Source organism: Salmo salar, chromosome 14 (assembly GCF_965601325.2).
Source record: "Salmo salar chromosome 14, fSalSal1, whole genome shotgun sequence".
Lineage (NCBI taxonomy): Eukaryota > Metazoa > Chordata > Actinopteri > Salmoniformes > Salmonidae > Salmo > Salmo salar.
In genome coordinates, this window is record NC_138304.1 from 32,661,407 (window position 1) to 32,937,143 (window position 275,737).

Genomic DNA, 275,737 nt, shown 5'->3' on the forward strand with positions numbered 1-275,737 from the left:
CACCCCTTATTTTGACGTCACCACAAACAACTTCAATGATGACAGTCTCAGACTGAAGTATGTAGCGAACATAAAGCAGTGGAATAATTCAGTTTGAGTCAGCAGGCAAGTGAGAAATATCATATAGAGTCTTCCTTAAAACATTTTTTTTTATTTAAACTTTTCCATTACTACAGAAAAATATATATTTTCTGTCATGCATGGATGGGATACCACCTAAAGGAAGTGTATGGGGTCACAACTGTGGTAAAAGATGATTAATAAACAGACACATGAGCATTGTATTACAATGCATATTAAAAAAGCCCCAACACCTGCTCTGGAAGATGAGTTTGAACCATATTCTCTTTGGACAGACATGTTCACTTTCCTTTTCATCCTGTTTTTGAAACTGTATTCAAGGCATTTGTATTTGTTTGTTTAACTGCCAAGTTTGCGGTCTTGTGTACAAATACAAACAGAATGGAAAGACTTGTGGAGGGAGCACCGGGCGGTGTTGCGTTTTGTCTGACAGTTCGGAATTATAGGGGCAGACTGGATTCGGACCGGGAGGAGGGAGGAAAGGGGAGAGAGAGAGAGCCAGGCAAGCTGCCCTGGCTTTGTTTACAACAAAAAGCCATTGTTTGATGTGGCCGCGCAGCCCGCTCCAAAGCTCCCGCTCCCACAGGATGTGCTCTGGGTAACATGCCAGACGGAGTCCACTGCTGTATGACTTCCACCCAGGCCAGTTCTACTGCTGCATGGGACTAACAGTCCAGGCCTCCTAGGGCCTTCCTGAGACTTCTCTCTCTCCATCAACCCAACTTATAGAACAATAGCAGAGTCTGTCTACTCAACCGACCAGAAATATGTGGGTAATGTTTTTCATTTGTTGATAGGTAATTGTGTTGGAGCTTCCTTATTTTGCCCGCCTGTGCTATGAATGCATCAGTGGAAAGTGGAAAATGAAGACAAAAACATCAATGCCTGACCTGAGCATGTTCCCGAGACAACACTGATTACAGTATCGTTTTACAACAACAAAAAAGTAACTTGTTGTGTTTGTCTGTTGATACAAAGATTTACACGGACTCCTTCAATCGGTTTGTTTGTATTCTTTGTTCAAGTGTTCCATACTGCTGTGTTGCTTTTCAAAGGACCGAACAGAAGTAATGAATTCATAAGTGGTGCAGTTTTCACACTGAGACGAGTCAAGTGTAATTAATTTCCACACAGACTTTAGTTTTTGTGCCGTCTGTCTAAGGTTTCTCTCCCCCTGCATTCTACAGGAAACATGAGTGGATTTCATTTTTCATTCAATGGAACATTTCTCTCTCAGCCTGAGCCTAGCCTACATCTGCCTGCCTGTGTTTCCACAGAGCCAAATCATTAACAGAATCAGGCTACATGCTCCTACCCAGCTACCTCACCGGCTCAGCCACTGGGAGACCAGAGCAGACCAGAGCAGACCAGAGCAGACCAGAGCAGACCAGACCAGTGTCTTGTTTATGCCATGATTGTTTAATTTAAACAGTAACGGTCTGATGTATAGGTGGCCTGCTAAGCGTTCAAATTATGTGCATTTAAAAACAAAAAACATATCCTGGTTGTTTTTTATCTTTTATCCCTGCAGGACCTTAGAAGAGGTAATCGGCCTTATGTCTGCCGCCCGCCCACCTGCTTTGCCGCTAAATCTTGCTATGAGTAAGTTGCTCTTTTTTAATTCCCTCCCCATTAATGTATTTATTGGACAATAAGGAGGAAAGGCAGCAGTTACATATATATGCAAGTCAACGTAGGATAGATATAGTATAGGCGAGGCGTCCAATCAGCGTGTTAGCAAGGAGCTGCTGTGCCATGAAGTCACAAAGGTTTGCTGTAACAGTAGCCAGTGTGGGGGGATAATCTGTGCCTTAAAGCAAGACTGGGCTAGTAGAGACACACGTGGTGGTAAGCCAAGCTTAAATCCCGTCTGACCTTACCCCATTCCCTTCCTTCCCTTCCCTTCCAGCAGCCAGGAGAGGAGATGAAAGGGGGTGGTGATGTCTCTACTGCCCCCCAGAGGATGGTTCACAGACTGGTAGGGGAAAACAACATCTTCAAGGCAACTCTTCTTCAAACGCATCTCTTGTGATTATGCACAAGCCAGTATCATGATATGCTATGGAAATTTGCTCATACTGAGAAAAGTGCATGTGTTCATTTGGGTTTTATGGGTATTGAATATAGGTTTATCATTAGTGATCTAAAAAGCGCTGAATGGAAAATAATTAAACAAAGCTCCATTTCATAAAAATAAAAGCAATTAATTTAGGGACTGTTCTGTTCCTAACAACATTATTACTACAGTAATTACAGTGTTACTACACATATTGGATTCAGTGCGAATTTCTGAATGCCTGAAATGTGTTCCTTTATTCGTTTTTGATAACACCAGCAGTGCGCCAAACATTTTGGCTGATTTTGCAGTCTCCTCTCCTCTGGCATAGATCAACCTGTAATGTCCTTCCTAGATCTCAGTCAAGGGAATCATCATTCTGAACATAAAATATCCTCATACCCTTTGCCATAAATTGTGGTGTAGAAAGAGAAGTGGTGGTAGTGAAGGGATGTAATGCAGCTAGATAGAGGAAATAAAATCACTGAAACAAAAGACGGGACTAACGACGGTCAACCGGCTCCTTTTCATTTCACGTTGTACAAGTTTGTCACTATGGTTTATGGACAGCCGTTTCACCTCTCAGCAGCCGTAGTTTGGGATTATTAAATAGCCTCTTAAAGGCTCACAGCTGTGAATGCTCTATGGCTTGTGGCAGACTATCGCCGTTGGTATTTTGATATGAAGAGACATCCTCTAATATATGGCATAGGTGCCGTGTTTCATCTTGCCTATAGCCCCCCGCCATACAACACGATCGACCACCAAGCGCAACAAAATGATTTATATTTTCCTGAGCTGTCTCTGACGAAAGCTTTCCATCTTATTGTATTATAACTTAACATGGTTATTATTGAAGACAGACCAAGTGTAAATCTAAGCCTCACATAAATATCTTGTCAGTATAACTATTTTGATGAATGGAATCCAAACACTAAGAACATTTATTTTATTGTATTTCTTGAACCTTCATTTTAACAGTGTGACATGCTGAGACCAAGGTCTCTTTTACAGATGAGCCCTGTATACACTCCAATACACATCAAAACACATCAATATACTATACACATCAACATACAGTACCGTTCAAAAGTTTGGACACACCTACTCATTCAATGGTTTTTCTTTATTTTACTATTTTCTACATTGTAGAATAATAGTGAAGATATCAAAACTATGCTGCAGAGGATAAGTTCCTTAGAGTTAACTGTACCTCAAATTGCAGCCCAAATAATGCTTCACAGAATTCAAGTAACAGACACATCTCAACATCAACTGTTCAGAGGAGACTGCGTAAATCAGGCATTCATGGTCAAATTGCTGCAAAGAAACCACTACTAAAGGACACCAATAAGAAGAAGAGACTTGCTTGGGCCAAGAAACACAAGCAATGGACATTAGACCGGTGGAAATCTGTCCTTTGGTCTGATGAGTCCAAATTTGAGATTTGTGGTTCCAACAGCCGTGTCTTTGTGAGACGCAGAAAAGGTGAACGGATGATCTCTGCATGTGTGGTTCCCACCATGAAGTATGGAGGAGGTATGATGGTGTTGGTGTGCTTTGCTGGTGACACCGTCTGTGATTTATTTAGAATTCAAGGCACACTTAACCAGCATGGCTACCATAGCATTCTGCATCGATACGCCATCCCATCTGGTTTGTGCTTAGTGGGACTATCATTTGTTTTTCAACAGGACAATGAGCCAAAACCCACCTCCAGTCTGTGTAAGGGCTATTTGACCAAGAAGGAGAGTGATGGAGTGCTGCATCAGATGACCTGGCCTCCACAATCACCCGACCTCAACCCTATTGAGATAGTTTGGGATGAGTTGGACCACAGAGTGAAGGAAACGCAGCCAACACGTGCTCAGAATATGTGGGAACTCCTTCAAGACTGTTGGAAAAGCATTCCTCATGAAGCTGGTTGAGAGAATGCCAAGAGAGTGCAAAGCTGTCATCAAGGCAAAGGGTGGCTACTTTGAAGAATCTAAAATCTAAAATATATTTTGATTTATTTAACTCTTTTTTGGATACATGATTCCATGAGTCCATGTGTTATTTCATAGTTTTGATATCTTCACTATTATTCTACAATGTAGAAAATAGTCAAATCAAGACAAACCCTTGAATGAGTAGGTGTGTCCAAACCTTTTAACGGTACTTTACATACACCTCAATATTCATGTCAATACATGAAAAGAAAAACCCAATCATAGAAAACATTCTTCAGTATAAAGGTCCTCAATCAGCTTTTTGAATTGAGCAGCCTGGCCTCAAAGACATCGTAAATGTAAATCTGTGACACTCAAATTAGTATTTGCTGTATGTTGCGTTTGATATGGTTACATAACACAGAAGGTTACTCAAAGGTTGCGTGTTCCATCACATCACATACCTAACTCTAACCCCTAACCCTAACCCCTAGCCTAGCTAATGTTAGCTACATAGCCACCTAGCTAACATTAGCCACAACAAATTGAAATTCATAACATATCATACGTTTTGCAAATTTGTAACATATTGTACGATTGGAAATTTGTAACCTATCATATGAATTGTAATTCATAACATATCATATGAAATGGATGATGGACATCCACAAATTAATACATACCAAACCATATGAAACGTAACATATCATACTAAATGACATATTTACATTTACTATGTTACGTCTACCTCTGAGTCCAGGTTGCCATGAGAGATGTGGAGAGCCTCATTGCAAAACACACAAAAGCTTCACACCTAAGAATATAATACATTGACACAAACAGTCAAAGTCAACTGACCAATAAACATGACTGATATGAAACAGTTTGAAAGTATATGAAAGCCAGCGATGACATCCCTGAGCAATGATGCTCTTTTCATGTCATGCCTAGCACACAGTCCTTGTCTATCCTTGTTTTGTGTAGCCTACCTTGGAGAAACCCATCAATTGAATATGGTGGGTATTGCTGATGCTGACAGCATAATTGCAGTCTGAATGTTTTTATTTATTCCCGATTCAGATGACACCAAAAGGAGTGTGGGTGCAGCTGCACTGTATCATTCTTTTGAGCTCTTAACTACAACTTGTATTAGGAAGGTGATTTAATAAGTATCATCACATGTCTCAGAGGGCACCTTGCTCGGGGAGGGGGGGGGGGGATGCCTGTCAGGATGTTCACTTCAGGGCATCAGACAGAGTTGCTCTCTTCAACCAATATTCTTGGGGTATATTTGACAGCCCTATTGCTTTTTAAAGTGTGGTTACAGTAATTACATAGAGCTGCTTTTCAGGAGAAACCGAGGACAGCTTTGAATGAACCGCTGGAATTTCAATCAGACCCATAACATTACCCACCAAGGATATCTTTCTATTTCTTCCCCTCAGCTCTTTCTCAGAAGCTACCACTTCAATGGATACATTTACATGTTAGTTATTTAGCAGACACTCTTATCCAGAGCTACCTACAGTAGTGACTGCATACATCTTCATACTGGTCCCCCATGGGAATCGAACCCACAACCCTTGCATTACAAGCATCATGCTCTACCAACTGAGACACACTTTTCCTATGAAATTAATGGAATTGAATATGGACAATCTCTATGGCATCGAATTTGTATCAAAGCAAATTAATTGTACAGTAAGTGTTGACTTGAAAAATAAAAATCTCACCTTCCTGAAAAAAGCAGCTGGCTTGAAGGAGATGAAAGAACAATTTCATACATGTGCAATATGTAATGATCGTTCACTGTGCTATTTGAAAAGGTATGGAAGCAGAGGAGCAGAGAGATTGCTAGCCTAGTCACACCTGCTGCAGTGAGACTTCCACACACACATCCAAACCCCTATAATACAGTTTGATGCACAAAAATCACTTACAGAAACATGTATTAGTAAAAACATATGTGGTTGGAATCATCATTCGGTATTAGTGGTGGTAGTAATAGAGGTATCAGATATAGTATTGGTAATTATAATACATGTAATTGTGTAGCAGTGGTATAAGTTAATGTTATTGAAAGTCATTGAATGTGAAATGAATGACTGAAATAAGAGTTGCTGATGCTAGCCTGTCTCTCAGCCCAAGAGAGAGGCCCAGGGATTAGCCTGAAGCAATGCTGCAGTGGGAAACAATGGATGGCCTGGGGCTAACACAATACAACTGGGATCTCTAGGCAGCCATCACACTGCAGTAGCAGAGTACACCCGATAATGTGTCACACAGCGGTATGTAGGTTTCACAAAGTCTGTTCTGCGCACTGTCAAGAAAGCCTTCACATAGAAGAATGAAAGACAGCCGGGAGAGAAAGAGTGAGGGGGAGAGAGAAAGGAATTCTATTTTTTAGCTGCTCTTGAGAGAAGGTTAGAAAAGGTGAGAAACTTGCTGGGGTAGAGAATAGAGTTTTGTGGTCCTTTTTGTCAGAATTTGAAATGGTTGGAGGGATAATATAATTGGTTCCACGATTGTGAGAGGAGGAGGAGGAGGAGGAGGAGGGGGGGGGGGGGGGGGGGGCACGTATACATACCCGCAAAAACCAGATAGAACATACTGGAAAAAGAAAAGAAAAAAGGAAAGCAAAATAAACGCGAGTTGACAAGCAAAATGGGGGACAGTGAGGCTTAGTGTTATTACCATGACAAAGAGTAAAATAGTGGTGTGTCTACTCTCTGCATGGAGGGTGAAGGGGTTTAAGGACAGAGCAGCAGGAGATGAGGAAGTGGCATGCCGGGGTCTGTGTGTGTGTGTGTGTGCGTGCATGCGTGCATGTGTCTATGTGTCTGAGCTTCTCTCGTATCTAGGCCTACATAGTTTAACTTTTTAGATGTAGCAGTTTGTCCCTTTCAATATTACATATCATGTCTGCAACTTTAACACCAACTTAGAAAGCCTCATGGTGCGCACTGGTTTTTAGATGAAATGGTTAAGTATGTTACTTATTACTACATAGGAGACTTTAAGTGGTGTTAGAGTCAGCTGGAAAAGAGCATATTTCAAAGCCTCCTCCCACCTAAGGGGCCCTTCAGGCAAAACAGGAGACATAACTCCTCTGCCAGGCAAGAAGTGTCCTCATTGTTGGCTGGGAAATGTTATGAGGGGAGTTTGCAATAGAGCATGCCTCACATGACATACGTAGACCGCATACATTAGTATGTAGACTGGTGTGTCATGTGTGTGTGTGTGGGTTTGTGTGTGTGACGCACACACACACTCACTGCAAGCTGGTGTGCATGGCCAAAGAGCTCTATTTTCATGTCATCCAACAAACGTAAACGCTTGGATTCGAACTGGTGCTATTGTCAGATGACATGAAAATAGAGCTCTTTGGCCACACACACCAGTGGCGGGTTTGTTGTCGAAAGAAATATGCATAAATAGAAAAGAACCCCATACCTACTGTAAAATATGGTGGTGAATCTAACTTTACCCAGTACCAGGATATTTTAGCCAAAAACCTGGTTGCCTCTGCCAGGAGGCTGAAACTTGGCTGCAAGTGGACCTTCTGCCAGACAATTATTATATGTATTTTTAAATGTAACCTTTATTTAGCTAGACAATAACTCCATGCACACGTCAAAATCCACAAAGAAATGGTTAATTGACCACAAAATCAACATTTTGCAACGTCCATCAGTCTCCGGACTTGAACCCCATTGAAAACCTGCGGTTTGAATTGAAGAGGGCAGTCCATAAGCAGAGACGAAGGATATTAAGGATCTGGAAAGATTCTGAATGGAGGAATGGTCTAAGATCCCTCCCAATGTGTTGTCCAAAGTCATAAAACATTTTAGAAAAAGGCTCAATGCCGTTATTCTCGCAAGTTGAGGTATTGAAAGGTATTGAAAACAGGGCTTCCATTCATTTTATCACCTATCATTTTTTTGAGCATACACTATAGCTCAGTATTATTAGTATTAGTATTAGTATTAGTATTAGTATTATATATTTTATACTTTTTTGCTCATATTTATCAAGAGTGACAATCATTTTGGGCCTGACTGCGTTTGTCAATGAAGCTAGCTAGTAGCTAGCAGGCACATACAGGCTGGCCACGTTAGCTAAATCAGCTTATCAAGTCACTGGTGAGTGGCAAAGTTCTTCAGCGCCATTTTGTTTTTCTATCTTTCTCACTATCTATTAGGGGAGTGTGCATCTGTCTGGCAGTGTTTAATCATGTTACAAAACAGCAGGACACAAGATGCTCACAAATGGGTTTTGAATTGTGTTGGGATGCAAGTGTGCATTGTCTCAATTGTAATTTTGTGAGTGATCCCTATCAAACACATCAACATAAAGGGCTTAGGGGCCAAGTGTTCTTTCTACATAATATTGGCGACGTGTTGTCTATTGTACTAATGTAAACAAGTTTGTAGTGGGCAGGTGTGTGTCTCTGTCTGTAGGCTTTGCCCTACGATTGCATAGAGCGCAATCAGCTATGGTGTTTCTCCGTGCATGACAATTTACCCTTGGCGTTATCATCCCGTGTTAGTGGGCAAGTGGGCATGATCTAAATCAAAACCCAACCTTCCATTATCCAATGGAACTAGGAATGTAACAGCTTCCCTGAATCTCTCAAATCTCTAGTCTGAAGGTACTATTTACACTTTGTGGTACATTTTTACAGTAGAATCAATGTTTCTGACTAATATTGATGCAAAATAGGCTGTTTTCAAACCTAGTTTTTTTTAGTTCAGCTGCCCTTTAAAACTGTTTTAAAGAATGGACGTGCTCTAGGAGAATAAACATTACTCCTGACATTGGGATGACATTAACAAGGCCCTGATAGACAACTTTATGAATGTTGCTGGGAATGGAAACATATCTGATATCGTCCAATAATGTTTTAAATCAACAAATATATCCATTACTAGACCCTATCTGAGAGTGACCACTCTACCAAATATGTTGCCTTGGTTATCTCTTGTGGTTGGTAATATGCTGTTCATTCTGGAATGCACTGCATGCCAGCATTTACTTAGGATAGATATATTCCCCATATCTGATTGAAGGTTAAGCCTGGACCAGACCCTCCTGAAATGTTATTATGTCCTTAAATCGAAATTACACTGTTATCATTTTTCTGTGACATAAACAAGCAGGGAATTTATTCTCTCTATTTCAGGACTCAATTCTCAATTATCCGATTAGGTGTTGTGTTTTCTTGTCTGACTGTACAGTACATTATAGAATGAGGCCTTACAGCATTTCTTATTACTATATTTTCTCTCACTAGTCGACTCCCCACTGACTTTTTCTCCCAGACTTTTTCGTATTACTTTGGATTTAATGTGCTAAGGATTATCAGCTAGTTTGTTCCTCATGCCACCTTTCTGTTATGTCGTATTCCCCAAGACAGCAGCTCGGTAGTTCGTCATGTTTCTAAACTCACATTGTCCTGTTGTCACAAGCAAGACCGTTGACAATGATGTTGATGTTGTTGATGGCCTGTCTCTTTCTATTGGCATAGTGTATACACATATGATGACATGATAACTCGGGTTGCACAGTGGGGCTTTATTCCAATATTTTGTGATTCGGAATAATTGATCCTTCAGTCAACATGGATTTGATAGAATTACAAATGAACCATCAAAACTCCATTAAAAGTGTTGACATAAGGAACGGTCAGAGTCAGAGGACCAGTCTCTCAGAGCTAGCAGCCATTATACAAATTCTGCTGCTGTGTACTGGATATGTCCTGGCACCATTGAAAGTAGTGTGCACTTTGTGGCATTTCTGCAACTGTGTGCCCAACAGCCGTCACATACGCCCTGACACTAATGTCAATCAATTGGATATCTTGTTATGACATCCTCCCTTCGTTTTACTGTCCAATTTCCCAGTGGTAACAGTTTATCTCTACCGGCTTGGCGAACGTTCTGTTTTGAACGGTGTTACCATTGTGTAAACCTCTGTTGTGCTCAGAGAAATTAAATTGTGTCTATTGACAGCTGTATTTCCATGTGCCTGGCCACTCTGAATGTTTACCCAAACACTGGCTGATGGATGGAGGAAACGAGGTGGAGAGTGTAGACTGACAAATGTGTTGTGTCATGATGTGCATGTCACATAACATTGTGCTGGCACAGAGTGTAGAGGGAATTATATTTCCAAGGAACATGACTGTCAAAAAGGAATTAAGTCACATTATTGTAGTTTGGTTACAGTTGCAATAGCTCAATGATTTCTTATTACCTTTCTGTATATGCACATGATTGGTAGAGTTCAACCAAAATTCAGACTCCACAGAATTGAAGAATTTCAATTGAAAAAAGTTTATGGGAGAGACACCACCAGATAATGCAAAGGTTTGGTTTGCCCACCACCCAAATCATTGAAAAGCATGACAAAGTATGTCCTCAACTTCTCACTGAAAAACTCATTAATATACAGTACCAGTCAAAAGTTTGAATACACACTATGCGCAAACCAGGTGTATCGCTGCAGAATGCTGTCGTAGCCATGCTGGTTAAGTGTGCCTTGAATTCAAAATAAATCACAGACAGTGTCACCAGCAAAGCACCCCCACACCATCACACCTCCTGCTTCACGGTGGGAACCACACATACGGAGATCATCCATTCACCTACTCTGCATCTCACAAAGACACCAAAAATCTCAAATTTGGACTCATCAGAGCAAACGACAGAGTTCCACAGGTCTAATGTCCATTGCTCGTGTTTCTTGGCACAAGCAAGTCTCTTCTTCTTTTTGGTGTCCTTTAGTAGTGGTTTCTTTGCATCAATTTGACCATGAAGGCCTGATTCAGGCAGTCTCCTCTGAACAGTTGATGTTGAGATGTGTCTGTTACTTGAACTCTGTGTGAAGCATTTATTTGGGCTGCAATTTCTGAGGCTGGTAACTCTAATGAACTTATCCTCTGCAGCAGAGGTAACTCTGGGTCTTCCTTTCCTGTGGCGGTCCTCATGAGAGCCAGTTTCATCATAGTGCTTGATGGTTTTTGCAACTGCACTTGAAGAAACGTTCAAAGTTCTTGAAATGTTCCGTATTGACTGACCTTCATGTCTTAAAGCAATGATGGACTGTCGTTTCTCTTTGCTTATTTGAGCTGTTATTGCCATAATATAGACTTGGTCTTTTACCAGATAGGGCTATCTTCTGTATACCACCCCTACCTTGTCACAACACAACTGATTGGATCAAACTCATTAAGAAGGAAATAAATTCCACAAATGAACCTATAACAAGGCACAGCTGTTAATTGAAATGCATTCCAGGTGACCACCTCATGAAGTTGGTTGAGAGAATCCCAAGAGTGTGCAAAGCTGTCATCAAGGCAAAGGGTGGCTACTTTGAAGAATTTCAAATATAACATATATTTTGATTTGTTTAGCACTTTTTTGGTTACTACATGATTCCGTATGTGTTATTTCATAGTTATGATGTCTTCACTATTATTCTACAAAATAGAAAATAGTAAAAATAAAGAAAACCCCCTGAATGAGTAAGTGTGTCTAAACTTTTGACTGGTACTGTACATTTCCCAGCTTGATCATGAAATCATCCAACTTCTTACAGGTTGTATACGTAAATCTCATTGTGTGTTCCTTAAAATATGCACATTGTTTCCAAAATCCCCCTAAATTTAAAAAATCACAGTGACAGTTGGATCTAGTCCTCACTCCTCATGTAAATTCAGAGGATTAGAAAAAAATGTAATTAAAAAGTCTGTCAGGAGGGCTGAAAAATGAAGACAGGAAAAGTAGGCCATCCTGATTAGCCCCGTGTGTTTTATCCGCCTGGGTTTGAATGAAGGTTTCTTCATTTTTTTCAGAGATCTCTTAGATGGAAGGATTTGAATAAAACATCTGAGAGCAGCAGCATTTTGATGGTAAAACGTCAAAACTGACATTAAGCGAGCAAGAAAAAACTAAAAGGACACCGTCAGAAAAAGCAGAACATCTATAGCATTCTTTCTTTTTCCATCTAACCGAGGTGCTAACCTTTCTAGATAGGAATACATGCAGACGGCACTTATTGGGCCTGAAATACTGTATTTTGTTTCATGGCAGGTAATTACTAGAGGGACATTGTCAGAGAAAGCGAAAGAAAGTCATGATGTCTATGTCTATGCACAGCAAGAATTTGAATCCATGGCATGTTTTTCCTGATACAGTACATGATAACATAATTGCTCTATATAAATGTCATACATGACCTCCAATAAAAACCATTTTTCAGCCATGATGATATATGTCAAGAAGATTAGAGCAAGAGCATGTTGAGAGTTTCAAAACCATCTTCTTTTGAAAATGGTCTTGATATTACTTTATATTCCCAATGGTGTTCTGTCTGAAAATAATTGTTTTCAATTGTCTCTAGTGTATCACTTTCAGACATACAGTATAGTGTGTTCCTTACTTTGGCTGGGTTACCAGTGTTGTGTCTTCTTTTCTCCTGCCTTATAAGAATTAAACTGTGCAATACATTATTACAACCTTCTACGCTTACAGGGAATCAGAGCAGAGTGCATTATACAATGACTTCAGAAAGTATTCACACCCCTTGACTTTTGTGTTACAGCCTGAATTTAATATTGATAAGATCGAGATTTTGTGTCACAGGGCTACACTCAAAACCCCATAACGTCTAAGTGGAATTATGTTTTTAGATTTTTTTTTAACAATTTAATGAAAAATGAAACTGCTGAAATGTCTTGAGGTAATAAGTATTCAACCCCTTTGCTATGGCAAGCATAAATACGTTCAGGAGTAAAATGTTGCTTAACAAGTCACATAATAAGTTGCATGGACTCACTCTGTGTACAATAAAAGTGCTTAACATTATTTTTGAATGACTTCATCTCTGTACCCCACACATGCAATTATCTGTAAGGTCTCTTAAGTCAAGCAGTGAATTTCAAGCACAGATTCAACCACAAAGACCGGGGAGGTTTTACAATGCCTCGCAAAGAAGGCCACCTATTGGTAGATGGGTCAACATTTTAAAAGCAGACGGTGAATATTTCTTTAAGCATGGTGAAGTGATTAATTACACTTTGGATGGTCTATCAATGCACCCAGTCACTACAAAGATACAGGCGTCCTTCTTAACTCAGTTGCCTGAGAGGAAGGATACATCTCAGGGATTTCACCATGAGGAAACGGTGACATTGAAACAGTTACAGAGTTTAATGCTGTGATAAGGGAAAACAGAGGATGCATCAACAACATTGCAGTAACTCCACAATACTAACCTAATTGACAGAATGAAAAGACGAAATCCTGTACAGGATAAAAACATTCGAAAACATCCATCCTGTTTGCAAGAAGGCACTAAAGTAAAACTGCAAACAGTTTGGCAAAGAAAATTACCTTTATTTCCTGGATACAAAGCTTTATGTTTGGGCAAATCCAACACAACAAATCACTGAGTACCACTCTTAATATTTCAAGCATGGTAGTGGCTGCGTCATGTTATGGGTATGCTTGTCATCGGCAAGGACTATGGAGTTTTTTAGGATTAAAAAAAGCAGACTAAAGTTAAGCACAGGCAAAATCCTAGAGAAAAACCTGGTTCAGTCGGCTTTCCAACATACACTGGTAGACAAATTCCCCTTTCAGCATGACAATAACCTAAAACACAAGACCAAATATACACTGGAGTTGCTTACCAAGACAACATTGAATGTTCCTGAGTGGCCTACTTACAGTTTTGACTTAAATCGGCTTGAAAATCTATGGCAAGACTTGAAAATGGCCGACAAACAACTTGACAGAGCTTGAATAATTTTTTTGAAGAATAATGTGCAAATATTGTACAATCTAGGTGTGCAAAGTTCCTAGAGACTTACCCAGAAAGAGTCATAGCTGTAATCACTGCCAACAATGATTTTAACCTGTATTGACTCAGGGGTGTGAATAATTATGTAAATGATATATTTCTGTATTTCATTTTCAACAAATGTTTTGCTTTGTCCTTATGGGTTATTGTGGGTAAATAGGTGAGGGGAAACAAATATTTCATCCATTTTAAATTCAGGCTGTAACATAAAATGTGGAATAAGTCAAGGCGTATGAATACATTCTGAAGGCACTGTATATCATATGTTGGCCTCTATAGAGGAGACAACTGTATGGGAATTGAAAAGTAATTAACCCTGACTCCTACTATTGAGAGTTTTCTCCTGAGAAGGATACACATTTATTCAGAGAGTGGATGCTGATGGAAGCCACTGACCTTCAACCTTTCAATATGAATATGAATTTCATATGAGATATACAATAAGAAACATTCCAGCACTTCAACTAGCTCTCTGACCAATGGGCAAAATAAAATGCTTGTTGTTTGTTCTTGATCCAAGTTCAACTATGTTAAGCTGAGTAATTGCAGTTGAATAACCTTTGTAATGATACTGTAACAAGCTATTACATACAGTTGTATGTACTTCGCTACCACCTTTGATCTCATATGTTTGGGTTTACTTAGAAATTAGTCAACTATGCTACAGACTATTATTAGATACCTGGTGCATTGTGATTACATAAATAATTCCCTTTATAGTTACCCTGAAATAATACCTCTATAGCTACATGGATTTCCCAAATTAAATTGAGTGTTTGTGTTATCATTACTGAAATAATATTTATCAATGTATTTTATATATTTATTTATTGATACTATTATTATTGTGTGCTTCAACAGTGCATAGCAATTGGACAAAAATCAATTCAGACTTTCCTTTCATACTATAAAGTGTAGTTCACAGGAGGAACCACAGAATGAGTCTCTGGTGTAACCTATCTATGTGCACCAAGGGTGTTAGTTTGACTCCAGGACACAGAGTAGAGCTCCTTTCCAAAATGGAGGGAAATTGAGAAAATGCAAACACATGTCAAATGAATGTCAGACCATGACCCCTGCTATGATTGACATGACACCTGTGAGACTGTCTTTCCATGCAGCCTTCCAGCAGAGTTAAACAATTCCCTCTGGGTATAGTCACTGTCTTGTTAAAGGATGTGTAAGGGACCTCACATCCCTTGTATAACCCATGTTATGTTAGCAGGTTGGGCTCTCCATTCTAAAAGCATGGAGCTAAAGAGAATTGTCCCATGACTGTGAGAATAGCTCAATGACATTGGAAAGTCATTGACAAATTCAGTTCATTTCAATGCCAGCATCAATATAAACTTTAGCATGACATTTTATAATTGAATAACTTGCTTTAATATATGAATATTTTACAGTAGGTTATAATAAATCTGTTATTGTCTGTACATTTTAGGTAACATAAATGCCTGGAATAATCAAGGGTACAAGGGAATATAAATGGAGTAAAATTCTTCATTAAATAATCGATCCACAGCTTTTAGATTTAAGCCAATATTCATGACACTGTTCTTTTATTTGAATTTCATTTCAAAACTCATCTTAATGAGCAAAAAAATATAATTATTTGAAATATAAACCTGCTAGGGTTTTACGATACCCAAAACCACTCTGTGGTAGTAGCTGAGCTACTGTGTCAGTACCGTAATACCGGTTGGGTTTAATTGAGCCTGCTTACAGGCTGGGATTCAATCAAACTTGTGGGGCTCGGGCATCTAGAAACAAAACAAAATACATTTTGATGTTAACGCAAGTGAGTTTGATTGAGTTTGATTGAATATGGCCCAGAGTGGAAGCTTTTCAAAGTTTTCTAGTAATTCTTCTTACAGAATGTCAAACAAAGGCGAGCTGGGATCCTGCCTTGGAAGAGATTCTCTATTTCTGGAGGTATTATAGGAGAATTAGAAATGCCGCAGGCCCGCTTTTCCCCCTGGAAATGACCCAAGAAGCGTAATTTAAGAAACATGCATTGGAAGGCATAAGCGTTCCTTTCCCTTGGTAATCTCGCTTAGTAACTGTGGAGACTGTACACACACAATGAATCACACACACTGAAACACGCACACGCACACACGGTGGATGAGTTTGTTGAATGGTGTGCCTGGTCCTACTTAAAACTTAATGTCAAGAAAACCAAGGATATGGCTATTGATTTCCAGAGGAGGTCACTGCCACCAAAGCAGACTCTGACAGATGGTGAGCCAGTGGAGACCAATGATCAATACAAATATCTTCCCAATATTAATATCATGAATTTGGCCTCCTATTTATAGGGCTAATGGTAACTACTTCTTAACTTCCAAAGGTCAAATCAACCATAGATGAATGAGATTATACCTAGCTACATGTTGAAATGATGGTGTCCTTTCTTGGGCAAATCAGCCTACAGAAACCCAACCTCAATCCCAAATGTACTTTCACATACAGCTTGTGTAAGAAAAGTTTGAGGAGTGACTTTCAGCTATTACATTTTATTTAGGTAGTCCAAGCAATTGAGCATGGAAGCTGATCAAACTCTAAATGTGTTGACATAATAGCTCAGCTGAAATGAACAGAGGTTGTTTTCAAAGATAAGCAGGGTACATAGAGGTAGGCATCTGGATGGTAGACTTGCTCTTACTGAAGTGTGTTACTCCGCATGTACTAATAGGAGTCACTGTTCAGGCAGCAGTTGATGGACTGTGGCTTCTCATTTTATTTCAATATACCTCTTTATTTAGGATGATCGCATGACGTTGAAACTATGACTTTGGTTCAAACATACCCTTTTACTATCAACATTGAAACAAGGTCAAATAAAATAAGTCTAATCAAATCTAAAATTCTACGTAATTTTAACCACCCAATATATATTGAATATAGGAAGAAAAATGTTTCTTACCATTCTATGTGAATTTTTCAACACCATTTCAACATATACATAGTTCAGATGATTATGTTGAAATTAGATTGATGTAATGACTTGATAGTCAGGTTATGACAATGTATTTAAGTTGAAGCTTTACCCTAATTTCAATGCTTACAACGCTGGTTGAAATGAGATGAAAACAGTATTGGTTGATGACTTTTTGATTCCAATGTATTTTCCACATTGATTCCACATCACAATACGTTGATAAATTATGTTGAAACAACATTGATTCAACCTGTTGGTTGGCACTTTCCTTGACAGCAAGCTGAGTTTTGAGGCCAATGTGGATGTTATCTGTGGAAAGGGAAATCAGCCATCCATTCTGAGAGACACCCAGCATCCCTTGTTTGATGAATTTATGTTGCTTTCCTCAGAACACAGATACAGGCTCCCCAGTTAAAAACTAATAGGTCTAAACCCTTCTTCATGCCAGCTGCTATCAGCTTTCTCAATAAGCTGTAGTAGTACTGGTAGTTATGTACATATTGCTGTATTTATTGTTTTGGAGTATATTTATTGTCATGTGTTCAATGTGTTTTTACTAGGTGCTGGAAAATGAATTGCCCCCTCCGGGGATAATAAAGACTCTACACACACACACGCACGCACGCACACACGCACGCGCGCGCACACACGCACACACACACACACACACACTGGGGGAAACAGGGCACATCCTCCCCCTCCATCCTCAGTGTCTCTGTGTCACCATGGCGATTTGTTTCATTATCCAGCCAAACAGACTGTTTCAGGTGGTTTCGGTTCATTCAAAATTGCATTTTATATAATGAGAAGTAGTTGTGGAGCAGAGATTTTGTTTAATCAGAATTGTGCTTTTTCATCTGCATACTCACTATACATTATAACTATGCAGAATCAATCTGTTTCCTATTTTGATGTAATATCAGTCAAGTCCATTGCTTGATTGAATAGCTCTGACTATAAGTAGAAAATGTATGTGTTGAATACATTTTGCATACATTTAACCTGGATGAGCCACTACCCTTCACTAACAACCACCAATGTCATGTGATTAGATTAAATACAGTCAGTTGATGATACTTTTTTGTAATGGAACAGTCAAGTGGAACAGTCAAGTAGAACAGTCAAGTGGAAGAGTCAAGTGGAGCGTTCAAGTAAGACATGTCAGTAAAGAACCCATCACCGTACAGGTGTGGAATCTTAATTTGATTACCCTGTTGCAGTATAACTTTCCAGCAATGGAGAAAATCTAAAACGTATTGTATATTTTAGGTTTAAAAAGGCTTCTGAAATTTGAAATTTCTACTTTGAAATTCAGACTTGATTCCCCTTACAAAAAATGTATCAACCTCAACAATAATTGAAATGTCCTGTTGCTGCAGGATTATTTTCCTGCTGTAGCAACCTGGCTCAAATTAAGATCCTAAATCTGTATGCTTTGAGTGGAGTGTGTATTTCTGAATACATTTCTGACTCTACGATGTGTTCTGTGAGGTGTATAGCGCCCTGCACCACGGCTGAGCAGTAATTGGGAGGGTGGTCAGCCCGATAAGTGTTTGAAGTCTGCAGAAAAAAGCCTAAATGGTCTGATTGATACGATTTAAGGAGCTGTTTGAGGCATGGTAAGAGAGATTTTACAATATGTTGGAATGATGATGTCACTGATATTCCGCTGTAAAACCTCCTCTCACTGAAATAATGGATTTTCAGTCATTTTATTTATTTATCCACTTTACTATTTCCAGACAGCAGTACTGGCCGTGGTCAAAATCAGTAACTGTACTTTCAATGAGAAACTGTACTTTCTATTGCCTATTTTCCATATGAATAGACAATACACAGTGTATCGCATACTATCATAATTTTCCCTAAAACTGTTAATATTTGCACTGCCAAAAAGGTTTATCAGTCAAGCCTATCATTACCTTGATTTGATAATAAGGATATGGTTGGAACAATGTCCAGACCTCCGTACCCTCTTCTCTTGTCTATTCTTTAGGCAGGCCTCCCAAGGGGCGCGTTCCTCTGCCCAGGCGTTGCTGACGCATGCCAGATCTTAAAACGCCTGGATAGGTATTTTAAGTATCAGCTAACCACATCATATGTTACAGCAATCTATCAGTCGATGACACAGTCGATGATGTCAGAGGTGTCATGCCCATAGGGGGCATAGGGCCACGTGCCCCCTCAGATCATTTTTAAAAACATTTAAATTAAAAGCGGTTAAATAAAAACTACATTTTTAAGCCCATGTTCTATCATAATTATTAATAAAAATACCTGTTAGCTGTATTTTTTGGAATCGGCACACTGACTGGACCAGAGGTGGTCCCTTCCGAGGTGAATGGATTCCATCAGTAGAGGAGAGTGTAGAGCAGAGACGGAATAGGAAGTGAGACCTCTGGCTTCCTCATTTTTATCTGTTTCAATGGTATTCAATGAGCTAAGTAGACCAGACCCAGCAGCTATCACATTGGTGTCTATGGGGGAGCAACAGCCTTAAGAAGACCGGAATAAATGAATTTGATCAACAAGAAGCCATTTCAAGGTATCAATCAAGTTTGAGTGGCTGGCTTGTCTAACTATCTTAACTGGCATGCTTGCTGGCAAGGTTGGTAGACTTTAGAAAAGTAAGCAATTACTAAATGTTCTGAATAAGACTCACATTCCTTTCAATCTTTTACCCAGATTTTAGCAGCGATGCAGAGAAGCATATTTAGTTTCTTTTAAAAAAGACAGACAACTCAAGAGGTAAGCTTAGATATGCAGAAAAAATTGACATCATTTTACATAGAATTAAGCATAATGACTAGACTGCAGGAAAAAGCTGTTTTATAGCCCCCCTCAGCCACCCCCCAGCCATCATCACATACTTTACGCCCCTTCCAATTTTGGGTGTGATGACACCCCTGGATGACGTGGCACACAACCATTGGGAAAGGGAACAGGGGATACCTAGTCAGTCCTACAACTGAATCAATTGGTTGATGCATGCAACATCTTAGCAGGGGAATGTGACCATTGTCACGCGACAAGCAGTTGCCAGGACATGAGACTAGGGCCGCATTCGAGAGGATCAAAACCGTAATGTATCATGGCTAAATTGTGACTGACTGACTGATCTACAAATAATAATGAGTAGTTATTTATGATGCAAGGTTCTTTGTAGATCAGTCAGTCGGTAGTCGACTGCACTGTCAGCTGCAATGTCGAAGAAGCCCAATGGCAGGCCTCCAGCAAGACAAGTTTTACATCTCCGGCGCTTTTTCAAAGGCAGCCAAAATCCTTTCCCTTGAGAGAGTTAGCAATACAAGCATTTCACAGCACCTATGATAACATCTGCAAATCTGTGTACGCGACCAATAAACTTTGATTTGATATCAGCATACTAATTGCTCCAATTAGGAAAGTTTGACTGTTCAACTTTAGATTTAAACACCTGCTTGTTCAGGACCCTGAGCAAGGCAGTTAACCCGCTGTTCCCCGGGCGCCCAAGACCTGGATGTTGATTAAGGCAGACCCCGCACCTCTCTGATTCAGAGGGGTTGGGTTAAATGCGGAAGACACATTTCAGTTGAATACATTCAGTTGGACAACTGACTAGGTACCCCCCTTTCCCTTTCCCTTTCCCTTTCACACTTAGAAAAAAGGGTTCCAAAAGGGTTCTTCGGCTGTCCCCATTGGATAAACGGTTCTACATGGAAGCAAAAGGGTTCTACCTGGAACCAACAAGGGTTCTTCAAAGGGTTTTCCTATGGGGACAGCCTTTTTTTCTAAGAATGTAGGAAGAATGTTGGTTTGCACTGCAAGTTAACCATTTATGTACGTGTTAGTCTTGGTACCCTAAGCCCAGCATTTTCTGTAACGATTAACAGTTATAATAACAGAGACCTTTCAAATTGTAATTTAGACTAATGTTGATGGAAGTCAAAACCTTGCAATACACACTATTATTATCAGATTATATTTTCTTGATTTTTGAGATGTTGTTTTCCTATTCTTTATCCAATTAACCCCACTCAATTCCATGCCGGTATTCAAGTAGAATAAGTACTTGCCATGCTTAGAATAAATACTTGCCATTATTACCAGACAAAACATTTGGACACTCCATATTAGAATAATGGAGGGATGTGCTGCATAGATTTGCCACAGTTTTAATCTAAAATATATTTTTCTGAGCAACACAGACCAATGCATATAGTTTCCCCAATAAAAACACACCATCGTTTTCCTTGTGCTTTGAGGATTCCATCTGGTGCCAAGCTGTTATGGTCTCAGTTCCTGGTGCGATGTAATTTAGAAACCAATAACGATGGACGTGGATATTGTTTTGATTGTGATGACGTGTTTACCATCAACATCTCATGAATATGCATGAGGCTGCTGCTAGGTTTCATTGCTGCAATTTCCCGGAAGGGCAAAGTCTTAACTTCATAATCTCTTATTAGTGAGAGTTAAAAGAACCATCTGAACTGCCTTGAGTGTTATTCTGTTGAACATCAAAGACAATTGTTTTCCGAATATGGAGCCTCTCATAATAAATAATTTCCTGTGACACACAAACACAGGTTAAATAGAACACATGGTACACTTTCAGTAGTGTTGGCCTCCAGCAGCATAAAGCCAACCACTGAGACTATTATCATCCCCCCTCACCCTCATCATCATCACTATCACCACCATCGCCATCATCACCATCCATCAACACCACTGTTGCCACCACAACAATAGTTGACATTTTGCATGTGTTCTCACTACAGCTTTTTGTCTTTGCCTGTCTTTGCCTGTCAGTCACTTCCATTCTAAACAGCCTCATGTTAGACTAATCCCTCACCCCCTGCCCTGCCATCCACAGGGAACTCCACAGCAGGGCATGCTTGTCTTAGTGGCAGGCTACATATAAATCCACTCTTAATCCGCTCTCTTCCTCTTTTTCCCCTGTAAATATGCCTTTCCCTTAGCTCTTGATCTCATTAGCAGTAGAGATATTCTGCTATTTAGATTCCTATTCAGGCTCTTTGCCGCAGTTTCACAGTCAATGTTGTTGAGAGTCACACTAGACCTTAGAGTACTAACAGACACAAAATACGATGACAAAACATGGCATATCACTTTCCCAATGTGCAGTGTGGCTGATTTCCATGCCTTTAGCTGGAGCATAAATGATCCAGTTCGCTGAGAATGCTTTGAAAAAGCTTGGTTATACCCGAATGTGCTGGTTTCCCTCTTCTGCACCTCATCAAGGGTTCTCTCTCTTTCTCTTTGTGTCTGGCCTGTTGAGCTGTGCGGGGAGAGAAGCCTGTACAAAGAGAATCACAGATCAACCTCAGTGTTTGACAGTACATGAATACAGTCAAACACAGTAAGGCCCAAACAGGGAAGCCTCTCTCTCTACCGCAACAAAAGTATCACAAATCACATTCAACAAGGCGTGAGCTATAAGAAAAAATAATCCTTGCACATAATAACAAGTATTAATACTCCTCTTTCTGGTTCTTTTAAATTGTTTTGTGGTTAGCAGATTGCATCTTAAACATCAGAAGGAATGTCCTTTGCTGTTTTTTTAACAACTGCATAATAATTCATTTCTTTTAATATTAATGTATTATTTTCAAGATAAATGGTCACAAATATGTCTCACTTGAACATTTTCACAATGCCTGTGTTTCTAAGAACAATGTATTATCCCTATATTGATTACTCATGCTCAGTCTTTGGCTCTCTCTCTGTGGATGCTCAAGATGCTACTGTGTTGTTTCTCAGTAGGCTCTTCACTAAACGCATTGTATATTTAAATCTAAGAGAGATGAATTAAGAACATATACAGTACCAGTCAAAGGTTTGGACACACCTACTCATTCCAGGGTTTTTCTTCATTTTTACTATTTTCTACATTGTAGAATAATAGTGAAGACATCAAAACTATGAAATAACACATATGGAATCATGTAGTAACCAAAAAAGTGTTAAACAAATCAAAATATATTTTATATTTGAGATTCTTCAAAGTAGCCACCCTTTATCTTTATTGACAACTTTGCACACTCTTGGTATTCTCTTGGTATTTTTGTATTTTATTAGGATCCCCATTAGCTGTTGCAAAAGCAGCAGCTACTCTTCCTGGGGTCCGCACAAAACATGAAACATGACATAATACAGAACATCAATAGACAAGAACAGCTAAATGTTTTTATAAAGGCACACATAGCCTACATGTCAATGCATACACACAAACTATCTAGGTCAATAGGGGAATCATGTAGTAACCAAAAAAGTGTAAAACAAATCAAAATATATTTTATGTTTGAGATTCTTCAAAGTAGCCACCCTTTGCCTTGATGACAGCTTTGCACACTCTTGGGATTCTCTCTACCAGCTTCATGAGGTAGTTACCTGGAATGCATTTCAATTAACAGCTGTGCCTTGTTATAGGTTCATTTGTGGAATTTATTTCCTTCTTAATGCGTTTGATCCAATCAGTTGTGTTGTGACAAGGTAGGGGTGGTATACAGTCCATATTATGGCAAGAACAGCTCAAATAAGCAAATAGAAACAACAGTCCATCATTGCTTTAAGACATGAAGGTCAGTCAATACGGAAACAATGTACAGATTCAATATGTGAAGGGTTCGGCGAATGTGGTTGCCGACGCTCTATCATGGGTTTAGTAACTGGGGATGCGTTAGGGTTTTTGTGATTGCAAACTGGAAGTTTGCATGTTTTGGGGTGGGTGTGTTACGTTCCCCAGTTTCTGTGTTGTGGGTTTCAGGAAATGGCTTCCTGCATACTAAGCCGCTGATTGGTTGGCCCCATTGATGATGATGATTGGAGCTCCGACCCCGCCCTCTCATCAGGAGAACAGCTGTTTTCAGTTACCGACTCCTTCTGCAGATTTGAAAGCCAGAGTTCCTTTGTTAGGAAGAAAGAGCTTCTTGGTATGTCCTGTGTTTTGTTGTTGGTCTGTATGAATTTTTGTAAACCCCTAGCATAGCTAAAGTTAGCCAGATAGCTAATGTTAGCGACCTAGCTGATACATTTTGCAAATTCGTAACGTATAATACAAATTGTCATTCGTTACATATCATACGAATTGGTTGATGGACATCCACAAATGAATACATACCATATGAAACATAACATATCATACTAAATTGAGTGTTAAGGATTTACGTACAGAATAATTCACGTAACAGCCAAAATACAGGAAGCACTTGAGTAAATGAGGGATACAAGGTACAGTGCCTTCGGAAAGTGTTCAGACCCCTTGACTTTTTCCACATTTTGTTACGTTACAGCCTTATTCTAAAATGGATTAAATAACTAAATAATCCTCAGCAATCTACACAATACCCCAAAATGACAAAGTGAAAACAGGTTTTAAGAAAATGTTGCAAATGTATAAAAAAGGTAAACAGAAATACCTTATTTACATAAGTATTCAGAATCTTTGCTATGAAACTCAAAATTGAGCTCAGGTGCATCCTGATTCCATTGATCATCCATGAGATGTTTCTAAAACTTGATTGGAGTCCACCTGTGGTAAATTCAATTGATTGGACATGATTTGGAAAGGCACACACCTGTCTATATAAAGGTCCCATAGTTGACAGTGCATCTCAGAGCAAAAACCAAGCCATGAGGTCGAAGGAATTGTCCGTAGAGCTCTGAGACAGGATTGTGACGAGGCACAGATCTGGGGAAGGGTACCAAAAAAGAATTTCAGCATTGAAGGTCCCCAAGAACACAGTGGCCTCCAACATTCTTTAATAGAAGAAGTTTGGAACCACCAAGACTCTTGCTAGAGCTGGCCGTCCTGGCCAAACTGAGCAATCGGGGGATAAGGGCCTTGGTCAGGGAAGTGACCAAGAATCCTATGGTCACTCTGACAGAGCTCCAGAGTTCCCCTGTGGAGATTGGAGAACCGTCCAAAAGGACAACCATCTCTGCAGCTCTCCACCAATCAAGCCTTTATGGTAGAGTGGCCAGACGGAAGCCCCTCCTCAGTATAAGACACATGACAGCCGGCTTGGAGTTTGCCAAAAGGAACCTGCAAAAACAAGATTCTCTGGTCTGAAGAAACCAAGATTGACCTCTTTGGCCTGAATGCCATGCATTATGTCTGGAGGAAACCTAGCACCATTCCTACTGTGAATTATGGTGGTGGCAACATCATGCTGTAAGGATTTCTTTCAGCGGCAGAGACTGGGAGACTAGTCAGGATCGAGGCAAAGATGAACAGAGCAAAGTACAGAGAGATCCTTGATGAAAACCTGCTCCGGAGCACTGAGGACCCCAGACTGGGGCGAAGGTTTTCCTTCCAACAGGACAACGACCCTTAGCACACAGCCAAGACACCGCAGGAGTGGCTTTGGGACAAATCTCTGAATGACCTTGAGTGGCCCAGCTAGAGACTGGACTTGAACTGAATCAAACATCTCTGGAGAGACCTGAAAATAGCTTTGCAGCAACGCTCCCCATCCAACCTGACAAAGCTTGAGAGGATCTGCAGAGAAGAATTGGAGAAACTCCTCAAATACAGGTGTGCCAAGCCTCTAGTGTCATACCCAAGAAGACTCAAGGTTGTAATTACTGCCAAAGGTGCTTCAACAAAGTACTGAATAAAGGGTCTGAATACTTATGTGAATGTGATATTTATTTTTCAAAGTTTGGGCACACCTACTCATTCCAGGGTTTTTCTGTGGAATAATAGTGAATACATCACAACTATGAAATAACTCATATGGAATCATGTAGTAACCAAAAAAGTGTTAAACAAATCAAAATATATTTTATATTTGAGATTCTTCAAAGTAGCCACCCTGTGCTTTGATGACAGCTTTGCACACTCTTGGCATTCTCTTAACCAGTTTCACCTGGAATGCTTTTCCAACAGTCTTGAAGGACTGAGTATGTGTTGGTTGCTTTTCCTTCACTCTGCGGTCAAACTCATCCCAAACCATCTCAATTGGGTTGAGGTCGGGTGATTGTAGAGGCCAGGTCATCTGATGCAGCACTCCATCACTCTCCTTCTTGGTCAAATATCCCTTACACAGCCTGGAGGTGTGTTGGGTCATTGTCATGTTGAAAAACAAATGATAGTCCCACTAAGCGATGTCGGCGATGTCATCTACAAAATAGCTTCCAATACTCTACTCAGCAAACTGGATGCAGTCTATCACAGTGCCATCCGTTTTGTTACCAAAGGCCCTTATACCACTCACCACTGCAACCTGTATGCTCTCGTTGGCTGGCCCTCGCTACATATTCATCGCCAGACCCACTGGCTCCAGGTCACCTATAAGTATATGCTAGGTAAAGCTCCGCCTTATCTCAGCTCACTGGTCACGATAACAACACCCACCCGTAGCACGTGCTTCAGCAGGTATATCTCACTGGTCATCCCCAAAGCCAACACCTCCTTTGGCCACCTTTCCTTCCAGTTCTCTGCTGCCAGTGACTGGAACGAATTGCAAAAATCGCTGAAGCTGGAGACTTACATTTCCCTCACTAACTTTAAACATCAGCTATCTGAGCAGCTAACCGATCGCTGCAGCTGTACATAGTCCATCTGTAAATAGCCCACCTAATCTTACTACAATCCCCATATTGTTTTTATTTACTTTTCTGCTCTTTTGCACACCAGTTTCACTACTTGCACATCATCATCTGCTCATCATCATCTGCTCATCTATCACTCCAGTGTTAATCTGCTAAATTGTAATTACTTTGCTACTATGGCCTATTTATTGCCTTACCTCCTCACGCCATTTGCACACACTGTATATAGAATTTCTATTTTTTCTATTGTGTTATTGACTGTACTCTTGTTTATTCCATGTGTAACTCTGTGTTGTTGTTTGTGTCGCACTGCTTTGCTTTATCTTGGCCAGGTCGCAGTTGTAAATGAGAACTTGTTCTCAACTAGCTTACCTGGTTAAATAAAGGTGAAATAAAAATCAAAAAATAAGCGCAAGCCAGATGGGATGGCATATCGCTGCAGTATGCTGTGCTAGCCATGCTGGTTAAGTGTGCCTTGAATTCTAAATAAATCACAGACAGTGTCACCAGCAAAGCACCCCAACACCATCACACCTCCTCCTCCATGCTTCACAGTGGGAACCACCCATGCGTTCACCTACTCTGCGTCTAACAAAATCACGGCGGTTGGAACCAAAAATGTGTGTCTGTAACTTGAACTCTGTGAAGCATTTATTTGGGCTGCAATTTCTGAGGCCGGTAACTCTAATGAACTTATCCCCTGCAGCAGAGGTAATTCTGGGTCTTCCTTTCCTGTGGCGGTCCTCATGAGAGCCAGTTTCATCATAGTGCTTGATGGTTTTTTGCGACTGCGAAGTTCTTATGTTACGCACGCCTCTTGGAGGAGGGAACACAAAACCCTGCTACACTCAACTCTCCGTGGAGTGACTGTAGGTGCGGGTAAGGATAACAGAGGCAGAATATATTACCGTTAACAGGGAATTTATTTCCTTCACACGGTAATTTGGGGAAAAGGGGCTGGACGGAACCAAAGCAAAGAAAGTAAAAGTTAGAGAGCCCCCTCTCCTACCTTACCTACCTACCCAAAACGTACCCAACTAGCACCAACTGGCGCACTAACCAAAATACAGGGGATGGTCCGCCCAGGTCTTATCTAGTGTGCATAGACATAGCACATACTACGGGTATATGTATGCCCACATGCCTCTTGCCTAAGCCCTCCCAAGGTGCCTTCCCCTTCCCTCCTGGGAACAAATTAAACAGAATAATACAAACTTAAAATGAACAATTTCACAAAGCAAAAACACAGTCCTATGGCATACACAAACATCAGCAGGACCGGCCACAAAATACTTAGGGTTATGGTTAAGTTTAGGAGTTGGGTTCAGGTTAGGGTTAGGGTTAGGGGAAGGGTTAGCTAAAAGAGTTAAGGTAAGGGCAGTGGTGGAAACCAATTGTCATACTTGAGTAGAGGTATAGATACCTTAATAGAAAGTTACTCAAATAAAAGTGAAAAGTCACCCAGTAAAATACTACTTGAGTAGAAGTCTAAAATGATTTGGTTTTAATTATACTTAAGTATGAAAAGTAAATGTAATTGCTAAGATATACTTAAGTATCAAAAGTAGAAAGTAAAAGTATAAATCATTTTAAATTCCTTATATTATGCAAAGCAGATGGCACCATTTTCTTGTTTTTAAAATGTATGCATAGCCAGGGGAACACTCCAACACTCAGACATTATTTACAAAAGATGCATTTGTGTTTAGTGAGTCTGCCTGACCATAGGAAGTAGGGATGACAATGTATTCTCTTGATAAGTGAGTGAATTTCAACATTTTCCTGTCCTGCTAAGCATTCAAAATGTAATAAGTACTTTTGGTTGTCAGGAAAAATGTATGGAATAAAAAGTACAATATTTTCTATAGGAATGTAGTGAAGTTTACTATGTTGTGTCTAGTCTATGAGACCAGGCTGAAAGATTTGATGCTCAATATGCCATTGATTAACAACAGATAATGCACATGCATTATTGATGTTTGCATTATGAAAATGAAATCAATATAAAACTGCCATATCGTTTTGCTGACACCTCCATAAGGACATTACTGTGATCTTCAACCTTTACCTTCCTCTGTTGGGGAGTCAACTCTACGCCCCCCCCCCCCCCCCCCCCCCCCCCCCGTCACATTTTAGTTTTGACCTAGCACTACACAGCTGATTAATAATCAAAAGATTGATGAGGAGTTGAATATTTGAATCAGCTGTGTAGTGCTAGAGCAAAAACCAGCAGGGAGCAGAAACCCTGCGTATATTCTATTATATGAGAACATTGCCCCCTGCTGATGTACACCAGCAAATACTATATACAAAAAACAGAAGAGTAAATAACGTTTCAAAAACAGGCTGATTGGCTGACCTATTTCATATCCTTGGACTTATTCCATATACTGGAACCTTTAAAAGGAAAGAGTGAAAACCAGCAGTGATGTGGTCTTCCAAAGCTGTGACTGAATAGGTATAGGACATAATGACTATGTACTAGTTTCTAATACACTAGTAAAATGCAATTGAATGGTTATTCCTCAAACGTCTCATTGCTCAAACTTCAGTAGGCTAACAGATATGACCGTCAACAAATTATCAAAGGCATATACACCAGCTCTTACAAGGAGCTGGAAGCATACTGTTTAGAGACCAATCATATCAATAGATACACATGTTCTTATAGGCACCACATAGCTCTTCATTCAATGAGTACCACATACTGTTTCACCCTTAGGCCTTGTGTCACAGACAATAAAACAGGCTCTAATATCATTCCTGATGCAGATTTATGAAAACAGCCATTAAACATAATGGTCTGTGGACCACAATAAATGGGTAACATAGCCCCTAATGAGCAGAATCGGTATTCCAGGAGCAGCACCACCTCCAACCAACGCAGTTAATCTGTATTCAAACAGTCTGTCATGTCAGATGAAAGCATTCAATTAGTAGTCAATTCTATTCAGTATCTCCCATCATGCCATCCATTTAGATTCTCTCTCAGCGCATGAGATATATCGCTGCCAGACAGACAGTTGTGTTGCCCAGGATCAGCCCTGATGAGAGTAAGGGGACCCCTGCTGTGAACAAACTGTGAAAACAAGTGTTTTATTGTAATCAGGAGTACGGTGGATTGGTATTATGGTAAAATGGTGGACCCTGTAAAACAACACATTTCATTGCACCTATTCGGTGTGTGACAATAAAAAAATGAAATACAAATAAATTATACCCCCCCCCACTCCCTGCCTCGTGGCTGTCGATGTGACTAGACAGCAGGTTGCAGCGGCATCCTTTTCAGTCTTAGGCCTGAGATTAAAAAGTAAAAAAATCCAGCGAAGAGATGAAACATCCTCCCTATGCTTTGAATTGGAGCATCATGCTGGGGGTTTAGCACAGAACCACACCTTAACGCATGTCCCCTCACCAGGTGTCCTAAGTAGAGATGAGCATCTGATTGAATTTTTACTCTACCACCTACATGCCTCTTTTGCTATACTGGATGTATTAGCTTTCGTACAATAACTTCTATCCTGTTAATTCAAGTTAACGCACAAAGGCAGAGTATCAGAGTATCAAGCTAAAGCAACACCAGATTTGACTGAAGGGATGGCACTGACCTTCCATCGCCTTAAAGGGATAGTTCACCCAAATTTCAAAATGACTTACCTTGTAAGCAATCCATGGACAAGGTATGACAGCAATCCATCCTTTTGTTTAGTTTCCCTGGCACTGTTTCCACATGCTAACGTTTTAGCATTTGTGGCACAAATCCCATTCCAGTCATGGGACCGACATTAGCATTTTTCGAGCATCATGTCCAAATCATCAAAGAATCTAAAAATGATTGTGAAGCTCAACTAAGTCACTTATGGATGTTTTGAACATGATACGTAAAAAAATGCTAATATCGGTCCCATGACTTGAATGGGATTTGTGCCACAAATGCTAAAACGTTAACATGTGAAAACAGTGACAGAGAAACTGAACCAAAGCATGGATTGATGTCATACCTTGTCAATAGACTGCTTACAGGGCAACGAAACCAATATATCATTTTGTAATTTGGGTGAACTATCCCATTAAGGTCAACTTCTGAGTTTATGAAAGCAGCATTACCATAACCCTCAGTAAGACGATCCTTAACACCCATATCTACTGAGTTCCTATAGATGTTTGATTGACCTCTTACCTCTGAGGAGCTTTGCAGGTTTCGTTTCCAGAGAGAACATTGGAGTAGAGGTATCAATCGTCACGCTGAAATTAAATGAGTGAGTTGATAGAATAAAGACATGCATTAGGTCTATATGATCTAATTAGCACAAGTGCTCTGTAGCCTATAGCTCAGTAGTCCATAGATGTAGGCCGAAGGGACAAGTGCATAAAGGTCAGGGCAAATCAAGCCAGGAGGGATACAGTGGGATTCCACTCTAGTGGAGATAGGTCAGGCCAAGGTCAAAGTTCACTCAATAGAGCCTGGGCAGCTTCGGCTCAGTGCTGTCAGGTCCTGACCCTGTTCAACATGCTCAGAATCAGAACCGATGGCTCCCCACTGGTGCTAGGTCGGGGAAGATAAACAGAGAAGAGAAGATGCATAGCCTATGCACACAATGCAAATATGCGTAGGCCTACGTGGGTGCAAAGATCAGAGGCAGTTGCATGAAACAGCAAAAATGTAAAACCAAGTATGAGCAGAAAAGTAGAGACAACTTCAACCATGGACAGGGGTGCCGTATTGGGGTACATATACAATGTACTAATAAAGCTAATGGTTTCTTTTTCTTTTCTTGTTTTTGGCTAAAAATAAACATCCAGAGAGCCTCTGTAATACACAACCCCTGCTATGGACAACATCATAAGTGACTTGGACACTAGGTTCCACACCACTGCAAAAATTGTAAAATAATTTTCTGCTGTTCTGAAAGTTGGGCAGATTAGTGAGGATAAAGTCCCTTCTGTGTGCCAACCACTGATCATGAAGTATTCCAGAGATCTTATACCTGAGTTTCAAAATGAAGTAAGACACCTGAACACTGTATTGCTGCCACTTTCCCCCCTAACTTGTCCCCTCTTGGTCTCCTGAATGTAAGATCCAGCTGCAAAGCATTTTTGGAGAAGCTTTACGTATTTCTTATTTGCTTTACGTATATTCTGCACACTGCCTGTGACTGTTGTTAGTGGCGAGAGAGCTTTCAGTAAGCTAAAACTGATTTAAAAAAATATTTGAGGTCCACTATGTCCCAGGACAGGCTTTGCAGCCTTGCCATGCTTTCCATTGAAAGTCAGTTAGCTAGAAATCTGGACTTCAAAGACTTGATCAGTGACTTTGCTAGCAAGAAGGCTCGGCACTGGGCTCTTGGTGAGTAAGGCTCAAAATCAAATCAAATCAAATTTATTTTTTATATAGCCCTTCGTACATCAGCTGATATTCTCATAGTGCTGTACAGAAACCCAGCCTAAAACCCCAAACAGCAAGCAAAGCATGTGAAAGAAGCACGGTGGCTAGGAAAAACTCCCTAGGAAAAACTCCCTAGAAAGGCCAAAAACCTAGGAAGAAACCTAGAGAGGAACCAGGCTATGAGGGGTGGCCAGTCCTCTTCTGGCTGTGCAGGGTGGATATTATAACAGAACATGGTCAAGATGTTAAAATGTTCATAAATGACCAGCATGGTCAAATAATAATAATCATAGTAGTTGTCGAGGGTGCAACAAGCACGTCCGGTGAACAGGTCAGGGTTCCATAGCCGCAGGCAGAACAGTTGAAACTGGAGCAGCAGCACGGCCAGGTGGACTGGGGACAGCAAGGAGTCATCATACCAGGTAGTCCTGAGGCATGGTCCTAGGGCTCAGGTCCTCCGAGAGAAAGACAGAAAGAGGGAAAGAGAGAATTAGAGAGAGCATGTTTAAATACACACAGGACACCGGATAAGACAAGAGAAATACTCCAGATGTAACAGACTGACCCTAGCCCCCCGACACATAAACTACTGCAGCATAAATACTGGAGGCTGAGACAGGAGGGATCAGAAGACACTGTGGCCCCATCTGATGATACCCCCGGACAGGGCCAAACAGGCAGGATATAACCCCACCCACTTTGCCAAGGCACAGCCCCCACACCACTAGAGGGATGTCTCCAACCACCAACTTACCGTCCTAAGACAAGGCCGAGTATAGCCCACAACGATCTCCGCCATGGCACAACCCAAGGGGGGGCGCCAACCCAGACAGGAAGACCACGTCAGTGACTCAACCCACTCAAGTGACGCACCCCTCCCATGGACGGCATGGAAGAACACCAGTAGGCCAGTGACTCAGCCCCTGTAAAAGGGTTAGAGGCAGAGAATCCCAGTGGAAAGAGGGGAACCGGCAAGGCAGAGACAGCAAGGGCGGTTCGTTGCTCCAGCCTTTCCGTTCACCTTCACACTCCTGGGCCAGACTATACTTAATCATAGGACCTACTGAAGAGATAAGTCTTCAGTAAAGACTTAAAGGTTGAGACTGAGTCTGCGTCTCTCACATTGGTAGGCTGAGCAAGGGTCAGTGATAACTGTTAAATGGCATGGCTATGGATGTTGGATCACTACACACATGATGTCCAAAGGCTGAGAACAAGACTGAGAACAAGATATATCTCAAAGTAATGGCTGGATTGCCATAAAATTTGTTGTGCACAATCAAGACCCCAAGTGGAAGAAACCTATTGATTTGGTGACCACTTGACCTTTCCTCTAGCGCCACCATCAGGCCTTTTCATTTCCATTTTCACTTTGTTTTCCATTTTCCATTTCCACTTTTACAGCTGCTTATTTTCTAGTTGGTATGTATACTTAGTTCAAACATCTGCTGCTGATTTTATTATTTTGCATGTTATATCATTCTATAGATGACAATGTTCATTTATTTTAATTGAAAGGATTAATGTTTATTTAAGTTATGTTTATTTTAAGTTATTCATTAATGTTAATAGAATTTTCCATTCAAATTACATTTAGACTGTAAAAGATGGCCTTTAGCACATATCTTATAGAGGGTATCAGTCTTGCATTAAATAGTGAATTCAACTGTATGCTGAATGTTGCATGCATGTCTGCACAGTGTTATATTTTCACAGCTCACTGTCAGTAAATATCGTACAGTAAATATTGGACTACAGGAGAGTTGCAAGCCTGCAATGGTAGAGTTATTTAAAGCTTTGATTTGGTTCTGGAGGCGTGTGGTTACAGCAATTGCGCAGGGTTGGTGTGGCCCATGGTGGCGGGGCCCAATGTGATATATTTTCATGGGGCCCAAAATCCCTGGCGGCGCCTCTGACCATGGAAGTTCCAGTGTAATTAAATGTATGTTCAAAACCATATGATTTCAAATCGTCAAATTCAATTTAAGAAATTGTTCAAGTCAGGGAAATTATTCACAGAGATGGTAGTCAATGCACAATACCTGGTATTTGTTGAGAGGATAATTTCATCATGTAAAGAAATGAAGAACAATGAAAAATGTGCCACACCTGTTGGGGGCAGTATCAAAACATGGAAATACAGGGAAGGGAATTCAACCAATCAGGTGCCAGTTTGGGGATGCCCTGTCAAAGATGTTCACCATCAAAACAAGATTGTTTTAGCCAGGTAGTGCGTCAGATCAATTTACGACTGCACAGAAATGTAAACCATTTTGGTAAGGTTTGTATTATATTGGTCGTGGTACTAAAAGTGAGTTGATTTAGAGTTTATACTGACTGTATACCATATTTTGCTGTATAGTAACGTTAACTCGAAATCGCCATTTTAACTTGGTTGTGCGGCCGGTGTCAGGTAGCTAGCTCAGCTGGAACTGTAATGCTAGTTAGCTAACCGCTGGGTAGCTCACTATTTCAGACGTTGACCTAGTTAGTACTACGAGTTTTCAAAATAGCATGCTACTATAATTGTCTAACATGATTAGTTACCATACGTGATTGGCAGTTCGTTGTAGCTAGCCTGTTTCAAGTTACAAAGTAAGCTAGCGTGCTAACTAGGCTAGTTGGCGAAGCCAATCAGCTTATCAACACTAACGCTACTGGCTAACGTTAGCTATAGGACGTTATTTACAACAACCAAACTGGACAAAACGTTGGATTTGGTCGGGTTTAAGTCGGGCTCAGCGGGTTCGCTGACCCCACAGAAGAAGATGAAGAAGAGGAAGGAGCTTAATGCATTGATCGGACTTGGGGACAGTAAAAGGAATAAAACCAAGAAGGGGTCCGGCCACAGGCTCCTACGAACCGAGCCCCCAGACTCAGAATCCGAATCAAGTTCAGATGAAGAGGAATTCAGCAACCTTGGTACTGTCGCTGCTTTCGGAAAGTAAGTGATCAAACTTGTACTTAAGTCTCAATAAACCTGTAGAATTATGTTTATCAATGATGCATGAAGCTTGTGACTAAAATATTAATGCAAACTATGTGTTTCCAATTAATCATAGAATAAGTTACGTGCAGTGTTGCAATGTCTGCTATCCCTTGATCCTGTTCATCATACTGGCTGCCTGTGTTATGGCTTGTGCCGGACTGCTATGGATGCAGATTGCTCTGAAAGAAGACCTTGACTCCCTCAAAGAAAAGCTGCATACTAGTAAGTCATCAGATACACAAACACAGCAACCTGTCATCTTATTTTACATTATTAGCCAACTAGTCTAGCTAGCTTACGTTATACCTGGCTAGCTAACTTTGTAATTTGAAACAGGCCATGAACATTTTTTTGATTTATTTAACTAGGCAAGTCGGTTAAGAACAAATTCTTATTTACAATGACGGCCTAGGAACAGTGGGTTAACTGCCTTGTTCAGGGGCTAGGAACAGTGGGTTAACTGCCTTGTTCAGGGGCAGAACGACATATTTTTACCTTGTCAGCTCAGGGATTCGATCTAGCGACCTTTCAGTAACTGGCCCAACGCTCTAACCACTAGTCTACCTGCCACCCCAGGTAACTACCAAGCATGTAGCTAAGCTTGTTAGACAACTAGCATGTCACCTGTCAACCTTTAGACGCAGCCTTTTGGGTTAAATCAAGAATTCAGCCACAAGAGTACACACTACTCTAGTTTACCTTGTAATAAAGAGTAGGGTAACCTTTGCACAGCCATCACTTATTGCTGAGTTTTACAATCAAACAACCCAGTAACTGCAGTTTTAGTAAATTGTTATTAACTTGATGTATCTTCTCTCCACAGTGGAATCCAGCCAGAAAGTGTCATCACATGAAATACCAAAACTAAGTGAAGATCTGAAGATGAAACAGAGAAAGCTGGAGGATATTGAAAGTGGAGACAAGGGTCTGAACAAACTGTGGTCCAACCTTACGGAGATAAACAGAAAGGTAAAGTTGTTTTAGTGAAGGGAAAGTGTTATCAATATCAACAGAACGAATTCATGTATGGTTTGTTATCCCAGCCACTCCCGTTATGCACACACAAAAGTGTGATCATTCATGGCCATTCATATGCAACCTCCCACACCATGGCAGTTTGAATTGAGGTTAAGAATTTTTCAATGTCCCAACTTGGGAAAAAGTGGGTATCTCTAAGCTCAGAGTGAATTTGAAGTGAAATGTGTTTCCCAAGTGTAATTGAATGTTCTGCTCCATTCCATTAGATCAGCTTGCTGGACTCTGCAGTGAACCATCTAAAGGCCAACATCAAATCAGCCTCAGACTTAATCAACCTTCCAACTACAGTTGAAGAGCTCCAAAAGGTAAAACAGTTTTCAGATTAAGAAGTATTTGACATATTTGTTTAGAATTACTGCCAATTTCTCATTATTTGCGTCAACCACAAATGTATCTGGAAAGCGACACGAAAAATGTTTTAATTTGCAGAGTGTAGCTACAATCGGCAGCACGTTAACCAGTGTGCAGCATGATGTCAAGACAATGCAGACAACCCTTGCGGACCAAAAGAAAGAAATGGACGATCTAAAGATGACTATGGTAAAGAAAATAGAAGTACGAGCTTCCTTTACAGCCCATTCTCTTCGGCTTGAACCTGCACAGTTAGCGTGCCGGAGTGCCAGTTAGCGGTGCAAGTGGCCAAATGCATGAGCTGCAGAATGATCTCAATGAGAGATTATACAACTTCTAGTTATGGAGCGATTTTAGTACCAAAATATTGTATTTGAATTCCATAATTTAAAATTTGTATTAGGATATTGAATTTGAATGGAATATTTTAGCATTTATAATGTACAATTTAAATAATGAAATTCATAAATTGAACTGTTATTTCCTGATTTAAAACTGAATTGAATGAATATTGCATTCAGTGAATTTTTTAAATGTACATTCAAATTCAATATTTATAAATTCAGTTTAAATATGGTAGATATTACAATCATTGTGTGCGCATCCAGTTAACAAATTTATTATTTCAAGTTAATCAAAGTTTCATATATTCAACTTCTCAGATGTTTTCAAATGTAATTTTCTATATTCAGATTCAAAACCAGAGACAACATCCTGGTACTTTGCCAGCCAGGAAAGGTAGAGGAGAACAGATAGAATCAAACTCTCTGGTAAATAGATGCTTCTAGCGGTTTCTGAAGCCAATGTGGCATGCTGAATGTATTTTCTAACTATGAATTTGGCACTAGTGTTTTAACCGTTTTGGCTATAAGCTATTGTGAAAAGCTAAGACTCTGGAACATGGGCGTGCCTTCTGTTCCCCGCTTTGATGATCACAGACCGTGTAATACACATAATTTGGCCCCCATAAGAGTATAGTTGAATATCCCTTCTAAGGATAGCCTTTCCACTCCCTATTTAATCTTGCTCTTGTGACTGACTGGGATCGAACCAGGTCTCCTGCATGTCACAAGACTGTGTTAGCCCAGTAAGCTAAAGCCTATACTGGGGTCGTTCCACAAAATGAGAGCCTTTAGCATCCCTTTGATATTTTAAGTAAAAATTGGGCACCAATATAGAATTTTTAAAAGCCTATATTATACAATGAAGTGCCTTTATAATATACCAGTAGACCACATGGAGAATTTATTTAATCACATTTTTATATCAGTAAATGCTTACTAAAGTGCCAAAATTCAGCATTTCGACATGTCCCTCCGTGCACCCTCTGACTTCTAAAGTGTCCTGCGCAGCCTGTGATCACTATTTGGTATTTTATTAAGATCCCCATTAAGCTGTTGCAAAAGCAGCAGCTACACTTCCTGGTGTCCACACAAAACATGACATAATACAGAACATTAATAGACAGGAACAGCTCAAGGCAGAATAACATACATTTTTTTTTAAAGGCACACGTAGCCTACATATCAATACATACACGCAAACTATCTAGGTCAAATAGGGGAGAGGCGTTGTGCCGTGAGGTGTTGCTTTATCTGTTTTTTTTTTAAACCAGGTTGTCTGTTTATTTAAGCAATATAAAATGAAAGGAGTTCCATGCAATAATGGCTCTATATAATACTGTATAAGTTCTTGAATTTATTCTGGATTTGGGGACTGTGAAAAGACCTTTGGTGGCATGTCTGGTGGGGTAAGTCTGGTGGGGTAAGTGTATGTGTCGGAGCTGTGTGTAAGCTGACAATGCAAACAATTTTGGAATTTTCAACACAATGTTTCTTATAAAAAGAAGTGATGCAGTCAACTCTTACAGGCTGACTGAATCAAATCAAATGTATTTATATAGCCCTTCTTACATCAGTTGATACATCAAAGTGCTGTACAGAAACCCAGCCTAAAACCCCAAACAGCAAGCAATGCAGGTGTAGAAGCACGGTGGCTAGGAAAAACTCCCTAGAAAGGCCAAAACCTAGGAAGAGACCTAGAGAGGAACCAGGCTATGAGGGGTGGCCAGTCCTCTTCTGGCTGTGCCGGGTGGAGATAACAGAACATGGCCAAGATGTTCAAATGTTCATAAATGACCAGCATGGTCAAATAATAATAATCACAGTAGTTGTCGAGGGTGCAACAAGTCAGCACCTCAGGAGTAAAATGTCAGTTGGCTTTTCATAGCCAATCATTGAGAGTATCTCTACCGCTCCTGCTGTCTCTAGAGAGTTGAAAACAGCAGGTCTGGGACAGGTAGCACATCCGGTAAACAGGTCAGGGTTCCATAGCCGCAGGCAGAACAGTTGAAACTGGAGCAGCAGCACGGCCAGGTGGACTGGGGACAGCAAGGAATCATCATGCCAGGTACTCCTGAGGCATGGCCCTAGGGCTCAGGTCCTCAGAGAGAGCGAGAGAAAGAAAGAAAGAGAAAGAATTAGAGAGAGCATACTTAAGTTCACACAGGACACCGGATAAGACTGGAGAAATACTCCAGATATAACAGACTGACCCTAGCCCCCCGACACAAACTACTGCAGCATAAATACTGGAGGCTGAGACAGGAGGGGTCAGGAGACACTGTGGCCCCATCCGATGATACCCCCGGACAGGGCCAAACAGGCAGGATATAACCCCACCCACTTTGCCAAAGCACAGCCCCCACACCACTAGAGGGATACCTTCAACCACCAACTTACCATCCTGAGACAAGGCAGAGTACAGCCCACAAAGATCTCCGCCACAGCACAACCCAAAGGGGGGCGCCAACCCAGACAGGAAGACCACGTCAGCGACTCAACCCACTCAAGTGACTAAACCGCTCGTGTCAACCGCAAAATAAATGTAGAAATCTATATTATTCAATTATTGCACCCACACTGCTCGCGCGCGCCAACGAGCATCTGCGTTGTCAAGGGCTAAAATAGAAGTCAGTTCTATTTGTGACGCAGATCTCGCTGCAAGTCCTGCCTCTCCCATCTCCTCATTTGTTTTACAAAGCAGGTACCCACGTGCCATCTCCTCATTGGTTATACCCACGTGGATGACTGAAAGACGAACGAGGTCAGTGGCAGTAATGCACCTAATTTATGAAAGTTGCCAATCGCAATATAAAGTTGAGAAGAAAAACCCTAGAAGGAGGAGAGATGACTAGAAACGATTCGGTTGACCGTTTTATGTGTGGATTAATTGTCGGAGTAGAGGACCTTGTGCATTTCAGGTAAAATAACAACTCAATGTTTATATCCGAGGATAAGTTAGCTGTGCTAGCTAAATTGCCATAAATGTTTAACGCTTTTCGACCTGTCCCCAAATTAATGTAATTGGTTCAGAGTTTGTTTTGATATTTTAACCTGCGTGTCGTGATCGCGTTTGGTGTGGGGGGACAAAATAAATGTATGCACGATGGCGCACGCGCGCAGCCGGTTTGGGTTCCGTGTTAGCCAAGAGAGACTGACATGCACAGTATTTATATCAGCCCTCTGATTGCAATGAAGAGCAAGATGTGCCACTCTGTTCTGGGCCAGCTGCAGCTTAACTAGGTATTTCCTTGCAGCACTGGACCATAAGACTGGACAATCATCAAGATTAGACAAAACTAGGGCCTGCAGAACTTTCTTTTTGGAGTGTGGTGTCAAAAAATCTGAGCATCTATTTATTACGGACAGACCTCTCCCCATCTTTACAACCATTGAATCTACATGTTTTGACATGACAGTTTACAATTTAAGGTAACACCAAGTAATTAAGTCTCCTCAACTTGTTCAACAGCCACACCATTCATTACCAAATTCAGTGCTCTTAGTTTTAGAGATGTTCAGGACCAGTTTATTACTGACCACCCATGGAGGGGAACGGAAGGCATGGCCATGTCCAGAGAGTCTTAGCTTTCAGAATAGGATCATAATTGCTGTTCAAATGCTAGAGCCAAATTCATAGGAAGAAAATAAATTCAACATGCCACATTGGCTTCAGAAACCGCCAGAGGTTTCTGTTTACCACAGAGAGAGTTTGATTCTATCTGTTCTCCTCTACCTTTAATGACTGGCAAATTACCAGGATATTGTCTCTGGTTTTGAATCTGAATTTACAGAACTGAATTTGAAAACTGAATCGGAGTGCATTTGAGAAGATTAATATATGAAACTTGAATTAACTTGAAACTATAGCTTGTAAACTTGATACAGACAATGAATGCAATATCTACCATATTGAAACTAAATACAGTTGAAGTTGGAAGTTTACATACACTTAGGTTGGAGTCATTAAAACTCGTTTTTCAACCACTCCACAAATTTCTTGTTAACAAACTATTGTTTTGGCTTGTCAGTTGGGACATCTACTTTGTGTATGACACAAGTCATTTTTCAAACAATTGTTTACAGACAGATTATTTCACTTATAATTTACTATATCACAATTCCAGTGGGTCAGAGGTTTACATACACTAAGTTGACTGTGCCTTTAAACACCTTGGAAAATTCCAGAAAATGTCATGGCTTTAGAAGCTTCTGATAGGCTAATTGACATCATTTGAGTCAATTGGAGGTGTACCTGTTGATGTATTTCAAGGCCTACCTTCAAACTCAGTGCCTTTTTGCTTGACAAAATGGGAAAATGAAAAGAAATCAGCCAAGACCTCAGAAAAAACATTGTAGACCTCCACAAGTCTGGTTCATCCTTGGGAGCAATTTCCAACCCCCTGAAGGTACCACGTTGATCTGTACAAACAATAGTACGTAACTATAAACACCATGGGATCACGCAGCCGTCATACCGCTCAGGAAGGAGACGCGTTCTGTCTCCTAGAGATGAACGTACTTTGGTGCGAAAAGTGCAAATCAATCCCAGAACAACAGCAAAGGACCTTGTGAAGATGCTGGAGGAAACAGGTACAACAGTACCTATATCCAACGTAAAACGAGTCCTATATCGACATAACCTGAAAGGCCGCTCAGCAAGGAAGAAGCCACTGCTCCAAAACCGGCATAACAAGCCAGACTACGGTTTGCAACTGCACATGGGGACAAAGATCGTACTTTTTGGAGAAATGTCCTCTGGTCTGATGAAACAAAAATAGAACTGTTTGGCCATAATGACCATCGTTATGTTTGGAGGAAAAAGGGGGATGCTTGCCGAAGAACACCATCCCAACCGTGAAGCACGGGGGTGGCAGCATCATGTTGTGGGGGTGCTTTGCTGCAGGAGGGACTGGTGCACTTCACAAAATAGATGGCATCATGAGGAGGAAAATTTATGTGGCTATATTGAAGCAGCATCTCAAGACATCAGTCAGGAAGTCAAGGCTTGGTCGCAAATGGGTCTTCCAAATGGACAATGACCCCAAGCATACTTCCAAAGTTGTGGTAAAATGGCTTAAGGACAACAAAGTCAAGGTATTGGAGTGGCCATCACAAAGCCCTGACCTCAATCCCATAGAAAATGTGTGGGCAGAACTGAAAAACCATGTGTGAGCAAGGAGGCCTACAAACCTGACTTAGTTACACCAGCTCTGTCAGGAGGAATGGGCCAAAATTCACCCAACTTATTGTGGGAAGCTTGTGGAAGGCTACCCAAAACGTTTGACCCAAGTTAAACAATTTAAAGGCAATGCTACCAAATACTAATTGAATGTATGTAAACGTCTGAACCACTGGGAATGTGATGAAAGAAATGAAAGCTGAAATAAATCATTCTCTCTACTATTATTCTAACATTTCACATTCATAAAATGAAGTGGTGATCCTAACTGACCGAAGATAGGGAATTTTTACTAGGATTAAATGTCAGGAATTGTGAAAAACTGAATTTAAATGTATTTGGCTAAGGCGTATGTGAACTTCCAACTTCAAATGTGTATATATATGTACAGAAAATATTGCATTTGAATATTCTATTAAATCGGAATTACATTTTTAAACTGAATGCAATTCATTCAATACAGTTTCAAATCATGACATACTAGTTCAATTTGTGCATAAAAAATTCTAAAATATTAAATTCAATGTCCTAATACAAACTCTAAATAATGGAATTCTAAATATTGTTCTCTATGCCAAAGGATTCTGAGGCTAAAGAATCAAATGCCAAATCGACAGCTTCAGCTGAAAAGGAGACAAGAAACCGCCCCTCAACATTAGCTCTAAACCAGGTACTAGTACACTACTCATTGTTAATCAATTCCATTCTCATACCGTTTCAAAACATTTTATAAAGGATGGAATACTGAATATTTATGGAATTTATTTTCTCACACACAAGTACTTTGGGTTGAAATAGAGGGGGATTCATTTCAGATGTGATTTATTTTCTGAAATCAGGAATTCATAGTCAGTTTCTTACATCTGTATGTCATTAAAATGGACTGGTGGTAGCCTCTCTCCCATTAGATTTTCTATGCTGTGCCGATAACTTACTTGATCAAAGATTCCTTTTGACACATGCATACATTTTCTGTATCCATTCTGTCCATCAATCATATGAAAAAGGAAGACCTTGTGTATAAACTCAGCAAAAAAAGAAACGTCCTCTCACTGTCAACTGCGTTTTATTTTCAGCAAACTTAACATGTGTACATTTTTTCATGAACATAACAAGATTCAACAACTGAGACATAAACTGAACAAGTTCTACAGACATGTGACTACCAGAAATGGAATAATGTGTCCCTGAACAAAGGGGGGGTCAAAATCATAAGTAACAGTCAGTATCTGGTGTGGCCACCAGCTGCATTAAGTACTGCAGTGCATCTCCTCCTCGTGGACTGCACCAGATTTGCCAGTTCTTGTGTGAGATGTTACCCCACTCTTCCACCAAGGCCCCTGCACGTTCCTGGACATTTCTGGGGGGAATGGCCCTAGTCCTCACCCTCCGATCCAACAGGTCCCAGATGTGCTCAATGGGATTGAGATCCGGGCTCTTCGCTGGCCATGGCAGAACACTGACATTCCTGTCTTGCAGGAAATCACCCACAGAACGAGCAGTATAGCTGGTGATATTGTCATGCTGGAGGGTCATGTCAGGATGAGCCTGCAGGAAGGGTACCACATGAAGGAGGAGGATGTCTTCCCTGTAACGCACAGCATTGAGATTGCCTGAAATGACAACAAGCTCAGTCCGATAATGCTGTGACACAACGCCTCAGACCATGATGGACCCTCCAAATCGATCCCGCTCCAGAATACAGGCCTCGGTGTAACGCTCATTCATTCCTTCGACGATAAACACGAATACAACCATCACCCCTGGTGAGACAAAACTGCGACTCGTCAGTGAAGAGCACTTTTTGCCAGTCCTGTCTGGTCCAGCGATGGTGGGCTTGTGCCCATAGGCGACGTTGTTGCCGGTGATGTCTGGTGAGGACCTACCTTACCAGAGGCTTACAAGCCCAGTCCAGCCTCTCTCAGCTTATTGCGGACAGTCTGAGCACTGATGGAGGGATTGTGCGTTCCTGGTGTAACTCGGGCAGTTGTTGTTGCCATCCTGTACCTGTCCCGCAGGTGTGATGTTCGGATGTACTGATCCTGTACAGGTGTTGTTACACGTGGTCTGCCACTGCAAGGACGATAAGCTGTCCGTCCTGTCTCCCTGTAGCGCTGTCTTAGGCGTCTCACAGTACGGACATTGCAATTTATTGCCCTGGCCATATCAGCAGTCCTCATATCTCCTTGCAGTATGCCTAAGGCATGTTCATGCAGATGAGCAGGGACCCTGGGTATCTTTCTTAGGGTGTTTTTCAGAGTCAGTAGAAAGGCCTCTTTAGTGTCCTAAGTTTTCATAACTGTACCTACTGTCTGTAAGCTGTTAGTGTCTTAATGACCTTTCCACAGGTGCATGTTCATTAATTGTTTATGGTTCATTGAACAAGCATGGGAAACAGTGTTTAAACCCTTTACAATGATCTGTGAAATTATTTGGATTTTACGAAATATCTTTGAAAGAGGGTCCTGAATTACGGACATTTCTTTTTTTGCTGAGTTTATGCATGTTTTTGTGTTGCATTGTTACAGGATGTAACTCACCTGAGAGAGGTTGTGAGCGAGGTTAACAAGTCCCAGACACTGTACCACGCATGGACTGGTGACCAGATCCACAGTCTCCACACCGCTGTGTCCAACCTCACTCAGAGGGTGTCTTTTATAGAGCAGGGCTCTGCCCCAACAACACCATTCAGTGTGAGTAATGGGATGGAAGTGGTTCACAGTTCTGTCAAGGCACACCGAAGATAAGATACAGACTCGTAGAGTGGTATGTAGCAAGAGCTGCTTGACCCTCGGTGGCTATCTGCCTAGATACGTACTGTTGTTATTGTTCTAATGTCGAAATGCATTTTACATTGTAGCATTCATGATTCCTAGTTAAACACACCAACAGTTGTTATAATCACTTCATGCTAAAAAAACTAAAATAATATAAAACTAAAGGTATCTTTCAACCTATTTAAGGACCTTGTGGAGGTCGTTGAACCAGTGCCCGTCAGTGGAGATGTACCAGTAAAGGACCCAGTTACAGAGAGAGACACCAATGCAGATGGAATTAACGCAGCAACTTCAGAAGCTACACATGGTATAATATGATCAGACAGGAAAGCTTATTTGTCCATGACATGTTCATAAGAAATAAGTATAGTGAAGTACAATGTTACCTGTGGATGACTGTCCTGTTCTTTCTCCTCCACAGGTTCAAAGCCAACAAGACGTCCACGGTTTTTGACGTCAAATCGCTCCAAGAGAGAGTCTGGAATAGAAAACCTTAAAACTGTGTCATTTCCTGGAGTTAGCTCTTTGAAAGGTATTGGATACACTTTTAGTTATGAAGTTTCATATCTGTGATCATGCATCAAAATCTTAGTCGTATACAGAGTATCATGCATACACAATTAAGGAGAAATGCCGATATGAATCTCCGATTGACAGTGTGCTTCAGCAAGGAATGCGTGCATTTTATTTTGTGGCCAATGAACAATTACCTGAAACTTCTACTTCCACTAGATCTCAATGAGCTCTTTGAGCACTCAGGGACCGACCCCACCTCTCAGGGAATGTCTTACCAAGTCCTGAGGAAGCTCTTTGACACCGCAGCACCAGACCCCCGTAGCCTGGAACGCTACGACAAAGACGGGGACCAGAGGTTCTCACTGGCTGAACTGAAAGCTGCTGCAGGTCTGTGAGAAGAAGTGGCTGAGGCTGCAGAGCACAGTATTGAACAAGGAGAGGAGCTCTGTTGTGTGTGTATGTGGAGTGCCTCACAGTAATGATGGCTGCACTTTTACTGAACTGAGTATTTAATAACAAGCTGAATGTGGAACAGTGGCACTGGCATGCTCCCCTACACACTTAAGCTACAGTCAGCTACCCAGATACAAGGTTTGATGTTTCTTATTATTTGGCAGAACAGTTTACAAAATGTACATTTCCGAAATCACATTTTTTGATTGATGACAAGTGAAGTTGATGTGAAATGAATGGTTGAATAGGGACATCATGACTTATCCAAAATATCACTTATCAGAATCTAGTACCTACCACAAACTTTCCCATTTAGGTAAGTTCAGTTAGTCTTTGCTTATTGCTTGTTTTGTTTAATGTCTTGTTATTTTCTGCATTTTAATGTAACTCCGAGACTAAACGTATCCTTAACCCAACCATTATTTTTATTTTAGCAGTTTAAGTCTGCAAGATTCGAAGGGCAATAACACGCTCTTTTAACTAGTTTGAATCACCTTGAAATATTAACTCCTGAAGCATATGTAGAAATAATACAATGTTAATGGATTCATACAAGTGGAGTGTTAGCTTCAATTTGCTGTATATTAGTGTTGTATGTAGTACAGATGAAGAGACAGAAGTAGGCACCCCTGGTTGTGATAATGTAACAGGTAGTTATAGAAGCACTGATCTCTCTCAACTTAACCTTGTTCTTTTGTGTGGGCCGTTACATTCTAAAATGCAAATTTACAAATCAGGACATGTCAACTCACTCAACACTGTTGTATTATGTAAATATGGTAGACTTTTTAATATGGCATCCTGTAAGATTGACTTGTTTGGGGGGGCTGCTTAGAGGTCTGTAGAAAATCCTCAGCATTGTACTTTGTAACGGAAATGATTGTATTAAGTTGTGCTTTGCATGTTGCTAATAATGTAACATTAATGTCTAATGTATCGATTTTAACAGAGGACTGTTTGAGGGTAATTTTGTTCTGCCGGATAGTCAGGTGGAATTCTGGAACAAAAAATTAGGGCAAACAGATTTAGAATTGCCATTTTGATTTCCGACAGGAATATTGTTCCTATAAAGCTATGTGCTTTGGGGATACTGTGGGAATTTTATGAATGTGTTGTGTGAGCACTAATTAAAATGAAAATGTGGATTACAAGGATTTGACAATCTATTTAGTTTCCATACTTTCAAATGTTATAGATAGTATTCTAGTCAAGGTTATTTATAAAGGACTGTTTTTGTTTTGAAATACTGTGTATCATGTAGGCCCACCAGTATGCTCCAAGGTTCCGATAATGATGACCATACAGGCATAAACGGTTTTTGTTTGTGCATTTGGTCTCAGCTGTGATTGTATATTCATTGTGCACAGCAGAAACTAAGTTAGTGTGCATTTAATCATGGGGTTGATGTGTGTTGAGAGGGCTCCAGGAATGAGAATTGAGGATTTGGCTCCCAACATTTTTTTTAATAAGTGCTGATAGTACAGTATTTCATACACATGATGATTTCTGCATGTGCGTAACATTAGAAAAACAGCATTTACCACAAGAGCAAGTTTTATATACAGTACCAGTCAAAGGTTTGGACACCTTTCTATTTTTTTACTATTTTCTACAATGTAGAATAATAGTGCAGACAAACTATGAAATAACACAGAATCATGTAATAATCAAAAGTTTTTAAACAAATAAATATTTCATATTTGAGATTGTTCAAACTAGCCACCCTTCACCTTTGACAGCTTTAAACACGCTTGGCATTCTCTCAACCAGCTTCATGAGGAATGCTTTTCCACAGTCTTGAAGGAGTTCCCACATATGCTGAGCACTTGTTGGCTGCTTTTCCTTCACTCTGCAGTTCAACTCATCCCAAACCATCTCAATTGGGTTGAGGCCAGGTCATCTGATGCAGCACTTCATCACTCTCCTTCTTGGTCAAATAGCCCTTACACAGCCTGGAGGTGTGCTTTGCGTCAATGTCCTGTTGAAAAACAAATGATAGTCCCACTAAGCACAAACCAGATGGGATGTCGTATTGCTGCAGAATGCTGTGGTAGGCATGCTGGTTAAGTGTGCCTTATTCTAAATAAATCAGACAGTGTCACCAGCAAAGCACCATCACACCTCCATGCTTCACGGTGGGAACCACACATGCAGAGATAATCCGTTCACCTACTCTGCGTCTCACAAAGACACAGTGGTTGGAACCAAAAATCGCATTTGGATTCATCAGACCAAAGGACAGTTCTTTAAATTCCAAAGATTGACTGACCTTCATATCTTAAAGTAAAGATACACTGTTGCTTCTCTTTGCTTATTTGAGCTGTTCTTGCCATACTATGGAATTGGTATTTTACCAAATAGGGCTATCTTCTGAATACCACCCCTGCCTTGTCACAACACAACTGATTGGCTCAAACGCATTAAGGAAGTTCTACAAATTAACAAGGCACAGCTGTTAATTGAAATGCATTCCAGCTGATTATCTCATGAAGCTGGTTGAGAGAGTGCCAAGAGTGTGCAACGCTGACAGTCATCAAGGCGAAGGGTGGCTACTTTGAATCTCAAATATACAAGGAGAGTGATGGAGTGCTGCTTCAGATGACCTGGCCTCCACAATCACCCGACCTCAACCCAATGAGTTTGACCACAGAGTGAAGGAAAATAGCCAAGTGCTCAGAATATGTGGGAACTCCTTCAAGACTGTTGGAAAACCATTCCTTATGAAACTGGTTGAGAGAATGCCAAGAGTGTGCAAAGCTGTCAACAAGGAAAGGGTGGCTACTTTGAAGAATCTCAAATATAACATTTATTTTGACTTGTTTAACACTTTTTTGGTTACTACATGAGTCCATGTGTTATTTCATAGTTTTGATGTCTTCACTATTATTCTACAATGTAGAAAATAGTAAAAATAAAAACCCTTGAATGAATCGGTGTGGCCAAACGTTTGACTGGTACTGTAGACATAACTGTACAAGACAACACTTACACATTCAATATCCTGAACAAAGGTTTGCCATTGACAGAGGAAAGAAGCTGGCTCCTTTGCAACTTTGATATTTTATTTACAATCTGGAGAAACATTGACCCTATTAGGGTCAAAAGGACCCAGGAATTTTAAGCAAGGGCCCCTTTAGCCCTCCAGTCTCTTGACAGCAAGTGGAGCAGCTCTTCTTCATCCTCCTCATCGCTTCCCCTGGAGTCTTCCTGGTCTTGGGTCTTCTCCTTCACAACCTTCTTCACCACATCTTGCTTATCTCTCAATACCTCAACCCTCCGGTAACATTCGATTTGCTCATCGATTTCATCAATCTGACGCTCAAAACGTCCCTCCTCGTCATCCTCGGCTACAATGGCCTCTGATTTAGTGTTCACCTGCCGCATTTCCTTTTGGAACTCTTCCCACTCCTTATCCATTTGATCTTTGGGAGCGTCAACATTGCGGACTTTGGCATCTCTCACTGGGTCGTCAAAGAAGCCTTCTGGTAGTGCTTCAGGTGTATTTTCCTTCTTCTCCACACTCTTCTCAGTTTCATCTGGTTTGAGGATAGACCCGGAATGAGAGGCAGCTGGGACAGCTGGAATGGTGCTGTTGTCAAAGAAATCAGCTGGGAGTCCTGGGGCAGGTGTCCCCTTCTGCACACCCGAGCTGGAGGCTGCCCCCCAGTCAGAGTCACCAGCCTGCTCTTCGTCATCGTCTTCATTATAGACTCCGGCCAGAAGACTCAGTCCAGCAGATGTTTTTTTCAAAATTCCAGTTAGTTTCTTCGGCCCAGGCGGGGCAGGTTTCGCAAAGAAAACATCAGGCAGCCCTGACGACGTAGATGCCTGCTCGTTACCTGCCACTGGTTTAGACTTTTTCCCATTCGTGTCTTCAGAATCCAATGCTTTCCTTTTCAGCGGGGGCTGGGGTCCTTGACCTGTTGAACTTTGTTTAGACCCCTTGAGCTCGGCAACTTTCTCCTTATGTTGTTTTCCAAGAACGTGAGTCTGCCACAATATTTCATTCTTTACCCGCTCGTTGCAGAGTACGCAGCTAAGATGATCGAGACTGTTGTACTTGGCATAAGGGGATTCGACACGCTTCTTATCTATCGTTTGCTTTTGTTTCTCTCTCATTAACCGACGCAGTTCATCTTGATGAATCACTTTCTTCTGCTTATTCTTTGGAGGCATTATTTATTTGCGTTTCAAAACAAAATTTCTGAAAGCTTGGCAAACAACAAAAATATGGCGCGTGTAGATGACGTTGATATGTTAATTCAAGACCCCTAGTAGGCGTCGAAAAAATTGCCAGAATCAAGTTTGAGAACTAATTCTGTAAATTATACCTTATGCTGGTGCTTTTACATTGTATATATATCATCATGAGTTTACTACAATATATTTTGTGTGCGTTAAATATTTATTTGGTGTTTCTAAAAATAAAGATGCTGTTCAACTAATTATCGCGATACCTAAGGAATGTGGTTTTGATGCTTTTTATTATCGCGAGATACTACGCGGAAGACGGCAGATGGCCTTTCACCACTGAGGTATTAAGAACGCTTTTCAATTGGAAGGGTTCTAATCTTGCTAGCAAACGTTAGCAAGCAAACTACCGCACTGCAAGATGCAATTGGGACATTTTGAAACGACTTTTATCAAGGATGTAGTCGAATAATTTGGTATTTTCATTCTTAATCGTGTGTTAACAATCTTGAGAGTATATTTTCCAGTTGTTTTGTTTTTACGTGTGTGTTGTTTCTGTTGAAACACCCACATCCATTATATGGTTGAAAAACTGCAATCTAGCTAGCTAGGTTAGGCAAATAGCTAGCTATTAAGGTAGCTATTGCAGCTGTCATTGACAACCATAGTCAACATAATACAATATTCATCTGAAGTAGCTAGTCTCCTTGCTGGCTAGTAACGTTAAATCATGACCGGGGAAAAGATTCGCACATTGCGGAAAGACCATAACAACAAGCCTAGTAAGGATGGGGCTATAACGTTAATGGAAACATTTGATGAATCTACAAATGGAACAATAACCTCTCCAACCACCAACGGTACCACCATCACGTACAAATCAAACCAGAACAAGACGGTGAAACCTATGGCACTGCAGCAGCTATCGAATATCAATGCAAACAACACCAATGCCAATCAATCAGTTGGTACTATCATCGATGACTATAACAAGAATCCCATCATTCTGACCAATGGTAATGAGGACTTGAATTTGGAATTCCCTGTTCACGAATGTGTGTTCAGAGGAGATGTGCGTCGCTTGTCCACACTCATTCGGACCCAGAACATCGCCCAGAAAGATGTGCATGGTGAGTGTGCATGGTAACCCGAACTTAGTACATGGAATAGCAAACCGCATAGGTTATCACTTCTAGTTTTGCATCCATTACATTTTAGTTGACAATTTGTTTTTGACCAACATTGTCAGTACTTGCTTACTAACGTGTGAGTTAAACATAAACATTGTCCATGTGCACCTGCACTAGCTGTGACATAAATAATCTCATAACTGGTCATTCTCTCCCTTTTTAGGAAACACGCCTCTTCACGTAGCTGTGATGATGGGTCACAAAGGTAAGGGCTTTGACTTCTGGTAATCAAGAATATCTGATATGGAGAATAACAGATATATCTTCCCTGTGGCTCAGTTGGTAGAGCATGGTGTGTGCAACACCAGGGTTGTGGGTTCGATTCCCACGGGGGACCAGTACAAAAAAAAAATGAAATGAAATGTATGCATTCACTACTGTAAGTCGCTCTGGATAAGAGCGTCTGTTAAATGACTAAAATGTGAATGTACATAGACTTATTTGAACAGGACCGAGACATGCAAATAACTGTTTCCCATTTGGAGCAGACTGACTAGTACTTCTGCACTACTTTTCTCTAAACATTTACATGACACCTGAGTTTGACAGGATTTTTTTCGCTCATACTCTCATCTCTGGCCTAATGCTGCATTCAAAACAACTGGGAACTCTGAAATCTATGACTTAAATGTGTTCAAGACAACTAGGAGCTAGAAAAAAAACAAGCTCCGACTGGGAAAAATTGATTTGAACGGTCATCCAACTCGGAATTTCAAGTCGGAAACTCTGGCATCTTTCTAGAGCTCCGACATGAAGGTTACTGACGTCATGATTCTACCTATTTTCTTCTGAGTTCCCAGTTAGCTCGAAAGCACCATAAGCCTAAGGCCAGGAAATGACACAGAAAATGTACCATGTTGCAGGGCATTATGCCCCACATCTGGCATCTGGCATGTCTCCAAGTCATCCTATCAGCCATGTTTTTTGCCATTCACATAACATAATCAACATGTTCTCCAGCTCTCCTCTAGTAAATCCTCCATGTGGCTTTCTTCTGGGATAAATTCCTGGTCTGTCCTGCTGTACTGAGATCATCCTGTCTGACCTCTGCAGACTGCTGTGTGTTACATAGTCTAGTAGTCTCATAGTAGCGGCTGGTCCCATATCGAATGCCCTTCGGATCTGTAGACGTCTTGTTACTTGACGCAATATACTGTTATCATCATTAACTACAGAAATGAGTATTCAACGTCCAAGTACAAAGACCATGGAGACGGGTGATTGGCTTAGATTTGAAAACAAAAACAATTAATTTAATAGTAGCTTGATGATGTTTGATCAGTTGTAATGTTTGTGTGTTTTTTTGTGCTGCAGAGTGTGCCCTCCTGCTCCTGGCCCATAATGCCCCTGTGAAGGTGAAGAATGCCCAGGGCTGGAGCCCCCTGGCAGAGGCCATCAGCTATGGAGACCGACAGATGAGTAAGGATCTGGGGTATTTTATATCCAAAGCAGTGTTCCTCAACCTAGCTATGGTTTTATACGGTATTATACAACGGGAGGGTCTAAACATGATTGGTTAAAACCGCATTCCAGATGGTTTTATTCCACAAGTTGCCACCAGCTAACTCTATGACGTTAAAATGCCAATTTACTCTGTTCCATCTGACATCGTAATCCATTGTTTCATCAGCCCAGCTGAGCAACTTATGAACTTGATCGCCACTATAAAAAGCCTCTAGACATTTTCATGTTTCTTTTAGACTAACATTTAGTTTTCATCAGTGGAGATTTGTATAACCCTTGCTCTCTGTCTCTCTGACATTTGCAACATTGTTTCAATAATGAAATTCAATCTCCTGGTGTCCCATAGTAATGAGTGTGTTGTGAGTCAGGACGAGACAGGCAGGCAGCGTTTCTCAGCCAGTCGAAATCGTAATTCCGCTGGCATCATTTTTGTGTGTGTGTGTGTGTGTGTGTGTGTGTGTCAGCTGAAAAAAGTTAAAACAAAACGCTGCTAATCTTTGCAGCTTCAGTTTAAAGTGATTGTCTAACTGTAGCTGTGTTGTTGGCTAGCTCCTCTAAACAACATTGTCCTTACGAGTGAGCATATTTTCTATGCCAGGCGAAATCGCACCTCCTCAGCTTATTGTTATGGATGTGTCCAAATAAATATCACTAGAAAACAGTTCATGCAAATGCAGCTACTTTGTTGTTATTCTGGCTGCACTTTTTGACAGTAGTTGGCTAGCTAGCAAGTAAGGGATAAGAACGTTGCCAGCCAGTATGGCAATGGAACATTTAGAACGAACGACTGGGTCACTTACATAGATACAGAACACAAAGACTGAACGACTTGGTCGCATCTCTAGCAACCCTAGATTTGTGTCGGGACTATATCTTGTTGAAGGATGAAATACATTTAATTAAAATAACGCTTTTAATGAAAATATGTCAATCATTATTTGAATATGTTGCTAACCCATTGTATAAAAGGGATAATGCCTCAAAGCCGGTGTTTGGAGGATATAATGGCAATATATTCTCCAAACAAAAAACGCAACATGCAACAAATTTTAATATTGTACTGAGTTAAATTTCATATTAGGAAATCAGTAATTTGAAATAAATTCATTAGGACCTTATCTATGGATTTCACATGACTGGGAATACAGATATGCATCTGTTGGTCACAGATTCCTTTAAAAAAACAGTAGGGCGTTGATCAGCCTGTTGATTGTGGAATATTGTCCTACTTCTCTTCAATGGCTGTGCGAAATCCTGGATATCGGTGGGAACTGGAACATGCTGTCGTACACGTCGATCCAGAGTATACCAAACATGTTCAATGTGTGACATGTCTGGTGAGTATACAGGCCATCGAAAAACTGGGACATTTTCGGCTTCCAGGAATTGTGTACAGATCCTTGCGACATTGGGCTGTGCATTATCATGCTGAAACATGGAGTGATGTTTGGCGGATGAATGGGCCTCAGGAGGTCATTACGGTATCTCTGTGCGCTCAAATTGCCATCAATAAAATGAAATTGTGTTCGTTGTCTGTAGCTTATGTTTGCCCATACCATAACCCCACCTCCACCATGGGGCAGTCTGTTCACAATGTTGACATCAGCAAACAGCTCGCCCACACGACTCCATACACGCTATCTACCATTTGCCTGGTACAGTTAAAACTGGAAATCATCTGTGAAGATCACACATCTCCAGCGTGCCAGTGGCCATCAAAGGTGAGCATTTGCCCACTGATGTCGGTTACGACGCCGAGCTGCAGTCAGGTCAAGACCCTAGTGAGAACGACGAGCACGCAGGTGAGCTTCCCTGAGACGGTTTCTAACAGTTTGTGCAGAAATGTTTCTGTTGCGCAAACCCACAGTTTCATCAGCTGTCTGGGTGGCTGATTGAAGTCAGATGTGAAGTCCTGGGCTGGCGTGGTTACACGTGGTCTCCGTTTGTGAGGTTGGTTGGACGTACTGCCAAATTCTCTAAAACGATGTTGGTAGAGAATTAACATTCAATTCACTGGCAACAGCTCTGGTGGACATTCCTGCAGTCAGCATGCCAATTGCACACTCCCTCAACTTGAGCCATCTGTGGCATTGCGTTGTGTGACAAAACTGCACATTTTAGAGTGGCCTTTTATTGTCCCCAGCACAAGGTGCACCTGTGTAATGATCATGTGGTTTAATCAGCTTCTTGATATGCCACACCTGTCAGGTGGATGGATTATTTTGGCATAGGAGAAATGCTCACTAACAGGGATGTTAACAAATTTGTGCACAATTTGAGAGAAATAAGCTTGTGCTCATGAAACATGGGACCAACACTTTACATGTTGCATTTATATTTTTGCTGCGTATAGATATTGAACAGTGGTGTTCTATCCCTGAGTTCTTTATATAGATTTGAGTTTATCCTGTATTTGAATGGAGTCTTGATATTTACACTCAGGTTCCCTCATGTAAATAGCCTAAGAAGTTTGCAATGTTATAAAAAGCGAGGTAAGGATCATTTTTACAAATTTGACAGAAATTAGGCTATATATTGACATCACTTTCATAAATGTGCAGTCGATAGACCTACCTAGTATTAACCTCTCTAGGGTAGGTGGCACCAAATCGTCCCACCTACGCAACAGCCAGTCTAATCCCGTGGCGCGATATTCAAATACCTTAGAAATGCTATTACTTCAATTTCTCAAACATATGACTATTTTACACCATTTTAAAGACAAGACTCTCCTTTATCTAACCACACTGTCCGATTTCAAAAAGGCAGGGGGCAGTATTTTCACGGCCGGATAAAAAACGTACCCGATTTAATCTGATTATTACTCCTGCCCAGAAACTAGAATATGCATATAATTATTAGCTTTGGATAGAAAACACTCCAAAGTTTCTAAAACTGTTTGAATGGTGTCTGTGAGTATAACAGAACTCATTTGGCAGGCCAAAACCTGAGAAGATTCTGTACAGGAAGTACAGTCTGACCATTTCTTGCCCTTCTTGATTATCTCTATCCATTACAGGGGATCTCTGCTGTTACGTGACACTTCCTACGGCTCCCATGGGCTCTCAGAAGGCGGCAAAAAGCTGAATCGTGGCTTTGCAGGCTCTGGCTGAAAAACATTATCGAGTTTGGATAGTGGCCGGTCACAGTACTGTGAGACTCAGGCTCGTGCACGAGGGGATCCCATGCTTTTATTTTCTCTCTCTTTGTACGTATACACGCTTTCCCGGTCGGAATATTATCGCTTTTTTACGAGAAAAATGGCATAAAAATTGATTTTAAACAGCGGTTGACATGCTTCGAAGTACAGTAATGGAATATTTAGAAATCTTTTGTCACGAAATGCGCCATGCTCGTGACCCTTATTTACACTTCGGATAGTGTCTGGAACGCACGAACAAAACGCCGCTATTTGGATATAACAATGGATTATTTTGAACCAAACCAACATTTGTTATTGAAGTAGCAGTCCTGGGAGTGCATTCTGACGAAGAACACCAAAGGTAATCAAACTTTTCTAATAGTAAATCGGAGTTTGGTCAGGGCTAAACTTGGTGGGTGTCTAAATAGCTAGCCGTGATGGCTGGGCTATCTACTCAGAATATTGCAAAATGTGCTTTCACCGAAAAGCTATTTTAAAATCGGACACCTCAAGTGCATAAAGGAGTTCTGTATCTATAATTCTTAAAATAATTGTTATGTTTTTTGTGAACGTTTATCGTGAGTAATTTAGTAAATTCACCGGAGGTTTGCGGGGGTATGCTAGTTCTGAACGTCACATGCTAATGTAAAAAGCTGGTTTTTGATATAAATATGAACTTGATTGAATAAAACATGCATGTATTGTATAACATAATATCCTAGGTGTGTCATCTGATGAAGATCATCAAAGGTTAGTGCTGCATTTAGCTGTGGTTTTGTTTTTTGTGACATTATATGCTAGCTTGAAAAATGGGTGTCTGATTATTTCTGGCTTGGTACTCTGCTGACATAATCTAATGTTTTGCTTTCGCTGTAAAGCCTTTTTGAAATCGGACAGTGTGGTTAGATAAAGGAGAGTCTTGTCTTTAAAATGCTGTAAAATAGTAATATGTTTGAAAAATGGAAGTTTTTGTATTTTTGAGGAATTTGTAATTCGCGCCACGCCTATCATTGGATATTGGAGCAGGTGTTCCGCTAGCGGAACGTCTAGATGGTTAACATATTAGGTCAATGGAAATGTCGCTTAACTTGTAACCTAGGCCTAGGCTACTTAATGTTTATTTAAATCTAGAATATCTGTTGGCATTCTTTAATCTCAATTCCTACCTGCCTTAGGCTACAATTAATGATTTGTTGAGCAATTCCGAAAACCATTGTCATTATGTCCTATTTTTAGGTCACGTTGATGTAGCGAACGTGGCAACGAGCGACTTTAGTAATTCTTTCTCACAGTTGACACAAACTGAAGAAATGCAGAATGTACATAATCCAACATTGCATCCAAAATAGCATGACAAAAAACACTTAAAATGCATAACACATGGCAAACCTAATTATACAAACACTTAAATACATAATAGGCTACAGAACCTTTTTTCTTTTGATGGGAAAACTTTGTGTAAAAAATGTACCAGTCAAAAGTTTAGACACACCTACTCATTCAAGGGGTTTTCTTATTTTTTTTACATTCTAGAATAATAGTGAAGACATCAAAACTATGAAATAACACATATGGAATCATGTAGCAACCAACAAATTGTTAAACAAATCAAAATATATTTCTTATTTGAGATTCTTCAAAGTAGCCACCCTTTGCCTTCATGACAGCTTTGCACACTCTTGGCATTCTGTCATCCAGCTTCACCTGGAATGCTTTTCCAAAAGTCTTGACGGTTCCCACATATGCTGAGCACTTGTTGGCTGCTTTTTCTTCACTCTGTGGTCCAACTCATCCCGAACCATCTCAGTTGGGTTGAGATCGGGTGATTGTGGAGACCAGGTCATCTGATGCAGCACTCCACCACTCTCCTTCTTGGTCAAATAGTTCTTATACAGCCTGGAGGTGTGTTTTGGATCATTGTCCTGTTGGAGAACAATTGATAGTCCCACTAAGCACAAACCAGATGGGATGGTGTATCACTGCAGAATGCTGTGGTAGAAATGCTGGTTAAGTGTCACCAGAAAAGCACCACCACCCAATCACACCTCCATGCTTCACGGTGGGAACCACACATGCGGAGTTCATCCGTTCACCTACTCTGCGTCTCACAAAGACAAGGCGGTTGGAACCACAAATCTCAAATTTGGACTCATCAGACCAAAGGACAGATTTCCACCGGTCTAATTTCATGTTTCTTAGCCCAAGCAAGTCTCTTCTTATTGGTGTCCTGTAGTAGTGATTTCTTTGCAGCAGTTTGACCATGAAGGCCTGACTCTTACAGTCTCCTCTGAACAGTTGATGTTGATGTGTCTGTTACTTGAACTCTGAAGCATTTATTTGGGCTGCAATTTCTGAGGCTGGTAACTAATGAACTTATCCTCTGCAGCAGAGGTAATTCTGGCTCTTCCTTTCCTGTGGCGGTCCTCATGAGAGCCAGTTTCATCATAGCGCTTGATGGTTTTTTGCAACTGCACTTGAATAATCTTTAAAAGTTATTTTAATGTTCCTTATTGACTGACCTTGATGTCTTAAAGTAATGGTGGGCTCTCACTACATTGCTTATTTGAGCTGTTCTTGCCATAATATTTTTTTAAATTTTATTTCACCTTTATTTAACCAGGTAGGCTAGTTGAGAACAAGTTCTCATTTGCAACTGCGACCTGGCCAAGATAAAGCGTAGCAATTTGACACATACAACAACACAGAGTTACACATGGAATAAACAAACATGTAGTCAATAATACAGTAGAACAAAAGAAAACAAAAGAAGTCTATATACAGTGAGTGCAAATGAGGTAAATTAAGGCATTAAATAGGCCATGGTGGCGAAGTAATTACAATATAGCATTTAAAACACTGGAATGGTAGATGTGCAGAAGATGAATGTGCAAGTAGAGGTACTGGGGTGCAAAGGAGCAAAATAAATAAATACAGTATGGGGATGAGGTAGGTAGATAGATGGGCTGTTTACAGATGGGCTATGTACAGGTGCAGTGATCTGTGAGCTGCTCTGACAGCTGGTGCTTAAAGCTAGTGAGCGAGATATGAGTCTCCAGCTTCTTATGATTTTTGCAGTTCGTTCCAGTCATTGGCAGCAGAGAACTGGAAGGAAAGACAACCAAAGGAGGAATTTGCTTTGGGGGTGACCAGTGAGATATACCTGCTGGAGCGCGTGCTACGAGTGGGTGCTGCTATGGTGACCAGTGAGCTGAGATAAGGCGGGGCTTTACCTAGCAGAGACTTGTAGATGACCTGTAGCCAGTGGGTTTGGCGACGAGTAGGAAGCGAGGGCCAACCAACGAGAGCGTACTGGTCGCAATGGTGGGTAGTGTATGGGGCTTTGGTGACAAAACGGATGGCACTGTGATAGACTGCATCCAGTTTGTTGAGTGAGTGTTGGAGGCTATTTTATAGATGACATCACTGAAGTCGAGGATCGGTAGGATTGTCAGTTTTACGAGGGTGTGTTTAGCATCATGAGTGAAGGATGCTTTGTTGCGATATAGGAAGCTGATTCTAGATTTAATTTTGGATTGGAGATGCTTAATGTGAGTCTGGAAGGAGAGTTTACAGTCTAACCAGACACCTAGGTATTTGTAGTTGTCCACGTATTCTAAGTCAGAGCCGTCCAGAGTAGTGATGCTGGACGGGCGAGCAGGTGCGGGCAGTGATCGATTGAATGGCACGCATTTAGTTTTACCTGCGTTTAAGAGCAGTTGGAGGCCACGGAAGGAGAGTTGTATGGCATTGAAACTCATCTGTAGGTTAGTTAACACAGTGTCTCAAGAGGGGCCGGAAGTATACTATGAACTTGGTCTTTTACCAACTAGGGCTGTCTTCAGTATACCACCCCTACCTTGTCACAACACAACTGATTGGCTCAAATGCATTAAGAAGGAAAGAAATTCCACAATGAACTTTTAACAAGGCACACCTGTTAATTGAAATGCATTTCAGGTGATTACCTCATGAAGCTGGTTGAGAGAATGCTAAGAGTGTGCAATGCTGACAGTCAAGGCAAAGGGTGGCTACTTTGAAGAATCTCAAATAAACAATATATTTTGATATGTTTCACACTTTTTTGGTTACTGCATGATTCCATGTGTTATTTCATAGTTTTGATGTCTTCACTATTATTCTACAATGTAGAATAGAGTAAAAATAAACCCCTTGAATGAGTAGGTGTGTCCAAACTTTTGACTGGTACTGTTTCTATATATATATATATATATATATATATTTTTTTTTTTTTTTTTAACTTTGAATATACTATAGAGCTACAGCATGCTCTTTGTCCTATATATATATTCTGGAGTAATTTTCAGCACGGGACATCTCTTGTAATGACCAGTGGTGTAAAGTACTTAAGTAGTACTTTACTTAAGTTGTTTTGGGGGGGTATCTGTACTTTACTATTTATATTTTTGACTACTTTTACTTCCCTACATTCCTGAAGAAAAAGAAAGTACTTTACTAAATATATTTTCCAAGACACCCAAAAGTATTGTTACATTTTTTATGTTTAGCAGCACAGGAACATTTTCCAATTCATGCACTTATGAAGAGAACATCCCTGGTCATCCTTACTGCCTCTGATCTGGCATCAACACATGCTTCATTTGTAATTGATGTCTGAGTGTTGTAATGTGCCCCTGGCTATCAGTGAATGAATAAATAAACAATAAAACTGTGCCGTTTGATTTGCTTAAAATAAGCAATTTGAAATGATTTATACATGTGATACATAAATCCTCTTAAGGATTAGCCCCCTTTTTTCAAATTTTGCCTATAATGTCATACCCAAATCTAACTGCCTGTAGCTCAGGCCCTGAAGCAAGGATATGCATATTCTTGGTACCATTTGAAAGGAAACACTTTGAAGTTTATGGAAATGTGAAAGGAGTGTAGGAGAATATATCACAATAGATCTGGTAAAAGATAATACAAAGAAAAAACCAACCGTTCTTTTGTATTTTTTTGTACCATCTTTGAAATGCAAGAGAAAGGGCATAATGTATTATTCCAGCCCAGGTGCAATTTAGATTCTGACCACTAGACGGCACCAGTGTGTGTGCATAGTTTTAGACTGATCCAATGAACCATTACATGTCTGTAATTTAAAAAAGAAAGTCTACACTGCCCAAATGTGCATAATTTGTTTATTAATAACTTTTCATGTTCAAAATTGTGCACTCTCCTCAAACAATAGCATGGTATTCTTTCACTGTAATGGCTACTGGAAATTGGACAGTGCAGTTAGATTAACAAGAATTTAAGCTTTCTGACAATATCAGATATGTCTATGTCCTGGGAAATTGCTTGCATTAGCCTACGTTAACTCAACCGTCCCGTGGAATTGATTCCGAATGAGTTTTAAGTATATTTAAAACCAAATACTTTGACTTAATCAAGTAGTATTTTCCCAGTAGACTTTCACTTTTACGTGAGTTATTTTCAATTAAGGTATCTTTACTTTTACTCAATTGGGTACTTTTTCCACCATTGGTAATGACACGGTTACGTTTCACTTTGTAACGGGTACGGTTTTGACATCTTCGACTGTTATTTTTATGATGCGTCATTAAAACACATATAAGCCTAAATTCCCTCCCTATTGCGAAACTGGATCCTGTTAGGCTGTAGGCTGACCGATTGCTCTCTGGTGCTATTGAGGTGTTGGGTTGTAGGCTGGCCCAGCTAGCCAGCCAAAGCCATGCCGGGGATTTTCTCTGCACGCTCTGTCTGCATCCAGACGTCCTGGAACCCAGCCTGGCCCAGGACTTAGTGTGACTGAGGGGGCATTGAGCAGCTCTACAGCTGGCTGGCTCCCTGGCGGTTCACTTTAATGCCCATGCTTCTAATGCATTTAACACAGCACTGTAAACTAGAGGTCTTAATATAGGTTACATTCTATTTATGGTGATTATTTGGATTTGTTAGGAATGCTAGTTAAGTGAGGTGTCTTTTTATAAATGGTGAGAGTATCGTAGAGGATTGAATGGGCTTCACTAGCTCGCTCAGTTTTTTTCTGTTTAATGTTTGTTAGCAAAAACAATCTAACTGCATAATATAAAATAATATTATAAATAGGCTAGTTTATAAAAAAAAATCCATGCAAGTAATTGTAAAGGTTAGGCAAAATATATATTTTTATATATCAAAATGTATTACAAATCTTTATTTCCCTTCAATTAAATTCCCTGTTATATGTTGACCGGGTTAGAGCTATGACCCTGTCACCCCAACATGTATTAGTATGCATCTCCAGTCCTGCAATAGGGATGCTTTGGCAGACTGGGGACAGAGGTCAGGCATGGGAAGGTCAGATCGCAGTGGGCAGGGAACAGACAGCAGCTTGGCTCCATCCACACAGTACACCAAGGACATGCAAAGGCAGCCAAACTCTGGCCAGTGACTGTGGCAGTACTACTAGTGGTAAAATGAAAAGTTTAAAGATGTATTAGTTGTACAATGCCTTCGGAAAGTATTCAGACTCCTTGACTTTTTCTACATTTTGTTAGGTTACAGCCTTATTCTAAAACTGATTAAATATTTTTTTCCCCCTCATCAATCTACACACAATACCCCATAATGACAAAGCAAAAACAGGTTTTTAGACATTTTAGCTAATTTATATATAGAAAAATATATATATTTAAAACGGAAATATCACATTCACATAAGTATTCAGACCCTTTACTCAGTAGTTTGTTGAAGCACGTTTGGCAGCGATTACAACCTTGAGTCTTCTTGGGTATGACGCTACAAGCTTGGCACACCTTTATTTGGGGAGTTTCTCCCATTCTTCTCTGCAGATCCTCTCAAGCTCTGTCAGGTTGGATGGGGATTGTTGCTGCAAAGATATTTTCAAGTTTCTCCAGAGATGTTAGATCAGTTTCAAGTCCGGGCTCTGGCTGGGCCACTCAAGTACATTCGGAGACTTGTCCCGAAGCCACTCCTGCGTTGTATTGGCTGTGTGCTAAGGGTCGTTGTATTGATGGAAAGTGAACCGTATCCCCAGTTTGAGGTCTTGAGCGCTCTGGAGCAGGTTTTCATGAATGGTCTCTCTCCACTTTGCTCTGTTCATCTTTGCCTCGATCCTGACTAGTCTCCCAGTCCCTGCCGCTGAAAAACATCCCCACAGCATGATGCTGCCACCACCATGCTTCACCGTAGGAATGGTGCCAGGATTCCTCCAGTTGTGACACTTGGCTTTCAGGCCAGAGTTCAATCTTGGTTTCATCAGACCAGAGAATCTTGTTTCTCATGGTCTGAGAGTCTTTAGGTGACTTTTGGCAAACTCCAAGTGGGCTGTCATATGCCTTTTACTGAGGAGTGACTTCCGTTTGGCCACTCTACCATAAAGGCCTTGGTTGACCAAGGCCCTTATCCCCCGATTGTTCAGTTTTGCCCGGTCTTGGTGGTTCCAAGCTTCTTCCATTTAAGAATGATGGAGGCCACTGTGTTCTTGGGGACCTTCAATGCTGCAGACATTTTTTGGTACCCTTCCCCAGATCTCTGCCTCGACACAATCCTGTCTCAGAGCTCTATGGACAATTCCTTCGACCTCATGGCTTGGTTTTTGCTCTGACATGCACTGTCAACTGTGGGACCTTTATATAGACAGGTGTGTGCCTTTCCAAATCATGTCCAATCAGTTGAATTTACCACAGGTGGACTCCAAGTTGTAAAAACATCTCAAGGATGATCAATGGAAACAGGATGCACCTGAGCCCAATTTCAAGTCTCATAGCAAAGGGTCTGAATACTTATGAAAAGAAGGTATTTCTGTTTTATTTGTAACACATTTACAAACATTTCTAAAAACTTGTTTTCGCTTTGTCATTATGGGGGATCTTTTATATTGTTAATCCATTTTAGAATAAGGCTGTAACGTAACAATGGGAAAAAGTCAAGGGGTCTGAATACTTTCCAAAGGCACTGTATGTACGGGATACGCATAGGATACATCGTCCAATGAAATGCTTACTTGCAGGCTCCTTCTCGACAATGCAACAACAATAAGAAATAGCAAAAAATAAATAAAGAATACCAGGGCTTATTATTATACTGTACAAAAATATAAACGCAGCATGTAAAGTGTTGGTTTCATGTTTCAGATCCCAGGCATTTTCCCATATGCACAAAAAGCGTATTTCTCTCAAATTTTATGCACAAATTTCTTTACATCCCTGTCAGTTAGAATTTCTCCTTTTCCAAGATAATCCATCCACCTGACAGGTGTGACATATCAAGAAGCTGATTAAACTGTGTGATCTTTACACAAGTGCTGGGGACAATAAAAGGCCACTCTAAAATGTGCAGTTTTGTCACACAACGCAATGCCACAGATGTCTCAACTTTTGAGGGATCGTGCAATTGGCATGCTGACTGCAGGAATGTCCACCAGAGCTGTTGCCAGATAATTTGAATGTACATTTCTCTACCATGTCGTTTTTAGAGACTATGGCAGTATTTCCAACTGCTGACCACGTGTAACCACGCCAGCCCAGGACCTCCACATCAAGCTTGTTCACTTGCGGGATCATCTGAGACCAGCCACCTGGACAGCTGATGAAACTGAGGAGTATTTCTCTCTGTAATAAAGCCCTTTTGTGGGGATTTTTATGTTTTTTTTATTGGCTGGGCCTGGCTCCCCAGTGGCTGTGGCTGGGCCTGGCTCCCCAGTGGCTGTGGCTGGGCCTGGCTCCCCAGTGGCTGGGCCTGGCTCCCCAGTGGCTGGGCCTGGCTCCCCAGTGGCTGGGCCTGGCTCCCCAGTGGGTGAGCCTAAGCCCTCCCAGACCCACCAATGGCTGCGCTGCTGCCCGGTCATGTGAAATCCATAGATTAGGGCCTAATTATTGTATTTCAATTTATTGATTTCTTTATATGGACTGTAACTCAGTAAAATCATTGAAGTTGTTGCGATTTGTTCAGTGTAAGAGACAGATGCAGAAAGAGGAAAGAGAGTGATGCGTCATTCCACAAAAGGAGTGCCTTTTGGTTTAACTTGGTGGGAAAAAATGTTCTCACATAATTCTAACATTCTGTCATAAAGAGCACATGTTCAACTTAATAAAAACATGTTTTCCCATCTCAAGAGGTTACATAAAACTAAGTGCCATATAAAGTAACAGGGTTGACGATTTCATCTTAAATCAGCAATCTGTCACCTTGTGAGAGGAGGAATGGAAGCTTGTTGTGTGCAACAGGGAGGGGCAATTGAATGCAAGCGTCACATTTTTTATTTTTTACATTTATAGCTAGTCTATCTATGGGCAACAGAGTTGACGTGTTATGCTCGACCTGCTCAGTTTTCCAACACACTGATCAAGGTTACTGGATAGAAGATAGAGATATCACCCCAATTATAATTCTTTGCAAGGTAGCACACACTTTTTGAAATCCATCCAGAAACTCATTAGGGGTGTTGTATCACTGAGGTTCAGCATTCATTTAACTGTGCCGTGTGTAAAGTGACTCATGTCATAGGCAGCCTCCCCTTTGTACTCTGCTGCACCACAGAGCCACAGTCCGGATTGCTGGCTGCATCAGTGTTTGAGCAACTGCCCCTAAAAAAATAGGCTGTTTTCTAAATGAAAAGTTATGTGGCATCGACATGAGTCAAACATATATTCTATTGTCAAAATTGACTACAAAGTGTAAATGAGAACTTTGGTCTTAAAGTCAGAGTAGTATCAGGCAAAACCCCATTGGATTACTGTTACAGTATATCACATGGTTGAATGATTTATCTCACTGTCATTGACTGGCTGTTTATCTCCTTTTTCTTCTCTGGCTCACAACTCTCAATGTCATTGAAGCGTGGGTTTACAAAGCTCATCTTCTTTCACTTTTAGGTTTAGTGTTGTGTAACGCTTTTGAAATATGCTTTTTGCAAGATCATCTGCCCTTGTAATCCCTTCTGCTGTGTGTGTGGTCTCAGGGTAGAAACTTGCACAAATAGCCAATATATTCCATAGCCTAGATATTCTATGTCTTGTATGCTGTTGTATAGCAGTGCCTTGCTATGGCTTTGTTGTGATCTCCTTCTTCTCCCATCGTCAGTCACAGCCATACTGCGGAAGCTGAAGCAGCAGTCCAGAGAGAGTGTGGCGGACAAGAGGCCCAAGCTGCTGAGAGCGCTGAAGGAGGTGAGGCTTTGACAACCAACTGGGCTAGCCTACTACAGCATCCGGTTATACATAATGTATGGCGTGCACAGATCCTTTGTCAAAGTACTTGAGCTGTGCTTAATTTATTTTTGCCAGTACAGTGGAATAAATGGAATATCTCAAAGTATTTGACATACAGTCGGGTCCGAAATTATTGACCCCCTTGATAAAGATGAGCAATAACGACTGTATAAAATAAATAATACAAATACCTAGCTATATTGTATGCTTCAAACAATTGGAAAATGTTATTATTTTATACTAACAGAGAAAGAGATTTTGTTTAACAAGTAATACTTTTTTTCTCAAAAAGGTAGGGGTCAAAATTATTGACACCCCAAAGATTCTTACAAATAAAGTTTAGTATTTGGTCCAATATTCTTAGCACGCAGTGACTACATCAAGCTTGTGACTCTACAAACATGTTGGATGCATTTGCTGTTAGTTTTGTCAAAGATCATACTGCCAAGACATGCTAATCTCCCCTGTTATTGGTAATGGTGAGAGGTTAGCATGTCTTGGGGGTATGATCTTTGACCCTCTAACTTTCTCACTCATCATTATTCATTCATCATTATCTGTACTCATGGTAGCATCCACATTTAATGTAGAATTGTTTAGAAACATATTCTATTCTTATTTACAATTAAGGTGGCTCCATAATGACACTACATTATTTACCATTAATTTCTGTTGTGCACAAATAATCTTAAACAAGACCAAAACGAACTGTAAATGAATCCATGAAGTCATTGTGTGCTTGGAATATGGGACCAAATACTTTACTTTTGGCAACTTTATTTATAAGAATCTTTAGCGGTGTCAATCATTTTGACCCCTACCTTTTTGAGGTAAAAAAAAAAAGATTACTTGATTAACAAAATCTCTTTCTCTCAGCAATTTTATTAGGATAAATAATATATATATTGTTTTTGCATACAAAATATCTCTATTTATTTCATAAATTCATAATTGGTCATCTTTATCAAGGGTGTCAGTAATTTCAGTTTGTTTGTTCCATAGCTAGTGGTAGTATCAGTTCACTATCTGTCCATACCTTTCTTTAACCTTTCTCTCCAACCTCAGCATCTGTCCATAATAACAGCACCAAAATACATGTTTCCCCTTTTTAAAATGTTTTTAACAGTTTACAGCTATAAAGGAACTTATTTGTGCATTTTGTTTGATAGTGTGTGTGGCTTGCATGACAATATAATGTACAATGTTTTTTTTATTTTCATAGCTTGGTGACTTCTACTTTGAGCTTCACTGGGACTTTCAAAGTTGGGGTGAGTCGACGCTACATGATATGCAATACATTAAAATAAGCTGCATCGAGCCAACATTTCCTTTCACACACTCTGTATTCATTGTTATTCTTAGTGCAGGACACCTTCGCCAGGTAGTTTCATTCTCCAATCTAATTAGCCTGTATTTAAAAATGGGGGAAAAATGGTCTGTTCTGTTACCATTCTATCTTGGCTGTGAGTGTGGTGTGTTAATTGCTTAGAGGGTTTGTGGCACTCTTTCGGCTCAGGGATTTGTTAAAGAGATTGTTCAGGATTTTTTTATTTTTTTATTTCTCTGCGTACAATATGAAAGAAGTTAGAGGTAGTTTTGCGAGCCAATGCTTCTTCGGGGGGGGTGGACTGTGGGAGGGGTCTCGAATTGTTGTGGGACAGCTATTGGAGATCTTGGAGGGTTCGGGTTCACGTTTTGTGGCCTGGTGGGAGATCTGTCAACGTGCCCTTGAGCAGGGCATTGACCCTGGATGCTTCTGTGTGTCGCTATGAATGGGAGTCTGTTGGATGACTGGTATGATGTAGTTTTTGAGCGGCTTCACTGCAAGTATATTGTATGTTTTGGATAGTCAATAAAAAAAAAAATGTTTAAAAAGAAGTTGGAGGTAATTTTGCGAGCCAATGCTAACTGACACTAGCTTAGCACAGGAGTTCCCAAACTTTTTAATTCGGGGCCCCCTTTCCAGCATTGGGGAATGTCCCGCGCCACCGCACGCTCCACGTATATTTCTATGAGCACAAGCACTGTTCATGACACAAACTGTTCACACCCCTCTTGTTAGTGGAGAGAATTTTGCAGGTTTAAAGCTTATTTCCTGCCATTCTACACATTTGTCATGGGGTGCAAAGAACAATTTTGTGGTTTAAAGTACATTTTCATGCAATTCTATACATTTTGCCATGTCTAATGTGTATTCATGTAATATTTCAGTGACAAAAGGCACAACGGAACATTGTACTGTCTACCCTCGATTTGTTGTTTATATTAAAATTGTTTCATTAAATAGATTTTAATCAGAACTAAAGTTTTGTTGCTAAGGATTCCATGACGCGGTTAGCCTTTACGGCTGGGACTGCAAGTTTGTGTTACATTTTTTTTGCATGGATTCCGCAAGTGCTAGCTAGCTTATCTTTTCGTAAAACAACTGGTTGCAGTAAAGAGCCAACCTGGGTACTAAGGAGATCCTGAGGGAAATCGACGAGTACCAACAGCTTTACGCTATGGAGGAACAACATACTCCATCATGGAAAGATCCGACGACCTCACAAAAGAACTTTAACCTCTATGGGCTAGGTGGGACGCTAGCGTCCCCCCCGTGGTGCACTCCATCAACAGCAGGTGCATTTCAAGAGCGGCAAATTTGAATCCAAATAAATGTCAAAATTCTAATTTTTCAAACATACAACTATTTTACACCCTTTGAAAGATAAACATCTCCTTAATCTAACCACATTTTACGATTTCAAAAAGGTTTTACGGCGAAAGCATAAATTTAGAGTATGTTAGGACAGTACATTTACAAGAGTTGTGTGTAATGTTTTGTCAATTCAAAGACAGGGTCACCAAAACCATAAAACCAGCTAAAATGATGCACTAACCTTTTACAATCTCCATCAGATGACACTCCTAGGACATTATGTTAGACAATGCATGCATTTTTAGTTCTATCAAGTTCATATTTATATCCAAAAACAGCGTTTTACTATGGCATTGATGTTGAGGAAATCGTTTCCCTCCAATAACCGGCAGTCAAGTCAACACCACAAATTAAATAATTAAAATTAGAAAACATTGGTAAAATATTATATTGTCATTTAAAGAATTATAGATTTACATCTCTTGAACGCAATCAACTTGCCAGATTTAAAAATAACCTTACTGGGAAATCACACTTTGCAATAATCTGAGCACTGCGCCCAGAAAAATACGCGTTGCGATACAGACTAGACGTCATGTTGGGGAGATCTAAAATCGAAAATACTATGTAAATAATACATTAGCTTTGATTCTCTTCATCAGATGTCACTTCCAGGTATCACAGGTCCATAACGAATGTAGTTTTGTTCAAAAAAGCTCATCATTTATGTCCAAAAATCTCCGTCTTGTTAGCACATGATCTAAGCCAGCCGGACTTCTCGTCATGAACGAGGGGAAAAAATATATTTCCGTTCGTTCAAACATGTCAAACGTTGTATAGCATAAATCATTAGGGCCTTTTTTAACCAGAACATGAATAATATTCAAGGTGGACGAATGCATACTCTTTTATAACGTATTGGAACGAGGGTACCCAACATGACCTCGCGCGCCAGGTGTCTAATGGGACATCATCGTTCCATGGCTCTTGTTCGGTCAGATCTCCCTCCAGAAGACTCAAAACACTTTGTAAAGGCTGGTGACATCTAGTGGAAGCAATAGGAAGTGCCAAAATATTCCTCAGCCCCTGTGTTTTTCAATGGGATAGGTTTAAAGGTAATACAACACATCAGGTATCCACTTCCTGTCAGAAAATGTCTCAGGGTTTTGCCTGCCAAATGAGTTCTGTTATACTCACAGACACCATTCAAACAGTTTTAGAAACTTTAGAGTGTTTTCTATCCATATATAATAAGTATATGCATATTCTAGTTACTGGGTAGGATTAGTAACCAGATTAAATCGGGTAAAAAAAAATTATCCAGCCGTGCAAATACTGCCCCCTAGCCCTAACAGGTTAACCTGACAAAAAAAGAAAAAAAGATTAATCTATAGAGACGGACTATTTACTTGCCGTTGAAGTAGAGGCTAGTGCTCTGGCTGGAATCCATGCAGCGCTGGAAAAGTTGTGTGAGTAGGTAGCAGGGCTGAGGGGGAGTTTGGAGTTCAGCCAGAGTGAAATTCTCACGCTCCAAGGAGAAAACAAGTCACTCACAGTTCCAACATGGATTGTCTACTCAGGGAAAACAGGGTGATGAAGCATTCGCTACTAGACATACAAAGTCGTAGCATGCGTAAAAATCAATTTTTTTTCCCTGGGATTCCTAAGGACGCATCCAATAATCCAGAGGGCGCGATCAGAGAATTCATGCACTCCACCTTGAAACTTCCTATAGAGACTGTAAACAAATTGGCTTTCCACCGAGTACACAGACCTGGAGCGACAAGACCAAGGGTCCCCGACCGATCATCACAAAATTTGAACACTACCAACAAAAGGAGCTGATCAAAAGCAGGGGAAGGGAGCTTAAAGGGACCAAATTCAGTCTCAATGACGAACGTCGTAAGAGACTATCCGGTACAAAGGCAACAAAGGGAGAAGGGTAAGCGTGCCTTTCTCATTGTGGACAAAGTCTTTATAGATGGACAGCTATTCCGAGACAGCTCCATATCACCATGGCTGTACTAAATTCTACAGGGGCTTCAGGTTACGAAAAAAAGAAAGTATGGGAACTGTAAAAATATCTGAACACTATGAAGTGGATATGAACACACACGTACTCAATTACATGCTCGCTAACACATACAGACTTACACGCACACACCTGATCTCACTGTCTTTTCTCTTTTCTTCCTCTCTCTATTGTCGAGAACTGTTTTATAATTTAATGTGTTTATTGTTTGTCTCTTTTTAATGTATTTTTCTACAAGTTTATATATGTTTACAACAAGCAAGGGGAAGATGCCAGAATAAGGGGCATTGGGGAATAATAACATATTGTATGGAATACATTTGTACTGTAGTGAAGACGTCTCTAGAGTAATGCAAGGTCTCTTTCATGATCATGTGAAACGTCAATTGCTATGGAAATCCTGGGATGTTTTTTTCAATGATGTTAAAGGTAATTATGATGCAACTATGACGGTTATACGATATGGATAACAATTATCATCATGAATATTAAGGCTATACACACTACATGTTACACACATAGACACTCAACCATGCAAATTGCATTTACATTTACATTTTAGTCATTTAGCAGACGCTCTTATCCAGAGCGACTTACAGTAGTGAATGCATACATTTCATACATTTTTTATTTTTTTTTCTGTGCTGGCCCCCCGTGGGAATCGAAGCCACAACCCTGGCGTTGCAAACACCATGCTCTACCAACTGAGCTACAGGGAAGGCTGAATTGGCGGAGTTATTATTTATTTGGACATCACACATTATAGTCTTACTCTTATACAGACATCGTACACACTCTCACTAAATCACATCCAATATCATACACATCAACCTACTCAGATTTACTACACACATAATGTCTTGTCTCAATTTACTAACAATTTTCTAACATCTGTGGCATTGGCTCACAGGCAAACAGGCAAGTGAATAAAACAAATATTGCTAGAACCTATTTCTTGAATTGTAAATATCAGACATTTGACATCCCTTGCCTCTAGTTTTGACCGTCATAATACCTCTGATGGCAGTAACTTTACAAGCACTAATTATGGTCAATTTACATTTACGTCATTTAGCAGACGCTCTTATCCAGAGCGACTTACAAATTGGTGCATTCACCTTATGATATCTAGACTGAGAATAGTATCTAGTTATGGTAAGGGAAATAAGTATAGCCAGATATAAAAATAAATTCTTTTTTTTCACCTTTATTTAACCAGGTAGGTTAGTTGAGAACAAGTTCTCATTTACAACTGTGACCTGGCCAAGATAAAGCAAAGCAGAGCGACACAAACAATAACACAGAGTTACACATGGAATAAACAAGCGTACAGTCAATAACACAATGGAAAAAAATAAAGTCTATATACAGTGTGTGCAAATGGCGTGAGGAGGTAGGCAATAAATAGGCCATAGTAGCGAAGTAATTACAATTTAGCAGATTAACACTGGAGTGATAAATGAGCAGATGATGATGTGCAAGTAGAGATACTGGTGTGCAAAAGAGCAGAAAAGTAAATGAAAACAATATGGGGATGAGGTAGGTAGAAACTCACTCTAAATCCTTAGTTGCGTGGGAAAAGGAATGGGGTGGTGAAATAATTTTATGTCATGGAGAAAGGAACTCAAAAGGTGTAATGATATTAATTAACAAAAATATCAATCTGAATGTGCAAATAGTCAGGAACGATTCGCAAGGAAGATGGATCCTTTTGAATATGACTGGATGAAAAAGAGATTTGGCTCGTTAATCTATATGGTCCAAATCAGGATGATCCATACTTCTTTGAAAACATTTATACATTTTTTTTTTTTAAGTTAGAGGCAACAAATTATCAAATCATTATGGTGGGAGACTACAACACAGTGTTAAGTACCTCAATGGACCGTAAAGGTAATCACTCTTCAAACTATCATCACCGTGCCCTTAAGGAAATCACAGATATTATGGACACGTTATAAAGAGACAAGACTAACAAGGGAAATCCATGAACTAATGAAAATGATACCACAGAGATACAAAATAAGTTGGAGGATAAATAAGAAGAACTTGAGGAACTTATTCAAGAACATTCTAATGTAATCTATTACAAAAATAAAGCAAACTGGATGGAATATGGAGAAAAATGCACAAAATTATTCCTGAATCTCCAATACAAGAACAATAACAAAAAGACTTTGCAGAAACTCTTTACTTGAGACGGAGTCATCTTTGATTCTCCGAATGATATTTTAAAAGAGGAAGCTAATTATTTTAGGCAGATGTTCTCTCTTCCGTCTCATCCTCTCCCACTGAATGAAGATTACGTTAAGGAATTCTTTCCAAATAATATAAAAAATTGAAAATTAACAAATGTGCAGAAAGATAAGTGCGAAGGCCAAATTTCAGAGGAAGAACTTTTGGAGGCTATTAAATCCTTTCAGTCTGGAAAAACCCCAGGGTTTGATGGCATACCGGTAGAGGTATATCAAGTATTTTTTGATATACTAAAAGCTCCATTGTTAGATTGTTTTAACTACTCCTATAGAAATGGTAGTCTGTCAGGTACTCAGCAGGAAGGTCTGATTTCGCTATTATTAGAACAAGACTCAGATGGCAAATATAAAGACCCAGTCTGTCTAAAAAACTGGAGGCCCCTTACACTTCAATGTTGTGATGCAAAAATACGTTCCTATCTATATAATGAATATGAATTGGGTGGATTGAGATTATTATTAGCAGCACCCACTCGTAGCACGCGCTCCAGCAGGTATATCTCACTGGTCACCCCCAAAGCCAATTCCTCCTTTGGTCGTCTTTCCTTCCAGTTCTCTGCTGCCAATGACTGGAACGAACTGCAAAGATCTCTGAAGCTGGAGACTCATATCTCCCTCACTAGCTTTAAGCACCAGCTGTCAGAGCAGCTCACAGATCACTGCACCTGTACATAGCCCATCTGTAAACAACCCATCTATCTACCTACCTCATCCCCATACTGTATTTATTTATTTATCTTGCTCCTTTGCACCCCAGTCTCTCTACTTGCACATCTACCATTCCAGTGTTTAATTGCTATATTGTAATTACTTCTCCTTAATTTACCTCATTTGCACTCACTGTATATATACTTTTTTTGTTTTCTTTTGTTCTACTGTATTATTGACTGTATGTTTGTTTATTCCATGTGTAACTCTGTGTTGTTGTATGTGTCAAATTGCTACGCTTTATCTTGGCAAGGTCGCAGTTGCAAATGAGAACTTGTTCTCAACTAGCCTACCTGGTTAAATAATGGTGAAATAAATTACAAAATTAATATAAAAGTACTAAACCTCTCTAAAAGCTTCACTTATTCAAAAGTTTTACTTAAACCCTAAATGGTTCTCAAGTAGATTAATAAGAAAAGCTCATCGATTGTTTAAAAATGGCCTTTTTGCCTTTGTGCAGATTGCCATGGCTCATTTTCGATTAATTGAAAATGATACTTTGAAAAAAGTATCTGTCTTTTTCAAACAAGCATTGCAGAGCTGGCTACAATTTCAATTTCATCCCCCTGAAAAGATAGAACAAATATTACAACAAATATTATGGCTGAACTCACATGTGCTCATTGATAAAATACCTGTATTTATGGGAAAGGTGTTTGAAAAGGGTATTTTGTTCTTAAACGATATTGTAAATTGGAATGGTAGAGTTATGTCCTTCGTGGAGTTATCAGAATTGTACAGGAAGGTCTGCTCGTTTCAAGAGTACAACCAATTGATTACAACATTACCCCAAAAATGGAGGAGGCAGGTGGCAGCGGAGGAGGTAGGGAACTGTTGTCTGTCCAATATAAAGGATCAAAACTGACAGAGAAATAAAAATAGCATAAATAGGAAAGTATACCAGTTTCATTTGAGGACCAGGATGTTGACAACTGTGCCATACAGATGGCAAAATATTTGGGAAGAGATTTTTGATGTACCGATTCTATGGTACAGGGTGTATGAGTTGATATATAAAACAACGCAAGATTCAAGACCGTGCTTTTCAGCTAAAATGATTATATAGAATTCTTGCCACCAACAAAATGTTGAATATTTGGGGCATAAAATCATCGAAGTTCTGCAGATTTTGTTGTGAGGATACAGAATCAATAGACCATTTATTTTGGTATTGCCCTCAGGTAGCCTGTTTCTGGTCTCAGGTTCAGGAATGGCTGAAAATGCATAGCATTGATCTAAAATTTACCCTAGAAATAGTACTGTTAGGAGATCTGGAGAGACCTGGTCAGTCAATTACTAATATACTAATACTGTTAGTAAAAGTATTTATCTTCAACTCGCAATCTGTGGATTCTATTCGATTAGATAGATTCAAATTGTACGTTAACCATCACAGCATAGTTGATACATACATGTAACAGTGCCAGACATACATACAAACATATACAGTTGGCATTGCTGTTATGATTTTAGATGTCCTTTGTTTAACTTAAAAAAAAAAAAAAATTGCATTGCTGTTTGCTGTTTTCTTCTGTCTTTTCCTTTTTTCTCTTTAGTTCATTCTCTTGGTTGTTGGTGTATTGGGGGGTTCTTGGGGGTGGGGAATGGAATTAATTGTATTTATTTTTTTTTTTTTTGTGGGGGGGGGACTGTGGGAGGGGTCTCGAATGGTATTGACCCTGGATGCTTCTGTGTGTTGCTACAAAAAGAAGTTAGAGGTAGTTTTGCGAGCCAATGCTCACTGGCGTTAGCGCTAGATTAGCACAGGGGTTCCCAAACTTTTTCACTCGGGACCCCCCTTCCAGCATTGGCTTGTCTAATGTGTATTCATGTAATATTTCAGTGACAAAAGAGTTACAACAATATACTGTTGAAGTTGGAAGTTTACATACACTTAGGTTGGAGTCATTAAAACTTGTTTTTCAACCACTCCACCAATTTCTTCTTAAACTAGAGTTTTGGCAAGTCGGTTTGGACATCTACTTTGTGCATGACACAAGTAATTAGTCTAACAATTGTTTACAGACATATTATTTCACTTATAATTCACTGTATCACAATTCCAGTGGGTCAGAAGTTTACATACACTAAGTTGACTGTGCATTGGAAAATTCCAGAAGATTATGTCATGGCTTTAGAAGCTTCTGATAGACTAATTGACATCATTTGAGTCAATTGAAGGTGTACATGTGGATGTATTTCAAGGCCTACCGTCAAACTCAGTGCCTCTTTGCTTCATCATGGGAAAATCAAAAGAAATCAGCCAAGACCTCAGAAAAAAAATTGTAGACCTCCACAAGTCTGGTTCATCCTTGGGAGCAATTTCCAAATGCCTGAAGGTACCACGTTCATCTGTACAAACAGTAGTACGCAAGTATAAACACCATGGGACTACGCAGCCGTCATACCGCTCAGGAAGGAGACGCATTCTGTCTCCTAGAGATGAACGTACTTTGGTGTGAAAAGTGGAAATCAATCCCAGAATAACAGCAAAGGACCTTGTGAAGATGCTGGAGGAAACGTACAAAAGTCTCTATATCCACAGTAAAACGAGTCCTATATCGACATAACCTGAAAGGCCGCTCAGCAAGGAAGAAGCCACTGCTCCAAAACCGGCATAAAAAAAGCCAGACTACGGTTTGCAACTGCACATGGGGACAAAGATCGTACTTTTTGGAGAGATGTTCTCTGGTCTGATGAAACAAAAATAGAACTGTTTGGCCATAATGACTATCATTATGTTTGGAGGAAAAGGGGGGAGGCTTCCAAGCCAAAGAACACCATCCCAACCGTGAAGCACGGCGGTGGCAGCATCATGTCGTGGGGGTGCTTTGCTGCAGGAGAGGCTGGTGCACTTCACAAAATAGATGGCATCATGAGGCAGGAAAATTATGTGGATATATTGAAGCTACGTCTCAAGACATCAATCAGGAAGCTAGCTTGGTCGCAAATGGGTCTTCCAAATGGACAATGACACAAGCATACTTCCAAAGTTGTGGCAAAATGGCTTAAGGACAACAAAGTCAAGGTATTGGAGTGGCCATCACAAAGCCCTGACCTCAATCCTATAGTGGTGATCATAACTGACCTAAGACAGGGAATTGTTACTAGGATTAAATGTCAGGAATTGTGAAAAACTGAGTTTAAATGTATTTGGCTAAGTGTATGTAAACTTCCGACTTCAACTGTATATGGCCTAAAAAACGAAATATTAAAACAGTAGCTGACATGGGCAAGTTGATCTGGACATTTCTGACAAGGTATGCAATGACTAACGTGACAAGAGGAACTGACGTACCTCGTACTTTCTACTATTACAACTTTCAGGAGTAAGTTTAAAGCCAGACTGAGTTCCTTTAAAACATTTTTTTAAAGTAACAAATTGAGGGGGGGGCTGACCCCCACTGCTGACCCTTCGGGGCGGGCCCCACAGGGAACCACTGGCTTAGTGCAAAGACTGGAAGTCTAGCTGTACCTGAAGACTTCATCTTTGCCCTAAGCTAGTTAGCATTGGCTACTGAAACTACCTCTAACTTAATCATACTGGATACAGAGACATAACAATTGTATCCACGAGTTCATCTGACTCTGGGGAAATAGTTAACTATCCCTTTAAAGACCATGCAGGGCCTAGCCACGGCCATGTTCATTTATATACCACATAATGGTACCACATATCTCTGCAGTTTATCTTAATGAATCTTATCCATTAACTACTGTTGATCATTACATTTTATTTCTCATGTCTCATAGTGCCCTTGCTCTCCCGGATTTTGCCATCTGATAACTGCAAGATCTACAAGCAGGGGATCAACATCAGGTAAGTCATCACATACACGTTTGACACAGACGCCAGCTACAAGTTGTGAGGATTATAACTGGCGTGTGCAACCACTCATCTTCCAGAGTTGACCCATTACACTCTTTCTCCTCACTCTTTCTCCTTTGACAGACTGGACACAACTCTGATAGACTTCTCAGATATGAAGTGTCAGAGAGGAGACCTCAGCTTCATCTTTAACGGAGATGCTCCGCCCTCCAAGTCCTTCTATGTCCTGGACAATGAGCAGAAGGTGTACCAGCGGATACACCACGAGGTGACCTATATGGTTTGGTACCATGTCCTCCAAACCACCCAACATCACATGAATGTGACCTATATGGTCTGGTACCATGTCCTCCAAGCCACCCAACCTTACACAAATGTTTGTATTGCCCTGGCAAAGGTTGATTGATTGAAAGCTCAGCTATTGTTACAAGGGATCAGATTTTTTTTCTTCTGCAATCTAACGTGTGTGGAAGTTCTCTTTTCACCATGTCACCCATAAAGATAATAGGACCTATTGAATTCTGTGATGTCATTATGATGATGATGATTATGACCACTGCCTGATGTGTCCCTGCAGGAGTCTGAGATGGAGACTGAGGAGGAGGTGGACATCCTGATGAGCAGTGATGTCTATTCTGCCACCCTGTCCACCAAGTCCATCACCTTCTCCCGCAGTCAGATCGGCTGGCTCTTCAGGGAGGACAAGACGGTAAGCACCCCTCTCGGTCCTGTTCAGTAGGCAATTTATTTTGTTGAAACACAGCAGAATGTGGGGAGGGTCGCAGGGGTCACTGGAATATAGAGGGAATAATATAATTGGTCTCTGATCATAAGCTGTGTTTATTTATATTTATTTAACCTTTATTTAACTAGGCAGGTCAGTTAAGAACAAATTCCTATTTACAATGACGGCCTACCAAAAGGCAAAAGGCCTCCTGCGGGGATGGGGGCTGGGATTAAAAATGTTAAATAAAATAGAAATATAGGACATAACACACATCACGACAACACAACACTACATAAAGACAGACCTAAGACAACAACATAGCAAGGCAGCAACACATGACAACACAGCATGGTAGCAGCACAACATGACAACAACATGGTAGCAACACGACATGGTAGCAGCACAAAACGTGGTCCAAATATTATTGGGCACAGACAACAGCACAAAGGGCAAAAAGGTAGAGACAACAATACAGCACGTGAAGCAGCCACAACTGTCAGTAAGAGTGTCCATGATTGAGGCTTTGAATGAGAGAGATTGAGATAAAACTGTCCAGTTTGAGTGTTTGTTGCAGCTCGTACCAGTCGCTAGCTGCAGCGAACTGAAAAGAGGAGCGACCCAGGGATGTGTGTGCTTTGGGGACCTTTAACAGAATGTGACTGGCAGAACGGGTGTTGTATGTGGAGGATGAGGGCTGCAGTAGATATCTCAGATAGGGGGGAGTGAGGCCTACGAGGGTTTTATAAATAAGCATCAACCAGTGGGTCTTGCGACGGGTATACAGAGATCACCAGTTAACAGAGGAGTATAGAGTGCAGTGATGTGTCCTTTACGGAGCATTGGTGGCAAATCTGATGGCCGAATGCGAAAGAACATCTAGCCGTTCGAGAGCACCCTTACCTGCCGATCTATAAATTACGTCTCTGTAATCTAGCATGGGTAGGATGGTCATCTGAATTAGGGTTAGTTTGGCAGCTGGGGTGAAAGGGGAGCGATTACGATAGAGGAAACCAAGTATAGATTTAACTTTAGCCTGCAGCTTTGATATGTGCTGAGAGAAGGACAGTGTACTGTCTAGCCATACTCCCAGTACTTATGAGGTGACTACCTCAAGCTCTAAACTCTGAGGTAGTAATCACACCTGTAGGGAGAGGGGCAGTCTTCTTACCAAACCACATTACCTTTGTTTTGGAGGTGTTAAGGGCAGAGAAAGCATGTTGGACACTAAAAGCTTTGTTATAGCGCATTTAACACAAAATCCAGGGAGGGGCCAGCTGAGTATAAGACTATCATCTGCATATAAATGGATGAGAGCGCTTTCTATTGCCTGAGCTATGTTGTTGATGTAAATTGAGAAGAGCGTGGGGCCTAGGATTGAGCCTTGGGTTACTCCCTTGGTGACAGGCAGTGGCTGAGACAGCAGATGTTCTGACTTTATGCACTGCACTCTTTGAGAGAGGTAGTTCGCAAACCAGGCCAAAGACCCCTCAGAGACACCAATACTCCTTATCCGGCCCACAAGAATGGAATGGTCTACCGTATCAAAAGCTTTGGCCAAGTCAATAAAAATAGCAGCACAATATTGCTTAGAATCAAGGGCAATGGTGACATCATTGAGGACCTTTAAGGTTGCAGTGACACATCCATAACCTGAGTGGAAACCATATTGCATATCAGGGAGAATACTATAGACATCAAGAAAGCCAGTCAGTTGATTTTTCCAACACTTTTGATAAACAGGGCAAAATGAAATAGGCCCATAACAGTTAGGATCAGCTTGATCTACCCCTTTAAATACAGGATGAACCGTGGCTGCCTTCCAAGCAATGGGAACCGCCCCAGAGAGGAGAGACAGGTTAAAAGGTCAGAGATAGGCTTGGTGATGATAGGGACAGTAACCTTAAAGAAGAAATGGTCTAAACCATCTGACCCAGATGGTTATTTGGGGTCAAGTTTAAGGAGCTCCTTTAGCACCTCTGACTCAGTGACCGCCTGCAGGGAGAAACTGTGTAGCGGGGCAGGGGAAAAAGAGGGAGGAGCGTCAGGGCTAGTCACATTAGAAGGGGTGGGAGAGGAGGCATGGCTGAGTCAAATAGGAATCCTGACTTAATGAAGTGGTGATTGAAGAGCTCAGCTATGTGTTTCTTGTCAGTAACAACCACATCATCAACATTAAGTGACATGGGCAGCTGTGAGGAGAAGAGTTTTTTTCTCCAGGTCTTTAACCGTTTTCCCTAACTTATTGGGGTTAGACCCACAGAGAGAGAACTGCTCCTTAAAGTAACTAACTTTAGCCTTCCGGATAGCCTGAGTGCACTTATTTCTCATTTGCCGGAACGATAGCCAGTCATCCTGACTATGCGTGTGCCGAGCCTTTCGCCAAATGCAATTCTTGAGGTGGAGTAACTCTGCAAGATCACGGTCAAACCAGGGGCTGAACCTATTTTTAATTATCATTTTCTTTATGGGGGCGTATTTGTCACCAATACCACTGAAAATATTTGTTTTAAAAGTCCAAGCGTCTTTGACAGAGCTGATCAAGCTGATTCTATACCATTTTACAGAGGCCAGTTCATGAAGGAAGGCTTGCTCATTAAAGTATTTTAGCAAGCGTCTATGACCAATCAGGACAGGTCGTTTCACTGAGCAGCCATTATGAACACAGGCTGTAAAACAGTGATCACTGTATGTACTGTATAGGGAATAGGGTGTCATTAATAATGCAGCCACCAGTGTTTATTATGCATCTGGCTTGTCTGTCCCTGCAGGAGAGAGTTGGTAACTTCCTGGCTGACTTCTACTCTGTGAACGGCCTGGTGCTGGAGTCCAGGAAACGGCGGGAGCATCTGAGTGAGGAGGACGTCCTGAGGAACAAGGCCATCATGGAGAGCCTGAGCAAAGGAGGGAACCTGGTGGAGCAGAACTATGAGGTGAGGGAGGGAGGCTTTGGGTCTTTAGTCTCTTCTTCAGTAGTGGGTGTGGTTTTGGTGGACATCATATGGATATGTGGTTATGATGCATAAAAGAAAGCCTACATGTAGTGATCTTCCTCTCTGTCTTTCCCTCAGCCTCAGAGAAGGCTGTCCCTCACAGCTCCAGACCCCAACACTATCTCCTGGGAGGAGTACATTTCTGCAGAGCACGGAAAGTAAGCCCTGCTTTATTCCTTTTAAGAAAGGTCACAGATGACACCACTGTCCGGATTAATATCAAGCCACTTTTTATTATTGAGTTATTTCATTGAAGATCGTAACTAGCAGTGGCTTACTATTAAGCCTCCAAACGTATACGCCAATGGTGCTGACTTAGTCTGTTTGTGTATGTGTTCATCCCCAGGGCACCTCATCTTGGGAGAGAGCTTGTGTGTAAGGAAAGCAAGAAGAACTTCAAAGCGACCGTAGCCATGAGCCAGGACTTCCCTCTGGGCATTGAGTCGTGAGTAGAATCCCTCCTCTTATTGGCTAGTAGTCTCTCATCAGTCTTACCACTGACTGTAGTGCATTTGGAAACGTCCATGTATTTATCGTTATTGTGCACACAGGTTCTGACTAAATGTATATTAGGCAGATGCAGATCGCCAATTCAGAAAAGTTCTTGTCTAGCAAATGCTTTTGGAAGGCCTCTTGATTTTAGGTACATTTTAAGTTTGATTGAATAGGATCTAGGCTAGTAATGTACTGTTAGAATAATGCATACATCAATTCAAAATAAGTGTTTGGCACTGACCCATTTTTCTGTCCTCTTCCAGGTTACTGAATGTGTTGGAGGTCATAGCCCCATTCAAACATTTCAACAAACTAAGAGAATTTGTTCAAATGAAGCTTCCTCCTGGGTTTCCAGTCAAGCTTGGTATGAATCTATTGTACACTGAACTAAAATATAAATGCAACATATAAAGTGTTGGTCCCATGTTTCATGAGCTGAAATAAAATATCCCTGAAATGTTTCATAAGCACAAAAAGTTTATTTCTATCAAATTTTGGGCACAAATTTGTTTACATCCCTGTTAGTGAGCATTTCTCCTTTGCCAAAATAATCCATCCACCTGACAGGTGTGGCATATCAAGAATCTGATTAAACAACATGATCATTACACAGGTACACCTTGTGCTGGGGACAGTAAAAGGCCACTCTAAAATGTGCAGTTTTGTCACACAACACAATGCAACAGTCTCAAGTTGAGGGAGTGTGCAACTGGCATGTTGACTGCAAGAATATCCACCAGAGCTGCTGCCAGATAATTGAATGTTAATTTCTCTAGCATATGCCACCTCCGGGGTGACAGGTAGCCTAGCGGTTAGAGCGTTGGGCCAGTAACCGAAAGGTTGCTGGATCGAATCCCCAAGCTGACAAGGTAAAAATCTGTCGTTCTGCCCCTGAGCCCACTGTTCCCCGGGCACCGAAGACGTGGATGTCGATTAAGGCAGCCCTCCGCACCTCTCTGATTCAGAGGAGTTGGGTTCAATGCGGAAGACACATTTCAGTTGAAGGCATTCATTTGTACAACTGACTAGGTATCCCCCTTTCCCAACATCGTTTTGGAGAATTTGGCAGTATGTTCAACCGACCTCATAACCGCAGACCACGTGTATGGTGTTGTGTGGGAGAGCGATTGCTGATGTCAATGTTGTGAACAGAATGCCCCATGGTGGCAGTGGGGTTATGGTATGGACAGGCATAAGCTACGGACAGTGAACACAATTGCATTTTATGGATGGCAATTTGAATGCACAGAGATACCGTGATGAGATCCTGAGGCCCATGGTCGTGCCATTCACCTGCCGCCATCACCTCATTGTTCAGCATGGTAATGCACGGGCCCATGTCGCAAGCATCTGTACACAATTCCTGGAAGCTGAAAATGTCCCAGTTCTTCCAAGGCCTGCATACTCACCAGACATGTCACCGATTGAGCATGTATGGGAGGATCTGGATCGACGTGTACGACAGCATGTTCCAGTTCCCGACAATATCTAGCAACTTCGCACAGCGATTGAAGAGGAGTGGGACAACATTCCACAGGCCACAGTCAACAGCCTGATCAACTCTATGCGAAGGAGATGTTGAGCTGCATGAAGAAAATGGTGGTCAGACCAGATAATGACTGGTTTTCTGATCCACTCCCCTACCTTTTTTAAAAAGTATCTGTGACCAACAGATGCATATCTGTATTCCCAGTCATGTGAAATCCATCGATTAGTGCCTAATGACTTTATTTCAATTGACTGATTTCCTTATATGAACTGTAACTCAGAAAAATCGTCGAAATTATTTAATGTTGCGTTTATATTTTTGTTCAGTATACATTGCATTTGGAAAGTATTCAGACCCCTTGACTTTTTCCACATTTTGTTACATTACAGCCTTAATTCTAAAATGTATAAAATATATATTTTTTACCTTTATTTACATTGGTATTCAGACCCTTTGTTATGAGGCTTGAAATGTAGCTCAGGTGCGTCCTGTTTCCATTGATCATCTTTTAGATGGTTCTACAACTTGATTCTTCCAAGACTCTTCCTTCAGCTGGCCGCCCGGCCAAACTGATAAATCGGGAGAGAAGGGCCTTGGTCAGGGAGATGACCAAGAACCCTTTGATCACTCTGACAACTCCAGAGTTCCTCTGTGGAGATGGGAGAACCTTCCAGAAGGACACGCTGTGGGGATGTTTTTCATCGGCAGGGACTGGGAGACAAGTCAGGATCCTAGGGAAAGATAAACGGAGCAAAGTACAGAGAGATCCTTGATTAAAACCTGCCTCAAAGCACTTAGGACGTCAGACAGGGATGATGGTTCACACAGCCAAGACAATGCAGGAGTGGCTTTGGGACAAGTCTCTGAATGTCCTTGAGTGGCCCAGCCAGAGCCGGGACTTGAACCCGATCGAACATCTCTGGAGAAACCTTAAAATACCTGTTCAGCGATGCTCCCCATTCAACCTGTTCAGAGCCTGAGAAGATCTGCAGAGAAGAATTGGAGGAACTCCCCAAATACAGGTGTGCCAAGCTTGTAGCGTCACACCCAAGAATACTCAAAGCTGTAATTGCAGCCAAAGGTGCTTCAACAAAGTACTGAGTAAAAGGTCTGAACACTTATGTAAATGTGATATTTCAGTTTTTAATTTTGAACAAATTTGCAAACATTTCTGTAAATCTGTTTTTGCTTTATCATTATGGGGTATTGTGTGTGAATTGATGAGGACAAATTCTTTTTAAGTCCATTGTAGAGAAGGCTGTAATGTAACAAAATGTGGAAAAAGTCAATGGGTCTGAATACTTTCCGAATGCACTGTACGTTATGTGGCCACATGGCTGATTTTATTTTTAAGTTAAAATAAAATGAAATATTGTAAAATTATGAAGAAACTGACATATTAAACCCTGGAAACAACCCCTCCTATTTTTGTGTTCCAGACATCCCTGTGTTCCCCACTATCACAGCGACGGTCACCTTCCAAGAGTTTCGCTACGATGACTTTGAGGAGTCCATCTTCTCCATCCCAGCGGACTACAAAGAGGACCCCAGTCGCTTCCCTGACCTCTGACCTGGTTGTCATAGCAACCAGAGGTGCCCCCGTCCCACACGCTCGGAAACTGACAAACAGCCTCTACCTACCTACATTATTAAAAGGCAAATAACCAACTAAAGTAGAAACAAAATTAGAATGTGCCATCTTATTGTTTGATGTCTGTCTGTGTGTTCTGATGGAAAAAAGGGAATTATCTCTTGGCCCTGAGTGTTCAATTTGTAGATATTTCCTCATAGCAAACCAATGCAAACAGGACTCGCATTGCACCACAACCATGTTCATATGTGTAGCAATAACAGCACAAGGTCCCCCAAAAATATTTGATGTCATCTGCTTAACAACTTCATGATCACTGCTCTGAAAAGTTAACTGTGACATCTTCAACGTGCACTTCTCCAGGCTTAGCACTCACTGCATCTAGCGTCTGCCCTTTGGAGGCTACCCTTTACTTATAAACTAAGTGTTAGAAAAATAGAGATGTCATAACTTTACCATGTTTAAATGATGTACGTTATATAGGCCTAGTCAAAAGGGGCAACACTGTATAGCAATACATTTCCAGTACATAAGAATGTTATTTTTAAACCTGCTGGTTTAAACAGCATTCTTACACAGATCAATACCCAAGCCTTTTGCTCGCTCGCTCTCTCTCAGGATGCAAACACCTGTATTTTCAGGTTAACTCATCTCTTACCTCCTGGCTATCACCGTGTTTCAAGTGATTGTGTGAATTTGGGGCTCTATTCAATCCGTAGCGCTGAAGATCCGCTTTATAGTGCGATAGGCAATTTTCCTGTGGTCGCAGACTTCATTCACGGTAAACGCTGTGTGGGCTCAATCGGAAATTACCTTTACATTTTAATGCAGATCTTTTGTGATATGGATTGAATCCAGCCCATAATGTGTTTTGTGTGTGAGAGAGGACTGTTGTACTGTACTTTAAAGGTGTGTGTGAGAGAGAACCCAGATGGGGTTTCAGGAAAGCTGATCTAGTTTGATACTGCACTGACATATTTAATTGCATGCTATGTTGACCCTCTTGAGTGTATATTTCATACACACTTGTTATACCTGCTGCCATCTCGCTATCCTTTCAAATTATTCAGGAAGACCAACTTCTACCGTATAAATATTGTAACCACACTAAAACCCTTTGGTCAAATGCATTTAGGTGCTTTTACCACGAGATTATTTCCTTGAGCGTACTCCAGTTTACACTACAGACTCTACATTTCAATGAGAGCTGTAAAATCCATATGGTTTATGAAATGAGATGTGACCAGCAGTAGGTAACAGTTTGGGTCATAAGAATGTATCTGGCTTGAGCCTACTGGTATTTATAAATATATTGCAGCTTTTCCCATTCCTTTAAATAAATCACCAGCATCATGTCTCTGCATTGCAGTGTTCCATTGTTTGCCATGGGGCAGAGAACATTTGCTAGTTTCCTGCAATTCTACACATAAGCCAAGGCAAAATGCTGTGTTCTTATGCTATGTGGGCGCCATGCCATTTTTACCTGTCTAGTTTTTGGTGACTTAGTTCTCAAAGATTCTTATTTAAAAAATATATATTGCTCCATTATATTTATACACTGAAATCTTTACACATGGGTTTTTATTGTATATAAAACAATACAAACTTATAAGAATGACAACAAGAATAAGATCTAATGGGTATTGTGAATAGGTGAGCTATAAGGAGTGGTTATTATAGCACCACAAGACTCACTATACGGCTTCCGTATAATAACGGATGGGATATGAACACTATACCACGTACAGAAGTGACAAAAAAAATTGTGAATTAGAGGCAACAATACAAAAGTAAGCTCAAGAATGAAAAGCTAAGTCCACAGCAAACTGCTCCATCTAGCAGCCATGTCTGATGAAATGGACATACAGTGAATTTGTTAAGCAGTGCAACTGGCTGCTTCTGCTCCCAGCAATGAGTAGAAACTAAGTCAAATGCCGTTATCCTTTAAGCAAAAAAACAAAAACAGGTCGCACACTTGCTAGAGTATACACTTAAAATTACAGCAATAAACCTTTCAACCACCGAATTAGGACAAAATAAAGAATCATGTACACACCGTACAAACTGAAAATTTAGAAAACTGAAGTCTTAAAGTTCATCTTCTAATTGATCTATTTTGTCTAGTGACTCCAAAAGAAAGATAATTCAAGTGAGATAAAGAGGGATGGAGTTGATTGAAGCCTGTATACAGTAAGGTCGGTGCAGCATGGAGGGTTGGGTACAATGGAGGGTTGGGTACAGAGATCTATGCACCCGTCTCTATGATTAGGTTACTCAATCACTGACATCCATGTCGTCCTCTTCGTGGTGGTCGACGTCCTCTTCGCGGTGGTCGTCACCATTGACTTTGGGAGTCTCAGTGCCATTGCCTTCCACTGAGTGAGGAGACTGGGCTCCGGAGTCCTGGTCGGAATCCTTCTTGTCCAGCCTCTCCCTCTCCTTCTCACTGTCGTAGCCCTGCTCTTCCTCATCATAGTCTCTGGTGACCTGCAAAGACATCTAGGACATTTGAAATGATTAAGTTTCATATTTCTGAAACTCATTTCATATTACTTGTTTTTCATTTAAATACAGTGAGTAATGCTAGATCTGAGGTCAAAAGCCAGAAGGAAGAATAAGCGTGGACAGCCTACACATCTTACATAACTTAAGACAAATCAGTTTCAGTCAGTGCGGCTTACCTTCACGTCGCCTTTCTCTCCATCAGTTTTCTTTTCCCGTTCCTTATCTTTACTCCTTTCTTTCTTTTCCTTCCGTTCCTCCCGACTGCGGTCTTTATCGCACCTGCGCTCTCGATCATTCTGTCTTTCCTTGTCCCTCTTCTTCTCCTTCTTATGTCTGTAGAGAGGAAAGGTTAAAGCTTATGAAACAAAGTCTCAATGTGTGTAGACAGTCCAACATTGTTTATTTTCAGGTCTCTTAAAAGAACCCTTGACATTTGAAATCTAAATAAATTGAGGGCATTCACACTGTAAACAAAATGTCTAGAAGATCATCTCATTCACACTCTCAAAGTAGCCACCAATACCACTGGCATTTCGTAAATGTGTCCCCTTAGGAAATTATTTCCTATGAGAAGCAATCAATAATATAAACGGCAATAACGAGACCATAGATAGGCCAAAATATCCACCTTCTAGGAGAGGGAGTCCTGGAAACTTTCCTCTTGGGGGATTTCTTAGGAGATCGGCTGGCGCTGCGACTCTTCCTCCGCCTTCTGTACTCAAGAGCAACAAAATGAAAAAAATTAATTTCACAAGTAGTAAATATCTGACCAATCAACATGTTTTGGCAGCATGGAGAAACAGACGTGTGGCTCTAACCAAACAAAGCTGCACTCACCTATCTATACTGCGAGACCTCCTGGTAGTGCTGTAGCTTTTTGGAGGTGTTTTGGAGCACTTTTTATCCCGCTCCTCTTTCTTCCTATCCCTGTGGTTCAGAGACAAGTTGGTTACATCTGATCAAATTTTGGTATTATATATACAGTGCCTTGACTTTTTCCACATTGTTACGTTACAGCCTTATTCTAAAATGGATTAAATAAAACGATTTGCTCAGCAATCTACACACAATACCCCATAATGACAAAGCGAAAACAGGTTTGACATTTTTGCTAATTTATTAAACATAACAGAAATACCTTTTTATTAAGTATTCAGACCTTTTGCTATGAGACTCAAATGAGCTCAGGTGCATCCTGTTTCCATAGATCATCCTTCAGATGTTTCTACAACTTGATTGGAGTCAACCTGTGGTAAATTCAGTTGATTGGATATTATTTGGAAAAGGCCCACACGTGTCTATACAAGGTCCCACAGTTGACAATGCATGTCAGGGCAAAAACAAAGCCATGATGTCGAAGGAATTGTCCGTAGAGCTCCGAGACAGGATTGTGTCGAGGCACAGATCTGGGGAAGGGTACCAAAACATTTCTGCAACATTGAAGGTCCCCAAGAACACAGTGGCCTCCAACATTCTTAAATGGAAGAAGTTTGGAACCATCACGACTCTTCCTAGAGCTGTCCGCCCGGCCAAACTGAGCAATCGGGGGAGAAGGGCCTTGGTCAGGCAGGTGACCAAGAACCCGGTGGTCACTGACAGAGCTCCAGAGTTCCTCTGTGGAGATGGGAGAAACTTCCAGAAGGACAACCATCTCTGCAGCATTCTACCAATTAGGCCTTTATAGAAGAGTGGCCAGAAAGAAGGCACTCCTCAGTAAAAGGCACATGACAGCCCACTTGGAGTTTGCCAAAAGGCACCTAAAGTCTCTCAGTCCATGAGAAACAAGACTCTGGTCTGATGAAACCAAGATTGAACTCTTTGGCCTGAATGCCAAGCATCACGTCTGGAGGAAACCTGGCACAATCCCTACAGTGAGGCATGGTGGTTGCAGCATCATGCTGTGGGGATGTATTTCAGCAGCAGGGACTGGGGAGTCTAGTCAGGATCGAGGCAAAGATGAACAGAGCAAAGTACAGAGATCCTTGATGAAAAACCTGCTCCGGAGCGCTCAGGACCTCAGACTGGGGCGAAGGTTCACCTTCCAACAACGACCCTAAGCACACAGCCAAGACAACACAGGAGTGGTTTCGGGACAAGTTTCTGAATGTTCTCGAGTGGCCCAACCAGAGCCCGCACTTTAACCCAATTAAACATCTCTGGAGAAATGAAAATGGCTATGCAGAAACGTTCCCCATCCAACCTGACAGAGCTTGAGAGGGATCTGCAGAGAAACTTCCCAAACGCAGGTGCGCAAAGCTTGTAGCGTCTTACCCAAGATGACTCGAGGCTATAATAGTTGCCAAACGTGCTTCAAAGTACTGAGTACTTATGTAAAATGTGATTGCTCATTTATAAAATAAATAAAAACTAACATGTCTAAAAAAACAGTTTTTTGCTTTGTCATTATGGGGTATTGTGTATCGATTAGGCCATCATTGTAAATAAGAATTTGTTCTTAACTGACTTGCCTAGTTAAATAAAGGTTAAATCAAAAGTTTGGAAACACCTACTCATTCAAGGGTTTTTCTTTATTTTGACTATTTTCTGAATAATAGTGAAGACATTAAACTATGAAATAACACATATGGAATCATGTGTTAAATCAAAATATATTTCATTTGACTTTCTTCAGTAGCCACCCTTTGCAAACAGGAAAGGAAGACCCAGAGTTACCTCTATGGCAGAGAATAAGTTCATTAGAGTTACAAGTCTCAGAAATGTCATCCCAAATAAATGCTTCACAGAGTTCAAGTAACAGACACAACAACAGTTCAGAGGAGACTGTGTGAAATCAGGCCTTCATGGTCCAATTGCTGCAAAGAAACCACTACCAAAGGACACCAATAATAAGAATAGACCTGCTTGGGCCAAGAAACACGAGGAATGGACATTAGACTGGTGGAAATCTGTCCTCTGGTCTGATGAATTCAAATGACATCTTTGGTTCCAACCGCTGTCTTTGTGAGACGGGGAGTACGTGAACGGATGATCTCCACGTGTGGAGGTGGTGGTGTGATGGTGCTTTGCTGGTAACACAGTCAGTGATTTATTTAGAATTCAAGGCACACTTAACTAGCATGGCTACCACAGCATTCTGCAGCAATACGTTATCCCATCTGGTTTGCGGTTAGTGGGACTATCAATTGTTTTTCAACAGGACAATGACCCAACACACCTCCAGGCTGTGTAAGGGCTATTTGACCAAGGAGAGTGATGAGTGCTGCATCAGATGACCTGGCCTCCACAATCACCCGACCTCAACCCAATTGAGATGGTTTGGAATGAGTTGGACCGCAGAGTGAAGGAAAAGCAGTCAACAAGTTCTCAGCATATGTGGGAACTACTTCAAGACTGTTGGAAAAGCATTCCAGGTGAAGCTGGTTGAGAGAATGCCAAGAGTGTGCAAAGCTGTCAACAAGGGTGGTTCCTTTGAAGAATCTCATATTTTGACTTGTTTAACACTTTTTTGGTTACTACATGATTCCATGTGTTATTTCATAGTTAATGTCTTCACTATTATTCTGCAATGTAGAAAATAGTCAAAAATAAACAAAAACCCTTGAATGAGTTGGTGTCCAAACATACATACACTACCGTTCAAAATGTCCTTGTTTTCCATGAAAACATACTTGAATTTAATTAGCAAAATAGTCAAAACGCTGACATGGTAATAAATAATGATTTTTAATTTAAATAATAATTGTGTCCTTCAAACTTTGCTTTTGTCAAAGAATCCTCCATTTGCAGCAATTACAGCCTTGCAGACCGTTGTCAATTTGTTGAGGTAATCTGAAGAGATTTCACCCCATGCTTCCTGACGCACCTCCCACAAGTTGGATTGGCTTGATGGGCACTTATGTACCATACGGTCAAGCTGCTCCCACAACAGCTCAATAGGGTTGAGATCCAGTGACTATAATGGAGTGGCCAGCACAGACAGAATACCAGCTGACTTTTCTTCCCTAAATAGTTCTTGCATAGTTTGGAGCTGTCCTTTGGGTCATTGTCCTGTTGTAGGAGGAACTTGGCTCCAATTAAGCACCGTCCACAGGGTATGGCATGGCGTTGCAAAATGGAGTGATAGCCTTCTTTCTTCAAGATCTTTTACCCTGTACAAATCTCCCACTTTACCACCACCAAAGCACCGCCAGACCATCACATTGCCTCCACCATGCTTGACAGATGGCATCAAGCACTCCAGCGTCTTCAAATTTTTTCTGCATCTCACGAATATTCTTCTTTGTGATCCGAACACCTCAAACATAGATTCGTCTGTCCATAACACTTTTTTCCAATCTTCCTCTGTCCAGTGTCTGTGTTCTTGTGCCCATCTTAATCTTTTATTTTTATTGGCCAGTCTGAGATACAGCTTTTTCTTTGCAACTCTGCCTAGAAGGCCAGCATCCGGGAATCGCCTCTTCACTGTTGACGTTGAGACTGGTGTTTTGCGGGTACTATTTAATGAAGCTGCCAGTTGAGGACTTGTGAGGCGTCTGTTTCTCATACTAGACACTAATGTACTTGTCCTCTTGCTCAGTTGTGCACCGGGGCCTCCAACTCTTTCTATTCTGTTTAGAGCCAGTTTGCTCTGTTCTGTGAAGGGAGTCGTACACAGAGTTGTACGAGATCTTCAGTTTCTTGGCAATTTCTCGCATGGAATAGCCTTCATTTCTCAGAACAAGAATAGACTGACGAGTTTCAGAAGAAAGGTCTTTGTTTCTGGACATTTTGAGCCTGTAATCGAACCCACAAATGCTAATGCTCCAAATACTCAACTAGTCTAAACAAGGCCAATTTATTGTTTCTTCAAATGGGCGGCAGGTAGCCTAGTGGTTAGAGCGTTGGACTTGCTTTGGACTTGTAACCGAAAGGTTGCGAGATCGAATACCCGAGCTGACGATGTAAAAATCTGTCATTCTGCCCCTGAACAAGGCAGTTAACCCACTGTTACTAGGCCGTCATTGAAAATAAGAATTTGTTCTTAACTGACTTGCCTTGTTAAAGTAAAAGAAACATTTTATTTAAAAAAATGCAGGAAAAGTTTTCAGCTGTGCTAAAATATTGCAAAAGGGTTTTCTAATGATCAATTAGCCTTTTAAAAATGATAAACTTGGATTAGCTAACAACGTGCCATTAGAACACAGGAGTGATGGTTGCTGATAATGGGCCTCTGTACGCCAATGTACAGTGGGGGAAAAAAGTATTTGATTCCCTGCTGATTTTGTACGTTTGCCCACTGACAAAGAAATGATCAGTCGATAATTTTAATGTTAGGTTTATTTGAACAGTGAGAGACAGAATAACAACAAAATTCAGAAAAACGCATGTCAAAAATGTTATAAATTGATTTGCATTTTAATGAGGGAAATAAGTATTTGACCCCTCTGCAAAACATGACTTAGTGGCAAAACCCTTGTTGGCAATCACAGAGGTCAGACGTTTCTTGTAGTTGGCCACCAGGTTTGCACACATCTCAGGAGGGATTTTGTCCCACTCTTTGCAGATCTTCTCCAAGTCATTAAGGTTGAGGCTGACATTTGGCAACTCGAACCTTCAGCTCCCTCCACAGATTTTCTATGGGATTAAGGTCTGGAGACTGGCTAGGCCACTCCAGGACCTTAACCTGTTGGGTCTAGGGGGCAGCATTTGCACGTCTGGATAAAAAAAATGTACCCGATTTAATCTGGTTACTAATCCTACCCAGTAACTAGAATATGCATATACTTATTATATATGGATAGAAAACACTCTAAAGTTTCCAAAACTGTTTGAATGGTGTCTGTGAGTATAACAGAACTCATTTGGCAGGCAAAACCCTGAGACATTTTCTGACAGGAAGTGGATACCTGATGTGTTGTATTGACTTTAAACCTATCCCATTGAAAAACACAGGGGTTTAGGAATATTTTGGCACTTCCTATTGCTTCCACTAGATGTCACCAGCCTTTACAAAGTGTTTTGAGTCTTCTGGAGGGAGATCTGACCGAACAAGAGCCATGGAACGGTGATGTCCCATTAGACACCTGGCGCGCTACTTCATGTTGGGTACCCTCGTTCCAATACGTTATAAAAGGCTATGCATTCGTCCACCTTGAATATTATTCATGTTCTGGTTAAAAAAGGCCCTAATGATTTATGCTATACAACGTTTGACATGTTTGAACGAACGGAAATATATTTTTTCCCCTCGTTCATGACGAGAAGTCCGGCTGGCTTACATCATGTGCTAACGAGACGGAGATTTTTGGACATAAATGATGAGCTTTTTTGAACAAAACTACATTCGTTATGGACCTGTGATACCTGGAAGTGACATCTGATGAAGAGAATCAAAGGTAATGGATTATTTACATAGTATTTTCGATTTTAGATCTCCCCAACATGACGTCTAGTCTGTATCGCAACGCGTATTTTTCTGGGCACAGTGCTCAGATTATTGCAAAGTGTGATTTCCCAGTAAGGTTATTTTTAAATCTGGCAAGTTGATTGCGTTCAAAAGATGTAAATCTATAATTCTTTAAATGACAATATAATATTTTACCAATGTTTTCTAATTTTAATTATTTAATTTGTGACGCTGACTTGACTGCCGGTTATTGGAGGGAAACGATTTCCTCAACATCAATGCCATAGTAAAACGCTGTTTTTGTATATAAATATGAACTTGATAGAACTAAAAATGCATGCATTGTCTAACATAATGTCCTAGGAGTGTCATCTGATGGAGATTGTAAAAGGTTAGTGTATCATTTTAGCTGGTTTTATGGTTTTGGTGACCCTGTCTTTGACTTGACAAAACATTACACACAACTCTTGTAAATGTACTGTCCTAACATACTCTAAATTTATGCTTTCGCCGTAAAACCTTTTTGAAATCGTAAAACGTGGTTAGATTAAGGAGATGTTTATCTTTCAAATGGTGTAACATAGTTGTATTTTTGAAAAATTTGAATTTTGACATTTATTTGGATTCAAATTTGCCGCTCTTGAAATGCACCTGCTGTTGATGGAGTGCACCACAGGTGGCACGCTAGCGTCCCACCTAGCCCCAAGAGGTTAATGTGCTTCTTCTTGAGCCACTCCTTTGTTGCCTTGGCCATGTGTTTTGGGTCATTGTCATGCTGGAATACACATCCACGACCCGTTTTCAATGCCCTGGCTGAGGGAAGGAGGTTCTCACCCAAGATTTGACGGTACATGGCCCCGTCCATCATCCCTTTGATGCGGTGAAGTTGTCCTGTCCCCTTAGCAGAAAAACACCCCCAAAGCATAATGTTTCCACCTCCATGTTTGACGGTGGAGATGGTGTTCTTGGGGTCATAGGCAGCATTCCTCCTCCTCCAAACACGGCAAGTTGAGTTGATGTCAAAGAGCTCCATTTTGGTCTCATCTGACCACAACGCTTTCACCCAGTTGTCCTCTGAATCATTCAGATGTTCATTGGCAAACTTCAGACGGGCATGTATATGTATTCTTGAGCAGGGGGACCTTCACGGCGTAGAGTGTTACCAATTGTTTTCTTGGTGACTGCCTTGAGATCATTGACAAGATCCTCCCGTGTAGTTCTGGGCTGATTCCTCACCGTTCTCATGATCATTGCAACCCCACGAGGTGAGATCTTGCATGGAGCCCTAGGCCGAGGGATACTGACAGTTCTTTTGTGTTTCTTCCATTTGCAAATAATCGCACCAACTGTTGTCACCTTCTCACCAAGCTGCTTGGCGATGGTCTTGTAGCCCATTCCAGCCTTATGTAGGTCTACAATCTTGTCCCTGACATCCTTGGAGAGCTCTTTGGTCTTGGCCATGGTGGAGAGTTTGGAATCTGATTGATTGATTGCTTCTGTGGACAGGTGTCTTTTATACAGGTAACAAACTGAGATTAGGAGCACTCCCTTTAAGAGTGTGCTCCTAATCTCAGCTCGTTACCTGTATAAAAGACACCTGGGAGCCAGAAATCTTTCTGATTGAGAGGGGGGTCAAATACTTATTTCCCTCATTAAAATGCAAATCAATTAATAACATTTCTGACATGCGTTTTTCTGGATTTTTTTGTTATTCTGTCTCTCACCGTTCAAATAAACCTACCATTAAAATTATAGACTGATCATTTCTTTGTCATCAGGCAATAGTACAAAATCAGCAGGGGATCAAAAACTTTTTCCCCTCACTGTAGATATAAAGAAAAGTCAGCTGTTTCCAGCTACAATAGTCATTTACATTAATGTCTACACTATTTCTGATCAATTTGATGTTATTTAATGGACATTGTTTTTTGCTTTTCTTTCAAAAATGTCTAAGTGACGGCAAACTTTTGAACAGTAGTGTACATTTTATATTCAGTTTAAGGCGGAAGTTTACATCCACCTTAGCCAAATACATTTAAACTCAGTTTCACAATTCCTGACATTTAATCCTAGTAAAAATTCCATGTCTTAGTTAGGATCACCACTTTATTTTAAGAATGTGATATGTCAGAATAATAGAAAAGAGAATGATTTATTTCAGCTTTTATTTCTTTCATCACATTCCCAGTGGGTCAGAAGTTTACATACACTCAATTAGTATTTGGTTTAAATTGGGTCAAATGTTTTGGGTAGCTTTCTACAATAAGTTGGGTGAACTTTGACCCATTCCTCCTGACAGAGCTGGTGTAACTAAGTCAGGTTTGTAGGCCTCCTTGCTCGCACATGCTTTTTCAATTCTGCCCGCAGATTGTCTATAGGATTGAGGTCAGGGCTTTGTGATGGCCACTCCAATACCTTGACTTTGTTGTCCTTAAGCCATTTTGCCACAACTTTGGAAGTATGCTTGGGGTCATTGTCCATTTGGAAGACCCATTTGCGACCAAGCTTTAACTTCCTGACTGATGTCTTGAGATGTTGCTTCAATATATCCACATACTTTTCCTCCTCATGATGCCATCTATTTTGTGAAGTGCACCAGCCTCTCCTGCAGCAAAGCATCCCCACAACATGATGCTGCCACCGCCGTGCTTCACGTTTGGGATGGTGTCCTTCAGCTCGCAAGCCTCCCCCTTTTTCCTCCAAACATAACAATGATCATTATAGCCAAACAGTTCTATTTTTGTTTCATCAGACCAGAGGCCATTTCTCCAAAAAGTAGGATCTTTGTCCCCATGTGCAGTTGCAAACCGTAGTCTGGCTTTTTTATGCCGGTTCCTGAGCAGTGGCTTCGTCCTTGCTGAGCGGCCTTTCAGGTTGTCGATATAGGACTCATTTTACTGTGGATACAGATACTTTTGTACCCGTTTCCTCCAGCATCTTCACAAGGTCCTTTGCTGTTGTCCTGGGATTGATTGCACTTTTCGCACCAAAGTACGTTCAACTCTAGGAGGCAGAACGCGTCTCCTTCCTGAGCGGTATGACAGCTGCGTGGTTCCATGGTGTTTATACTTGCGTACTATTGTTTGTACAGATGAACGTGGTACCTTAAGGCGTTTGGAAATTGCTCCCAAGGATGAACCAGACTTGTGGAGGTCTACAAAGGTTTTGGCTGATTTCTTTTGATTTTCCCATGATGTCAAGCAAAGAGGCAGTGAATTTGAAGGTAGGCCTTGAAATACATCCACAGGTACACCTCCAATTGACTCGCATTATGTCAATTAACCTATCAGAAGCTTCTAAAGCCATTACATAATTTTTCTGGAATTTTCCAAGCTGTTTAAAGGCACAGTCAACTTAGTGTATGTAAGCTTCTGACCCACTGGAATTGTGATACAGTGAATTATAAGTGAAATAATCTGTCTGTAAACAATTGATGGAAAAATTACTTGTGTCATGCACAAAGTAGATGTCCTAACCGACTTGCCAAAACTATAGTTTGTTAACCTGTTGGGGCTAGGGGGCAGTATTTTCACGGCTGGATAAAAAAACGTACCGGATTTAATCTGGTTACTAATCCTACCCAGTAACTAGAATATGCATATACTTATTATATATGGATAGAAAACACCCTAAAATTTCTAAAACTGTTTGAATGGTGTCTGTGAGTATAACAGAACTCATTTGGCAGGCAAAACCCTGAGACAGATTCTGACAGGAAGTGGATACCTGATGTGTTGAATTACCTTTAAGCCTATGCCATTGAAACACACAGAGGCTTATTCATGTTTTGGCACTTCCTATTGCTTCCACTAGATGTCACCAGCCTTTACAAAGTGTTTTGAGTCTTCCACTGTGAGATCTGACCGAACAAGAGCCTTGGAACGGTGATGGCCGATTAGACTCTGGCGCGCGAGGTCATGTTGGGTACCCTCGTTCCAATACGTTTTAAAAGAGAATGCATTCGTCCACCTTGAATATTATTCATGTTCTGGTTAAAAAAGGCACTAATGATTTATGCTATACAACGTTTGACATGTTTGAACGAACGTAAATATATTTTCCCCCCTCGTTCATGAAGTGAAGTCCGGCGGGCTTAGATCATGTGCTAACAACACGGAGCTTTTTTGAACAAAACTACATTCGTTATGGACCTGGGATTCCTGGAAGTAACAACTGATGAAGAGAATCAAAGGTAATGGATTATTTACATAGTATTTTCGATTTTAGATCTCCCCAACATGGCGGTCTAGTCTGTATCGCAACGCGTATTTTTCTGGGCGCAGTGCTCAGATTATTGCAAAGTGTGATTTCCCAGTAAGGTTATTTTTAAATCTGGCAAGTCGATTGCGTTCAAGAGATGTAAATCTATAATTCTTTAAATGACAATATAATATTTTACCAATGTTTTCTAATATTAATTATTTAATTTGTTGTGCTGACTGGACTGCCGGTTATTGGAGGGAAACGATTTCCTGAACATCAACGCCATAGTAAAACGCTATTTTTGGATATAAATATGAACTTGATAGAACTAAAAATGCATGTATTGTCTAACATAATGTCCTAGGAGTGTCATCTGATGGAGATTGTCAAAGGTTAGTGCATAATTTTAGCTGGTTTTATGGTTTTGGTGACGCCTGTCTTTGAATTGACCAAACATTACACACAGCTATTGTCAATGTACTCTCCTAACATAATCTAACTTTATGCTTTCGCCGTAAAACCTTTTTGAAATCAGACAACGTGGTTAGATTAAGGAGATGTTTATCTTTCAAAGGGTGTAAGATAGTTGTATGTTTGAAAAATTTGAATTTTGACATTTATTTGGTTTCAAATTTGCCGCTCTTGAAATGCACCTGCTGTTGATGGAGTGCACCACAGGTGGCACGCTAGTGTCCCACATAGCCCCAAGAGGTTAACAAGAAATTTGTGTAGTGGTTGAAAAACAAGTTTTAATGACTCAATCCTAAATGTATGTAAACTACCAACTTCAACTGAATATATGGGATTAGAGCTGTGGTTAGGAGGTAGACAGTAACCTCAGGGCTGTCTTGGAAGTTATGAGTGTGCCGTTTGAGGATTAAGAATGGGTCAAGTCTGTGCTCTGTGGCTTACCTGGATTTACTTGGTGATGGTTTGCTCCTGTCTTTGGAGTGGGACCTCCCACTTCTCCTTCGAGGGCTCTTGGAGCGTCTCCTGCTCCTGGAGTGTGAACGTCGCTTAGATCTGCTCTTTGAACGCCTGCAGACCACGAACATCACACAGACACGACATCAATCTCTACCCTCAATATACATTTAAAAAACCTTTACTTATTTTTAACACAATCCAAATAATTTCTGTCAGGAAAACAGAGTTTGTGTTCACCTGTGTCTGGAGCGAGAACGGGACCTTCTGCGTCTGGACCTGGACCTGGAACGCGAGTGCTTCCTCTTGCTCTCCTTGTCTGCATAAACAAAACGTTAAAATTACTTGGGTACAGCAAATAATAGCTTTTAGCTAGGGCTAACGGTATTTATCTGAGATGTAAGGTATGTTTTGGAGATGCAATGCTTTGGCTACTCACTACCAGGCTCGATGGCAGCAGAGATTAGGGACTGGGCCTCTCTGACCCTCTTCATGGCCACTTCTATCTCTTTGTTGGAGGAGTCTGCCTTCAGGCCCGGATTCATGTTCATGTTCATCCCTACACCCATGTGGTTCATTCTGAAGAAGAGGACATTTTGTGGTGATTATAAACTGGGTAGTTTGGGTCCTGGATGGTGTTTGGCTGAAACAGCCACAGCATTCCAGTCATGTGTATATCAGACAATATACCTTGGGTATGATGCAAAACTACTTGTTTACTGTTACATTTCTATTAATAACCGGTTTATAATAGCAATAAGGTACCTCAGGGGTTTGTGGTATATGGCCAATATACCACTGCTAAGGGTCGTCTTTGCGTCGTGCCTAAGAACGGCCCTTAAGCGTGGTATATTTAAGTAATAAGGACCCAGGGGGTATGGTATATAGCTAATATACCACGGTTAAGGGCTGTTCTTAGGCACGACGCAAAGACGACCCTTAGCAATGGTATATTGGCCATATACCACAAACCCCTGAGGTACCTTATTGCTATTATAAACCGGTTATTAATAGAAATGTAACAGTAAACAAGTAGTTTTGCATCATACCCAAGGCCATTATAAACCGGGTGGTTCGAGCCCTGAATGTTGACTAGCTGAAAGCCGTGGTATATCATACTGTATACCATGGTTATGACAACAAACAAAAAAAAGTACTATTTATTGGTCTAATTATGTTGGTAACTAGTTTATAATAGACACCTCAGGGGTTTGTGGTATATGGCCAATATACCACGGCTAAGGGCTATATCCAGGTCGTGCCTAAGAACAGCCCTTAGCTGTGGTATATTGGCCATACACCACACCCCCTTGTGCCTTATTGCTTAAACATACCAACCCCTTCAGGACTTACTGCTTAATTATAAACTGGGTGGTTCCAGCCCCGAATGCTGATTGGCTGAAAGCCGTGGTATATCAGACCGTATACCACAGGTATGACAAACCATTTTTACTGCTCTAATTACTTTAGTAAGCAGTTTATAATAGCAATAAAGCCCCTCTGGGGTCCCTGGTATATGGCCAATATACCACAGCTAACGCGTTGTGCCTAAGAACAGCCCTTAGCCGTGGTATATTGGCCATATACCACACCCCCCGCGCCTTATTGCTTAATTAGAACACACTGGAGTGCAATCCAACAAATTAATGGCTCATAGGTGTTACTGGAGGTGAGCTAGTCTGATGTCTTATAATGGGAATTTTCTAGAGACACGATGACTTACTTTGGATCCACCTGCGTCATAAACTTCAGAAGCTGCTCAGTAGGAAAAGACTGGGGAAGAAGAGTGAAGTGTAAAATATATAATATACAAGTTAGAAATATAATTTCAACATTTCCCTTTTAACACCAGCATTTGCGTGTGCATACAGAACAATACTATATATACAAAAGTATGTGGACACCCCTTCAAATAAGTGGATTTGGCTATTTCAGCCACACTCATTGCTGAAAGATGTATAACATCGAGCACACAGCCATGCAATCTCCACAGACAAAAATTGGCAGAATGGCCTTACTGTAGAGCTCAGTGACTTTCAACGTGGCACTGTCATAGGATGCCACCATTCTAACAGCTCGCCAAATTTCTGCCCTGCTAGTGCTTCCCCGGTCAACTGTAAGTGCTGTTATTGTGAAGTGGAAACGTCTAGGAGCAACAGCGGCTCAGCCGCAAAGTGGTAGGCCACACAAGTTCACAGAACAGGGCCGCAGAGTGCTGAAGAGCATAAAATCGTCTGTCCTCGGTTGCAACACTCACTACAGAGTTCCAAATTGCCTCGAAGCAACATCAGCATAAGAACTGTTCGTCGGGAGCTTCCTGAAATGGGTTTCCATGGCCAAGCAGCCACACACAAGCCTAAGATCACCACGTGCAATGCCAAGCGTCGGCTGGAGTGGTGTAAATCTCGCCGGCATCTGACAGTCCGACGGACGAATCTAGGTTTGGAGGATGCCAGAAGCACACTACCTGCCCGAATGCATAATGCCAACTGTAAAGTTTGGTGGAGGAGTAATGGTCTGGGGTTGTTTTTTCATGAGTCGGGCTAGGCCCCTTAGTTCCAGTGAAAGGAAAGCTTAATGCTACAGCATACAATGACATTCTAGACGAGTCTGTGCTTCCAACTTTGGGGAAGGCCCTTTCCTGTTTCAGCATGGCAATGGTTTGTCGAGTCTGGTGTGGAAGAACTTGACTCCCCTGCAGAGCCCTGACGGCAACCCCATCAAACACCTTTGGGATGAATTGGAACGCCGACTGCAAGCCAGGCCTAATTGCCAAACATCAGTGCCCGACCTCACTAATGCTCGTGGCTGAATAGAAGCAAGTCCCCACAGCAATGTTCCAACATCTAGTGAAAAGCCTTTCCAGAAGAGTGGAGGCTATTATAGCAGCATAGAGGGGACCAACTCCATATTATTGCACATGATTTTGGAATGAGATGTTCGGCGAGCAGGTGTCCACATACTTTTGGTCATGTAGTGCATCTCCAGGTTGCAAGCAAACACTCACCTGGGGATTCATATTCATATTGGGGTTTGAAAACCCAAATGCTGCCATCGCATCCATGGAGGGACCACCGAAAGGATTGCCTCCCATCTAAAATGCAACACATCATTAACCCTTTCATTGTCTATTACTCTACTTTACAGACTAATGTCCCCATGGGGAAAATTTGTTGCAGTATCATGTACACCAGGGATCATCAACTAGATTCAGCCGAGGTCCAATTTTTTCTTGAGTGGATGGTCGGAACATAATTACAAATCATTTGTAGACTGCAAATTGATCGCAAGAATCCCAAACAGATATCATATTTGACTAAAACTTAATTTCAAAACCTTGCTTACATTTGTATAGATCATCTCTCTTTATTATGCATGGGAATACTTGGGAACAGATTTCCTAAATTTAAATCAATTGGAGCTGATTTCCTGGTGTTTTTACAGTCTTATGATCAACAACGAAAAATAAAAAAAGTTTATTTTGTTCGTTGCTAAGAAAGCTTGGGGAGCCAAATAAAACCACCTGCAAGCTAAACAGTTGGGGAACCCTGATGTACACATTTAAATTATATATATATAGAGAGATATATAACCGTGGTCATGTATATGCCTGTGTTCACGTGAGAGTGGACTTATCAGGGCATGTTCCATTTCATTAACTTAAGAACCAACATTGTCTTATGTCAGATGGCGTCACTCCTACGCAACGCCCGTCCCTTAAACAATCTGTCTTGTAGGAAGTGGAACTCTTATGTAAATATGAAAATTCCTGTTTTTTTTTTTATATCACTACGCTCGTATCCATGAAATAGGCAGAATAATTACCTAAATAAAATAAAAATTGTGACTGATATATTGGTTTGCAATTTTGAGAAAATAAACAAAACTGTGGCTATCTCCTGCACAAATAATGTGCAAGGACCTTGGTCGCCAGTGCAGTGACTTGATCAGCAGCTTTGCTAACTGTTGTAGCTAGCTTACTGACATAGCTGGCTAGCTCTACCTTTACTGACATGAAAAGCTTGCTTAGCCTGGTTAAATTACCCTGAAGTTGTAGACATGCAGCCTCAAAATGAGGGACCATTATCAGAAATCAGTCCGTAAGTCAGCATGTTTCTCTGCGATCGCTAACGTTTAACTTGTAAGTAACTTTGTATAATTGGCTCAGCTGAGTACAGCAGCTGACTCGGGAGGCTACTGCAATGACTCACGGCAGAACAGCTGCTTCATGAAAACTCATAAAAGTTAGTATCTGTAAACCCCCCCCACAAGTAAATAAATCAAAAATAAACTAATTTGGTCACAACATTTTTTATTTTAATGTTAAAATTAGCACTACTAAAGTAGTTTGCGAGCTAGCTTGTTTGAAGCGTTCAACAAATTGTGTACGCAGCACTAAGTAGGTAGCTTGTTGGTTAGCAGCAACGTTTCTCCTCTCGCAAGCTAATATTGGTCAAATTTATGCTAGCTTTTGTGCCCAGTCAAACTTCAGAAATACCGCTCATTGAAGCACAAAAACCCATAGCTAAATGTAAAATGACTAGAACTTCGTCACCAAAGAAACTTCATTATTGACCAATTTATTGTTTTATCTTAGATTAATACAGACAGTTTTGAGGCAGAAATTAGGTTCAGCAGACAATGTTACCTAGGTAGTATTTTCAAATGTTAGACAGCACATTGTAGCCAAACTACTTTTGATCTATCCCATACCTTTTGCAAGATACGAGAGAGATTAGCGCAGGCAGAATCGTTGCGCTATCTGACGTAAGACAATGAAGGACCACATAATTAAATTGAACAACAAAATATTTTATGTCTATGCTGAGGACCTACCTGTGGATAGGACATGGGGTTTGGTGTTGGGAGAAGTCCTACCTGTGGATTGGACATGGGGTTAGGTGTTGGAAGGAGACCTCCTCCGGACATAATCCCTGCAACAGCATTTGCTGGCGCCAGCAGTGACAAAGCCTTAGCCTCCTCTGGGATAACACCTACAGAAAAACAAAACAGGCATTATGGGAAGAAGAGAACGTCTACGTCTAGAATCTACTAAAGAGGAGAGACATTTTGAAAAACAAAAAGATTACTTGCTCAGGTATTCTTCAAACAAACATGTGTACAGGTTTCAATACTGTTACCTTTGATAGCTGCTAGATTTGAGAAGGTTTGTTCCCTTTATTCTTTTAATCATTGTAGATAGTTATTCTTCTAAGGTTGGGAAAAAAGTATATCACAATACACACTACTCCAGTGAACACTGCCAAGATTGTATCACCTGAACGTGTATTTTAAGTCATGAACCAAACGTTAGCTAGCACAGCGGCTTCTCCAGTGGGGTGTGCTCTCAATTTTCATATAGATTGAACAAGCGACTCACGTTGGTGGCTTCACTACTAAGGAGCACAGAGAAAAAAAAGGAAAAAAAAAAAAATCGAGATACACAAAACAAAAAGAATTTCAGAGAGTTGGAGGTCAACAGTAAATACTGTACAGTCACAGTTTCTACTACTTACCAGCAATATGTAGAAAAATAACCTAGCTAGCAATCAAATTCTAGGTAGGCGATATCTGCGCTCCCAAGAACCTTACTTGTCACTGCATCAAATATGCTTAAAATTAATGCTTTTTAATTAAGTTTAATAATCAACTTGGCAACATTAGATTGTTTTTTATGTCTGACTAATATAGGGCAAAAAAAACAACAACTATGGTTTCACATCTCAATGTTACCAATGCTACCTAAAAAAGGAAACATACAATATCTTAATCAAGATGCAACGGGAAAAATAACATTTTTCTTATTTTTACAGAAGACGCACAAACATACACACACCAAGACAGACACACATACGCACACACCCACACAAAAAAAACATTTAAAAAAGGGCACATGGGAGAGAGAATTTAGCTGCAGGAGACAAAACGGTTGGGTGGTATTTTCAGCAGGGCCTGGTTTACAGGACTGGCTGAGCCAGGAAAAAGAACTGTAAAACACAACAACAAAAAAGAAAGACCACTGTTAAAAGAGAGCGCACTGAACCAGTTGCCATTGTCATGTGGGTGGATATCTAAGACAATTAACGACAACTAGATAGTCAGCAACCTTAAAGTACAGTATCACTGGTCAACATAGAAAACACACAGCCTAGTTATTTGAATCTGCCAATTTGAGGGATAGCGAGTGTTGAGTGAGTGCATCTAATTTTTATCTAAACTAAAAAATTGGACACTAGATTGCGACAAGGGTTCACCCAACTCCCAAAACCAGGAAGTGCCTTAACGCTAAAGGTGAAAAAAGTATGAAATGCAGGTGTAGCAATAGCCGTATCATTGAGATGTATGTGTACTGTTCAGTGACCATTTGGATCCAATGAGAATTAGATTGGATGTTATACAGGTCAGATTATTAAAATACCTATTTTGATAAATAGACTTGTGAGTAGTCAAATAACATGTGTTATACATGTGATCTGCCTTATGGTAATATCTAAACTACTGCATTCCACTTAAACTAAAATACATAGAGAATAGAAAATGAGAGAAAGAAAGGACACAGAAAAAGAGAAAGAGAAGGGGTTGGGGGGCTGCTTGAATGCTTGCTGGCCTTTTGTAATTGTCTACAATCCCCTGTTGGCAGGCTGCTTGAATGCTTGCTGGCCTTTTGTAATTGTCTACAATCCCCTGTTGGCAGGCAGAGGACCACTTTCAGCCATCAAGGAGGGGGCTCTGCTTTTGCCTTCTCCACTACAACAAATCACACACACAAATAACAGAGATAAGTTTAATAGAGGATAGTCCAATATGGGGGAGAAAATAAAAAGCATGGTTAAGTTTTCATATACATGTAAGTTCCTCTCTGCTTTCTTTTGTCTGCCCGTACACAGTCTTGGCTTGTTCAGCTCTCTCAGTCGAAGCAAGTGCCGGTCCCTAAAGCAGATCTTGGTATACTGTGGTTACTGGTAGGGGGGGGGGGGGCAACGAATAGGCTCTGGAGACCACTAGACTTAAAGTCGTCTGTGTTGTTGTAGTGTCTATCAAGTCCAATACATCATGGGTGGCATTATGACCTTACAGTGTGGCAGTAGCTTTATATAATAAATTACGTGTATGGTGGGTATAAGTTTGGTATTTAGTTCCACAGTATACCAATGATATGGGTTGAGAGATCTGATATAGACATCTCTCATTGTAATTAGCAAGGCGATTGTACAAGACACTGGGAGAATGGCATGGCATCATTTATCACAGAATCAGATAGGCTTGTCAGATCGAGAATGGATACTAGGATCTGAAATAGCTAGGACACATGCTTAAATAGTATCTCAAACCACAGGATCATAGAACCCCATCATTAAATCAATGGGCGCGTCACTCTCCCATAACTACGTCATACAGTCAAGGATCATTCATACAGAAGAGGGGAGAACAAAGCACCAACCTTCGGCAAAAGGGACGACGATCAGCGCTCTGTCCACGAAGACTGTGTTAGTCAGATGCTGAGAAACCCCCACGGACTCCGACTCTTGGAACTTCACAAAACACACACGCGACGTCACTGGCAGAGGCGATTCACTGCAATACGTTAGTTTGTAAGTTAGTTAGATAGCAACAACATATAAGTAGATTGTATCCAACAAAACACCCCTGAAGTAACTAACCAACCTATTATCTTAGCTAACTCATGTTTCGTCTAATATTTTGGGGACGGCCAGCTTGGGCCTCCAATGCTAACGTTAGCTAGCGTTAGCTAAACTAAAGTTAATAATACTACTTATATGGAAATCAACCAAATCACAAATTGGTAGGAAATGAATAGTCAAATAACCAATAACGATGTCTAGTTTGCGACAAAAGTTAAATAAATATGAGTTACTTACTCTGGTGGAAACAATTTGAGTTCTTCAATGGTTCCAAGAAACCCGAACAGCATTCGCATCTGCTCGGATGTTGTGCTTGGCGACACGTTCGTCACTTGCACTACGTTCGTGGTACAATTCATTTTTTCACAATACAATTTTTAAAAGAAATATATAAACAATTACCCTTCGATTTGAGAAGGATTTTTCAGAAATGTACTTCTTTGCTATCCTAGCCGAAGACGTTTTATAAACTCAAACGTTCATCCCAATGTGTTTCGTCGCCATGTTGTAAGCGTGAATACACACATAAAAAAAACGGCATGCGCACTGTGAAAATCCTGCAGTGATGTAGATAGTTTACACGGGCGTGGATGGACAACTGGCGGCGGGAGGGCCGCCCCCCTTTTGAACGCCCCCGGATCAATTCAGTCAGGGTCTCAATTTACTGTTGCTGCAAGTTATGTAGAATAATATAATACACAAGGTACACTATCGTAATTTGGTTGTGAATCAGCAGTTTTTCTCTTATGTCAGTCACTGATAGTCACTCAATTAGTCCTTTTCAGCTAACATTTTTAGATTTTTAAATTAGTTTAGCAACCAGCTGTTTTTGATAGTCAGTCTCACTCAGGTATCATATTTAAACCTGCAAACATTTCTCTCCACCCTATGGACAAATGTGTTGAATTGCAGGAAATTAGATGTAAAACAGCACATTTGCATCTCTGCCCTATGGCAAAATGAGTAGAATTGAATGAAATTAGCTATAAAATGCAAAGTCTTCTCTCTGCCCCATGGCAAAATGTGTAGAATTGCGCATGTGTGTGTAGAAGTACGCAGAGCAACTGACTGTAGCCCCTCATGATGAATTTGCATTTTTTGGGGCCCCCACCCTGAGCTAGCGTGTAGTGTTTTGTTTATTTATACATTTTTTATTACAAGTACAAATTACAAATATCAGGCTCAAATATTTGTTATACAAATGATCCGCATTCAACAACTTACATCACTAGTAGTGTTAATGTGTGTTAGTAAAGGTCTGCTTCCCCCAGGAATCAAATTGTGAAATTTCTCACATTTCTGTGGCATGTAATAAACAGTGAACTATATTTCTAGGCAAATTGAAATAGATGGTGCAAGGCCAAGAGATATCTTGATCCCCCTGTTCAGATGGAAGTCATGATTAATAACAGACATTGACTATTTGAATATCTTATATCACAAAAGTGAAACAAACAAGCAAGAGCAATAATTGTATACAAATATTTTCAACTGTTTTAGTGGTCGGTTTATATCACTTTACATCAGTAGGAAATAATAGGACATGGATGTATTCATGATTTTATTACAATATTAGAGTAGGCCTAATCACTGTTCATGTGAGAGGTGTTAGTAACCAATGGCTTTATTGTTGAGGTCATTGATTTGAAAGTTATTAGGCTGCCAAGTGTTATGTGGATATTGACTATGTTTTCAACCAGAATGGGCACAGTAACATGTGTCAACTGAGACTTAGATGGTTTATGCAAATCTTTGCAGGAATGCAGTGTAGAAAATCAAAGCCTTCCTTTTATGCGCGTCAACAATAGGCCTTATATTCCCAACCAAAGCTTCACTCTGACGCTCAGTGTTTGTGTTTGGTACAAATCTGCCACAGCAACGTAACAATGGATTTGGTATTCATCTAAACGTTCACAGAGTTTTTCATGATCAGCTGTGGCAGCCGTTTAGTTTGATGAAAAATGTATACTTTTGTGCCTGTAACACAACAACAGGTGTTACAGTGAAATGCTTACTTACAAGCCCTTAACCAACAATGCAGTTTTATGAAAAATAAGTGTTAAGTAAAAAACTATTAAAGAGCATCAGTAAAATAACAATAGCGAGGCTATATACAGGGGGTACCAGTACAGAGTCAATGTGCGGGGGCACCGGTTAGTGGAGGTAATTGAGGTAATATGTACATGTAGTTAGAGTTAAAGTGACTATGCATAGATAATAAACAGAGAGTAGCAGCAGCGTAAAAGAGAGAGGGGGGGGGGGGCAATGCTTATAGTCTGGGTAGCCATTTGATTAGCTGTTCAGGAGTCTTATAGCTTGGGGGTAGAAGCTGTTTAGAAGTCTTTTGGACCTAGACTCCGGTACCGCTTGCCGTGCGGTAGCAGAGAGAACAGTCTATGACTAGGGTGGCTGGAGTCTTTGACAATTTTTAGGGCCTTCCTCTGACACAGCCTGGTATAGAGGTCCTGGATGGCAGGAGGCTTGGCCAAAGTGATGTACTGGGCCATACACACAACCCTTTGTAGTGCCTTGCGGTCGGAGGCTGAGCAGTTGCCATACCAGGCAGTGATGCAACCAGTCAGGATGCTCTCGATGGTGCAGCTGTATAACTTTTTGAGGATCTGAGGACCTGTTTTAGTGGTCTGTCTTTTCAGTCTCCTGAGGGGGAAAAGGCTTTGTTGTGCCCTCGTCACGACTGTCTCAGTGTGTTTGGCCATGATATTTTGTTGTTGATGTGGACACCAAGGAACTTGAAGCTCTCAACCTGCTCCACTACAGCCCCGTCGATGAGAATGGGGGCGTGCTTGGTCCTCCTTTTCCTGTAGTCCACAATCATCTCCTTTGTCTTGATCACGTTGAGGGAGAGGTTGTTGTCCTGGATCTTTATACATAGATGTATGCTTACTTCCAGTCCACGTGAAAATAGGTTAGGTATATTTATCCCTTGAAACCTGCCCCTTTGATCTGTGAATTATACTATTCGTGATTTATAATTTGTTAGTGATGTAATTAGATACTAATGATCGTTTATTTATCATTGAGGCTACTTGCTTATTGTTCTTTGGTCTGTGTTTGAGGTTGCCTGTGTCTGTCTAAAAAAGCAACCAGCTATAATCCAGGTACCTAGGGGCTTATTACTCTGAACATGTGCAGAGGACAATCACCACATTGTTCTTTAGTCTCCTGGGAAAAAGCAACTCGCTCATATGAGGACAGAAAATGGTGTGCCCCTGGCAAAGTTCTGATGGCTACCTCTGTCCCTTACAAAAGAACTGTCAAAACAAGTTTGTTTGCCATGATGCTATCAATTAAATTATTCACACTACACAAAATAGTACCCAGTATTTTAATATGAACATGATTAGATGTTGGTAAAAACAATTTCACCTCTACAGTGTTTAGTTACTGATGTGTTGCAAAACAATAACATGGTCTTGTGTTGTATTTTTTAGCCACATTTCCCTACTTTAAAATCATGACTAATGTCACTTGTAGACATACCCAAAAGTATTTATTTATCATGAGAGGACCATAAACAGTACCTAGTAATGCTTATACTGCCAAAAATATTAAAATCTCACCTTGTGGTAGTCACTTTTGAGGACACAAGCTCAAGTACACAGTACAAATATGATACAAATATTAAATATTTATTTATCCTATTCAACAGAAGTGTTTGTGTGTGGGGAGGTACATAATTGACACCCAGAAAATGTGATGTGTAGCTCCCTATGCAAATAAGGTGTCAGATTTCACATACTGCATTTCAGATGAAAGTGGAGAGTGACATGTGAAGCGGGACAATCAGAGCTTTCACGGAGTGCACAGGAATTTATGTTGTGTCATTCAACAAGTGTGCTGTACACAAAAATGTTGGTCAGAACCAGTCCAGAACCGCTCAAAGTCCCATACATAGGGGACTTAATGTTTATAGACCCCAATGTACACAAAGTACTGTATGACTCCATACTCTGTAGAAATGTACATTTAAATAAGCAAAACTCAGCCGAGATAAGCATTTACACAGTAACTCTGAATCACACATGCAAATGTACAAGTCAAGAGTACAAGGCCCATTTGAAATTGGTGCATTTTGACTATTGTTAATATTCTGCCAAATAGTCAATTGAGCAGGAGGGTAAGGTAAATCCAGCCCAGTTACAAAATGTAGTCTACAGGAAAGTAGAAAATAATTTCATTAATTGAATGCCATAAAATGTATCTATAGGCTCTCCCTGCTACTGTGGTTTGGTAAATATATAAATGATCGAACAATCACATCTTATGTTATTGCAACACATTTGCCAGGCAAACACAGACCTATTAATTTTGTGAAATATTCAGGCAAAATAAATCCGGTTTTAGAGGGCCACTATTGTGCAACCAAGCTAAGGATATTGGCACAATGGCATTCTTTCTCACGGTGCAACCTGATTGGTCAAGAGAAAGGTTCCAGCCACTAAGGGTCGGGACAGAGAGAGGGGCTCGATGTATAAAGACCCTAAACCCACTGGGAGCGCCAAGACTTCCAGTTCAGAAGTGATCTGAAGCCACCTGTATGTGAGTGAGTGTGTGTCTCTGTGCTCCCACAACAAGGAGGAACCATGGTCAGCCGGTGAGTGATGGTTCATTTATTTATGTCTGGATTCATGTCTGAAATCTCACGCTGTCAAGGGTCAACCATAGGGATAAAGTGGAAAATGTTAACTTTGAAAAAGACCAATAATGTGTGTTGCTTTACTCAGTAAAGAGAAAATATGTATGAATGTATGCATTTTGAATTATGTTTGACAAATTCCTCCTTACGCAAAGCTTTTCCTATAAACTAGCTTTGGGACAGTGTTGGTTTGACCTTTTATAGGTTAAAGCGGGGCTCTCCAACCCTATTCCTGAAGAGCTACCCTCCTGTAGGTTTTCACTTGAACCCTAATCTAGTGCACCTGACTCTAATAACTAGCTGGTTGATAACCTGAACAGGTTAGTTACAACCTACAGAAGGGTAGCTCTTCAGGAACAGGGTTGGAGAGCCCTGGGCTTCAGTTACTTACATTTTTTCTTCTTCACAATAACAGATTTGAGCACCCTGCTGGTGGCTACAAGAAGATCTTTGAGACAGTTGAGGAGTTATCAGAGCCTGTCCCTGCAACAGTTACAGGTTTGTTAACTACATATTTATTTGGTCATATAAAGCAGGTTATGTTAATTAATTTTACTACACTACATGACCAAAAGTATGTGGACACATGCTCATCGAACATGTCATTCCAAAATCATGGACATTCATATGGAGTTGGTCCCCCCTTTGCTGCTATAACAATCTCCAATCTTCTGGGAAGACTTTCCACTAGATGTTGGAACATTGCTCTGGGGACTTGCTTCCATTCAGCCACAGGAGTATTAGTGAGGTTGGGCACTTATTTTGGGGGTGATTAGGCCTGGCTCGCAGTCGGCGTTCTTATTCATCCCAAAGGTGTTCTATTGGGTTGAGGTCAGGGGTCTGTGCAGGCCAGTCAAGTTCTTCCACACCGATCTCGACAAACAGTTTCTGTATGGACCTCGCTTAGTGCACAGGGGCATTGTCATGCTGAAACAGGAAAGGGCCTTCCGCAAACTGTTGCCACAAAGTTGGAAGCACAGAATTGTCTAGAATGTCATTGTATGCTGTAGCCAGTGGTGTAAAGTACTTTAGTATAAACTCCCAGTAATTTATTGGGTAAATCACAAACGTTTCGGCATCACTGTGCTTTAAGTGCTGACGAAATGTTGGTGATTTATCCAATAAATTACTGGGAGTTTATATATAGCGTGTGCAACTATCTTTATGTTTTTTATAGCTTATAGTTTATTCGCCGTTAGTCAGCACCGCTATATAAAATAATTTTCTCTGGGTGTACGCCAGCTCAGGTTTTTTATTCGTAAAGTACTTAGTAAAAATACTTAAGTCGTTTTTTTTGGTATTTGTACTTTACTTTACTATTTATATTTTTGACAACTTACTTTACTACATTCCTAAAGAAAATAATATACTTTTTACTCCATACTGTTACCCTGACACCCAAAAGTACTCGTTACATTTTGAATGCTTAGCAGGACAGGAAAATGGTCCAATTCACACACTTATCAAGAGAATATCCCTGGTCATTCTTACTACCTGATCTTGCGGATTCACTAAACACAAATGTCTGAGTGTTGGAGTGTTCCTCTAGCTATCCATAAATATAAAAAAAAACAAGAAGATGGTGCCGTCTGGCTTGCTTAATATAAGGAATTTGAATTGATTTATACTTTTACTTTTGATACTTAAGTACATTTTAGCAATTACATTTACTTTTGATACTTTAGAATATTTAAGCCAAATACTTTTAGACTTTTACTCAAGTAGTATTTTACTGGGTGAATTTCACTTTACTTGAGTCATTTTCTATTAAGGTATCTTTACTTTTACTCAAGTATGACAATTTGATCATTTTTACACCACTGGCTGTAGCATAAGATTTCCCTTCACTGGAACTAAAGGACCTAGCCCAATCCATGAAAAACAGCCCCAGAACATTATTCCTCCACCAAACTTTCCAGTTTCCACTATGCATTGGGCAGGTAGCGTTCTTCTGGTATCTGCCAAACCCAGATTAGTCTGCCGGACTGCCAGATGGTGAAGTGTGATTCATCACGCCAAAGAACGCATTTCCACTGCTCCAGTGTCCAATGGCGGCGAGGTTTACACCACTCCAGCCGACGCTTGGCATTGCGCACGTGTTTTTAGGCTTGAGTGTGGCTGATCGGCCATGGAAACCCATTTCGAGATGCTCCCGACGAACAGTTGAGTTCTTCTGCTGACGTTGCTTTCAGAGTCAGTTTGGAACTCGGTAGTGAATGTTGCAACCGAGGACAGATGCGCTTCACTCGGCGGTCCAGTTCGTTGAGCTTGTGCGTTCAACCACTTCGCAGCTGAGCTGTTGTTGCTCCTAGACATTTGCACTTCACAATAACAGCACTTACAGTTGACCGGGGCAGCTCTAGCAGGGCAAAAATGTTGCTAACTGACTTGTTGGAAAAGTGGCATCCTATGACGGTGCCACGTTGAAAGTCACTGAGCTCTTCAGTAAGGCCATTCGACTGCCAATGTTTGTCTATGGAGATTGCATGGCGGTGTGCCTGATTTTATACACCTGTCAGCAACGGGTGCAGCTAAAATAGCCGAATCCACTTACTTAAAGGGGTGTCCACATACTTTTGTATATATAGTGTAGATTTCTGGTACATTCAATCTGTACACCATCCTAAAATGAGAACACAGAGAAATACACTGCATCTGAAAATAAATCACTGCCATCTTGGAAATTCATGTCAAAGCAGTACTGTATCTATGAAAAACATTCCCTAATTGACCTGTTACCTGCTCTAGATAAAATCACATTGAACAGTTCATTGATCAATTGTTTGACAAAGCTCTTTTCTCTCACATCTACAGGTAGGATTCCGTCATTTCTGAAGGGAAGTCTTCTTCGTCTGGGCCCTGGCCTGTTTGAGGTTGGAGATGAGCCTTTCTACCACCTCTTCGATGGCCAGGCCCTCATGCACAAATTCGACTTCAAAAATGGCCAAGTCACCTACTTCAACAAGTAAGAATGGATTAATAATGTCTGTTAGAGATCAGTGGTTACATTGCATTTGAGTCTAATTAACCTAATGGATTTGATACCCATCTCTACCTTTATCCTTTAGGTATGTTAAAACAGATGCCTATGTGCGTGCCATTACAGAAAAGCGTGTGGTGATCACTGAATTTGGCACCTTCGCCTATCCAGATCCCTGCAAAAACATCTTCTCCAGGTTGGTAGCTAACCTCCTCATCAGATGAATAACATAGCCGCAGGTTGGCATTTATTGGGATGACTCATGTACTGGAGGCAGATCTGTAGGGTAGTCAATCGCTGGCACAGCCACAAAGTCCTACAATGTGATTTTAAACCTAAGCCTAACCACACTGCTAATCTTATGCCTAACCCTAACCTTAAATTAAGTCCAACGTTTTTTTTTTAAACAATATATAGGCAATTTTGACTTTGCAGCTGTCCTATCTAGTGGACATTTCTCAGCCCTGCCTCCAGGACAATATTCGTCCCAATAAACATCAACCTGCAACATATTTTTTTTATTTTATTTAACCGGGCAAGTCAGTTAAGAACAAATTCTTATTTACAATGACGGCCTAAGAATAGTGTGCTAACTGCCTTGTTCAGGGGTAGAAAAACAGATTTTTACCTTGTCAGCTTGGGGATTCAATGTAGCAACCTTTCGGTTACTGGCCCAACGCTTTAACCACTAAGCTACCTGCCGCCCCACGCTACCTACCTGCCGCCCCATATCCTGTAAATGGTTATATTTGCTTGCCATATAATGCCGTCAGAAAGTATTCATACCCCTTGACTTATTCCACATTTTGTTGTGTTACAGCCTGAATTCAAAATGTATTACATGTATATTTTTTTCCGACCCATCTACACACCTACCCCATAATGACAAAGTGAAAATATGTTTTTAGACATTTTGCCAAATTTATTGAAAATGAAATACAGAAATATCGAATTTACATAAGTATTCACACCGTTTGAGTCAATAAATGTTAGAATCACCTGTAGCAGCGATTACAGCTGTGAGTCTTTCTGTGTAAGTGTCTAAGAGCTTTGCACACCCGGATTGTACAATATTTGCACATCATTATTTTTGAATTCTTCAAGCTCTGTCAAGTTGGTTGTTTATAATTGCTAGACAGACATTTTCAAGTCTTGCCAAAAATATTTCGCCATTAAACTCTGTAACTGATTTATTGATACACAGTCCAAAGTATAAGCAATAACTTCCCCATATTCAATGTCTGCTTTTTATTTTTATTCTACCAATAGGTGCCCTTCTTTGCGAGGCATTGGAAAACCTCCCTGGTCTTTGTGGTTGAATCTGTGTATGAAATGCAATGCTTGACTGAAGGACCTTACAGATAATTGTATTTGAGGGGTACAGATATGATGTAGTCATTAAAAAATAATGTTAAACTGTATTATTACACACAGAGTGAGTCCACGCAATACATTATATGACTTGTTCAGCACATTTTTACTCCTGAACATATTTAGGCTTGACATAACAAAGGGGTTGAATACTTATTGACTCAAGACATTTCAGCTTGACATTTTTTATTAATTTCTAAAAACATAATTCCACCTTGACATTATGGGGTATTGTGTGTGGGGTATTGTGTGTAGGCCAGTGACCCAAAATCTAAATGTCATACATTTTCAATTCAGGCTGTAACACAATAAAATGTGGATAAGTCAAGGGGTGTGAATACTTTCTGAAGGCACTGTATAGCTGATCCTTCATATCAATCATTGTGTATATTTTGACTGCCGTTGCCTTGATCATCATTTTAATGATGACCGTTGGATCAATTTCAAAACTGGTGTGTGGGTGTGTGTTTCTCTGTGCAGGTTTTTCACTTACTTCAAGGGTGTTGAGGTGACAGACAATTGCCTGGTGAACGTTTACCCCATTGGTGAAGATTACTACGCCGTCACAGAAACCAATTACATCACTAAAGTCAACACTGACACGCTGGATACACTGAAGAAGGTATTACTCTCCTCTTTTTCCCCAGGCTGAAATTCCATCCCCCTTCATTACAGTATTCACAATATACTGTGCCAGAAACCATAGTGTATGCCTATATCCTTTGGCCTAATTCAACAGACTCAAAAAACAGAAAAAAATGGAAGTGTTACATACTGGTCCACTGACTATAGACAGAAGTCTCACTTCTCATTAATAGTTATAACACATGCATAATGTATAACATAATAATGAATAACACATGAATAACACTATGACTTCACTTCCCCTCAGGTGGACTTGTGCAACTACGTCAACATCAATGGAGTGACAGCCCACCCACACATTGAGAGAGACGGAACAGTGTTCAACATCGGAAACTGCATGGGGAAAGGAGCATCGCTGGCCTACAATGTTGTCAGAATCCCACCCACTCAGAAAGGTTGGGCTTGTGTCCAAATTGATTCAAGAAAATAAAATGCAAGATATTCATTCAGAATTCATGCACATGTTCCAACTCTTGAACTAGAACATGTAGGTAACTTGTACTTAACTTGTTCTGGATAGGATAACTTGTAATAGTAAGGCAATCTGAAGGCCTGTGCCCTGATTGCATCTTGTGTTCTCTCCTCAGACAAGTCAGACCCCATTGAAAAGTCCAAGGTTGTGGTGCAGTTCCCCAGTGCCGAGAGGTTCAAGCCCTCCTATGTGCACAGGTGGGTCATAATAACATATCCATCATGTTCATAGTCGAACTTGAGGTCCCCAAAACAGCAAGGAGTCTATCATGGACATGCCTCCTTCTGTGTTATTTGTCTAAGCCATATAACAACTTACAATGCATGCCAACTTAAACGGTTTACATATCACCCTTAGCTTTGGCATGTCGGAGAACTACTTTGTCTTTGTGGAGACCCCTGTGAAAATCAACCTGCTGAAGTTCCTCAGTGCCTGGAGCATCCGAGGCTCTAACTACATGGACTGCTTCGAGTCCAACGAGGTTCTCGGGGTAAGGAGGCAAACACTCAGTAGATTTTAGTTTAAAGTGACACATTTCTATACAGGACCATTATGTACAGTAACATCATACCTAGTCTCGACAGCCAGAACCAAATCACACGTGCAGTCACAACAGACTTAAGCATAACACACATTATTGTCAAACCTAATAAACTTTTTAACATACATTTCACAGACATTGTTCCACATCGCCAGAAAGGACATTGGAGGAGGACAAGGAGAATACATTGACCATAAGTTCAGGGCCGCTCCCATCAACCTGTTCCATCACATCAACACTTATGAGGACAATGGTTTCATCGTGGCTGATGTGTGTACATGGAAAGGGTAATGGAACAGCTAAAAATTGTCTCTCTCATAAGATGGCAATGTCGATATGACACATCATAAGTGACTGGATCAATTGTGGACTGAGGGATCTCAGGGGTGGCATTCATTTGAAGTGAATTGCCTTAGCAATGTCCTTTTTCAGAAGAATTGATTAATGAATCCTAGCCCTTGGTCTTTAAACACTGTCTGTTTAAAGGATTAGGAAACTCATTCTCATTCGTTTCCTGGTAGGTTTGAGTTTGTGTATAACTACCTTTGGCTGGCCAACCTGCGCTCCAACTGGGAGGAGGTGAAGAAGGCAGCCATGATGGCACCTCAGCCAGAGGTCAGGAGATACGTCATCCCACTGGACATCCACAGGGTAAGTCATTTCCTTCTCTTTTAAAAAAAATGTTTTTAGTGTACATTTCATTTACATATTATTTCTTAATTTTTGGACAATAAAGTGCATATGTGTTACCCTGTATTTATTTTATTTTGGATAGCAACGTGTGCAGTGCATTCAGAAAGTATTCAGACCCCTTGACTTTTTCCACATTTTGTTACGTTACAGACTTATTCTAAAATTGATAAAATAGTCCCCCCCCCCTCATTAATCTACACACAATAACCCATAATGACAAAGCAAAAACAGGTTTTTAGAAATGTATTAAAAATACAAAACTGAAATATCACAAATAACTATTCAGACCCTTTACTCAGTACTTTGATAAAGCACCTTTGGCAGTGATTACAGCCTCGAGTCTTTTGGGGTATGATGCTACAAGCTTGGCACACCTGTTTTTGGGGAGTTTCTCCCATTCTTATCTGCAGATCCTATTCTTCTCTGCAGATCCTCTCAAGCTCTGTCAGGTTGGATGGGAAGTGTCGCTGCACAGCTATTTTCAGGTCTCTCCAGAAATGTTTGATCAGGTTCAAGTCCGGGCTCTGGCTGGGCCACTCAATGACATTCAGAGACTTGTTCCAAAGCCACTCCTGCGTTGTCTTGGCTGTGTGCTTAGGGTCATTGTCCTGGTGGAAGGTGAACCTTCGCCCCAGTCTGAGGTCCTAACCTGCTCCAGAGCGCTTTTCATGAATGATCTCTCTGTACTTTGCTCTGTTCATCTTTCCCTAGATACTGACTAGTCTCCCAGTCCCTGCCGTTGAAAAACATCCCCACAGCATGATGCTGCCATCACCATGCTTCTCCGTAGGGATGGTGCCAGGTTTTCTTCAGACGTGACGCTTGGCATTCAGGCCAAAGAGTTCAATCTTGGTTTCATCAGACCAGAGAATCTTGTCGACGAGTCTTTAGGTGCCTTTTGGCAAACTCCAAACGGGCTGTCATGTGGCTTCCGTCCAGCCACTACCATAAAGGCCTGATTGGTGGAGTGCTGCAGAGATGGTTGTCCTTCTGGAAGTTTATCCCATCTCCACAGAGGAACTCTGGAGCTCTGTCAGAGTGACCATCGGGTTCTTGGTCACCTCCCTGCCCAGGGCCCTTCTCCCCGATTGCTCAGTTTGGCCGGGCAGCCAGCTCTAGGAAGAGTCTTGGTGGTTCCAAACTTCTTCCATTTAAGAATGATGGTGGACACTGTGTTCTTGGAGACCTTCAATGCTGCAGACATTTTTAGGTACCCTTTTTGGTACCTGAGCTCAATTTCGAGTCTCATAGCAAAGGGTCTGAATTCTTATGTAAATATGGAATTTCTGTTAAAAGAAAATTCTACATTTGCTAACATTTCTAAAACCTGTTTTCACTTTGTCTTTATGGGGTATTGTGTGAAGATTGATGAGGAAAATGTTTAATTTAATCCATTTTAGAATAAGGCTGTAAAGTAACGAAATGTGGAAAAAGTCAACGGGTGTGAATACTTTTTCGAATGCACTGTATATCTGCCCTAACTTATTCAAACCTTCTTTCATACTGATTGTGTGTTTCAGGAGGAGCAGGGAAAGAACCTGATATGCCTGCCGTACACCACAGCCACAGCAGTGATGCGTACTGATGGGACCATCTGGCTGGAGCCTGAGGTGCTGTTCTCTGGGCCGCGCCAAGCCTTTGAGTTTCCTCAGATCAACTATGAGAAGCACGGTGGGAAGAACTACACATATGCCTATGCCCTGGGCCTCAACCACTTCATTCCTGACAGGGTGAGTAGTCTTGTTGTTTGCCACAAATTTATCTTCAAACTCTGAGAAGTGAATGGCAGAGGTCATAGCATGTTACGTGAGTGGCCATGAGTTTCTGTCTATATGCGGCTGTAGATCATCAAGCTGAACGTGAAGACCAAAGAGACCTGGGTGTGGCAGGAGCCGGACTCCTACCCCTCAGAGCCTCTCTTTGTGCAGACTCCCGATGGCGTGGATGAGGATGATGGTATGCACAGTATTGTACTGTACTCTTAGTGTACTAAATTGTCACTGTTACAGGCATGGTGCAGGGCAAACACTGATACATAGTATTGTGTTTGTGTTAGTGTTTAGAATAGAATTTAAGAGACATTGTGCTCTCTTCAATCCGTGATAGAGATTTAGAGGTAATTTGCCATTGAGCTGACATATGCAGTGTTTATCGTGGATGCAGTCTCCTCTAAAGCAGGAACATTGCCTTTAAATTTCAATCACGTTGTAAAGCTGAACTTCCGCAATGCGGATTGAATAGAGCCCTTTAGCTATTTATCCAGGGACAAGGTACTTAAATTTAGTAGAAAAATGTACTCAGCATAATTCATAAAAAGACAGGTTACAGTTACAATGTGGTGGGCACTGTGTTTTTCTAACAACCCGTGTGTTTTTCCAATGACCCACAGGAGTTCTGTTGACCGTTGTAGTATCCCCCGGGGCCCAGAAGTCAGGGTACATGCTGATCCTCAACGCCAAGGACATGTCGGAGATCGCTAGGGCAGAGGTGGACTGCCCAATACCCGTCACCTTCCACGGAATGTACAAGAAATAACATTTCAATAATCCTCAAGGCACAACGACTAGTAGTCACCATTCCAGGGTATTCATACTAAGCATCACATTTCCCTCAGCAATAGAACAAACAAATAAACAATGACAAAGTATAGGCTACAAATAACTTGGCTTGTTGTGTCAGCGAAAACAAGGCAAGTATCTGATCATCTTCCATCATGATTTTAAGTCATTTAACTTTCTGCCACCTACGATTCAGTATGGTCGAGCATCCATTTTGATGAAAATGTACCATTTCGTGGTATGAATGGAACCTGCTGGTATCAGGGCATAAGTAGGTTTCCTACAATTATATCTCAGTGAGCCCACAGCATAACAACATCAGTGGCCTCTCAGTCACGACACCCTGATTGGTTAATACAATTGTTGTGTCAGTGCTGGAAATCAATGAGTTTGTTCACAGTACCATGTCTCTTGAGTACTTCAGGGTTGGAATAATTAAAATATAATCAAAATACTGGCCTTTCTATTGTATGTCTGTTATTTTGGGAAAGAAAGTTGAATGTTGTGTGTAACTAATAATTTGACTATTCTATAGTGTATAAAAAACTAATTTCCTAGATGCACACGTAGTACAGGTATATACATGAAAGAACTAGTCCCGAAGGACAACAATAAAGTCCCTCTGCTCCATGTCATCCGTATAGCGGTTGTTTTGGTGGAGTCGAAGGTGGAACTGCATTAGAGCTGTCAAATCCACAAATGGCTCCCGGCATTATACCTAAAGCGGATATTGCCATTGGCTGCACAGAGATACATTAACATAAATCCCATGCAGCATTGTTTGCAAGTTTGAACACTGGAATGTGAGATGTAATCTACACCTCCATTAGGATGATAGAAACTCTAATTATTTAGTGTAATGATTTTTTTTCTATACAGCCTACACTTTCTCCTTCTGAACTTCTAACAGGAGTGGGACAGTGTGGCTTTGTGACAATGATCTCAAGAGCAGCTGCTCACCGATTTGAAGGTTCCAACAGTTCCACCTCTGACACAGCCAAAATACCCGCTATGTCGGTGTCTGCTAATGCTGGTTAACTCTTGATCTGATTGAATCTAGGACAAAGTCCCTCCGCTCCATGTTAATCAGTGGCAGTCGGTGCCGTTTAAGATAAGGGAGGACGATTTTTATGAGCATGTCCTTATTTCTATTACAGCATATTGGATGACTGTCATTCATATTCCATTTACCCAGCTCAATGTAACATAGGTTTAGGTTACTACATGATACTCACATTTTCCCTATATCCATCATGAGGTTGCTACAACCTAGTTTACAATGTAGGTGCACAGGTCGAGAGAAAAATGTAAGTAATCAAGATGACACATTTAATACCGCCTTGCACGCTCTTGCCTGCATCTAGCTGATCTAGGGTATAATCATTAGTCTAACAGTTGCAAACAAGAGTATTTATTGGACATTTTCAGGTATGTTGATCCCCGTTCCGTTTGCTTCTGTTTAAGAAATGGCTGAATGAATACACCCCTGATCACACGCAAACACAGTTCATGTTCATAGCAGCCACATACAAACAGTATGATCACTTTTCTTGATGTATAATTCCTTCTCACATCTACACACTCTCCTCCTTTCACCTTCGCTTGTGGACTTTAGTGCACAACACATCAGCTGTCTGTGACAAGGCAAAAAAAACTTTTCAAGCCCAACCTTCATATATAACCACTAACTGCTATACAAGGCCTACATCATTGTCACCATATTAGCTGACAACATAGTCAACATAGCTACTAGAACTAACGGGTTAGTAAACCCACTAGAATCATGCAGTATGTTGTAGTCAGCCAGCAAGTGGGCCCAGGTGGCAATAAATTAATAAAACCAAAAGCTTACCTTGACTTGGAAGAGTTCCAGTGTTGGATAGCCATAGCCAGCTAGCTAACATAGCATCCCTCTCTGTTTGAGCCAGGTGTTTGAGTAGACTAAACTAGCTAGCTGCATTCGGTAGCTAAGTAAGTGAAAGTAAAAGTGAAAAAAATAAATACAACCAAATACAACTCTCTTGCTTCTCCTTCATTTTTGAAGAAATTAATTTGTTTCATAACTGTTCAACTGTTGTCTTTGTCTCTCTTTGAGTCATCTACTCATCACATTTTATGCACTGCAGTGCTAGCTAGCTGTAGCTTATGCTTTCAGTACTAGATTCATTCTCTGATCCTTTGGGTGGACAACATGTTCATGCTGCAAGACCTCTGATGGGCTGGTGGACGTCCTCCTGAAGTTGTCATAATTACTGTGTAAGTCTATGGAAGGGGGTGAGAACCATGAGCATCCTAGGTTTTGTATTGAAGTCAATGTACCCAGAGGAGGAGGGAAACTAGTTGTCCTCTGGCTACACCATGGTACTACCCTACAGAGTGCTGTTGAGGCTACTGTAGACCTTTATTGCAAAACAGTGTGCTTTAATCAATTATTTGGTGACGTGAATATATTTAGTATATTTGTATCTAAAAATGATAACCTTTTAAATATTTCGCTATTTTTATATTCATGAAATTCACTGATGGTCCTCCCCTTCCTCCTCTGAGGAACCTTCACTGACCATTGCTCCATTGTGAAAAAAGGATCTGAATACATTATGAGGCCTTGCACCCAAAAGCGCTGCGCATACTGAGTGTCACTACTAGTGAAAGGGCCACAAAGATTAGTTATGTTGCCAAAGAAAATCAGATTAGGTGTATTTAGCTTCAAGAAAAAGAACAAACAAGTTAGGATGTTGCAACTAGTAATTTTTTTGACAGAGCCCATGTTTTGTACAATGTTGCCTAACGTAATCTTGCCTCCGTACCATGGCATTAGCCCCACTAGTCTAAGCTGGTCAGGCGATTGCATTGCAGCATTGGTAAACTAAACTGATCATACTGATTAATTGGGTCAAACGTCTAATCTGAGAAACAAACAGGCATGTCGCAACTAATCACTTCTGAAAAGCACAGATCATGATGACCATAAAAGCCTGGCTTGTGCAATACTGTATGTGGAAAAAGACTTTGAAACACCATTGCCATGATTATAGCAGCAACAAATCTAAGCAGAAATAATTACAGTATGTATTGTGCTGATAGGATAAAAGGGGAAATGTAACGTTTGACTAACATCTGGTGTAACAAGATACTACAGTCTCAGAACACTAATAAGTCAGGCATGACAAAAATGTGTGCTTTCTTGTTTATTTACATTTTTTTTACAGCTTCAATATGAGGGATGGTTGGCCTTTCAAAAACCAAGATTACAGGAGATGACATTTATTTTCAGAATCCTGAAAAACACTGCAAAACAAAGCTAATAATTGAAACACGTGTGTTGTCTTTTAATGTCACCGTGAAACCATGAGAGAAATCTTCCCCCTCTTACATATATCTTTGGGACAGAGGTTTGCAAATGCATACTCAAGCCAGTGTAAACTCTAATGGGAAATACTTATCTCCCACAAACACAATGACAAACGATACATCTAAAAGGTAGGAGATACACAAACATCAATACAGAAAAGGGTATCACTATTATATAAACAAAAAATGTAATGGAAATAATTCACTGCAACGCTACTTCGCTACAAACACATATAAAAAAGCAAAAAAAATGCTGGCCTAGTTTTTTGTTTGTTTTTTACAGCAAGAAAGAAAATTGCGCAATGATGACTGTGGGATTGAAAATACAGGTAAGTAAGCTAAGTACTTAAGGGAAGAAATATTCTTCTATTCCATATTGTCTCATCTGAGACAAAGCAAACCTCTGTCCCCTTCACTCAGTCACTTCCACACAAAAACACACACTGGAATCAAGACAAGCAAAACAAAGCAGATGCACACTACTGAATCACACAATTCATGAATACATATTCAGCTATTGAGCTTTACTTCAACTTGATACGTGACCAATGGTAGCATTGACAGCATTATCAATATCAATCTTAACTTCTGTGCTGCAAAAAGAAGAAATAATATTGAAAAGTGCAAGGTTATAGGTATATATATATTAATATAATGCTTCCGTTATTGTCCTATAAGTAAAGTGCAAATCTCGGGATCAGATTAATGTGTGTGCAAGCATTCCTAACTTTTAGACTGATCATCCTGCACATGCACACATGAGCCCTTTACATTGTCTGACAGCTATGCTACTCCTCTTATTGTAAAACCTATAAACCTTACACAGAGTGATTGACATACAGCTCATCCACTTCTTCAGGCCATTAGGAATGGCAGTGGAGCCATTTAGAATGGTAAATCTGAAAGACAAAACAAAAGGTAACGGATGTACACTAATGTTCAAAAGTTTGGGGTCACTTAGAAATTTTCTTGTTTTCGAAAGAAAATAACATTTTTTGTCCATTAAAATAACATCAAATTGATCAGAATCCCAGAGTCGCCTCTCACTGTTGACGTTGAGACTGGTGTTTTGCGGGTACTATTTAATGAAGCTGCCAGTTGAGGACTGGTGAGGCGTCTGTTTCTCAAACTAGACACCCTAATGTACTTGTCCTCTTGCTCAGTTGTGCAACGGGGCCTCCTACTCCTCTTTCTATTCTGGTTAGAGCCAGTTTGTGTTCTGTGAAGAGAGTAGTACACAGCATTGTACGAGATCTTCAGTTTCTTGGCAATTTCTCACATGGAATAGCCTTCATTTCTCAGAACAAGAATAGACTGACGAGTTTCAGAAGAAAGGTCTTTGTTTCTGGCCATTTTGAGCCTGTAATCGAACCCACAAATGCTGATACTCCAAATACTCAACTAGTCTAAAGAAGGCCAGTTTTATTGCTTCTTTAATCAGAACAACAGTTTTCAGCTGTGCTGACATAATTGCAAAAGGGTTTTCTAATGATCAATTAGCCAATTAAAATGATAAACTTGAATTAGCTAACACAACGTGCCATTGGAACACAGGAGTGATGGTTGCTGTTAATGGGCCTCTGTACGCCTATGTAAATATTCCATAAAAAATGTGCCTTTTCCAGCTACAATAGTCATTTACAACATTAACCATGTCTACACTGTATTTCTGATCAATTTGATGTTCTTTTAATGGACAAAAAATTTGCTTTTCTTTCAAAAACTAGGACATTTCTAAGTGACCCCAAACTTTTGAATGGTAGTGTATGTGTTTCTCCATTAAACATATCATAGTCTAATAGAGGATGGGCTTTGGGTGATTTCTGTACTGTGTATGTGCATTCTTTAATGGTTTTTGTTGTAATCCTAAAAGGAGACTATGCTCTGTAACTTATTTTATTTTGAAACACTGAAACAGGGTACGCTTCAGTCCATTACTAAGTCATATTCAGAGTGTGGGATTTTGAGACTTTAGAAGACTGATGAGTCATGTTATAGTCTTGTTGTTGCCAGCTGTGGCTTCCAAAGGAATCTGATAGGATACCTCCTGGTGACCAAATTCAGATGACAAAAAATGATCTAATCCCATTCCCAGCTACTAATCATGGTGAATAATGATTGGCTGGGATGGGATGCCACCGAGACCTGCTCAAGTGGAAATGCAGTGAGACATCACTACAGTAACAGCCCCTCCCCCTATTCTGACCATAACATCAGCAACCCAATCCTAGTACTGTATTCAACAGCTGACTCAGGAACCCAGTCCACCACAGACGCACATATTATGCCTGCTTGTCCTCCTATGTAGACAGTTGCCTAATGTTGCCTACTTTCAGTCAGACCATGACTCAGCCAGTTCAGTTCAGAGCCAGTTCAGTTCAGAGTCAGTTCAGTTCAGAGCCAATTCAGTTCAGAGCCAATTCAGTTCCATCTCCAGTTCAGAGCCAGTTCAGTTCCATCTCCAGTTCAGAGCCAGTTCCAGTTCCAGTTCTGAGCCAGTTCCAGTTCAGAGCTAGTTCCAGTTCTGAGCCAGTTTCAGTTCTGAGCCAGTTTCAGTTCTGAGACAGTTCCAGTTCTGAGACAGTTCCAGTTCAGAGACAGTTCCAGTTCTGAGCCAGTTTCAGTTCTGAGCCAGTTCCAGTTCTGAGCCAGTTTCAGTTCAGAGACAGTTCCAGTTCAGAGACAGTTCCAGTTCTGAGCCAGTTCCAGTTCTGAGCCAGTTCCAGTTCAGAGACAGTTCCAGTTCTGAGCCAGTTTCTGTTCAGAGACAGTTTCTGTTCAGAGCCAGTTCCAGTTCTGAGCCAGTTTCAGTTCTGAGCCAGTTCCAGTTCAGAGACAGTTCCAGTTCAGAGACAGTTCCAGGTGATGAGTGGATGGGTCCAAGTATTTTCATTGTTAATCACTAGTGTTTCCATAGTCTCTCTCTTGTATGTCATCACCGACCAAGACACTGTGCTGCTCCTTATCCCAAGGTAAAAAGCAGAGGGGAAGGGGGCAGCGTGTGTGTGTTTGTTGGGGCTGGTGGAAGTGTGTGTGTATGTGTGCGTGTGTTTGTAGGGGGGTGGCAAGGCAGAGCTCGGCAGAAGGGGGTAGTGTTGTATTTAGGGTCAGTGGTCAGTTGGTCTCGTAAGTGGAGAGCAGGGCGGCGTCCACAGGCTCCATGCAGGAGGGACAGGTGAAGGACCTCATCAGCCAGTCGTCTATACAGTCCATGTGGTAGATGTGCATACAGGGTAGAAACCGGATGGGGTCCCCGTACACAAAGTCCATCATACATATCACACACCTAGAAAATGGGTCAATACAGTTATGAATAGTGGTTTTGATCATTTTTTCCTCAGCACTTTAACTGACCAGGAAAAACTCTGGGCATTAGTTATGTTATACAAACACAGTTACATGCTACAACTAGGGCCAGAGTTTTACCTGCGCAGGTCACATGAACAGTGACCTTTATCAATTACATCAGAGAATAAAAACAGTGGTAAACTAATAATATTAAGATATTAATAAAAACAGTGGTAAACAGATGCTTACTCTCTGATTTTCTTCTCGGAGCCGTCCCGTCCTCCGTCGTAGACACCCCGGGGGAGGTGCTGGATGAGGCCGATACGCTGGGCGATACGGACCTGCTCCTCCTCAGTCAGCTGGCTGGCCAGGCGGGCCTGGCTGGGGGTGGGGTGGTACACTGGCATGTGGGCCTCCTCCTGAAAAAAAGACATACACATACAGAAAGTCAATCCATGGGCCAACTCAACTGAACTGATCCCATGACCCAGTGTTTCAACAACCATTGTATAAGCGGGGTTGGGTGGTCTGTTCCACCTAAGGCTGTTCCACCTAATGACGTATATACAGTTGAAGTGGGAAGTTTACATACACATTAGTCAAATATAATTAAACTCAGTTTTTCACAATTCCTGACATTTAATCCTAGTAGAAATTCCCTATCTTAGGTCAGTTAGGATCACCACTTTATTTTAAGAATGTGAAATGTCAGAATAATAGTAGAAAGAATTATTTATTTCAGCTTTAATTTCTTTCATCACATTCCCAGTGGGTCAGAAGTTTACATACACTCAATTAGTATTTGGTAGCATTGCCTTTAAATTGTTTAACTTGGGTCAAACATTTCTGGTAGCATTCCACAAGCTTCCCACAATAAGTTGGGTGAATTTTGGCCCATTCCTCCTGACAGAGCTGGTGTAACTGAGTCAGGTTTGTAGGCCTCCTTGCTCGCATCGCTTTTTCAGTTCTGCCCACAAATTTTCCAGAGGATTGAGGTTAGGGCTTTGTGATGGCCACTCCAATATCTTGACTTTGTTGTCCTTAAGCCATTTTGCCACAACTTTGGAAGTATGCTTGGGGTCATTGTCCATTTGGAAGACCCATTTGCGACCAAGCTTTATCTTCCTGACTGATGTCTTGAGATGTTGATTCAATATATCCACATAATTTTCCTCCCTCATGATGCCATCTATTTTGTGAAGTGCACCAGTCCCTCCTGCAGCAAAGCACCCCCGCAACATGATGCTGCCCCCCGCGCGCTCCACGGTTGGGATGGTGTTCTTCGGCTTGCAAGACTCCCCCCTTTTCCTCCAAACATAACGATGGTCATTATGGCCAAACAGTTCTATTTCTGTTTCATCAGACCAGAGGACATTTCTCCAAAAAGTAGGATCTTTGTCCCCATGTGCAGTTGCAAACCGTAGTCTTGCTTTTTTATGGCCGTTTTGGAGCAGTGGCTTCTTCCTTGCTGAGCGGCCTTTCAGGTTATGTCGATTTTACTGTGGATATTGATACTTTTGTACCTGTTTCCTCCAGCATCTTCACAAGGTCCTTTGCTGTTGTTCTGGGATTGATTTGCACTTTTCAAACCAAAGTATGTTCATCTCTAGGAGGCAGAACGCGTCTCCTTCCTGAGCGGTATGACGGCTGCGTGGACCCATGGTGTTTGTACTTGGGTACTATTGTTTGTACAGATGAACGTGGTACCTTCAGGCATTTGGAAATTGCTCCCAAGGATGAACCAGACTTGTGGAGGTCTACAATTTATTTTCTGAGGTCTTGGCTGATTTCTTTTGATTTTCCCATGATGTCAAGCAAAGAGGCAGCAAGTTTGAAGGTAGGCCTTGAAATACATCCACAGGTACACCTCCAATTGACTCAAATTATGTCAATTAGCCTATCAGAAGCTTCTAAAGCCATGACATAATTTTCTGGAATTTTCCAAGCTGTTTAAAGGCACAGTCAACCTAGTGTATGTAAACTTCTGACCCACTGGAATTGTGATACAGTGAATTATCAGTGAAATAATCTGTCTGTAAACAATTGTTGGAAAAATTACTTGTGTCATGCACAAAGTAGATGTCCTAACCGACTTGCCAAAACTATAGTTTGTTAACAAGAAATTTGTGGAGTGGTTGAAAAATGAGTTTTAATGACTCCAACCTAAGTGTATGTAAATTTCCGACTTCAACTGTAAACCCTGGATTGCTGATGCTATATATTGGCCATTGAAAGGCTTTGAAGCCACTGGTCGGCCATATTGGCGACAGTATTTCAATTAAATGGTTCAAGGACAAAATTACATGTATTTTGTTGTTGTAGTGGGGACAGTAACATTAATACTCTAAAATAAATACTTTAAAGATTTTTTTTTGATTTTTGTTCATTTCCTTTTTAATGTTTAGCTCACATAATATAATTTAAAAGTATGCACTGAGGTGTCTGTAATAGAATAAACGCGTCAAAAACAAATATAGACATGAATAAATGCATTTCTAAATCTTCCAAAATAATTTGTATAATTGAGGAATACCAAGATGGATGTGCGGTGGCTTCAATACAGCGCCACCTGTCAGTCATCCAGGGTTTATACACATACATCATCGGTTCCACCCCGCCTATAAGAGTTTGTCTTGCATTTGTTTCAATTGACAATGTTGTTGCCATAGGGAACCTTCAAATTAAACTAGCAGAAACACTGCCACGGCAAATCCAATTCATAAACAATTACACTACTTTTGGGCAGCCAGCGTATGACTCGGCAGCTATCTAGTATTGGGTGATTTGAGGTGGAATCATGTGTGAGGCCTATATGAAAGTGTGATACAACAAGGAGAAAGAAGGAGTCTATCATAATGGTTTATCACGCTGTGTGTTCTGCGCTGTGTGCGAGCCAAAACACACACCCTGCCATGGATAAAGCAGCCGGAAAAAACTGCCCAGTCTGGACATTCTTGGCAAGCCTGTTTAGAACACTTTTGTGAGATTGAAAAGCATTTGGGCATTAAAAGTGTTGTGTGTGTTTTTCTCTTTGTGTGACCGAGTATGTTCAACTATTGATATGTGAAAACTCAGACCCATAACAATCAGTTGCAAATAGGCCTACCTATGAAAACAAGAATTTCAATGCAACACTATTGCTCAGCCCTTTAAATATTTTATTGTGGCTCATCTGATGTAGCCTAGCTTTTAAAACCATACATTTGACAGCAACAATTAACTTTAAACTATACCTAGATGAATGAGTCGGTAATGGTATGGAATCATATAAAATAAAATAAATAATCTAGCTAAATAATTAGGAAATATTTGACCAGATTCTCTAAAGATGTTCAATGCACTGGACCCCTGGGTCTTGCATGATTCTGTCAATTCGCATAGCAATACTTAAAGCTAGGGTCCTTAATTGAAGCAATAACAGAGTGGTTACCCCGCCTCTGTTTTGGTAAAATGCTGAGGGATGGGCCTGGAGAAATGGAACCCCTCTAAAATTAATTCAGAGCTATGGATGCAATAAGGACTGACCATCCACGATATCAACATTATAATTATAACCATGATTAGAGGCTATACAGTGTCTGTTTACATTTAGCTAAATTGTTTACAAACAAAACAAGCTTATATTTTGGGTTCTGATAGGGTACGACTGTTGAACTAAGCTCATGAGGCATTTATCAGTTATATTCTTCAAGAATCAGTGATTATAACTATATAATGAATGTATAAGTCCAACAATTAATGTAGCAGCTAAGGATTCTAGCTTTAACATTAGTAGCTATAAAGTCTGACCTGGTAAGGCGGAGGTGGCTCCAAATCCGGGTCTGCCTCCCCATAACTTGCTCTGTCAGACTGGGATTCGTGAAGCAAAGATATATCGTCGGACGTCGGCGATTTGAGACAATTGCCCATGTCCACTTCTCAGTCCCTCGTTGTTTACCTAGCTTGTAAACTTGCTATTGTTCGTTTACAACCAAATGTATCTTCCCCTCGTTGAAGAAGTAATGTTATTACACATTCAATACTATTTAACAACCCATTAAAACATAATATGCATGTTCATATAAACACTAGCTCGAGACCCATCAGCTGTCCAAGCTATTCAACATCATCAGACCATCACAGTCAAAACAAAGAGCTAGCTAGCTAGATACTGCTGCTAGCTAACGCTTTTGGCTAACCAGCTAGTGACTTCCTTGATTAATATCATTCATTCCTCGGCCTAAGATTTGAAATGAAAAACGTTCGCTCAAATAGAAACTATCATAACGACATTAGCGATAGAACATCTATAATGTTCACAAATATAGACCACTGACTTCGCGAATAAAGTAAGTGTCTGGCTAGCTTGCAATATTATTCTATTTTTTCAACCTGAACTCGGCGTCCATTGGATATGACGTAACGGCTTTAGTGTTGTTGTCTTTGTCATAAGGTGAGTGCATTTTGCACTTTCATTGGATGGTTGCAATGCAACGTCACACGAGGAAAAGAAAAGTGGTGGCTGGCACAAGACCCCAAATGATCTGTTATTTCAGGGTTTTTTGAATGATATACAATTTTGTTCTTAAACAAAGATCACAATTGTTGGTTTAATCTCATAATTCATGTATAGTTATTCCCTGAAGTGGTCTACTGTAAAGTGTAAACAACATTGAGCAAAATGTTTATTCCTGACCTTACCCAGTCATTAGAGCCTTATAGAGAGTTATATAAGGATTGGAGTTGACCATTGGTCTACATCAGATACCGAGACAGGCAGCCGCATAACTGCAATTAAGGATACTTTTCTTGGAATTTAGGAAACTTTTATTCATACTGTATATACAACTATTTTACACATATAAACCAAACAACTATTTGCATTCAAGGAACTTATTATACAATTCTCTGTTTTTTGGTTAAGTGAGTTTCACAGAATCATTACCCTTTTTCAGGCAAATAAAACAAATACATGTACCTTAAATGAACATTCCAGAAATATCCTATTCCACCCTTCAAGTGTGTTGTGAGCTGAAAGGGATATGTTCTCTTACAATCTTGTAGAAATCATGGTATAAATGTACTGTACATTATTAGTAGACCATTCTAAATAACAGGTAAAATAGGTGTGTTGAAAACATCTTCCTACATGTGTTGTCTGTAATGGCTCATACAGTATTTTTATAAACCAATCTAGGTAGAAAATATACAGTTGCAGTGAGGTATTTGACACGTACTGATTACGTGGTAGGCTAATGAAGAAGAGGAGAACATGGATGGCTACATTGATGAAGAAAAGTTCATGATTGTTTCTGGACAGTTATTGATTCCGGAAGATGAGAAGGAATGAATCAGTCAAATGTCAAAAAAAAATATTGTAACATCTGAAGAAAAACAGGTACAGTACAGTACATCGACAAGATGAAGGTTGGTTCAAGACAGCCACAGGTTCTGCTGGTTTTCCTATTGGCTTAATAAAGGTTTGGATTGAAGCCATGTTCTGCGTATAGTCCTAGTCATTTGGTTCTCTAGAGTCCTGTTCATAACAAAGCCCTGTCTTTCAAATCACACTAGATATTTAGGCATTCCTTTTCTGAAAAATAATGTATAATTTTATTGAAAGCAATCACATTTCATGACATTGTTGGCTGCTGTCCATTGTCCTGCAAGTTGGTAAAAAAAGAAAAATAAATCATACAGATTTCCAACAGAAGACAATGTGCCATTCACTTTTCTGCTTGTATTAATGATTGTTTTATTCCTTTAAAAAATTACAACAGGAGTTACATGGTTTACGTATGAATAGATTCTTATTAAAGAAGTGTGTTCCCTTTGTAGACAGTAAAGGGATAGGAAATCTAATGGTGGAGGGTGCAAAAGGTCAAAAACGAACTCAGCTCTACTAAAATTTGAAAAAACATTGCTTGATCAATTATTGTTTGGGTGTATTTTGTTACATAGACATGACTACATTTCATTCATTTATAAAGTACTTTTACAGTTACCCTTCTTTATGGCCATGTATCCTACTCAGACAATCAAGTGGTACTGGTGGCAAATTTATAAGAAAAAAACCCACATGTATTTACAAAAACCATGGCTTTCAAAGATATTGTTACTCCTTATTTTGCACATAGTTACATATTCACACCCCACACACACCGCTAAGAGCAACACTGAATCAATGCCAGAGAAACACCTTCAGATATGACAATACCTATTGACACAAATTACAATTCTATTCATTTAATCTCTTTTCTGTCCATCCAAGGCTATTTGAGGTTTATTATTACGCTCTTTATTTTGATAGTCAGAATATAAATGAACCACAGTCAAATATTTGTGGGTAGATATTTATTGTACATTTTTTTGTGTGGATTTGAAAGGGATTCCACTTGCAAAAGTCAAAAACAATGTTCTTATTTTTGTTCTCCTCTCACATTTGAGCAAACATACTACAATCACACAGGTATGCAGTAGTAATGCAAGAGAGTGACAAATGTCCCTTTTCCTTTATAATGTAGTACAACTTTTACTCTTTACTCTCTACGCTCCTTCTTCACCGCTCCTCCGCCTCCACTTCTTCCTCCTCCTAGCAGCGGTCGTCCTCTTCTGTGTCGCTGAGTGGCTCACAGCCCGCAACAGAGACGGTCTGAGCCAGGCGTTTCCGGAAGTGTCCATTGGGGACCTGCCAGCCGCTCCTGGAACCCCGTCGAGCGGAGCTGAAGCTGGAGCTGGATGTGGAGCTGACCGTGTTAGCACGTCCCAGGCTGGTGGCTACCGCCGCCTCGAAAGTCAGCGTCTCCATGAACCCGGTGGGGTCCAGACTGTGCTCGTCCTCCTGCAGGGCCAGGTAGGGCTCCGAGGGGTAGCGACGCAGGGGAGAGCCCTGCTGTTGGCGACGGCCCCTCGCCCCGCTCTGTCCCTCTCCCCCTGCCCCCTCTCTGGAGGCCTCCCCTCGCCTCTGAGTCTCTGGGCTGCCCCTGTCATCATCATCGTCCCCTGAGGGAGGGTGCGTGCGACACACCAGAGGAGAGTAGGAGATGTGGGGATGGGAGCGTGTTGAGGTCTGGGACAGGGGGCGGCGGCTAGGGGTACTAGATTCAGAGGTGGGGATGGGGCTGTCGGAGCTGTTGCCCTGGACACAAGAGTGGAAACACATTTAATACAGATGTCTGACTGTTTTTTCATAAGTGTGTATGTGGCCTATCAGTTCTTCAAATGTGGGTATGTGTTTGTGTCTAGTTGGTCTAAACTAGTGTTTGTGGATTCAGGGGGTACTAATGGTGTATGGGTCTTTAATATGTGTCCTTGGTAAAGCATCCTGCGTGTGTGTGGCCTACCTGTTTGTCCAGGGGGTGTGTGCGCTCACGGCTAGGGGAGCGTGAGGGTTGCAGGCTCCTCTCCTCGGAGGTACAGCGGGACGTGTCTGGGGAGAGGAGGTGGCGGCGCTCTTTAGACCTCCCGCGCTCCTTCTCTGTGTCCAAATGCCTCTTCCTTTCTGACCGCGACACTGGATGAGGAAGAGGAAAACCATGGCAAGGAGCACAGAGAGAGGAGGGCAGCAACAGATAAAGAGAGAGGGGGACAGAGAGGGACAACAACAGATAAAGAGAGAGGGGGACAGAGAGGGACAACAACAGATAAAGAGAGAGGGGGACAGAGAGGGACAACAACAGATAAAGAGAGAGGGGGACAGAGAGGGACAACAACAGATAAAGAGAGAGGGGGACAGAGAGAGACAACAACAGATAAAGAGAGAGGGGGACAGAGAGGGACAACAACAGATAAAGAGAGAGGGGGACAGAGAGGGACAACAACAGATAAAGAGAGAGGGGGACAGAGAGGGACAACAACAGATAAAGAGAGAGGGGGACAGAGAGGGACAACAACAGATAAAGAGAGAGGGGGACAGAGAGGGACAACAACAGATAAAGAGAGAGGGGGACAGAGAGGGACAACAACAGATTAAGAGAGAGGGGGACAGAGAGGGACAACAACAGATAAAGAGAGAGGGGGACAGAGAGGGACAACAACAGATAAAGAGAGAGGGGGACAGAGAGGGACAACAACAGATAAAGAGAGAGGGGGACAGAGAGGGACAACAACAGATAAAGAGAGAGGGGGACAGAGAGAGACAACAACAGATAAAGAGAGAGGGGGACAGAGAGAGACAACAACAGATAAAGAGAGAGGGTATGATCAAAGGACAGGATTGAGGCTACATGCTTACGCCCATAAGTCGAACAATTAGCCTACAGTAAACACTGTAAATCAATAGATAGCCACGTTATCAATACACTGTAGATCAATAGATAGCAACATTATCAGTACACTGTAGATCAATAGATAGCAACATTATCAGTACACTGTAGATCAATAGATAGCAACGTTATCAGTACACTGTAGAGCAATAGATAGCAACGTTATCAGTACACTGTAGATCAGTAAACAGTAACGTTATCAGTAGGTCAGTAGATCAGTAGGTCAGTAGATAGCAACGTTATCAGTACACTGTAGATCAGTAAACAGTAACGTTATCAGTACACTGTAGATCAGTAAACAGTAACGTTATCAGTACACTGTAGATCAGTAAATAGTAATGTTATCAGTACACTGTAGATCAGTAAACAGTAACGTTATCAGCACACTGTAGATCAGTAAATAGTAATGTTATCAGTACACTGTAGATCAGTAAACAGTAACGTTATCAGTACACTGTAGATCAGTAAACAGTAACGTTATCAGTACACTGTAGATCAGTAAATAGTAATGTTATCAGTACACTGTAGATCAGTAAACAGTAACATTATCAGTACACTGTAGATCAGTAAACAGTAACGTTATTACTACACTGTAGATCAGTAAATAGTAATGTTATCAGTACACTGTAGATCAGTAAACAGTAACATTATCAGTACACTGTATATCCGTAAATAGTAATGTATCAGTACACTGTAGATCAGTAAATAGTAACGTTATCAGTACACTGTAGATCAATAAATAGCAACGTTATCAGTACACTGTAGATCAGTAAATAGTAACGTTATCAGTACACTGTAGATCAGTAAGTAGTAAAGTTATCACTACACTGTAGATCAGTAAATAGTAACATTATCAGTACACTGTAGATCAGTAAATATGAAGGTTATCAGTACACTGTAGATCAGTAAATATGAAGGTTATCAGTACACTGTAGATCAGTAAATAGTAACATTATCAGTACACTGTAGATCAGTAAATATGAAGGTTATCAGTACACTGTAGATCAGTAAATATGAAGGTTATCAGTACACTGTAGATCAGTAAATATGAAGGTTATCAGTACACTGTAGATCAGTAAATATGAAGGTTATCAGTACACTATAGATCAGTAAATATTAAGGTTATCAGTACACTGTAGATCAGTAAAGAGTATGTTGATGACAAGTGGATAATCATTGATGCACTTAGGATAAAGACATAAAAAAGACATGGAAAAATAATAACTCTTTAAACATACAATAACCACACATGAATACCACCCCTCATCATGCCAGTGGGACTGATAAGAGGAGAGGTCACGTGAGTAGAGAGTGGAGACTGACCGGCAGCCTTGTAGCTCTTGTGGCGTGGTCTGTACAGTCTATCAGGACTTTTCTTCTCCTCCTGCCACAGGCCATTCACCCTCTGGTCAGCCACAGTGGACGAGGACCGCTTCATAGAGCCACTGGCCATCTCGGTCTGCACACACACACACACACACACACACACACACACACACACACACACACACACACACACACACACACACACACACACACACACACACACACACACACACACACACACGCACACGGACATACACACAGAGGAGGAGACAACCAAATACCCACAAATACCATAAAATATGTTTTATTACTTTGGAAGAAATCCATCCATAATTCCTATCCATGCTCACTATTCCAGGCAATTAACAGGTCAACTAGGACGCTTGAACCGCCTAATTTTCCCCCTCCACTCATTGTGGAGAGAAAGACAGAGAGAGAGGTCAGGCAAAACATACCAGTAACCCAGGATCAATAAAACACCATTCTGAACCGCTAGCATTCTGTAGAAAAACATCCATGTTGATTATATCTCTCCAGACACACCAGCAGCAAACGAAAGACACATAAAATCTATTTTTCTCTCTAAACGGCACAACCAGTGTAGCCTGGTCATTGTCTTCTGTCACACAGACATGCATGTCACACTCTGGGGCCCCCTTGCTGCCCGGGCCCTTCCAGCCCCTGGAGGAGTCAGTGTGGTCAGAGGGCAGTACCTGTGACTCTACAGCCAGACGAGGCATGGAGGAGGCCAGTACACACAGCCCCCTGCCAAACAGGAGCTCCAGTGGGTCAGGAATCAACCCACTGCACTCCCCTGCACTCACTTATATGAGACCAGAGACAGAGAGAGGGGAGAGATCGAGTGCAGTACAGTAGAGATCAGGCTGGTCAATTCAGTACTGGGACTAACTGCCTTTTGGGGTTCCAGCCAAGGAGGACTTCAGACAATGTTACATGGTAAAAATTCGCAAGGCCTTTCTGCAATTGGGTAAATCAAACCTAGGCCATTCCATTGTCACCAACCAATCAGAAGCCATTCCAGCCAAAGAGCCACAGATTAATAACCAATGACAACAAGGAGACAAGCAGGAGGAGAAAGTCAGAGAGCAAGAGATGGCAGCACAAGCACATCGCTACAACAATAAATGAGAAGAGCGAGACCAGAACAACGATTGGGCCTACTGTTACACATACTCATGTAAGTTCAGATCTGGATACACCAAACATACTGAGCCAGACAAGTTCACCTTTCCTTAAAGCCCGTTATAACTCATGTAACTCCCTAGTGAAAATATACATAGAATAAGGCAAACACTAACAGATATCCAGGGTCAACATTCCTATAGGGCAAACAGTACTCTGAAGACCAGTTCAACCAAACAGCCTATAAACAGCACAATGAACAGCGAGAATGCCTGCATCTCCTATAAACCTCCACTAATCAGACTACAACTTAGGCAAGGACAGAAACACATAGAAACATGAATGCCGTGCTCTGCGATGCACTATTAGTATCTTCATTAAACCATTACTATTAGATAGGTGTAATTGATTCATTGTTGTCTATATGTGGGTTGATATTTTGCGCTTTACCGCAAGAGGTTAGGTTTTTAACGGGCAGTATTTTATATTTTGCCCATAGCTGACTTTTTCCTTTTGGCTCCTAGCAAAGGGCTTTATAGAGCTATCATTGTACACTTACTAAATGATATAAAGGCTTCTTTGTCTGTGTACTTTGTGTAGTTGGTGGTTGTAATAGTTTAGTGTGGTGTACAGTACTCCTGTGATGTGTTTCTACAGTACATAGGACTTGGTCCTTGTCGTTACCCTGGAGTGTTGGCTTCTGGTGTCCGTGTCAGAGGTCATGGGCTGCATGTTGAGCAAGTCCTGGGGGGAGAGAGGACTCAACGCCACCAGGCCTCCTCTGGTCCTACAGAGGGAGGCAAGTCACAGAGGAAATACTGTCAAACTCAAATGTGACTAATTTCAGGAAACTAGGCGTATGTCGCACATCGCTACTTTTAAAAAATATTATTATTAGTCTTTTTTATCAAAATGTGTTTTTTGGCAGAAATGCCTTCTGGAACATGTGAACTTTTATGTGCCTTAATAACAAACTTGTATTCCATCCATAAATACGAATCAAATTGTTAAAGTACGAGCCTAGTTGGTTTAGTCACGGAAAAAGTCAGGAACCTTCCCGCTAGCCATGATTAGCTGAGGTAATGGATGGGCTGGACATGCCGGGAGATGAGTTTGGATTGGTCTGCCATGTAGCATGCTTCTGTCTATCACGTGAGCTGTTCAGTATGTTTTGACAGTCCTTTCTAACGCACTATTTTTGAAAGATATAACGTTAGCCATCGAGAACTACAAAAGTTTTGCAACTTTTCTCAACAACATTGACGCCCTGAATTTAGCAGGCGCTATCGACAGATCAGTTGAAAAAAGTGATGGGCTACTTTCTGCACACGCCACGGTCAGTGTGAACCGTAGTGACTTGACACAACGCTGGCCAAACAAGATGTAGCTACAAACAAAATGGAGTTAAATGGATCCAGTCTGCTGTGAAGCGTTCGTCAATGTATATGTTAAGAGTCTAGCTAAATTTTCAGAAATAAGTTTCTAATTTTGTGAGAAAGTTGTTTTTATTGCAAGTTAAAGCATACTGTTAGTTAGCAAGCAAATGTTAGCTTGCTGACTCGCTAGCTAACATTATGTGTATGACCAGTGTAGTAATACTATTCGAATCAGAAATCAATTTGCATTGCTAGTTATAGCCTAATGTTAGCTAGCTAACATTGAACCTAGTTTGATAGCTTTAGCTACCTGCAGATTCATACTACAGCTATTACAATGTTTGTTTTGGTAGCAGTATGAGTTGGGATTATGCCGGCTAATTGTTTAGCTAGCTAGCTACCTAGCTAGCTACATGTCTAAACAAAAGACTCCACTTCGGGCCGGATTATTACATGACTCATCAAATTAGCCAGGTGTGTCTGGGGGTGATTACGGCCATCTATTGTATTTCATGAACATGTGTACATGTCTAGACAATAGTGACCCATACACTTAGCTAGATGTGGCTGAGGGGTGGTTAAAGCATTTCCTTCACATGACCCATCAATTTAGACAAGCGTGTCAGGTAAGTGTCATCTAATAATGATAAAATATTTATACAATATTTTTATCTGGACACTTTCTGTTTTAGATATTACTACTATGCAAGTAACCACTTCTGTATCCTGTGCATGTGACAAATAAACTTTGATTTTATTTGATATAGCGTGTGTTTACCACATGGCCTCACATGTGAATCTTTAAAGAGATGGGTGGGGCTAAGGCTTAAGAGGGTGTGAACGGTGCTGAATGGGTGTAGACAAAGAAAAGCTCTCCAGTAGGTGTATCAAAACATTCCAGGGCCATTTTCTCAAAAGTGGGGTTACAAGTTTCAAGTATCAACTTTCAAAGCAGAATTACTTTCCCATTGTTTCTCAACTGCAGTGTATGATATACAATTTTTTAGCTCTGCGTCTCTACTTTAATCCAACGTATTTAAAAAAAAAAATTGCCACATAAGGCCGAATCGAGGGGGTCGGTCACAAATACTTACTAAAGGCGCAAGGCGCACACACACACACACACATGAATGCAAGCAAGCCTGCACGCACGGACTGACTCACAGGGCGGAGCCAGCACTGTGGGACATGCAGGGCAGGGGCTGGGCATTGGACAGAATGTCTTCAGAGAGGGTCGAGGCATCCAGCCGCTGGAACGGCATCAGACTTGCCTTCTGTAGAGGAGACCACACCAAGAAATACATCACTACAGGCACTAAGTTGTGTCAACAGATGCCAGATGCCTTGATAATGTCATACAGAAGAGGACAGAGGTATATACACTGAGTGTACAAAACATTAAGAACACCTTCCTAATATTGAGTTGTACCCCCATTTGCCCTCAGAACAGCCTCAATTCATCAGGCAATGAACTCTACAAGGTGTTGAAAGCCTTCCACATGAATGCTGGCCCATGTTGACTCCAATGCTTGCTATAGTTATGTCAAGTTGGCTGGATGTCCGTTGGGTGGGGGACCATTCTTGATACACACAGGAAACTGTTGTGCGTGAAAAACCCAGCAGTGTTGCAGTTCTTGACACAAACCGGTGTACCTGGCACCTAAACTCAGCAAAAAAAGAAATGTCCCTTTTTCAGGACCCTGTCTTTCAAAGATAATTCGTAAAAATCCAAATAACTTCACAGATCTTCATTGTAAAGGGTTTAAACACTGTTTCCCATGCTTGTTCAATGAACCATAAACAATTAATGAACATGCACCTGTGGAACGGTCGTTTAGACACTAACAGCTTACAGATGACAGGCAATTAAGGTCACAGTTATGAAAACTTAAGACACTAAAGAGGCCTTTCTACTGACTCTGAAAAACACCAAAAGAAAGATGCCCAGGGTCCCTGCTCATCTGCGTGAACGTGCCTTAGGCATGCTGCAAGAAGGCATGAGGACTGCAGATATGGCCAGGGCAATAAATTGCAATATCCGTACTGTGAGACGCCTAAGACAGTGCTACAGGGAGACAGGACGGACAGCTGATCATCCTCACAGAGGCAGACCACGTGTAACAACACTTGCACAGGATCGGTACATCCGATACACACCTGCGGGACAGGTACAGGATGGCAACAACAACTGCCCGAGTTACACCAGGAACACACAATCCCTACATCAGTGTTCAGACTGTCCGCAATAGGCTGAGAGAGGCTGGACTGAGGGCTTGTAGGCCTGTTGTAAGGCAGGTCCTCACCAGACATCACCGGCAACAACATCGCCTATGGGCACAAACCCACTGTCGCTGGACCAGCCAGGACTGGCAAAAAGTGCTCTTCACTGACGAGTCATGGTTTTGTCTCACCAGGGGTGATGGTCGGATTCGAGTTTATCGTCGAAGGAATGAGCGTTACACCAAGGCCTGTACTCTAGAGCGGGATCGATTTGGAGGTGGAGTGTCCATCATGGTCTGGGGCGGTGTGTCACAGCATCATCGGACTGAGCTTGTTGCCATTGCAGGCAATCTCAATGCTGTGCGTTACAGGGAAGACATCCTCCTCCCTCATGTGGTACCCTTCCTGCAGGCTCATCCTGACATGACCCTCCAGCATGACAATGCCACCAGCCATACTGCTCGTTCTGTGCGTGATTTCCTGCAAGACAGGAATGTTAGTGTTCTGCCATGGCCAGCGAAGAGCCCGGATCTTAATCCCATTGAGCACATCTGGGACCTGTTGGATCGGAGGGTGAGGGCGAGGGCCATTCCCCCCAGAATTGTACAGGAACTTGCAGGTGCCTTGGTGGAAGATTGGGGTAACATCTCACAGAACTGGCAAATCTGGTGCAGTCCATGAGCAGGAGAAGCACTGCCGTACTTAATGCAGCTGGTGGCCACACAAGATACTGACTGTAACTTTTGATTTTGACCCCCCCTTTGTTCAGGGACACATTATTCCATTTATGTTAGTCACATGTCTGTGGGACTTCTTCAGTTTATGTCTCAGTTGTTGAATCTTGTTTGTTCATACAAATATGTACATGTTAAGTTTGCTGAAAATAAACGCAGTTGACAGTGAGAGGACATTTCTTTTTTTGCTGAGTTTACTACCATACCCTGTTCAAAGGAACATACATATTTTGTCTTGCCCATTCACCCTATGAATGGCACACATACACAATCCATGTCTCAATTGTCTCAGGGCTTAACAATACTTCTTTAACCTGTCTCCTCCCCTTCATCTATACTGATTGAAGTGGAATTAACAAGTGACATCAATAAGGGATCATAGCTTTCACCTGGATTCACCTGGTCAGTCTATGTCTTGGAAAGAGCAGGTGTTCATAATACACTCAGTGTATATAATGTGTATATGGTGTGTATAGCTGACCTGTGCTTCCAGCTGCGCTCTCAGCTTCTTGGCTTTGTTCTGTTTGAAGTAGTCCATGATCATCATGGAGGCATATATCTTACCTACTGTCATGTCAGAATCTGTAAAACACAGATTAGATTAGATTAGATTGCTAGTCACTGACTGACTGACTGCCTCCCAGGTCTACCTCTCCATGTCTCTCTCCAATGTGGATCTGACCTTTGTTGATGGGCACCAGTACATCCAGGGTCTTCTGGGGGAGGTATGGCCATATCACACTGATCTCCTTCTGTAGCTCAGTGTCCAGAGCTACTCGGTCCTCCCCACCTGGACCACATTACAATAGATCTTTATTCAGCCATTATACACAGACAGGGGAAATGGTTAATGTTTCTGAATTTCCTGATTCAACTACTCAACCAATCATCAAGCCATTTATACGTTGAATCAGGTGTGTTACCAGTACTGGGCTGGACCAAAAGTCTGCATGCCCTAGGCAGTGTGGATCTCCAGGCTCAAGATGGAAGACCAAGTCTAAATTGGAAAAATGATGCAAATGCAGTAAGGCGTGGTGGTTTTAAACTCAACTCATTCCCTGACCTCGCGCGATCTTGATCTCCAAAGCGGTGCGGATGAGAGACATCAAGGTGGAGGTGAAGTGGACTGACATGTCCTCATCCACTGGCATGTTCATCAACACCAGCCTCTGTGGAGGGAGAGAGGAAGGAGGGATGGGCAGAGAGAGAGTGAGGGAGGGAGGGAGAGATAGAGATGGAGGGCAGTAGAAAGGGAGGGGAGGGAGGGAGGGAGGGAGGGAGGGAGGGAGGGAGGGAGGGAGGGAGGGAGGGAGGGAGGGAGGGAGGGAGAGAGAGAGATAGATAGAGAGAATTCCACATGCTTTACAGTGAAACAACTGTAAAAAATGTGTCTATCCTAAATTTAAATGAATAAAATAAAGTAAGTGTTTCTTCCATACCTTGTAGGCCATACCTCTGGGGCATTTCTTCCCCAGGCCCAGGGGTGGAGACATGTGGGTCAACATCTCATACATGGCGGTGTAGTGTATACGCCCACTACAGAAGAAACAGGGAAAATTAGGAAGGAGAAAGAGAGAGTTGAGGAGAAAAGGTAAGGGTTAAGGCATTCATTTGGAGTTTGAAACAGAAGACGTTGGCCAGTCTAACACAGGAATTAAGGCAGTTCAGGCCTATTTCGCTTTTAGAGAGTCAATACACTGTCCTCTGCTGGGAAGAGTTGAGACATGGTGGTGTCTTCTCTCTCACCATGCAGCGCGGTCGTACTCTCCCCAGACACGGACAAACTCATCCAGGTGATGAGGACCCAGGATGGAAGAGTCTCTGGTCAGATACTCAAAGTTATCCATGATCACAGCCACAAACAGATTCAGCATCTACAGAGTCACACAAGAGGAGAGGACGTGTGAGAGATAGCATGTGTGTATGTACAATACTGATGTCCACATATCTGTGCATACAATCCCAAAAATAACTTTTGTGTATCTGTGTAGCACTATCAAAAATTGCTCTTGTGTATCAGAAAAATAGACAGTGAGGGAGAGAAAGAGTGCTGAGAAAGAGTGGAGGAAAGGAGAAAAAGTTTATTCCTGCAGCGTCCTCACCAGGAAAGAGCTGAAGAAGATGAAGGAGACAAAGTAGCAGTAGGCAAAGTCAGTACCACAGCCTCCCTCGTGGTCAGGGGACATGGTCATGGGTGCCATGGAGGAGTCTGGCTCACACTCCTGCCCCCCCAGACACGATAGCATGATCTCCTGCCATGACTCCCCCGTCGCACTCCTGTCAATAAATTAGTCAATTAATGAGTCAATTAATCAAGCAAGCAAGCAATTTATCAACCAATTAGTCTATTAAACATGAACCGATATATGAATTCATCAGTCAGCAAAATAATCTATTTATAGTTTTGAATATGTCTCAGCTTCTGATTCCTTCTCAATGCACCCACCTGAAGAGAAGCATCAGTGCACCAGAGAAGGTCTTGAAGTTGTTGTGCTGGTTGATATGGTTTTCATCGTTCAGTTTGATGTTTCCAAACACCTTGTGTGGATCAAGTGAGAAACACATGAAGCCGCAATACAACATCCTTTTTGTGGCTGAAGTTACCATTGTAAAGCATATAAGCTTTGGAGGTCTTACCTGCATCCCAATGATGGCATAGATGAAGAACAGCATGGCGATGAGCAGACAAACATAAGGAAGAGCCTAGAGCAAAGAAGAGATACAAATAGAGAAGAATGATTTGGTTTTCCCAAGAACACACACCAGCAGCCGAGTCCCATCTGTGTGTGCAATGGCCAGCTGGGACTAGGCACATACAAAATAAAGACAGACTACTAGTTCTATTAACAAAGTCGGATATAAGTGGACATGACAGTTGGTAAAAGCAGGGGAGAACATGGCTGACCTTGAAGGATTGTACAAAGGTCCAGAGCAGGATTCGTATGGTGTAGCCCTGCCTCAACAGTTTGATCAGTCTGGCAGCCCGGAACAGCTTCAGGAAACTCATATTGAATGTGTTTATTGACTGAGATAGACAGACCACAGGAAATAAAGAAGTCAGAATCACTTTTATTCACCAAGTACATTTATACATACCCAGAATTTGACTTAGTGAGGACGGGCTCGTGGTAATGGCTGGAGCGGAATAGGTGAAATGGTATCAAATACATCAAACATATGGTTTCCAGGTGTTTTATGCCATTCCATTTGTGCCGTTCCAACCATTATTATGAGCCGTCCTCCCCTCAGCAGCCTCCACTGCAATAGACAAACGTACTGATACAATACAGACAGAGGAATTTACACAAAGTCAACATACAGAATATTCTATATAAATACAGTAAACATAAAATTGATGTACGATGGCAAGGTGGAGACGGCAAGCCATATACGGAACAGAGAAGTGTCCGGGACAGAGAAGACAGAACATACCCATAGGCAGATAGGGATATATAGAGATCGATTTGATTGATGGCGAGTAAGTGAACCAGTAAGTTTATAACTTTAATAGCCTATTTTTACTGAGAGAAAAAGCTTTACAGCATTACCAGCTCATGAATCACAGTGGTTATGAAGTAAAGGTTAAAGAGCTAAAGTGAAACATTACCTGTAAATCCACAATGATCTCAGTGATGCTGCCGAGCACAGTGATGAAGTCAAAAATGTTCCAAGTGTCTCGAAAATAGTTCTGTCAGGGGGCAAATGAGCACCATTATACAAAAGCAAGCCTTCTTTCTTGAATGGAAACAATTCTACCATAACATGCTACCATGACATTCATTTTCCCAGTTGGACAGTTTAGTCCTGTTGTCTTGCTCACCACAAAACCAAAGGCCATGATCTTGAGGATACACTCCAGGGAGAAGAGAACGGTGAAGGCTGTGTTCAGGTGCTTCAGTACCGTGTCATACGCTGCTGGAGCTGAGTAGTACTGCGGACAAACAGGACACAGTCAGAGTGAGACCGGGATGTATCGAACAGTGATGGCAAAGAAGTGGGTTACATATTTAATACAAAGAGACAGAGATGTGTCATATTCAATTGTTATCAGACAAAGAGGGTTACACTGGGATTGCTTCTATGGATTTGAGACTTTGAGAGTGAAACTAAATTCTAACAAAGGCCTGCACATATGTCATGTTTATAAACTGTGTTACAAAGACATAGGTTTCATACCTTCATCATGAGCACCACAGTGTTGAGGGCGATCATGACCATCACTGTGTACTCAAACGATGGTGACGCCACAAAGTGCCACAGTCGGTACTGGAAGGTCTGTCTGTTCTGGGGCATGTAACGCGTCAGGGGCTTGGCACTGATGGTAAAGTCAATGCATGCCCTCTGACGGAGAGAGAATAAAAAGAAGAGGAAGAAATCAGGAATGAAACTGTGAGATTATTGTGATCAATCAAATGTGTATATCTGATCAAGGTAGCAAGATGGTTATTGTAGGTCAGGTATTCCCAAACTGGGGTACGCCTACCCCCAGGGGTACGCAATGCCGTTGGGGGTACGCCAAATAAAAATGTGATTCACATTTAAAAAAAAAAAATAAATAATAACTTACATTTTTTTCTTCACATTTTCAAACAGTATATTTTTATTTTCCAACGGGGCTATACATTTGGGTGAGGTTTTTTTCTCGCATGAGTAGCCTCGTTTCACTGCCAAAAATAAAATTAAACCATCTAGTGTTCAGCGAAATAACAACACAATGTCAAATACAGGTAGCCTAGTCAAATAATTAACATCCAATCACATTAACCATTACTCTCTCATGGGACACCTTCACTCTTGTGCAGACATTGAGAAATTAAACAAGACAATTTGAAAAATAAGCCACAGGAGTTTTTGGAGTGAGAATAAAGACGACTTTCGAGTAGACAACAACACTGTTTCACGACGCATCAGTAACATGGCAGGAGATTTTTGAAACAATTACTGCTTCACATACAAGCCACTGAATTATATGCGTTACAGCTGGATGAGTCAACAGATGTGGCGGGCCCGGCACAGCTCCTGGTATATGTCCGTTACATTTATGGGGGGTCAATTAAGGAAGACATCCTCTTCTGCAAACCACTGGAAACCAGGACAACATGAGAGGATATATTTAAAGTACTGGACAGCTTTGTGACATCAAATGGACTTTGTGTTGGTATCTGTACTGATGGCGTAAAAGCCATGACGGAGGCATAGTGGAGTGGCAACACGCGTGCAAGCAGTTGCTCCCGATGCCACTTGGGTACACTGCAGAATCCACCGAGAGGCTCTTGCTGCCAAGGGAATGCCTGACAGCTTGAAAGACGTTTTGGACACTACAGTGAAAATGGTGCAAAGATATGGGCAGCGACTATGTAATGCTTTACAGAAGTGAGCTGGTTATCAAGGGGCAAAGTATTGACATGTTTTTTAATTGAGAGACGAACTTAAAAGTTTTCTTTACTGACCATAATTTTCACTTGTCTGACCGCTTGCATGATGACGAGTTTCTCACACGACTGGCCTATCTGGGTGATGTTTTTTCTCACCTGAATGATCTGAATCTCGGATTACAGAGACTCTCCGCAACTATATTCACTGTTCGGGACAAAATTGAGGCTATGATTAAGAAGTTGGAGCTCTTCTCTGTCTGCATTAACAAGGACAACACACAGGTCTTTCCATCATTGTATGATTTATTGTGTAAAAATGAACTCAAGCTTACTGTCACGTGTGCTCCCTCTCGGGCCTCTAGGTCACCAGGCTGCTCGTATTGGAGCTCACCTGTCACCAGCGCTACGCCCTGCCTCCAGTCCACTTACCGATATCTGAACAAGAGAGCCCCATCGAAATTGCAACAAGCGGTTCTGTGAAAATGTAATTTAATTAAAAGCCACTGCCAGATTTCTGGATAGGGCTGCGCTGAGAGTTTCTTGCCTTGAAAATCACGCTGTTAAGACACTGATGCCCTTTGCAAACACGTACCTATGTGAGAGTGGATTCTCGGCCCTCACTAGCATGAAAACTAAATACAGGCACAGACTGTGTGTGGAAAATGATTTAAGACTGAGACTCTCTCCAATACAACCCAACATTGCAGAGTTATGTGTATCCTTTCAAGCACACCCTTCTCATTAACCTGCGGTGAGTTATTCACAATTTTCGATGAACAAATAAGGTTTTATATGTAAGATGGCTAAATAAAGAGCAATATTATTGATTATTATATTATTATTATTTGTGCCCTGGTCCTATAAGAGCTCTTTGTCACTTCCCATGAGCCAGATTGTGACAAAAACTCACACTCATTCTTATGTTTAATAAATGTATCGTATAGTGTGTGTGTGGATGGGGCTTACAATGATGGCAAAAAACAACATTTGAGAGTGCGCTGACCCTGGTGCTAGAGGGGTAGGCAGCTGGAGGTTGACTGTTTGAAAGGGTACAGGACTATAAAAAGTTTGGGAACCACTGTTAAGTGAATCAATTTCATAAAATCCTGTGTTTATTTTTGTGTTGTAAGAATGTATGTACAAGTTGAGTATTTGTATTTATTATGGATCCCCATTAACTGTTGCCAAGGCAGTAGCTACTCTTCCTGGGGTTTATTATGGATCCGCATTAGTGTTACCAAGGCAGTAGCTACTCTTCCTGGGGTTTATTATGGATCCGCATTAGTGTTGCAAAGGCAGTAGCTACTCTTCCTGGGGTTTATTATGGATCCGCATTAGTGTTGCAAAGGCAGTAGCTACTCTTCCTGGGGTTTATTATGGATCCGCATTAGTGTTGCCAAGGCAGTAGCAACTCTTCCTGGGGTCCAGCAGTAAGGTGCCACCAACCTCCTGTGGTCTACTGCTGGCAGCACCTATTCACTAAGTCAAATTCTGGGGTGATGGGGTCCAGGAGTATGTTTAAGCTATAGTAGAATGGGAGTGCATTTGTGTGCTGCTTTTCTGTCCTGTACCTCGTTCTTCTCCAAGCTACACTCCTCCATCATCTTATCACCCTGTTCCTGGAAGGTAATGATGATGAGAGCGACGAAGATGTTGACAAAGAAGAAAGGGAAGACCACAAAGTAGACAACGTAAAAGATGGACATCTCCATCCTGTTGCCCCGACTTGGACCCATGTCCTCCTCTGTCACGTCCACAGAGTGCTGCAGAACCCTGGAGGTAAGGAGGGAGAGAAAAAAAGTAGAGAGAGATAGGGAGGGAGAGAGAGAGAGAAGGAGAGACGGGGGGGAGAGAGAGAGATAGAGAGGAGAGAGAGAGAGAGAGAGAGAGAGAGAGAGAGAGAGAGAGGGAGGGAATAGTAACATGCAAATGTCAACAGTCTCTCTGAATCCCATATCAGTTGCATTCATGTTGTGTTAGAGCATAGTGCTGGGAACATCAGGGACTTACTGCGGCCAGCCCTCTCCAGTTGAAACAGTGAAGAGAGTGAGCAGAGCCCAGCACACGTTGTCATAGTGGAACTCATGCCTCTTCCACTCCCTCTTCTTCACTTCCTTCTTGTCTCGAGCGTAGTCAATGTAGTAACCTCTGTGAGAACAGAATAGAGGTTAAAGGACAGAGACAGAGGAGGTAAGGATTCCTCTGATCACTCACCAATTTGAAATGGGTGTTGTGTGGACGATTGTGAATAAGTAAACGATTTGTTGTCTTTGTTTGTTCCAGTGTTTGTACTGTAAGTGGAGGCTGCTGAGGGGAGAACGGCTCATAATAATGGCTGGAATGTTTTTTATGTATTTGATACCATTCCATTCAGTCCATTCCATCCATTATACTCCATTCCAGACATTATTATGAGCCGTCCTCCCCTCAGCAGCCTCCACTGGCGTACTGTACATCTGTGTTGGACTCACTGGCACTCCTTCTCTGTGTCCATGGAGCTGTCAGTGCAGTAAAAGAACTTTCCCTTGAAAAGCTGAACAGCGATGACAGCGAAGATAAACATGAAGAGCTGGTAGACAATGAGGATGTTGAAGACGTTCTTCAAAGACGTCACCACACAGTCAAACACCGCCTGTATAGGAGGAGGAGAGGAGGAGAGGATACATGGTTCCACTGATAGAAGGTAAAAACCCACACTCACTGGAAATTCCCTGAAAGATTTGAAAGATTTAATTCATTTTAATGAAGGACCTTTATGGAAAAACCACTTGGATATCACATGTGATCTTAACGCAAAGTTAATGTGATAACATGTGACAACATGTAAAGCAACATGTGATAACATGAAACTACACATGTGAAATCATGTGATTTTCCACATGTGAAATCATGTGTTTTTCCTGTAAGGGGAGCCAAGGTCAACAAAGCATTGGCATTGGTAGACAGGGTTGGGGTCAATTCCATTTCAATTCAGTCAATTCAGGAAGTAAACTGAAATTCCCCAACCATGTTGGTATATGAACATAAACACAGTACAGTATGGTACCTTGAGTTTGGGGAGTCTCTTGATGGTCTTCAGAGGTCGTAGGACTCTCAGAACCCTGAGGGACTTGATGGTTTTGATGTCTCTGCCTTTGTTGTTTCTGTTGATGCAGACATGTGTTTTAGTGTACTGTGGGCTCACAGGGAAGAAACACAAACACACATGCATGCACGCATGCACACACACATGCACGAGCAAGAGCACACACACACACACACACACACAAATCTCACAAACACACAAGTGTTCACACAAATTAACAAAGAAGGTCTTAATTCATCTTTTGTAATTTGAATTCAGTAAAAAATGTAAAATATGTGTAGCTGAGTGAGTATCAGAAAATAGACATGGTGCATCGTGTACAAAAAGCATGGGAAGTGTATGAGGATTCAATAAGAAGTGCAACAGGGAATTGTATGAGAACTACATGAGAATTCTATGGGAAGCGCATGAGAATTCGATGAGAAGTGCATGAGAATTCAATGAGAATTTTCTGAGAATGAGAAGTGTGTGCTTTACCCAATCACATTCCTGGAAGCCCCAACAGTGATAAATTCCACAGGAACAACAGAGAAATAGAAACATAAAAAGAGATCCACAACGAGCACCGCTCAGAGGATCACAGCTATATCCACAACAGAGAAATCAACACACAGTCATATCTACATACAAGGCAGGGGAGAAGCACACATTCATTAACCTCGCAACCCAGAACTAAATCCTGTGTGCGCTAACTACTCTACTTGATTATGTTATTAGCCTGTTAGCCTACAAAAGACTGAAAGTTCAGTAACATGTCCACTTACATTTTAGTCATTTAGCAGATGCTCTTATGCAGAGCAATTAGGGTTAAGTGCCTTGCTCAAGGGTACATCCACAGATTTTTAACATTGTCGGCTCAGGGATTCAAACCAGTGACCTTTCGGTTACAGGCCCAACACTATTAACCGCTAGGCTACCTGTCGCCCCTTGTCAGAGGGAAAGAGTTATTACAATATTTCAATCACCGCATGAGGCATCAACTAGAAGACGCATAATATATGTTGAGATATGCTACAGTGCAGTATATAATATAAGTTCTGCTACTCTGCTACAGTGAGTCAGTGTGATTACTCATCCAGCAGCAGAAGCGTTGTGTGACTCATGTTTAGGGTTGCAGAGGAAGGGTATAATACTGGAAAAGTTTACCAGTAAAGTACCATAATTTTGCTAACTTTCATTTTGGGGGGAATTTTATCAGATGAGATCCAGTGGCCTTTTTGGGTACTTCAGATTATCACATGTATCTGTAATTATCTCTGTGTGGCCTTATCACATGTACTGTAACATACAGTACCAGTCAAAAGTGTGGACACACCTACTGATTCAAGTGTTTTTCTTTATTTTTACTATTTTCTACATTGTATAATAATAGTGAAGACATCAAAACTATGAAATAACACATATGGAATCATGTAGTAACCAAAAAAAGTATTAAACAAAACAAAATATATGTTATATTTGAAATTCTTCAAAGTAGCCACCCTTTGCCTTGATGACAGCTTTGCACACTCTTGGCATTCTCTCAACAAGCTTCGTGAGGTAGTCACCTGGAATACATTTCAATTAACTGGTGTGCCTTGTTAAAAGTTAATTTAATTTAATTCATTTGAGCCAATCAGTTGTGTTGTGACAAGGTAGGGGTGGTATACAGAAGATAGTCCTATTTGGTAAAAGAACATCTCAAATAAGCAAAGAGAAAACTACTTTAAGACATGAAGGTCAGTCAATCCGGAACATTTCAAGAGCTGGCTCTCATGAGGACCGCCACAGGAAAGAAAGACCCAGGGTTACCTCTGCTGCAGAGGATAAGTTCATTAGAGTTAACTGCACCTCAGATTGCAGCCCAAATAAATGCTTTACAGAGTTCAAGTAACAGACACATCTCAACATCAACTGAGGAGAATGCGTGAATCAGGCCTTCATGGTTGAATTGCTGCAAAGAAACCACTACTAAAGTACACCAATAAGAAGGAGAGACTTGCTTGGGCCAAGAAACACGAGCAATGGACATTAGACCGGTGGAAATCTATCCTTTGGTCTGATGAGTCCAAATTCAAGATTTTTGGTTCCAACCACTGTGTCTTTGTGAGACACAGAGTACGTACACAGAGTACGAGTACGGTGGTTCCCACCGTGAAGCATGGAGGAGGAGGTGTGATGGTGTGGGGGTGCTTTGCTGGTGACACTGTCAGTGATTTATTTAGAATTCAAGGCACACTTAACCAGCATGGCTACCACAGCATTCTGCAGCGATACGCCATCCCTTCTGGTTTGCGCTTAGTGGGCCTATCATTTGTTTTTCAACAGGACAATGACCCAACAGACCTCCAGGCTGTGTAAGGGCTATTTGACCAAGAAGGAGAGTGATGGAGTGCTGCATTAGATGACCTGGACTCCACAATCCCCTGACCTCAACCCAATTGAGATGGTTTGGGATGAGCTGGACTGCAGAGTGAAGGAAAAGCAGCCAACAAGTCTCAGAATATGTGGGAAATCCTTCAAGACTTTTTGAAAATAATACCTCATGAAGCTGGTTGAGAGAATGCCAAGAGTGTGCAAAGCTATCATCAAGGCAAAGGGTGGCTACTTTGAAGAATCTAAAATCCAAAATATGTTTAGATTTTTTAACACTTTTATGGTTACTTCATCATTCATTTATATGTGCTATTTCATAGTTTTGATGTCTTCACTATTATTCTAGAATGTAGAAAATAGTAACAATAAAGAAAAACCCTTGAATGAGTAGGTGTCCAAACTTTGTGTCACGTTCGTTATAGTGAGTGGACCAAAGCGCAGCGTGAGTAGAGTTCCACATATTCATTGAGGTGAAACTTCAAACAACAAATAAATAAACGAACGTGCAGTTCGTAGCGCACATAGCACTAAACAAAAACAATATCCCACAACGCAGGTGGGAAAAGGACCACACTAAGTATGATCCCCAATTAGAGGCAACGATCATAAGCCTCCTCCAATTGGGAACCATACTCACACCAACATAGAAAATAAAACCTAGAAACCCCCCCTAGTCACGTGACAGTACCCCCCCCCCCCCCCAAAGGTGCAGACTCCGACCACAAAACCTGCACCTGGATGGGGAGGGTTAGGGTGGGCAACTGGCGTCGGTGGCAGCTCCGGTTCGGGACGTAGCACCCACTCAGACCGCGGATCCAGGCATGAAGCTGGGCTAAACGCCATGCCCAGACTGGGCACCGGAGCAGAGGAAGGCTCCGGCCATGGAGCGGGGCTGGACGCCGTGCCTGGACTGGGCACCGGCGCAGAGGTCTCAGGGCTGGTGACACACTCTTCAGGGCGAGTGCAGGGAGCCGGCACAGGACGTACCGGACTGGGGAGGCGCACTGGAGGCCTGGTGCGTGGAGCCGGCACAGGTTTCACCGGACTTATGACACGCTCTTCAGGGCGAATGCGCTGCAGAATACACCTAACCAACATCTCTCTCCGATCTCCTTCCTCACACTGCTCCATCGACTCCCCGACGGTCTCTGGCTCTCTCCTCGGCTCGACCGACCGCCCCCTGTGCCCCCCCCCCCAAAAAAATTATTGGGGTTTCTGTGGCCGCGAACCCCGGAATCGTCGCTGTCCCCCTAGGCGACTCCCGCCAAGGAAGGGTCTCGCATCCACCCATTATTTCCTCCCATGTCAAGCTCTCCTTTTCCTCCATGGCACGCTGCTTGGTCCTGTAGTGGTGGGATATTCTGTCACGTTCGTTATAATGAGTGGACCAAAGCGCAGCGTGAGTAGAGTTCCACACACTTTTATTATTTATTTTACTATGTCTATATATATTTGTTGTAAATGTTTTGGCGGAAAACTAGTGGCAGAAAAAAGTAAATAGTTGGAAGAGTTGCAGAGTCAATTGAAAATAATGCCATTGTTGATTAGACGCTTTTTCATTAATTAGGCTATCTTGAACCGTATGGTATATCCACTAGGACAATATGGACACAGATATAATTTTTTTTAAACTTCAAAAGTTATTAAAATATAAAAGATCAAAATGACCATAGATTGCCAAGATTACCTGTTAATTACCACAATTACAGAAGACTCTGGTAACTTTGGTAAATTACCGGTAACTTTGCAACCCTACTCACGTCAGAGCGAAGGCGATCAGAGCTCCCACCACCACGATGAAGTCCAGAATGTTCCACAGGTCACGGAAGTAGGAGCCATCATGAAGAAGCAGTCCCAGGTCAGTCATCTGGAGGACACCCCACACACCCACAAACATACACAAGCCCACACATAACAACAACATAGACACACACACACACACACACACACACACACCCACACACACACACACACACACACACACACACACACACACACACACACACACACACACACACACACAACAACACACACACACGACAATATAGATACACACACACGTACATGTAACACCATAAGTTACTACACTGAAAACATTGTTACATGTTTATTTCTGTGCATAGTTTTAGTTGATCATTTTACTTGATCATAATTGATCACTTCTCTTTGAGTATCCCACCTTTATAATCATTTCAAACGTGAAGACTCCAGTAAAGACGTAATCAAAGTAACGGAGAACCTAGAAAAGCCAACACATCCAACAATTATGTGAGAAGATATACACACATCCACATCACTGATAGCAACATTACAGATTCCTATTGAACTCACCCTGTTTCTGTCAGAGTTGGTGCACACAGGGTCTTCAGCAGCCAGAGCGATGCTGCTAGCCACGATCACCAGCAAGATGGTCATCTCAAAGTAGCGCATGGTCACCACATAGTGACAGATCCTCCTGATCCTACAGATCAATAAAGTGGAGAGACGGTCAACAATATCAGATACACAAGTGATCGCTCATGACGACAATGATGATAAATATAATGACTACTATATTGTATCTGCAAACATGGTCACAAAAAAGATTACTGATAGAGAGCTGTAAAGCTACAATGTATGAGAGAGTATATGAATGTGTATTTGTGCAGTAAGAGCACACTGACTGATGCATAAACACAGTAGCCTTTTCTAACTGGGTTCAGACTCTGAACTTCAGTCCTTTATTTTCTTTTACCTTTATTTAACTAGGCAAGTCAGTTAAGAACAAATTATTATTTACAATGACGGCCTACACCGGCCAAACCCGGACAATTGTGCGCCGCCCTATGGGACTTCCAATCACGGCCGGTTGTGATACAGCCTGGATTCGAACCAGGGTGTCTGTAATGACACCTCTAGCACTGAGATGCAGTACCTTAGACCGCTGCGCCACTCGGGAGCCCCACATAGAATGCTCCTTACATAGAACTGAACTGAATAGACTAGTACTGCACTTGAATGCATGCCAAGACATGAGCAGAAAGGAGAGTCTTACGGGTTGGAGGCCTTGAAGAGAAACATGCTGCCAGGAGGTACAGGTTTGGGTGGGCTAGCCTCCTCCTCCTCCTCCTTCTCCATCTGCGACTCCTCCTCCTTCTTCTCCTTCCTCTCATGATGGTACACCTCCACCTCCTTGCTGCTGTGTAAAGCTAGAAGTAAATTGAAGATAAAACCTGTTATTTGACCTGGTTCCTCCCGAGCATGACAAAAGAAGTTCCATCGTTACTGTAACCATCCTTGTTCCAGCAGGAAACCATACAGAACAGTCAATGGCCCTTGCATTGCTTTCAAAGAACTACTGTAAAATGTTGAGCACCATACCTGTCATGGGGGTGACCTCCAGCAGTGGCTGTGCTCCAGACATCTCTATGATCACACTGGTCTGGCTGTCTGGGCCTTGCTCTGACTCCTTACCCTCCTCAAGGATCAGGGAGGCTTGGTTGTTCTCTGAGTCACTGACCCCTGCTGCTGCCTGGAGCTCTGAGGGGTCTGCGAATTGCTCTGGGGCTGGCTCCACTGGAGGGTCCTGGGACAAGGGCTCACACTGCCCAGTCTCCCCCACCTCGCCCTCCTCCATCTGGGGTGGAGGTTCCAGCAGGGGTGTGGCTAGGTACTCAGGGAAGTCATCACATAGGGGAGGCTCAGGGATGTCTGCAATACACACCCTGCAGAGGAGATGTATGGAAGAGAATGTGTACATGTGTTTAGACACTTAGTGTAATCTCAAGAATCACAATGCCGTAACCCTTATCATAAAATAATGGAACCGAGAACCACTGTCTTACCTTAGATGCTCTTCTTCACTCTCTAAGTTGATAATAAGGGCTCCTCCTTCATCCTTGCCTGACACTCCTCCCTCCACCTCAGCGAACTCTCCTTTGTCCTCTTTCTCCTCTTTCTCTTCCTTCTCCTCCCTCTCTTCCAATATCTTCCTCTCGCGGCTGCCTGATTCGCTGACCTCCTCATGTGGGGACTCTCTGCTCTTGGCCTCAGCCCGGGCCTCACGGTGACGGTGCCTCCTATGCCGCGCCGCCCCTCCCTCCTCCGCCCCCCCAGGGCCAGGCCTGGATTTCCGGGCCACCCTGTGCCTCCTTTCCCCACCGGTGAGGCGATGGTTCACCGCTCTCTCCTCAGCTAACGTAAACAGAGGCACAGGCTCCGAGTCTGGGGGTTCCGGTAGCGGGATGGCGATGGACATTGGGGGTTCAGGCATGGGCATGATCCCGGACATGGGCGACTCGGGCAGGTGACCAGGGCTGGCGTCTGGGGAGAGGGTGGGGGCGCGGTAGGCGGTGGTAGGGGTGTCAGTGGTGTCCTCGGTGGGGCTGCCTCCGAACAGGACCTCCTGGCTCTCCATCTGGCGCCGCTTGCGTAGCTGGTTGGCCCTCTGCTCCCACACGGACCTTCCTCCTCTTCCTCCTCCCCCCCCCCTCCTCCGTCGGTCACGGCGGTTGGAGAAGGCATTGGTGCCATTGGGGGGTTGGTCGGCTCCGCCCCCAGCAGTGCTCTCCTCCTCTTCCTCGGGGACGGCCATACGGCCCCTGTGGATGGCCTTCTTCCTGCGGAGGTAGGGCCGCCTCCTCCTCCTACAGAACACAATAGAAAGCCCGTCACTAGAGGGCAGCATCTCGCCCACGTCACATGTACACTTATCAATGATAAGTTACACCTCACACTAAATAGAGTATAGACATATTACATATTATATAACATAGTATCTATGTATGTAAATATGTCAATAATGAAGTACAAAAATTGCACAACAGAGCAATTTGCCATGAACATTTTTAATCAGAGATATTGTATGTTTTATGGCTTAAGATGAATTCAATTCAATTTTTGAATTATCATCTAAATAAAGCAAACATCCAGAAATTCGATTGAAATTCAAATGATGAAAATACCTGGGAAGAAAGCACACAAAATCAAAAAGCCACAAAAACAAAAAGGAATAGTGCAGGATTAAAATAGGGAAATACTGGGATATATAGAAATCAACTTCTTCTACTAAGATAAAGGAAATTGAATTAGGTGTGACAGGGGTACAGACAGACAGACAACTTTACTTACGGTATTCAGACTCTTTTGTAATCCATGTATTCAATGAGTGATTGGTTGAAAACAAGACATTAGTGTTTTTGGAACAGAGACAGAATAGAACAATCCTTGTGACACAGTCCAAAACCAGGTCAAGGGTCATGCCAGTAATGCCAGTCTAGTATATTTGGTTATATCTTATTTTATTTGTGTTATTATAATATTTAGTATATTTGGCATGGGGATTTGGCTTTGACAGCTTGATAAATGGATCCTGTTCACTTAGAAAAATTATTATTTCTCAGTAGTGACAGTGGATGTTTATAAATCCTATCAAATAACAGTGGATATCCAAGTGTTATTACAAATTGTTTCAACTTGACCCTACAGGGGCAGTACTAGAATTGTTACTTATATTTTGTAGTATTTATTTTGGTCAGTGCCACATTACAGGCATAGAGTAACAAGACAACATGATGGAAGCAGCATGACATAACATTACACCATAGTACAGTATACGTATCATAAGCAGTGGCATCTTGACAGCTCTGAAACACATAGGACTGACACTCAAATATGTTGTAACAGACAAATGACACAGTCAGTGTAACGTGCCTGGAGAAGATCAGAGGACAGTACAATCCATGCATCCTTTTCCCCCCTACCTGTACCTGTTACAGAGGGAGCAGAATGGTTGGTGGTGCTTATACACTAAGCATTATACTATGCTTATACTCTATAATTGCCCTGTCATTTGGTTTAATTTATCTGTTTACTGATATTCCCAAATAAACAAATCCTAAATAAATAAAAACATGCTTGTATGACTGGCCTGTTATCTTTCTTCATTTACCAATTGACTGACATGCTCAAATAAACAAAAAACGTATACCCTAATTAAAATCATGCATTACCTTACATTAGCATTTTAGCATTTTCATTAGCAAGTCCCCAGAGCAACATCTGACTCAAACTGAAGATGCTTGTCTAAACTTGGACGTGTGCCTCATCCCTAATTTCCCTAATGCAATTTCCATTACACATGCTATGTAACAAGCAAGTACACATTCATTTTCCACACACAGCCCACAGAACATGCCTCTCTAACCCTGAAGATTGATCATGCAGCTGTATGCAAAGAAAATCAACATTCTTCCTACGCCTACACCAGATTCTCAAAGAGAATAGTAGACCAGCGTTTTCCTGTGAGTGGTATGGCTGTGTAATCGATAGATATTGAGTTTGCATCATGATCACCCCTCAGTTTCAAATCTCCTCCTAATCTTCACCAAGACTAGGCCGAAGTAGGTGCCTGACCAACTGCCATTGTAATAAAAGCATAAACAGAACACTTACTCAGACATCGGGCCATCTGTGCCTCTGGCGTATCTTGCATTGAAAAACTCCTCTTCCTCCTCTTCGTCCTAACAAAGGTAAAATAAACACAAAAAGTAATTTAAGTCCCACAAATAGTTTAGGATATAGGGCAGCTAACATTTTTTGGGGCAGTGAGTAAATTTCAGGTCTGCTGAGCTCAAACTTGAACGTTGTGTAAATTCTGTGCAACTTCCAGTGCACGTTTACTGTGAACACTGAGTCTATAATAGATTTAAGTTCATTTCAGACAGTGGTCAAGTAGGCTACTGTGGCTATTTGATCATAATGTAGGCCTACCAATAGCCTACCATCAAAAACAATGGATAAAATGCATCCCATAACATTTTACCATGGAAATAGCTGTTCTATCATTCAGCCTACAGTAGCAGCCAATGTGTGGTGCTCAATGTAGGCTTAAATTCCATGAGACTTTTAGAATTTATCCACTTGTCATTAAGACAAGGAGGTGATTGAATATGTTGTTGTGTTGTTTGATGCAAGAAACCACTTTCTAAAATAAAATGCATTATTATTCCCATACCATTATTGCAGAGAATCAGACAAATTATGCTACCCTCTGCCTATTGGCTACTTAGCTTATTCAAGCCTGTCTGAAAATACAACACTGCCCCTTTAAGACAAAAAAAAGCTTTTACCTTACTCGCTTTTCAAAGATGTCTAAAAATGTTCACGTTTTGTGCTCTTGTAGGAAGCAATCACTTCTCCATTGCGGACTACAAATGATCTATAACTGGGCTAATAGCTCACTAACTAGCAAAGGATATGAACAAAATGTGCACATGTGGCTACATGCAGCTCTAGCTTTGATCTCAAAACAAGCGCATCCAGTGGTCGGAAAGTACCCAATTGTCATACTTGAGTAAAAGTAAAGATACCTTAATAGAAAATCATTCAAGTAAAAGTCACCCAATAAAATACTACTTGAGTAAAAGTCAAAAAATATTTGGTTTTAAATATAATTAAGTATCAAAAGTAAATGAACTCAGATCTTCATTGTAAAGGGTTTAAACACTGTTCCCCATGCTTGTTCAATGAACCATAAACAATTAATGAACATGCATCTGTGGAACAGTCGTTAAGACACTAACAGCTTACAGACGGTAGGCAATTAAGGTCACAGTTATGAAAACTTAAGACACTAAAGAGGCCTTTCAACTGACTCTGAAAAACACAAAAAGAAAGATGCCCAGGGTCCCTGCTCATCTGCGTGAACGTGCCTTAGGCATGCTGCAAGAAGGCATGAGGACTGCAGATATGGCCAGGGCAATAAATTGCAATATCCGTACTGTTAGACGCCTAAGACAGTGCTACAGGGAGACAGGACGGACAGCTGATCGTCCTTGCAGTGGTAGACCATGTGTAACAACACCTGCACAGGATCGGTACATCCGAACATCACACCTGTGGGACAGGTACAGGATGGCAACAACAACTGCCCGAGTTACACCAGGAACGCACAATCCCTCCCTCCTCAGACTGTCCGCAATAGGCTGAGAGAGGCTGGACTGAGGGCTTGTAGGCCTGTTGTAAGGCAACGTTGCCTATGGGCACAAACCCACCGTCGCTGGACCAGACAGGACTGGCAAAAAGTGCTCTTCACTGACGAGTCGCGGTTTTGTCTCACCAGGGGTGATGGCCTGTACTCTGGAGCGGGATCGATTTGGAGGTGGAGGGTCCGTCATGGTCTGGGGCGGTGTGTCACAGCATCATCGGACTGAGCTTGTTGTCATTGCAGGCAATCTCAATGCTGTGCGTTACAGGGAAGACATCCTCCTCCCTCATGTTGTACCCTTCCTGCAGGGTCATCCTGACATGACCCTCCAGCATGACAATGCCACCAGCCATACTGCTCGTTCTGTGCGTGATTTCCTGCAAGACAGGAATGTCAGTGTTCTGCCATGGCCAGCGAAGAGCCCGGATCTCAATCCCATTGAGCACATCTGGGACCTGTTGGATCAGAGGGTGAGGGCCAGGGCCATTCCCCCCAGAAATGTCCGGGAATTTGCAGGTGCCTTGGTGGAAGAGTGGGGTAACATCTCACACAAGAACTGGTACATCTTGTGCAGTCCATGAGGAGGAGATGTACTGCAGTACTTAATGCAGCTGGTGGCCACACCAGATACTAAATGTTACTTTTGATTTTGACCCTCCCCCCCCCCCCCCCCTTTGTTCAGGGACACATCATTCCATTTATGTTAGTCACATGTCGTGGAAATTCTTCAGTTTATGTCTCAGTTGTTGAATCTTGTTATGTTCATACAAATAGTTGACAGTGAGAGGAAGTTTCTTTCTGAGTTTATAATTGCTAAAATATATTTATCTATCAAAAGTAGAACTACAAGCATGAATCATTTAAAATTAGTTACATTTAGCGAACCAGACATCACTTTTTTTTTTTACGGACAGATAGGGGCACACTCCAACACTCAGACATAATTTACAAATGAAACAGTTGGGTTTAGTGAGTCCGCCAGATAATAGGCAGTAGGGATGACCAGGGATGTACTCTTGAGTGTGTGAATTGGATAATTTTCCTGTCCTGCTAAGCATTCAAAATGTAACAAGTACTTTTGGGTGTCAGGGAAAATGTATGGAGTAAAAAGTACATCATTTTCTTCAGGAATGTAGTGAAGTAAAAGTTGTCAAAATATAAATAGTAAAGTAAAGTACAGATACCCCAATAAAATTACTTAAGTAGTACTTTCAAGTATTTTTACTTCAGTACATTACACCACTGAGTGCATCTACTCACGACAGCTTATGCTGTAAACACAGTCCAGTTCAAAGGGAATGGATCCATATATGGCAATTGTCTATTTGCATATAGCCTACTGCAGCTCTGATTGGTTTTGGCGCACTGGTCTGTGTAGAGTATGGGCTGAGTCATGCGTGTCAATGCAGAATCCTACTCTGATGCGTTCTGCCTAGAACAAAATCTCTTGCATAGTTCATTTTGTTTCGGTATGTTGCATTGAAAGTGACTAATATTGCTTTGATTTGATCACAATTCCCACAGTAAAGGGAAACGTTGATAGTGTTAATTAACTAACAGGGAAAACTAATAGGAAAATCTCGTGCATCTCTGCGCGGGCTGATATTTCTTCTGCTCTGCAGTGCCGGAAGAGCAGCGCGGCCTGCACACGTACGCAGATTAGAGGAAACATTGGCTATGACCATAGAACATGACCCTTATTAAACATTTCTTTGAAAGCACTTATTTTAATTTCAAGATAACCAATTCCGTAGAAACTCTTAAAATAGTACTACACACCTTGGTGAGTTCCTGTGCGTTGGCAAGGTTATCCACAGCGATGGCCAAGAAGACGTTGAGCAGTGTATCTGGTCACAGTATTGTCAAGAATGCTTACAAGGGTGGAAGAAACTGAAATACATGAACTTCTGTCAAACAGTTCCACACAACATCAAAACCCATGACCCCTACTTTAGGCCTGCTACAACTTTCACATAAGGAGAAAGAAATACACTACTGTTCAAAAGTTTGAGGAAACTTAGAAATGTCCTTGTTTTTGAAAGAAAAGCACATTTTTTTGAACAGTTTGCGCTGTTCTGTGAAGGGAGTAGTACACAGCGTTGTACGAGATCTTCAGTTTCTTGGCAATTTCTCGCAAAAGTCTTCATTTCTCAGAACAAGAATAGACTGACGAGTTTCTGTCACGACTTCTGCCGAAGTCAGTTCCTCTCCTTGTTCGGGCAGCGCTCGGCGGTCGGCGTCGCCGGTCTTCTAGCCATCATCGATCCACTTTTCATTTTCCATTTGTTTTATCTTGTCTTCTCACACACCTGGTCTCAATTTCCCTCATTACATGTTGTGTATTTAACCCTCTGTTCCCCCCATGTCTTTGTGCGGAATTGTTTATTGTAAGTGCATGTGCACGTTTTCTCTGGTGCGCGACGGATTTTGTACCCATTTGTTTGTGGTTCTGGTTACCGGTGGTTTTATGAATAAAACTGCTCCGTTGATTACCAAGTTTTGCTCTCCTGCGCCTGACATCCCTGCTGCCAGTTACGCACTCCCTTACAGTTTCAGAAGAAAGGTCTTTGAGCCTGTAATCGAACCCACAAATGCTGACGCTCCAGATACTCAACCAGTCTAAAGAAGTCCAGTTTTATTGCTTCTTTAATCAGAATGACAGTTTTCAGCTGTGCTAACATAATTGCAAAAGGGTTTTCTAATGATCAATTAGCCTTTTAAAATGATCAACTTGGATTAGCTAACACAACGTGCCATTGGAACACAGGAGTGATGTTTGCTGTTAATGGGCCTCTGAACGCTTATGTAGATATTCCATAAAAAAATCAGCAGTTTCCAGCTACAATAGTCATTTACAACATTAACAATGTCTACACCGTATTTCTGATCAATTTAATGTTATTTTAATAGACAGAAATTGCGTGTTTCTTTCAAAAACAAGGACATTTCTAAGTGACCCCAAACTTTTGAATGGTAGTGTATATAGAAACCTATCTACAATGTGAGCAGAATCAGTAGATGGTGGTTAGTAGGAAGTTGAAGAAGGATACAGTTCCCAAACAGGGTGAGCACTATGAAGTATATGGAGGACCACATGCCGTACTGCACTCCTCCTTGGGAGCGGATCCCATTGTACATCACCTCATTCCAGTCCTCACCAGTCAGGATCTAGAGTCACAATTACAGGATCAATAATGAGCAGCCCAGTTAAATTTGAATGAAAATAATACAAAAACGCAAAGTATATAGTTGAAAATGCAGACACACAAATACCACACACCAATACATAAGAAGACTCAAAATGGCAGGAACCTTGTTTGAATTGTTTAGTCATTGTTGGGCCATAATTTAATCATATCGGTAACAGGGTTCTTTCTCTCTGCAGAGTTAAAAATGTCAGGCCTACGATTAATTGATTTATCTCGAAAAAACCTAGTTTACGGTTTTGATCAAACATTCTTCCTTATTTCACTGCTCTGACATTCATGTGTATATGTGTGTGTATGTGTGGGATGCTAGTAAATGGAAGGGGAGGTGAGCAGTGAACAGAGCTGTTTAATCTTGGCCCTGGGGGGATGTGGGAGATAACCCTGGGTTCTGTGTGTCATCATGGGGAAGCCAGAGTGAGAGGGAGAGTCTGGAGTGAAGAAGCCAAACCTGGAACACTGTCATGATGGCAGCTGGAAACGTGTCAAAGTTGGTAGGAGTGTAATCTTCAAAGATGAACCTAGAGGGAGAAAGATAATGGATAGGCAGATATTACCGGGGAAGAAGAGGAGGAGGAAGAGGTAGGAAGAGGAGGAGGAAGAGGTAGGAAGAGGAGGAGGAGAAGGAGGATGTGGAAGTTCATATTTTCAGCCAGACGTTTCATTTCAGATTTATCATTCCCTTTCCGATGCAGCACAACATAACATGGAACAGCTTCAGGCTGCTCCTGAATTTATATCTGGAATAATATCCGGTGATATGATCACGGCGAATCCACATCAATAGTCAATGAACAGATCAACTGAAAATACATTCATGGAACCTGAGTCCTGTCTATACAAGACATTCTTAATATCCTGATATTGGAGAACTACTGAATAACTATCCTGATATCAGTGACACTGTATCTAATAAATGAACCCAAACCCTATGGTTCTGCTCACCTGCCCCCAAAGAGCTGCATGCCCAGCAGGGCGAAGACGACAATGAAGAGGAAGAGGAGAAAGAGCAGACTAATGATGGACTTCATGGAACTCATGAGAGACACCACCAGGTTCCTCAGTGATGCCCAGTACCTGGTCAAGAAAAAGGAGAGTAGGTTGGCACACTAAATAGACAGACCTCAATATCTTCCTTCTGCCATTTTGACTGCCTTTTAGAGTGGTAATACATTGTATTTACAGCAGTAACACCAATACTGGCCCTAACCCTAACATTAATCCCAACCTTAACCCTAGTGTGATAATACATTGCACTTACAGCAGTAACACTAATGCTGACCCTAACCCTCATTCTGGTTGATGTCTCACTCACTTGGTGATCTTAAAGATCCTCAGGAGTCTCAGCGCCCTCAGGACGCTGATGCCAAAGGACATGCCAGGCCGGAAGAAGCCCCACACCACCTCAAAGATGCTGCCAACTATCACCTGCACAAGAGTCACCAAGCAACACTCAAACACTGTAAGATAAGTTCAGTTCAGACAAACCTCTATCATTAAGAACACACATTAGTCTGCAATATAGGACAGTATCACATAACAATAGCACTTAATTGTCCATAGTGTTAGAAATGTAATGCCTCTTGATCCACCTGTATAATAATAAGCAAATATTTTGTTGCCACACTTGTAAGTCTTGATTCCACTTAGCTGTGGTAATCAAGGTTCACCATAAGCTATCAGGGAGTAAACGTAAAGGATTAATGAACTCACTCCGCAGTCAAAGCAGTTGAATGAGGAGTGGAAATAGAGGCGGAAACCCAGGCCGTACATCTTTAAGAACATCTCTGCCAAGAAGAGCCCCAGGAAAACAAATTCTGCATAGTCTGAAGAAATAATAAATCATTCAAAATTAAAGGCTGGGCAGATGTTCAGAGTTTTTCTCTGTTCAAACCCAGCTTTTTTTCAGGCTATGTTATAAACACTGTACGATGGAAGAACGCCATCTTCATAGTCTGGAGAGATATTGAAAGTTGTTCAGATGCATTTAAAGTCTGCTACTGTAAGTTATACTGTAAATACAATGCATAAGCCTATGCTTAGGGCCAGGAGTTTTTTTTCCGGAATGTGTAATTGTTGTGGTGAAATTGTCTATATAAATAAAATGCTATTGATTCAATCAATTGATCGATCAACCGTACACAGGAAGGTGGAGAGCCAGTCTGGCTGGTTATGGTGGACAATGGCCACACAGATGGTGTTGAGAAACACCAGGCTGAGGACAGTCCAGTAGAAGGTGTCTGTCTTCACCATGCGCCGCAGGGAGATACGCAGCATACGCTCCTTACGACGCATGTACGCCACCGGGCCACGTCGCACCGTACGGATCCGCATACGAGGTGCTCCTGGGGGAGGAGGAATGAAAGGAGAGGAGGATAGTTTAAGAAAACAGAAAGAAAGAGAGGGAGAGAAAGGATATGGAGAGAGAAAAAGGTCAGGGTTGGAGAGGAGAGAGAAAAGTTGTAGAAAATATTAGAGGTCAAATAGATATGGGGGAAAGAGATCAGAAATGGAGGTAGAGAGAAAGACAACAAGAAGCCTTAATATGAGGGTCTAGGTTGTGTGTTCCTCACTCACCTACAGTGGAGATCTCCGCATCCCCAGGACCTCCTCTACGCTTTGCATTTTTACTGGTGGCCCGCTTCAGCACTGAATACACACACGACAGAAAATTAGAACCAACAGAGAATGTCTCTAGTAGCCTAGATAGTCTGACATGAAACAACAGATGCTTTATGACACAACACATTTCACGAGCCAGCATAGTGAATGGCAAACTAGCTCTAAATAGAAATAATGATATGTTAATGGTGGGAAATGGCACATATTCACGCTGACATACTAACTTTCAGGGCAAACTGACTGAAGTCCTCTGAACATGAGAGGAAGGGTAGATATTAGATACGGTGTAAATTAAAGTGTCATATGAATCATTCTCGTCTTCTGAAAAGGAGTGAGACAAACAAAAACATTCTAAAAACAAGACCTTGTTGACAGATGGTATATCACTACAGGCGCACGCCAAGCCTTTTTCACTTTACTGTTACCAAGACAACCACAATGTCCACACAGTAAACAAAGCAAATGAACTTCTTGAGGTGTTTTACAGTATATTTTAACTTTTCACTGGCATTTTCAATTGTCTGCAGCAGCTCTCAGCTAACGAAGGTCAAAGAGGAACAAAATGTTGCCTTTGTCTATAGCTGGAGTTGTCGTGTAGTGGATGGAGAGAGGCAGGTCGTGAAAAGGTGACGTGTTCAATGTATCATCAAAAACAGTGTACTGTACTGTACTGTATTGGACTGTAATGATTACTGTAGTAAGGGGAGTGAATGTGGAAGGGAAGGACATTAATAGGACATTTTGGTGGTGACTCCTCTCAATGTCTTCTGATTCTTACCATCTAAAGCAGATCTCCCCGACTTCTTGTTCTCCTCAGCCAGCATAACCTCCTCTGTAACATTGGGATGAACACATTTCAAGGTCATCCACACTAAGTGATCATAAAGTGTTACTGAAACATAAATAGGTCTCTCTCCCTCTCTCAGCACTCTCTGAAGATTGTGAGCAAATCATGTGGCTAACCTGTTGAAATGTAATATTGAAATGATTGTTTTAGCATTGCAAAGGTTAGTATTGGGGCTGAATGTATAGTGTTGCATAGTGTTGATGCTCTAAGAGGGGGAGAAACTCATCATCAGGTAAGAGCTTATCTAGTGCTCGCCTTTCAGGGCCCTGATAAACCCCTCCACAGATGGAACACATTGATTTCTATGACTAACGCATACATTTTAAAAACACACACGGACGGGCCACACACACACACACGGATGAGCACATGTACACAAAAATGGATGCGCACACACACATGGATGCGCACAGACTCGCATTCACACATACACACTTGAGTCAGTGAGTCAGTCTCACCTTCCTCTCAACCTCAACTTGCGTGGGAGAAAGATACTGTAGATTGCCATTATAGCACTGCAGCTTCACAAAGTCACCCTCCAGCCACATATTCACCAGGTATCTCCATCAGGGCAGAGCCATTTCAAAAGCAACACAGCAGCTTGCAAAATGAACATGATCTACTTCGACCAAACCATAACACCCAAATCACCAACTTGGATCTTATAATATATACATCGTTCCATCTTACGTAGTTCTGGTGGCGGTTCTAAGGTGACAGTACAGTACCTGCTCGGTCTATCCAGGCTCTGTATCCGTTGAGTTCTCTCTCTACCTGCTGTTGGCGTCTCAGCTTCATGAAGGCTCTACGGTTCTCCACCCGCTCCCTCTCTTTGGCAAACTCCCTACACATGCAGGACATGGGGCAATCCATTGATACCCCTTCCAAAACCCTCATAAAATTACACAAACTTGCACATCTGCCCATGCACACACACACACACACACACACACCACACACACACACACACACACACACACACACACACACACACACACACACACACAACACACACACTTTTATTTACTCACCCAGAGAGGACTCCCAACACCAGGTTGAGTACGAAGAATGAGCCGATGATGATGAGAGGAATAAAGTACATCCAATTCCACATAAAGCCCAAGGCATCGTTGGTCTAACACACACGAGACGTGTATGTAAATACAAGAAGTACAAGAACAGATACAAGATAGAAGCACTTATCAAACCTCCTGTGCATTCAGGAATCCTCCACGAATCCACAAACCTTAGAGATACCCATGCAACACTCCAACATTCAGACAAAGCTCCCATTGACATCGATAAATAATTCACTGTACGTGAAACATTGAATTACACATGAAGTTAGGATTTGACCCTCAATGTGTCTGCCCCCAAAAAAAGTATTTTTGTTGTTGTTGAGTAGCCTTAAAGTAGTTGGAGTGTACGGTACTCACATTGTAGAGTACAGCTGTCCATCCCTCCATGGTGATGCACTGGAAGACAGTGAGCACAGCGAACAGGATGTTGTCAAACTGGGTGATGCCGTCGTTGGGGCCGATCCATGACCCGACACAGTCGTACTTCTCTGGACACTTCCTCACTCCGCACGCAAACTCCACCTCGGTCGTATCCATCGTCTCATTTTCTAACACAGGACAAGGCAGAGGTGGTTAAAATGGAAGTAGCACGCTCCTTTCTTCACCAAACTAACAACACAGTGTTGCAGTATTCCACCTAACAGGATGGGGAGCCTGACCACCACTGTCCATGGTGCGTTGTTTCAAATCAAATTGTATTGTTCACATGCGCCGAATACAACAGGTGTAGACTTCACAGTGAAATGTTTAGTTACGAGCCCATTCCCAACAACGCAGAGTTAAAAAGTAAGAAAAATATTTGAAAAAAATAAGGAAATAGTAACACAATAAAATAACAACAGCGAGGCTATATACAAGGAATACCAGTACTGAGTCAATATGCAGGGATACGAGGTAGTTGAGGTAATTGAGGTAATATAGTATCTAGATATACAGTACCAGTCAAAAGTTTGGACACACCTACTCATTCAAGGGTTTTTCTATTTTTACTATTTTCTACATTGTAGAATAATAATGAAGACATCAAAACTATGAAATAACACATATGGAATCATGTAGAAACCAAAAAAGTGTTAAACAAATCAAAATATATTTTAAATGTGAAATTCTTCAAAGTAGCCACCCTTTGCCTTGATGACAGCTTTGCACACTCTTAGCATTCTCTCAACCAGCTTCATTAGGTAGTCACCTGGAATGCTTTTCAATTAACAGGTATGCCTTGTTAAAAGTTAATTTGTGGAATTTCTTTCCTTCTTATTATGTTTGAGCCAATCAGTTGTGTTCTGACAAGGTAGGGGTGTTATACAGAAGATAGCCCTATTTGGTAAAAGACCAAGTCCATATTATGGCAAGAACAGCTCAAATAAGCAAAGAGAAAAGACAGTCCATCATTACTTTAAGAAATGAAGGTCCCTCAATGTGGAAAATTTCAAGAAATGTGAACGTTTCTTCAAGTGCAGTTGCAAAAACCATCAAGCGCTGTGATGAAACTGGCTCTCATGAGGATTGCCACAGGAAAGGAAGACCCAGAGTTACCTCTGCTGCAGAAGATAAGTTCATTAGAGTTACCAGCCTCAGAAATTGCAGCCCAAATTAATGCTTCACAGAGTTCAAGTAACAGACACATATCAACATCAACTGTTCAGAGGAGACTGCGTGAATCTGGCCTTCATGGTCAAATTGCTGCAAAGAAACCACTACTAAAGGACACCAATAATAAGAAGAGACTTGCTTGGGCCAAGAAACACGAGCAATGGACATTAGACAAGTGGAAATCTGTCATTTTGTCTGATGAGTCCAAATGTGAGATTTTTGGTGTCTTTGTGAGACGCAGAGTAGGTGAGCGGATGATCTCCGCATGAGTGGTTCCCACCGTGAATCATGGAGGAGGAGGTGTGATGGTGATTTGCTGGTGACACTGTCAGTTATTTATTTAGATTTAACCAGCATGGCTACAACAGCATTCTTCAGCGATACGCCATCCCATCTGGTTTACTCTTAGTTGGACTATCATTTGTTTTTCAACAGGACAATGACCCCAAACACACCTCCAGGCTGTATAAGGGTTATTTGAACAAGAAGGAGAGTGATGGAGTGGTGCATCAGATGATTTGGCCTCCACAATCACCCGACCTCAATCCAATTGGGATAGTTTGGGATGAGTTGGACCGCAGAGTGAAGGAAAAGCAGCCAAAATATGTGGGAACTCCTTCAAGACTGTTGGAAAAGCATTCCAGGTGAAGCTGGTTGAGAGAATGCCAAGAGTGTGCAAAGCTGTCATCAAGGCAAAGAGTGGCTACTTTGAAGAATCTAAATTCTAAAATATATTTTGATTTGTTTAACAGTTTTTTGGATACTACATGATTCCATGTGTAATTTCATAGTTTTGATGTCTTCACTATTATTCTACAATGCATAAAATAGTAAAAATAAAGTAAAACCTTTGAATGAGTAGGTGTGCCCAAACTTTTGACTGGTACTGTAACTAGGGGTGTCACGCCCTGACCATAGAGAGCCTTTCTATTTCTCTATTTGGTCAGGTCAGGGTGTGATTTGGGTGGGCAATCTAGTTTTCTTATTTCTCTGTTTGGCCGGGTATGGTCCCCAATCAGAGGCAGCTGTCTATCGTTGTCTCTGATTGGGGATCATACTTAGGCAGCCCTTTCCCCACCTGTGATTGTGGGATCTTGTCTATGTGTAGTTGCCTGCGAGCACTACGTAGCTTCATGTTTAGTTTTTTTGGTGCTTTATTGTTTTCTGTGTGTTTCACTTCTCAAATAAAAGATGATGGAACCATACCACGCTACGCTTTGGTCCGACAATTCTTATATCGGACGTGACAGAAGATCCCACCAAAAATGGACCAAGCAGCGTGGCCAGGAGGAGTGGACATGGGAGGACATCCTGGACGACAAAGGATCCTGGACATGGGAGGAGATCCAGGCCGGAAGGGATCACCTCCCATGGGAACAGGTGGAAGCGGCGAGGGAGGAACGGCGATGAGATCGGGAGTCACGGCAACGACGGAAGCCCGAGAGGCAGCGACAATTTTTTTTTTGGGGGGGGGGCACACGAGGAGATTGGTGGAGTCAGGGTTTAGACCTGAGCCAACTCCCCGTGCTTACCGTGGGGAGCGTGTGACCGGTCAGGCACCGTGTTATGCGATGATGCGCACTATGTCTCCAGTACGCATTCAAAGCCCGGTGCGCTCTGTGCCTGCACCCCGCATTTGCCGTGCTAGAGTGGGCATTCAGCCAGGACGGATTGTGCCGGCTCAGCGCTCCTGGTCTCCGGTGCGTCCCTTCGGCCCAGGATATCCTGCGCTGGCTCTGGCACGGTGTCTCCAGTGCGCCTTCACAGCCCAGTGCGTCCTGTACCAGCACCCCGCATTTGCCGGGTGAAAATAAGCATCCAGCCAGGACGGGTTGTGCCAGCTCTACGCTCGAGACCTCTTGTGCGCCGCCATGGCCCAGTGTATCCGGTGCCTGCTCCACGCACCAGGTTTCCAGTACATCTCCCCAGTCCGGTGAGACCTGTTCCGGCTCCATGTACCAGGCCTCCAGTGTGTCTCCCCAGCCTGGTAAGCCCTGTGGCAGCTCCACGCACCAGGCTGCCAGTACGTCTCCTCAGTCCGGTGAGACCTGTTCCGGCTCCACGTACGAAGCCTCCAGTGATGATCCATGGCCCGAAGCCTCCAGTGATGATCCATGGCACGAAGCCTCCAGTGATGATCCATGGCGCGGAGCCTGTAGAGATGATCCATGGCACGGATCCTGCAGCGACGGTCCCCGGTCCGGAGTCTCCGGCGAAGGTCTGCAGTCCAGAGTCTCCGGCGACGGTCTGCAGTCCAAAGTCTCCGGCGACGGTCTGCAGTCCAGAGTCTTTGGCGACGGTCTGCAGTCCAGAGTCTCCGGCGACGGTCTGCAGTCCAGAGCCTCGGGCGACGGTCTGCAGTCCAGAGCCTCCGGCGACGGTCTGCTGTCCAGAGCCTCCGGCGACGGTCGGTGGTCCAGAGCCTCCGGCGACGGTCGGCAGTCCAGAGCCTCTGGCGACAATCCGCGGTCCGAAGTCTCCGGCGACAATCCACGGCCCGGTTACACGGAAGCGGAGGGATCAGCGAGCAGAGCGGGGTCTACGTCCCGAACCGGAGCCGCCACTGAGGCTAGATGCCCACCCGGACCATCCCCCATAGAGTCAGGTTTTGCGTCCGGAGTCCGCACCTTTGGGGGGGGGGGGTACTGTCACGCCCTGACCATAGAGAGCCTTTCTATTTTTCTATTTGGTCAGGTCAGGGTATGATTTGAGTGGACAATCTAGTTCTTATTTCTTTGTTTGGCCGGGTATGGTCCCCAATCAGAGGCAGCTGTCTATTGTTGTCTCTGATTGGGGATCATACTTAGGCAGCCCTTTCCCCAGCTGTGATTGTGGGATCTTGTCTATGTGTAGTTGCCTGCGAGCACTACGTAGCTTCACGTTTCATTTTTTTGGTGCTTTATTGTTTTCTGTGTGTTTCACTTCTCAAATAAAAGATGATGGAACCATACCACTCTACGCTTTGGTCCGACAATTCTTATATCGGACGTGACAAGGGGTAAAAGTAACTAGGCAATCAGGATAGATAATAAACAAAGTTGCAGCAGCGTATATTAAGAGTGTGTGTATGTGTGTGTGTTTTGTGTGTGTGTCAGTGTCAGTGTGTGTGGGTAGAGTCTAGTGTAAATAGAGTCAGTGCAAAAAAATACAAATAATAATAAAGGAGGTCAATGTAAATAGTCTGGGTGGCCATTTGCTTAACTGTTCAGCAGTCTTATGGCTTGGGGGTAGAAGATGTTCAGGACCCTTTTGGGGTCAGACTTGGCGCTCCAGTACCGCTTGCCATTCAGTAGCAGAGAGAACTATGACTTGGGTTGTTGAAGTCTTTGGCAATTTTAAGGGCCTTCCTCTGACACCGCCTGGTATAGAGATCCTGGATAGCAGGGAGTTTGGCCCCACTGATGTACTGAGCCGTACTCACTACCCTCTGTAGTGCCTTGCAGTCGGATGCCGAGCAGTTGCCATACCGAGCGGTGATGCAGCCAGTTAATATGGTCTCAATGGTGCAGCTGTAGAACCTTTTGAGAATCTGAGGATCCATGCCAAATCTTTTCAGCCTGATTACATTAGCGCTGCTTCTGACCTTTTCCAAAGTCACCATAGACTGAAATAGGATTTAGGAGTAGCGGATGTCTAGAGCAGTGTTCCTCTCAACCTTAATTACATCAGGGGAGCTATGATCCTTCGTCCTTGGAGGACCACTTACATTAATAACTGTCACTTGAGAACTGACTAAATCTGTGTCAGCTAACCATCTCAGGGACCACTCACCATCATCCCAGGGGTCAGTGTTGCTGCATGAATTGACAGTTGAGAAATACACATTTCTGGAGATTGATCATACAGTATATCACTGGGTCAAACCATATTTTTTCCATGTTAGAGTAAATAAAATACTATTTGTGGCTTGTGTAATTACAGAGTAATCATTGTTGGCTAATTGAAATGTAGCTAGTCAGCTCAGTTGGGCACACTAACATTAATAATATGTTTGCCCCATGTCATCATATAACAAAGGAATTTTCCATCCTTTGTGCAAATTAGAAGCCTGTAAGTACAGTAAACCAGTCAGACAAAGCCATTTGAAACATGACTGTGTAAATAAAAACAAAACAATAATACACTCTAAGAAAAAAAGGTGCTATCTAGAACCTAAAATGGTTATCTGGCTGTCCCCATTGGAGAACCCTTTGAAGAACTCTTTTTGGTTCCAGGTAGAACCATTTTCGGGTTCCATGTAGAACCTTTTCCACAGAGGGTTCTACATGGAACCCAAAAGAGTTCAACCTGTAGCCAGAAAGGGTTCTACCTGGAACTAAAAAGGGTTCTCCTATGGGGTCAGCTGAAGAACCCTTTTGGAACCCTTTTTTCTAAGTGTACCTAGAAAAAAAGTGTTAGATGGGACAGAATGGTCCTCGTGAAGCTGCCAGGTAAAAGAGTCGCATTATAAAGATGTTCTTATAAACAGTACAGGGGGAGAGAGAGTTAAATACAGTATGTTAAAGTTAAATACAGTATGTTAAAGTTAAATACAGTATACTAGAGTATGTTAAAGCTAAATACAGTATAACAGAGTATGTTAAAGTTAAATAAAGTATACTAGAGTATGTTAAAGTTAAATACAGTATACTAGAGTATGTTAAAGCTAAATACAGTATAATAGAGTTCGTTAAAGTTAAATACAGTATACTAGAGTATGTTAAAGTTAAATACAGTATACTAGAGTACGTTCAAGTTAAATAAAGTATACTAGAGTACGTTAAAGTTAAATACAGTATACTAGAGTATGTTAAAGTTAAATACAGAATACTAGAGTATGTTAATGCTAAATACAGTATAATAGAGTATGTTAAAGCTAAATATAGTATAATAGGGAGAAAATGGAGCACATAGGGGAAGGGGACCTCCTCCAGGGATAGAGGTAGAAGTGGGCAAAGAGGTTTTGCTAGAGAGAGAGTGTGAGGGAGTGTGGGGTAGTGTGTGAAATACAGGGAGTGTGTGGTAGTGTGGGGTAGCGTGTGAAATACAGGGAGTGTGGGGTAGTGTGTGAAATACAGGGAGTGTGTGGTAGTGTGGGGTAGTGTGAGGTAGTGTGTGAAATACAGGGAGTGTGGGGTAGTGTGTGAAATACAGGGAGTGTGTGGTAGTGTGGGGTAGTGTGTGAAATACAGGGAGTGTGGGGTAGTGTGTGAAATACAGGGAGTGTGTGGTAGTGTGGGGTAGTGTGTGAAATACAGGGAGTGTGGGGTAGTGTGTGAAATACAGGGAGTGTGTGGTAGTGTGGGGTAGTGTGAGGTAGTGTGTGAAATACAGGGAGTGTGTGGTAGTGTGTGAAATACAGGGAGTGTGTGGTAGTGTGTGAAATACAGGGAGTGTGTGGTAGTGTGGGGTAGTGTGAGGTAGTGTGTGAAATACAGGGAGTGTGAGGTAGTGTGTGAAATACAGGGAGTGTGGGGTAGTGTGGGGTAGTGTGAGGTAGTGTGTGAAATACAGGGAGTGTGGGGTAGTGTGTGAAATACAGGGAGTGTGGGGTAGTGTGGGGTAGTGTGAGGTAGTGTGTGAAATACAGGGAGTGTGGGGTAGTGTGTGAAATACAGGGAGTGTGGGGTAGTGTGGGGTAGTGTGAGGTAGTGTGTGAAATACAGGGAGTGTGGGGTAGTGTGTGAAATACAGGGAGTGTGGGGTAGTGCAGTGGTTCCCCACCTTTTCCAGTTACTGTACCACCAACTGAATTTTGCTCTGTCCGAGGTACACCTGAAGTACTGTGAGAGAAAAATTACGAATTTACCTTTTCATTTCTTATTAATGGTTAACAATTCATATTTAACTACTAGTAAGACATTTCTGTCCTACTAATGCTGTGTTTTTATGGTTTCCACTCTAGTTCCCTGCAGTCAATATGGGCGTATGGTCACTAGAGATGGCTTGAGCTGACAAATGAGTTAAAGACTGTATTACATAGACAAGAATGTGTTTTACTAGAGATAGCTTTGGAGTAGAACAATCCCTCATTGTCTCAAAATCATCCCTGCATCTGAGAAACTAAGCTAGGGTAGGGGTTAAGACAACAACCCCATGCAGATAACGACCGGATTAACCCAGAGTGGCTTATGGTGCCCTTGGTCTACATGGGATGGGTGGAACCAGCCATGACTAAGCATTGTTAGTGTCAGCTATATAAAGAACACTGCATTTGCGTATAGGTTAGATTACTCGGCCGAACAGTCAAGAATGTTGGGTTGACTGGTCTCATTATTGCAATAATTAATCGAGATTAAATAAAGATGATTGTTTGAAGAAATGACAAAGTTTCTCTCACTTGATTAGAATATTCCACAACAGTACCCCGTCATGTGCATTTTACCAGTAGGCCTATGGTCCAGTGAGTCTTCTCAAGTACCCCCTGTGGATAAGCCAAGTCACCCCGGGGGTCCTAATACCGCAGGTTGGGAACCACTGGGGTAGTGTATGAAATGCAGGGAGTGTGAGGGAGAGTGGAGTATGTTCCTACCCAGGATGTCAGCTGTAGGTAGACAGGTGTGGTGGAGCTTCCCGCTGTAGAACTCCAGGCCGATGATGGCGAACATGAGAATGGCGAAGAACAAGAGCAGACCGATCTGGAGCAGAGGCACCATGGCCTTCATGATGGACTTCAGCACGATCTGCAAGCCTGGTGACACCACACACGTATATGAATAGTTAATGCCTGATTGCCTCTGGGAATAAGACATTGTAGTAGAGTACAGACAGAGGTATTATGATACTGTAACTGATTAATATTTCAGCTGGTGATTGATATGCAGAGTACTTACTAGGGATCCCAGAGACCAGTTTGAGAGGCCTCAGGACTCGCACCGCCCTCAGAGTCCGCAGGTCCACGGGGATGTTCATGTGGGCCCCTGCTGTAGCCAGGATTCTGCCGACACATGTTTTCCAATGGAATAAATGGTTAATAGGTAGTGTGGTTTATGGATAAGGAACTTTGGGTGACAGAAGCGGTCTACGTTGAGGAAATCAAATTAACCCACAATTATATCATCTGATAACTTATCACATTCAGAGCGACACTATCAGTTTAACAGAATATTTCCATCATTCAGTATGGATTTGGGTAGAAACCCAATAGCTTTTGTTGATGATTGAAATAAATTGTGCTGTCATGCTCACAACTCAAGCCAATCATCCATGAAAGCAATTCAGTATGTCCTTCTCTTATTCTTAATTGTGTCTAGGAAATGGTCCCTCTGTGTGTGGTTTGTTCCCTTTAAAAAATGGATTAGTTAGACCTTTCCTGACGAACAGCAAACCTTTAGGTTACAGCAGTTCTAATGGTTTCAACGTTATGTCCTTTAATGGTTTTCAATGGAACAAGTCCCAAACACACACTGTATAGTGTTTTGCAAGGGTGAAGGTATTGGGCTGGGTTTAACAATAACATGTTTTCTAATAATAAAGATGTTTTCTAAACATACGACTGCCATGCAATGGTTTATATTTGTATTCTTTTATTAGGGTTGTCACAACATTTAGTCACTAGCCCATATGTCCATCAAAATGTTGGGCTTGTAGGAAAAGTCTTCATATGAGAATTGCACCATATGGATAGCCCAGAGAGAGCCTCCATTTGTTAGAATACTCAACGATAGTTGTGTTGAAGCATTAGGTTGCTAAGAGAAGGACAAACTGAATGGCTTTCATGAAGGACTGGGTTGACCACACAATTGACAACACAATGTATTTTCATCATCAGTAAAAGCTATTGGTTTTCTGCTCAAAGATGCAAAGAAATGCTGTGATCTATTTAATAAACACAAGAGACCAGCAAAATGGATAAAAGGGTGTGGTGGCAGTAGCAGGAACAGTGGCACCTAGTTGGGAAAACTTGGTACTTTCATACTAATTTATGGTAAATAATGTAAGCAAATTCATTGGGGGGAGGGACCATCACCAGAGTCACAGGAAATACATTACAAAGGATGAAAAAGCATACTCCAAACCACATCTTTATACTCCTTCTCAAACATAGAGAACTGATACTGTACACTGGTTGTTGGGGTGGGATTAGCGTGGGTTGTGTGTGTGTGTGTGTGTGTGTGGGGGGGGGGGGGGGGGAATCCAACATTCCTCATGTCTTAGTCATTGTTAAAAATAAATATGATCCAAATCGGTTGTTAGGTACTATATTTATTGAAGATTATATGAATCCTATAAATTAAAATAGCCAATTTGGGTGCAATCAATTTGATCAAATACAATTTCACCAAAATAATGTTTCAAGAATGCTAATCTTATGTTTCTAACTACAGAAATTAGTTCAGAACAATCTGAGATGGTGGGTGTCATGGCTTGCTGAAATGACATGGAATAACCCTATTCACATCCCTCAACAACCCACATACATATTGACATCCCTCCACCCACGCACACAAACATTGAAAACATTTACAGCAGCCAACAGGAAGTAAAGAAAGGCAAATCAGTCTCTGTATTAACTGGACTTCCTGTACATTGTACTGTACACTACATTGCTAACGCCATACATGTATGACTTTGAACAGGCATTCATTCTATTCTATGTATAGATTCATCGATTAACTTCTGATAGTAAGTGCTGCGGATTGTGGGGGAGGGGGTGTGTGTTTGAGGAGGGTAGGCAGAAAGCACATTGCAGAAACTCAAGTGTGGGCCCACGCAATAGAGAGAGGGATGGAGAGAGAGAGAGAGGTGATAGAGAGACAGAAAGCGAGAGAGAGAGAGAGAGAGAGAGAGAGAGAGAGAGAGGTGATAGAGAGAGAGACAAAAAGAGAGAGAGAGAGAGAGAGAGAGAAAGAGAGAGTGAGAGAGAGAGCAGAGAGAGAATGTGGAGAGGTGTGGGAGTCTACAGCCATCAAACACATTGAACAAAAGCTGTAGCACTGCTGCTCCTTCATGGCTGATTGGGCAGAGAATTTCTTCTGACCACAGATCACTAGTTTCATGCAGCTGAATCCCTTCTGTCCAAACAAATCACCAGAACAACTGTAAAAATACAATCAATGCAAGGGAAAACCTCCATAAAATGCTTTGTCCAAGTTTCGTTTAGAGCCACAAGTCCAAAAGCCTGGTCCCAGATCCATTGCTGTCATTGTCAAGCCAAACACGATAATGAGTGCCAGTTGACATGACAGCACAAACAGACTGGCAGACCAGTCTGTCACATCTACACAGTCTAAATCCACCATGACCTGAACTGGAGAAATACACTAGCTATTAGAGAGAATGTTCAGAACACTCTTAGAACAAAGGGTTCCAAAAAAGTTATTCGGCTGTCCCCATTGGAGAACTGTTTTTGGTTACAGGAAGAACCCTTTTTTGGTTCCAGGTAGAACCCTTTTGGATACCATGTAGAACCCTTTCCATAGAGGGTTCTACAAGGAACCCAAAAGGGTTCTACCTGGAACCAAAAAGGGTTCTTCAAAGGGTTCTCCTATGGTGACAGCCAAAGAAACCTTTTAGGTTCTAGATAGCACCTTTTTTTCTAAGAGTGTAGTTGTTAATGTAATGGATAGATATGAATTGCACGGCCAGATTTCTGGAATTTATTTATGCTGTTTCTGTGTTGGTTTGTTGTCGTTTGTTCACGTTACACTGAGTGGCTGCTCTACCTTCCTGGTCGCCTCATAGTGTAACACTGTATTGTACTGAAACTGACTTTTAAGTGGTTGAATTCATTACATGAACAGAATGTGGCCTGCCGGCCTCTCCCACACACCTCCACCTACACAGAGAACAACCACTGAACACAGGGAGGGAAATATAAGAAGAAAAAAAAGAGAAACTATTTGAACATCATGTTGCTGCCATTTTAAGAAGATTGCTTACAGCGAATGACAAGACATACAGAGGAGTCCTGTGTGTACGCCTATTGATGCCAGTACTAGTTTTAAGTGCATTGTCTTCCATTTAATGTTATAAACATAATGTTTTATAAAACATTCCGCATGCTTCCATTGGGATTAGAAAAGCAGGCGGCATTTATCCATTATTAGTCACCGAATAAATAGCTGGGCCTGTGTTTTCACAACGACTACCCACATGGGACTATAAACCATTGTTTATACAGTTCAATTAGCAAAGCATGATTGGAAATGAGACCCCTACACAATCTCTCTTTTAAAACTCAAGGTTAACACCCATGGTGAGTACTTCTAATGCAATATAACATGTCAATTCATTTCTTGAGTTCACTATCAAGGGCACAATAGGATTATGTGACTGAATGATGCACGATTGATTGGTTGAGTGATTATATGGTTAATTGATTAATTAATTGAGTGATTAACTTGTTAATTGATTGATTTAGGTGATAACTGCTGTAGAAAAAAAACATTTCTGTATACAGACTGAGAAGGAAAATGAAGGGGAACTAAGAGCTGGACTGAATATATGCTGAGGAGCACACACACACAACACACACACACACACACACACACACACACACACACACACACACACACACACACACACACACACACACACACACACACACACACAGTCACACACACACAGTCACACACACACACACACACACACACACACACACACACACACACACACACACACACACACACAGTATGGAGTAGCTGTCTCTGTGCCAGATGGCTAATGAATCATTCAGAACACCCACCCAAATATATTATGCATTACAGCTAAGTGTCACACACACTCTCCAACAGGGACAGCAGAGAGACGCACAAGGGGCAGGGGGCGAAGGCTGGAGGACCGGGCTGGGGGGTGAGGGGAGCAGGGACGATGAGCTGGTCTGACACATACAGTAGAGAGAGAGGGGTGAGGGGAGCAGGGACGATGAGCTGGTCTGACACATACAGTAGAGAGAGAGGGGTGAGGGGAGCAGGGACGATGAGCTGGTCTGACACATACAGTAGAGAGAGAGGGGTGAGAGGAGCAGGGACGATGAGCTGGTCTGAAACATTCAGTAGAGAGAGAGGGGTGAGAGGAGCAGGGACGATGAGCTGGTCTGAAACATACAGTAGAGAGAGAGGGGTGAGAGGAGCAGGGACGATGAGCTAGTCTGACACATACAGTAGAGAGAGAGGGGTGAGGGGAGCAGGGACGATGAGCTGGTCTGACACATACAGTAGAGAGAGAGGGGTGAGAGGAGCAGGGACGATGAGCTGGTCTGACACATACAGTAGAGAGAGAGGGGTGAGGGGAGCAGGGACGATGAGCTGGTCTGACACATACAGTAGAGAGAGAGGGGTGAGGGGAGCAGGGACGATGAGCTGGTCTGACACATACAGTAGAGAGAGAGGGGTGAGAGGAGCAGGGACGATGAGCTGGTCTGAAACATTCAGTAGAGAGAGAGGGGTGAGAGGAGCAGGGACGATGAGCTGGTCTGAAACATACAGTAGAGAGAGAGGGGTGAGAGGAGCAGGGACGATGAGCTAGTCTGACACATACAGTAGAGAGAGAGGGGTGAGGGGAGCAGGGACGATGAGCTGGTCTGACACATACAGTAGAGAGAGAGGGGTGAGAGGAGCAGGGACGATGAGCTGGTCTGACACATACAGTAGAGAGAGAGGGGTGAGGGGAGCAGGGACGATGAGCTGGTCTGACACATACAGTAGAGAGAGAGGGGTGAGGGGAGCAGGGACGATGAGCTGGTCTGAAACATACAGTAGAGAGAGAGGGGTGAGAGGAGCAGGGACGATGAGCTGGTCTGACACATACAGTAGAGAGAGAGGGGTGAGAGGAGCAGGGACGATGAGCTGGTCTGACACATACAGTAGAGAGAGAGGGGTGAGGGGAGCAGGGACGATGAGCTGGTCTGACACATACAGTAGAGAGAGAGGGGTGAGAGGAGCAGGGACGATGAGCTGGTCTGAAACATACAGTAGAGAGAGAGGGGTCAGGGGAGCAGGGACGATGAGCTGGTCTGACACATACAGTAGAGAGAGAGGGGTGAGGGGAGCAGGGACGATGAGCTGGTCTGACACATACAGTAGAGAGAGAGGGGTGAGAGGAGCAGGGACGATGAGCTGGTCTGACACATACAGTAGAGAGAGAGGGGTGAGGGGAGCAGGGACGATGAGCTGGTCTGACACATACAGTAGAGAGAGAGGGGTCAGGGGAGCAGGGACGATGAGCTGGTCTGAAACATACAGTAGAGAGAGAGGGGTGAGGGGAGCAGGGACGATGAGCTGGTCTGACACATACAGTAGAGAGAGAGGGGTGAGAGGAGCAGGGACGATGAGCTGGTCTGACACATACAGTAGAGAGAGAGGGGTGAGGGGAGCAGGGACGATGAGCTGGTCTGACACATACAGTAGAGAGAGAGGGGTGAGGGGAGCAGGGACGATGAGCTGGTCTGAAACATACAGTAGAGAGAGAGGGGTGAGAGGAGCAGGGACGATGAGCTGGTCTGACACATACAGTAGAGAGAGAGGGGTGAGAGGAGCAGGGACGATGAGCTGGTCTGAAACATACAGTAGAGAGAGAGGGGTGAGAGGAGCAGGGACGATGAGCTAGTCTGACACATTCAGTAGAGAGAGAGGGGTGAGAGGAGCAGGGACGATGAGCTGGTCTGACACATACAGTAGAGAGAGAGGGGTGAGGGGAGCAGGGACGATGAGCTGGTCTGACACATTCAGTAGAGAGAGAGGGGTGAGAGGAGCAGGGACGATGAGCTGGTCTGACACATACAGTAGAGAGAGAGGGGTGAGGGGAGCAGGGACGATGAGCTGGTCTGACACATACAGTAGAGAGAGAGGGGTGAGAGGAGCAGGGACGATGAGCTGGTCTGACACATACAGTAGAGAGAGAGGGGTCAGGGGAGCAGGGACGATGAGCTAGTCTGACACATTCAGTAGAGAGAGAGGGGTGAGAGGAGCAGGGACGATGAGCTGGTCTGAAACATACAGTAGAGAGAGAGGGGTCAGGGGAGCAGGGACGATGAGCTGGTCTGACACATACAGTAGAGAGAGAGGGGTGAGAGGAGCAGGGACGATGAGCTGGTCTGAAACATACAGTAGAGAGAGAGGGGTCAGGGGAGCAGGGACGATGAGCTGGTCTGACACATTCAGTAGAGAGAGAGGGGTGAGAGGAGCAGGGACGATGAGCTGGTCTGACACATACAGTAGAGAGAGAGGGGTGAGAGGAGCAGGGACGATGAGCTGGTCTGACACATACAGTAGAGAGAGAGGGGTGAGAGGAGCAGGGACGATGAGCTGGTCTGACACATACAGTAGAGAGAGAGGGGTGAGAGGAGCAGGGACGATGAGCTGGTCTGACACATACAGTAGAGAGAGAGGGGTGAGGGGAGCAGGGACGATGAGCTGGTCTGACACATACAGTAGAGAGAGAGGGGTGAGGGGAGCAGGGACGATGAGCTGGTCTGAAACATACAGTAGAGAGAGAGGGGTGAGAGGAGCAGGGACGATGAGCTGGTCTGACACATACAGTAGAGAGAGAGGGGTGAGAGGAGCAGGGACGATGAGCTGGTCTGAAACATACAGTAGAGAGAGAGGGGTGAGAGGAGCAGGGACGATGAGCTAGTCTGACACATTCAGTAGAGAGAGAGGGGTGAGAGGAGCAGGGACGATGAGCTGGTCTGACACATACAGTAGAGAGAGAGGGGTGAGGGGAGCAGGGACGATGAGCTGGTCTGACACATTCAGTAGAGAGAGAGGGGTGAGAGGAGCAGGGACGATGAGCTGGTCTGACACATACAGTAGAGAGAGAGGGGTGAGGGGAGCAGGGACGATGAGCTGGTCTGACACATACAGTAGAGAGAGAGGGGTGAGAGGAGCAGGGACGATGAGCTGGTCTGACACATACAGTAGAGAGAGAGGGGTCAGGGGAGCAGGGACGATGAGCTAGTCTGACACATTCAGTAGAGAGAGAGGGGTGAGAGGAGCAGGGACGATGAGCTGGTCTGAAACATACAGTAGAGAGAGAGGGGTCAGGGGAGCAGGGACGATGAGCTGGTCTGACACATACAGTAGAGAGAGAGGGGTGAGAGGAGCAGGGACGATGAGCTGGTCTGAAACATACAGTAGAGAGAGAGGGGTCAGGGGAGCAGGGACGATGAGCTGGTCTGACACATTCAGTAGAGAGAGAGGGGTGAGAGGAGCAGGGACGATGAGCTGGTCTGACACATACAGTAGAGAGAGAGGGGTGAGAGGAGCAGGGACGATGAGCTGGTCTGACACATACAGTAGAGAGAGAGGGGTGAGAGGAGCAGGGACGATGAGCTGGTCTGACACATACAGTAGAGAGAGAGGGGTGAGGGGAGCAGGGACGATGAGCTGGTCTGACACATACAGTAGAGAGAGAGGGGTGAGAGGAGCAGGGACGATGAGCTGGTCTGACACATACAGTAGAGAGAGAGGGGTCAGGGGAGCAGGGACGATGAGCTGGTCTGAAACATACAGTAGAGAGAGAGGGGTGAGGGGAGCAGGGACGATGAGCTGGTCTGACACATACAGTAGAGAGGGGTGAGAGGAGCAGGGACGATGAGCTGGTCTGAAACATACAGTAGAGAGAGAGGGGTGAGAGGAGCAGGGACGATGAGCTGGTCTGAAACATACAGTAGAGAGAGAGGGGTGAGAGGAGCAGGGACGATGAGCTGGTCTGACACATACAGTAGAGAGAGAGGGGTGAGAGGAGCAGGGACGATGAGCTGGTCTGAAACATACAGTAGAGAGAGAGGGGTGAGAGGAGCAGGGACGATGAGCTGGTCTGACACATACAGTAGAGAGAGAGGGGTGAGAGGAGCAGGGACGATGAGCTGGTCTGACACATACAGTAGAGAGAGAGGGGTGAGAGGAGCAGGGATGATGAGCTGGTCTGACACATACAGTAGAGAGAGAGGGGTGAGAGGAGCAGGGACGATGAGCTGGTCTGAAACATACAGTAGAGAGAGAGGGGTGAGAGGAGCAGGGACGATGAGCTGGTCTGACACATACAGTAGAGAGAGAGGGGTGAGAGGAGCAGGGACGATGAGCTGGTCTGACACATACAGTAGAGAGAGAGGGGTGAGGGGAGCAGGGACGATGAGCTGGTCTGACACATACAGTAGAGAGAGAGGGGTGAGAGGAGCAGGGACGATGAGCTGGTCTGAAACATACAGTAGAGAGAGAGGGGTCAGGGGAGCAGGGACGATGAGCTGGTCTGACACATACAGTAGAGAGAGAGGGGTGAGGGGAGCAGGGACGATGAGCTGGTCTGACACATACAGTAGAGAGAGAGGGGTGAGAGGAGCAGGGACGATGAGCTGGTCTGACACATTCAGTAGAGAGAGAGGGGTGAGGGGAGCAGGGACGATGAGCTGGTCTGAAACATACAGTAGAGAGAGAGGGGTGAGGGGAGCAGGGACGATGAGCTGGTCTGAAACATACAGTAGAGAGAGAGGGGTGAGGGGAGCAGGGACGATGAGCTGGTCTGAAACATACAGTAGAGAGAGAGGGGTCAGGGGAGCAGGGACGATGAGCTGGTCTGACACATACAGTAGAGAGAGAGGGGTGAGAGGAGCAGGGACGATGAGCTGGTCTGAAACATACAGTAGAGAGAGAGGGGTGAGAGGAGCAGGGACGATGAGCTGGTCTGAAACATACAGTAGAGAGAGAGGGGTGAGAGGAGCAGGGACGATGAGCTGGTCTGACACATACAGTAGAGAGAGAGGGGTGAGGGGAGCAGGGACGATGAGCTGGTCTGACACATACAGTAGAGAGAGAGGGGTGAGAGGAGCAGGGACGATGAGCTGGTCTGACACATACAGTAGAGAGAGAGGGGTGAGAGGAGCAGGGACGATGAGCTGGTCTGACACATACAGTAGAGAGAGAGGGGTGAGAGGAGCAGGGACGATGAGCTGGTCTGACACATTCAGTAGAGAGAGAGGGGTGAGGGGAGCAGGGACGATGAGCTGGTCTGACACATACAGTAGAGAGAGAGGGGTGAGAGGAGCAGGGACGATGAGCTGGTCTGAAACATACAGTAGAGAGAGAGGGGTGAGGGGAGCAGGGACGATGAGCTGGTCTGACACATTCAGTAGAGAGAGAGGGGTCAGGGGAGTAGGGACGATGAGCTGGTCTGACACATACAGTAGAGAGAGAGGGGTGAGGGGAGCAGGGACGATGAGCTAGTCTGACACATTCAGTAGAGAGAGAGGGGTGAGGGGAGCAGGGACGATGAGCTGGTCTGACACATACAGTAGAGAGAGAGGGGTGAGGGGAGCAGGGACGATGAGCTGGTCTGACACATTCAGTAGAGAGAGAGGGGTGAGGGGAGCAGGGACGATGAGCTGGTCTGACACATACAGTAGAGAGAGAGGGGTGAGGGGAGCAGGGACGATGAGCTGGTCTGACACATTCAGTAGAGAGAGAGGGGTGAGAGGAGCAGGGACGATGAGCTGGTCTGAAACATTCAGTAGAGAGAGAGGGGTGAGGGGAGCAGGGACGATGAGCTGGTCTGACACATACAGTAGAGAGAGAGGGGTGAGAGGAGCAGGGACGATGAGCTGGTCTGACACATACAGTAGAGAGAGAGGGGTGAGAGGAGCAGGGACGATGAGCTGGTCTGAAACATACAGTAGAGAGAGAGGGGTCAGGGGAGCAGGGATGATGAGCTGGTCTGACACATACAGTAGAGAGAGAGGGGTGAGAGGAGCAGGGACGATGAGCTAGTCTGACACATTCAGTAGAGAGAGAGGGGTGAGGGGAGCAGGGACGATGAGCTGGTCTGACACATACAGTAGAGAGAGAGGGGTGAGGGGAGCAGGGACGATGAGCTGGTCTGACACATACAGTAGAGAGAGAGGGGTCAGGAGCAAAAGAGCGCGAGAACATGACTCAATGATGCACCACTGATTGATTGATTGATTGATGAATACTACATTGATTGGTGAGTAGTACAATGCAGTGTGGCAAAGAGGGTAGAGACATGGAGAGACATGGACTAGTGACTAAAGGGTTGCATGTTCAAATCCATGAAACAGAAAACTCCTAAACATACATAGTACTGTATAAGTGCATAATATACTGTAGCTATCCAGTTCTACTAATACATAATTGGAGTACCGACATATGCAATACAATTCACCTGGCATACAAATCTACGCTAATCAACGACATCCAATCCACCAGTACCAAACTTGTTGCCGGGGGAGTTACTGTAATTGAACATGTTCAGAATCCCAGCAAATCTGGGTTTTTCTACACACTCTCCCCATAAAAATTAAGAATTCTTAATTGAGCTCTGAGTCCCTGTAGATGAGGTTCCAACAATTTCATTAATTTCGGACGGAATGAAAGCCGCCAGCTACTGGCCCACTGGCCTTGTTTCATTTCCCAGTCGGCCGCCGCCGTGACATGTGTGCTGTTCCTCTTATGTCTGACTTACTTCCTAGATGGTGGAGGGGAGGGGAGGAGGGGAGGAGGGGAAGGGAGGAGGGGAGGAGGGGTGGGGGGGAGAGGGGGAACATGCCTTCCACCAGAAAGTATGTCACATAAGTTCTTTTGGAACTTTTGGAGAAAAATTATTGGGAAAAATATGTGTTTGACCAGATACATATTTCACAGTAAAACTAACAACTGACCGTCTGGTTTCCTATAAGGAATTTTATGAATAGTATTTAATTTTAGTCAAGTATGACAATTGAGTGCTTTTTCCACCACTGTACTTAAGTACATTTAAAACCATATAATTTTATACTACTCAAGTAGTATTTTACTGGGTGACTTTCATATTTTAGTAATTTAGTATGCATTTGGAAAGTATTCAGACCGCTTGACTTTTTCCACATTTTGTTACGTTACAGCCTTATTCCAAAATTGATTAAATTCATTGTTTCTCATCAATTTACACACAATACCCCATAATGACAAAGCAAAAACTGGTTTTTAGAAATTTTAGCAAATGTATAAAAAATCTCTAACTGAAATACCACATTTACATAAGTAATCAGACCCTTTACTCAGTACTTTGTTGAAGCACCGTTGGCAGCGATTACAGCCTTGAGTCTTCTTGGGTATGACGCTACAAGCTTGGCACAGCTGTATTTGGGAAGTTTCTCTCATTCTTCTCTGCAGATCCTCTCAAGCTCTGTCAGGTTGGATGGGGAGCGTTGCTGCACACCTATTTTCAGGCCTCTCCAGAGATGTTCGATCTGGTTCAAGTCCGGGGTCTGGCATTCAGAGACTTGTCCCGAAGCCACTCCTGCGTTGTCTTGGCTGTGTGTTTAGGGTCGTTGTCCTGTTGGGAGGTAAACCTTCATCCCAGTCTGAGGTCCTGAGCACTCTGGAGCAGGTTTTCATCAAGGATCTCTCTGTACTTTGCTCCGTTCATCTTTCCCTTAATCCTGACTAGACTCCCAATCCCTGCCGCTAAAAAACATCCCCACAGCATGATGTTGCCACCATCTTGCTTCACCGTAGGGATGGTGCCAGGTTTCCTCCAGACGTGACGCTTGACATTCAATTCAAACAGTTCAATCTTGGTTTCATCAGACCAGAGAATCTTGTTTGTCATGGTCTGAGACCTTTAGGTACCATTTGGCAAACTTCAAGTGGGCTATCATGTGCATTTTACTGAGGAGTGGCTTCCGTCTGGCCACTCTAGAATAAAGGCACGATTGGTGGAGTGCTGCAGAGATGGCTGTCTCCACAGTAGAACTCTGGAGCTCTGTCAGAGTGACCATCGGGTTCTTGGTCACCTCCCTTACCAAGGCCCTTCTCCCCCAATTGCTCAGTTTGGCTGGGCAGCTAGCTCTAGCAACAGACTTGGTGGTTACAAACTTCTTCCACTTAAGAATGATGGAGGCCACTGTTCTTGAGGACCTTCAATGCTGCAGAAATTCTGTCTCGGAGCTCTACGGATAATTCCTTCAACCTCATGGCTTGGTTTTTGCTCTGACATGCACTGTCAACTGTGGGACCTTATAGAGACAGGAGTGTGCCTTTCCAAATCATGTCCAATCAACTGAATTTAACACAGGTGGACTCCAATCAAGTTGTAGAAACATTTCAAGGATTATCAATGGAAACAGGCTGAGCTCAATTTCGAGTCTCATAGCAAAGGGTCTGAATACTTATGTAAATAAGGTATTAATTTTGTATATTTTATATAAATGTGCAAAAATGTCCTAAAAACTGTTTTCGCTTTGTCATTATGGGGTATTGTGTAGATGAGGATGTTTTTTATTGAATGCATTTTAGAATATGGCTGTAACGTAACAACATGTGGAAAAAGGGAAGGGATCTGAATACTTTCTGAATGCATTGTAGCAGATGATCTAATCCAGAGCGATTTACAGGAGAAATTAGGGTTAAGTGCCTTGCTCAAGGGCACATTGACAGATTTTTCACTTAGTCAGCTCAGGAGCTGAAACCACCAACCTTTCAGTTACTGGCTCATTGCTCTTCACTGCTCGTGTACCTGAGTCCTTTTCTATTAAGGTATCTTTACTTTTACTCAAGTATTACAATTAAGTATTTTATCCACCACTGTTATCGCTCACAATAATATGCAGTGCGCAGCATGCAATATACTGAACATGAGTAGCAATGAGTAGCAGGAAAAAGCATGACACATCTCTCATTTGAAATAGTGACACTTGTCAGGGGATGACGCATGGAACTGAAACAGCTCTGATTCACCCAGGTCCTGACCTGAGCTAGAGGCCCCGACAGGCATAGCGTATTAAAAACTCTCTCTCTCATACACACACAGACACACACAGATGACTACTCATGACACAATAAGAGTACAGCGTGGATGTTTTCGCTTTGACTCATTACTGGCTCAGACAAAAGGATGCACTTTACGAACCCCTCTATTCACTACAGTATGTGACTGCGCCAGACAGTTTGTCTGTCCTCGTAACACTTGAATCCAGAGACAGTACAGACATGGAGTGGTCTCTCTGACCTGGCGAGACCCCACACTGATTATTATAATTGAGTAACTGAAATATTTTGCACCAAGAGGCTCTGTTTCAGATTCTTCCATGTTTTTTAGACAGTGTGCGATGGGTATTTACTAAATGGTGATAGAACAGCTGTTGAGTTTGGGTCTGTCCTAAACGGTGTGTCAACGTGATGCAGGTCCTTTTATGTAAGTGCATTCAGTGAGAGAAAGTGGAGAGAGCGAGAGAGAGACGTGGGCGTTGGGGTGAGCTGTGATGTCAGCATGCCAACAGCCATCTTCCCTGTATACTGTATGCTGTATGCTGCTTCCCTACATACAACAGAAAATACCAAATATGGATGCCAAAAATGTTGACTTAGAGCATTATGAAGAAGTAAAGTGTTAGATAAACATAAAGCAGAAATGAACCCAATCGCTTTCTCTCTCTCTATGCTCTCTCTCTTTCTCACTACATTTACATGTAATTCACAGAGGCCCTGGGGGGCAAAACTAAACAGGTTTTCGACACGACAGCCAATCCACTTATCCACCCACCTATCTGCTGGCTGCATAGCCACACTGTGCAGGGGAAGCACACACTTCACCTTGTTATGCATAAGCACCTTTTTGTAATGATGAACAGCTATCTAACCAATCATTAATAGTAACTGCCTAACTGCAGAAGACAAGATCCATATGGATGTGTTTGCAAAAGAGTCCACAAGGAAAAACCCACTGTGGACACATGGCCACAGGTTTGGAGGTCACGGAGAGGAGACATAAGAGGCCCGTGCTGTCCCTCACCAGCTGAGCTCCAAGAAAATGTTCTGACTAAGGCCTTGAGGCCAAAACATTGGCACAAAATAAACAAGTGATATTTGTCCATCGTAAGTGTGCCAGAGCTTCTAGTCCAAATGTCCCACATAAATGCATAGCAATCCATATTTCACTAGTTGTAACTCACCCGCTGACCACCACGATGAAGTCCATGATATTCCATCCATTCCTCAGGTAGGAGCCTTTATGGAACACAAAGCCCAGTGCCACCAGCTTGATGCCAAACTCAAAACAGAAGATCCCAATGAAGTAAGGCTCAGTACACTCCTGTAGGGGGAAGATACAGTATGGATGCATTAGAACATCAGAGGGACACAAACCATATTGTACATTTACACAGGTATGTTTGTGAGGGTATGCACCCATGAGAATGTGTAGTTTAATGCAGTGTTCAAGTGCTAGTCCGAACTAGGAAACTCTGAAATTTCCGACTTGGTAACTCGTTGTAAAAAGATGATCCCGAGTTACCCACTTGGGAAGTATCAGAATCAACCAATCGGAAGCTCTACGCAAATACAAGTTTATTTATCGCTTTGGTACTATTTTCACAAGTATGTGGTAAAATTTCACAACTCTTAGTACAAAACTCAAAACAGATAATCAAAAAGGCCTTTTTTTTCAAAACTTTAAGCACATTTTCAATTGACGAAGTACAACACACAACATCCCACAGTAACTTTTTCACCAAAACGAATTAGTGTTTCATCTAGAAATACCTTTCCTATAAAGTAATCCTTTATGGGCCTTTCCCAATGCAATGGTCACATGCATACTTTTCACATGATTCTCTTCTCAATTGTTAAAATACATTTGACCATCACTTAATCCAACTGTGGTTAATGCTTAATCATTTAACCGTTTGGTAAACCTATAGATTTTAAACCGGTTTGTCCATTATATATGGATTTTGAGAACTACAGAAATAATGTGTTTTTTTTTGTAAAGTAGAAACATCTAAATTACATGTATGATACATGATAACCACACACAATGACTACTCGTTATTGTTAATTGATTTTACATAGTGGTAACCACCTTGGTCACCATGTAAAAGGGTGTGTGTAAACATGGAGCAGGATAGACAGAAAGGGGGAGGAAGAAATCAAAGAGCTCGTGGACAAGGGGCCCATCAGAGAGGTGGGCATGGGCCACATCAAAGAGGTGGACATCAGAGAGAGGGAGGCAGACGGCAGGGAACTGCTGTGTCTAATGAAGTCATGGCCATCGTCGTTGAAGATGTGGTAAACAGAGTCCTTGCCATGGCAGAGGCTGCCAGATTAGTTCACCCCAATCTGAAAAGATCAACTGTCAATTTGATCAAGAGAACATTTCGCCAAGAAAACTGGTAAGTCTGCAGGATATGCACTATGCTTTACCATTACATGTACAGTAAATGACATATAGTAATGCATGTAAATTCCCAAAACATGTTTGAATTCTTAAGGTATGATCTATTGACAGTATACTCTGTTCTACCCTCAGAATTGACAGAAGACCCCGTGGTGGTGGCCGTGGCAGTGTGCTGACCGACCAGCAGGAGTTGACTTATGGCTGTCCGAAATAAAGCAGAACGTTGAGGAGAACATTGACACCTTTGCCAATGTGGCATCCATCAGCCTACCAACAATCGCCTTCCTTTAGAAGAGGCACCAGGTATCTATGAAACATATTTACCTGGTGCCTTTCGAGAGAAACAACGACCTAATGAAACAACTGCAGGCCGAGTATGTTCTGGTACAGCACTATATACTGTATTACTGTTACTATTTGATGCACATGCTACCTCGCAATACCATATTGGAACTATTCTGTAAAAATAACTCACCAAAATATATTTTTCGAGGGTGTTGGTGCTTGGTCCTGCTGTGAACCATCACGAGTAAATCTTTGTTGATGAAGCGGGCTTCAACCTGGCCAAAACTCGACGCCGTGGGTGGAACCTCATCGGCCAATTTTCTGTCAATTTTGTTGGCTAATGTAAGTGTATTGCCTAATGTGAAATCTGTGTAATCTACTGTAATGTATACTTCTAAGGGTGATTTGAAACATATCTTGCATTGTTTGCTATTGGTTTAACTGGTAGTTAAAAGTACTAATTGTAAAAGATCATTATGTTGTGTTTTGGTGAGTAAACGAATGTTCTCATTAAATTTCACATTAAAGATATTTTCAATCAATGGTTGTGTGGTGAGAGATTTTTACAATCTAAAAGGATCCCGAGTGGCACAGCGGTCTAAGGCACTGCATCTTAGTGCAAGAGGCGTCACTACAGTCCCTGGTTTCGATCTCCAGGCTACATCACATCTGGCCGTGATTACTAGTCCCATAGGGCGGTGCACAATTGGCCCAGTGTCGTCCGGGTTTGGCCGGGGTAGGGCGTCATTGTAAATAACAATTTGTTCATAACTGACTTGCCTGGTTAAACAAAAATGACAGGTTTTGAGTGAAGGACTGGCAGTGTGACTAGTTTGGAGTTTTTGTACTAAGAGTTGTGAAAATGTACCACATACTTGTGAAAATACCAAAGCCATTAAAAAAACCTGTAAGTTAGGTTCCGAGTTTCTGATAGCACGTGAACGCGGCATATTACAGCCAAACCTAAAAAACCCAGAAGCCATAGGTCCGAATGGCAATTAGACTTGTTAACCTGGAAATGGGCTGCTACGTATATTGCTTACTGTAAAGTAATGTGCATCCCAAATGGCACCCTATTCCCAATATAGTGCACTACTTACAGTTGAAGTCGGAAGTTTATATACACCTTAGCCAAATACATTTAAACTCAGTTTTTCACAATTCCTGACATTTGATCCAAGTAAAAATTCCCTGTCTTAGGTCAGTTAGGATCACCACTTTATTTTAAGAATGTGAAATGTCAGAATAATAGTAGAGAGAATTATTCATTTCAGCTTTTATTTCTTTCATCGCATTCCCAGTGGGTCAGAAGTTTACATACACTCAATTAGTATTTAGTAGCATTGCCTTTAAATTGTTTAACTTGGGTCAAACGTTTCGGGTAGCCTTCAACAAGCTTCCCACAATAAGTTGGGTGAGTTTTGGCCCATTCCTCCTGACAGAGCTGGTGTAACTGAGTCAGGTTTGTAGGCCTCCCTGCTCTCACACGCTTTTTCAGTTCTGCCCACACATTTTCTATAGGATTGAGGTCAAGGCTTTGTGATGGCCACGCTAATACCTTGACTTTGTTATCCTTAAGCCATTTTGCCACAACTTTGGAAGTACAGTCGTGGCCAAAAGCTTTGAGAATGAGACAAATATTAATTTTCACAAAGTTTGCGGCTTCAGTGTCTTTCGATATTGTTGTCAGATGTTACTATGGAATACTAAAGTATAATTACAAGCATTTCACAAGTGTCAAAGGCTTTTATTGACAATCACATGAAGTTGATGCAAAGAGTCAATATTTGCAGTGTTGATCCTTATTTTTAAAGACCTCTGCAATCCACCCTGGCATGCTGTCAGTTAACTTCTGGGCCACATCCTGACTGATGGCAGCCCATTCTTGCATAATTAATGCTTGGAGTTCGTCAGAATTTGTGGGTTTTTGTTTGTCCAACCGCCTCTTGAGGATAGACCACAAGTTCTCAATGGGATTAAGGTCTGGTGAGTTTCCTGGCCATGGACCCTAAATATCAATGTTTTGTTCCCCGAGCCACTTAGTTATCACTTTTGCCTTATGGCAAGGTACTCCATCATGCTGGAAAGGGCATTGTTCGTCAGCAAACTGTTCCTGGATGGTTGGGAGAAGTTGCTCTCGGGGGATGTGTTGGTACCATTCCTTATTCATGGCTGTGTTCTAAGGCAAAATTGTGAGTGAGCCCACTCCCTTGGCTGAGAAGCAACCCCACACATGAATGGTCTCAGGATGCTTTACTGTTGGCATGACACAGGACTGATGGTAGCACTCACCTTGTCGTCTCCGGACAAGCTTTTTTCCGTACGCCCCAAACAACCGGAAAGGGGATTCATCAGAGAAAATGACTTTACCCCAGTCCTCAGCAGTCCAATCCCTGTACCTTTTGCAGAATATCAGTCTGTCCCCGATGTTTTTCCTGGAGAGAAGTAGTTTCTTTGCTGCCCTTCTCGACACCGGGCCATCCTCCAAAAGTCTTTGCCTCACTGTGCGTGCAGATGCACTCACACCTGCTTGCTGCCATTCCCGAGCAAGCTCTGTACTAGTGGTGCCCTGATCCCGCAGCTGAATCAACTTTAGGAGACGGTCCTTCTTCACAAGAATTGAACCGCTCTCCTTGAAGTTCTTGATGATCCTATAAATGGTTGATTTAGGTGCAATCTTACTGGCAGCAATATCCTTGCCTGTGAAGCCCTTTTTGTGCAAAGCAATGATGACGGCACGTGTTTCCTTGCAAGTAACCATGACTGACAGAGGACGAACAATGATTCCAAGCACCACCCTCCTTCTGAAGTTTCCAGTCTGTTATTCGAACTCAATCAGCATGACAGAGTGATCTCCAGCCTTGTCCTCGTCAACACTCACACCTGTGTTAACGAGAGAATCACTGACATGACGTCAGCTGGTCCTTTTGTGGCAGGGCTGAAATGCAGTGGAAATGTTTTTGGGGGATTCAGTTCATTTGCATGGCAAAGAGGGACTTTGCAATTAATGGCAATTCACCTGATCACTCTTCATAACATTCTGGAGTATATGCAAATTGCCACCATACAAACTGAGGCAGCAGACTTTGTGAAAATTATTATTTGTGTCATTCTCAAAACTTTTGGCCACGACTGTATGCTTGGGGTCATTGTCCATTTGGAAGACCCATTTGCGACCAAGCTTTAACTTCCTGACTGATGTCTTGAAATGTTGCTTCAATATAGCCACATAATTTACCTGATGCCATCTATTTTGTGAAGTGCATCAGTCCCTCCTGCAGCAAAGCACCGCCACAACATGATGCTGCCACCCCGTGCATCACGGTTGGGATGGTGTTCTTCGGCTTGCAAGCATCCCCCTTTTTCCTCCAAACATAACGATGGTTATTATGGCCAAAGAGTTCTATTTTTCTTTCATCAACCAGTGGGCATTTCTCCAAAAAGTACGATCTTTGTCCCCATGTGCAGTTGCAAACCGTAGTCTGGCTTTTTTATGGCGGTTTTGGAGCAGTGGTTTCTTCCTTGCTGAGCGGCCTTTCAGGTTATGTCGATATAGGACTCTGTGGATATTGTGGATATTGATACTTTTGTACCTGTTTCCTCCAGCATCTTCACAAGGTCCTTTGCTGTTGTTCTGTGACTGATTTGCACTTTTCGCACTAAAGTACGTTCATCTCTAGGAGACAGAATGCGTCTCCTCCCTGAGCGGTATGACGGCTGCGTGGTCCCATGGTGTTTATACTTGCGTACTATTGTTTGTACAGATGAACGTGGTACCTTCAGGCATTTGGAAATTGCTCCCAAGGATGAACCAGACTTGTGGAGGTCTACAATTTATTTTCTGAGGTCTTGGCTGATTTCTTTTCATTTTCCCATGATGTCAAGCAAAGAGGCACTGAGTTTGAAGGTAGGCCTTGAAATACATCCACAGGTACACCTCCAATTGACTCAAATGATGTCAATTAGCCTATCAGAAGCTTCTAAAGCCATTACATCATTTTCTGGAATTTTCCAAGCTGTTTAAAGGCACAGTCAACCTAGTGTATGTAAACTGACCCACTGGAATTGTGATACAGTGAATTATCAGTGAAATAATCTGTCTGTAAACAATTGTTGGAAAAATGACTTGTGTCACGCACAAAGTAGTTGTCCTAACCGACTTGTCAAAACTATAGTTTGTTAACAAGAAATTTGTGGAGTGGTTGAAAAACAATAATTACTCCAACATAAGTGTATGTAAACTTGCGACTTCAACTGTAACTTTTTAGTTATGCGATGAAAGGTTCTTTGAGTGAATTGAATCATTCACGTTACATTTTACCACTTTAGACTGTACAAAACATCTTGTTCTCACTTACTGCCTCAAGACATTATGGTACTTGCAGTTTTCAACCAATACAACAGAAAGGTGTAAATAGTTCTGTCACATGTATTGCAATAAAATACATAGACTTCACTTGTAAACTGTAATAATAAATAATTATGTCTGGCTATGAATAAACTGTAAACGCTATAACACATTTAAGTTACAACACTATATAGTGAATAGGGTACCATTTGAGATGCAGCCTAAATGCCTAATATTAACCGATCAAGGCCTGTAGTCTCACCAGTCTTTTGGCCATGGGGGTCTTGTCCTCCCCAGGAAGATGTTGCTCCAGGGCCAGGACGATGCAGTTGGCCGTGATGGTCGCCAGGATCACCCACTCAAACGGTGTAAGGGCCACAAGGTTAAGGACAGGGCTTTTTTACATGATTATATACAGTTCAAGACAATCGTGACAAACCAATGATAATGACAATGCTGATTATATTGGAATGGAAACTATTATATATACACTGAGAATACAAAACATTGCAACTCAATATTAGGAAGGTGTCCCTAATGTTTGCTATACTCAGGTTATACAGAATGGCTGTGGATGTTGGTAGTTACAGTTAAATTAGAATTGTATGGATGGATTATTAGATGACGGATGGATGGACAATGGAATGGTTCAAATGGAGACTGGCATCAAAGCAGTCAGAGCTAATGTAGTATCCATGGCAACAACCTTTTACAGTAACATTTATCTGAGTGTGCTCAAAAGTCACTTTGGCCTGAGAGCCTCTTTCCCACAGGGCAACACTTCGAGGGACCTGTTGTATGTAAACTGTGATACCCACAGCTTTGCTGCTGCATCACTCTGTTAATGTGTGTGTGTGTGTGTGTGTGTGTGTGTGTGTGTGTGTGTGTGTGTGTGTGTGTGTGTGTGTGTGCAGCCGTGTGTGCATGAGAGACTGTGTTTGTCTTGGCTATCGTAAGAGGCGCCACATGAGACACTTTCTCCTTCATTATTAATTTCTAGCCTTGAGTGAAAATGGTGTCATTAACTCACTGAGGAGGGCTGTGGCGGGGGCCTCTGGGAGCTACTGTAAATCACATTGATGAGTCTTCATCATGTCGGCACGACTCAAACTAGTTACAAATAGCCAATCTCAATAAGAAAATAATACTCCTCAACAAAATAATACTCCTCAACAAAATAATACTCCTCAACAAAATAATACTCTCCAGAGCCTTGACTTCCATTAGTCATTCACAGCCACTTGAATGAATATTCACCACCAACAACTAGACCTGGGTTCAAAAAGTATAGTTTTCTTTAAAATAGGTTTGATTGAACCTGCCTGGAAGTGCCAGGTGGGCGGGACTTGCACTTTTGGGACTTTTCTATTAGTTCCATTGCCTCACACAAGCTCAATCAAGTGCAGAAAACAAAAGACTATCTGGTCCTGAACACTGACAGTCTCACATTCACACTCACACTCAGCATGACTACCTGTCAAAATAAAGGTAAAAAAATGATATTTATAAAATATTTTAAAAAATACCTCCAACCATCTGTGTTCAGCTTGTCTTGACCACTCTGGTTGTACACCCACACAACAACTGGGATGGTGGTTAAATAACAGGAAGCAGTAGAGTGGCACAACGTATGATGATACATCTCAAAAGAGCAGTGTATTGCATTATGGAATCAATGCATTATCTGTAAAGCACAATAACGTATTAGTATAAGCATTATACCGTATGTATAAGCATGACAAAACTCAGCAGTCTCTGTGGTCTTTGGTGGATAATGATAGATTTAGCATAGAAAAAGGCAACAACAAAAACATGTGTATTTCGGACTAATAGACTGACTAATAGACAAATGTACCTCAAAAAATGAAGAAAATAAAAAAGAAGAACAAACTGAAGGCCTACTATAACAGTCCAATCAAATCTAAAGAACTCAATTAAAAGTGAGGACTGAGGACAGCCATTTTAATATAGATAAGTATCGGCGCTGTCCATTGTGCTGATATGCACCACAGTCAAAGTAGCAGTTAGCAATACTGTTTGACAACGGACGGACAACACAAAACAAATCTTGAGTGCTGTGATATTCAGGTAGACATAACGTGTGAGTGAGTATGTATAGTATAAGGAAGGATATGGCCATTCTATGATCCTCTTGGCGGTTTTCCGAATTAAATTGTCCTCGGCGAATATGAAGAGCGACCTGTTGACAGTGAGGCAGTTCTGCCGGTGGGGTATAGGGTTGTAGAGAGCCATGGTGCGCGCCCTCGCCGCTTTGGTTTGTTTTAGCGTCCCTGACCCTGTACCTGAAGCCGTGTCCCCGCCGTCCTCCCCGCGCTCCGGGTCCCCGGAGTCTCGGGAATCCATCGTCATCTGAACCTCATCTCCAAACCGAGCCATTCTATGGAGGGGAAAACCAGGATAAAACTTGCTATATGCTGTTGCCTTGGATATCAAAACAAATTAAAAAGCAAATTTGTTGGTAGAGTAATAAAATATCCATTGACAGCCGACCTGATGAGGCGCAAAGAGCCCCCCCCCCCCCCCCCCCCCCCCCCAAACAAAAGTTACATGCAATGTCATTCCATACTGAAGTGAACTACAAAAGGTACATTTCCTGTTGAGTTTTCATACTAATAATGTATAACGATTTGATTACACGGATTGTAAAATATTTCCATCTAGATCACCCCATCTGTCCGGGCGAGTGAACGGTGATGGTTAGTCACGCTCCAGGCAAGTTTCAACATAAGCGAATCACTGGATAAACTCGGAACAGGAACAACATTCACCGACTTTTCACTTAACACTTTCTAAAAACATGTAAATTCAGTAACGTACACTATAGAATGCATATTTAGCCTAAACCCAGTTGATCTTCGTTAGACAATGGAGTCCACGGGACATGTATCCTCGTCTCCAAAAACTTTACGCATCTCCTCTCATCCAGTCAAAATAGATTTTGGTAACTTTCCGAAGCGACCAATTTGTATCTCTAAAACATTTTCGAATTCTTTTATCCGTTTAACAATGATACACGTAATTGTTTCTGCAGAGAGAACCATTTGGCGCTAGAATACTGGTTTGATCCGCGAACGATTATCTTTCAATGTGTTTACCTGCCGCCAAATGACCACGAAGCAGAGTGAGCGCGAGCTCCCGCACACTTGCGCAACCCCTCCCACGTCTTTCAGTAGCCTATGGCAATTTTCAACATAATGTATGTACATCTGAATGAGAATTGTCATGAGATAGAAAAATCATATTTCCGTTTCCATGGCAATATATATTTCAGTGTTCAAGGATGAACACTGACATTTTGTCAGAATTGGCAGTTTCCAAAAATACATATGGAAACTATCTATGCATTCTATCTCCATTATCCACACCATTCACATGCCCTTGTAAGTTCTACATTTAAAACAAGAACCAGAATTCCTAAGGGGGTGGGGTTAGAGGGGTGGGGGTAAAATCACCTCTGAAAGTAAAGGAACACATTAGTGATCCTAAGTGTTAGCATTATGTTAAAGTAAAGTACAGCTAGAAAATAAGGTGACAAACAATCTGCCCACACAAATAGGCCCCTTTCTCTGCAATGCATTTAAACAAACATGTCTTGCAAAGCATGACCTGTGTCATTGGTACCACTAGGTCACAGTCCTTGCATTAATTAACACACTATCAGCATAGCCTGCGTTTCTGTAGAGCCACCATCATAAGACTAAAACAAAGACTTGAGACAAAGAGAACTTATTGGAACCAAGAAAACTGCTGAAAGCCTCCCCAATTGAAAGGTAAACATTATCACACAAAGAAGTCTGGTTTCCTCTGGTGTTAAGGAACAGATTTCCATGTGTCCACCTTAAATGTTACATATTAGCTTTAAGCTACACAGTGAGAGCATTGAGATACAGTATGTTTATTAATGAAGACAGACTTGTAGGATAATATTAAAAATATTTAACCAATCCAGGTCATTGAGCTAATATTGGAATATAATGTCTGAAATAAAAATAGATCATGAAATAGATCTTGAGGAGCTGCCCCCCTTTATGTGGGAGAGAGAGGAGAAGAAAGCAGGGGCTTTCACACTAATTCAGAGTGTGATGGAGACCTAATTTGGCAACACGGGGCTCTCTCGTTCCATCTGCCACTGTTCTTCCCTTCCCAATGGGGACGGAGGGAGATGTGGTAATGGATCTTAAAAATGACCACCACTTCATCCCAACCCCACATCCCCCATCCCTCCCTCTATCCCTATGGGTATATGTGTAGATACTTTAGAAGGAGAGGGGGGGAGTGAGAGAGAAACAGAGAAATAGAAAATAGAAAGAGAGAGACAATAGTACTACAGTACATAAAGTGATATGTAAATATTTTTTAAACATCCATTACATAAAGCACCAGAAAAGACCCTAAGAGGTGGGCCTAAAATATTTGTCCATTTCTATGAACATGAAATTCGTTTTTCTCTCTCTTAGCAGTTGTTTCCATAGCGACACAGCTCTCTTGAATTTCTGCTATGTTCTTTTCATTTAGCCAACAAAAGCCATGTTGCACAATAGAGCAACCACTTCCTACAGAAATCGGTTTCTCCCCCAGGGCAACTCAGCTTCTGGCAAACCATGTCAAGGTTTCAGTCCCTCTAGATAAACGGAGGGGCCAATACCGCCTTCAAATAATATTTCACTCTGGTAAAATAAGTTAAATGAACGACTATGAGCGCTGCTCATATGTTGAAAGCATAGAATTAGAATACTAGAATGGACATTAACCTTCTTATGATGGGATAAAGGTCAGCCATTTTGGTCAGGGAGTTGGTAAACCATGGTTTGCCAGTGCTGTGATAAGATTATTGTGCAAAGTAATGAATTTGAAGAATGTATCTCCACTGTATGTTTGTTAGCTAGCTAGCCAGACAGTCTTAGAGGAATGATTCCATAAATGTTTTAATTAACTGCCAATATGCCAACATTCCATTCAAACAATGCAGTCAATCCACAGCCATACACTTTCTGAAATCAGCTGATGATAGAACTTAGACAAGTTGTAAATGCAACAAGTACTGATATTGTATCATATAATAGCGCTCACATTTTTCCAAGAAAACAAACATTAAGACAATTATGGTCTGTTTACATATATTTTAGAGGCAATTTTACAGAAAATTATATAACAATATTTTAGGTTGGCAATAATTATATTAGACAATGTCTGATATATCACATCTTACTTTTATTTTCCTGCATAAGTAAAATAAGGATTATACCTCTACTGCCATTCATTCCAATTAGATTGGTTTGGATTCCTCCCTGACCAATATAGCTGCCATTTTCAGCCCATTCTGGAACTTTGAAGGTTTATGAAATATCCCATCTAGTAATTTAATAGGATATATACGGTTGAATTCAACAACATTCCTATTCCAATATCTAACCATCAAAGTTGCACAAAGAAACACATTGATTCACATGGTTTGTTTCCAGATTGAGTCCAGTTGGAAGTGATTACTACCCAGTATTGATAGCTTAATCATGCATTCATCATTAGTTCAGCTCATCATCATCATACTCATCCTCATGCCTTCAGATGTCACTTCATAATACAAAGCATCAGAAGGGTTAGCATGGTTGACATCATCAGGAACAACAGAATGACCTTCAGTCTGTACTGGTGGGGTAACGGGATATAGTATGTGTGGTCCAAATCTGCACTACATCTCCACTATTATGTGTTTCAGAAGGACTTTCTGTATTGGAGATACAAAGAGGAGAAGAGCATTTCCGGTGCCATCTCTTGTGTCTCTAGACATGGAATGAAAAACTCATGATGTATTTATCTCTTCACAACACTCAGGAGGAGGACATTGTAATAAATAGGCACAGTCCTTTTGAAACATATTCCTTTGGAAGGGGGAGAAATGTATGCAGCTGACATGCACCACGAGTTAAAACATTAATGGGTGTACTTATCGGCAGAACTCAGAAGAGCGTTTATGTAATTGTCGACAGAGGATTTCACCCCGACCAACGCTGATTGGAGTGGCTTTAGCGTTTTTCTTTATCTCCGTTACCTAGCAACAGACACTCTCTATTCCTGAGTTATGTCGATCTGGTCCTACCAATAACTGAAGCTTATATAAACAGACATTATTAATAACCTAACTGTACACCACACCCCATCCTCTCCATCAAAGTTGCATTCTGATAATGATAAGTAATCCTTATCCTGTACAGTATAGATAATAGATGTCACTTCAAAAATGTATCATCTTCAGACCCACACTCGTATTTCATTAAAATTATTTGTTGCCTTTTGTAAGATACTTTGAATTACTTCAAAGTTTATTGAAAACAGTCATACACTACTTGTATAGCCTAATCATCTCTACTGCTCTTTGGATGTTAATTGTGAATATTTACAACAGCCACCATTCATACTTAGCAAATACCCAAACTCTTTTAAGTACATCTGGGAAGAACAAGAACTTCTCTTTCCAATATCATCGCCACTATCTATTTAATTTCCAACAGTATGCTTTGTTTGATTCTGTGGCATCCTCTAATGGTCAGATATGCACACTACACTAAGATAAACCCTACTGCCCAGCCTTTCTGCCAGACATTCTACTGCGAGGTGGGATTCAGGGGGAATGCGTGGGAATAACTGTATGAGTTCAAAAGTGAATATAATTTTGACATGTAAAAACTGTTGTTGAGGTGAATTCCCAGTGATTCCCAGACTGATTTTTCAAAATGATTCCAAACCTGATAGACACCATAGTGCAAGACTGAGTTGACCCATTGCGTTGAATGTTGCACATTGGAACATTGGGTTGCAACCAGAAATAAACAAGTCTCCCAATTATGTTTGGCTGTATATGATGAATGAGTGAGGGGGCGGTGGGGGGATGCGAAGCGAGAGAGAGTGTGCGAGTGTAGTAGGGATACAAAAGAGTAATTACGTAAGTGTGTATGACAGAGTGAGAGAGAGAGCGTGGAAAAGAGAGAATGAGAGAGAATGAGAGAAATTGAGAGGAAGCATGAGAGAGAGAGAAAGCATTAGAGAGAGAGAGAGAGAGGAGAGAGAGAAAGCATTCGAGAGACAGAGACAAAGAGAGAATTACAACCAGAGAACACAGTATATACCAGAATGTGCTGTATGTACTGTATGATAAAGAAGATGTGCTGGGGGATGTGGGGAGAGAGGGGGTGGGGTTACCGGGATGGAGTGGCACTCCACAGTTGAGTGATGCTAAGGAGGTAATCAGAGCTCCAGAGATCAAAGTTCCACAAGCAAGCAACGCATACAGTAGATAGAACCCAACCACCAATAATATGGTAACACAGCATCAGATTCAACCTAGAGATTTGTACAGCCAGTCAGACAGGGCACTGTAAGGTCTGAAGGGACACTGTACAGCCCAATAAACTTGCAGCCAGATGAGGTGAGCACATTGACCATTGACCACTTTGGCAATTCTGTCTTGTTATCACAGCATAACATGAGAATCTGTCACACTTCAACCAACGTAGTGTAGGCTGATTATTCTGTGCATTCCTATAAATTATTGTATACATTCTATTCCTGGATACATTCTGTACATTTATTTCCCCCTGGTTCTTTTAATCTTGACACAGGACAGAGATGTGAAGAGAGAACCCCTCCCCCCTCCATCCTGTGTACTTACTCCCAGTCTTTCCTGCGGGCCTGTGGTGTGCTCTGCATCTTGTGCGACTCGTGGGCCCTGATCACATCCCTCTGATCCACGATGCCACCTCGTCTCCTCTGCATACTACAGGGGCTCACAGACCCTGAGCCTGTGTCCGACCCTGCCTCTTCCACCCTGTAAGCGACGTCGAAGCTGGCCGCCCGCGGGGGTAGATCCAGGGTCTCCAGGCCGGAGTGGGGAACCTGCAAGGAGCAGGAGCGGGACTCCTGGACAAGGCCCCCTTGACGGGTGGTGCCTGGGCTGGGGGTCCGGCGCCACGGCTCGGGCTCAGGGAGAGAGAGGGAGGAGCGAGTGCCGTGCATACCCCTACTGGATGTGCTGCCTTTGGGCACGGAAGCCATACCCACTGGGGCACAGTGGTCGGGCATCAGAGATAGAGATTTGTCTGAGCTGGTGAGCATCTCTGGATAGGAGGGCTGCTGGGATCAACATAGTGCTAGGGAAAGATAAATAGAGAGAGAGAATTGATTCAATCTGAAATCGCTAATGGTGAAACAGCCACTTCCATTTGTGATTACAACAGCATATAATTTATTGCAAACAACAAACACAATTTTTCCCCTTCTAACATCAATGCACACGCCATAGAAGAGCACAATATGTACTGTTGCTCAGCTCAGCAACAAAAACAATAACAATGGTGGTGGGGCAGTCAGTGGCACTGTTTCTCCCTACTGCGGATTCCATCTAACCTTTTACTGCAGTGGTCTAAATCAGGATCACAGAGTATTTCTTGGTAGTCTTAAACAAATGTACTTTGAAACAAAAGTCTACACCTCACACACATGGTTATGGGCTTAAAACAAAGAAGACACCTGTACCATGTCAGATATGGAGTTTTAATGTATTACATTTTGAGTTTGCATCCCAACATTATACTTTATATACATCACAGAAGACTAAAATATAACAAAACCGTTTAACATAGAAACACCAGATTTTCTGCATGATTTTTTATTTTTAATATTTATTAATTATGAAATTATGAAACATATTAATGACATTCCACCCATGAGGCCACTAGATGGTAATTTTGTAATTTGACTGCAGCTACCGATGAGTTGCAAATATGTATGCTGATAATATTTTTCTGTGCCAAGTCCTAGAAAAGAGATTTGTTTTCTGTAACTCAATCGGATAACCTGAAGCTAATAACAAGCTGAAAAATCCACTGTTCAGTCTTATCTTGTGCAGACTACAGTCTTTGAAAACAGATATGTTTGTCTCAGGCAGTAAGTCCACCTGCCTCAAGGTTCTCTCTTTTAACCTTTAACCTTCCGTCTTATGTAGGCACATACCAGAGTCACCTTTATCTGACCGTAGGTCCGTTCCTTTTAGTGATGATGATGTTGCCAAATAAAAGGGGTTAAACGTCTGGTCCTTGTGAAGGCGTACGGCTCTATTGATATTTCACTGCTGAGTAATTGGGTGTACCTTGCCATTTCACACAAATGGATGAAAAGAAAAGCAAAGTGACCTCCCCTGATGCAGTGCCATTTTCTTTTAGCTTTCACAGCTGTTTGCGTGAAGTGAACCACTAATAACTCATATGTACCAAACGAACCAAGCACTTACAGGGGGAAATAGGGAGAATGATAGATGGAAAACCAAGCTTTCTCTTTAGACTTTTGTTTCTTGGAAACACAATACAATCTCCAAAATGGGGATGCTGAAAACTGAATGCCTTAGTTACAAAGTACCAATAGGACAACATTTATTTATATTGAGTAAAATAATGACCTGATCCTCTCTACCCTCACCTTTCCTGTTTGCAATTTGATTACATGAACAAATCTACCCAATGCACTATATTAAAATGCCCTGAATATGACCACATAATTGGACGATAACGTAAATGCCAGGGGTTCATCACACCACTGTCAAACCCATTGCTCCAATGGACCCGACATGAGAACCCTGGCTGCTTTCCTCACTCTGTTGATCTATGGGGCTATTAAAGTACTGTATTTTAGCAATGGCAGAACAGAACAGCGGTTAGCTGCGACACTATCTGAGACAGAGAAGAGACAAGGCCGTTTCCACTGAGCAGAAGCTGAAAGGAGCATTCTGGAGTGTGGGAGAGCTGAGACACAGAGACAGGAGAGAGAGTGAGTCACTCATCAGCAGCTCTTCAGACCTGTACAGCCACAGGAGACATGACTGCAGAGCTGCATCTGTCCTAACCTAGGCTACAGTAGAGGGACAGCCAGCAACAGGCAGAACACTGAGAAAGACCAATGTATTGTATTCTATTGTGCTTTGTGTGTTGCCATAACTGAAACTGGACCTTGGCCTCATAGTACATAGCATCATATAAGCAACACACTTGAACCAACATGATGTAAATCATATCAGTCTGGACGTTAATTACGTTGAAGATATAGATGAGCTCGCCATTAGTATTACTTTTAATTCTGCCATATGAAATGTGTCATAGTAGTCAACAATACATCAATGACATCCAATAACAAAACAACTTATTAGGACCGCATAGGCCATGAGTATCTCCCTTCGCAAAAACTGTAAGGGCATGGGGTAGCTAGAATAGAATAGAGGGTTTCCTTCAGCTAGCTAACTGTTATTTCCTTGTTTCGTTTTTGTTTGTACTGTTATTACATTTGTAGCTGCGAATGAATAAAACACAGCCTAACGCATAATAAAATCCTTGATATATAATATAATATCAGAACGTTCACATGCTTTTCAATCTTCATTATAAAGTTAACCACTCCATTGAGATTCTGTGTCCTTTTTCGTTTGCAAATATGTCCATGGTTGTTATCTTGCGCAACACTTAATGCGTACTGGAATTGTTTGCAACAAGATCTGCCAAGTTATACTCCCTTTCGACTAATTTGTGCGTGTGAAACATGGGTCGCCGGCGAATCGATGAAATAAAAGATAATAAAAACCGAGCTTCCAACAGGTACATGTGGAATAATAGGATGTTTTCATGAAGACAGCATATTAACGACAACAAACAATTAAGCGCATTACAGTATAATCAGAGCACCAAATAAACGACTAGAAACATGTTACTATGGGCTCTAGGGAATACTGTAATGGATCGTTGGGGAAAACACCAATTAACTCATCTGTAAAATATTCATCTGTAAAAACAACATTTACCTTGAAGTGACGTCCCTTTCTTCATACTATCAGTTACCAGGGCACCTGCCATCAAAATGACACGAAATTCGTCTTATTCTCCTCTTATTCCTCAAATTGTCTGAGATTATGATTAAAAACGAATTCGCGTGAATTCCTTGAGTGATGATGATTAGTGCTGTGCAGCTAAATCCAGGAGAGAGGCTGGGAGCCAAGGAGTCTAGCTGAGATTAATGTAGGCTACACAGGCTGCCTGGAGAAGGAAGGGAGGGAAAGGGGTTGGTTATGCATGGAAATCATCCCAATAATCATTACTCTGTGCAGGGAATCAGTCAGTGTTAGATCAAGTACAGTATGCCCATGTTCTATAGAAACTAGTATGTTGCTAACATGTATTAATTGATCATCTTAATTCATGTTTATTGTGAACCATGTACCATTGAAAATGCCTGATGTCACACCTGATTTAATTTATTTGGTAAAGCCTTTTTTTTTTTTAAGCTTCATGCAATGAATGGTTTAGACATCCTTCTGGATTGGAAGTTAACCCATCAATTATAACTTGAGTCAAAACTGCTGTAGGCCTAAGGTACTGAATATGAACATTACACTATAAATATCAATGCAATTGTTGAAAGGGCCAAAGGCTATTTGAAACTATGGTGAAGTAAAACTACAGTATATCATACATTTTACACTAGTTGGAGGCCTAGTCTTACATTTATAGAACAAATTACTCAATGTCAGTCAGAGATGGAGATGGACTGCTCAATTTGTTTCACCTTCAGCTTTATCAACTTTTATTTTGAAACAAAAGAGTCGCAAGGAAAGTAACACTGAATATTTGATTTTAAGTTATAGTTATATGAAAAAGTAAAAAATAAGTTTAATACACGTGAATTAACACACATCACACATTTGACCACATTGACTGCTCTCGAAGAATGTTAATATGGATTACTTCATCCTCAGTGTTCCTTATTACATGTACCATGCTCTGTATTATTACATCATCAAGGTAGCATTCTGTTTTAGAGTATCACTAGCAGTTTGTCTCAAACTTTGAACAGAGTGGTCGCTTTGACTGGCTGGTGAAACAAGTGGATCTATTTCAGAATGGAGACCCCTCGCATGGTAAATGTGCTGATTAATTAATTACACTCTATTGTCCCCATTGGCTTATATATTCAATAGACATGATCTGACATGTTTCATGGTGGGAACCACACATGTGGAGATAATCCGCTCACCTACTCTGCGTCTCATAAAGACACCGCAGTTGGAACCAAAAATCTAAAATTTGGACTCATCAGACCAAAAGACAGATTTCACCAGTCTAATTCACCAGTTTCTTAGCACAAGCAAGTCTCTTCTTATTATTGGTGTCCTTTAGTAGTGGTTTCTTTGCAGCAATTCAACAATGAAGGCCTGATTCACCCAGACTCCTCTGAATCGTTGATGTTGAGATGTCTGTTACTTGAACTATGTGAAGCATTTATTTGGGCTGCAATTTCTGAGGCTGGTAACTCTAATTAACTTATCCTCTGCAGCAGAGGTAACTCTGGGTCTTCTTTTCCTGTTGTGGTCCTCATGAGAGCCAGTTTCATCATAGCGCTTGTTGGTTTTTGCGACTGCACTTGAAGAAACTTTCAAAGTTCTTGAAATGTTCCAGATTTACTGACCTTCATGTCTTAAAGCAATGATGGACTGTCGTTTCCCTTTGCTTATTTGAGCTGTTCTTGCCATGATATTGACTTGGTCTTTTACCAAATAGGGCTATCTTCTGTATACCACCCTTACCTTGTCACTACACAACTGACTGGCTCAAACGCATTAAGAAGGAAAGAAATTCCACAAATTAATAAGGCACAACTGTTAATTGAAATGCATTCCAGGTGACTACCTCTTGAAGCTGGTTGAGAGAATGCTAAGAGTGTGCAAAGCTGTCATCAATTATTTTTTTATTTAACTAGGCAAGTCAGTTAAGAACAAATTCTTATTTACAATGACGGCCTACCCTGGCCAACATTGGGCTAATTGTGCACCACCCTATTGGACTCCCAATCATGGCCGGATGTGATCGGCCATGATTGGGAGCCTGGATTTGAACCAGGGATCTTATACTGAGATGCTGTGCTTTAGACCACTGATCCACTTGGGACTTGCCCCTGTTAACTGACCATCCAATGTTACTCCTAGGAGTTCAGCTGCTTTGAACCAAATGCAATGATTTTGGATGTATGTAAGACCCATTTATTGTCAATTACCCATTCTGACACGGACTATAACTCAGCGTGGATTCGAACCAGGGACTGTAGTGATGCCTCTTGCACTGAGATGCAGTGCCTTAGTGTCACGGTCGTCGTAAGGAGTGGACCAAAATGCAGCGGGTAAAGTGCTCATCTTCTTATTTATTAAAGAGAAAAACACTTAAACAAAACAAACGGCGAAAACAGTCCAATAAGGTGCACAGACTATACTGGAAACAACCACCCACAAAACACAAGTGAAACAAACCCCAACTAAATATGGCCTCCAATTAGAGGCAACGACAACCAGCTGTCTCTAATTAGAGGTCCTACCAAAACCCCAACATAGAAATACAAAAACTAGATAAACACATAGAAATAGAAAATGTAGGTACAACATTAACCAAAAAACCCGAACCACACAAAACAAACACCCCTGCCACGCCCTGATCAAACTACAATAACAAATAACCCCTTTTACTGGTCAGGACGTGACACTTAGACCGCTGCACCACTCAAAAGCCCAAAGGGCAAAGGGTGGTTACTTTGAACAATGTCAAATATTAAATATATTTTGATTTGTTTAACACTATTTTGTTTACTACATGATTCCATATGTGTTATTTCATAGTTTTGATGTCTTCAATATTATTATACATTGTAAAAAAAATTAAAAATAAAGAAAATCCATGGAATGAGTAGGTGTGTCCCAACTTTTGACTGCTACTGTATACCAATGCAAATCCATATACATGTGGTTACGTTTATGCTACCTATGTTTTAAAAGGGACAGGCAGCTATTTGAGATTAAGCATTTAATTTAAGTTTTAGGGTACTTTAGCAACACTGCTATGATTTTATGTGTACTTTGTAACACCATTATGGTATTATGTACTTAGTAACACCACTTTTATTTTGTATGTACTGTACTTAGTAGCATAACCATGGTTGTGTATAAGTAACTAACTACATGTACTGTAATGTATGGTCCCCATAGGAGGAGGTTCAGTTATTGGGAAGAAGGAGCCGTAAGGTGGCCAACAAGGTTTCAAAGTAACTCCGTTTTGATGTCCTTATATCTAGTTAATACTGTACTCCTACTACACACTTTGTCATCAGATATGGATTTATGTAATCGCACAGGTTCATCTGTGGGGGAAATAATTGATATGTCTCATCTGCTAGGTACCTGACCAAGCGTGAGCATGTGCTCTGGCAGCGTTGCTGCCAGGCAGAGAAGCTGCTAGAATGGAAACGCCAGCTGGATGCCGTGGAGGAAGCCGTGCTCTGCCTGGAGAAGGAGGTTCTGGCCGTGTGGATCGTCCAAGCCTCCCAGGAGGAACAAGAACACTCCAAGGCCTCCGATGGCAATTTGGTCCAGTCCAGCCCTGACACTGAAGAGAAGGAGGAGAAGGTGTCCTCAGATGAGGAGAAAGAGGAAGAGGTAAGGGAGTAACTTTTGTTATTTATTTTTTAGTATACATGTAGTACATTTTCATTGGCCATAGGTAATGTTCTACTGTGGGTCACTGAATGAGTCTTTCACCCTTACGCTGAGGCTGACTATGAGGAGGACTTTGAGTCTTCTGGGGAGAATGAGATTGAGGAGAGCAACTCGAGCTCCAGTTCCAGACACAGCTCCAGCAGTGGCCGAGGCAGCAGCACCAGCAGCACCGGCAGGTGCTCACCCTACCCTCCTGAGCAGAGCAACAGCCAGGTGAGTTACCCCATCGTATCATTTGATGTTTTTGGAGGCTTTTGTACTGTCCATGTCTTGAGAAGTTCCTTTTTGAAGTCTCCAGTACATTCTCATAGTATAACTATTCTCTGTTCCACACTCTGTCCAGACAAAGGCCAGCCGTACCACCGTCGCCAAAGCCATCGGTCCAGACAAAGAGGTGAAAAATACCAAACCTCACGATGAGCTCGATGAGCTGCTGGATGAGCTCGGGGATGAGTGGTTCAACAATGATTTGGGCCACAGTGGGGCAAAGAGGAAGCAACTCTGTAAGCTTCAGCAGCCCCATGCCAAGGCAGGTGGAAACCAGCAGCCCCATGCCAAGGCAGGTGGAAACCAGCAGCCCCATGCCAAGGCACGTGGAAACCAGCAGCCCCATGCCAAGGCACGTGGAAACCAGCAGCCCCATGCCAAGGCACGTGGAAACCAGCAGCCCCAGGCTAAAGCAGGTGACAAAGAACCTCCCAAAGAACCAGCCAAGCTTAAGCCACAAAAGGCTAAGATCCCTATGGTGGTGCCCCACACAGTGCCTGCAGTGACCAGGCTGGTGCACCTGGCCACTGGACACATTTGGACCCAAAGCAAGCTGGCCCAGGGGCCACACATCTTGGCTGACGAGGACAAGCCAGGCATCCCTCTGGGGATATATGCAGAGGGAGATGATCTGGAGACCCGTAGCAAGCGTAGCTACAGGATGGTAAGCCTTGGTGTAAAAGCATAGATTCACACTATTCATATATTGATTCACACAATCAGCTAATTCACCCAATTAGTGTGAATTAGTTAACATGGTGGAATAGTAGGGAACGAAACCGTCCTGACCTTCTTTTTTACAGGATTTATCGAAGTGGTGGCTCATTGTTTGTGTAGTTTTGAGTGACCCTCCTACAGTATGTCTCTAATTTTCCTAAAGGCTGTTTTTGACCTCAGCTGGGAGATCCTGAAGGACATCTTCCCAGAAGAAAAAGTTAAGAGGCTGCCATGGGAGAAGCCTGAGGTCAGACACTGCACCTACAAGTGTAAACTCAGCTTTGATAATATGGCAGAGGTTCAGGTGAGACAAAAGCAGGATTTGTGGAGTTATGTCTTGCGCTGTGTGTGTGAGATTGTGTGTGTGTGAGTGTGCGGTCGTGTATGCATTATTGTGTATTAATACTGTTTGTGTCTGTCACAGGCATTCATTACACATGAGGTTTTAAAGGCCTATGGCCTCAAGAAGGTAGAGGTGGACCTGACCAAGAAGTTTGGCCATACCTTCGCAACAAGCCTCAAGTGGAAGAAGCTGGACAGGGTGGACCACATTCTGGTAAACCTTTTACAAGTGTCTTGTCATTGTCCATAATTCACACACACACACACACACACACACACACACACACACACACACACACACACACACACACACACCACACACACACACACACACACACACACACACACACACACACACACACACACGCACACACTAATGTATCCTGTTGGTCTCTTTCAGCATCAGGAGCTGCCTGGAGAACAACTCCAGATGCAGAATTGGCAGCACGAGGAGTTGGCCATCAAGATGAGGATGGTTGACAGCCTCTTTGAATACCTGCTGGAGGACACTGTTGATGTCCTCAACAAGATCCACGAGAGGAAAGCCTCAAATATATGAATACATATAGTTACAGAACCGATTAGACAAACCTACTGTTTCACTGTACTCGTTAAGTCTAGGGGTCCTAGGCTTGTCTACTGTTCTGTAACCTGACTAGCAGTGGTGTGTATTCATGGATGCCAAGGTAAGCCATGCTATTTGACCAACCCCCAAAAGATATTTGAAAAAAAAACTATTCTGTTTCGTCTCTCTCTCATCTCATTGCAATATCATGGGCATTAATATGGAGTTGGTCCCTCCTGTGCTGATATAACAGCCTCCACTTTTCTGGGAAGGCTTTACACTAGATGTTGGAACATTGCTGCAGGACTTTCCATATGTGTTATTTCATAGTTTTGATGTCGTCACTATTATTCTACAATGTAGAAAATAGTAAAACATTTTTTTAAAGAATTGAATAAGTAGGTGTGTCCAAACTTTTGACTGGTACTGTAGGTCTAGTGTGATTGAAGCAAAAATAATAGCTAGTGTTAGCCAACTTTTGGCCAGCTCTCCCTCTAACAGTACATCAACTGGCAAAAGCTAGCCATGTTCATTTACTTCTGAAACAGGACAAAACAAAGGACACAAAACATTTCCATACAAACAACATTTCCATACAGCTGTTAGATAGTAATAATATCCACCTCATATTGCTATCTGACAGACAACGAGAGGCTAGAGCCAAACTGGCTGTGGTAGCTACTAGCTAGCGTAGCTTATTCATTCACCTCAGCCGAGAGGGGATGAAACAATAACTATCGTTACATGTCAATTACAGTACCAACTCAGCACTACAAATAAACACTAGTTAGGTTTTCTGCTTTCACTAGTTAGGATTTCTGCAGTTTCTGCTCTGCTTGCTTTTACAACTTGGTGAAAGAGCGCAACACATACACACTGAACTATGCTCAATTCTTCTGTGCTGATCCAGCCAGCCTTCCAGAAGCTTTGCCTTCACACAGCCTGTCAGCCCGCTCTGTGGTGTCTGCGCGGGCCTAAATCCAGCCGGCTGAACACCTCAAACAGCCTACCCGACCACTCGGAGGCGTCCATATGGTCCTAAAGCACACCTTAGCAGCAATAATAAAACTGGTGGGGACAAAAATGCAATTTCAGAATGTGTGGGACCCCCCCGTCCCAAGTGAAAGTTACGCCCAATGAACAAAACGTCAAATAGTACATGCAAAACACCAATCTCAACGTCAAAAGTGAAGAGGCGACTCCGGGATGCTGGCCTTCTAGGCAGAGCCCCTCTGTCCAGTGTCTGTGTTCTTTTGCCCATCTTAATCTTTTATTTTTATTGGTCAGTCTGAGATATGGCTTTTTCTTTGCAACTCTGCCTAGAAGGTCAGCATCCTGGAGTCACCTCTTCACTGTTGACATTGAGACTGGTGTTTTGCGGGTACTATTTAATGAAGCTGCCAGTTGAGAACTTGTGAGGTGTCTGTTTCTCAAACTTGACACTCTAATGTACTTGTCCTCTTGCTCAGTTGTGCACCGGGGCCTCCCACTTATTGCTTCTTTAATCAGAACAACAGTTTTCAGCTGTGCTAACCTAATTGCAAAAGGGTTTTTGAATGATCAATTAGCCTTTTAAAATGTTAAACTTGGATTAGCCAACACAACGTGCCATTTGAACACAGGAGTGATGGTTGCTGATAATGGGCCTCTGTACGCCTATGTACAGTCGTGGCCAAAAGTTTTGAGAATGACACAAATATACATTTTCACAAAGTCTACTGCCTCAGTTTGTATGATGGCAATTTGCATATACTCCAGAATGTTATGAAGAGTGATCAGATGAATAGCAATTAATTGCAAAGTCCCTCTTTGCCATGCAAATGAACTAAATCCCCCAAAAACATTTCCACTGCATTTCAGCCCTGCCACAAAAGGACCAGCTGACATCATGTCAGTGATTCTCTCGTTAACACAGGTGTGAGTGTTGACGAGGACAAGGCTGGAGATCACTCTGTCATGCTGATTGAGTTCGAATAACAGACTGGAAGCTTCAAAAGGAGGGTGGTGCTTGGAATCATTGTTCTTCCTCTGTCAGCCATGGTTACCTGCAAGGAAACACGTGCCGCCATCATTGCTTTGCACAAAAAGGGCTTCACAGGCAAGGATATTGCTGCCAGTAAGATTGCACGTAAATCAGCCATTTATCGGATCATCAAGAACTTCAGGATTGGCAGCAGACAGGTGTGAGTGCATCTGCACGCACAGTGAGGCGAAGACTTTTGGAGGATGGCCTGGTGTCAAGAAGGGCAGCAAAGAAGCCACTTCTCTCAAGGAAAAACATAAAGGACAGACTGATATTCTGCAAAAGGTACAGGGATTGGACTGCTGAGGACTGGGGTAAAGTCATTTTCTCTGATGAATCCCCTTTCCGATTGTTTGGGGCATACGGAAAAATGCTTGTCCGGAGAAAACAAGGTGAGTGCTACCATCAGTCCTGTGTCATGCCAACAGTAAAGCATCCTGAGACCATTCATGTGTGGGGTTGCTTCTCAGCCAAGGGAGTGGGCTCACTCACAATTTTGCCTAAGAACACAGCCATGAATAAAGAATGGTACCAACACATCCCCCGAGAGCAACTTCTCCCAACCATCCAGGAACAGTTTGCTGATGAACAATGACTTTTCCAGCATGATGGAGTACCTTGCCATAAGGCAAAAGTGATAACTTTTTTTTAACTAAGCTCGGGGAACAAAACATCGATATTCTAGGTCCATGGCCAGGAAACTCCCCAGACCTTAATCCCATTGAGAACTTGTGGTCAATCCTCAAGAGGCGGGTGGACAAACAAAACCCCACAAATTCTGATGAACTCCAAGCATTGATTATGCAAGAATGGGCTGCCATCAGTCAGGATGTGGCCCAGAAGTTAATTGACAGCATGCCAGGGCAGATTGCAGAGGTCTTTAAAAAGAAGGGTCAACACTGCAAATATTGACTCGTTGCATCAACTTCATGTAATTGTCAATAAAAGCCTTTGACACTTATGAAATGCTTGTAATTTTTCTTTAGTATTCCATAGTAACGTCTGACAAAAATATCGAAAGACACTGAAGCAGCAAACTTTGTGAAAATTAATATTTGTGTCATTGTAACGGCTGTCTTCTGTAAAAATGGACCAAGGCGCAGCAGGTATGTGAATACTCATCTTTAATTAAAATAAAGGAGTAGAGCATCCACTTAACAATTCAAACAATATATAAGACAGGACCAGTTTTGCAGGCACACAACACGCAGTGCAAAAACAACTACCCACAAAACCAAGTGACAAACATACTCCTACATATATGACTCCCAATCAGGAACAACGATCCCCAGCTGTTCCTGATCAGGAGTCACAAGACCAACACAGAACAATCACACACACAAGACTGCCACGTCCTGACCCCAAAACTACAACAACAGCTCCATCTGCTGGTCAGGACGTGACAGTACCCCCCCCTCAAGGTGCAGACCCCGGAATGCACCTAACAACGAAAAAACACCAACAAACAAAATCCCCAACAAAACCCATAAACAATAACCCCTAAACAATAAGGGAGGGAAGGGAGGGTGGCTGCCGTCAACGACGGCACTGTGCTACACCCTCCCTCCCCAACCCACCTATCCTGGAGGTGGCTCCGGTGCAGGACGTGGACCCTGCTCCACCCTCGGCGTCGCCCACTTCGGTGGAGCCGATAGCTGCGCCAGGCAGAGGGACCCCTCGAGCCGGGCCGGAGGACAGGAGGGCCCCTCGGGCTGGGCCGGGGGACAGGAGGGCCCCTCGGGCTGGGCCGGGGGACAGGAGGGCCCCTCGGGCTGGGCCGGAGAGCAGGAGGGCCCCTCGGGCTGGGCCGGAGAGCAGGAGGGCCCCTCGGGCTGGGCCGGAAGGCATGCGGGCCACTCGGGCTGGGCCGGAAGGCATGCGGGCCACTCGGGCTGGGCCGGAAGGCATGCGGGCCACTCGGGCTGGGCCGGAAGGCATGCGGGCCACTCGGGCTGGGCCGGAAGGCATGCGGGCCACTCGGGCTGGGCCGGAAGGCATGCGGGCCACTCGGGCTGGACCGGAGGGCAGGAGGACCACTCGGGCTGATCCTGACAGGCCGGGCACCCTGGCAGATCAGGGCAGGCGGGCACCTCTGGCAGAACCGGGCAGTCCGGCCACTCTGGCAGAACAGGGCAGTCCGGCCACTCTGGCAGAACAGGGCAGTCCGGCCACTCTGGCAGAACAGGGCAGTCCGGCCACTCTGGCAGAACAGGGCAGTCCGGCCACTCCGGCAGAACAGGGCAGTCCGGCCACTCCGGCAGAACAGGGCAGTCCGGCCACTCCGGCAGTTCAGGGCAGTCCGGCCACTCCGGCAGTTCAGGGCAGTCCGGCCACTCCGGCAGTTCAGGGCAGTCCGGCCACTCCGGCAGTTCAGGGCAGTCCGGCCACTCCGGCAGTTCAGCGCAGTCCGGCCACTCCGGCAGTTCAGCGCAGTCCGGCCACTCCGGCAGTTCAGCGCAGTACGGCCACTCCGGCAGTTCAGCGCAGTCCGGCCACTCCGGCAGTTCAGCGCAGTCCGGCCACTCCGGCAGTTCAGCGCAGTCCGGCCACTCCGGCAGTTCAGCGCAGTCCGGCCACTCCGGCGACTGCTGACTGGCGGGCAGCTCCGACGACTGTTGACAGGCGGGCAGCTCCGACGACTGTTGACTGGCGGGCAGCGCCGACGACTGTTGACTGGCGGGCAGCTCCGACGACTGTTGACTGGCGGGCAGCTCCGACGACTGTTGACTGGCGGGCAGCTCCGACGACTGTTGACTGGCGGGCAGCTCCGACGACTGTTGACTGGCGGGCAGCTCCGACGACTGTTGACTGGCGGGCAACTCTGGTGACTGTTGACTGGCGGGCAGCTCTGGTGACTGTTGACTGGCGGGCAGCTCTGGTGACTGTTGACTGGCGGGCAGCTCTGATGACGACTGTTGACTCCTGATGCGTGGGGCAGGTATTGGACGTACCAGCCTGGAGACACGCACCTCCATGCTAGTGTGTCTAGCGGGAAACACCGGACCGAAAGGGCGCACTGGCGGTCTTGAGTGCAGGGTTGGCATCACCCCTTCCGGCTCGATGCTCCCCTTGCCCTGGCACCTGCGGGGCGCTGGTACTGGGCGAAGTGGGCTGTGCGTCCGTATAGGCGAGATGGTGCGCACCTCAGCGTAACATGACGCCCTCCACCTCGTACGCACCTCCCTGTAGTCACGGATAGCTGGCTTACGGCTCTTCCCTGGCCTGGCCAAACTACCCGTGTGCCCCCCCCAAAAAAAATCTTGGGGCTGCCTCTCGGGTTCCCTTAGCTCCCTTAACTTGTCCGCCCAGAATTTTCTTTCGTCCTGCCAGGTCCATTCTTCCATTTTCTTCTCCTGTGGCTTCCTCCTCTTCTACTGCTTGGTCCTTTGGTGGTGGGTAGTTCTGTAACGGCTGTCTTCTGTAAAAATGGACCAAGGCGCAGCAGGTATGTGAATACTCATCTTTAATTAAAATAAAGGAGTAGAGCATCCACTTAACAATTCAAACAATATATAAGACAGGACCAGTTTTGCAGGCACACAACACGCAGTGCAAAAACAACTACCCACAAAACCAAGTGACAAACATACTCCTACATATATGACTCCCAATCAGGAACAACGATCCCCAGCTGTTCCTGATCAGGAGTCACAAGACCAACACAGAACAATCACACACACAAGACTGCCACGTCCTGACCCCAAAACTACAACAACAGCTCCATCTGCTGGTCAGGACGTGACAGTACCCCCCCCCTCAAGGTGCAGACCCCGGAATGCACCTAACAACGAAAAAACACCAACAAACAAAATCCCCAACAAAACCCATAAACAATAACCCCTAAACAATAAGGGAGGGAAGGGAGGGTGGCTGCCGTCAACGACGGCACTGTGCTACACCCTCCCTCCCCAACCCACCTATCCTGGAGGTGGCTCCGGTGCAGGACGTGGACCCTGCTCCACCCTTGGCGTCGCCCACTTCGGTGGAGCCGATAGCTGCGCCAGGCAGACGGACCCCTCGAGCCGGGCCGGAGGACAGGAGGGCCCCTCGGGCTGGGCCGGGGGACAGGAGGGCCCCTCGGGCTGGGCCGGGGGACAGGAGGGCCCCTCGGGCTGGGCCGGAGAGCAGGAGGGCCCCTCGGGCTGGGCCGGAGAGCAGGAGGGCCCCTCGGGCTGGGCCGGAAGGCATGCGGGCCACTCGGGCTGGGCCGGAAGGCATGCGGGCCACTCGGGCTGGGCCGGAAGGCATGCGGGCCACTCGGGCTGGGCCGGAAGGCATGCGGGCCACTCGGGCTGGGCCGGAAGGCATGCGGGCCACTCGGGCTGGGCCGGAAGGCATGCGGGCCACTCGGGCTGGACCGGAGGGCAGGAGGACCACTCGGGCTGATCCTGACAGGCCGGGCACCCTGGCAGATCAGGGCAGGCGGGCACCTCTGGCAGAACCGGGCAGTCCGGCCACTCTGGCAGAACAGGGCAGTCCGGCCACTCTGGCAGAACAGGGCAGTCCGGCCACTCTGGCAGAACAGGGCAGTCCGGCCACTCTGGCAGAACAGGGCAGTCCGGCCACTCTGGCAGAACAGGGCAGTCCGGCCACTCCGGCAGAACAGGGCAGTCCGGCCACTCCGGCAGAACAGGGCAGTCCGGCCACTCCGGCAGTTCAGGGCAGTCCGGCCACTCCGGCAGTTCAGGGCAGTCCGGCCACTCCGGCAGTTCAGGGCAGTCCGGCCACTCCGGCAGTTCAGGGCAGTCCGGCCACTCCGGCAGTTCAGCGCAGTCCGGCCACTCCGGCAGTTCAGCGCAGTCCGGCCACTCCGGCAGTTCAGCGCAGTACGGCCACTCCGGCAGTTCAGCGCAGTCCGGCCACTCCGGCAGTTCAGCGCAGTCCGGCCACTCCGGCAGTTCAGCGCAGTCCGGCCACTCCGGCAGTTCAGCGCAGTCCGGCCACTCCGGCGACTGCTGACTGGCGGGCAGCTCCGACGACTGTTGACAGGCGGGCAGCTCCGACGACTGTTGACTGGCGGGCAGCGCCGACGACTGTTGACTGGCGGGCAGCTCCGACGACTGTTGACTGGCGGGCAGCTCCGACGACTGTTGACTGGCGGGCAGCTCCGACGACTGTTGACTGGCGGGCAGCTCCGACGACTGTTGACTGGCGGGCAGCTCCGACGACTGTTGACTGGCGGGCAACTCTGGTGACTGTTGACTGGCGGGCAGCTCTGGTGACTGTTGACTGGCGGGCAGCTCTGGTGACTGTTGACTGGCGGGCAGCTCTGATGACGACTGTTGACTCCTGATGCGTGGGGCAGGTATTGGACGTACCAGCCTGGAGACACGCACCTCCATGCTAGTGTGTCTAGCGGGAAACACCGGACCGAAAGGGCGCACTGGCGGTCTTGAGTGCAGGGTTGGCATCACCCCTTCCGGCTCGATGCTCCCCTTGCCCTGGCACCTGCGGGGCGCTGGTACTGGGCGAAGTGGGCTGTGCGTCCGTATAGGCGAGATGGTGCGCACCTCAGCGTAACATGACGCCCTCCACCTCGTACGCACCTCCCTGTAGTCACGGATAGCTGGCTTACGGCTCTTCCCTGGCCTGGCCAAACTACCCGTGTGCCCCCCCCCAAAAAAATCTTGGGGCTGCCTCTCGGGTTCCCTTAGCTCCCTTAACTTGTCCGCCCAGAATTTTCTTTCGTCCTGCCAGGTCCATTCTTCCATTTTCTTCTCCTGTGGCTTCCTCCTCTTCTACTGCTTGGTCCTTTGGTGGTGGGTAGTTCTGTAACGGCTGTCTTCTGTAAAAATGGACCAAGGCGCAGCAGGTATGTGAATACTCATCTTTAATTAAAATAAAGGAGTAGAGCATCCACTTAACAATTCAAACAATATATAAGACAGGACCAGTTTTGCAGGCACACAACACGCAGTGCAAAAACAACTACCCACAAAACCAAGTGACAAACATACTCCTACATATATGACTCCCAATCAGGAACAACGATCCCCAGCTGTTCCTGATCAGGAGTCACAAGACCAACACAGAACAATCACACACACAAGACTGCCACGTCCTGACCCCAAAACTACAACAACAGCTCCATCTGCTGGTCAGGACGTGACAGTCATTCTCAAAAATCTTGGCCACGACTATAGATATTCCATAAAAAAATCATCCGTTTCCAGCTACAATAGTCATTTACAACATTAACAATGTCTACACTGTATTTCTGATCAATTTGATGTTATTTTAATGGACAAAAAATGTGCTTTTCTTTCAAAAACAAGGACATTTCTAGGTGACTCCAAACTTTTGAATGGTAGTGTGCGACTGAGGCTCAGTAATCGAGGAAGACACTGATTTCACCAAAGAGGCACCAATCTCATCATGACCTGCTGCTGATTTCTTTAAATTACCATTTAACTCCATCACCTCTATTACATCAGGAGGATCAAACTGAAGCAGAGAAGGGAAATGTCCCTTAATGTAATCCAAGTGATGACAGAGAGGAACCCACATTCACATAAAAGTTATTAAATTCACATGAAATAACATCAGGATCACTACAGGTGTAATATCCAACAATACGTTGAGATGGGATAGTTGTAGATGCTTTTTTTTATTCATTAGCTGATTGATGATTTTCCAAGTTTACTTTATATTATTTAAAGATTCTTGTAATTACTTTTTTGTAATTTGCAGAATTCAGGGGAGAGGGATTTGTGAGAAAATATTATGAAATATTTTTTTGGGGGGGGGATTTTGAGTGACCGGTTGTAAACCAAGGTTTCCAGAACCCTTCTGCTTCTCTCTTATGTGGTTAACTAAGAGAAAGCAGTGGTGAAACACATCATTGAAAGATGTGAGAAAATACTGGTAAGCAGACCTGATTATACATGTTTTTAATCTTCATTATTAATCAAATCCAAGGTTGATGCAAGGATATCAAAGAAACTACAATGTCAGAATCAGATGGCCAATAGATGCATCCAATCACCACTTTTTGACTACCAAAAAATGAAAATGAAAAGAGATTCAATATCAGTGGACCTCGCACAGATGTACGTGTGAGGTCCACTTTTACAAATAATTGAAAATGTCTATGAACAAAAATGGACACTCCTCCTCCCACTCTTGATGTCCTACAGCGGTGAACAGCATTATAAGGAGACATGTCATAAAGCATGTCTCTTCAGTCAACCATGTTTCTGAAAGGGCAACAATGGTGAATAACTAGTCCTGAACATCTCTAAAACTAAGAGCATTATCTTTGGTACAAATCATTCCCTGTTCTAGACCACAGCTGAATCTGATAATGAATAATGTGGATGGTGAGCAAGTTGAGGAAACTAAATTGCTCTGTGCTGGTGTTTCCTTGGATTGTAAACTGTCATGGTCAAAACAAATTGATTCAATGGTCATAAAGATAGGGAGAGGTCTATTCTTGATAAAGAAATGCTCTGCTTTTTTGACACCACACTCCACAAAGCAAACCCTACAGGCTCTAGTTTTATCTTAATTATTGCACAGTCATATGGTCAGGTGCTGCAAATAAGGACCTAGAAGAGCTGCAGCTGGCCCAGAACAGAGCAGCACATCTTGCTCTTCACTGTAATCAGAGAGCTAATATCAATACTATGCATGCTAGTCTCTCTTGGCTAAAGGTAGAGGAGAGACCGACTGCATCACTTCTTTTTATAAGAAACATTAATGTGTTGAAAATTCCTAATTGTTTGCAAAGTCAACTTACACACAGATGTGACACAGTCACAATACTGCCACCAGTCTTTTCACAATCCCCAAATACAGAACACATTCAAGAAAATGTCAATATTATATAGAGCCATTATTGCATAGAACTCCCTTACATCTCAGATTGCTCAAGTGAACAGCATACCTGGTTTAAGAAAACAGATAAAGCAACACCTCATGGCACAATGCCTCTCCCCTATATGACCTAGATATTGGTGTGTATGTACTGATATGTAGGCTATGTGTGACATTTTAAATGTATGTAGTTCTGTCCTTGAACTGTTCTTGTCTATTAATGTTCTGTATGTTCTGTTATGTCATGTTTCATGTTTTGTATGGACCCCAGGAAGAGTAGCTGCTGCTTTCACAGCTAATGGAGATCCTAATAAAATACCAAACACCTCTTGGTTGGCCAGCACAAACAGATTATTGTTGTTCAGTTCGGGGTGATGAACATAAATATATACAAAAAGGAAACTGGAAACAGTCAAGCCCAAACTGAGGATTCAAACCAAAAATGAAAGGCCTCATGGCCACCAAGAAAACTTGCAGCCTCAAGGCTTTGCAAGTGGCAGACTGACTGATGATAACCTTAATTGGCAGCACCTATGCATAATCAGGCCTTGCCAGCCCCTGGACCTGGCTGCTGATGGCCCTGGGGGATGGAGTGTGGGTGTGGTCTAGTGCGGCTGACTTCTGGGTTAAGCGAGCGTTGTGTTAAGTAGGCGGCTAGGCGGGTCATGTTTTGGAGGACGCATGTCTCAACCTTCGCCTCTCCCGGCCCATTGACGAGTTGCCAAGATGAGACAAGGTTGTAACTAGCAGGTGGGTAAGTCTTTTAAAATAAAAAATGAAATAATAAAACAAATTATATTTGTCTCTATTCTGCAACATTTTGGATTTGAGATCAAATGTTTCATATGAGGCGACAGATCAGAATGTCACCTTTTATTTGAGGGTATTTTTTTATACTTATCTGTTTCTCTTTTTATAAATGAAAGCACTTTATCTATCTAGTACCCCCATTTGAAGGTTTCATAAGTATTTTGACAAATTCACTTATATGTGTGTTAATGTGGTCAAACATTTAGTATTTGGTACCATATTCCTAGCACGCAATGACTACATCAAGTTTGTGGCTCTACAAACATGTTGGATGCATTTGCAGTTTGTTTTGGTTATGTTTCAGATTATGTTGTGCCCAATAGAAATGAATGGTAAATAATGTATTGTTGTCATTTTGGAGTCACTTTTATTGTAAATAAGAATAGAATATATTTCTTCTACATTAATCTTCTACACTTCTACACATTAATGTGGATGCTACAATGATTACGGATAATCATGAATGAACTGTGAATAATGATGCGTGATAAAGTTACAGAGGCATAAAGATCATACCACCAAGACATGGTAACCTCTCACCATTACAATAACAGGGGAGGTTAGCATTTTTTTTGGGGGGGGGGGGGGGGGGGGGGGGGGTATGATACAATGCATTTGGAAAGTATTCAGACCCCTTGACTTTTTCCACAATTTGTTACGTTTCAGCCTTATTCTAAAATTGATTAAATTAGTTTTTTCCCTCATTAATCTACACACAATACCCAATAATGGCAAAGCAAAAAAACAGTTCATTTTTTATTTTTGCTAATTCATGAAGAATAAAAAACAGAAATACCTTATTTACGTAAGTATTCAGACCTTTTGCTATGACACTCGAAATTGAGCTTAGGTGCATCCTGTTTCCATTGATCATCCATGTTCCTGCAACTTGATTGGAGTCCACCTGTGGTACATTCAATTGATTGGACATGATTTGGAAAGGCTCGAGTCCAGGCTCTGTCGCAGCCGGCCGCGACCGGGAGACCCATGGGGCGGTGCACAATTGGCCCAGCGTCATCCTGGTTAGGGGAGGGTTTGGCGGGCAGGGATGTCCTTGTCCCATCGCGCACTAGAGACTGTGGTGGGCTGACACGGTTGCCAGAGGTATGGTGTTTCCTCCGACACATTAGTGCGGTTGGCTTTCGGGTTAAGTGGGCATTGTGTCAAGAAGCAGTGCGGCTTGGTTGGGTTGTGTTTCGGGGGACGCACGGCTCTCGACCTTTGCCTCTCCCGAGTCCGTGCGGGAGTTGCAGCGATGAGACAAGACCGTTACTACCAATTGGATACACGAAATTAGGGAGAAAAAGGGGTAAAAAATAAATGATTTGGAAAGGCACACACCTGTCTATTTAAGGTCTCACAGTTGACAGTACATGTCAGAGCAAAAACCAAGCCATGAGGTCGAAGGAATTGTCCGTAGAGCTCCGAGACAGGATTGTGTCGAGGCACAGATCTGGGAAAGGGTACCAAAACATTTCTGCAGCATTGAAGGCCCCCAAGAACACAGTGGCCTCCATCATTCTTAAACGGAAGAAGTTTGGAACCACCAAGACTCTTCCTAGAGCTGGCCGCCTGGCCAAACTGAGCGATCGGGGAGGAGGGCCTTGATCAGGGAGGTGACCAAGAACCCGATGGTCACTCTGTCAGAGCTCCAGAGTTCATCTGTGGAGATGGGAGAACCTTCCAGAAGAACAACCATCTCTGCAGCACTCCACCAATCAGCCCTTTAAGGTAGAGTGGCCAGACAGTAGCCACTCCTCACTAAAAGGCACATGACAGCCCACTTGGAGCTTGCCAAAAGGGACCTAAAGGGCTCTCAGACAATGAAACAAGATTCTCTGGTCTGATAAAACCAAGATTGAACTCTTTGGCCTGAATGCCAAGCATCACATATGGAGGAAACTTTGCATCATACCCTACGGTGAAGCATGGGGGTGGCAGCATCAGTGGCAGGGACTTAGAGACTAGTCAGGATCGAGGGAAAGATGAACAGAGCAAAGTAGAGAGAGAACCTTGATGAAAAACCTGCTCCAGAGCGGCTAGGACCTCAGACTGGGGAGAAGGTTCACCTTCCAACAGGACAATGACCCTAAGCACACAGCCAAGACAATGCAGGAGTGGCTTCAGAACAAGTCTCTGAAAGTCCTTGAGTGGCCCAGCCAGAGCCTTGACTTGAACCATATCAAATATCTCTGGAGAGGCCTGAACATAGCTGTGCAGCAACACTCCCTATCCAACCTGACAGAGCTGGAGAGAAGAATGGGAGAAACTCCCCAAATACAGGTGTGCCAAGCTCCCCAAATAATTCAAAGTTGAAAACCTATATTGAAAACATAAAAACATAAAAATGACTAGCTAGCAGCAGGAGTTTGCGGTCAAAATGTAGATGGCCAACACTGTTGGTGTCCTTTACCAGATAAAGTGAGGAATGCCAACCAGCAGATGCACATATTTTTGCTGCTTGTGTTTGTTTGTGTATACTCTGAGTCTGAAGGTTATCACAAAGTAGTCTTTCAGCATTACTTTCTGTAGTTTTCCACCTTTATAGTGTTTACAATTATACTGGGGCGGCAGGTAGCTTAGCGGTTAGAATGTTGGGCCAGCAACTGAAGGTTGCTAGTTCTAATCCCTGAGCTGACAAGGTGAAAAATCTGCTAGCCAGCTAGTTAAGCATACAAAAAACTATCTACCCTAATTGTTCCATGGTCTCCATTAATAATGGCCAACACTAACTGTGACCCCACTCTCTGAGGTGTCTCAGGGAGAGTTGGGATATGCATAAAACACATTTCCAATTCACATGTGTGAAATAGGACAAATAAGTATAAGCACCCTCCAAATTATTATTATTTAAACTTTCAATCTGGATCTTCCGAACTGTTTCGTACTTCATACTTCCGGGTCCTGTCCTCTAATATTTTGAATAGGCTTGACGAATATATACTGCTCAAAAAAATAAAGGGAACACTTAAACAACACATCCTAAATCTGAATGAAAGAAATAATGTTATTAAATACTTTTTCCTTTACATAGTTGAATGTGCTGACAACAAAATCACACAAAAATAATCAATGGAAATCCAATTTATCAACCCATGGAGGTCTGGATTTGGAGTCACACTCAAAATTAAAGTGGAAAACCACACTACAGACTGATCCAACTTTGATGTAATGTCCTTAAAACAAGTCAAAATGAGGCTCAGTAGTGTGTGTGGCCTCCACGTGCCTGTATGACCTCCCTACAACGCCTGGGCATGCTCCTGATGAGGTGGCGGATGGTCTCCTGAGGGATCTCCTCCCAGACCTGGACTAAAGCATCCGCCAACTCCTGGACAGTCTGTGGTGCAACGTGGCGTTGGTGGATGAAGCGAGACATGATGTCCCAGATGTGCTCAATTGGATTCAGGTCTGGGGAACGGGCGGGCCAGTCCATAGCATCAATGCCTTCCTCTTGCAGGAACTGCTGACACACTCCAGCCACATGAGGTCTAGCATTGTCTTGCATTAGGAGGAATCCAGGGCCAACCGCACCAGCATATGGTCTCACAAGGGGTCTGAGGATCTCATCTCAGTACCTAATGGCAGTCAGGCTACCTCTGGCGAGCACATGGAGGGCTGTGCGGCCCCCCAAAGAAATGCCACCCCACACCATGACTGACCCACCGCCAAACCGGTCATGCTGGAGGATGTTGCAGGCAGCAGAACGTTCTCCACGGCGTCTCCAGACTCTGTCACGTCTGTCACGTGTTCAGTGTGAACCTGCTTTCATCTGTGAAGAGCACAGGGTGCCAGTGGCGAATTTGCCAATCTTGGTGTTCTCTGGCAAATGCCAAACGTCCTGCACGGTGTTGGGCTGTCAGCACAACCCCCACCTGTGGACGTCGGGCCCTCATACCACCCTCATGGAGTCTGTTTCTGACCGTTTGAGCAGACACATGCACATTTGTGGCCTGCTGGAGATCATTTTGCAGGGCTCTGGCAGTGCTTATCCTGCTCCTCCTTGCACAAAGGCGGAGGTAGCGGTCCTGCTGCTGGGTTGTTGCTCTCCTACGGCCTCCTCCACGTCTCCTGATGTACTGGCCTGTCTCCTGGTAGCGCCTCCATGCTCTGGGCACTACGCTGACAGACACAGCAAACATTCTTGCCACAGCTCGCATTGATGTGCCATCCTGGATGAGCTGCACTACCTGAGCCACTTGTGTGGGTTGTAGACTCCGTCTCATGCTACCACTAGAGTGAAAGCACCGCCAGCATTCAAAAGTGACCAAAACATCAACCAGGAAGCATAGGAACTGAGAAGTGGTCTGTGGTCCCCACCTGCAGAACCACTCCTTTATTGGGGGTGTCTTGCTAATTGCCTATAATTTCCATCTGTTGTCTATTCCATTTGCACAACAGCATGTGAAATTTATTGTCAATCAGTGTTGCTTCCTAAGTGGACAGTTTGATTTCACAGAAGTGTGATTGACTTGGAGTTACATTGTGTTGTTTAAGTGTTCCCTTTATTTTTTTGAGCAGTGTATTATCAAAATCGTGTGAAATATATATATATATATATATATATATATATATATATATATATATATATATATATATATATATATGAAATAATGTGAAACAAACAATGTGAAACAAACAAGAAATAAGACTAAAAAACATACCCCCAAAGTCAATACTTTGTAGAGCCACCTTTTGCAGTAATTACAGCTGCAAGTCACTTGGGGTATGTCTCTATAAACTTGGCACATCTAGCCACTGGGATTATTGCCCATTCTTCAAGGCAAAACTGCTCCAGCTCCTTCAAGTTGGATGAATTCTGCTGGTGTACAGCAATCTCTTAAGTCATACCACAGGTTCTCAATTGGATTGAGGTCTGGGCTTTGACTGGGCCATTCCAAGACATTTAAATGTTTCCCAGTAAACCACTCGAGTGTTGCTTTAGCAGTATGCTTAGAGTCATTGTCCTGCTGGAAGGTGAACCTCCGTCCCAGTCTCAAATCTCTGGAAGACTGAAACAGGTTTCCCTCAAGAATTTCCCTGTATTTAGCACCATCCATCATTCCTTAAATTCTGACAAGTTTCCCAGTCCCTGCCGAAAAATATCCCCACAGCATGATGCTGCCACCACCATGCTTCACTGTGGGGATGATGTTCTCGGGTGATGAGAGGAGCTGGGTTTGTTCCAGACATAGCGTTTTCCTTGGTGGTCAAAAAGCTACATTTTAGTCTCATCTGATCAGAGTACATTCTTCCATATGTTTGGGGAGTCTCCCACATGCCTTTTGGCGAACACCAAACGTGTTTGCTTATTTTTTTCTTTAAGCAATGGCTTTTTTCTGGCCCCTCTACCGTAAAGCCCAGCTCTGTGGAGTGTATGGCTTAAAGTGGTCCTATGGACAGATACTTCAATCTCTGCTGTGGAGCTTTGCAGCTCCTTCAGGGTTATCTTTGGACTCTTTGTTGCCTCTCTGATTAATGCCCTCCTTGCCTGGTCCATGAGTTTTGGTGGGCTGCCCTCTCTTGGCAGGTTTGTTGTGGTGCCATATTCTTTCCATTTTTTAATAATTGATTTAATGGTGCTCCGTGGGATGTTCAAAGTTTCCTATATTTTTTATAACCCAACCCTGATCTGTACGTCTCCACAACTTTGTCCCTGACCTGTTTGGAGAACTCCTTGGTCTTCATGGTGCCGCTTGCTTGATGGTGCCCCTTGCTTAGTGGTGTTGCAGACTCAGACTCAGGCCTTTCAGAACAGGTGTATATATACTGAAATCATGTGACAGATCATGTGACAATTAGACTTTATTTGACTAATTATGTGACTTTTGAAGGTAATTGGTTGCACCAGATCTTATTTAGGGGCTTCATAGCAAAGGGGTGAATACGTATGCACACACCACTTTTCCGTTTTTTTTTAAAGAATTTTTTTAAACAAGTAATTTTTTCCATTTCACTTCACCAATTTGGACTATTTCGTGTATGTTCATTACATGAAATCCAAATAAAAATCTATTTAAATTACAGGTTGGACTGCAACAAGGCACTGTATACTGGAAGTTCTATGTAAAGTGAGGGTTTGTTGACTGGATGTATTTGCAGTACCTGCAACAAGCTTCAGAGACTGTTGTAATCATCAAGTTTCCTTTTTATTTTCATATTCTAAAATGCAAAGGACATAACAGGATTTGAGAATAAATCCCAGGTTGAGTGCACAAAAATGTTTCCACTGCAAGCGATTATTTACAAAAATGCAAATCAACATACCCTATCTATATGTATTTCAACAGGTACCAATATTCAGTGTGGACCTTGCACACTTACTTAGACAAAAGAGTAGGATGTATACATGACAGTTGAATTCACTTTTCATCATGTTTCTGAACTTAGTATAACTAAAGGTAACAACAATTCAACAAACTTCAAGTTTTGTGAACCATTCTTATACACAGTGTTTTAAAGTTCACTATTAGTGCATTAAGGACCACTGTATTCTTTATCCTTATCTTAAATTGGATATACTCTTTTTGAGGGGAATTGTGATCTCTGAAAATAGGCTCTGTTAAACATTAACAGGTAACATTGAACACAAAACCACAGAAAACCCACCTTATCACTCAGTTAACATTGCTACCAATGTATACCAATGGCTAGCAATAAATAATAATCATTTGATTGTACCATCCTTAAATAATCATATCAGTTTTTAGTGCTGTTTTTACAAAGATCAGAATAGATTTTGAATGTAAAAATTGTTCTCGCTTGCAGCTTGAAGGGAGAAGGATTCCTTTGCCACATGTACAGTATGGCAACAATATCTAACAAGCAGATCAACTGTTAGTATGTCTCTGCTTTACAATATACTGTACACAGAATCATGATTTTGGTTGTATAAAGATGAGCATACCCACTGGGCAAGTTGTTTCCATGTCATTTCAACCCCAAAAATCAATGTGATGACTTTGAATTAACATGGAAAACGAATTAGATTAGCAAAAAGTCATCAACGTAAGGTTATTTCGTACTTTTTTAACCCTAAATCCAATGACAGTGTGAAATGTTGTGTTGATTTCACGTTGAATTAAAGTTAGTTGACAACTCAACCAAATGTAAATCAAAACCAGACGTTGAACTGACTGTGCCCAGTGGGTATTAACCAGAGTTCCGTTTCAGTGTGATTTGGTTGACAGACAGTTTCCAGTGACAATTATTTTTAACAGCACTGCATTCTGTTTTTGATTGATGTCTCCTACTAATAACAAGATACAAATGGATTTTTGAAAGCTATAACAATTCAGTTCAACACTATGCGTGCTAGTTATATCAAGATAAGCCAAAAACACTTACTATCGATTAAAGAAAAATCTGATATGAAATGTGTCCATTGTCTGGAAGAAGTTCAACACAGATGGGGTTTTAAATACAGGAAATACATGATAACTTACTTTTTCAAACCTTCAGTAGGCAATAATAACGAAAGTGCTCTTTTGTCAAACCAGTAAAAAAATAATTTATACACATCCCATCGGCTGATTGGAGTACTTCATCACAAAATTTGTTAACAACTGTTCGTTTATCGATGGTCCTTTCCACCATCACTCCATCTCCCCATTCTCTTCCTCACCTACTTCTCCTGCTACTCTGTCGTACCTAGTGATGTGTTATTTGTTGAAGGGCAGACAGGCAGGCAATGTGACAGTGGAGCAGGATGGGCCTGCTAAGGGCTCTGCCACCTCTCCCTCCAGCTCTGTCCAGGTCCCCTTCTCTGGGCTAAAGCAGATGGTGGAAGACTTGTAGGCTCCCTGCAATACAGCAGTTGAGACATCGTTATTATATTAATTCATACATGGGCATGTGTCTATGAGGGCAATTTTTTAAAGGTTTTTCAAAGGTGTTTCAAGGTAATTTAAAGGTATTTCACGGTGTCCCTCCTATGGTCGTCTCTATCAGGACTGAAACTAATCTAGCCACCAGGTTGTTGGTATTCCTAAACCCATACTGTAGGCCTACATACCCTAAGCTATTGTGCTTTTAAAACAAGTAAATACAACTTCATACTCACACACAATCATACATACTGTATAGCAATTCAACTAAACCTAGGATAAGCGTTAACGTAGGATAAAGATAGTGAAATTAGCCTTTACCATGCTCCAGCTGTATCCTCCCACTAGGAAGATGCTGTTGTCCAGGATGCAACAGCCGGGGCCACTGCGTCCCTCCAGGATTGGTGTCTGGAGGATGTTCCACTGGTCCGCTTTGGGGTCATAACACTCCACCAGCATTACGTCCAGGTGAGAGAAACCTGAGCACAGCAGAAAGGAAATACGATGAGAAACCCTCATTGTGATTTTCCACACTGCAATATTCCTAGAATAATGCTCAACTGAGGACAAGCTAGAGGGCTCATATGGCTTTATGGGTCAAGCTATTGAATCGAACTGAGCATTAGTGGACAGCATCCCTGAGAATATAGAGAATATACTAGTATTCAGAGGATCCATCTTCTACTCCACATTCATTCATTGGCTATGTGCAGAAAATAGAGTAGCTGAGACATGCCAGTCTTTACCTTTCAGATGGTTGCCCCCAATAGTGTAGAGGCGGTCATTCATCCCAGCCAGGGCATGAATAGCTCTCTTTGTGTTCATATCCTGTTTCCTGGCCCACACATCCATGATGGGGTCGTAGCAATACAGCCAGGAAACGTATTCTCCATTATGGACTCCACCTATAGTGGTATAGCAGACACCGACATAAAGACATTATTAGCTATGAACGGACACATCAGGATCAATTGACCCATCACTCTGCTTACCTCCCCTATATCTGTCTGTTCCCCAGCTCTGTTCCCCGCTTCAGCATTGATTGTCGTATGTCGTTGTGTTCCCCGGTTCTGACACTGTTCCTGTCCTGTTCCATGTCTGTGCTATATTAAATGTTCACTCTCCGACCTGCCTATCATCTCCAGCGTTGGTTCTTACACATCCTGACTAAGTGTGCAGGGAAATCAACGAGTCTGTGTATGCATTGATAGGTGATATTTAGCAGTCCTGCACTAATCACAATACTCCAGAACAATAGATTTTTTCCGTTCATTTTAGTCATTTTTCAGCTTTGCATTTTCAACATGAACTTATTTCCATCGAGATGATCCGTGAGGTCTCCCTTGTAAAATAGGTATTTTGACCTCAATGGGACAACCTATTAAAATGAAGGTTAAATAAAATGAGTGAGGTCTGACCTGAGATGTATATTTTCCCATTGTGCACTGCTCCAGCGTGTGCGGCTAGGGGCTGGGGCAGGGAGGACACGTAGTTCCACTCGTTAGTCTCCAGGTTGTAGGATTCCACGCTGGAGAGGTAGCCCGACTCGTTCCTCCCACCAATCACATACAGGTGCTTATCCAGGCAGCAGGCAAAGAAACTGGCTCTCCTGAGGAGGGTGTGTCAACCAGACAACATCATTAAAACAACCAGGACAGTGTGTGTGTGTGTGTGTGGTGTGTGTGTGTGTGTGTGTGTGTGTATGTGTGCATGGTGGAAGCCTTGGTGGACAAAGTTACAACTCAGTTATAACCTCTGTATGTAAAAAAATAAACAAAGATGTTTTATTGTCACATACACAGGATAGGTGCTGTGAAATGTGATGTTTTACAGTGTCAGCCATAGTAGTAAGGCATCCCTGAAGCAAATGAGGGTTAAGTGCCTTGCTTAAGGGCACATCGGTAGATTTTTCACCTTGTCGGCTCGGGTATTAGAACCAGCAACCATTAGTTACTGACCCTAACTGCTCTAACCACTAAGCTATTTGTATGGAATGGTTAGAACATTCAGACCCTGCAATAATTCAGTGTTAATAATCAGTACAATAATTCCCACATGTATTTTTATTGCATTATTTTGTCAATTTTGTTTGCATTGACTTACCTTTCCTGCATAGGCGGAAGTTGTATCCAACTGTTGAATCGTGGATCATACCGGCTGACATGATTAGTGCTGTGCTTTCCTGCAAAATACATGTCAGAATCAAGATCCATAAACAGTTAATATGGCCACTCCTATCCTTTCTAAAAATGTTGAGTGGCAATAAAATGTGAATTATGAATATAAATACTATATATACATGGATACTTGTTTTGTATTAGTATAAGTATTGGTATTAGTAGTAGTATCAGTAGTGATGTTACCATTGGGGTTCCACTGGTCCTCTCCACCCAGCAGTAGGATGAAGTTCTCCACCTCCACCACACAGTGATGGGCACTGTTGTAAGGCATTACTGGGAGACACAAGACAACAGTGGAGGATGTCAGAAACTGGCTGAGGCAGGACACAGAATGGTGGTGTCATGGTTCCACCTGTCACCAGAGGGCGGCAGAGACCGCCTTAGAGACTATAATGACACAGGTGTTTTTGTCACTAATTATTATTTACTTTTAGAGAGGTATGTTTTCTGTCACCCTTTGCAGAAGCTTTATTTGTTTTCTGTGTGCGTTGTCTCCTGAGTGAGTTTGACTCTTAGTGTTGGTTGTTTTCCCAGTTTTTACTTTGTACCTTCTGTTGAACGTTTTCCTAAAGCACTGGTTCCTTGTCTGGTTCTCTTCTCAGCTCCTGGGTTCTACCTCACCATGTCACAACTTGACATCCAGTAAAAACTCTATACTGTGTGTGAAAAGAGTAGTAACTTGCACTCCAAACAAAGGTACAACTCTAGCACAAAATCAACCAAAAGAATCAAAACAATTCCTTTTAATCCAGTAATCAGACAATTGGTGTTGTTTCACATTCGACAACACACTGCATGAAGGCCAAACGCTCCCAACCACCTGGTGGTGGTGAAGTCTCCCTGCCTGTTTACTGTGTGAATGTCTAGGTGAACCTCCTTATCCCTCTCCCTCTCTCCACTCCATCTCCACTGCTAAAGTGACCCCCGTTGAGATGGAGAGAAACGGTCTTAGGTGACAGTCATAATGAACATGATCATGTTCACTCAATAAATCTAGAGGCCCGCACCGTGAGTGGGCTTTTGAGCGTAAATCAGTGGCATGGTAAAGCCCACCTGTCTGTCTCCATCCGTCATTTCCACCGTCACCTCCCCGCTAGTCTGATGGATTGCAGTTGCTGTAAAATTAGACAGCCTTGAATCTCATTTCTTTCCGATTGGCCTCTCCTCTCCTCAGCTCTGCAATCTCAAAAGCTGTGGCTGGCTGACATGCAGGGGTCTTCCTCTCATAGAGGGGAGTCTATCTCAGACAGATACTGACTTACACAGCTTTATCTTCAATAAGGGTGTGTGACATGCAGAGGTCTTCCATTGAAGGTGGAGAGCCTCAGATACGGTAGATAGGAGGACTAACAGCTTTATCTTGAGGGAAGGGGATTCTACTCCCTGACTTCAGTGTAACACACTGGCAAGCGGGTGTAGGTGGTAGATTTCCTTTACATGCCTTAATGTTATCATTTAGTAGATGTTAAGAGATTTGAACGAGTGGTTATTTTTGTTGTGTTGTGATTTCTGCTCTTAGTAAACAACATCTGATACTGTAAAAAACATTGCACTCCACTGAGGGTAAATCAGATGGTATTGAGGGTAAATAGACTCAGAACGATGGATTTACTGTCCATAACTTATGTTCAAGTTTGCTAATTTATTCGTTTTACTCCTATTCTGATAGTATTGTACATTACAGCCTGAAAATAAATAAGATCTATCTTTGAATCAGGGATCATGATGTTCATAGATGTTGATATCAAAATACATTTAAATTGTTCCATATTTACCACTGGAGCCTAAACTGTAAAACCACTATGTGGCAGAAACCCAATCCCTTAGAATTGGCCTTGCCTTGGCTTTACAGTAAGCTCTCAGGTTCACTAGAGGGAGTCAGACACCTCAGCATAGAAACACACTTGGTTGGGGTCGACTGAATGACTCCACGGCAACTGCACCAATCAAAGCTGCGTTACTACAGCCATCTAACATCGTTAGTGTTGCATCCCACCACATTGCATTCTTTTGTTCAGTACTGTGCTTAGATCAAGATGAATTTTTGAAGCCATGAGGTGTTAATGCCAGGTTGGCTCAGGTACTGTAGAATCAGGCAGCGATGGACAGAGTCACTACTTTAACTGAGCCAATGTCTTTGTCTTCCTTCCCTTCCCTGCTTCTTCACGGTGCGATAGGTACACTAGATGGCAAGCAAGAGTTCCTCTAGTTTCTAGAACAGACGAGCTGCAGTGATCTGACGCGACAAGAGGGATCAGACTCTCCCTAAATTGTGTTGATAAATGTCTTAATCAAACGCTATCCCTCTCAGGCTTCGCCTCATTGAAAAGTTATGATTGAATGTTAATCATCCTCTATTCCACATCCATTGTGTAGCAGCTACATCAGGTGGTTATCGATGTGTTACGTTAAGGGGATGATTTTGCAGTTTTGTCCTTCCACACAGACACGGACCATTTGAGTGTTAACTTTTAGTTTTGAATAATGGAAATCCCCATTGACCTTTTGGTTGTTACACTTTATACCAATGAGCTTTAATGAGAAAAATGTCAATACTGAAATATCAATGAGGCTGAAAGTCATTGTGTATGCATGCCTGTTCTGGTAACATGGCTGACAAAATCAAGAGGAAATGTTAAAATACCATTAATGTAACACTAATGATAACAGAGCAGAAATGTAGCTTGTTGAGTGTTGACAGACAGCAGACAGGTGCATAGTATTTGGAACCACTGCTACAATTCTGTTGGTATGTGTTGAAATGGTATCATGGTACATGACACTGGCAATATCAGACCAGGACCAGAAATAACTATGGGCATGTGTGAGACAAGTGTTGTTAGTGTGTTGAATGGGAGTGATTGAGAGCAGTTCTGACAAATGGACAATACAGTTGTATTGTATTGGGAGAATAGAGTGTACGGGGTCTAGGAGATGACAGTAGGGAGGTAGACCAGTGGTTAATATGTATGAATGGAGCGACATTAGTGAGAGATGCTCCCTGCCAGGCCAGAGGACAACAACTCAATATGGACACAGATGATGATGCAAAGGACAGATAAGGTTTTCCATTAGCACTTGTTTGACCTTTGGAATTTGGCAAGAATATAGTGGTGTCTCTCAAAAGGTCAACATAGACAGGTGGGAGAGAGAGCATAGGACACTATATCTTGAGGCAAGTAGTGTAATAGAAAGCTTGTTCTTTGTATTTGCAGAAGCATTACAGATGTAGGATCTTAACCCTTTACACTCATGGGAATTGGCCTATATGGATAGGGTTAAGTTGAAATGTTTCTAACAGAAGAATTATGAAAATGTATAACTATGGTAACAATTGAAAGGGAACAGTTTGCAGATTATGGGGAAATTACAAAATGACAAGTTTTTTTGTTGTTGTCTCCAAGTGGACACACACCTCTCCAAAGTGTTCACAGTTCCTAAGACATTTCAATGCACTTTTATTACTGAAAGAACAGTCTTCAACTAAAAGGAACTTTTTGACCTCTCCTAGCTGTGCCGTTGAGGAACTAGAGCAAGCACACTTGTAGTTGTTTCCTTTGGAACACAACCCTGCATCCCTGCCATCACACAATTACTGTTGTTGTTTACGCAATCCAAAAAACAGTCCATTATAAATCGCTATCTGGGTCAGGTGGGCATCATTTGAAAGCCTGTTCTATTGCCAACATGACTAGCTAATTTATAAAATACGATCTTACAGTGTTAGGCTTCCACAAGGCATTTCAGAGAAACATAATGTCATTTTGGTGCACATAGAAAGGAGTCGTGTGCGTTCAGGTGTGTGTGGCCCGACACATTTTCTTCACAATAAACAAAAATAGGCTCATTCTGTTCAGAACAACCCAGGGTATGACATCATAACTGTACATCGAACATAATGATCATAAATGTTGACACTGTATATGACAAGTGCACATTTGGACTCACAGGTGTTTGGCTTGCATGTGTGACATCAAAGCAGTATTTATTATATTCCTCAACGTATCATCTTTCTAAATACATTGAGTCCTCTTAATGTACAGCATTTCTCACTCAGACATCAAATAATGTGCAAAAGTTGCCCAATGGGGGCAACTTGTTGTCGCGCAAGGTGCTCAAGTTCAGAATGGCTGTCAGTCAAAACTCATACAGTGCTGTGAAGCACAGGGACAGAGCTCTGACATTATGTGTAGTATGTTACTGTACAGCCGCTGCGTTCCAATTTAGCCGTTTTATCAGTGCCCAAATCTGCCATTTTCAGTCTGTATACGGGTATGAGTGTAAAGGGTTACTATGTTGACTATTTTGTTGCACATCAGGAAATGCAAACTTGCAGTGTATTCAAGATTTAAAAAGACTTCTAAAGTTCCTAATTTCCACTTCCCTAATGAAACGTGTCAACCCCTACAAAAAAGGCCATTCATTATAATCCACATAATAATTCACATTTCCTGTTGCTGCAGGATTATTTTCAAGCTGTAGCAAACTGGTTCAAATTAAGATCCTACATCTGTAAGTTATTGGGCAAAGAATACCCACAAAATGTGCTTTTAGCTTTGCAAGGTTTTTCAAGTTGTCGATGCATGTCGAAATACCAAAATGGTTTTTATTAACTTGGAGGGATGTTTATTTTCTCTTTATCTCTCAACTATCTATCTGGCATACTCAATATTCAATAATAATATATTGTATCTTAATATATTGGACAGTAACATGTCATTCTATCTGGACAGTAACACGTCATTCTATAATGTTACATCTACACGCCACTATGTCATTAGATGACTATAAATCTGGCCATGCGTCTTTGCCAGGAGATTTCAGCAAAAACAAGGGAAACTCTATGCCATGGTGGTGTGCCTGTAAAGTCACACTCTGATTAAAAACCTACTAAAAGTGCTAGTAATACACCATTACCTCTAGGAATTTGAGGAACTTCTTCCTTCTTCCCTCATTTTACAAGAAAATGTACTTGTGCTAAAGGCAAAGCCTCGTAACATTAAACTTGAAATAAACCAACCCTTGAAATCCTATTGTTGATTCGTAGGTTGAAATCTGGCTAAAATGAGACATAAACTGTGTATGACTTTTTGTGAAATCATCCCCAAAAAATCGATTGATGTTCAACATCAGCATGTTGAAAAAAGATCAAATATGACGTTGATAAAACATTGATTTATTTGATGCTTATAACAGAAGAAGCTTCATGTAAAAGACGGGGCTACTACTCACTAGTCAGGATCTTCCATGTCTTCTTCTCGTCATCATAGTACTGGACCAGATTACTGGGGAGTCGATCAGGTCCAGGAGGCAAGCCACCCACCAGCAACAGCATCCTCTTATTGGAACGAATCCTGGAGTAAAGTGGGTGTGGAGGGGTTTGGGTTTGGATGGGGTTGGGGTGGAGGGGGGTTGAGGTGTGGGGATAAGAGGTAGGAAACACAAAGATTACATAACTGATATAGATTAAATAAAACAACCACCAACATCAAACAAAAATACAAGCTTTTTCATTATAGTACCAAGCCAACTGCAACTGATCACTACAACTTCATTGTGTTGGAAGTCATCGAACTGTAGCATATCCTATATGAAAGATTCAGATAACAAAATAATGTTCCCCATCATGTAGACACTTCCTTATTGGCCAACACCATATGAGCTATGTAGATCATAGTAGTAACACCTTAACAACATTGTGTATTAACCTGAACACTGTATCTATTTAATAACATGGTAATAACAGAGTAACTAGACTTTGTAACATCACAACTGTTTGTCTCTGAATTGATGTGAAAGAACGAACCTGCTTGCTTTTCATATGCTTTCTGTCCAACGGGGTTTTACACCCTAAAGATATCTGTTCAATTAGGTGTGAAGTCATCAGAACTTTTCTACAGGGTGACATACAGTGACGCAAGTATGACTGGGCAATATGCAGTAGAGTAGATCAATATTGCTATTCCATTGGTCAAGACTCTCCATGTGGCAGTTCTGAACCAATTGTTCAACATAATTCTTGAGTTCTGGGGGTTTGTTTGTGAAATAGCCATTGAGTCCAGTCATCTTGTTATGAATGAAGTTCAATGCAATTAAACAACTAACCACAAAGTAACAGTCGTTTAAACAACATGGCCATTAATTCCAGACATTTGTATTGTTATTTTTTATGACTAAATGACCAACGTCTCAGTGCATCCATTTGGATAATGGCCCACTCATGTGTTTTTGGGGTTATTCTTATATGCAAATGACCACTGGACATAGATAATGCTGATTAATTGAGGGGAGAGAAACAGTGGCATGTGATATTAATATGACAAGTTTAGATCCTAGATCCGTGCTCCATTTGGACCCATGTATGGACATCTCACTAAGGAGTCTCTACTAGGCATGGCAACATGCTACAGGACATGCAGGTCCTCTCCATTGCTCATGACTTTTTCTTTGATTTCCATTAGATAGGGAAACAGTGCTCCATAAAGATATTGTGAGAAATAAATAAGGAAATTAACCATGCCATAAATTACTCTGGTAAATACATTATACACCACAAGTGCAAGATAATTGTTGGTTTCTATTTTCTCCAATACTGTGAGATTAGTTTTCCAATCATAAAGCCTACTGTTTCTGAATTAAGAAGATAATGTTCAACAAATGTAAAAGTCAAAATTGCTCCATAATATTTCAGACTTATAATACAAACTCCGATGTTTCAAGAGGTTTTTAACTAAGGTGTTTGCTGTAAACAACAGCAGCTTCAAGCACCACCAATCAATCATCTTCCTGGCAACTCCTGTCCATTAACTGTCTCGGAAAATGCTGATCATGATGAACACACCATGACAAGCCATGGTTGTACTGTAGGTAAGGCAGACAAAGCAGCCATTCTCGGTATGGATCACCCAGACCTACAACTCTATAATCCATGAATTGTTTCCTTGCTCTTGTCAAGCTATTCAAAAATATTTAGGTTATGTATTTATAGGTTATATCTACCCAGGTTATGTCAATAGCAGTTTTCATGTGCTCTTATGTAATACGTTTTACAAGTTTGTCTATGTTTAATTATAAATGACCTATATATTTTTGGGAATAATGTGATAACTCGTATTTTGGAAGAAATGCCTGAATGTGCTTCCCATTGACTAAAGTTATGTTTCTCCATCTTTTCAGCACTTCATTTTTTTTTACAGAGAGTTAACACATTTATAGTGTGAGATGGTATGGAAAATAAGGTAGATTAGACCATTCTAAAGAATCCTCACTAACCCTAACCTTATCCAAGTGTACAAGGTAGTATCTTTACTAACCTTGTGTGTGTGTTTGTGTGTGTGTGTGTGTGTGTGTGTGTGTGTGTGTGTGTGTGTGTGTGTGTGTGTGTGTGTGTGTGTGTGTGTGTGTGTGTGTGTGTGTGTGTGTGTGTGTATGCATGCGTGTGCATGCGTGCGTGCGTGTGTGTGTGTACATCCTCACTTGCTGGCTGTGGTCTGCCTGCAGTGCTGTCTGAAGGGCATCAGGTGGTAGTTCATGGCGTCCATCAGCAGCTTCTGGCACACCGGGTCACTCCTCATGAAGTCAACCGACTGCACCCTCTCCACCAGCTCTGGGGCCGGGATGAGGGCGAAGCGCAGCCTCTTCATCAAGTCCGGGGCGTAGTGCATGCGAGTCTCCCGGTCATGCTCCAGCCACAGCACAGACATCTGGAAGAGGGCCAGCTCTGACTCCACCGGGGGCGGCAGAGCGTCCAGCATGGCGCACATCTCCTCAAAGTTCAGCAGCAGCACATCCTCCACCAGGTACTTGTTGGCCAGCTTCTTGGTCTCGTCCAAGCCGTGCAGTGCTGCGATCTTGCAGATCTGCTTGTAGTTCTGTACAGAGATCTGGTCATTGAGGAACTGCACGCTGAGCTTGGTGATCTGGGGGACATTAAGGATCTTGCTGACCGAGAGCACCTCTTCCACAGTGTCCAGAGAGAGAGTGACGTTGGCAGTGTACAGGTACTCCAGCACTAGCCGTAGTCCGATGGAGGAGCAGCCTTGGAGGACCAGGTTGTTGATGGACCGGGTGCTTGCCATCAGCTTGTCATCGGGGGAGGAAGACGGGGTGCCACTGCTTCCCTGGTCCTTGTTGTTGTTGGTCCCCTCGTTGTTGAGCATATGACTGCTGGAAAAGAGACACCTGAAATACTGAGAGCAGGACGCCAGCACTGCTTTGTGGCAGTGGAACTGCTGTCCTTGGGCAGTGAGAGTCACATCACAGAAAAGCTGTTTCCTCCATAGCAGGTTGAGCCCATGCAGCAGGGTGTCACTGTGTGTAGGGTCAAAGGTGGATGTTCTATCACCCGATCTGGACATGACTTCACCTAGGCAACAAATACACCATGCAAGCCATTTAGCCTACATCTAGCCCATTTATCTATGAACAAAATAACATGATACCATCATTACAGTCAGGAGGGAATTGTCTCTAATACCTTCACGTTATACCGATCATAATGGTTAGTTAAATGAATATGCATCCGATCGAACAGGTAAACCATCATGCTGCTCCCGCCGATACTATTCTGCAATGAACAATATAGTTCGGTCCGGTAGGCTACCATTTCAACTTCGGCTCATGTCGGAAGACAAGAGAAAATAAAAACGTATTGTCCCAAGAATGTGCCATTCAATTGCTATTTGCATTCTTTCAAGACAAGATCATTTCAATTGACGCTGCGGTTTGACGCGCATTGTCAAAACAAACTATGAGAGGTGATGCTGCAGCGCCTTCTCTTTGATAACGCAATTTAAGTTGTTGGATATGGGAAAAGGCAACCCCTATGCAAAGATAATATGCAGCATTCAGCTAACACTTATCGTTCTCCTCTTATCTTGCTGCACTCTCACAATGATCAAATTTACACATCCACAAATGCACGCACGGAGTGATACAAAAGCAATTAGTTTGTCCCTCACACAGCCGACATCACTGTGCTCGGTGCGGAAGCTTTTTCCCCTTTTACCTGACTATTCAGACATGAGTATCGGAAATTATTTATTCAGTGCAGCAATCCAACAATATAAATGAAACATGCATATGTGTATGTAGTTAAACAACGCTAAAAATGCATTTACTACATGAAAAATGTTTGTAAACTTGATATAAGCGTCCTGTACTACCTTGTTTCGTAGTCGCCACATTCTCTAAAGCGCCTGTCACAACTAAATGATGTGAGCAGCTTGCTTCAGATCAAGCCAAACTTACCTGATTACGAGCTTGTAAAAAGCTTCAGGTTCCCAATAATCTCACTTGATTTTTCTTTGTTCTCCTTTTTCTTTAGATATGTTCCTTTCCTTTAAAAGTCTATGGTCGGTACCACAAAATAATTATTGATTCTCACTCATAAAGTCACTATTTCAGGTTATTTGTTGGCGTTGATCATTTGTTCTTCTGAATTAACAAGAAGTGTGTGAGTGTGTGAGAGGGAGCTGTGCTTTCTGCAAGAGAAGAAGAAGAAGAAATATACGTGTGACAAATTATGCTACCAAGAAACAACACATCATTATCCTTGGGCCTGGGGCTCAGTGAGTCGTAACGAGAGTAATAGGAAATCCACGGTTGGGGAGAGAAACGGTCGTGCATGGCCAGTGGAGAGAGACCATGCAGGGGTATGGATGCTGGAGAGACTCGCAAAATTATGGCTCAAGGCTATTGTAAAAACTGTCGAGCGTAAATGACTGCGATTTCAAACATCTATGGAAGAAAGAAAAGAGAAAGGGGGAGAAAAACCGAGTCTTCCCTCGCTGTTATAGAGAGAACCGTCAAGTTTTAGTGCGCATTGCTAATTAGTCAATTTCTCTCTGCCTTCACAGCCCGACGACTTTGCTGCTGAGCTGAAACTGCTAATTTCTGGGACCAGCCTTTTTTTGGCTGTGAACTGGATGGATGAATGAATGGCTTGTCTCGCACAAATGACAAAAAGCCCCTGCCTTAATCTCCATCGCCAAAATAACCTCTCATCTCATTCTGCTCCTGCTAGTCCAACTTTAGTGGATTATATGCCTCACATTTGGACATAGAGTATGATATTACCAATAATAGTTTTATAATTTTAATTATAAAACATATTTGTATATGTTTGACAAAATGATGTTCTGGGAGCATAAATTCATCCTCATTCCAATAACCAGCCACATTGTATCAAGTTAAATTGCTATGCATATAAACATCCATTATATAGCTATTTTAGTATCTAAAAGCAGAAGTAAGCAGATATTTGTAGCTTGATAGAATAGTTATTGTGACATGGACATAGGTCTACTGTAGGCCTACACTATAGAAAGGAAGGAGTGTATTTGTATTTATTATGGATCCCGAAGGCAGCAGCTACTCTTCCTGGGGTCCAACAAAATTAAGGCAGTTATATACAATTAAAAACATTGCATTACATTTCACAACAGATTTCACAACACATTAAGTGTGTGCCCTCAGGCCAGTACTCTACTACCACATATCTGCAACACAAAATCGATGTGTACGTGTGTGTATAGTGCGTATGTTATCGTGTGTGTGTATAGTGCGTATGTTATCGTGTGTGTGTATGCGTGTGTCTGTGCCTGTATGTGTCTCTTCACAGTCCTGTTCCATAAGGTGTATTTGTATCTGTTTTTTAAATCAGATTTTACTGCTTGCATGAGTTACTTGATGTGGAATAGAGTTCCATGTAGTCATGGATATATGTAGTACTGTGAGCCTCCAGTAGTCTGTTCTGGACTTGGGGACTGTGAAGAGACCTCTGGTGGCCTGTCCCTACAAATGAGCCCATACAGGATAGGCCTCACGACCCATTATGACAGCATTTCTAAATAATTTCACCTTATACTAGGTGTACAGATGCAGTGTTAACTCTAATAAAGACACACCGCATATCTGATATTTGTTGTCTTGTAACTCATATGATGGTTCCATGAGTCAGACCATGTCTACCAATGTTATCAACATGTTACATATATATACAGTGCATTCAGACACCTACTATATTTCCACATATTGTTACGTTACAGCCTTATTCTAAAATTGATTAAATTAATTGTTTTCCTCATCAATCTACACACAATACCCCATAATTAGACAATTTTGCAAATGTATTAAAAATAAACAACAGAAATACCTTATTTTCATAAGTATTCAGATCGTTTGCTATGAGACTCAAAATTGAGCTCAGGTGCATCCTGTTTCCATTGATCATCCTTGAGATGTTTCTACAACTTGATTGGAGTCAACCTGTGGTAAATTCAATTGATTGGACATTGTTTGGAAAGGCACACACCTGTCTATGTAAGGTCCCACAGTTGACAGTGCATGTCAGAGCAAAAACCAAGCCATGAGGTCAGAGGAATTGTCTGTTGAGCTCCGAGACATGATTGTGACGAGGCACAGATCTGGGGAAGAGTATCAAAACATTTCTGCAGCATTGAATGTCCCCAAGAACACAGTGGCTTCCATCATTCTTAAATTGAAGAAGTTTGGAACCACCAAGAGCTGGCTGCCCAGCCAAACTGAGCAATCGGGGAGAAGGGCCTTGGTCAAGGAGGTGACCAGGAACCCGATGGTCACTCTGACAGAGTCCAGAGTTCCTCTGTGGAGATGGGAGAAACTTCCAGAAGGACAACCTATCTCTGCAGCACTCCACCAATCATGTTTTTATGGTAGAGTAGCCAGACGGAAGCCACTCCTCAGTTAAAGGCACATGACAGTCCACTTGGAGTTTGCCAGAAGGCACCTAAAGGACTCTCAGACAATGAGAAACAAGATTATCTGGTCTGAGGAAACCAAGATTGAACTCCTTGGCCTGAATAAGTGGCACGTCTGGAGGAAACCTGGCACCATCCCTACGGTGGAGCATGGTTTTGGCAGCATCATGCTGTGGGGATGTTTTTCAGTGGCAGGGACTGGGAGACTATTCAGGGTCGAGGGAAAGATGAACAAAGGAAAGTACAGAGAGATCCTTGATGAAAACCTGTTCCAGAGCACCTAGGACCTCAGACTGGGACGAAGGTTCACCTTCCAACAGGACAACGACCCTAAGCACACAGCCAAGACAACGCAGGAGTGGCTTCAGAACAAGTCTCTGAAAGTCCTTGAGTGGCCCAGCCAGAGCCCGGACTTGAACCCGATCAAACATCTCTGGAGTGACCTGAAAATAGCTGTGTAGCGATGCTCCCCATCCAACCTGATAGAGCTTGAGAGGATCTGCAGAGAATAATGGGAGAAACACCCCAAATACAGGTCTGCCAAGCTTGCAGCGTCCTACCCAAGAAGACTCAAGGCTGTAATTGTTGCCAAAGGTGCATCAACAAAGTACTGATTAAAGGGTCTGAATACTTAAGTAAATGTGATATTTAATTTGTTTTATCTTTTATAAATTTGCAAACATTTCTAAAAAACAGTTTTTGATTTGTCATTATGGGGTATAGTGTGTAGTGTGATGAGGAGAAAAAACTATTTAATGAATTTTAGAATAAGGCTGTAACGTAACAAAATGTGGAAAAAACTATTTCATCACATACAATTAAATTGTTATTCTTAATTGACTATATGCTGCATTTAGGTTGATGTATCATCACAATTGTCATATTGAGGGGCTAAATAACAAAGCAAGTTGATGAAACATGTCTTTCCCACAAAGCAAACCGTGAAAACAAAACATTCAAGCAAATCAATTTTAAATCTGTTATAGCACTTATTAGGTTGGACTGAACTGTCAATTAAATAAAGAGCGCAATTGGAGCAAAAACGTGCACATCCAAGGGCCCCCTGGGACCAGAACTGACAGATACCTCCTCACAAGTTAGAAAATGACGGATAAGGATAAATGAGCTTGTTCATGTACTATGAAATAGAGCAACACCATCCAATAGTAGTAGGCCACACAAACAGTGGGTTTTAACATTGATAAAATATAGAATCGTTCTTGATGCCTTTTGATGGTTGAATGTTTGACAATAGGACAGTATCGCCTCTCAACCCAGTGTGGTTTATAGATCATACAGTTACTACCGGAGTCTTGTAAAATGTTACCAGACCATCTGAGCATCTTGTGTACTCATCTAGTGGTTTGGCTATAGAGCCCCACAGTGGAGGTTTCATAATACCCATAAAACCTAGTGGTCAAACAGGGAAATGGTTCCAATCGTTTTTCCACCATTCAATTTTTCCCATAGGGAAAGGCTTGCCCTGGCATGACGTTTTGATAGCCATATAAATCTCTCGGACAAGTTGACTTTTATCAATACATTTGGCACTATTTACTCCCAGATTCGAAAAAGATAATTAGCATCAAAGTAGACATCATGCAAGACTACAGATCCCTGCAAGCTCTTGCACATCATCTCTTTGCTTACAGTTATTGTGTCAATTTAAAACGTGCACAAGACAGTTCACAGAATTGTTAATTTAAATAAATTATTGTTGGCAATTTATTCATGACCAAATGTAGCTAACATTAGATAGTTAATCCAGAGAATCTCACCTTTGCCTCGATTCGGCAGTCTCGTCCAGATCATCATTGGGATTTGTAGTTCTCCATATTAGCAGCTAATTAGCATTTCATTTTGGTGGGGGTAAATACAGGTGAATATATTGATAAAAGTCACATTGTCCTAGAGAGATTTACACACTTATCAAAACGTCTCAGCAGGGTAAGCCTACACGAAACACAGACATTATTTTAAATGTTTCTAAAATCCCCTATGGTAAAAATAAATGGAAAAACAATTGACCGCTATGTTTTATGGGTATTATGACTCATATTGTGGTACTCCATACATGATTCAAGCAATGTCCATCACTAGATATTGCTCAATGAATTTGTGTTTATCAAGTTAAAACATAATCATTTTGATTATACAGTACTCCAACCTTAAACGGCTCAACATACAGTATAATCATATTCTAGTACCTAGCTAGAACCTATTTTGGAGTTTGTCTGGGACTGTAATGTTTGCCAAAGATAATACCACAGTCAATTAGGACGACATTACCCAAGTCTCCAGAGAGCCACCCTAGTGCTATGAAATGACCATTTCCAACTCTTTCAGCTCTTTGTAGCAACTCAGTCTCCTGAGGCCACTGGTCTTCAAATTTCAGGGCATTTATATGGTGGTAGGTTGTTGCGGGGGGGGGGGGGTCATCAGATAAGAGAAGAGTTTCTGGACTAATTAAACCCCTTGAGACAGAGAATCACTGTACAGTGATTTACAACTCTCTCCATACCAGTTAACCCAACTCATATGTATCTGTCACATTCACATTACATGCACCATTCCGTATTCCTTGAAGAGGAAGTAAATAGGTATTTTCTTAGAATGTAAATGTTTTATGGAACGCAATTGAATGTTCTGAAAAATATGATTGAACAGTACATCCACTCTGTTATCAAACAAAAACCAGGTGTGCTTATTTTGACCTGAGTTGACTTGCTTACAGTATGAACTGCTTATGAATGTGCTAGGCATGGACTATTAATTTCTTTTGAGTTTAGTATTCGATCTATGACTAGGGTTAAGGTTAGGACTAACCACAGTAGTGGTTTCCAGTCCTGGTCATTGAGAACCACAGGGTTTACAGGCTTTTATTCCAGCAAGGCTCACCTGATTGAAATAATCAACTAATTATCAGGACCTTGATTTGCAGAATCAATTCTGTTAGTTCTAGGCTGAAAGAAAAGCTGACACACCCTGTAGTTATCAAAGACCAGGGTTGGTGCCCACCGCCCTACTACAAAGAGGATATGCAGAGAAAGAAAATGCAAAATAGTGTGAAATAGTGTGAGAATGTAGGAATAGTTAAGAAACGTGAATACTATATGCTTTGTGCATATCTACAAAATGTAAAATAGTCTATTTATTATTGTTAAAACACACAATCATCACTACATACTGTATATTGATGCTCTTACAATGTCAATAATTGAAATAGCATTGCAGTGACAGGCATATCAACAACAATACAGGGAAATAAGTCAATAATACGCAGAGCTCAGATGATTACAGCCTAGAATACACAGATAAAAGATTAGAGCATTTAATCTAATCAATGAAACAAAACATGGAGAATCTATCTGGAAGTTACAGCATAACAAAGTCTACCAGGCATAATTCTTTTTGCTGGCTGCAACAGCAGCAGCAGAGGGTATGCTAAGATAGAAAGTATTATTTTCCTAAATGGAAGGTGTCAGATGGTCACGGAAATGTGATCGGCTGTTCAAGATCACTGCTTCCCATCTGCAATTTGTGATGTGTGAAAGATTCAGCCCAAATGTGCTCACAAACCGGAAATCCTCAGCACTTTCTCTTATCATGGAAAAACAAGATAACCAGCTGTTTACAGATCACAGAACATATCATATTAATATCATGGAGAGGGTGATATCATCTTGTTTGTAAAAATATCTTGTTAACTAAGTGGGGTGGTACTGCAATGGCATCCTTCAGAGGGAAAGTTTTAATTTATATCTAGGTGGATGGAAATGTGGTAGGTTAAAGTCTTTTAAAAATGAAAAAAATGAAATTCCCATGCAAATTATGTGGCAAAATTGATGTACGTACTGTACATTTTTTGTGTTTCATCACCAATGGTATCCCTTTTAAGGTGTACAAAAAATACACACCAAATACAAATTCAATGCAAAATATCTGCTGTTTGTAACATGTTAATATCATGTTTTATGATCACTTACTAACTTTACGATAGCAACAGCATTCTTTCCCAATGTAAGGGTCCTGTGTGTAGCTGGTGTAGAGAGTCAGGCGCAGGACAGCAGATATGAGTAATCAACGTACTTTAGTCAAATATACAAAGTAACATCACGAGCCCACAAAGACGGACCGAATTACAAAAAACAATCACTCACAAACACAACATGGAGAACAGAGAGTTAAATAATAAACAAGTAATTGGTTGAGTGAAGCCAGGTGTGTAAGACAAAGACAGAACCAATGGAAAATGAAAAGTGGATCGGCGGCGGTATGAAAGCCGGTGACGTCGACCGAACGAACAAGGAGAGGGACCGACTTCGGCGGAAGTCGTGACAGTAGACCCCCCTTGACGCGCGGCTCCAGCAGCGCGCCGACACCGACCTCGGGGACGACCCGGAGGACAAGGCGCAGGGCGATCCAGATGGAGACGGTGGAAATCCCGCAGCAACGAAGGGTCCAGGACGTCCTCCACCGGCACCCAGCATCTCTCCTCCGGACCGTACCCCTCCCACTCCACGAGGTACTGAAGGCCCCTCGCCCGATGCCCCTCGCCCAGGATGGCTCGAACAGCATACGCAGGGGCCCCCTCAATGTCCAGAGGGGGCGGAGGAACCTCCCGCACCTCAGCTTCCTGGAGTGGACCAGCCACCATCGGCCTGAGGAGAGACACATGGAACGAGGGATTAATACGATAATCTGGGGGAAGCTGTAACCTGTAGCATACCTCGTTCAGTCTCCTCAGGACTTTAAATGGCCCCACAAACCGCGGACCCAGCTTCTGGCAGGGCAGGCGTAGGGGCAGGTTTCGGGTCGAGAGCCAGACGGCTCGGGTCGCTGCGGTGTCAGATGGTGCTCGCTTTTTTCCACCTCACGGCCCGTTGTAGGTGCACATGGGCGGCGTCCCAGGTCTCCTCTGAGCGTTTAAACCATTCGTCCACCACAGGAGCTTCGATCTGGCTCTGATGCCAAGGTACCAGAACCGGCTGATACCCCAGTACGCACTGGAAAGGAGAGAGGTTAGTGGAGAAGTGGCGGAGTGAGTTTTTGGCCATCTCTGCCCAGGGGATGAACGCCGCCCACTCCCCCGGCCGGTCCCCGAAACCTACCAACATCCTGGTTTACTCTCTCCACCTGCCCACTACTCTCGGGGTGAAAACCTGAGGTGAGGCTGACCGAGACCCCCAGACGTTCCATGAATGCTCTCCAGACCCTGGACGTGAACTGGGGACCCCGATCAGAAACTATGTCCTCAGGCACCCCGTAGTGCCGTAAAACGTGTGTGAACAGGGCCTCCGCAGTCTGCGGTACCCTAGGAAGGAGACGGACTGTTGGAAGAACAGACCGGGCAAAGGGAGGAGACGGCAGGACTTAGAAAACCGATCCACAACGATCAGGATCGTGGTGTTGCCCTGTGAGGGAGGAAGATCCGTCAGGTGAGACCACGGCCATTGTGGAACGGGTAGGGGTTGTAATTTCCCTCTGGGCAGGTGCCTGGGAGCCTTGCACTGGGCGCACACCGAGCAGGAGGAAACATAAACCCTCACGTCCTTGGCCAAGGTGGGCCACCAGTACTTCCCACTAAGGCAACGTACCGTCCGACCGATGCCAGGATGACCAGAGGAGGGTGACGTATGGGCCCAATAGATCAAACGGTCGTGGACAGCAGACGGAATGTACAGGCACCCAGCTGGACACTGGGGGGGAGTGGGCTCTGTGCGTAACGCCCGCTCGATGTCCGCGTCCAGCTCCCACACCACCGGTGCCACCAGGCAAGAGGCCGGAAGTATGGGAGTGTGATCCATGGATTGCTCCTCTGTGTCATACATCCGGGACAGTGCGTCTGCCTTAGCGTTCTGGGAACCTGGTCTATAGGATAGAGTGAAAACAAAACGGGTAAAGAATATAGCCCACCTTGCCTGGCGAGGGTTCAGTCTCCTCGCCGCCCGGATGTACTCCAGATTGCGGTGGTCAATCCAGATGGAAAAATTGTGTTTAGCCCCCTCAAGCCAATGTCTCCACGCCTTCAGAGCCTTGACAACAGCCAACAGCTCCCGGTCCACCACATCATAGTTTCGCTCCGCCGGGCTGAGCTTCTTCAAAAAGAAAGCACAGGGGCGGAGCTTTGGTGGCGTGCCTGAGCGCTGAGAGAGTACGGCTCCTATCCCAGACTCGGGCGCGTCCACCGCCACTATGAACGCCAAAGAGGGATCCGGATGAGCCAGCAAGGGAGCCGAGGTAAACAGAGCCTTCAGGTGACCAAAAGCCCTATCCGCCTCAGCCAACCACTGCAGCCGCACCGGTCCCCCCTTCAGCAGTGAGGTAATGGGAGCTGCTACCTGACCAAAACCCCGGATAAACCTCCGGTAGTAGTTGGCAAACCCTAGAAACCGCTACACTTCCTTTACTGTGGTGGGAGTCAGCCAATTACGCACGGCTGAAATGCGGTCACTCTCCATCTCCACCCCTGAGGTGCAAATGCGGTACCCTAGGAAGGAGACGGACTGTTGGAAGAACAGACATTTCTCAGCCTTGACGTACAGGTCATGCTCCAACAGTCGACCAAGCACCCTTCGCACCAGGGACATATGCTCGGCGCGTGTGTAGCGGAGTATATCAGAATGTCGTCGATATACACCACTACACCCTTCCGGTGCAGGTCCCGGAACATCTCGTCAACAAAGGCCTGGAAGACTGATGGAGCATTCATCAACCTGTACGGCATGACGAGGTTCTCATAGTGCCCTGAGGTGGTACTAAATTCTGTCTTCCACTCGTTCCCCTCCCGGATACGCACCAGGTTGTGAGCGCTCCTGAGATCCAATTTTGTGAAGAAGCGCGCCCCGTGCATTGACTCAGTCGCACTGGCGATGAGAGGCTGCGGGTAGCTGTACCTCACAGTGATCTGATTGATACCTCAATAGTAAATACACGGGCACAGACCCCCATCCTTCTTCTTCACATAAAAGAAACTCGAGGAGGCAGGTGAAGTGGAGGGCCGAATGTATCCCTGCCCCAGGGATTCGGAGACATATGTTTCCATAGCCACCGTCTCCTCCTGTGACAGAGGATGCACGTGACTCCTGGGAAGTGCTGCGTCTACCAGGAGATTTATCGCACAATCCTCCCATCGATGAGGTGGTAATTTAGTGGCCCTCTTCTTACAGAAGGCGAGAACCAAATCGACATATTCTGAGGGGATGCACACGGTGGAGACCTGGTCTGGACTTCCCACCATAGTCGCACCGATGGAAACCCCCACACACCTCCCTGAGCACTCTCGTGACCACCCCTTGAGAGCCCTCTGTTGCCACGAAATAGTGGGGTTATGACAGGTCAACCAGCATTAGCCCTGCACCACAGGAAACGCATGAGAATCAATAAGGAAGAGACTGATTCTCTCCTTATGACCCTCCTGCGTAACCATGTCTAGTGGAGCGGTGGCCTCCCTAATCAGCCCTGACCCTAATGGTTGACTATCTAGGGCGTGCACAGGGAAGGGCATATCCACAGAATCTACTAGCGCCTTATGCTGGGAATGCGGGGAAAACTCAGGAAACACATACATGTGAGCAACAGAGGGCTCTGGGTGAGCCTGGTTCCGACTCACCTGGGGTGACACGATAGTGCCCTGCCTGCTGCCTTGACTCCCTGAGGAACCCCCCCATCATCGACCAGCAGTGTGCCCTCTGCGGCCACAGATGGTGCAGGGAATGGCCCCTCCTCTGGTCGCCCTAAGTGCAACACCTCCCAGCTCCATGGGCGTCGGAGCGGAGGTGCTGGGGGATGGAACTGACAGGCCCCGATCCGGACGTCCGCGGGCAGTCAGCAGGTTCTCCAGCCGGATGGACAGGTCCCCCAGCTGGTCCAATGTGAGGGTGGTGTCTCGGCAGGTCAACTCCCGACGGATGTCCTCACGCAGCCTGCACCGGTAGTGATCGATCAGGGCCCTGTCGTTCCATCCTGCGCTGGTGGCCAGGGTCCGGAAGTCCAAGTTGAAATCCTGCGCGCTCCTCGTCCCCTGCCTCAGGTGGAACAGATGTTCACCCACCGCTCGACCCTCAGGCGGGTGGTCGAACACTGCCCGAAAGCGGCGGATGAACTCTGCGTATTGGTCCAACGCCGTGTCTCCCTCACTCCATGCGGCATTGGCCCACTCTAGGGTTTTGACTGAGAGGCAGGAGACGAGGGCGGTCACGCTCTCATGCACCGAAGGAGCCGGGTGGACGGTCGACAGGTAGCGCTCCAGCTGGAGAAGAAACCCCTGGCATCCGGCAGCCGTCCCATCATACTCCCTCAGGTGCGTGAGTCGAATCCCGCTGGGACCGGGTGAAGGAGGGGTGGACAGTGGGACCGGCTGTAGTGGGGCTGGTGGAAGTGCTGGAAAAGCTCCTCCACTCTCCCAACAATCCATCGTCTGCAGCACGCGATCCATGGTGGTGCCCAGACGTTGCAACATGGCTGCAGAACGCGCTCCTCCACTGCAACAGGGAGGGCGTCTGTTCCTGCTGACTCCATTCTTCGGGTGAGTGATTCTGTAATGGATCCTGTGTGTAGCTTGTGAAGAGAGTCAGGCGCAGGACAGCAGTTATGAGTAATCAACGTACTTTACTCAAAAAGACAAATAGACAAAGTAACATCACGAGCCCACAAAGACGGACCAAATTACAAAAAAACATTCACTCACAAACACAACATGGGGAACAGAGGGTTAAATAATAAACAAGTAATTGGTTGAGTGAAGCCAGGTGTGTAAGACAAAGACAGAACAAATGGAAAATGAAAAGTGGATCGGTGGCGGCTAGAAAGCCGGTGACATCGATCGCCGAAAGCCGCCCAAACAAGGAGAGGGACCGACTTCGGAGGAAGTCATGACACCCAAGTGTAACATCAAATTACCCCTGCACCTAATGTCTACTGTAAACTCAAATTACATCTGCACCTGATGTCTACTGTAACCTCAAATTACCCTTGCACCTGTACAATGTAAATTCAAGTTACCCCTACACCTGTCTAATGTAAACTCAAAATACCCCTGCACCAGTCTACTGTAACCTCAAATTACCCCTTCACCTGATGTTAACTGTAAACTCAAAATACTCCTGCACCTTTCTACTGTAAACTCAAATTACCCCTGCAACTGATGTCTAATGCAATCTCAAATTTACCCCTACATATGTCTTCAATAAACTCAAATTTACATCTGCACCTGACGTCTACTGTAACCTCAAATTACACTTGCACCTGTATAATGTAAAGTCAAGTTACCCCTACACCTGTCTAATGTAAACTAAAATGACCCCTACACCTGACGTCTACTGTAACCTCAAACAACCCCTTCATCTGATGTTTACTGTAACCTCAAACAACCCCTTCACCTGATGTTTACTGTAACCTCAAATGACCCCCGCACCTTATGTCTACTGTAACCTCAAATTACCCCCGCACCTTATGTCTACTGTAACCTCAAATTACCCCCGCACCTTATGTCTACTGTAACCTCAAATTACCCCTGCACCTGTCTACTGTAAACTCAAAGTACATCTGAACCTGTAACCTGTAAAGTCAAATTACCACTGCACCTGTCTTCTGTAAACGCAAATTACCCCTGCGTCTGATGTCTAATGCAATCTCAAATTTACCACTACACCTATCTTCAGTAAACTCAAATGACATCTGCACCTAATGTCTACTGTAACCTCAAAATACACTTGCACATGTAAAATGTAACGTCAAGTTACCCCTACACCTGTCTAATGTAAACTCAAATGACCCCTACACCTGATTTCTACTGTAAACTCAAATTACCCCTGCACCTGTCTACTGTAACCTCAAATTACCCCTGCACCTGTCCACTGTAACCTCAAATTACCCCTGCACCTGATGTCTAATGTAAACTCAATTTACCCCTGCACCTAACATCTCCTGTAAACTCAAATTATCCCTGGACCTGTCTACTGTAAACTCAAATTACCCCAGCACCTGTCTACTGTAAACTCAAATACACCTAAACATGATGTTTACTTTAAACTCAAATTACCCCTACACCTATCTACTGTAAACTCAAATAACCCCTGCACCTGATGTCTACTGTAATCTCAAATTACCTCTGCACCTGTCATCTGTAAACTCAAATTACCCCTGCTCCTGATGTCTACTGTAAACTGAAAATACCCTTGCACCTGATGGATACTGTAACCTCAAATGACCCCTGCACCTGTCTACTGTAAACCCAAATTACCCCGACACCTGATTTCTACTTTTACCTCAAATTACCCCTGCACCTGATGCCTACTGTAAACCCAAATTACCACTGCACCTGTCTACTGTAAACTCAAATTTTCCCTGCACCTGATGTCTAATGTAATCGCAAATTTTCCCCTGGACCTATCTTCTGTAAACTCAAATTACCCCTGCACCTGATGTCTATTGTAAACTCAAATTACCTCTGCAAATTATGTCTTCTGTAACCTCAAATATCCCCTATACCTGTCCGCTACAAACTCAAATTACCCCTGAAAATGTCTACTGTAACCTCAAAATTCCCCTGCACCTGTCTACTGTAAACTCAAATTACCCCTACACCTGATGTCTACTGTAAACTCAAATTACCCCTGCACTTTATGTCTATTGTAAACTTAAATTACTCCTGCAACTGATGTGTTCTGTAACCTAAAATTTCCCCTTCACCTGTCTGCTACAAACTCAAATTACCACTGAACCTGTCTACTGTAATCTACAATTACCCCTGCTCCTGCTGTCTACTGTAAACTCAAAATACCCCTGCAGCTGATGTCTATTATAACCAAAATTTTCCCCTACAGCTGTCCGCTATAAACTCAAATTACCCCTGAAAATGTCTACTGTGACCTCAAATGACCCCTGCACCTGATGTCTGCTGTAAACTCAATTTACCACTGCACCTAACGTCTACTGTAAACTAAAATTATCCCTGCACCTGTCTACTGTAACCTCAAATTACCCCTGCACCTGTCTACTGTAAACTCAAATTACCCCTACACCTGTCTTCGGTAAACTCAAATTACCCCTTCACCTGTCTAATGTAAACTCAAATTACTCCTGCACCTGATGCCTACTGTAAACCCAAATTACTCCTGCACCTGTCTACTGTAAACTCAAATTTCACCTGCACCTGATGTCTATTGTAAACTCAAATTACGCATGCACCTGATGTCTACTGTAACCTCAAATTTCCCCTACACCTGATGTTAACTGTAAACTCAAAATACTCCTGCACATGTCTACTGTAAACTCAAATTACCCCTGCAAATGATGTCTAATGCAATCTCAAATTTACCCCTACATCTGTCTTCAATAAACTCAAATTACATCTGCACCTGACGTCTACTGTAACCTCAAATTACACTTGCACCTGTATAATGTAAAGTCAAGTTACCCCTACACCTGTCTAATGTAAACTAAAATGACCCCTACACCTGATGACTACTGTAGCCTCAAATTACCCCTACACCTGATGACTACTGTAGCCTCAAATTACCCCTGCACCTGTCTACAGTAAAGTCAAATTACCCCTCCACCTGATGTCTAATGTAATCTCAAATTACGTCAGCAACTGATGTCTTCTGTAAACTCAAATTATCCCTGCACCTGTCTACTGTAAACTCAAATTTTCCCTGCACCTGATATCTAATGTAATCTCAAATTTACCCCTGGACCTGTCTTCTGTAAACTCAAATTACCCCTGCACCTGATGTCTATTGTAACCATAAATATCCCCTACACCTGTCCGCTATAAACTCAAATCACCCTGCTTCTGTCTACTGTACACTGAAAATACCATTGCACCTATTGTATACTGTAACCTCAAAATTCGCCTGCACCTAACTACTGTAAACTCAAATTACCCCTAAACCTGATGTTTACTTTAAACTCAAATGACCCCTGCTTCTATCTACTGTAAACTGAAAATATCCTTGCACCTGATGTCTATTGTAAACTAAAATTACCCCTGCAACTGATGTCTTCTGAAACCTAATATTTCCCCTACACCTGTCTACTGTAAACTCAATTTACCCCTGCACCTGATGTCTATTGTAAACTCAAATTACCCCTGCACCTGATGACTTCTATAACCTCACATTACCTCTGCACCTGATTTCTACTGTAACCTCAAATTACCACTGCACCTGTCATCTGTAAACTCAAATTACCCTGCTTCTGTCTACTGTAAACTGAAAATGCCATTGCACCTATTATATACTGTAACCTCAAAATTCGCCTGCACCTGTCTACTGTAAACTCAAATTACCCCTGCACCTGATGACTATTGTAAACTCAAATTACCCCTGTCCCTGATGTCTAATGTAACTTCAAATTACCCCTGCACCTGATGTCTACTGTAAACTGAAATGATCCATTCACCTGTGTACTGTAAACTCAAATTACCCCTGCACCTGATGTCTATTGTAAACTCAAATTACCCCTGCAGCGGATGTCTTCTGTAACCTAACATTTCCCCTACACCTGATGTCTACTGTAACCTCAAATTACCCTTGCTCCTGCTGTCTACTGTAAACTCAAATTAACCCTGCACCTGTCTACTGTAAACTCAAATAGCCCTGCACTTGTCTACTGTAAACTTAAATACCCCTAAACCTGATGTTTACTTTAAACTCAAATTACCCCTGCACACATCTACTGTAATCTCAAATTACCACTGCACCTGTCATCTGTAAACTCAAATGACCCCTGCTTCTGTCTACTGTAAACTGAAAATGCCCTTGCATCTGATGTATACTGTAACCTCAAATTACCCCTGCACCTGATGTCTACTGTAACCTCAAATTATCCCTACACCTGTCTTTGGTAAACTAAAATTACCCCTTCACCTGTCTAATGTAAACTCAAATGACCCCTACACCTGATGTCTACTGTAACCTCAAATTACCACTGCACCTGTCTTCGGTAAACTAAAATTACCCTTCACCTATCTAACGTAAACTCAAATTACCCTTGCACCTGATATCTATTGTAAACTCAAATTACGCATGCACCTGATGTCTACTGTAACTTCAAATTATCCCTACACCTGTCTTCGGTAAACTAAAATTACCCCTTCACCTGTCTAATGTAAACTCAAATGACCCCTACACCTGATGTCTACTGTAAACTCAATTTACCCCTGCACCTGATGTCTACTGTAAACTGAAATGATCCCTGCACCTGTCTACTGTAAACTCAAATTACCCCTGCATCTGATGTCAAATGAAATCTCAAAATTACTCCTGCACCTGTCTTCTGTAAACTCAAATTAACCCTGCACCTGTCTACTGTAAACTCAAATTACCCCTGCATCTGACGTCAAATGAAATCTCAAAATTACTCCTGCACCTGTCTTCTGTAAACTGAAATTACCCCTGCACCTGTCAACTGTAAACTCAAATGACCTCTGCACCTGATGTCTACTGTTACCTCAAATTAACCCTGCACCTGTCTACTGTAATCTCAAATTACCACTGCACCTGATGTCTTCTGTAACCGCAAAATACCCCTAAAGCTGCCCCTATAAACTCAAATTACCCCTGAAAATGTCTACTGTAAACTCAAATGACCACTACACCTGATGTCAACTCGAAGCTCAAATTACACCTGCTCCTGATGTCAAATGTAAACTCAATTTAACCCTGCACCTGACATCTACCGTAAACTCAAATTATCCCTGCACCTTTCTACTGTAAACTCAAATGACCCCTGCACCTGATGTCTACTGTAACCTCAAATTAACCCTGCACCTGTCTACTGTAAAATCAAATTACCCCTGCATCTGATGTCTAATGTAATCTCAACATTACTACTGCACCTGTCTTCTGTAACTCAAATTACCCCTGCACCTGTCTACTGTACACTCAAATTACCACTTCACCTGATGTCTACCGTAATCTCAAAGTACCGCTGCAGCTGATGTCTACTGGAACCTCAAATTACCCATGCCCCTGTCTACTGTAATTTCAAGTTACCCCAACACCTGTCTAATGTAAACTCAAATGACCCCTGAACCTGATGTATTCTGTAACTTCAAAATTTCCATACACCAGTCCGTGATAAACTCAAATTACCCCTGAACCTGTCTACAATAGCCTCAAATTACCACTGCACCTAATGTCTACTGTAACCTCAAATTACCCTTGAACCTGTCTACTGTTACCTCAAATTACCCCTGCACCTGATGACTACTGTAACCTCAAATTACGACTGCACCTGTCTACTGTAACCTCAAATTTACCCTGCACCTGATGTCTAATGTAATCTCAAATTTACCCCTGGACCTGTCTTCTGTAAACTCTAATTACCCCTGCACCTGATTTCTTCTGTAATCTCAAATATCCCATACACCTGTCCACTATCAACTCAAATTACCCCTGAAAATGTATACTGTAAACTCAAATGACCCCTAAACCCGATGTCTACTGTAACCTCAAATTACCCCTGCACCTGATGTCTACTGTAAACTGAAATGATCCCTGCACCTGTCTTCTATAACCTCAAATTGCCCCTCCTCCTGTCTGCTATAAACTCAAATTACCAATGAACCTGTCTACTGCAATCTCAAATTACCCTTGCACCTGATGTCTTCTTTAACCTCAAATGACCCCTACACCTGATGTCTACTGTAACCTCAAATCACCCCTGCACCTGATGTCAAATGTTAACTCAATTTAACCCTGCACCTGACTTCTACTGTAAACTCAAAATATCCCTGCACCTGTCTACTGTAAACTCAAAATATCCCTGCACCTGTCTACTGTAAACTCAAATTACCCCAGCGCTTGTCTACTGTTAACTCAAAATACCTCTGCACCTGTCTACTGTAAACTCAAATTAGCCCTACACCTGATGTATATTGTAAACTCAAACTACCCCTACACCTGATGTCTACTGTAACCTCAACATTACTCCTGCACCTGTCTTCTGTAACTCAAATTACCCCTGCACCTGTCTACTGTAATTTCAAGTTACCCCAACACCTGTCTAATGTAAACTCAAATGACCCCTGAACCTGATGTATTCTGTAACTTCAAAATTTCCCTACACCTGTCCGCGATAAACACAAATTACCCCTGAACCTGTCTACTGTAACCTCAAAATACCCCTGCACCTGATGTCTACTGTTACCTCAAATTACCCCTGCACCAGATGTCTACTGTAACCTCAAATTACCCCTGCACCTGTCTAGTGTAAACTCAAATGACCCCTACACCTGATGTCTACTGTAACCTCAAATTACCCCTGCACCAGATGTCTACTGTAACCTCAAATTACCCCTGCACCTGTCTACTGTAAACTCAAACTACCCCTACACCTGATGTATATTGTAAACTCAAATTACCCCTGCAACTGATGTCTTCTGTAACCTAATATTTCCCCTAAACCTGTCTGCAATAAACTCAAATTACCACTGCACCTGTCTACTGTAAACTCAACTTTTCCCTGCACCTGATGTCTAATGTAATCTCAAATTTACCCCTGGACCTGTCTTCTGTAAACTCTAATTACCCCTGCACCTGATGTCTTCTGTAACCTCAAATATCCCATACACCTGTCCACTAACAACTCAAATTACCCCTGAAAATGTCTACTGTAAACTGAAATGATCCCTGCACCTGTCTGCTATAAACTCAAATTACCACTGAACCTGTCTACTGCAATATCAAATTACCCTTGCACCTGATGTCTTCTTTAACCTCAAATGACCCCTACACCTGATGTCTACTGTAACCTCAAATCACCCCTGCACCTGATGTCAAATGTTAACTCAATTTAACCCTGCACCTGACTTCTACTGTAAACTCAAAATATCCCTGCACCTGTCTACTGTAAACTCAAATTACCCCAGTGCTTGTCTACTGTTAACTCAAATTACCCCTGCACCTGTCTACTGTAAACTCAAAAGAACCCTGCACCTGAAGTCTACAGTAACCTCAAATTGCACATGTACCTGATGTTTACAGTAAACTCAAATTACCCCTTCTCCTCTCTACTGTAATATCAAATTACCCATGCACCTGTCATCTCTAAACTCATATATACCTGCACATGATGTCTACATTAACCTCAAATTACACCTGCACCTTATGTCTACTTTAAACTCATATTTCCCCTTCACCTGTCTCGTGTAAGGTCAAATTACCACTGAACCTGTCTTCTGTAAACTCAAAATACCTCTGCACCTGTTGTCTACTGTAACCGCATATTACCACTGCACCTGATGTCTACTGTAACCTCAAATTTCCCCTACACCTGTCTACTGTAAACTCAATTACCCCTGCACCTGATGTCTATTGTAAACTCAAATCACCCCTGCACCTGATGTCTACTGTAACCTCAAATTTCCCATAGACCTGTCTTGTGTAAGGTCAAATTACCACTGAACCTGTCTACTGTAAACTCAAACTACCATTGCACATGTCTTGTGTAAGGTCAAATTGCTCCTCAACCTGTCTACTGTAAACCCAAAATACCCCAACACCTGATGTCTACTGTAAACCCAAATTACCCCTTCACCTGTCTACTGTAATATGAAATTACCCTGCACCTGTCATCTATAAACTCATATATACCAGCACATGATGTCTACTTTAACCTCAAATGACACCTGCACCTAATGTCTACTGTAAACTCAAATTATCGCTGCACCTGATGTCTACTTTAAACTCATATTTCCCCTAACACCTGTCTACTGTAAACTCAAAATACCCCTGCACCTGATGTCTATTGTAACCGCATATTACACCTGCACCTGATGTCTACTGTAACCTCAAATTTCCCCTACCCCCATTCTTCTGTATACTCAAATTACCACTGAACCTGTCTACAGTAAACTCAAAACACCACTGCACCTGATGTCTACTGTAAACTTAAATTCCCCCTGCATCTGAAGTCGAATGTAAACTCAAATTACTCCTGCACCTGATGTCAATTGCAGGGGCGGAAATCCCGGGGGGGACGGGGGGGACACGACCCCCCCATCCTGGGAAAAATATGATTTGTCCCCCCCAATATATCACTGAAACATAACTATGTAATTTAGATAATATTAATAATACGCAATGAAAGCAATTGTGCTGATTATAGACACTTAATAGTGCGTTTTTAAGTTTCAAAAGATTCCGACCCCCCCACCCTTTGCCTCACAATGGTTTGATCCACTGCCAGTTCCTTAGTTGGCAAGGTAACAGAGGGGTCGTATCTACTGTCTGAAAGGCACTCAATGAATGTAACTGACGTGAGGTTAATCCAGTCAATCGCGCACACACACTAGCTGAATATGCAGAGCTAGCGCACAAATATTAACTATTAAGCTAGCTAGTACCTATTCCATTTATGTGGCCTCGTCAAAGATGGAATCTTTGCTATCGTCAATTTATTCCAAGATCAGCATGCAGATGATGTAAATTAGTGCTTCAAAGTCCCTGTGATAAGGTTAGCGATAAACTGAAGTCCAAACTGAACAGAACTACACTCTCTTCTACAATTGTCTTAAATATATTTAATGGTCTCGTTACAAAAGCTAAATTGTCGCAAGGGAACTTTTATTTATTTATTTTATTTCACCTTTATTTAACCCGGGTAGCAAAGATTATAGCAAACACCACTGAAACGGAATTGGTGCTCCCCAGCTTTGCAAATTCAGCTACTGTTGGAAGCCAGCCAATATGAAACAAACTATTAAAATTACAAAAGTTTGCAGCATATGTTGTGTAAATGGTGAACTCATACAGCTGTCAACTCTTGTCATTTTAATCTGTTTCACATTTGCTAGCTACCTTTTAGATCGAAGCCCAAATAGAATGATAAAAGATAAGATGATAGAAGCCCATCTCCTACTGTAAATAACCTACACACTGTGTGTGTGTGTGGCCAGCCAGCCAGGTAGAAAAATGGCAGAAAAATAAAAGAGTATTTTAGAGTATTTTTCAGTACACCAAAACGCAAAGTAAGAACCCTAGTAGCCTAATATCTCAAAGACTAGTTGATAAAATGTTCATAAGAAAGAAATGACATTTTAATGGAAATGTTTCACAATGATGTCATTAGGCAGAGCAGGCAACAGATGGCACACAGACAGCAGAGTTGGGGACAGATATGCAGGGACAGACTGGCAGAGACCGGGAGTCTCAGGTAAGTTTGTTGAGTCTTTGTTTGGCAACATTATGAAAGGTTCTCAATTTTTTTTACTTGTAAAATAGGAACATAATTGGAAAATGCCATGGATACCCCCACTCTCAACTTAAACTGGTGACTGAACTAAGATTTGTTAAAGGCAATGGTATTGCTGTTGTGATTAGTTGTGTAGTTTTGGGTACCGGTAGTTAGGAGTACGGCAAACACCTTATTTCTTTGGTTCCTCAATATACATTTACCATATTACAATGTAGGCTATGTGTTACAGCACTACTTTTGGTGTCCCCCTCAGGAATTGCTCTTGAGAAAATTTCATGTAATTGTCCCCTCCAAAGTTGATATCAGATTTTCGCCCCTGGTCTACTGTAACCTAAAGTTAGCCCTGCACCTGATGTTTACAGTAAACTCAAATTACCCCTGCACCTGATGTCTACTGTAACCTCACATTTCCCCTACACCTGTCTGCTGTAACCTCAAAATACCACTGAACCTGTCTACTGTAAACTCAAACTACCACTGCACATGTCTTCTGTAATGTCAAATTACTCCTGAACCTGTCTACTGTAAACTAAAACTACCCCTGCACCTGATGTCTACTGTAACCTCAAATTTCCCCTACACCTGTCTACTGTAAACTCAAAATACTCCTGCACCTGAAGTCGACTGTAACCTCAAATTACACCTGCACCTGATGTCTACAGTAATCTGAAATTACCCTGCACTTGTCTACTGTAAACACAATTACCCCTGCACCTGATGTCTATTGTAAAATCAAATCACCCCTGCACCATATGTCTACTGTAAACTCAAAATACCCCTAAACCTGATGTTTACTGTAACCTCAAATTACCCCTGAACCTGTCTACTGTAAACTCAAATTGCCACTGAACCTGATGTCTCCGGTAAACTCAAATTACACCTGCACCTGATGTCTATTGTAACCTCAAATTACCACTTAACCTGATGTCTACTGTAACCTCGAATTTCCCCTACACCTGTCTTGTGTAAGGTCAAATTACTCCTGAACCTGTCCACTGTAAACTCAAACCATCCCTTCACCTCATGTCTACTGTAAACTCAAATTCCCCCTCCCACTGATATCTAAGGAAAACTCAAATTACCCCTGCACCTGATGTCTACTGTAACCTCAAATTTCCCCTACACCTGTCTACTGTAAACTCAAAATACTCCTGCACCTGAAGTCGACTGTAAACTCAAATTACCCCTCCCACTGATATCTAAGGAAAACTCAAATTACCCCTGCACCTGATGTCTACTGTAACCTCAAATTACCCCTACACTTGTCTTGTGTAAGGTCAAATTACTCCTGAACCTGTCTACTGTAAACTTAAATTACCCCTGCACCTGATGTCTACTTTAAACTCAAGTTACCTCTGCACCTGATGTTTACAGTACACTCAAATTACCCCTTCACCTCTCTACTGTAATAGGAAATTACCCCTGCACCTGTCATCTGTAAACTCATATATGCCTGCACATGATGTCTACTTCAACCTCAAATTACACCTGCACCTGATGTCTACTGTAAACTCAAATTACCCCTGCCACTGATGTCTACTGTAAACTCAAATTACCCCTGCACCTGACTGCTGTAAACTCAAATTACCCCTGCACCTGACTGCTGTAAACTCAAAATACCACTGAACCTGTCTACTGTAAACTCAAACTACCACTGCACCTGTCTTGTGTAAGGTCAAATTACCCCTGAACCTGTCTAATGTAAACTCAAATTACCCCTGCACCTGATGTAAAATGTAACCTCAAATTATCAATGCACCTCATGTCTACTGTAAACTCAAATTACCCCTGCACCTGATGTCTATTGTAACCTCAAATTACTCTTTCTCCTGATGTAAAATGTAACCTCAAGTTACCCCTGCACCTGATGTCTACAGTAAACCCAAATTACCCCTTCACGTCTCTTCTGTAATATCAAAATACCCCTGCACCTGTCATCTGTAAACTCATATATGCCTGCACCTGATGTCTACTGTAACCTCGAATTTCCCCTACACCTGTCTTGTGTAAGGTCAAATTACTCCTGAACCTGTCTACTGTAAACTCAAACCATCCCTTCACCTCATGTCTAATGTAAACTCAAATTCCCCCTGCACCTGAAGTCGACAGCAAACTCAAATTACCCCTGCAACTGATGTCTACTGTAACCTCAAGTTTTGCCTGCACCTGATGTCTACAGTAAACCCAAAATACTTCTGCACCTGTCTACTGTAACCGCAAATTACCCCTGCACCTGATGTCTATTGTAAACTCAAATCATCCCTGCACCTGATGTCTACCGTAAACTCAAAATACCCCTTATCCTGATGTCTACTGTAAACTCAAAATACCCCTTATCCTGATGTCTACTGTAAACTCAAAATGCCACTTCACCTGATGTCTACAGCAAACCCAAATTACCTCTGCACCTGTCTACTGTGACCTCAAATTACCCCTGCCACTGATGTCTACTGTAACCTCACATTTCACCTACACCTGTCTGCTGTAAACTCAAATTACCACTGAGCCTGTCAACTGTAAACTCAAACTACCACTGCATCTGTCTTGTGGAAGGTCAAATTACTCCTGAACCTGTCTACTGTAAACTCAAATTACCCCTGTACCTGTCTACTGTAAACTCAATCTCTTTACCTCTTCATTTAATCTCTCACTGTATGCTTTCATTGAATCTGATAAGAGCTTCACAACTGTAGTTATATTGTTATTGTGAATAAAGAAAATTGAAGATGTAGTGGGGTACAAATCCAGTTCACTGCTCCAGAACCCTATTCATTGTTAACTGTCTCAGACACTAGTTTACCAGTTGAATCATCTGTCCTCTGCACAGTCTAGTCATAAAAAGAGCAGGTGGAGTTTGCTGGAGAAAAAATCATTCCATTTATAAAATTCAGTTTATCGAGAAATCCCGTTATTGGCCTGAACTGTTATTGAAAATGATCCATAACCATAGGAAGGAGATTCATTGTTTATAGAGCGAAATGCGCTGTTGTCTGTATAGCACCAGTTGCTAATTATTCACTGTAAGGAGAACTAAAGCGGTGAACTAAATAACATGATAAACTTCTCTACCATGTAGACCATAACCCTTGTGAATTATCAACATATCTACAGTACAGCTTCCCTTCAGCTTCCCTTCAGCTTCCCTTCAGTTCAAAGTTAGTGTTAGTACTCATCCAAAGTCTACTGTGTATTAATTATTGTGCTCTTATTGGTTGCTGTTTGAAACCACCAGATCTTCACACATGGCATAGACACATGGCGTAGTGTAGGAACCACAGACACATGGCGTAGTGTAGGAACCACAGACACATGGCGTAGTGTAGGAACCACAGACACATGGCGTAGTGTAGGAACCACAGACACATGGCGTAGTGTAGGAACCACAGACACATGGCGTAGTGTAGGAACCACAGACACATGGCGTAGTGTAGGAACCACAGACACATGGCGTAGTGTAGGAACCACAGACACATGGCGTAGTGTAGGAACCACAGACACATGGCGTAGTGTAGGCACCACAGACACATGGCGTAGTGTAGGCACCACAGACACATGGCGTAGTGTAGGCACCACAGACACATGGCGTAGTGTAGGAACCACAGACACATGGCGTAGTGTAGGAACCACAGACACATGGCGTAGTGTAGGAACCACAGACACATGGCGTAGTGTAGGAACCACAGACACATGGCGTAGTGTAGGAACCACAGACACATGGCGTAGTGTAGGAACCACAGACACATGGCGTAGTGTAGGCACCACAGACACATGGCGTAGTGTAGGAACCACAGACACATGGCGTAGTGTAGGCACCACAGACACATGGCGTAGTGTAGGAACCACAGACACATGGCGTAGTGTAGGAACCACAGACACATGGCGTAGTGTAGGAACCACAGACACATGGCGTAGTGTAGGAACCACAGAGACAGACAAGGCTCACAGAGTCAGCCAGCAGCCGGGAGGTGAGCAGAGGGATGAACAGGCGGTGTCCCCTCCAGACTGAGCACAGAAGCATACGGGGTGTGTGTGTGTGTGTGTGTGTGTGTGTGTGTGTGTGTGTGTGTGTGTGTGTGTGTGTGTGTGTGTGTGTGTGTGTGTGTGAGGCATTCTATTCTCAAATGACAAAAGAGAGTGGATGAGCAATAGAGGAGGGAGAGAGGGAGGAACAGGGAAAGTTGTACGGAGGGAGGGAAGACTCACCTTGGGAGCGGCTAGCTGGACTACTGGGACAGGAAGAGGTGTGGGGGAGATTGGAGAGGACACCAAGGTGTGGAGGACTGGGCACAGGGGGCCAAGCCAAACCATGGTGGTAGTAGTCTAGAGTGGAGAACTGTGTGGGGGCTGGGGGGAGTAAGGGGGTTCCGATGTGCAGTCTCCCCAGCGTGATGCATCTACCTTCAGGGTGGCAGCAGGCGTGGAGTGGGGTGCGGTGGAGCGAGCACAGGCTCACTGGCGCGGTCACCTAGGGACGCTGGAGCTGCTGTTGCATGACTGATAGTTATTCCTTGGGAGAATTGGGAGATGAGCCCCATTGTATTACCATCTCCCTCCCACTACCACAACCCAAATTGTATCAATGCTGTTGAGCCTTGAAGTGTGATTTTTTTAGGGGTCCAAAGAAATTGTGGTATCCACAAAGCAAATGGTGTATTCCAGTTTAAAAAAAAATTATGCATACTTTTTTAACCATGTTATATAATCAATCATTTAATTTACAGTATGAATGTCAATGAAAACCATAGTAGTATGAAAGGGGATGTATCACATAATTTGGTATCTCAAAGCCGACTGAGTTTGGCTGAGATACAGCATAGAACTGGTGTATTCATATAAAACATAACTCCCATAGTAAATTCCCTTGGCAACAAGGACCTACCAAGCCTTTGAATTTTTGCCACTACTTTTGTTTCTGACTCTCGCAGTCGTATCTTCTAGAAAATTCTCTGTGTCTAATATGGTCAGCACTCCCAATTATTCACTCCACTGACAAGTGAAACAAACAGGGGCCAACCAGTGCATTCTGTATTATCGACTCCCCTTGGATTCCTCCGACAATAATTAATACAATGGCAAGCCGCTGTTACCGACCCCGGCGACATAAGCTCAAGAATATAAGCTCTCCCATTTAGAACTATTGTCGAGAGGAAGGAAACTACTACCTCCAGCTACACGTGAGGTTATAGCTGATGATGTAGTCCCCACACAGTCCGTGAGGTCATCATAGTTAATGATGTAGTCCCCACACAGTCCGTGAGGTCATCATAGCTAATGATGTAGTCTCCACACAGTCCGTGAGGTCATCTTAGCTAATGATGTAGTCTCCACACAGTCTGTGAGGTCATCATAGCTAATGATGTAGTCCCCACACAGTCCGTGAGGTCATCATAGTTAATGATGTAGTCCCCACACAGTCCGTGAGGTCATCATAGCTAATGATGTAGTCACCAAACAGTCCGTGAGGTCATCATAGTTAATGATGTAGTCCCCACACAGTCCGTGAGGTCATCATAGTTAATGATGTAGTCTCCACACAGTCTGTGAGGTCATCATAGTTAATGATCTAGTCCCCACACAGTCCCGTGAGGTCATCATAGTTAATGATGTAGTCCCCACACAGTCCGTGAGGTCATCATAGCTAATGATGTAGTCACCAAACAGTCCGTGAGGTCATCATAGTTAATGATGTAGTCCCCACACAGTCCGTGAGGTCATCATAGTTAATGATGTAGTCCCCACACAGTCCGTGAGGTCATCATAGTTAATGATGTAGTCCCCACACAGTCCGTGAGGTCATCATAGCTAATGATGTAGTCTCCACACAGTCTGTGAGGTCATCATAGTTAATGATCTAGTCCCCACACAGTCCGTGAGGTCATCATAGTTAATGATGTAGTCCCCACACAGTCCGTGAGGTCATCATAGCTAATGATGTAGTCACCAAACAGTCCGTGAGGTCATCATAGTTAATGATGTAGTCCCCACACAGTCCGTGAGGTCATAGTTCTCTCTTATGTAGTGTTGTGTTGTCTCTCTTGTCGTGATGTGTGTTTTGTCCTATATTTTTATAATTTTTTATAATTTTTAATCCCAGCCCACGTCCCCGCAGGAGGCCTTTTGCCTGCTGGTAGTCCGTCATTGTAAAATTATATATTTTTCTTATCTGATTTGCCTAGTTAAATATATATATATATATATATATATATATATATATATATATATATATATACTGCTCAAAAAAATAAAGGGAACACTTAAACAACACAATGTAACTCCAAGTCAATCACACTTCTGTGAAATCAAACTGTCCACTTAGGAAGCAACACTGATTGACAATACATTTCACATGCTGTTGTGCAAATGGAATAGACAACAGGTGGAAATTATAGGCAATAAGCAAGACACCCCCAATAAAGGAGTGGTTCAGCAGGTGGTGACCACAGACCACTTCTCAGTTCCTATGCTTCCTGGCTGATGTTTTGGTCACTTTTGAATGCTGGCGGTGCTTTCACTCTAGTGGTAGCATGAGACGGAGTCTACAACCCACACAAGTGGCTCAGGTAGTGCAGCTCATCCAGGATGGCACATCAATGCGAGCTATGGGAAGAAGGTTTGCTGTGTCTGTCAGCGTAGTGTCCAGAGCATGGAGGCGCTACCAGGAGACAGGCCAGTACATCAGGAGACGTGGAGGAGGCCGTAGGAGGGCAACAACCCAGCAGCAGGACCGCTACCTCCGCCTTTGTGCAAGGAGGAGCAGGAGGAGCACTGCCAGAGCCCTGCAAAATGACCTCCAGCAGGCCACAAATGTGCATGTGTCTGCTCAAACGGTCAGAAACAGACTCCATGAGGGTGGTATGAGGGCCCGACGTCCACAGGTGGGGGTTGTGCTTACAGCAGAACACCGTGCAGAACGTTTGGCATTTGCCAGAGAACACCAAGATTGGCAAATTCGCCACTGGCGCCCTGTGCTCTTCACAGATGAAAGCAGGTTCACACTGAACACGTGACAGACGTGACAGAGTCTGGAGACGCCGTGGAGAACGTTCTGCTGCCTGCAACATCCTCCAGCATGACCGGTCTGGTGGTGGGTCAGTCATGGTGTGGGGTGGCATTTCTTTGGGGGGCCGCACAGCCCTCCATGTGCTCGCCAGAGGTAGCCTGACTGCCATTAGGTACCGAGATGAGATCCTCAGACCCCTTGTGAGACCATATGCTGGTGCGGTTGGCCCTGGGTTCCTCCTAATGCAAGACATTGCTAGACCTCATGTGGCTGGAGTGTGTCAGCAGTTCCTGCAAGAGGAAGGCATTGATGCTATGGACTGGCCCGCCCGTTCCCCAGACCTGAATCCAATTGAGCACATCTGGGACATCATGTCTCGCTCCATCCACCAACGCCACGTTGCACCACAGACTGTCAAGGAGTTGGCGGATGCTTTAGTCCAGGTCTGGGAGGAGATCCCTCAGGAGACCATCCGCCACCTCATCAGGAGCATGCCCAGGCGTTGTAGGGAGGTCATACAGGCACGTGGAGGCCACACACACTACTGAGCCTCATTTTGACTTGTTTTAAGGACATTACATCAAAGTTGGATCAGCCTGTAGTGTGGTTTTCCACTTTCATTTTGAGTGTGACTCCAAATCCAGACCTCCATGGGTTGATAAATTGGATTTCCATTGATTATTTTTGTGTGATTTTGTTGTCAGCACATTCAACTATGTAAAGAAAAAAGTATTTAATAAGATTATTTCTTTCATTCATATCTAGGATGTGTTGTTTAAGTGTTCCCTTCATTTTTTTGAGCAGTGTATATATATATATATATATATATTTTTTTTAAATGTAGTCACCACAGTCTGTGAGGTCATCATTGTTGGGGATGTAATCACCACAGTCCACACCATGGACAGACATGCCTGTGCTGTCTGGTTTCCAGTCCATAGAATGGATATAAATCCCATCACAAGAGCTCATTAATAACATGAGGTTATTACCAGGTTATTATTCACACCATTACATAGCTAATGCTGTGGCTCTGGTGGATGCCAAGAAACATATGAATACAGCCTGACCATAAATATACAGTACAGTACATACAACTTCCAGCAACTCAAGCAGGGTCACCACTGACCACCACAGAGGCATGGTGCAGTACATACAGGCGCATAGGTAGCACAATCACACATAAGAGCACAGCATAGACAGACACAACACAGACATATAGGACATAAATATAACACACGCTCAAAGTACAAGCACACAATCACAGTATAAACACACAAGACCTAAAGTTTGAGGGGTTGTGGTAAGAGTTGCCATTACACTTCATGCAGATAAAGCCTTTCCTATATAAAATCAAAGGATTACTTGTAACGTGTTGATCAACCAACCAATATCGGCATGCAGTTTTACCATGGGAGATGTTGAAAGGTTTATAATTTTTTTTATTGTGGATCACTTTTTTCCCTTCCAACATCCATTAAAAGAATGTCACACCATGTTTAAATCCTCACAGCAGGACTTGGCATCAACAGAAAGAGTGGATGGGTTTCTCTTTAACAGCTGTAATTTGTGTTTTCCAATCACCATGCTGATTTCTGCTCATTATACTCTGGGTTCACATCGGTAAGTGAGCAAAGTTTGGATTGATTGACTCTAATTAACTAAAAAATGTTCCGAGCCATGGATTTATTATCATGCTAGCTAGCCACAATGTCACAGACATTCACAAATTACTATCCTGTTAAGATAAATGTATTGGAAATCAAAGGAGTGTGTAAACACAGGGAACATGTAGTATTATTTCCGAGATAATTTTTGTTTGGCATGTTTTCCATGTGGTTACCACACGTTAAAAAAGTAACCTACAAAGCTTATATGCAGATTTCACATTTATTCTCAAAATATGAATATATTGGTAGTCATACTAGATTGGTATTAGTATCAATGAATGGAAACTTGTGTACTATCCAAACTTCAGTTGTCTAAGTCGTACAGTGTTTCCCAACTCCGGTCCTCAAGTACCCCCAACAGTACGTCATTTTGTTGTGGCCCAAGGCAAGCACACCAGATTCTACTTGTCAACTAATCATCAAGCCCTTGACAAGTTGATTCAGGTATTTTTGTCTGGGGATACAACAAAAACGTGTGCTATTGGGGGTACTCGAGGACCGGAGTTGGGAAACACTGGTCTAAGAAACGACAAATGACAATTTGTAAATGGTTTACCACTGAGTCAATGGGAAGACAGAAACGGACAACTCTGCTTAGCTCCATTGTCTGCACAACTAAAAGTTTGAAACAGTTAATCTAGGAACCTTCACAGTACTATTTGGTCGTCTCTTTGTCAAGTCCAGGCCCTATCCTTGTTGTGTCCACTAAAACAAGCAGTGTCTCCCTCATTGATATGTTAGACACAGTAGTGCCTCTCTCCACTCTTTTATTCCTTTGCCCCCATGGCTCAATTCTCTACTCTTAGAAAAAAGGGTTCCAAAAGTGTTCTTCGGCTGTCCCCATAGGATAACCCATTTTGGTTCCACATAGAACCCTTTTGGCTCCCAACTCTGGTCATTTTGAAAAGTACATAAATCCATATTGTGTTCTTTCTGTAAATACCCTGCTGAAGGCTTGCACTGAAACACATTGGCTTTAACAATAAATACATACTTTTTTAAGCAACATTCAAATGTACATTGTATATATTTACTGTACTTTGTATGGAAGTGGTGTTGGAGGGCACTCTTTCCTCTCGTCTAAAAATTATAATACCCCAATGCCCCAGGGCAGTGATTGGGGACATTGCCCTGTGTAGGGTAGTGTCTTTCGAATGGGACGTTAAACGGGTGTCCTGACTCTATGTGGTCACTAAAGAGCCCATGGCACTTATCATCATGGCCACCTAATCCTCCCCAGCTTCCAATTGGCTCATTTATCTCCACTCCCCTGTAACTATTCCCGAGGTCGTTGCTGTAAATGAGAATGTGTTCTATGTCAACTTACCTGGTTCATTTTATTTTTAAGCATACTGTCAAATATGCAGAATAATTTTTCATCTTCAACTTCTTCTCTTTCACAAACAACTAGAGATGATGGCTCGAGGGTACGGGTAGCAAACTGACCCCCATTATCCATGATTCCAAACAAACACACAGTAATAGATAACCTGTAAATCAGGTCCTACCACAATATCTGTACAACCTGTCTGTGTGCTATAGTAAAAGCCCGTTCACAGACTGACATGTCACAAATGATTACAATGAAATACCAGAGGTACTGTAGAGTGTATGTGTTGTGTTTGTGACGCATGTTCTGAATTTTGTTTACTCATCATAGACTTTACATAACACCAGTGTGTATAACATGTAATAAACATAAAATACTGTACAGTAGGCCTAGCAATTTTTACATCAATATCTCCACACACTACAGTAGTACACACACACACACACACACACACACACACACACACACACACACACACACACACACACACACACACACACACACACACGTACACATCAGTACACCCACTAAAAAGTAGCAACATTCAGGTGTGTGTACCTAGTCTTGTCTCCAGACAAATGTGATGACAGCCAGCTCTGGTTCAGTGTCATTTATTTGGGGGATTGATTAGATGCAAGGAAAGGAGATGAATGTTTTGGGAAGTAGCCTTCATTTGAGATATTGCTATAATGTTTAAGAGATAGAGATGTAGGATCTTGATTTGATCACCCTATTGCAGGAGAACTTTAAAACTTGTAGCGTATTTGACGTTTAAAAAGGCTTTTGAAGCAGGCTCAAATTAGGATCATACATCTGTAGCAGAGTCAGTGCATTTTTCTAAATACTCCTATTTCCTATGGAAAGAGCTGGATCCCAGCTTAGTAAGGCGCTGATCTGAAAGACTGTGTTAGATCCATTAACCTGCATGGCCATCTTAGACAACAGGCCTGTTGAGGAATCACACAATACAACAAGCTATAGCAAAGTGAACTGCTACCCTTGACATGTGATGAAAATAACACAACTCATTAGTACTGCACCTAGAGTGCCTTATTCCCCAAACAGGAACATCTTTAAATACTGCTCTTTACAGTCAAAAAAGTCAAAATGATCATAGTAAACACACACTTTCATAAGGCCCAACTTGACTACCAGGTGATTCAGTAAGATGCTATTCTATGGCATGGCAGGAGCATGTGTTGCTAAAGTCAATGGTGATTTCAATAAGCACATTTCCCTCCATAGTTTTTATGTGAGTAAAGTCATACTGTATTAAAAAAAAACACCACAGCTGTGATAGAAACAGGAAGTTTCGGTACAATTTTATAAATGGCAACAGATAATTCCTTTGTTTGACATCTTTTTATCTGTAAAATTAATTATGCGAGAAATGGATGTGGAAATGCCTTTACGCACAAATATTGATATAATAATCATCATATCGAAGTAAACTTGGGAGTCATGCAATGATATGTTGTGTGGTTCAAACACTAGGATTCGGGAAACCATGCAGTTTATTAGGCTACAGATTCAATAATTTATGATGAACTTCACAGGGTGGTGAAAGTGCACGGTAACCTTGATGCTCCTTTCCAATAAATATTGATGGTCTGATTCTGGTGACATGATGATCGATACTTGACTGCCGTTTGACAAATAAAAATATTCTGGCTCTTATCCATAATAATCTCATCATGTAGGCCTAGACCACCTGTTTCTGCGAGTTGTTGACTAGAGAGCAAGTGCTTAGACCAGAGCAGGCAAATGTTCTATTTTAACACAACAGAGTTGAAAATGTGATGGAAACTGATTGAACTTTTGAACATATTTTCTTTATGCAGATTTTTTCATATTCGCATGAAAATCTTTCGCCAATTGGATGGAAACCGAGCTACTGTCTCCCTCTCTCAGCTTGTTGTTTCATACTGCCCCCTCTGCCCTGGCTGGCTGGCAGGGAGGGGATAGGCCTCGGTGTCATCAACATACAAACATCTCTATCAACCAGAAGACTGCAGACCAGGACCAACAATATCCATCACCTGGCTGAGTGACCTGATAGGAAATCACTGTCACTACTTGAGGTGAGTTCAAGAACATCTTGGCGAGAACAGATCTTACATGAATCCAATGGCCATCTCCATAGCTTAATAGCCCATTTCAGCCATAGTCTGAAATTGTCCCATCACAATA

At 42.5% G+C, this 275,737-nt stretch overlaps 9 protein-coding genes and 2 long non-coding RNA genes across 20 annotated transcripts; 5 read left to right on the forward strand and 6 right to left on the reverse strand.

The window, feature by feature from the left end:
- Window positions 1–649: 649 nt before the first annotated feature.
- LOC106569277 (uncharacterized) lies at window positions 650–5,692 on the forward strand. Its single transcript, XR_001320469.3, has 3 exons — window positions 650–850; window positions 1,613–1,683; window positions 1,991–5,692. It is a non-coding gene; the product is annotated as an uncharacterized LOC106569277 (long non-coding RNA).
- A 28,284-nt stretch (window positions 5,693–33,976) lies between these two features.
- Window positions 33,977–46,618, forward strand: LOC106569140 (EF-hand calcium-binding domain-containing protein 14). 3 transcript variants are annotated; one of them, XM_014140155.3, is made up of 10 exons: window positions 33,977–34,764; window positions 34,883–35,031; window positions 35,633–35,778; window positions 36,054–36,152; window positions 36,277–36,402; window positions 42,302–42,391; window positions 44,250–44,414; window positions 44,685–44,805; window positions 44,920–45,030; window positions 45,231–46,618. In XM_014140155.3, the coding sequence occupies exons 1-10, from the start codon at window positions 34,589–34,591 to the stop codon at window positions 45,407–45,409; spliced, it is 1,362 nt and encodes a 453-aa protein (XP_013995630.1). In that variant the 5' UTR covers window positions 33,977–34,588; the 3' UTR covers window positions 45,410–46,618. The 3 variants fall into 3 exon arrangements, with proteins under 3 accessions (XP_013995630.1, XP_013995632.1, XP_013995631.1); XM_014140156.3 differs by having other exon boundaries at window positions 33,978–34,764; window positions 36,277–36,387; XM_014140157.3 differs by lacking the exon at window positions 42,302–42,391 and having other exon boundaries at window positions 36,277–36,387.
- Window positions 46,619–46,916: 298 nt separating this feature from the next.
- On the reverse strand, window positions 46,917–49,678 carry ccd16 (Coiled-coil domain-containing protein 16). Its single transcript, NM_001141181.2, is given in 2 exon segments — window positions 46,917–47,035; window positions 48,443–49,678. A coding segment is annotated over 1 exon segment (1,059 nt). The 5' UTR covers window positions 49,644–49,678; the 3' UTR covers window positions 46,917–47,035; window positions 48,443–48,584.
- A 35-nt stretch (window positions 49,679–49,713) lies between these two features.
- On the forward strand, window positions 49,714–85,759 carry LOC106569138 (ankyrin repeat domain-containing protein 13C). Its single transcript, XM_014140146.3, has 13 exons — window positions 49,714–50,788; window positions 51,012–51,053; window positions 52,163–52,267; window positions 65,523–65,608; window positions 66,873–66,918; window positions 77,037–77,103; window positions 77,236–77,380; window positions 77,690–77,821; window positions 80,608–80,769; window positions 80,908–80,987; window positions 81,176–81,274; window positions 81,588–81,688; window positions 84,253–85,759. The coding sequence occupies exons 1-13, from the start codon at window positions 50,389–50,391 to the stop codon at window positions 84,381–84,383; spliced, it is 1,596 nt and encodes a 531-aa protein (XP_013995621.2). The 5' UTR covers window positions 49,714–50,388; the 3' UTR covers window positions 84,384–85,759.
- Window positions 85,760–85,968: 209 nt separating this feature from the next.
- On the reverse strand, window positions 85,969–106,568 carry LOC106569139 (uncharacterized). 8 transcript variants are annotated; one of them, XM_014140151.2, is made up of 12 exons: window positions 106,263–106,568; window positions 105,824–105,957; window positions 103,261–103,376; window positions 101,390–101,476; window positions 100,106–100,155; window positions 98,822–98,961; window positions 98,623–98,701; window positions 98,371–98,496; window positions 87,747–87,836; window positions 87,538–87,621; window positions 87,086–87,242; window positions 85,969–86,891 (listed from the first exon to the last, which is right to left on the reverse strand). In XM_014140151.2, exons 1-12 carry the CDS (start codon window positions 106,382–106,384, stop codon window positions 86,679–86,681), a joined length of 1,398 nt encoding a protein of 465 aa, XP_013995626.1. In that variant the 5' UTR covers window positions 106,385–106,568; the 3' UTR covers window positions 85,969–86,678. The 8 variants fall into 8 exon arrangements, with proteins under 8 accessions (XP_013995626.1, XP_013995625.1, XP_013995624.1 ...); XM_014140150.2 differs by having other exon boundaries at window positions 85,969–86,903; XM_014140149.3 differs by having other exon boundaries at window positions 103,219–103,376.
- Window positions 104,734–105,357, forward strand: LOC145860341 (uncharacterized). Its single transcript, XR_014380338.1, has 2 exons — window positions 104,734–104,968; window positions 105,023–105,357. It is a non-coding gene; the product is annotated as an uncharacterized LOC145860341 (long non-coding RNA).
- Window positions 106,569–110,527: 3,959 nt separating the features above from the next.
- Window positions 110,528–120,401, forward strand: LOC106569137 (retinoid isomerohydrolase). Its single transcript, XM_014140145.3, has 13 exons — window positions 110,528–110,640; window positions 111,098–111,180; window positions 113,497–113,647; window positions 113,751–113,858; window positions 115,514–115,655; window positions 115,926–116,073; window positions 116,266–116,347; window positions 116,508–116,640; window positions 116,827–116,978; window positions 117,213–117,342; window positions 118,905–119,114; window positions 119,229–119,340; window positions 119,774–120,401. The coding sequence occupies exons 1-13, from the start codon at window positions 110,630–110,632 to the stop codon at window positions 119,917–119,919; spliced, it is 1,608 nt and encodes a 535-aa protein (XP_013995620.1). The 5' UTR covers window positions 110,528–110,629; the 3' UTR covers window positions 119,920–120,401.
- A 2,714-nt stretch (window positions 120,402–123,115) lies between these two features.
- Window positions 123,116–130,981, reverse strand: LOC106569135 (RING finger protein 11). Its single transcript, XM_014140144.3, has 3 exons — window positions 130,371–130,981; window positions 126,831–127,000; window positions 123,116–126,579 (listed from the first exon to the last, which is right to left on the reverse strand). Exons 1-3 carry the CDS (start codon window positions 130,488–130,490, stop codon window positions 126,408–126,410), a joined length of 462 nt encoding a protein of 153 aa, XP_013995619.1. The 5' UTR covers window positions 130,491–130,981; the 3' UTR covers window positions 123,116–126,407.
- Window positions 130,982–132,899: 1,918 nt separating this feature from the next.
- Window positions 132,900–196,846, reverse strand: cacna1eb (calcium voltage-gated channel subunit alpha1 Eb). The gene is made up of 44 exons (XM_082960909.1): window positions 196,736–196,846; window positions 190,618–190,757; window positions 176,564–176,667; window positions 176,263–176,421; window positions 168,516–168,706; window positions 168,111–168,214; window positions 167,808–167,923; window positions 167,011–167,064; window positions 166,188–166,259; window positions 165,752–165,955; window positions 165,324–165,436; window positions 164,926–165,038; window positions 164,556–164,687; window positions 164,062–164,131; window positions 163,455–163,572; window positions 162,184–162,251; window positions 158,871–158,938; window positions 156,263–157,063; window positions 155,799–156,142; window positions 155,473–155,626; window positions 154,770–154,899; window positions 154,618–154,677; window positions 154,199–154,305; window positions 150,045–150,141; window positions 149,470–149,630; window positions 149,009–149,146; window positions 148,570–148,771; window positions 145,800–145,964; window positions 145,444–145,554; window positions 145,231–145,311; window positions 144,529–144,648; window positions 144,261–144,326; window positions 144,070–144,161; window positions 143,726–143,900; window positions 143,370–143,497; window positions 143,063–143,159; window positions 142,675–142,792; window positions 142,306–142,413; window positions 142,105–142,205; window positions 139,834–139,943; window positions 137,978–138,080; window positions 136,148–136,283; window positions 133,904–134,073; window positions 132,900–133,698 (listed from the first exon to the last, which is right to left on the reverse strand). The coding sequence occupies exons 1-44, from the start codon at window positions 196,748–196,750 to the stop codon at window positions 133,153–133,155; spliced, it is 6,462 nt and encodes a 2,153-aa protein (XP_082817035.1). The 5' UTR covers window positions 196,751–196,846; the 3' UTR covers window positions 132,900–133,152.
- A 1,170-nt stretch (window positions 196,847–198,016) lies between these two features.
- LOC145850459 (uncharacterized) lies at window positions 198,017–207,560 on the reverse strand. Its single transcript, XM_082960910.1, has 3 exons — window positions 207,332–207,560; window positions 204,161–204,638; window positions 198,017–198,871 (listed from the first exon to the last, which is right to left on the reverse strand). Exons 2-3 carry the CDS (start codon window positions 204,601–204,603, stop codon window positions 198,436–198,438), a joined length of 879 nt encoding a protein of 292 aa, XP_082817036.1. The 5' UTR covers window positions 204,604–204,638; window positions 207,332–207,560; the 3' UTR covers window positions 198,017–198,435.
- A 22,166-nt stretch (window positions 207,561–229,726) lies between these two features.
- LOC106569133 (kelch-like protein 14) lies at window positions 229,727–243,568 on the reverse strand. The gene is made up of 9 exons (XM_014140138.3): window positions 242,855–243,568; window positions 241,082–241,970; window positions 238,838–238,959; window positions 233,789–233,878; window positions 233,529–233,607; window positions 232,844–233,034; window positions 232,172–232,330; window positions 231,747–231,904; window positions 229,727–231,401 (listed from the first exon to the last, which is right to left on the reverse strand). The coding sequence occupies exons 2-9, from the start codon at window positions 241,960–241,962 to the stop codon at window positions 231,261–231,263; spliced, it is 1,821 nt and encodes a 606-aa protein (XP_013995613.1). The 5' UTR covers window positions 241,963–241,970; window positions 242,855–243,568; the 3' UTR covers window positions 229,727–231,260.
- Window positions 243,569–275,737: the final 32,169 nt, after the last annotated feature.

What these genes read in the sequence shown, in the direction of transcription:
- LOC145850459 (XM_082960910.1), bottom strand. Translation starts at nt 204,603, where the DNA reads ATGCTCACCAGCTCAGACAAATCTCTATCTCTGATGCCCGACCACTGT. An exon ending in GCCCGCAGGAAAGACTGGGA is followed by an intron (nt 198,872 to 204,160) that starts GTAAGTACACAG and finishes TCCCCTCCATAG; the next exon opens with AATGGCTCGGTTTGGAGATG.
- LOC106569140 (XM_014140155.3), top strand. Translation starts at nt 34,589, where the DNA reads ATGAAGAAGAGGAAGGAGCTTAATGCATTGATCGGACTTGGGGACAGT. An exon ending in CAAAGAAAAGCTGCATACTA is followed by an intron (nt 35,032 to 35,632) that starts GTAAGTCATCAG and finishes TTCTCTCCACAG; the next exon opens with TGGAATCCAGCCAGAAAGTG. An exon ending in TGGAGTTAGCTCTTTGAAAG is followed by an intron (nt 45,031 to 45,230) that starts GTATTGGATACA and finishes TACTTCCACTAG; the next exon opens with ATCTCAATGAGCTCTTTGAG.
- LOC106569139 (XM_014140147.2), bottom strand. Translation starts at nt 106,384, where the DNA reads ATGAATTGTACCACGAACGTAGTGCAAGTGACGAACGTGTCGCCAAGC. An exon ending in CTCAAATTGTTTCCACCAGA is followed by an intron (nt 105,958 to 106,262) that starts GTAAGTAACTCA and finishes AACGTATTGCAG; the next exon opens with TGAATCGCCTCTGCCAGTGA. An exon ending in ATATGAATATGAATCCCCAG is followed by an intron (nt 100,156 to 101,389) that starts GTGAGTGTTTGC and finishes CTTCTTCCCCAG; the next exon opens with TCTTTTCCTACTGAGCAGCT.
- LOC106569135 (XM_014140144.3), bottom strand. Translation starts at nt 130,490, where the DNA reads ATGGGCAATTGTCTCAAATCGCCGACGTCCGACGATATATCTTTGCTT. An exon ending in AGCCACCTCCGCCTTACCAG is followed by an intron (nt 127,001 to 130,370) that starts GTCAGACTTTAT and finishes TCTTTTTTTCAG; the next exon opens with GAGGAGGCCCACATGCCAGT. An exon ending in TCCGAGAAGAAAATCAGAGA is followed by an intron (nt 126,580 to 126,830) that starts GTAAGCATCTGT and finishes CCCATTTTCTAG; the next exon opens with GTGTGTGATATGTATGATGG.
- cacna1eb (XM_082960909.1), bottom strand. An exon ending in ACTGGTCTCTGGGATCCCTA is followed by an intron (nt 176,422 to 176,563) that starts GTAAGTACTCTG and finishes TGGTGTCACCAG; the next exon opens with GCTTGCAGATCGTGCTGAAG. An exon ending in GCACTGATGCTTCTCTTCAG is followed by an intron (nt 143,901 to 144,069) that starts GTGGGTGCATTG and finishes ATTTATTGACAG; the next exon opens with GAGTGCGACGGGGGAGTCAT.
- LOC106569133 (XM_014140138.3), bottom strand. Translation starts at nt 241,962, where the DNA reads ATGTCCAGATCGGGTGATAGAACATCCACCTTTGACCCTACACACAGT. An exon ending in AGGCAGACCACAGCCAGCAA is followed by an intron (nt 238,960 to 241,081) that starts GTGAGGATGTAC and finishes ACTTTACTCCAG; the next exon opens with GATTCGTTCCAATAAGAGGA. An exon ending in CTTCCGCCTATGCAGGAAAG is followed by an intron (nt 233,035 to 233,528) that starts GTAAGTCAATGC and finishes CACCCTCCTCAG; the next exon opens with GAGAGCCAGTTTCTTTGCCT.
- LOC106569138 (XM_014140146.3), top strand. Translation starts at nt 50,389, where the DNA reads ATGACCGGGGAAAAGATTCGCACATTGCGGAAAGACCATAACAACAAG. An exon ending in TGCTGAGAGCGCTGAAGGAG is followed by an intron (nt 65,609 to 66,872) that starts GTGAGGCTTTGA and finishes TTATTTTCATAG; the next exon opens with CTTGGTGACTTCTACTTTGA. An exon ending in ATTTCTGCAGAGCACGGAAA is followed by an intron (nt 80,988 to 81,175) that starts GTAAGCCCTGCT and finishes GTTCATCCCCAG; the next exon opens with GGCACCTCATCTTGGGAGAG.
- LOC106569137 (XM_014140145.3), top strand. An exon ending in CAAGTCACCTACTTCAACAA is followed by an intron (nt 113,648 to 113,750) that starts GTAAGAATGGAT and finishes TTTATCCTTTAG; the next exon opens with GTATGTTAAAACAGATGCCT. An exon ending in AGTCCAACGAGGTTCTCGGG is followed by an intron (nt 116,641 to 116,826) that starts GTAAGGAGGCAA and finishes TACATTTCACAG; the next exon opens with ACATTGTTCCACATCGCCAG.